The sequence below is a fragment of the Ammospiza nelsoni genome, chromosome 8, assembly GCF_027579445.1.
Source record: "Ammospiza nelsoni isolate bAmmNel1 chromosome 8, bAmmNel1.pri, whole genome shotgun sequence".
Lineage (NCBI taxonomy): Eukaryota > Metazoa > Chordata > Aves > Passeriformes > Passerellidae > Ammospiza > Ammospiza nelsoni.
The window spans coordinates 18,525,642-18,811,124 of NC_080640.1; the positions used below are offsets into that span (position 1 = coordinate 18,525,642).

Genomic DNA, 285,483 nt, shown 5'->3' on the forward strand with positions numbered 1-285,483 from the left:
TCCAGAGCACACTTGGTCACTTCCAGGCTGACAGGCTGACTTTGTGGAAAGACTCTTTTGTGCCTAAAGGTCTGCTTTCCCCTCTCCTCCATAACACAGTGTAGGCTGTATACAGGAGGTTGCTGCTCTGGAATCCCTCTAACCATGGAATGTATTTGGTCTAACTTTGCTTCCTGTATTTTCTAGATTGCCTTCTGAAACAAATGCCATTAACTGTACTTGATACCCAGTGGTAGACACTTGCTCTCCTGCATGCATACAAGGAGAGCAAATGCATACATGCAGGAGGATCAAATGTTTATTTTATTGTACAAGTGACTGCCTGCAATTCTGACTAGATTCACTGCTTTTATGATAGTGACTATTTTATCTTGGACTCTTTAAGACTGTTCTGCTGTGAATTTAAAGCATGTGCTCAGAGGACTTCTTTGAGATCAACTCCCACTTGCACTGCAGTCCCCATTCTGAGACATCTGCTTCAGTCCCTTGTTTCTCAAGTTGAATTTCCTTTATCAGGCACAGTAAATAGTACAGCTGAAACATCTATCACTAATGAGGGTAAAGCAGAAGGAAAGGTTGGAAGGGATAAAGGAGAAACATGATGTATTGATTTGCACCATAGGTGGGCCTGGCAATGATTCATGTTAAGTGGGGATTAAGCTGAGAGTAGCAGCTTGAAAAAGACTGTGGGGGCTATTTGCAAATGGGTGTCTGCAGTGAAAGCACTTGAACTTTTATTTATAGGCATTACATCTGCTACATATGCCTTGTATGTGATCTGGACTGCTTCTTTACTCCTTTCTTCTGTGCTTAGAAGGGCTTCAAAGATATGATGACGAAGAAAAAGATGGTAAATTCTTCAGTTTCTTTTCTGCATCTTTCTTCTTGGCCTTCACATTAATAACTTCCATTAACATTGCAGAGAGGGCTGTTCACAAGCTTAAGAGCCCTGAGGACTAAAAGCCCTTGGAGTAGGAAAAAAAAGCTCCTGCCTTAGTGTTTCTTAAACTTTCATGTGAAAGCTCAGCAGAGAAAAGCTCTTCATAGTGCAAGTTTCTATGATGTAGATCAGAACCTTTGTTCCCACCTAGTCTTTCTAAACTGGCAGACGGAGAGTGTTTGTGCCTTTCCTTGTATCTCTTCACATATTAAAATGAGGTCTAGGCACTTCACTTCTGGGAGGGCGTGGTCTGAGAGGTGATAATTTTGAACTGGGTTTTGGCTAGACGGTTTGGTTTTGGGTTGTGTTGGTTTTCTGGTGATTTGGGGGTTTTTTGTATGTTGCTTTTCAAGTTTGGTTTTTGGCTTTTTAGTCAAACTTGATAAACCACAGCTGCATATTTCTGGAAGGGCAGAGCTGAAGGCTCAGTATTACAGCACCCAGAAGCTCTGACAGGTTCCCATACCTGCTACATGCTTCTCAAAAGTCCTCATTTTAACTGGGCCTGAAACCGAACAGTGAGTCAGGGTAGGTCTTGCATATTTTAAAACCTAAATGGAAAGTAAAGTGGTTAATGAAATTAGCACCTGCTAATAGGATGAGCTTGTTTTCTCTAGCCTGTGATCATCCACGGGCCCGCTGCTTCTGGAGCTTGGCCTGGCCCGCCTCACGCTGAACTGGGAGCGCAGTGGAGCGCTGCCCTTCAGTGAAGGTGCCTCAGAGCAGTGCCTGGCCCTGCCAGGGGCAGTGTTCGTGTCCTGGCCGGGAGCAGCGGGGCGGCTGCCCGGGCTGGGAGTCGGCCCCGTCCCTGCCGCCCGGGGCCAGCGCTGCGCTCCGACACAGCGGCAATGGCTGGGAGCCGCTCGGCCGGAGCGCAAGGGCTCGCTGCTGCCGCTGCGGCTCGGCCCTGAGCCGAGGCCGCCGGAGACACCTTAGCCTTGACCTGCCCGGGCCGCGTCCCGGCGCCGCCGCACTCCGTGTCCCAGAGGGCAGCGCGGCCCCCGCCGCTATCACGTGTCCACCGGTAGCGCTGGGGGCGTTGCACAGACTCACGGAGCGGTTTGGGGCGGAAGGGACCTGAAGGCCCATCCCGTTCGCCCCGGCTCTGAGCAGGGACACCTCCCACCGGAGCGGGCTGCCCGAGCCCCCGTCCAGCCTGGCCTTTCACACTGCCGGCGATGGGGAAGCGGATCCGGGTCCTTCCCTGCGCACGCGCTGCCGCCCCGCGTCTTAACGACCACAACAAGCGGCCCGGCGGGCGCCCGCCCCTGAGGCGCCGCGAGCCCCGCCCCCTGCGGGCGCTGATTGGCCGAGGTTCGTGAGAGCGGCCGTCCCATTGGTCCGCGGGAGGAGCTGTCACAGGGCGGGGCGGCGCGGAGGCTGCCGGGCGGCTCCTCCCAGTCGTGCCCCCGGCGGCTCCGGCTGCGCTCCCGGACCGAGCGTCCCGCCGGGCCCGGCCGGCTCCGGCAGCTGCGGCGGGCGGGGCGGCGCGGGGGGAGAGGAACCGCGTCTCCCCCCGAGCGGGCCCGGCGGTGGCAGGTGAGGTGAGACCCACCTTCGCTCGGCGGGTTCCGGGCCCTCTGGAGCGCCGCCGCTGCGGGGACCCTGCGGCGGCAGCGGCGGGCAGGGGGCCGTGCTCGAAGCGCCCCGGGCCCGGCCCCACCGGCGGGGCGCGCGTCCCGGGAGGAAGCGGGGCCGGGGCAGCGGTGGCGGGGCCCGCGGCCAGCCCGGCGTGCGAGGCCGCCCCGAGGCGCGGCGGGGGCTCGGCAGCTGCTCGCCGTCCTTTGTTCGCCGGTGCTCCGCTCGGCTGCCGGGGCCCGGCCCTGCTCCGCTGCGGCGATGGACGCCGCTGGCCAACTGCCTTTCCTGAGGCCGGAGCAGTCCCTGTTCGTACGCCTTGCTGGAGTTCTACTCGAGCTCTGACACTGCGGAGGGCTCAGCTCTTATCAGGAGGCATTGGGCGTCTGGTTGTCACGTCGCTTGTGGAAACAAAAATAACAAAGGTAGTGGGTTGCGTCTGGAATGCTGACTGGAACTAGAGCCCTAAAACTACAATGTTGGTAATATAATTTGAGGTTATCTTGCCCTGCCTAGGTAATAACTCCATGTTTCTTAACGTCCATTTTAGACAAAGTGAATTTAAATTATCTTTAGCAGTTACGTTTAGATGTTGTCAGAACTATATTTGTTTGCTTTATAGGTGAAAAATCCTAAAGATGAACAGCAATGCACTACACGTGTCTTCAAAGCTGCCTTGGCTAGAAGTGGAATGTAGTTTCCTGACAGATCTTCTTACAAGGAAGTTGTAAATCCGTTCTAATGGCCAACAAGAAAGAGCCTCCTTTTTTTAATAAAGATAATATGGGACCATTTCACTACAAACTTCCTTTCTATGAAACTATGGAGCTCTTCATTGAAACGCTTACAGGAACCTGCTTTGAACTGCGAGTTTCCCCCTTTGAAACAGTTATTTCTGTGAAAGCTAAAATTCAAAGACTGGAAGGTACTATTCTCTCTTATTTCAGTGTAAACTTTATCACTTTAGAAAAAGTCCTGTTTTAAAAAGCATAATTGCTGAAATCAAACCAGAAAACTTAAATGTCATGTTTAGCAATATGTATGAAAACTAGGTGCTTAGGTTTAATTGAAGTTGAGTTGTTTTTCTGTTCTTTCTGTTTGCTATAAGTTCACGGCTTAGGCTTCACTGCAGTTGGTATGTATGCGGTGGGCTGGTTGGGGTTTTTTTTGTGTACAATTATTAAGGTAAATGGTAAAAAGTCTGTGGATTCTCTGACCCAGGTTGTTTGTTAACTAGGAAGGTTATGATTTGAGCCATGCAATATATGTATATTGTAACTGAGCATACTTTAGATTTGCTGCTCTGTTTGTTGCTGGTCAGGTTAGTCAGTTTATGGTTTTTTTATGATACTGCAGTCACAAGAGCAACTGCAGTGCAGGCAATTCCCAAAGGCAGCTTTAAGTTACTTATTTGAATTTTGTTTAGGTGAGTGATCTTTTGCTGGTAGACATCTGGCTGAGCAATGCTTTGTCTTAAAGTGATAAACTTGACACGTTTCGCAAAGTGAAAATCTCCTTTAAGTCATGAGGCCAGTCCTGATGCTTATGCAAGAAGAATAAGTGTAGGTTACCTCTCTTACCTCTTTTCCTCTATGGTGAGGATGACCTTGCATGAGAGAATGTGATTTGAAATATTTATGTGTTCATACTCTTAAGTGTTGCATCCTCTTATCTTCTTTTTCACTTTGGAAGGGTTAAAGAACTGTACAGCTGTAGAAGCTGAGAGTATCAGAGTTGCTAATTTTAAGAAAAGGGATCCTCTCCTTCCCTAGTCCAGCTGTGTGTGTTTTTCATCCTTCTGTCTGTGTGGAACCCATCCTCTGGGAGATGTAATATAATACTGTTGACTGGAATCTAAGATAACTCTCCTCCTCTTATGGAAATCTGCTCTGGTGGATGGAAAAAACCCCAGACAGCTGGCACAAGTGTTAAAACACACAAGCATTGCAACAACAGAGGAGACTGTTTACTGGTAGGATGCACTGTGCAGTGACTGGATCTTACATCTGTGGAGGTGCAGCAGTGCAGCTCTGGGGGTGGTCTTTTGTTTGCTGTGGACAAAGCTGTAATTAATCACAAGTCAGAGAATGTGTCAAGATGTTCCTGGAGGCTCGAGGTGAAACAAGAAAAGGAAAGGGGTTTTCCTGCCTGTAATTGAATAGAGGTGCAGGAGACATGGGCAGAACGCTGACTAGCAGTGAATTAATAGGTAGCATAGGCAGTAGAGAACAGAAGAAGGCAGGCTGTCTGGGCAGGATCAGTGGTGCTTTAAGAGATCACTGGGATATGTGAGGAAGAGAGATTTGAATTTCTTGCAGTCCAAAATGTGAGACTGTGATAGCCATATTCAGTTGTACCTACAGCTTACAAAAGTATCCTCATTTCTTAATAGAAGAACAGCTCAGTAATGAAGTTATAATCATGCTTATCTGGAATTTCGTTTGCATGTTGTAGTTCATAGGATGGTAAAGTAATTATGGCTTGACTGCCTGCTGTATAGAATTAAAAGTAAGTAAATTCCATTAAACATGGAAGATGTGTTCACTGGTGCTTATCGTTGAATTGTCAGCAGTCAGTTGAAATACTTTGATACTTCATAGTAGAGTTAAAATATTTTTAACTCTACTGATTAACGATTTGTGGAAGGCAGAATGAAAACAAATTGATCAGTTACATCTGGACAAAACAGATACACAAATGACAAATTAATTTTATGTTGCATTTGGGGTTGCTATTGCATGTAAAATAATAATTAACAATTTTTCAGTGACAAAGTTCCTATTATAGTGCACAAGTTCAAGCAGTAAATCACCCAGATGGAGCAAAAATTCAAAAGTAATTTTGTTGTCGTTTAGCATGGGAAGGAGAAAGCTTATATCTGTTCCTGTTTCTGCTGCTGGTTTTCACTTTTTATTATTGTATTGTCTCACCTTTCATGGGATGTGAATCTCTCATATTTAAGCTGCACTTCTGGTTGGAGAATGCCTTCTACAGTGCTGAAAGACTGCATGAGGTCCCTAGTTACGCATATTTTCTACATTTGGATGTTGGATATGATAGTATACAAGCTAGGGGAAAAAAAAGACATTTTGAAAAAATGAGCTGAAACCTGAAAGCTCCAAGAAAAAAAATCTTGAATTGTGTCAGAAGTTAACAAATTGTTGAAATATTACCAATGCCTCTAATTGTAAGAGGCTAATAATAAAATTAAAGCAAGACAAAATTATCTTTGCCAACAGCTAGAAAATCAGTAGATGTAGAGTGTCTTCACTGTAATAAAAAAAGCATAATATGGATGGCATGTTAGGAATTTTGTCTGCTTCAGATACTGTTTGTCATTCTTGATGCCTGCTAGTGATCTGATATGGAAAGGCTTTGTTTAGACAGCTGTACTAGACATTGGTACCTTACTAAGAAAGAGCTCCATGTTTTCAATGGTTTTAGTCAGTAAAGAATATACATAAAACTTAACGGGTTCTAACACATCTGAAATTTCAGTGCAAGTCTTCTACTCATAAATTGAAGTTCTAGCATATCTGATGTGTGTGATGTGTGATTATAGCATATCTGAGTGTTATTGCATATCAGATCCAGGTGTTTGTCCTCAGATATGTCCTGTGTGAAGTAAGCAGGAGATTTGTTATAGTGCTGGCTTTGGAGCCCGGGGTAAATCACTCCTAGTCTCAGATTCACTGACTGAGCCCTTTAAAAAGGTTCACCTGAGAAGAAATAGCTCCCCTTGTCTCTGCTGGTGGCATAAAAGCTGGAATACACTCCCAGTGCTGCTAGCAGTGCTACCTACTCCATCAGTTTTACTTGTTAATCAGTGTTGATGGACATGGAGAGGATGGTAGCTGACTTTCAAGGTGGCATGAAAGACTGAGCTTTAACATGGGTACTTCTTGAAAAAATCAGTGTTTCGTTGAAAGAGGAAGTAATGGGGCTTTTAAACTGAGTTCCCTTTGCTTTCTCCATTGCACAAGTCCTTGTGGCTGCTGGGCTGGGCAGAGTTTAGTATTCATTTGGAAACACGGTTATTACAGTGTTTTGTAGACAGAGCATTCAGGTGGCATATTTGTAGTCATGGTTAATTAATCTGTTAAAGAATCATAGATAATACCTGTAAGCATGTTTATTGGGAAAGATAGGATTGAGTCTCAAGGGAGGAGGTGGACTTTGGATTTGGTAATGGCAGTGGTGGTATTATTGTTATTAGCTTGCAGGAATTTTAATTCTTTGGTATGGAGTATTAAGGCATTCATTTATGTAGTTAGCTTTAAAATAAAAAACAACTTGATCATGGTTTGTTAGGTGAGTACTTGCAACTGAATTTTATGAATTTTATGGTCTATGTACATTGAAACATTGACCTTGTTAGATGAAAATTTAGATGGTCTCTTTTTCTTATATTATTGTAAAGGGGAAAAAGAGAACGAGCTTTCAGAGCACACCTTGATTTCAGTGTTCAGTAGGTGTTCCCTTGTGTTCAGCAGGGAATGATGAACAGATGCAGCAGTAATTTGGTTGTTTATGTGTGTACTCAGTTCATCGTGTCAGTTGTTATTTTTCTTTGGTCTTTTTGCTGTCATTATTTTGCTGCCTGTGTACAGCAGCTTCGCGTTAAAAAAAAGGAGCTAGAAGAATGTCAAGCAGACTTCATATGGATGTTGTAATTTCTTTCAATATTCTGTGAATTCAGAGTATGTCATAATGACATTTGTCACTGTTTGCATTAGAGAAAATAGCTGTGCTTCTGCCAGGACTGGAGTAAGTGGATTGCACAAGTGTCATGAATTTTTAACGGAACCAATCCTGCTTTTGTCTGTTTGTTACTTTTCCCCTACATCTTCTCTTTGCTTTATGATTTGCCTGTTTACTGTGCTGATAGAGAAGTTCATGAAGCATTTTTAAGCTTGTACCTTGTCTGAGCTGGGGAAACATTTCTGTGAGTGCAAGACTGCTCATAGCAAATGGCTGCCCAGAGCAGCACCTGGAAGCTGTAAAGTAAGGTCACCATTGTCAGGAAATTTTGTTGGCCTGAATTCAGTTACTGGTGATTTGCTGTCTTTAGTCTGTTCTTAGTCCCTTTGACAAAGAGTAGGTCAGACTGACTTTGTTTATGCTGCCATAGTTACTGTCATTCAAGTTAATGCTGGGGGATGTAACAATTAGGAAAATGGTCTTGCCACTATAAGTTGTGGGCTTTTGCACCTCTTACTAATGTAGCCAGTTTGTGGGGGAAATAAGACTGTCAGCCCAGCCTCTCTGTAAACAGAGGCTTCATCAATTTCAGCATTGAATGAAAGATAAGTGCAGTTTGAATTTTTACAGTGAAATATATGTGGCATTTTTAAACATAGGAACTTTATACCCACAGCATAAAATCAAGGGTTTTTTTCTGAAATCTACAGGGATTTTTTTTCCTGTGTCAGACTTGACAATATCAGTTTCTGTGGTGAACCTACTTAGAATGCTAAAAAGAAGAGTAAGGGAGGGAAGCTTAAGGCTGTATGTGATATGCTGATTCAGAGACAGGATAGGGTAGCTGCTTCTCTCCTCTCCTTCCCCTGTGTTAGTAGGTCACATTGTCAGTGCACCTGCAGCCATTTCAGTAGGTAGTCTGCAGACTCTTCTGTCTCCTGTAGCATCAGCTGGCCAGCTCATTTCCATTTGGGCATTGAGATGTAGCTTATTGCCATGCTTACCTCTCAGTATGATTTGGGGCAGGCCAGTGATACCATCATGTGCTGCTTAGGGAGAGGGTATAGTGGATGGGTATCTCACAGTTCTCATTATTGTTGGCAGTTGTACATGATGATCTCATGTGCAAATGCCTCCTCAAGAAATCTTACTATGATCCAGAAAAGGGTGATGAATATTTTGCTGCCTCTGAAGCTATAAAGCACATACTATTTCCTCAGTGTATAAATACAGAATTCTAAGAAAGCAATATAAAAGGGAATAAGTAATAAAGATGTGTCTGTTTCCAATTACAGCAGAGTATCCTCTTTTCATCTGTTCATTTCATCAAAAATACATTGTCATTGTTGAATGAGCAAAACCATGTTTCACTCCAGTACTGCCAGCTGCAAGCCAGCCTTTTTAACAAATGCTCTCTCAGTTTATCAGAGTAATTGGAAATTGCTCCTTGGAGACTGCTGAAACCATAACAAATGCAGACAGTAATCAGATTGTTTGTAATCAGAAGAGAGCAGAACAACACAAAAAACTTTAATGGAGACTCACTGGCTATTGCCAGCTTGTTCTTTTGCTTACACTGCTGACTTGAAACATAACCAATAACCAGCTACTAAATAGCCAGCAGTGTAGTAGCAATTATGTTTGTCTACTGTATGAGCATTCTCCTTACAAATGTTCTGTGGACTTCAGAGGGTATAAGATTCCTGTTAAATGCAGTCAGGGGGAGTAAAGTTGTCTTGGTTGGTCAGAACAGGGAAGATCTGGATATGAGCTGTGGTGAGAAGAGGAAATTGTCATCTTCTGTAAAGCCTAAAGAAAAACAATGACAGTTCCTCCAAAGTGCACTCCCCCTTCTGCACTGGGGTGTCTCCTACTTGTCTGTTAATTGTGCTTGGACTTTGATCCCCTCTTCTTCCTTGCCATTGATGGCTATTGGGAGCTTTGTGCCCTTCCTCTGCCTAGCAAGGGACTACTTTTCTGATCCCTGCCACAGCTTGCTGAGCATTCTCACAGGCCTTCAAAAGCTTAGATGTTTTTGGGAACTACCTGAAGGACTCTGATCTTTGTGTTCCCTTCCTGCCAGATGTATTTAGGGAAGTCTTACTGTGTAGCACTGCCACTTGCATTTCCTTTTAGTATCTGAACATGAAATGAATAAAAATATAGGATAGGATTATTTTAATGTAACCTTTAGGAAAATACATTTATAGATTTTGTTTCTTAGTATGAAAAATAGTGTTTAGGACTTCTTGAAAAAGTAGTTCTTGATCTTTATAGATATAGATTTTAATTAATATTTGTCATGAATATACAGTGACATCTTAATTACTTGGGTTTCACTAGACAAATTGAGCAACTTCCTTGTGATGCTGGATGCTGACTTTTTTTTGGTGGTCTGAGATGTCCCATCCTTTTGTAACTGTGTTCATTTTTATTCTATGCAAAATTTGGAACATGGATGTAAAAATGTGAAGACCTCAAGTTGTACCAGCTTTTGCTTATTATCTTTAATGTGTATTACATCTGTATCTAACTGAATTGACTATGCAGGCAAAAATTGTGTAGAATTTGAATTCTATTTGTATAGAACACAGATTTTTAATAAGAACAAATATTCAGTGTGCTTACTTTCTTTTAACAAAAATAGCCAGATCATCCCAGAATTTGAGTTGAAAGTGAGTATTACTGGATATTAGTAATAACATTCTGATGGCTTGAAAAAACACCCAGAACAAAACAAAAGTGTTTGTAAGATGAAGTTTAATTAACTGCTGTGGTACTAAACTGTACATGCCAACTTTGAGGTCCCAAACCAAGCAGGGATAAGAACAGATTTGCACTTCCTACCAGTGTAATAGAGCTGGCACCAGTCACCTTAATGTGATTATGTCTGTACTGTGAGTAATACAGAATACCAGTCTGTGATTAAATTATTCAGCAGTTTTGTAGGTAGAGTTTTATCCTGTTTTTTCCATCAGTAGACATAAAGTTCTGAAGTTCAGATAACAGGAAAAAACCTTCCTTATCTGATGACTGAAAAAAGCAGGTGTTCAGTAAGCCTGAAGCAGTTGAACACTTCTACACACTGTGCTAAGCCAAAAGGTTGAACTTTGTGTGTGAGCTAAAGCCTTCTGAAAATCTTCGGTTTTAATAACTGTATGGAGGTTGGATGTCATGGCTGAAGACTGCTCAAGTGCCTGTCCTTGTCCTGCTTCTTCTCTTCTTTCTCCTGTAATCCAGTTTCAATCAGCCCCACACTCTTCAAAACTCCACAGAAGTCTTCTTGCTAAGACTTAAGTCATTTGTTTCCTTTGTTTAGGTATTCCTGTCTCTCAGCAGCACTTAATTTGGAACAATATGGAACTAAAGGATGACTATTGTTTGGATGATTATAAGTAAGTATAGAAGAAAATTGTGTTTCTAATTAATGTTTCTAAATAATTGTTAGCATGAACAACAGCAAATGCTATAAAAATTTATTTGTTTTAATTTATAGCATTTCAGAAGGCTGCACTGTGAAGTTGGTTCTGGCTATGCGAGGTGGACCTGTTAACACCAGAAGAGGTAGGTGTTAAGGAAGTTAAAGATAGTGGTTTTCATGCAATGTGTCATAACTGTAAAGAGCTTAGGTAAGCATTCTCTTAGGTGAGCATTTTGGACAATGAGACTTCAGTTCCAGATCGAAAAATACTTAACAAAAATGGGGGGATTTATTTTGCCATCTTCTCTTAGAATATCAAGTTCACTTTGTTTACTCTTAAATTAAGTATATTTGTATGTACAAAATTGTCAAGTCATAAAATCAGTAATTCTTCACTTGAAGAAAAAATTATCCTGCAATGTCATTATACAAATATTTTTTAAAATATGGTCATAAGAATTAGGCTTTGCTACAGTCAGATGATAGACTTGGTTACGTGGGCCATCTGTATAGGAGTGAAAATGAAGAAATTCCCTTGATAATTTTCTTGGGAAAAATTAGGAAAAAACCCAGCCTATCATCTAGGTTGGGAATTCCTATTATAAACTGAGCTGAGCACTCAGAGGTGATGAAAAGAACAACAATAATACTTTGGGTTCATTTTGGTTTTTTAATGTCCTTAGTTCCTGTGAAAGATCCTATCAGGGAAATGGCTGAATACATGGATCCTGCTAGAGACAAGGTCTGGGAGAAAGGGCCGCCCAACAAACAAGTCACCTTCCTCGTGTATCGCGAAGGAGATCGCTTGAATTTCTTCCGTGTGGTTGACCGGGGCGATGGCACTTTAACACCACTGTCTGAATCTTTGAGGTAAAGTTCATTTTAATCTTTGTATTATTCTTCAAGAGTGGATTGCTGTGTAATTTTCAGCTGTATTTGTTGGTTTTATCAGAAGAGTATCTGGCATATTGAAAGGATTATTCCCTAAGGGCTATTAAATTGTTGTAACTGTCTGAGAGCACAGTAGTGCTTTGTGGTCAGTGGTTGTGCTGATGGTTCTCTTATCACTGTGTGCATTAATATAGTGAGATAAAACTTACTTCATACTTCAGGCAATTCTCAACATTCCAGCCCTTTCTGAAAAGGAACATGTTGCAGGAGAGTCAAATCAATATTTTATTAGATATTAAAAACTTCCATTAAGCACTTTCTCTAACATCTTAATGCATTTGTTTAGTTTTTTAAACATTTCCCCGTTCGCATAACAATTTTTTTTTCCTATGAGTGTGACTTGAGTAAATGATTAGTCAGGAAAATAGTATTTACCAATACAGCCAGATTTTGGATGTAATTAGGCCTCAGGTTAGCTACTGTTGAGGTGCCAAGCTTGTGTCAATTGCTGTCAGAATCCAGTGATCTTATCATCAGAAGGACATGTGTATCACTTTACCTACTACGTTATAATTGTAGTAGACAGCTGGGTAGTCTTTTTCCTAAAACTATCAAAATGGATACCTTTTAAAAATTATTGCATTCTATTTGTATACTGCAGCTTTTTGGGTAGGTACTTTTATCCACTCAAGAACTTAACATTTGTACAGCTGTGAGGAAAGGAGTCCCTTTTCTGGAAACTAGCTGTGTTTTCTGCAAGGCTAAGGCTCAAGCTTCTTTAAGTGACTATTCTTGTTTCTGTACGCAAAGGGAAAGCAAGAGCTTTGTGCTGGGATTTTATTTTTTGTGTTCAGAGTGATACTACTCTTAAAGATTTTTATAAGACATCTATACTTAAAAACTACCAATGGAAAAAAATACCAAAGCTGAATTCCCACATTCAGTCAAATACATTGGGTTTAAGAAATGAGCTGATTCTGGTCAAGTGAACCAGTTGGGTTGGAAGCCACCTGAGTTGAAAACATTCAGCTTGAGTTGTTTCTGTTTTTCTGTGCTTGCTATGGGAGTTCACTTATTAGCTTTTCTAGTAAGGCAGATAGTAATTTGGAGGGGAAGGAAATCCTAATTCTTGAGTTGGTTACCATGGCTGGGTGAGACTGTGGGAAATGGAAAAGTAGCAAAGGGAAGAGAGAATGGAAGCAAATCAGACCTTTTTGTTTGATCTTTATAGACTAAAGCTGTGGGTCACTCTGAATACTACTGAACACTGCTAGTTTTCCATGCTGACAGGTGTGTTCATATGTGTGGCTATATTGGTGACTAAGCATTTTGAAGCACGTGTTTATCATCCTTTCTCACATTGCTGATACCTGGAGCAGAATTCGACTGAAATTTAGAAATGAGAAGTTGGTTTTGGTCTTGGTTTTTACAGTTCTCCAGATAATTTTATTTTATCTGTGCTTGAGTTACTGGGTCAAACTTAACAAAAGTATAAATGCATACAGTGACCATTGTCACTGGGTTAGAAGCGCATTGAAGCATTGGTGGAGGACTGGTGCCAAAAGGGTTTCAGCAAGCTAATAATTTTTGACACATGCATTTTATTTTGTCACTCTTTTTTTTTTTTTTTTTGGTGTGTGTTTTTGGCCCCTGTTTGTCAGAAAGTGGAACAAAAAGATAACAATGATTTTTGCATTAAAAAAATCAAAACCCAACCAAACATGAGACATACTGCTTTGCTTTCTGTCCTTACCTAGCAGGAAGGGACGTTCAACCAATTATTTTGACTTGGTGGTGTAAACCTTTGTGAAAATAAAATTTTGAAATTACTTTTTAGTGTTGGGTTTTTACCAGGAGAAATATGTATATGTAATAGATATGCTAACTGTTCCTATTTAGAATTGCTCTGGTTTTGGTAAGAAATGTCTGGTCTATTTTGCTGATTCTTGGTTTGAATTTGCTGCTTTCTTGCTCTTCACACCATCTCCCAGTGTCTCACTGTTTCTCCATTCCAAAATGCCTTTGGAATTTTGTTACATTTTAGGAACTGGATTTGGAGAGTCAGTGCAAAAAATGCTGGCTTTAAAGCCAGCAGAATATTTCTAAGGATCAGGTAAGATGCCAGCTCTAATTAGTGATATTTTCTTTTTCCACATGACTTTTAGTTCTTCCTTGATCTCTTTTGGAGAGTAGAAACTTAAGCTAAATCTACTAAGACATATGTATGAATACAGGGGAATTAGGGGAATTGCCTGATTGTCATGATTTCTAGGTGCTGACAATGTAATGGAAGAACTATAACACTCTTTGAAATGTACTGCCTACAGTGTTGAAAACGCATCAGTTTGTACTGAATTGGACAGTCCTAATGGTTCTTTCATTTCACTGTCATATGTTGAATGTGTTACTGATCAATGCTTCGTTGCTTCATAGGAAAAACAATTAGAAACAATTAGATGCTGATTTTTTAACCTTGAGGTTTAGCATTCTGTTAGAATGCGGAATGGAAGAAGGAAATATCATGCTGTAAACTTCCCGTGATTACTGACTTAAAATATTTTGTCTTGGGACTAGCAATTCTAATCTATTTATTTTTTTTTTCCAAATGTGAGACTCTTTGGAATCTTTGGGAACCTAAACTGATCTTTTTTTTCTTTTTTTTTCTTTTTTTTTTTTTTTTATTTTGAAAAGGAGAAATAGAATATCACATCCACATGGGTGAGCCCTCCATTTCCATTTATGGTGAGAACACCCCTCAGGATGGATAGAAATTTGGACTTTTCCTTCCATGCCAGTGTCTGGTTAATTGGAAAACTGATCAGCTTGTTGTCTGAGTCACACACTTAACAGCTTTGGCCATATCTTCAGGAGACATTTGTGGAACTGGATATCCCCTCTGTGGGGAAAATATATAGTGAGTGTGAACCAACTGTATATGCTATAACAACTTCCCAGAAGCGTGGCTGTGTACAGATTTCAGCGACATGTCAGCGACTTTGCCCTAATAAGGGATGCTTATGTGGAGAAATGGATTTGAAATATCTTTGCATACAGTTTTACATAATGTTTTGTCAACAGATCAACTACGGATATGACTTCCTAGTTGTGAGAATACTCTACATTGAAAATGTAATTAAATTACTTCATTAGAGGGTGAATACAAACTTTCTTTTATTTTCAGCGGTGGTTCAGTTTATAATTTATATGCTGATGATGAAGATGAGACAGAGGCATCACCTTCTGGCCAACAGATTATTGAGAATTCAATTACTATGAACAAAATGAAACTGCTCAAGGCAAAGATGGAGAACATGAATCTGAGCAAAAAGGTGAAATTGTGATTTCAATTTTTCTGTCATAAAATGGAGTGGGCTTTCCTTGTGCTGCCTTTTCTAAAAACTAGACCAGATACTCTGCCATACTGAGAAGTCAAGTTATCATGGGTAGATGATTTCTCAGCTATTGTTTATGTAAATACTGTTGTGTAAACATTTTGCTGAGGGGCATTGGCATTCCTTGAACCTACCTGCCTTCATTCAAAGAATTGATTACTAGTCCTGAATTTATTTGCAAGGGTAGATTTTTTGGGTTGGGGTGGGTTTTGTGGGTTTTTTTCTTCCAATACTTTAAGTAGCATTGTTTTGCAGTACTGCTCTGGTAAAAGTCAATATTTCTCTTAAAATGAAATTTCATTAGATATACTCTAACTGAAAAGCCTATAAAGTGAAATATGGGAATGATATTATCTTGAAAATAAAACATTAAACTGGTGCTCACATGTGACTAGGTTACCTAGATGTGAAATGAAGAGATTATACTTCCTTACATTTTTTGTTCTGTTTGAGACCTGAAGCTCCTCTGGATAACTTTGATGGCTTTCTGGTTTCCTTTTTCTGTTTCTCTGATATATCACCTATTCAATGAAAATATTTCCTGATTATAATCTTTTATTTTATTACTCAGATGTTGGGGTGAAGTCTTGAATGGCTAGTAACATATGAGGGAGTAGAAAGAATGGCTTACAGTGTCTGAATTCCTCAGAATATATTTTCAGTCAGGTCTTTTCAGTGCAACTGGAATTCAAATACTAATTGTTGCTTTGTCTGTGATTTTTGATTTTGCTTGGGCTTTTTTTTTTAATAGCCTAAGAAAACTGTCAAGGTGAAGCCTCGGCCTCCCATGACTCCTCGACCATCGAGTGGCTCGGTGGCTGCTGCCCGTCACCGCTTCCTCAGAGTGCTGCCCCACATCGGACAGTCGTGCCTACCTCCTCCCGGGCATTTGCATCAGTCAGAGTCTCCCCAAAATGCACTTTCAGCACTGGCTACCTTGGCCACTGCTGGTAGAACAATGCCAGCCACTGCTAATCACTTCCTTAAGGAAGATGACACTTGGCAGAGCAGCTCTTGGTCTCAGCCAGTCAATAGCATCAGGTTACCACCGAAAATATCTCGTGTTGAACTAGAAAATGCAAAGCTACCTACAAATAGTATTCTGACTCCTGTTTCATCCCTCCCTGCAAATTCAGAAAAAGCACCTGAAAATCCAACCTCAGCGAGTGAGGAGGATGCTGTTTTGTTTCCAAACCTAACAAACGTGGAACTATATGGAAAAGAAGAACATCTACCTGAACCAGATGGTTATGCTTTTTTAACAGAAGGAAGTACTGCTGAACAGTGTAGTGAGATATATGACATAGGAAAGGTGAACCCAGAGCTTGAACTGCCTGATGGGGACAAAGATTCTAAGGTTGTAGAGCAGCATAGCAAACCTCTTGGCAAAGTGCTGAGCACTGCAGCAGTGGAGACTGGTCTTCTCAGTACTCGTGAATTAGGTCCTCAGAAGAATCTGCTGTTGTCTCCCCTGCGGTATTCAGCACAAGTGGCACATCACAGTGCCCTGAAGCCACAAGCGCAGCCCAGGTGCTTTGAGGCTGGTAACTTGAGATCTGCAGCCTCCCCAAATGTGCTTCGATCGTTGGAAGTACATAGTATAGCAGACTCCTCTTTTCCTAGGACCACTAGATTTTGTAGTGTGAAAGTAGAGTCACTTGGCAAAAGACCTGATGGAATTTCTAAAGCAGAGACTAGGGACATCACAGATGTGGCTAGCAAGGCACCCAAAGAACCTGCGAGTTCTGTAAGTAACTTAGGATTTCTGGCTTCGCTGGCCCGAAGCACAAACAGGGAAAGTTTACAGAGTTCCTGTGGGACCGACGGCTTTCGGACTTCTGGTATTGCACTACCTGCAAGCCTACAGCATTTTCAGGAAGAAAGCTTTAGGAAAACTGCTCCTCCAAATGAAGCTGCTGAATATATTCTAGTGAGTATGCACATGTCCAAAGAAATCAAAGTTTACCTGTTTTTTTGTGATACTGATGTTACAAAACTACTGTATGTGTGTTTGTGTCTTGTCAGGAGAGGCAGATGGATTGTAGGAGGTGTATTTAAATCTCTGAGTGTCCTAAACTGTTTTCTGAATGGCTTATGGTATCTAAACAGCCTGTTTGTCTAAACAGGTCCTAGAACTAATTTTTCATTAAGATTAAAGTGGTTATTCAGTTCACAACTGAAATTATGAGTTACTGTACTGATAGATTTATGAGTGTGTGTGTTAGAAGCATCATCTGGCTTCTGCTGCTCACTAATTGTCATTTATTCCAAAGTGTGCCCAGTGACTGGCACCATACGTGCCAAACTTCTGCTCTCTAATGTACTTTGTTGTTTCGGTGTATTTTGGAGTGTGGGGATGGTTATTAAATAGCCATTGATTGTAAGGCTTTATGTTACAGAGTTGTACCTATGTGTACAGAAGTTGTCTTGGACTCTATGTGGGCACATTGATAAAACACTGATATCAAATAAGCTGATAACAGACTACCTACTTTGCCATTTAATTTCCATGTCCTAGTAATTTCCTTGTGGACATTTTTTTTTTTTAGTCTGCGCATGGGCTTGGAATGAATGGAAATATGGCAGCTGTAGGGAAAAGAGTAGGTAAGTAACGTATAATAATTAAAAATGACTCTAATTTTTCCTGGTACATCACACACATAGAGGACAAAAATATTTTATCTTTGTAAGGCATTTGGGTTCTGGAGTCCTTGCTGTATTATGCTTCTATAGTTTGGTTAGTCTTTTAATATTTTAAGCACTTCTTAAACAAGCAGATGGGGTCCAGATCTTAGATGGACCATAACTACAATTCTTCCTTTTTAATACTTAGTGAATCCTGCACATCATAGATCTAAATGGGAGCTTCTGTGCTGAAGTTTCCAAATTATCAGTTCTCTGAATACTTCTGAGTCTGTTAAAATCAGAGCCAAATTTATCAGTAGCATTGTCTTTAGTACAAAAAAAGTGGGGAGGAAGCAATAAGGGCATGGATGCTGCAGAACACTGATACAGTGCAGAAATTTTACTGGTTTTTGTGCTTGTCATTCTTTCCACCCTAGCCTTGGTAACTGTGGAGTGCTTAATGCTTGACATCTACTGAAAAAGAATGTGTTATGCATAGATATTAACTGCTTGTGTGATTAATTCTACTGGGAGAAAAGGAATTGTCTAAATGCTTTAAAAGCTCTTAAGACAATGAGCTAAGAATTTTCAGCACATTTAATTTTTCTTCTATGTATCCTTGACTTGCAGTTAGCAATTTTTTTTTCTTTCTGTATGATCTTAGGAAGAGGTAGGCATGTATTGCACATCCAGGTGTAGAAAATGAGCTAGACAGTAGCTGTTCAAATAGCAGCTGCAACAGAAAAAATTATGTAATTGTAATGTTGGAGCAAAAGCTGCTAACAGAGTAGGTTGTGCTGTTGTTTCCCAGCTGTGGGTGCAGCTTGGACTTGGCAGTCAGTTAGTAAACAGGTCTGTCCTTTTGCTCCAGAGGTGCTACCCTGAGAGCCTTGTCTGCATATGGGGAAGCCTGCTAATACCTGAGTCACTTTGGATAGGACTGTGAAGAAGACACTCCTCTGGTCAATCTTGTGTTGAACAAAAGTGTATTTTCCAAAAGATGCCAGATATGAGTTAGTGTGGTCATATCATGCCGGCTCTTGAGAGAGATGTGGTAATGATCTGTTAGAACTGGCCAAAGAACAGATCACTTTTCACTGCAGTTGCTATAGGGATGTAAGTGTGAAGACAGGTGTATTGTTTTTCCTGTCCAAGTAGGTCCACAGGGCCAGCTGTCCTCAAGCTCTGTCTCTTTCAGAAACTGGGCTAGCCAATGCTTCTGAAATTGTGTGCTTTTAGATGAAGAAATTGTTAGCGTGGACAAATGTTGCCTGGAAATTTCAGTGCTAAATAGGAATGGGGTGGGAGTGGTTGGTAGTGATGGCTGTCATGTGTAGTGACTGCCTGGGGCTGCTATTGAGTGTAGTCTGCTGCATTTCAGCTAAGAAATGACTGTTGGGATTAAAGCTGTGCTGGACAAAAAATACTTGAGAATTCATGAGATAACTTTCTGGGAACATCTTGCCAATAGAGCAGTAGAAACACTGAAAGAATTTTTGAGAGGCTGCATCACTCACTTTACTGATCCAGATGTGGGAAATATGCTTAAGCAAGTTGTGGAGAATGAACTTAATTCCACAGAAAGAAGGGAGGAGAATAAGAAAGGAGAAGCCTTTTCTTTACATGATCTCCAGTTAATAAAACAACAGCCAAGAATTACATGGCAAAAAGTAAAGTAAATTTTTTAAGTGTAGAAATTTTACAAACATCTGCAAAGTGTCTAATGTAACCATATGGCTAAGTAGAGGCCTGTAGTCTAATACTATACTTTTCTTGCAATTATGGAGTACCGGCAAGATTTTTAAATGTTGCAGTACTTATTTGGCAAATTAGTATATTGAATATATTGTATGCTAGGTACTGGAGTGCCCCGTTGATTCTTTGTAAAGCCATTGTGCACAGTGCTTTCCCAGTGACACTCTGTTCATTTTACACCTGGGAAGACCATTAAAAGATGTGTTTCTTGATTTGTTCTGTAACTTCTTGCTTATGTGAACTTTTAATTCTTGTTCAGAATAACAGTTCTGCACATTGTGATGCCTCTTCCAGGGTTGGCTTGAAGTGTGTTTCCTGTTTTGGCTTTCAGGGTTTATTTTTCTCCTCTCCTTTTAGACTTTGGGTTTCCCACCTGAAGTATCCTAAGAAATGCAAAATAAATTTTCATTTCAAAAGATAACATTTAACTAGTTTGTGAATAAGTTAAAATGTCTTTGCTGTCTTTCTACTTCTGAAAGCAGGTGAAGCAACCCATCTTCCACCTGTGAATGGCTTAATTCAAGCAAAAAAGAAAATTTCAAAGCACTGCTTTCTTTGTGGCAAGAAAACTGGATTGGCAACCAGCTATGAGTGCAGGTAGGCTGAGTATATAACCAGCTGTTACTTAAAATTGATAGCTGAGTTAACCAAGAAGTTTTCTTTCCTGCATTGTATTCCTTAAGCATAGCAAATCAAAAAGCGACCTTCAAAAAAGTTGCAATTCTCAGTTCAGCAAAACTGCAGGAATTAGAAGTCAGGAATGTTGCCCCTCTTCTGCTCTTGAGGTGTATGTTCTTCCAGGAAGGTCAAGAAATAGAAGGTAATAGAATGGAAGATAGCAGGAAATTAATTAGATAACAAAAACAATGACACCTTTACTGGTTGGAGAAGAACTTGTTACAGATACACATTTGCAAAGTTTCTCATCAATAATGACACCTTTAACAACTTGAGGAAAAAGCAGGTTTGGTATAGTTTCTCAGAAATGCCCCTCTGATTTCTCCCTATTGCAGCACATCTTCACAGTTTGTGAATTTATACGAATTTGTATTCAACAAATTTTTGATGTGTGCTCTGCTTTTTGCAAGACTTCAGTTACCTTTGAGCATTTAGAGCATCTCAAGCACAGAACACCAGAATGCTGGTCCCCCAAATATTTACTTCTAGATGACACTGTGAGAACTGGTGCTTGGTTGTAGTCTTGGGAAACTATTAAAAAAAGAACAAAAAATCCCCAGACGAGGAAAACTAACCTCCAAACTGACAAAAAACAACAACAAAAACCACAGGGAAAAAAACAAATCTCTCTGTTAATCTTAGTTTTCAAAGTATTTTTTGCCCACAAGGTATTTTTTTCTTAGTACTCTTTCCTATGGGCTAGTCAGTGTTGGGAACTGCTGCCCTGTGTGGGCTGCATTTGGAGTTGATCTTGGTTCATGCCAACAACAGCAAAATGAAAAAGAACTTCTGCCACTGGGGAATCGTATAGAGAGTTTCAGGGTGAGGAATTGTCTCCTTACTGACTCTTCAATCTCTGATTTTGAAACAGTTTTGTACACTGCTCACTTTCCTGATGAGCAAATAGCTGCAACCTCTTCTAAAAGTAACTAAGCAGCTTGCTTAAGGTTAAAAATGAAGGGGGTAATGGCTCATCTCCAAGAATAGCATTTATTTTGGTTTCAAAAGGAGCAATCATAGAACCTTTTACTAGAAAGCAGGGTAAACCAAATAAAGAATACAGTCATATGAGAAAAGTTGTGACTATGGGATCAAGAACCAAAGGAAAGCAAATTTATTTCCAGGCACACAAAGCGTCAGGAACAGGCTTTTCTCCTGGTAAGACTCTTAGCTGGAGAACTGTCAAGTTTAAAGCAAAAATCCTGATCTTAACTCATCAGAATTGCAACTGATACTGGGTAGATGAACCCTATTAAAGTCCTCCAGGAAGTTATGTTCCCTGTAGTTTGTCTGATGCCTTAACAGCTGACTAAATCTGTATTTATTAATCTTAAACGGCTAATTTGAGTTTATGCCAGACAGAATTGAGCTGAAAACATCTGTTTTGATTGTCTGAGTGATGCAGCAGTTTTGAATTGAAATGCATTATATGGATTTCACCTGAGGGAATAACTGTCTGTGGTTTTGTCCTCTGAATTCTACCAAATAATATTGTGTGAGGTCCTTAAAAAAGAAAGAAAGTAAAACAAAGCTCATTATTCTTAAATTATAAGTGTATTTGACTCCTTACCAGCTGGTTCCTGGAGCACTGATCCTGCTTAGCTTCCCAGCTGAAGAGAATGTTGGGTCAAAACTAAAACATTGTGTGAAAAATGTCCTTCTGTGTACCCCACCAGTTAATGTTACCAGTCAAGGATGGTAACAATTCAGACAGCTCTGTCATCTAAGACATGATTAACCAAAATGGCTCCCAGCATGTCAGAGTATTAAAAGCTTCTAAAAGCTTGTAACTTGTGATATTCTTGATTCTTCAGATGTGGAAACAACTTCTGTGCAACACACCGCTATGCAGAGACTCACACTTGCACCTATGACTACAAGAGTGCAGGACGGAGGTATTTACAGGAGACCAACCCCATCATTAGTGCACCAAAGCTTCCCAAAATTTGACATGGTTGTGCTGCATGTGGCCGCTCTGCTGTTGAGGAATTGTACTGAATTGAGAGAAGCACTTGCTTAAACTGCATCATTTTGCCATGCTCCGTATTTAAAGATTTGCCAAGTAACAAAAGCACATGAGGATGCATTGAAGAATAATGTGAACACTACTGCAGTTAAAACTTTTCTTCTTGAGTGAATGAAAGGTTAAAAATTAGTTTCTGAAAACTTACACTATGATTTAACTGTTACTGCACGTGTTGTGTTTTATATTTGGAAAAGCTATTTCACTAGACAAGTCTTTAAAGATGCACTTTACTAACTTTACTGTATAACCAGAGTTGAGGGGGTGTTGTAATGAGGGTGTCACGTAATGTCTTCTGTACTCTTGTTTTTGTCCATTGTGTGGTATCTTCTAAGTTATTTCACTAGAAAGATCCTCCTCCCTCCCCTTTCTTCAAACAGCCTGTTTTGAGATTTTAAGGGGATAGTGTGTTCCACCCCTCTGTTTCATTCTGATTGATATTCGTACATTGTGTGTCCATTCTGAAAATTACATATCATCTTAATCACATTTTCTTAAAATAATGCTGTTTATATGACAAGTTTGTTTTTAAATAGAAGGTTCCCTGTTTGTTGCCATTAAATATAAGAAACAACTTATTTTAACTTTTTTTGTAATCCTAGATTTTTTTAAGACTTCACAACTTGCTTTGTTAAGATGTTGAATGCTGTTACTGGAAGAAATTCTAATAAATATTAAATTTTATTCTTGTTTATGCTGTCATAAATGGAAAAAATAACTTCCCTCTTACAGTGTGTTCCTAAATTAAAAGCTGGGTTCTGTTGGGAGGGTATATTTATTTTCTTTTTTAGTGTGACCAACACTGTGTGCTTTAAATAAACCTCCTGAAGTCTTACAGGTGTACCAGCAAAGACTAAAGGGATGCACAACAAAGGGCTTGTATTAACCTTTCTCCCCTCCAGCTGATAGAGTATACCAGCAGTTCAGTAAATGCATGAGACAGTTCTAGAGATTATGTAGCTTCTGCAGAAACTGCTTTTGGAGGAATATACCTACTGAAATACTTTCTTCTTTCATCCCCTTAATGCTTGTGAAATATTTTTATAAGCATAAGTTGCATTAAGTGTTCCAGTATAAAAATATTTATAAAAATCCTATGACAAACCACCAAAACAAAAGAAATACCCCCCATTTTATCTAGGTAGTCAAATGTCATTGTCCCTGTCTTGTCAAAGTCCTCAGCTACTTAGTTGGTATTAAAATGATCTGTGCTGCATTCCAGTCAAAGGGTAGCAGCTTTAGAAGAATGATAGTCAAAAGGTGGACAAAAAAAGAAGAAAGATGACCACTGAAAGAGGGAGAAGTAACTTGTAGAATCTGATCTTTGGAGGAAATCCATTTTGTGTAGCCCACTTCATACTTCTTAAACCTGAAGTTTTCAGAGTGATGAGCTTGGAAAAAAATGTTCACAATCATTCTTCTGGGTATTGATAAGATAAAAATATCATTCTGTGTTTGTGACTTCTGTGCTTGTTATAACTGGAGGAAGTTCCCCTGATAGCACCATCGTGTTGTTACTGAGCCATGCTGTGTACCATGAACTGCCTGCACTTTTTTCATCTCCAGCAAGGGACAGTGTTTGATGCCAAAAGAAGAGAATAAGGAACATGACAAATGCACAAGTGTTTTCACAACAATGACAGCAACATTCTCGAGACAGAGATATTGCACTTCTTGTAGGTACAGTATAGATTTGGTAAGAAGTGGAATTAAACTTTGGTCTGTGATCACTTAATCTGATTTTGCATAAGTATAATTGTCAGGAAATTGTTTTGCAGTATATTGGAATAGCCATACTCAAGTTTTAGTACAACTACACAACAAATGTGTGGTTGGAAGTCACATCTCAATTTTGACTCTCCTTTTCTGCACATGTGTAATGAAGTGCACATCAATGCTTTTTGAGAATATGCAATGCACTAATAGTCTAATTTCCCTGTGTATAGCTTCTCATCATTTTTATTATATCTCATTTTAATTATACTTAATACAAATACTTCTTGTTCAGAACTCTACTGGTTTTGTTCCCATGAAGTGTTACAGGCATTAATTTCCAACCAGTAGTACAGCCACAAGAGAACTTTAATTTGAAATTAACTGTTTCAGTCATTAATTCAGATTATTGGCTTTTGCCAAGTCCTGTGTTAGTTTCTGCTATGGATTAATTACTGTTTACTGTGTAAACTTACCTAAATGGTTTGGGGTTTGAGTATTGGTGTACCATGCTGCTGTGCATCTGCTGAACACAAATGTTTAGCTTTTCTGTGTTCATGTAATTAGATTATTGTATTATAAAGAGTTTACCTAGTGGAAGTTGAACAGTTACTTTGGTGTGTGCTCTTCTATACCTTTCTGCCAATTTTTTTTTGCTTGTTTCTTTTATGTGTGAGGCAAAACTAGGCTGGTCTCTTGTTGAATGCTCTCCAGGATTCTGGTGTCAAATTGATAGGCACCACAGAGGTGTCAGAAATTATTTTGGAAATAGTTCCTTTCTCTGGAATCTCTAGAAGCCCATGGTGATAAAAACCTGTCTGCTTACAATTTCTGTCTATTCACTTTGCAGTCCCCTGGGATGTAATTGCAGTGATGCCTTCTGCTCACAGTCTTCAGTTGTAGACAAGGCCAGAATTGTTAATTCATATTACAAAATTTTTTTTGCATACAATGAATTATGCACTTTGTTTCTTTTCAAGTCCTTCCAGCTTTCATAATGGGGCACCATCTTTTGGGTGTGAATTGTGGCTTTGGCATTGCTTCTGCCCATAAGGAGTTGCTTCCACCTGCAGCTTTTGTGTTGGGTCATGTTTTTCCAATCTTTATGTAAATCAGGTTCATCTTGAGATGCATTTGACAGTTTTTCTGGTATCTACATTAGCACTGAGCCGCAGCTGCTTACATGAGAACATTTATGGAGCTGAGAACCACATCTGGAAGAGAATCCACTCGTTCGTGCATAACTCCTCCTACACAGGGACGTTGAGGCAGATTTTGCTGGATTTCTCTTGCGTTCGTTTTGTGTGTGAAGCTGCAGAGAAGCAACACCAGAGGGCAGCAGAGGCATTTAAAAATGCCAAAAAGTTTTGGGTTTGTCCAATAACGAGAAATAAAGTGTGTTTAGTTGTTTATGACCCTTACTCAGCCCGCTCTGAATAGATCTGAGGAGGTCAGCAATAGCATACATTCCTTTTCCTAATTCCAAAGGTTTTTTTAAAAAATCTGAATGGAAGAGTACCTCAAAAACTTGTTTCTATGCTGGGTTTCATGCTGCAATTGATTAGGTAATGTTAATGTATTGAAGACTAGACAACCTTCCTCCCTTTCCACTCACCCTGCAAGAGTGGATTTCAGAGGTGTCTGTTAGCCAAGCCTGTTGGATGGTATGTTTAGCTAGGTTTACCAGATATGTCTGGTAAAAATACTGCATGTCCCTATAATTTCTTACTTTAAAAAGAGAAGTGTTGCTGTTTTTGTTCTTATGGGTTCAGAATGAGAATATCAAAGCATAAATTCAGTGGTGTGTGAGGAAGGTATGCCAGTAACTGCTCAAGTGACCACTCTTTACTGTCTTGCCTAGCCTTGCAATTCAAAAAGCTTTACAGTGGCAGAAATTTATTTCTAAACCACACTTTAAGGCTGTTTCAATCCTTTTTAATCCAATCTTCAGAAAGACTGATTACCATGTACCATATATATAGGAAGTACATATATATACCTCAATAAGAATTACATTCTAATCACATCTGGATGGTGAATTATTGCTGAAATTAGGTGTTCTGCCCAGTACCAGAAATTCAAAACAGTACCTAATCACAAAAATGGTATTATTTACATGCTATGTGATTAAGAGTGTTAATGAGCAGGAAATGAAAACACTGAAGTTTTCTAAAAGGAAAAATTGGGGGGTTCAAAATGCCCTCTCTTATTTCTCTCTTTGTGAGGAGTTTTTTTAGCAAATGCATATTATTTTTAAAAAGTGAATAATTTTTTATCTCTCCCTTCTATTCATAAACTTTATTTTGCTTGAATCTTGTACTTAAGTGCTGGAACCATTGCCCATAATGGGCCTTGTTTACTAAAAGCCTGCACTGGCTGATGCCAAGTTACAACACAGATATATAATGAAATACCTTTGGTTTTATATGTGGTCTTGAGACTGAGAGTTGAGTGACAGTTTCTTCTTAGCATCTCCTGTCTTGCCAGCAATCATAGATAGTTTGTTTTGGGGAGACATAGGACTCATCAAAATAGACTGGATTAGCCTGAGATCATCCAGCCCCCCATCTGTCTCTGGGAATAGGAGGTAACAGGCACTTCAGAAGGTGCAAAAATTCCCTAACCAAGTATTCAGGAACAGGACACTGGATCCTATGCTAATGACAAGTCTGAATAGTGAAGAACTTCCTATCTCAGTGTGATATTAATTTGGAGGTCCATAAAGATCTAAAACTATTTTTGAATCTTGATAGATTCATACTTTCACTTATTTATATAGGTGATGTGAAAGGAATTTTCTTTCACTGCAGTTTTGAATTTCCTATTGTTTTTAAATTGAAATTCATTTGGTCCAGTGTTATGAGAAAGAGAGAACGGTGACTCCTGAATATTCAGTATGTTCTGTCTTTGAATCACATCCCCTCTTACTCATCTTTTTTATGGTAGCAATTCACTGTCTTTACTATTTCAGAGTCTTAATTATGCTTGCTGTCCTCCAAATCTCCTCTAATTTTGCATTATACTTTGTCATCTACAGTTCTCTGGTTCCCATTTTCCTGTATTGTGTGTTCAGCTATAAGCTGCTCAAGGCACTGTTACAAAGGAAGCCTCTAAAATTGTGATTAAAACAATATCAGGTGAAATATGCCCAGGGTTCTTCCAAGGAGGTCCCATAGAAATGCTTAGGATTATTAATCTCCATCTAGTCTGGACAGGATGCAAACAGCATTTGTATGAGGAGGAGGGCAGCAAAGCACTGTGGGGGGAACATGTGGCTGAGTTCAGCACAAAAGCTGTGCTGCTGAGGGAGATGCTGTGTGGGGACTGTTAGACTGAACCACACTGCCTATTTTTATACCTGCACCACATCTGCATGTCGGTGGCATGCAATCTGTTAATTGCAGCAGGGAGAGCCAGAGCTGAGTATTGGCTGCTAAGAGGTATACTTGGAAAATGGCATTCCTCCTCTGCATATTTGGGATAAATGACTTTCTATACATTCCTTAATGGTCCGAGTAACAAATGTGAAAGTGAAGCAAACTGGCCAGATCCTTTTTCCAAATTCTTGTCAGTAGAGGAGAAAGCTTTGTTTTTTCTGTCTTTTTCAAAGCAGGGGAAGAACATGGTGAGCCCTAGACCAAGTTGCAGTACCACCTGACTTCTGGAGAAGCATGACTTGTCCCTGAACTTCACTTTTTTTCTAGTAAAGCATATCCAGTCTGGAATAAGCATTAAAATGACTGGGATACAAAGAAAGGGCCAATGTACCTTCTGCTCTTTTTTTATTTGGATACTAAATGACAATGACTTGCAGGGCTATAAGCTTGAATTGAGTGTGACACCTTAACATTATGAATTGGATTTCTCTCAAGCCAGTTCACCCATACCCAGATGACTAGTTTTACCTAGACAAATCACTTCAAAAGGTCAGTTTGTTGTTTTTGCCAGCTTTTAGTTTTGAGGCTCAGAAAGCTTCTACAGAGAACAGTGGTTTTGAGGCCTGGGTTAGGCTTTATTACTTTGAAAGCTTATCTGCTCTGAGACAGATTCAAAGCTGAATCCAGTCTTTTCAGCCTTCAAAGGCACCCTCACATGGCTGCTGAAGAGTTGCTGAAGTCTGCTGGGGTGTGTTGTCCTAGGCCTGTTTGTCACACCCCATGCCATTAAACCTGCTGTGTGTGGGGCTGGCTGCAGCCACTGTCTGCTGCACCCACCGTGCCCCTCTCAGCACTGCACTGGCAGAGAGCTGCAGTTTGCTCTGCAGGCAGGGATGCTCTTTTCTCCTGCTCTTTTCCATGTGAGACCTTAATGGCTCAGGCCACTCTGCCCCTGAGATGGGTTCCACATCATCATAGTGATTTTCAAAGGCCGGATTTTGGTAACATGTATTTGCTATAGTGCTGATTTATAGTACTGCATCTGAGGTTGAAGAAAGTTTAATAAATTTCAGGCACTTTGAAAAAGCATTTGTTAAGATGTCTCCAAAATCATCTTCTTGGTGCTCTGGCAACATTTTTGTTAAAGGTGATTTAACCTTAGAAATCTGGTGCTTTTCTGATAAAAGCTGATTCCTTAATCAGTCAGGAAGGATGTAAACTTTATTTTTATATCCTTTCATCTTTCTACTTGAATTCCCATCAGTTCTGTTCACCTTTCCTAATGACTCCACTTTTGCCTTCTCCTACCAGAATCTGTTTTATTCACCTAGCACAGGAAGGAATGAACCCTGGGCTCACCTTCAGTAAAACATAAGGTCATTGGAGAACTTTTGGAGAAATACCACTTTATTTTGGCCAGTAATGTGCATACAGGAGAGTAAACAGATGGGAGAACACACAGCTCAGGATATGCAGCTTGAAAGAACTAGAAAACTGAGCTGGCTTGGAGAAAAACTAGATCCAAAACACGGTGGAATTACAAAGTAATCCCTGAAATATTGTGGAGTTGCTATGGAGACATGCAGGTGCTCAGACCAACACTGTAGACTAAAAAGATCATTTATAATTATCTGGGAAAAATGAATTATGCTTTTCCACATAACTACTGTATGTATTGTAATAACTAAGGAGGAAAAAGGACACAGTTATATAACAGTTGTTACTATTCAGGGTTTCTGCCCCATACCCCTTTCCAGGTCTTTGTGCTAAAAGGAGCAAAAGTATTTCTAAAAAAACATAGACTTAGAACCATATGCTAGATCTGTGCTGCTTCTAGAGAGGATTGGAGTCTCCTGGGCATAGAGAAATTTTGCTTTGTCTTTTTAAATAAATTCAATATAATTGTGTTTATTGTTGATGCCAAGTAAGGCCACGTGTGCGCTCACAGACCAGATCTCATGTGCAGGGCATTGGGGCAGCTCTCTGTGCAGATCAATCAGTTCTTCAGCTAAGTGTGATGTGCATTGCTAGGCACATATTCTCAAACTATGTTTTTTCTGTAACTCTGAGCTAGAGCTATTCAATTAGCAAAATTGAACTGTTCCGTTCTGTTCCCGTAATTTTTTAAAGCCTTGTATCTTCTACTCAGGTTTCAAACAGCAACACTAGCTGGAAGAATTTAATATTTCCATTTGACTAATGGCCTTTAGCTTAAGCTTGCTCATTCTTTCCTATTTCTGAAATTAGCAGCAAGTTTGAGGGGGAGAACATTTGCAACAGCTTAGGTTTGTATTTTCTACTGAGGGCTGAGAGACATTCAGGATATTCCACAGTAGTGCTTGCCCTTCAGTATCGAGGCTTTAGTCTCAGTTCTGCAGTCCTGTATTCAGGAGGCTGCTGCTGAGACTTTAAGCCAAGAACAACAATGTGTTAAAATACTAGACAATAAAATACTTTCTGGGGAAACAGAGACCATGGAGTAAGAATTGCAAAACACAGGGAAAGCTTAGATCTGCAAAGTGGTTTACTGCAGATTCTTTCATTTCAGGCCTAATCCTTAGTTATTCTACTTTGCCTGGAAAAGCTCTGTTTTGTGCAACCATTTTTCTGTATAATATCTACTTCTATTCCAGTGGTGTCTACAGGCCCTTTTCCTAGCCTGGTACACAGCACTGAGTGTGAGCTATGCTGTTCCCAAAGTGGAATACATTCCTAAAATGTTTAAAAACCCAAACAAATCACACAACAAAATGGATTGAGAGCATGAAGGAAGGAAAAATCCTCCCTTAAGAAATCCCAGTGGCCTCAAGATAAGCCAGCAGTACTGGTTCTCTTTACAAACCTATGCTGCCTATCAAGAGGACAGTGGTTATCATCACATATGCATGTTTCCATACCCTATTTTATGAAGGGATACAATCTAAGTTGCTTGACTTCAATCTACATAGGACTAAACTGGAGTTCTGCACACTCTCCTCTTCCCAGAAGACATACTATACACGCTGGGTGGTGCTTCTCCCACCTTCACTACATGGGGGTGCTGGGTACCAACTCTGCAGTGTAATGAGAGTATTTCAGCCCAGCTTCTCGGTGCTCTGCAAACCTGATGTAACATTTCATTTTTTTGTAGGGAGTGATCTTTGCATGAAAAGGGGTTACCTTACTCATCTTTCGCTTTTTGCACTGTTCTCAGTGGGTACGTGTAATCTCCATGGAGCCCTGTAAATTATTGTGAAAAAGTGCAGATTCAGGAGATCAAAACTTCAACTTAGGTTTAGTGAATGAATTTTCATGTCAAGTCAGGAGGTTTCTTTGTTTTCTCTTTTATTCTTTGAATAATATCTGCTTTCTTGTCCGTGCTTCAGTGACAGAAACTGTTCAGTGAAGATGCCTACTTTCCTGGTTTTTTTCACTTATTCCCAAGTGGGATAGACATCATGTCTGAACACAGAAAACTCTCCCTTGACTTATTCTCATTCACTTTGCTTTTTCCTCCCGTAAATTTCCCCTCAGTATAGTTCACCTATTCCAGCATATCTCAGGAGATATCTTTGGGAAGAAGAGATTAAAGCACCCTGCTTGCATAACAAAAGTGTAAATGGCAAGAGAGTATGGCACCCAGACATGGGTATGGGGCAAACACGAAGCTTTTCGTTGACATATTTTTTTTGCTGATAAATCAGTAAGTGCTGGTGAGCCATGAATACAAAACACCTTACGACGATAGCTATTAGCCATCTTCAGGCTTTCAACATCCCTGCATTTTAAAAAGTTAAATGGCACCCTGTGAAGTTAAGATGCTTTATTCTATGTACTAAAGCGCGACCCGTTTTACCCTGAGCCCAGTGACAGCAGCATCCCCGCCTGCGGCTGCGGGAGGCAGGGCTGAGCCCGGGACAGCCGGACCGCACCCGTTCTGTGCCGATTGTCGCCTCCCGGTGCCCGCCGGTCCCGCCCCCGCCCGCCCGCCGCGCAGGTGCCCGGAGCGCGTTCCGGGGCAGCGGGGCCGCAGCGCCGCCAGCCCGAGCGCTCCGGGAGGCTCCAGCGGGCGGCGATCGGGGGCCGGGACAGCCGCGTCCCGCAGCGGAGCGACCGCCGCGCCTGCCCGCGCCGCTCCGGGCCATGGCGGCGGGGGCGGGCCGGGGCGGGGCGGCGCGCTGACAGGCAGCCCGGCCGGGGAGCCGCGGTAAACAGGAGCCGGGGAAGAGCTGGGGGAGAGCGGCCTCGCAGGAGCCTCCCGGCCCCGCGGCCCGCCGCCCCCTGGCCCCGGGCATGGGCAGCAGCAGCCGCCGCAGCCGGAGGAGGAGCCGCCGGCCCGGGCCCTGTGCGGGGCACCACCGAGGTAGGCTCGGCCGCCGCCCTGGCCGCGGGCAGCCGCCGCTTCCTCCGCGGGGGCCGAGCCGGGTCCGGCGCCCCTCCGGCGCCGCGAGGCCGGGTACCGAGGCCGGGTACCGGGGCCGGCCCGGGGCGGGCTGGTGCGGGGGCCGCCTGCCCGGGTCGCTGCCCCGCGGCCGCCGCTCGTCCCGGCCCCGCCGGCAGCCGCTCGCCCCGCAGGGTCCGGCAGGTGGGGCGGGCCCGGCCCGGCTCCCCGCGGGTCCGTGCGGCGGCCGGGACTGGGGGCACCGTGGGGCGGGCGCGCCGCGTTCAGGGCTGCTCCGCCGGCGGAGCTGGGGAAGCGGCACCTAATTCTCTGGTAAGAGGCTTTCCCACCTCCGCCGTCTTTGTCTGCACAGCTTCAGCTGCTGCTGCTGGCGCTGGGAGCATTAGTGTTGCTGCACTCGGGGAAACCGAGCGCGGATCAGCGGTGGGAACGGGACCGCGTTTGCTCCAGGTGTCCCGTTAGGAGGAGGACGCGAATTCGCGTTCCGTGAGCAGCGTGGAACAGAGATACAAACAGTGCACAAGGTGTGCTGGTAGCAACGCGTTCGTAAGGAATCGTGAAGTTTCACGGCAGACTAAGGAATGGTCAGAATTCCTTCATGCTTCTTGGAGCTAGTTGGCAGGCGGAGTAATGCTCGAGTTGTTCCAAACTGTAACACTTTAACTTCGCCTCCTTTTGGTACGCTGAAAGTGCAAGCAAAGCGAGAATTACAGTGTGCCAATGCCAAATCAGTTGGTCTCAAGCTGCAGTGCAGGAGGGCACGGCTCAGCTCTGCAGTGGGCAAAGGACTGGTCTATTTCCAGGCATCGCGAATCTGTGTAATAACCCAGCAGCATAAACATAGCAAGGACAATTTAGCTAGAGCTTGAGTGGAGGTGGAAAGAGATACTGGAAGGAAGATGGGGGTGGGAGAGAGCCGGTCTGACAGTAACGCTTCAGCTGAAGCAGCAGCAGTCTTTATGAATTTGTGCTTCTAAAATTGGTTTGGAGTAGTGTCAGATGAGGCTGAGATTGATCTAGCAATAGTCCTAGTCAAACATTTTCAGAGAAAAGTTTTCTTTGAAAAACACTTTATTTATTAGACCTAAGATATTTTGTTTGAAATCTGTCAACGTTGATCAATTTCTACTGATGCAGAGTTCTGCTAAGCCTGCCTGAGGACCAGGGTTCCTGGAAATATCAATGTTCCTGGCTCGAGGGTATGAATAATACCTGCTGGGGCTGTTTGCGGCTTCTCAGCTGTAGCCCAAACTGTTTGGTGCCAGATTCTCCTCAGAGCAACCTTGTAGCTGCTCAGAGAAAGTGAGACTTGATTCTGCTGCGGTTGCTGAAAATGGTAGAGCTGTGGAAGTCTGAACAACTGGCCTTTTGCTGGGAACTTGGTGTGACTTAGGTCTAATGCAAACTTAAGAAATTAACAATTCACTCAATATTTGTTGTTGGGTTTTCTGTTGTTCTTTTGATTATATTTTTTTTACTTGGATTTCAGCTAGTCCTAGCCAGAAGTTCTGCTTATAGAGATAAACTAGTTAAAAAGAAGTGATTTTCTGTTTTGGGGTGTCACATTGGAAGAAAAGCTGCGTGCTTTTCGTGCCTCAGTGTATGGATATGGGACTAGAATTGTTGGAGGTGTTCAGGTGAGGTCTAGTACTAGAAAATACACCTGTTCCCAGACTGCTTTTGTGCAGTCTTAGCTGTTCTGAGGATACATTAATTCAGCATGCTGGACGAACTTTCTGTATTTTCAGGATGAGTTTGTTTTAGTTTGATGTTTTGGGTTTTTTGTTTGTTTATTTTTGGGGGGTCTTTTTTGTTTGTTTAATTTAAACTTATTTTGGACAAGCAACTCTCACATGTTCAAGGGTGAAAGGCCTTCCCAGCTGCTGAGGCTGTCACAGGTACTATAGGCAATGTACCAAAGTGTCTGACAGACTCATTTCCTCACTGCTCTTCCAAACACTGACATCAGTGGGGAAGGCAGGGCACTGCAGGAATGTGACAACTTCCAGTAAAAATGCTGCTCAAGGAAGGAGTTGGAGGTGGTTGTTACAAGCCCTGAATTGATCCTGCTGCGTAAGAAAAAGCAGTTTCCTGCTATGGATCTTTTCTGCTGTGTACCTCAGTCAGCCCCAGTGGGCCTGCCTGATAGCTAGCTTCAGAAAGTGTGAATAATAGAATGTACGTGGCTGTCTGCCAGGAAAAAATGAAAACAGGAATGAGATATTTTCTTTTTTTTCCTAATTATTTTTGATTTTGTTTTGCTCTTGTTCTGCCTTTCCACCCTCCCCCCCCCAAAAAAATAAGGAACTCTTGATCCTGTAGAAGTGTTTAACTGGCATTCTTTAAGAGCCAGTAGATGGACCATAAAAAATTAACAGGCATTGAAAGGAGGAGCTTCAGGAACCCTGAACAACCTTGTGCTTGGACTGTGTCTGTGTGGGGCAGACAAATAGTGACTATGAAAGCTGTAGAAGGCTATAAGGAATAAAAACTTGAAATATGGGGAAAACTTCCCTTGCAGGGCATAAGGTATTAGAGGGGAAATCTTCCTGGGGGATGAGTTCTCCATTTCCTGCTCGTGCCAGCTCTTTCTGGGGAGCATCTAGTGCTGGCTGCTGCAGGAGCTGTGTGAGCCATGTAGATTGCACATCTCATTCACTGTATTAATTTCCATAGTGATACAGAGCTCATGCAGGGTTTGCTGGGACTTCTGTTTTGCTGACTTGTGGAATGACTGCAAAGATCTGGTGGCAGCTCGAAGTAGCACAGCAGAGCTGGCATTACACTTGCTGGGTGGGCTTTGTTCACTGTGAATTTTCACAGCTCCAGATTGTTGAAATGCTATTTGCTGAGATAGGGTCAGTTTTACTAGTTCTGCTTGGATTTTACTGAAAACTTCCCAAAAGAACTCTTAATTTCTAAACCAGATTATTTTTCACTATTTTCCACAATGTTTTTGTGGGATTTATCAAGGTATCCACATTCATGTGAAGCATTAAAAAAACCCAAATAATGGATTACATAGTGTTTGTTTATTGATTCTGGGGTAGGTAAATGGACAAGAGCTCTTGGAAGCCTGGTCTTTTTGCAATTAAAGCTATGCTTTAAGAGCTTTGTTACTCTTAAATGTAACTCATCGCCAGACAGCCAGACAGTTCACCAACAGCAAGAGCTCTCAACCATCAGCAGTTTCTAGTGCTTGCAATTTCTTTTCCCCAGGGACTGAGAAGGAAGGCTGGCCTTTATTATATGTTCTGCTGGTTATCCTGTTTGGGCTGATATAGATCAAAGGTGTTTGTCAATGACTATTAAACTTCTCTGTCTTTTGAAATGAGTGCCACTCTGGAGCTCAACATTTGGCACCTGCAGGCGAGGTGGGGGGCTTAGTAGCAAATTTTGAATTTGACCTGGCAGAATGTCGTGGTTGATTGGCCTCAACTGAAAACAGTGTTGGAAATTTTAGATAAAATACACATATATTACTTATGTGTAGTATGTATATATGTCATGGGTGGAAAATAGTGAAAGGTTCTAGAAAGTGTGGCTGAGATTTTCCATAGTTATATGAAATAAAGGCAGCAGATGAGCACTTTATCCATGGAGACTCATTTAAGGATCCCAGCTGTAAACCTTGCAAAATGCGTGGCCAAAATTCATATGGAATATAAATGTTGTATATTTTGGGGGTAGGTAAATCCTGTGTATCAGTTGGGAATGCCTTGATATCTGCCCTTCAAAGGGCATCGGGACAGAATTACATGTGACCAGTCCATTTTGCAGGTGAGGCTGCAGGTGAACAACAGCACCAGAGTTTCTCCTTGGGAAAACATGCATTGGACTTAAGAACATCCTTTAACAGGTCACTGCTGCCTCAGCTAAGACAGAGTTTGTCTCCCAGTTTGGGCTTCAGTAAGATCATGTGTTTATGGGCCATCCAGATAAGAGGTTCATTACAAGGAATGAAAATGTTGTCAGCTGTTCTTTCCTGAGCTGGTAGTTTGGCTTCTGTCAAACTCATCCTGTGTCCTTGACACAGGATGAGAAACTTCCTCCTTTGAATCAAAGGGTTAATTGGTTAATAGGGGAAGGTAAGGAAGCTAGAAGGTGACAAACCAAAAAAGGAAGAAAAAAAAGAATATGGTTCAAGTTTACTCATAAAGTTGCTCATTTTTTAAAAAGTGTACTAATCCTTTGTGCCTCTCTCTCTCTCAAATGTGCTTTATTTTCAAAAAGCTTTTTGGTTCCTCTTTAGTGTGTGTACTGGGCCTGCAAGGAAGAGTATCTGTAGGGAAAAAAACCCCAATGCTTCTGAATAAATAGCTAGGCTTCCCCTGGGTCTGATCTGTTGATTGTAATGACTAGAATAATTTGTCACTCGGACTTACTTACTGCTAATAACTCTGTGCCGTTGTGCAGCTTGAGAAAGGGAGTTGTGCCTCTGTTCTTGTTGCTAGACTTGAATTTGAAGTTCTGCTTTCTCATTTCACAAGAAATTCCATGGGCACACCACACCGATGTGTGAGGGTCCACACGTTGCCATGACTCCTAGGACTGAAACTAGAAACTGGCTTCTAGACATGGGATTTAGGTGCATTTTGCCTCTAGAGGACCATTTGAGTACCATTAATTGAAGGAAGCAACAAATTGACTCTGAACAACCTCCCCTATAAATACTGAGGAAGTTTTCAGTCAGATCTTCTACTGTAAGCAGTTCCTTTGGCAGTGGACCTGGCCTTTACTGTCCTTGGTGTCACAGGATTATTGGTGGGAACACCTCATCTCCAGATTACTGCAGGGTTTTCAAAAGGGATGTCTTTGGTTAATGTCACCCATAAAGGTCTCCTAAAGCATTTCTTTGTTGAAGAGACTCCTTCAGCACCAGTGGGAGCTGTAGGAAGACAAAGCCTTCTCTGCCTATTTATATTTGCTTTCCCTGTCACTGGCTCCTTGTCTCATCCAGGACAGAGGATTAATCTCTCTGATCCCTCTATTTCTAGTTGTAAAAGCACAGTGTCCTGTTGGGGGTGATTCACTACTATGCCAATCCTTGTTATAATCTCTTGTAACTACGAATGCATCAGTCAGAAGAGAAAGGCTAATGGAAAAATGTGGCATATTTCTGTTTATGTATTTTTTTCTATGTGCATATAAATATTTATGGGAAGATTCATGGATTAGAGAACAGGAAGTGATGCAATACAGGGCTCTGCCATGGTTTCATAACATGGGCCACATTATAGCAATAAATTCTTGCAAATGACTCTGTCTGACTGTAGTTTTGTCTCCTTGCATATTTTCCGTGCCCTCCTTCAGCAAGCCACTCTTAAGGGGCTTGCATTTTACAGCATGATGAACTCTGCTACAGTGGATAGAAAGTGAAAGTTGGCAGTGGCTTTTTGGTTCCTCATACACAGGCGTGGTGAAGTCTGGCATACCAGAGGAATGTGAAGAGCGTGAGGTAATAGTTTACCATAGGTGATGACAGAGAAGAAAACACTCATGGGAGCAGTCTGACTCTTTCTGAAGTTGACAGTAGGCTTCGATTTTTCATTCTCTTCTAGTAAATGACGCGAGTTCCCCTTGCAGTTCTGCATCCAAAATGTCCTTTTAGCTGTGATTATTGTTAGAGCTTTTAGAATAATCATCTTGAGCTTGCCTGCCAAGTCTGAGCTGTAAGTGCCAGGACTAGGGAGGACAGTTGTTGTCAGTGTTTTTTCTCAAGTGCAATCTGTGACCATCGATTTACAATGAAACTGCTTCTATAAAAGGTGTCTGTGTGTGTATGTATGTGCATGCATATAATCCACAAAAGCAGGTGGGCTGAAGATTTGCTGCTCTTTGACATTGCAAGTGATCTCTAGAGGAAAGGATTTTTTACACCAAGCATGATAAATGCATACTGAACTAAATGCTGTCTTGTTTCAATGAGAAGAAAAAAATCTGCTTAGCTTTAAAAAGAAGAGGAAGCTCCCTTGCAGCTAAAAAGGGTTTTTTTGTGAGAGACAGGAAATCTGAGTCTTTTTCCTGCTCCTGGCCTGTTTTTCCCGTTTCAGTTACTTCACCTATGCACACCTTAGTTTCCTGTAACTCAGCTGTCATCTATATCATGATATTTGTAAGGTTCTTGGATTTTTATTTAAATTTTTTAACCTGTTCTCTAAGGGGAAGTGGGTTTATGCAGTCACACTGCCAGTAACTTCTGAACCTGTTGGCTAAATGTCACATAATTACTGGAACTTTAGATGTGGCAGAAAGAATGGAATGTCAATTGCAATGTCACAGCTGAGAACTGCAGCCTCGCCCTGTGCTGAAGCCCATGGAGATGGCACTCTCTGAACATAAGCTCGGCCACATGGATGAGTGGCCCCTATGAAACCATGGGACACTAAATGCAGGATCTCAGACTGTGCTAATCCTTCTGCTGTGGAATGGCCTTCTTCCACTGCAAGGCCTTCTGAAAGCTTAGGAGAAATGCAAAGTATTGTTACCAAATTAGAGCTGCCGTGATGCATCAGGTTCTTCACAAAATTAATGTCTGAAAACTAAGGGGGTGGAGGGAGGAGAGATACCCTTGTAAAATTACATGATTCTTGTCAAGCTGGCTTGATCTTGGGAATTAGCAAAGAACAGTAGCAGGTTTGATTAAAATATGGAAGGGAGTTTTAACTTTGCTCTTGGCATAATGAAGCAGGAGCTAATAAAAACAAGATCAGATTTCAGCCTTTTAAACACATTTGTGTTCTTATGCAGTGTTTTCCTATTGAAGCCTTGAAATATCTTCTTTTTTGGGGGCATGAAAACTATATATTGCCTCTTAGCAGTTCCTTTTTGTGGGGCATGTATGTTGTTTCTGTGATTATTTTGACAGCAATCTTCATCTATTTTGCACCCTTTATCTTAGGGTCAGACCTGACAGGGGAGGAAACTCGTACTGAGACTGCTCAAGTTGAGTGTTTCTGATGTTGCAGAAGTTCTCACCAATCATTGCAAAATTGCACGGCTTGAAAGCTCTCTGTATTGTTCTGTGTGTGCTGCTGCATGCTTTGGCAGAGTATGAAAAGGAGTCCTGCTCTAGTACACCTGCAGAGCTCTGCAGTTCCTGAGACCTTTTAGAGATAAGTATCTTTTTCTGTGCTATCCTGGAAGTATAGGAAAACTGCCCTTGATGTTTTCCAGGGAAAGCATGGAGAACTTGCAACACTATTGTAATTTCCAAATGGCTAAAAGTTCAAAATTATTATTCTTTGACCTTTCCTAATCCATCTGATTACTTTCTTAAATGAAATGTGGGGCTTTGTCTCTAGTGAGGCAGTGTGCAAGTGATATATTAGATCTGCAGCTTCAAAGCAGCAGGAGATGGCCCTGCCAGAGCCTTGTGCCTGGTACTAAGCCTGCCTGAGTGCTCCTTGCATTTTACCCCTGCTCAGTAAGGCTGCATTTGAGATGCTGCTAGTGAGGTGTGGAAGCATCTCCTCTGTATATTTACATACCAAAGGCAGTAGGGTAAATCTGACATGTGCTTTCCAGTCTTTTGGTGGTGTTTTTCTTCCCAGGATCTCCCATGGTGAGTGTCTGGTGTTCTGGGGACCCCGAAGCACTTGTATCTGCCCCAGACCTAGGCTTTTATTTACTGGTGGTGTTGGTATCAGCTTCTCCAACCAGAGGGCAAGGATCCCAGCTCAGTTGCAGATGAACATGTGTGATTCAAGATACAATTTCTCACTCACTTTCCTTTGTTAGTGATACCCTGGCAAGCATGGCATCATGTGGTCCAGCAGCCTGAGAGCAAAGAATGAAGGATCAGTTCGTTACATAGAGAGGGAATTAGATACCTCATGCATTTTATTCTTGGCTGTGATCTTTCATTGTGTCTTGTTAGATATTTGTTATGATTGTTTGCTTTCTGTCCACTTGAGCTCTGCTTGTCAGCTTGGACACGTGTTCGGTCTGTCTCATCCATCTTTGCATACTGGGAAGTTTTTTAGTTGGCATGTTCTCACTATGCAGAACTCCAGGTGTTTTGCAGAGACTTGGTAGGGCTGTGATGCCCTGCAGGCATTGTGCTGCTTGGCTGTGTGTCAGCTGCCTTTTCAAGTCCTCATTAGCTGCTGCATTAAGGCTCTGTGCTCTGTAAGACCTGCCTGGGTTTGGCTTAGCCTGTCTTTGCTGTCTGTGCCTTGTGGGAGGAGGCTGCACGGATGGCTCTGCTTCAGGGTAGATGCTCTGCTCAAGGAAGGCATGTTTTCCAGTTGCATCCTGATGCTCTGGTGTTATCTCCCTTTCCACATGACACTACAAAGCATACACTTATCCCTTGTCACACAGTTCACGTTGCTGCTTCTATGAATGAGGGAAGAGAAACTCAGAGAGCTGATGATCCAACCTCTGAGTGATTGCTTTTGAGCTATATCCTTTGTGGCTCATGGGCAGATCTTTGTGGTTGATGTAATCTCACTAATGCATATGAGAGACATCTGAGCCAGGAATTGGGAATTTAATAAGATGATGAAACTGTTGGGTTTCAAGTCTGAAAGTAATTCTTGTCAGCAGGGAATGGGAGTGGAAAGCACCTTGCCTGTACGCAGTGCATCCCACCAAGGCCAGTGACATGGACACACTGCAGCACAGGCCTGCTTTTCTGAGGGGCTGTTTATTCCCTGTGTCCAGCGACCCCTCTGAGTCAAGGACAGTTGGCAAGTTTCTGAGCCAAGCCTTTCTTCTGCGGGCCTCTGTTTCTTCCTCTATTGTAACGTGCCAAAAAAGAAAAAAAATCACTAGCAGGCTAAGTCATGCTTTAACTTGGTGAGCAATAAAAACAGTGTGTTTCACTGTCTCTGGGCCTTCTACGACCCCTTCTCGAAAAGATGCCACTCCAGCATGACAGCTTGCAGAGGGATGGGTCACTCCAACTTGCAAATGCCTTCACCACTGGAGTGTGAAGAAGGCTCTGCCTTTCCAGATTTCATCTCCCCTAGCTGTTCTTTCTAGGCTTTGAGTGAGAAATTTGAAGATGTTAAGTACTTTCTTAGGTGTATGATAGCTGCTTCATCTTTGCTAGTAGATGATGGCTTTTGAAGAGATACTAAATATTGCATTGGAAATTCAAGTGTAAAATGTAGTCTTAGAAAAAGCAGTAACTAATTTGCAACTGAGCGCAGCTCCAGCTCAATCAGACAATTGCTAAAAATAATCTACCTTCTAATTCCACTGGTGATCTCTAATTAGAGAAGTCTTCTAATTCATAACCTGCATATACGACAAGATCAGAGACTGAAGTGGTTTTGCCAGTCTGGAAAGAATCAGTGTTTGGAGAAGTAATTCTAGAGGGAGACCAGCTGTTCTGACACTGATGGTAGCAACTTTGCTCTTCATTTTTTTCATTCTTTTCAGCTGAGGTATTTCACATCTCCTGAGATTGGGATCTGAGTACTTTTTAGCCACTTGTGGATTTCTTAAGTTGACTTCTGTTGTCTGTAATGAGGCAGTGAGAGATCAGCTGGCCTTGCTGAGATGTGAAACTTCTAACAACTGCAGCAAATGTAGGGGATGTGAGCTTGTACCAGATTATTTCTTTGTAAGATAATGGTAATGTTGCCAGATAATTCCATTCACTGAACAGCATGTGTCCCTGAAAAACAGGGAGTGAAACTTCCTCTGAGCTCAAGGCTTTGTGCCTCTTCCAGAGAGAGCACAGCCCGTGGGGAAGCGCCGTGCCAGGCGCAAGGTCACTTGTTCCCAGGCACAGTGCTGCTGCCTGTACAGCCCAGAGACTCAGGGGAATGACTGGGTCCTCTGAGAGGAAAGCAGCAGTGTTTTGGTCACTTCAGAAATAGCAGAAGACATCTTTAGTCTTTATATACCTTGTGAACATCTTGATGTGCTGTACAGCCCATGTGTGGGAGCCTGTGCTAAAGTTGGGACTATCTGGAATTGAACAAGCCAACTGTTTTAAGTGAGCAGAAAATCGAGGAGATTTTTGTCTTGACTTTGTAACTTCTGCTGCATTGGGAACGGGAGGTAGTTTTCTTTTTTTCAATTGAGAAAGAAAAAACAAACTTGCATTTGCCATTTAATATGATTAATAGAGAAATACTCAGTTATCTCTCCATTAACCTAACTCTATAGATGTTCAAATTATTTGTCTGTAGTTATTTTTCATCTGCTCTTTGGGAGAGCGAATGTCCCTGAATATTATTGTAATTGTAGCTACTTAGAGAAGGAAACCAGAAAGTCAGCAGGTATGGGTCCTGGAAAACATGGAGGAGATTAGGGTGGAGTTCTGTGGGTTTTCCTCTCTGCAGTGAAAGATGCTGTTGATGTGAAATTCAACAGGTTCGATGCTTGCCTTTTTCTCCAGCAGTAGATTTTCCATGAGGACTAATGATATTTTAGCTTGATAAATAAATAAATTTTTCCTTCTAGCTTTCAGTTTCAACAGATACCTGATCAAAACTACTGTTTCTTTCAGGTTTTATCTTCATGAGTGTTTCAGGTTTTACAGTAGTGCTCGTATGCACCAGAGTTGCACTGGCCTCGTTTAGCACATTTGACTCATCTCACCGGCTCCTGTTTAAACTAATTTAAAGCAAAGACCATGTGCTTGGGGAAAAGACAGAAAAGCCACTTCTAAATGTGATTGGGTTGAAGAATGTGACATGTCAGTTGGCATAAGTGATGTGGCCATGCTCCTGAATTTTATTTTCCTTTTTGGAGAACTTCATATAGCAGCTTCTTTTACTGCCTTGTAGATACGCAACAGCATCTCAGTATCCATTCCATTGTATTGCTCCAGTTACCACCATGTTCCTTCAAAACCACCTTTTGTCCCACAGAATTTTGCTGTCTGCTGGCTTGGGCCTCCCCTCTCCCTTACTAGACACTTGTAGATTGCTTTAAAACACATGCTAGAGTAAAAACTGGTAATCATTTAAGAGTAGGTCAGAAGGGCACTGCAAGTTAGCCTGTTCTCCAGCAGTAAGGAACAGACCTGTGCGGTTCTGAGTGTTTCTCATTAGTAAGCACCATTTTCTGTACCTGGGTACTTCACTCTGTTTCAGTGGCTTTCTGCAGTGTCTGTGTTTGGCTGGCAATGAGCAGCTAGTGGATGATAGCTGGACTTTGCTGTAATTCTGGCGGTAGAAAGCTGTGATGGGTTTGCTTTAGTAGGATTCTATAGAGGGCTTGCAAGTGCATAGGAATGGATTGGTGGAGTTTTTTGCTGTTTCTCTAAATTTCTCATAAAGTCTCTAAACTTCTAAATGCTTTTAGAAATGAAGGGACTGATACTGGGCGGGACAGAAAGGGTCAACACTTTATTGCTGAATTGAGAACAGGGACAACGGGTGAGGATGCAACTGCTGGACAGTGTTTCCTTGTCTGTGCAAGAAGGCAGTGATTTAAAGGAATCCACAGTCACGTATTCATCTCATGATTGCATCCAGCGGCTATTTTAGGTACAGTGGGGATGAATGGCTCTTTATAGACTGTGGTAAGAATGCCTTGTCTGTGGGTTTCAGTAATGCCAGTCCCTTCGGGTGGCACAGAGCGCTGTTGTGGGGGCAGGACGGCAGAAGCAGCGCACACGTGCCAGCGGGCTGGTGTGCAATAACACCCGCGCCAAGGGACGCGCTGCCAGCGCGTGTCCGTGTCGGCTCTGGCACGGCGAGCTGGGCTCTGACTGCTTGTCAGCCAGCTGGGAACAGTTGTCTGGCCTTTAAACTACACCAGGGACACTTAAAATATGATAGACACATGCAGACTTTTCAACCACCCAGCAAATCCCATGATAAGGTTGCAGCTGGAAGAGGCTGTCTTGTTCTGGCACTGGAAGGGATTTAGTTCAGTTCACAGACCTGGACTCTGTCTGTGGGCTTTATACAGCCTTACTTTTTAATGATAATGCTATGACACAGAGGTTCTTGAACTATAGGCATAGTTTTCATGTTGAAGTCTATGAGAAATACCGTGTTTGTCTGCCGAGCAACTTTCTCAAATCAAGATCTGGCAATTTTTGGTGGCAATGCAGGTGTGAAACTGAGAGACTGACTCAGATGTGATGGCTGTTATTGCTTGTCTTACTGTAGCGCTTCAGTCTGTGCTGTTGGTTATGCCAGGTGCTGTACATTGCCATGGTAAGGAACAATGCCACCCCACAAAAGCTATCTGTGTGGCTGGAACAGCCAGGAAATGGGAAGTGGAAGCACTGTTATCCTTCCATTGCACAGAAGTGGCTAAACCAAAGAACTTCAATGATTTGCCTTCTTGAACCACAGCCAGTGAGCACACCTCTGTGTCGGTGATGCTTGAAATAAAGATGGGCAGCATTGTCAGTGAGGTGTGCACTCTACTCCCCCAGCACGTTGTTCTGCCTGGAGGAAAGTTCTCATGCACGTCCCAGTGTTGGTCCTTCCCACATTGCCTTTTCACAGGGGATTCCTGGATGTAGCAGATGTACAGAGAAGGTATCAAAATGGAAAAAGATAGAAATATAAAGCCTTTAAGGAAACATACTATGCCTGAGTATATTCCTCAATAAAAGATTCTCACCAAAGTCTGTTATACTTTAATGACTCATGGTATTTCTCTGCATTTAACATGTATTTAGAATTTTTAAATCTGGGGGATTGCAAATGATTTCTGGTAGTGAGTTTGGCATCAGAAATCAGGGTACTTTAAAATGTGAGAATTTATGGTTGAAATTCAACTCATCTGTGATATGCAAGTTAGCAGAAGAATTAGGTATACAGGATTTTTGGTACATTGCTCTTTTTACTCTGCATTTGAACTTTTGCAGACTCTGGTTTTGGGCTCTACAGTTGCTTTGAGCAAGTCCTAAAGAATGTGAGTTCAGAGTTTAAGGCTTGTCAGAGTGATCCAGAAATCTAGATTTTGTTAATGCTTCCGCAGCAAAAACATGTTGCAACTTGAACCTATAAATAAAGAGTTACCTAACATTTAACTTGTAAATCATTCAAAAGAAATACATTCTTATGTGCATGGCTTTGGAAATTTCTTACTCACTCAAAGACAAAGAAGGAATGATTTCACATTTCTTCAAAACACAGAATCATATAATCAATAGTATATTCTTTTTACTCTGCCTTAAGATGAGTGTTTTGCCTGGTAGCAGTTAAACAAAAGTGAAGAATGTTGATTAGGTGCCTGTTGTTTGTAAATGGCTTTTACAACTGTTTGTCTCTGATGTAAAGAAAAATAAGTGATGTAGCACAGAATTTTCCTAAAAATACATTGTTGTTATCTCTGTACAATATAGAATGTGAGCAATGTCCTCACTGAACAATGGTTAGACTGTTCTGTTTCATCACTGTCTTGCATTGTAAATATTTATACTGGTTGAGAGACCCAGGCTTTTGTTGTCTTCAATGTAAGCGTATGCATTTTTTAAATAATCTTTAGTAATTTTGAAGATAAAAATACAGTGCAATTTTTCCTTGGATTTCAGAACTGATTTAGAGTTTTATGAGCACCAAAATGGTTATTATGAAGAATGGGAAAGGATCATAAATTATCTATAGGTGTTACATTGTATCATGTGGACTTGTGTACTAGACTAGAAATTTACCTGCAAGCAATTGATGCAAATTCCTCTCTCTGGTCTATATATGTATTAGTATGTCTCTTCTTCCATTGGATTATAATCTTCATTACATTTTCTTTTTAAAAATATCAATTGTCACATGGAGCGCTTTTTTCCCCATAGATTTGGAGTTGCTCTGGAGGTCTGGGGTGTTTCCTTGTGCCTGATATCACTTGCTGTCCTTCTGAGGCATGTCACAGTTTTGTGGGGTTTGGCATTTGCACATGGTAGGGATGAGGGGAGGGGTTCTGTATTCTGTGGCTGTACTGTGGACCCTTCTGTGCTGATTGCAGGATGAGCTGCAGTTGCAGTCAGCCAGCTGCAGCAGTCTTGGTGAACCAGTCCCAAAGCTGTGTTCACACTGGAATCCATGTAGGTTACTGCTGTGCATCACTTTTGGACATGTAGTGAAAAGGGAAAGACAGCTCTTCTCAGAAACTGTAGGAATGAGTATAATACTGTGGCATGTTCTTCTCTGACAATGAGCATTGTAACGAAGCAAGTCTTCATCCATATCTTCTGGAAAAATTTCAAGTTGTGTGATGAAGACATCCTAATTTTTGATCTGCAGGGTGGCTTCAGTGCCAAATTGGAGGGAAGAATGCCTCTTCTGGAGAGAGGCATTCATTTCCCAGGAAGCCAATCTCTACTCGTGCTGGGAGTTGATGGGATCATGGCTAAAAGTGATAAGGCAAGCCCTAAACAGGCTGTGGTGTCATGTCCTGCTTGCACAAAGCTGTAAGGACTCACAGTTTGCTGTGAGTGGGATTCATGTGCCAGACTTGCTCTGTTCAGAGGCAAGGTGTCTTTAATGTGAACGGGTGAGGAGAAATGGTGATTATTGAGGCAAGAGAGTGAATGGCACCCCCGTATGCAAATAGATTTGGGAATTCAATGGAGCAAGTAGAGGAATTTGCTGGCTGAGAAAACAGGAGTCCTGTCTATTGCTTCTCCCCGGCCTCCATCATTAGGACTTTCCAATGTAGAGAATCAAACTCTTGCTTTACTTCTTTTTCGTTTTGCTTGTTGTAGTTTGAGACTGTCCCGGGGATTGTTACTGATGTTATTATGATCTGTCTAATAAAAAATATACAAAGGGAGTTTCTTAATAATGTCTGTGAACCAGCAGACTGCTGATGCTAAAGAGGTTTTGCATCTGTAGCAGGAGCTTACTGCCCCAGGTGTGTGTGGAGCACCTGGTGCTTTGTTTTTTTCCACAGCACATCAGGATTGATTAGTGATGCTTCTGATGCAGGTAAATTGCTATTAGTAACAGGAGCAGACAAAAGTAATTTCTTTGTTTCTTAGGGGACTGTACTGACTGTACTATTGTGTTATTGTAACAGAGGGAAGTGACATTTGTTTTCTTGAATGCTAACCAAGCTGGTTCATAATTGCATTGATCAGCTGATTTAATTTGAAGGGAACAGTTTTTAAGGAACTTGTTTTTCAGGGTCCAGATGCTGCTCAGCTTCCATTGAAATCATGGGAAGGGGTTGCTAAGAGCTTTGGTACCATTATTCACTGTAGTTTAACTGCTTGCTTGTCTAGTTGTATTACTTTCATAAAAATAACTGTATTCTTATTTGGAGAGGACTTAGCCAGAGCTGGCAGATAGCTCTGTTTCTCTGTGGGTTATGTGTAGTGTACACCTGTATATTCCTGTATATTGAGAAACTTTCAAAGGGAAGATGGGGAACTTGCAGAAGAAACTCTTGTCCCCTTTTAAAGTCTTTCTTTTGATTTCAACTACTCAATAACATGATTTTAAAATATATTTGAACTTAATGAAGCTGATTAGCTGGGGGGCACTAGCTGGTGGAGGAAAGGAGGAACTGAGATAATAAAGGGAGAAGTTACAGCTAAGCTGGTAAACAGTGCAAGATGCATGGGCAGACTCAGAGCTGTAAATAGCAATAATCCAGAATTATATCTGCCTGGTCTGAATACAAGGACTCTTTTCAAGGTTAGTACAACATTAGAAGTGAAATGTGAAAGGTACTGCAGGAAAGGAAGTGTTAGTTCCTCTCCCTTAAGCTCTGTTGATTAGATTTGTTTGTCAAGTTAACAAGTGCATGTGAAGTGCATGAGGCTTGATAACATCTCTTAAATACTGCTGTTAACAAAGTACTGATTAAGCTACAGTAAACTAAACTGAAACGCAGATGCAGGATCCTCTTTTTGAAAATGCACATCTGTCATCTCTAGAAGAGCATTACGTAACATACATTAGTAGGGGAAGAGTCCGAACAAGCTCAAAATGAAATAAATCAAAGCTTCAAACTGGAGCCAACACAAGCTGATAGGATTGAAATATTTGCAAATGTGGAAAATGTAGTGTACAGAAAGTAGACATAAGCTATATCCATCTGAAATGTCAAAGTAGCTAGGAAAAGTTAAGATGCACACAGGAATATACTAAAATCATTGGATGAGGGCTTTTTTTATCTTCAGAGCAATGACAAAAACACAAAACCAAAGGAGGTTTTTTTAATGGAGCTCTGAGATTTCATATCAAGACCTCCAGCAGAAGAAGATTCCAAATCTGCATTAAAAGATTGTTTTAAATCTTATTATGAGCGAGTAAGCCAGCTGATGAAGATGTTACACCATCTAGCAGCAAATTTCCTCAGGGAGTTTCCATTCCTTCCTGGGTTGGTCAGGCTTTGTGCTGCTTAGAGGGGAAGTTTCAGAAGACCAGATTGCATGGCAGCGATCCACAGTCTCAGAGCAGAATTCTCAGCCTGCATCTGGAAGGTGCCCTGCAGTTTTACAGGCTGATTTATCCCATGGCAGGATTGTCGCAGCAGTGGATGGTACTTCAGTGTCTGTATTATGTGGACATCAGTGATCTGTTGCTTTATTTTTAACCTGTCCACCCTGCTACAGACTGTCAGAGCACTGACATAGGTGATGCTGCTCACAGCCACTGCTGTGGGCTAGGGCAGTTGAAGAAAAATTAAGAAACCTTGGGGCAGACCAGAACAACTCACAGGTGAAATTCTTTGCAATTGCCTTCTCTTAGTGACTATCATCTTCCCTTTGCCACAGGTTCCAGGGCATATCTTTCATGCATATAGAGACATATTATTTTAATCCAGAATACCTATTGTACTTTAAACAGGAAAGCAACTGACCTATGTGGCTGGTGTATTTTTCCCCTTTTGAGTAATACAAAGCATCTGTACACACTTACATGCATCCTTGGGATGCATTGCTTTTGGTAAGGCCTGTGTACATCTGCCGCCAGTGCCACTACAGCTCCAGAGCTTCTGTTGAAGTTGTCCAGCATACCCTGTGTAGCAGGGGAATACTTTCTGAAGTATAAATGACCTAAGAGAATCTGCTGTTCAGATAGCATGTTTATAGGTAGGTACCAAACCACAGAAAGGAAATTACATATTTGTGCTTATTTGCCCCTTTTCAGCTGTGAATCTTTGGCAAAGAGCAGTTTAGCCTTTATTTTGGAAGATGTAACGGGCAGAGGGCTGCAGTAGGGGGCGGGTGAGGAAGGACTTCCATCTACATTCTTCCAATGGCACTTGACACCCTAACAACCCAGCAAGATCATTTGGTTCATCTCACGTTCTTGCTGTCACTTGGGAAGCTGAGGTCTTGACAGGGTGGATGATTAAAGCAGGAATTCTAAGTGGTTTCCACCTACTTCTGTTATACTGAGCTTTCTTGTTGTAGTTGTCCCTTCCCATTGTTGAGAGATACATCTGGTGCAGATAGTTCAGATGCAGATTGAGCTCTGGGTGAGAGCCTGAGACAAGAGGCCATGAATTGCCAACCTCTTGGACATCAAAGGGCATGAAGATGAATAGTGCCAGTGAGGTGGGTGAATGGACACTGGGACACACAGCCAGAGCAGGGACTGAGGATGAAGAGTGAGATTTGTGTGCAGGTAGACTGTGAGGGGATAAAAGCCCATGGGATCCTTTGTTGGGGGTACTCCTTGGAGGCACCAGCTCAGGCTGCTGTGTTACTGCACTGTGAATAAATGGTTTTGTGGAACAAGACATCTGAGACACTGCCCTGGGAAACCTGGGTACAAACCAGTAAGCAAACATGGCCAGACTGTGTGAGTGGGGTGTGCAGGGAGTCAAGCAGGGGTCTCATGGGAGCCTCCTGCTTTGAAGGGCCTTCAGTCCCACCAGTGAAAGTCTCTGGTGTTGGGAGTGCAACTGCCAGAGTCACGTGAATGGTCAGACTGGAAGGTTTCCTTAACACCAAGTAGTTCCTGCTCATAACCCAGAACTATTTTTCTGCTTCTGTCAGATGGTCTGTTCAAGGGAATGCCCCAGCCACCAGGCCCAAGTCATGTGCATGCTTTTCCTTCCTTTTGTACTTCTCACCTACCTTGAGAGACTGTCCTGTGTTCTCTGAATCTGGCTGATTTTGCTGCAGCTTTGTGGTTCTAGCAACATAATGAGGATCTAGGTGGTGTGGTTCCAGGTGTCTGCAGGCATTTTTAGTTACTGTTTTGCCTATCCTGCAGAAAGCAAAGCTGGACTACCTGAGTGGGTGAAATCTTCGCTTCACTGAGCTGAGATCATCTGAGAGGTCTGCAGCCAGGATTTTGACCTCTTTTGTATTTTGAAATGGCATTTGTTTCTGAAGACTCTCTGCAATGGCAGTATGGCTGGAATCCATCTTTTAGGAGCCACTGTGGCTATAGATAAGAGCAACAACTGAGCTTCACACTGTCCTCTGTCTTGGCATTCCCATGTGCCCCAGCCAGCTTTGTAGGAAGTTACGAACCAAATAAAACACACACAGTGAAGGAGGAAGCTGAGCTCCTACCTGGCACCTCTGGGCAAGTCTACTCTGCTGTTGGATGGAGATGCTGTAGTAATGAGCAATTCTCGTTTTGTGTGAGTTATGGCCTAAACATCTAACTGGAATCCTGAACAAAAGGGATTATCTAGGGGCACTTCTTCCTTTTTGGCAGGCCCCCAGTTTGATGTGCTTCAAGTTTGGATCCTACTTTGCAGGTGCCCAACTCCTCACCTTTGAATCAGGTAGGAGGTGGAGTTAATTTAGCTGTGAGATATCCTGTGGAACTTGTCATAACTCGCTTTGTGTTGGCTTTGAGTGGCACTGCTTTTCTGGCATGCTTGTCTGTTTGTACTCGGTACTGCAGATGGTCTGTTCATTCACGTAACTTTATCCTTTAATTAGCCTTGTGGAGTTAAAGTGCTTTGGGTTGATACAGACAGAATTTGAGTTGTGTGCATTATTAGGGACCCAACAGATTGGGGATGCGACAGGGTGGCATCTGGGTTTAGTTTACAGCTTTCTCTAAGCCACCCTTGAACAAAGGCAGGCTTTATTAGAGCGTCTGCCAGGCTTCTTTACCAGAGGAGAGCTGTTTCACATCATCTTTGAATACACAGTTGGATTATATTCTGCTGTTTGAGCTCTTTCAAAGAATTCTAACACATGCTGTCCTTGAAATACCTGCAAAAAAACTGGTTTGACTTGTTTGCCATCATCAGAGAGGGTTAACTGTGTTTTCCAATAATTTTCAGTGTTCTCTTTATAGTCACAACTTGTCCTTGCCTGCAAGCCCAGAACCCTTTTCGAGGGAGACACAGAGCAGAACTGCTTCACTTTTGCTCCATTACATATTACCTGGCATATTTTCATTGAATCTTAATGTTCTCTGGGTTTCCTTTCTCTGTGTTTTCTTGGGAAAATACCTTCCCTTCCTGCCTTGTTTATTGTGGTTTGATAATCCCATCTCAGCCCATGTTTATATTCCCTCTGGCTTGGCTCTTTCAGAGGATGTAACTAAGCAGGTGTGGGGAGGATCTGAGGAGGTTCTGTGTTTCCTCTTTGTGCTGGGATTCAATAATGCTGGTAAATCTCATGTTTCCATTTGTCCTCCAGTACGGAAGTGTCCTTGTTGCCAGTTTACACACACTGATATATTTTACTTTTAAAGTAAGTGATGCCTGAAAGTTACGGAGGCGTTGCCTTTAAAGCTCTCATGCGTGCTTTATGGTGCTGTCTTGGCCTCTCTGGGAGTAGCACAAATCCTGCCCACGTGTCACTAAAGCTCTTGAACTTGGCTGAGCACTCGAACGGGCAAACAGCATCAAGCAGCAGATGGAGTGTGTGATTGGGATGCAGCAGGCCTTGCTTATATTTTTGGTTTTGTTCATCATTTTCTCTACAACCTTTGATAAGTCTTTCCCCCTCAGTGAAAAGAGGATAGTGAACTGTCATTCTCCATATAAAGTGCCTTGGAACTTTTTTTTTTCCCCCTATTGTTTAATCAAAACCAGTCAAAATAGTTGATCCTGTTTTCATTTTACACAACTGCAGTATTCCCATGGAGTCTAGTGGAAATAAGCCAAGCTTTTTAGGTTTTTGATTCCATGAAATATGCTGAATGGTCTGGTTCTATCTTCAAAACTTCCAATTAAATGTTAAATAAAAAATGTGTACAATATAAATTAAGGGTATGCACTAAGTGCTAAGATATACTATTTACAAATTATTAAACTACATAATACATAGGGCATTTATCTAGTCTCTGTTTTTTGCTTTTTCAGATTCAGAACTAGACAAACAAAAAGTTGTTATGTTATGGAAACAGAGGAACAGTGCATCATTCAGTTGCCCTGTTTAATATAGTCCCTGCTGTGTTAATTCCTTTCTAATCTGTTCTTTAAACACAATTGATTGTGTCTCATTTATTGCAAATTACATTCCAAATAAACATGCCATGATATTACATGTTTCAAAAAGCTTTTTATTTATTTTAACTTCACTAATCTAATAAAAAGTATGGTTAGTTATGCCTGCCTTTCAGATTAGCATTGCAAATTTTGGCTAATTTATGTCTATCACTATCTTTCCTATGTCTAATGCTTCCCTGTTACATTAGTAGAAGAAGGATAAAGTGTGTGTAGTCCTTCCAGTGAATTCACAATCCCTAGTGAGGAATTTTGATTATATTAATCTCTAATAGTCTTAGGAAAGGAACAGCTCATGTGATACATCTTTCAACTGGTACAGGTTTTTATGAATGACAAGAGCCAAATGCAGGCTATTGTCTGTTTTTAGCCAAAGCTGCAGCATTCAGGTGTTTTTAGGATGACTCCTGAGGCAATTCCATCCAGTGTGGGGGGTTGACAGTTTAGGAAACTTACCTGTATGAGCTTTGCTCCCTGCACCTCCAGGTAGCACACTCAGCTTGGAGAGCTGCTCTTCCTCCCTCTCCCTGTCCAAGCAAACTCAAGCATGATCCCTGCCCTCTAGCTCTGCCCTTAGAATGCTTTCAGAACTGGTTGAGAATTTATTTGTTCATTTTGCGTTAATTGTGCTCTGACCTGTCTAGTTAAAATTCCTTAAAATTTCTGCGTCTCTTCTCACCCAGCAAGGGCACCAGAATCCAGAGAAAAAAAGACATATGTCTTGGTCCAGTGGATGGCATAGCTTTGGTTTAGAGATTACTGCATTTCAAGCTACTTTAACATCATCTAATATTTTTATTTTTTAGTTGCAAGGCCTTACAATGGCACAGAATGAGCACTGCGTTCAAGCCTCCTTCCTGTAAATGATAGGACCAAACAAGGCGGTGTGATGAACATGCCACTGCATCAAATCTCTGTCATTCCAGCTCAGGATGTTACCTCTTCCAGAGTCTCCAGGAGCAAGACCAAAGAAAAAGAGGAACAGGTACTGTCAGATATGCTTGATTTTCACTGGAAATTATCTAAGTATAAAATGATAGGGGTTACCAAATCAGACCTGATTCTATTCCAATGCCCCAACTCCTTGCATTACTGCTGCTTTTAGTGAGGACAAACACTACCAAATTATCTTCTTATTTTTGTGTTTGTTATTTAAAAGCAGCTGTCTGCAAAATTCTAGAGATTGTTGTTGAGTAACTTCTGCAAAATGCAAGCTACAGCCATCTATTTTGCATAAGAATTCAAGGCAGATAGAGATTTGGATGATTGCTCTAATACCATTATTGTAGAAGCTGTTACAGGTGTATTTAAAGAAAAATTATATAGATATATGTAGCCATGCATCCTGGTTTTCTTAGCTCTTGGTACCATATAGTAGCTGTGCTGTATTTCAAAGTGACTAGAATATCACAAGGAGGGCTGTGTACACCATATGTATACACGCTGTACTGGTTTATGCAATTTCATTTGTATTCTTAATTTGGGAGTATGTGTGTGAGTGGAATCAATCTGAGGTCTTGCTGTGGTGCTAATGCAAAAATATCTGTAGTATCTACTGACTATAAATCCAGTAAAATCCATTCAATACAATACTTAACAGTTTGTAATAGCATGTGAAGAAGACTAGACTATGTCTAATCTTTGCATGTCAACCTTATTTATCTGGGCTGTGTCTCATGCAGCCCAAAAACCTTAATGTGCATTGTGCTTTAGTGTACACCGTACTGCATTGATCTTGTATTATCTGTCAGTTCCACAGAAACATCTCTGTGCTTTTGTAGCTTTAACATAGATTGACGTCAGGAGAACATTCACATCATGGTACAGCTACAGGGCTTGCTTTGTGGACTGCTCAGCAGTGGTTAACTCTGAGGAGACCTGGAGTGGTGCTGATTACAGATGGGGTGTAGCTTATCTATAAGGGACTAGAAAGGCATCATCATGTTACAGTAAGGGATTCACCAACACTAACTTTGTGTAGGGAAAAAGAGTAATTTCTGACACATTGTGATAATTTGCCCTGATGACCCATCTCACCTGATAGCTGTCTAGATTGCACCTATCAAAGTCACCAGGAGAAATAAACTGTCCTAGTATTGACTGTTTTGATTTTTTTTCCTTAGTAACATCTTAATGGATTCTAGCCCTTCAGATTCTTAAACCAGGTTCTTAATTAGTCTGGCACACTGCTACCTTTGGTTGCTAGAACTAGGCAAGAAGTTACTATCACAGAGAAGATGCTCTCAGTCCATAAAGCACCTTGTCTCAGGAGTCTGCTGGGATCTGTCACTTCCCACGTGTCACACAGAGTTACTGTCTGGGCAGCTCCCTGGGTAAGAGGGCTCTGCTGTTTCCTCCCTTTGGTGCTCTCCCATGTAGTAACTGTGGGTGCTGAGAGTAAAACAGCTCCTTTGTCAAATGCAGGGCAGTGCTGTGAATTTACTACTCTGCTTTGGGACAGTGGAGATTAGGAGGCAGATCAGAATAACTTGGGCCTCTAACCATGCAGTGGGCTCAAGTGAGAGTCTCAACTCTTCTTCTAAACATGTTTTTAGTTTCCAACACAGTGACTTCAGTGTTAACAAATATCCCTTGTGTTTCCTTCATGACAACTAGTTGAAATGTTGGTTATTGTTCCCCTTGCTGGGTTGCTGTTATATTTTTAAGCCTTGGCACATTAGAAGCAGAACAGAATACTTGTTTAAATATGTGCAGTGTTGAAGAGGAAGTGGGACCATGCAAGCAATAGATTAGACTAACTTGGAAACACTTTGTTTCCCAAGTCTTGTCCCTCCTGTCTTCATCAGCATATTCATTCATCTCCAGGTGTCCTGCATTCTGCCAGAACTACAGCTGGAACAGCTGGAGCTCTGGATGAGCTGTCAGCTCTACTGACACTGTGGGTGCTCCTGTGCCCATGAGCCTGGCTCTTATACTCCCTTCCTCACTCCTGCTTCTGGTGTTAACCTTTAATGCTGGATCTTACAATGAGCTGGAGGGCAATCAATTTGTTAATGTGCTGACTTTTACCAATCCAGTTAAACCTTCATATTGCATCAGTTAGGATGTTCAAGGTCAGAGTCCCTGTTAACTCCTGGATGCAGTCAAGACCCACTGGGCAAGTCTGAGTTCGCTCATATTTAAAGAATATAGTAAAGGGGAGATGGGATGCAAGAGAAAGAGAATTTCAAGATTATCCTTGCCATATTTTAAATCAGTTTTTTTTGTTTCAAAATACCTGTTTTCTGTTGAGATAGCAACTCCAAGATAAAGAGCAGCAATGCAGCTGAACATGATCCTGTATTGGGAAAATCTGCTGAGCAGTTGCAGATAGTTGTTGTGCCCTGGGTAGCATCTACTGTACAAGAGATTGATACTGGGTAAAACTGAGAAAGAAGGTGTTCCAGTACAAAGTCAGTGTAACTTCAGTACTTTAATATTTCAGTTGCATAAGTTCCCATTAGACAATACAGATCACAGTTATTTTCTTATGTTGTAGTGGGCCTAGACACAGTTCTTATGTCTGAAATGTTGCAGGTTTTTCTCAAAAACTATTGTATATTTTTGCACAGTTTGAGCCAAGTACTGTAATTTTCTTACCTTACCTTTATTATATAGTAAGAATAGTAAATTTCTTACTTTTTCTGTGCAGGAACAGTAAACTACTCAAACAAATGTGTACACTGTAGTCTTATGATATTTTGAGTTGTACAAAGCCACTTAACAGTCTGAACAAAATTGAACCACAGTCAAAACCAATAGTACTGTTTCACAGATAAATATGTGGGTTTGCTTTGTAGGACCAGGCTTCTCAGACCAAGTGCATTTCCAGGTGTGCGCTTTATAGATTGAGCAGATCTCCCCTGTTTATTAACAAGCTGTGGCTAAAGCCAAGGTAAATAAAGGTAGAGTGTCATCTAGCACGTGAAATTTTGTCTTGCTTTCATTTTTGCTATTTCAAACCAGACCTTTGGCTTGTTGGTACCTACATCCTGCATTGTAAGAAGTCCTTTGGAGGAAAGGCTCAAGAAGCACAACAGCAGAAAATGAAGGACGAAGGTGCCTAGAGGGAGAACTCCACCAGTCTCTGAAAAACCAGTGTCTTTCCTATTTCCCAGAACGTGCTCTATATTCTGCTATCTTTTGTAATTCTGGATGTGGTTAGTTATCCACATTTGTTGTAGAGCTGCACAGGAAGAATTCTCAATCTGAACAGTACAGATCTCACTACTTCTTCTCTTCTATGCTTCTGGTCAAGATGTAGCTCTTTTATTTCAGGTTAAGACTTGGTTTTATTCTAGCTTTTCTTGCTACGAGAGGAAATTTTCTGGACTACTGTTTTGTAACTAAATGAAGAACAGCAAGAAATCCTTACCACCTGTGTCATTACAGTGCAGTTTTCCATATTGAGTGATGTATAATACCTAGGCATGCTTAATGGCAGATTAAATTGTAGGCTCAATACCTGTGGAAGACTGTGGCAAAAATCTTATTGAATTCGAAGAAGTGTTACGGGGAAAGATTTTTGTCTACCCTTTCTGGTCTATGTCCTCAGTGTATGTATACATAAGAGCCCGATAGATTCAGGTTAATGTAATTTTAAACATTTAAAATAGTTGAAATCTGAAGTTAGCAGCAATATTTCATGAAACTTTTATCCATTTCCCCAGTAAAATAAGGAAGGTTGTAAAGGGATTATTACTCTTGCATTTAACTCAGATGAACTGATAGCTTTAAAGGCTATTAATAACCATCATTAGCTTCTTACTAACCCTTCACTAGGAATAGCTTCATGCTTACCTGATTTAAGGGAGAGTTGCTCTATTGTGTGTGAGAAGCCACAACCCCCTTCCCCTGTTTGGTGGGCAGTATGCTGGCAGCAGCGTTTCCTAGTGCATGCAAAAGCAAGCAGCCCTCAGGATTTCATGGGAAACGAGGAACGATGCTGGCATGTGATTGAGGTGGTGTTCTGCATTTGTTATATCATTGTCTTTTTGAGGGCTTTCTGCCTTCCTCACTGAAGCAGACTGATGTCTGCTACAAGTTGTTAGTGTTACTGCAGTGAGCGAAGCTCCCTCAGCAATAGCTTTTCACCACTCTTCTAAAAATGTGCACCAGCCATGGCCTCTGGTGCTGTGATCTCTGCAGATCTCATAAGCAGATCAGGGATGGGTGGGATCAGTGATGGAATGAGAGATCATGAGATGTTGATGCAAGTAATTTTTGGGCACAGTACTGTTCCTTCTCAATAACCTCAACCTGGGAATCAATGCTGAGCTGTCATCAAAGATCACACAGCATTTATCACAAATGCAGATCAATGTTCTAGTCAGATTTAAACTTGCTGATTCCATTTGATCAGCTGAAACTCCCTTCTGCTCACTTCTCTTGTTTTCTAAGTGCTATGCAGTAGTACTGGCTGCTACATGCTCAGTAGAGATGCTGTGATTGTCCCTGACATCTCCAGGTACTTCTCAAAGCTGTCATCTGGAAGATACTGAGTGCCTCATTTGTGTAGATGGAATTATGGTGAGAGAAGCACATTGTGATGCATCTTCATAAAGTTCTTCTGCCTTTGTAATGATCTGCATCCTGTAACAGGAAAGGCACTGTGGCCTATTGATTCAAATAACCCACGTCTTACTGTAAAAGCAGGACTTAGAGAAAAAAAGCAGTTGATGCATTTGCAAGAGTTTGTAGTCATAGATCAATATTCTCAAGGTAAAGGTGTGTGCTTTATGTTATTGAATCTAGAGTGACACTTTGAGATTTGTTTTTAAGGTACAGAAGCACCCTGACTTTCTCCATTCACTTTTTGGACTTTGAGCTGTGAATGTGGTCTCTGAGTGGCTGAATTTGGCCCAGATACTCATGTGTTGTAAGGCTCTGTGTGGGTGTGTTTGGTTTTGCTTGCCCATTAAACTAAATCATTCATTAAACAACCAGGCTCAAAATCCTATGTGAATATTACCCCTTTTATTTTTTGTACATTGACTTGTGTGTTTATGCATAGCTATGTCATATATTAACATGGGGCCCGGTATTTTTCCTTTCTGAAGTTTGCTTTGTATCAAAACTGGCTAACTATGGAAGGGTTTTTGTCTGAGTATTCTTTATCTTTCCTGTGAGAAGCAGAATGTACTTCTCCTGCTGTACTTCTTGTAGGCATAGGCTCAGAGTGGGTGGGAATTGTGAAGACCTTTCCTGACAATTCAAATCTTGGTTTTTACTTTGGGTGTTTATCAAAGGATCGTAAAGCATTTCTCAGAAGAAGTTACACTTTCCACTCTTCCTGCCTTTTGCCAGCTTAAGGGCTTTCTTCTACTGTCCCATGTGTTCCTGGCAAGAGCATGGCTTACTTTGCCTTTGGTACCTGGAAAACTGTCAAGAAGCACACACAGCGAAGCCAGGCCTGAATTAAGCCAGGTCTGTAATCTGGAATTTGTTTTTCTTTTACCACCTGCTAGATGGCATTGAGCAAATCCTTTGGGTTCTTGTGCTATCCTGACTCCCATCTGTGAAAGAGGGCTGGCACTGCTGACTAGCCTTGTACAGGACTCCAGGTGTATGGATAAAAGCTGAGGAGCTGGAAGCCTTTGTCACTAGGTCCTTTGAGATGTCTGCTTTGCCAGAGTCCAGATCTGCAGACGCTTGTGCTGATGGCCCGAAGCTCTGCTGCAGAACACACTGGGCATGGGGTATGTGGACAGCAGAGGGGTCTTCCTCCTGGTGGTGAGCATTGCTTGATCTCTGTTGTGGTGCATGTGCAAAATGTTGTGACTTTGCTGAATTTCTTCCGCTCTTATCGTGCTTGAGTGCAGGGTGAGAAGCTGGTCCTCCCTCTCAAGCCCTACTCTTGGAAGCTAACACATGCTGCTTCCCAGCAAACCCCAGTGAAAGGGGAAGAGAGGAGACAGGAAGAGGGAGGGATGGGATGGGATGGGAGGGAACTGCTCCTGCTTGAGTAGTCCTAACAAAAAGTCAGATCACGCTGTTTGATTCTGCATTGTGTTTGTTTTGGAGTGTGTACAGCATGTGTGTGTGAGGAAAGGAGCAGATGGCTGCTGAGCGGGGATGAATTACAAAAGGAAAAGTGTGGGAAGTGGTTTCTGAAAGGATTTTGAGGGAAAAAAGAAAACTTTCTTTTAAAAATTTAGTAAACATTATGAAAACTAACAGCAGTAGATACAGCAGCAGAGATTTAGGTAGTGATTCTTTAGAGAAGCAGCTTCGGCAGTTTCAGATTTTGCAGTTTGCTTATAGTCACTCATTTGTTTACAGTCTCTGTTTTGACTTTGCTTATTGCATGTGAACTCCTTACTTTGATGTCTTGAGACCAGAAACTTAGAGTTAATGATTATGATCTCTAGCAGTTGCATTAACCTGAATTTTAAACCACCTCTCCAACATTAACAAAATCTGTCTGGCTTTTATTAGCAGCTCTCTTAAGTAAGCTGAGAGTCATTCCTCAGAAAATATTGTATTCCAAAAGTGCTGATGCAGTTTAATTACATGATAGTCACGTATGCTTTGGTGGTGTTTTGCAGGTCTGTTAATGTTCCTGGTGTATGTTAATGTGCAACAGCTTTCCATAAAGAGAGCCCTGGATGTGAGCTCGTGACTTTGGAGTTTATATTTTTTTTCTTCCCTGGCAGAAGCATGCCTGTTTGTTTGCCTTCTAATGAGATGTGTCTGTCAGTCACGATCCCACAGTGATGTATATGTGCATATAAATACCTGCGTTGATGAAATCACCACAGCTCCACAAAGACATTAGTCAAGACTTGATTGTAGTGTGCAGTGATTTTCATCATCCATTGCCTATACTGTTTCTTTCAAGTTAGGCTCTCAGATTCCTGCAGACTGATTTTGAAAGTTTGCTGTTCATTAAATGTAATTTCTGTAAATGAGACACCCCAGAAGTACAGATGGTTTTCCCTCCCGTAGGATGTTTTGCCTCATGCATTGGTGCATAAGGAATGACTTCGTTGATTTGGTCTTTCAGACAGATGTTGCTTCTTTGCCTGGTAAAACAAAGTAGGTTGGGTTTGGAGTTGTTTTTTAGGGTGTTTTGTTTTGGGTTGTTTTGAAAGAAGAATGAAGACTAACAATTCTGGCAGGAGGGCATGACGTAGTACCCTTAATGTACTTAAAGCTCAGGGAGTTTTAAAATTGTCTAGTTTTAAGCTGCTGATTCCCCTCAAACCCTGCACCCCAGTAGTTTATAGTTAAAACTTCAGCAAAATTATATGTAGGCTTAGATTTGCACCTTGAACTTAGTTAATTCTACTTGGCCTTTATGCCACATATGAATAATTCTTGACAGGGCCAGGGGAAGTTGTTCTTCAGTGCTTTGCTGAAATCTCAGCTGTTAGGAGTACAACCTTCTGAGTCAAGAATCCTCACACCTAGAAACAAAATCCACCTTTGGGATTCATTCAGCTTTCTTGGTCCCAGAAGTGATGGTCTCTCATCTGCTACTAAACATATTTCTCTCTGGCAGAAGACATAGCTCCTGTTTTAGGAAATTTCTTATGGAGATTTTTGCATGGCAGCCACAAGTCAAAGCATACTTTTATTACTGAGCAAGCCCCTATGTGTATTCTGTGAGGTCGGTGGTTGAAATTCAGAATTTCATTTTTTAGGAGTCAAGAATTGAATTCCAAAAATGAAGGAGCAGAATTCACCTATTTGTCAAGGTTTAAGTTTATTTACAGCCCAGTCCTCTCTTCCTGTAAATAAGCACTACGTTGATGTTGATGAAAATGAGTACAAGTGGCCTGTTTATAATTTTTTTATTTGCTTGAATGTAGACCACATTTGATTCCTTGTGCATCTGGACTACAGGTGGCTGTTAGTGTCAGGAAGAGGGTTGTCCTTGAGTTTGCAGCATTTGACTTCACCCTGTGCTGAGTGAGCACTGCATGATTTCACTATGTTCTTAAAGGATGCAGCATTTCTGCTGTTCCTGGAGGCAGGAATCTGGGGCAGTGTCACCAACTGCTTTGCACACATGTTGAGCATCTGTCAGGGTAATTGGAAGTAGGTGTGTTTAGCACAAATATTCATATACTCAGATTCTATGGGTGTGGAAGCAATTTTTAGTGTATTTTTAAGATTAGAACCTTTTTAGTAATAAGTTTGCATCTTATGCTTAGGTTTTTCAGAAACCTGAAAGTAATGAAAGGGTGTGTACATCTAAATTTTTTGTGTAACCTACTGAGGTCTATATCAAAGCTGGATTTGGAGTCATGGATTTCCAATATTCACTCTCTAGTGTGTAGTTGTGTTCATTAGTTAAGTGTATTGTATGTAATATCTCATGTGATAATTATGGATTTGCATCAAATTCTTAAAAGAAGTATGAGATTATCCTTTTCCTAGAATTTAGAGAGAGGAGCCTAAAAAAGATGTTTTAAAAGTTTAAAAGAGTCTGATCTTGGTGTTTTTGAATATCACCTAATCAATTGACTTATTTTTCCTGTAAAGTGGTTAAGGAGCAGCCTTGTAACACATTGATAGCTTTTGCTGAATGGAAAATTGCAAAATCAGAACTGTTTTAGCCAGCTGTGACTAGATGCACAAACCCCATGTTGGTTGTAAAGTTTCTTCTGGCAATCATCTGCCTGCCTATTTCTAGGAATATTCCCAAGCAGTAGATGCAAGAGGAGATGGGTAATGTGTTGCTCAGGTTGAAACAGGGTATGTTTACCTTTTTTACCTCAGACAGTGGCTTGTGATACTTTCTTGCTTCAGTTTTAATAATAACAGTGAAAACTTTTGATTGATCCCAGAGAATACAAATGAGTTGTTTGGGCTTGGTTTCCCTCCAGTATTCTTAGGTAGGTTTATTGTTATTCACATGGCTGAAGCATGTTATTTGGGTAAAGATTGCAAGGCAGCCTTGTATGCAGTGAAGTGAAACATTTGCTAATTTTTGCATCTTAATTTCTCTGAGCTGGTTAACAACAGTTAAGTAACTTCCTTCTGCATGAAATACTGGAATGTAAGGTCCTCTTTGGCTGCCAGCAAGCTTCAGGTACTCCAGAGACATTGGAGTTACTCTGAAACATCCACAGGCAGATTTGTGGCAGTGACCCGTAAAGAGAGGAGTTTCTGTTTTCATGCTCCATGGCTGGGATATCTGGGAGAAGTGAAACACAGCTACTGCATACCTCTGAACTTTAAACCATAGCCATTTTAAGTTAAGGACTGAGAAGGAAAGCATTAGGAAAACATGAACTCCTAGCATTAGGAGTTCATGGGAACATTAGCAAATTAGGACCACTGGGTACTGCCAGTGCTGATTTGTGCTTAATCTAAGAGAAGGTATCTTCTCTCTTACAGCTGGGAATAGGACTGAGCTGGTTCTCTTCTGTGATTAATACAAAAAATTTGACTGTTTGTCTTGTAATTACTCCAAATCAGCAACACTGTATCACTATACAGTGTGAAGTTCATGCAGAAGGGGAACCGGCATGTTGGAGTACAGATTAAAGTTTTGAACAAAACATCTATTTTTGTATGTTTTTAATATGCAAATCAGAATATACACACCTGCATGTCTGTATATACATTCTCCCCTTGTACTTGGCACTGGTGGGGCCACACCCTGAGTGCTGTGTCCAGCTCTGGCCCCTCGGTTTGGGAAGGACGCTGAGATGCTGGAGCGCATCCAGAGGAGGGAACGAGGCTGGAGAGGGGCTGTGAACACAAACTCTGAGAGGAACCACTGAGGGACCTGGGGGTATTTAGCCTGGAGAAAAGGAGACTCAAAGGTGCCCTTATCAGCCTCTGCAACTACCTGAAAGGTGATTGTAATTAGGTGGGCTTGGTCTCTTCCTCCAGGCAGCAACTGACAGAACCAGAGGACACAGTCTCAAGCTGTGCCAAGGGAAATATAGGTTGGATATTAGGAAAAGGTTTTTTACAGAACAAATGATAAAGCACTGGAATGGTCTGCCCAGGGAGGTGATGGAGTCACCATCCCTGGATGTATTTAAGAAAAGACTGGATGTGGCATTCAGTGCCATGGTTTAGTTGAGCTGTTAGGGCATGGCTTGGACGCAATGATCTTGAAGGTCTCTTCCAACCTAGTGATTGTGTGATTCTGTGTCTGTGTTATAGATATATCTATATATAGATGTGTCATTTTTAGACACTGGTGATAAAGGGTTAGTTGTCCTAATTCCTAGCTAGAGTCGACATAGAAGTAGCACCTCCCACCCCCAAAACTGTTTCACTGAAAATGGCTTGTTTTATTTTAATGATTCCTTTGAACTTTGTAACACTGAAGGCTAGCAGGGTTAGCCACATTTGACTTGGAATTAAATGTGTTACGTTGCATGTAACTACCCCTGTACATTGAATCTGTAACTTATGGTATTTGGAAGTGGCACTTTAGCTTTCAGCCTTGATTTGAAGATGCAGGGTAAAGCTTCTTAGTTTATAGTCTGTTTCCATGCCAGCCACCATCACAGTGCACAGAAGTGCTTTGCCTGCTAGTTGCTAGCAACTCTTTCTTGAGTAATTGAAACAATCTCTTAAATTCTGCTTTTGGACCTGTGTGTTGAAAACAAGTGGGGTCATTCACTTTATCTAAAAACTTACAGATAAAATTCTGGAGTCTTACCCAATGCTGTTTCCTTCAGCATTGTAAATGGGGCAGGGGGAACGAGGGATGGAAAGGTATCCTCTTGGCGCCTCTCTTGTCCTGTTTGAAAGTAAACGTTGGGACCCTGGAAAAGCAAGTGTCTTAATTAGAAGGCATTCTGTGCTGCTCTTGCTGCTAGCATTTCAGTGGCTTTACAGTTTTTGTCCTCTCTCAGTTCTCCAATGCTACCTTGGCAGTTCAGAGGGAAAACTGAAAACTCTGCTTGCTCTAATGCAAGGGTGAATGGCATTGATCCTGTCCTCAAACCCCATTCAGGTTCTCACTTCCACTTGTCACTTCTCTATAGCTTTCTACAGCTAATCCTCTCCTGTACTTCTGCTTTGTAAGCTGAAACCCACATAATTTGCAATCGCAGCCTGTGTTACTTCTGTGAAAATAAAAGGCAGTTTTAGTACTGTGGGTTTTTTTCCCCAAATGAGTTTCATATGCTCTGTATCTGTGAAGTGTCTGTAAGCTTCATCAGCCTGTTAAGCCTTGTGTCACCTGTATATATAACTGGCAGAGCATTTCCTATGCTGTTTTTTTAAAATAATTTCCATATTATTATTGAAAATATTGACTGGTGCCTGGCTTAGTACCAATCTTGTGAAAACAGCAGAGATGTCTTAATTTGAGAAGGCCAACATCAAATCTGTTATCAGTCAGATCTTCACCAATGGAGCATGTTTTATATCAGTATCATTTGTTCCATTTTTAGATGGAAACATTTGAGAAGAGAAATAGAAGGAAACAGTCCTCTATATCAGACATAGTAAAGGTGGGAGTTCTACTGAGCAAAAACAGACCTTTAGAAAAATGTTAATAGGAGACAACAGACTGGCAAAAAAACCCCACCCAACAGATGGGGTGAGCCTGATTGCAAGAAGGCAGCTCTTCCTCCCAGTCACATCCTGACCATGGCTGCTGTAAGGGATATTTCTTCTGCAAGAGTTAGTGGGGAGAATTTCAAGAGTGGGTAATGTGCCCAGGTATGAGAGTTTCATTTACAGTGTTTGCTCTGTGTCTTTTGGAGCGTGAGTAACTAATGCCATTCTGAAAGATGCATTTTAATGGTTACTGGAATGAACTGACTGAAGTGTATAGGACCTTGCAGTTTCCATGGGAAGCTGGTTCTTTCCCATGAATTCAGGTGGGGAGGAAGAGAGACATCCTGGATGTCTGGGCTGTGTTGTCCACTCAGAGCTTCATTTCCAGCTGGATCATGTTCACACCAGACTGTTTAATCCTGGGGTTTTTCCCCTTATCATCTATAAACCTCTGCTTCTTCTTGAGTGTAGATGCAGCAAGGAGCACTGCTGCTGTTCCTAGATGGATGAGCATTTTGAACTGCCCCCAGTCCAGCCAGTCCCATGCTGAGCATGACTGGTGGCAGTGCTTATCTCCTGAAAGCATTCCCAGTTTCAGCCTCTGTCCAGCCCTGCTGCTCTGCTTCCAAAGTGCCAGGAATCCTCATGCTGCTCCCAGGAGTGATCAGAAATTTCTATTGATTGTGCTAAATCTCCAGATTCAAATATTTGCTTTCAAGAGTTCTGGTATCTAGGTTTAAATATTTTAGCAGCTTGGTTAGTTTCAGTCAGAAACACAAACCCACCTGTAAACATCTAGAAAATAAATAATAACTACTAGAGCCCAGCAATTCCTTAAAGGCCTCTGACCTCTCTCTACCTCTGGTGCTACAGCTGCTCATTTGAGGAACTACTTTAGAAGTCCCAGCCCGCAGCACCTCATCCAGTAAAACCCAGGTATCTTTCCTCTCACCCCTCTGAAATGCACTCTCATGGTCTGTCCTCTTCAAGAAGATGTTCCCTGTGGTCTCGCTGCTCACACATATCCCACCAGGAACTCGGTGGCAGGCTCAGGTGCTCCCTCTGTCCCAAGAATGATGGAGGGGTACCCCGCTGGAACACAAGAAGTACATTGTTAAAGTCCTTCTTTTAACACTGACTTCTCTCTGCCTACCTGTAGTAAACCTGAGGCACACCCAAGTCTCTGGATTGCAGAGGGAAGGCAGGCAGATGAGATCAACCCATATTTATAGCCTTTCTGGTTTTCAGTGGAGTCATTAGGACAGAAATAACTAAATCTGATGTTCTGGTTTATAATCAGAATTTTTGGGGGTTTAATGCAGAACCTTGAATCCCTTGGCCTGTTGTCTTCCTTCTGGTGAATTCTTCTTGCATATTTGGGTAGGTTTTGGCTGTTGTGATTTTTTTAATCTGATGAGTTGTTTCTTGGGGTGAGTTTTTTGGGGTGGTTTTTGGTTTTCTGTTGTTGTTTTTGGGGATTTTTTTGAGACACTTTTGAGGAAGCCCATACAGTTCCTCTTCATAGCAAAGTTCTGGTTTTCACTTTATTCTCCTAGATTTCTGAAATGTTCATGAAAGTGACTTAACTAGTTCCTGCCTGTGCAGTTTTTGTTGGGGAGAACTTGTGTGCAGTTCAGGTCTGAACTCAGTTCTACTTTATGAGGCCAAAAAGCAAAACAGAGTCAAAAATGTAGATGTGACGGGAAATAGAAGCCTTGCCAAGCCCCATATGCCCCTTACTTGCTTGGCCATTTCATTTCATGCTCAACCATCCAGTTTTTGATAGTCTGAATTGTTTTTTGTGGATTTGGGTTTTTGGTGGGTTTTGTTTTGTTTTTTTCTGTAGTCAGTCTTTTAACTCTTTTTTGAAAAATTCTTCAGATCCTACTGTTATAGCCCACTCTTGTTTTATAGTTACTTTATTAACACCCACAGTACTTGGGCAAGCAGCTCTTGATTGCTTTGCAGCATTGCGAATTGCCTGTTGCAGTATTTGAGTTAGACACAGGCATCAACAAAAGTCAGCTCCTTCCAACAGGTACTGCTGTCTTTCTGCCTTTTCCATAGAAGCGTGGGTTGGAAGAGTGGCTTATGTGGAATTTGTTAACACTTGTTACAGTTTGGAGACTGGTTCTAATTTAATTAAAAAGTGCTATAAAATCTTCACTACTTTTTTCTACTGTGAAATTCACATGCACAAGCACCTGCAGGATCAAAGTTCATTAGCTTGTTCAGAGTGTTCCTGATTGCTGGAACTCCCTTCAGCCTTGTTTGTTTGGAAGATGTCTGGTGTACCATTGGATCTGCACAGCCTGCATGTTTCACAAGCCAGAGAAGAGCAGAGCAGTGCTTGCACAAGCATGATTATGGGAATGCACAGGCAGGAAATACCTGCCTGGTATTTAACATCTCCTTAAGCTATCTTTTCCCATTACACTTTATGCCATTCAAGCTGGTTCTCCCTTCCCTCAACCCTCCTTTGAGCTTAGGCCTGGGAAACATCCATCAGCTGTTCCTGGGCAGTACCAACTGAGATGTCAGCAAACAAGGTGCTTGGACACACAGACACTCCAGAGAGATTAACAGGCTGAAAATGTGAGGTGAATTGCCCCTGGCTCGTGACTGTCCTGTGGCCAGGGAAGGGCCATAAGGGCTCATCCACTGAGAGTGCATCTGCTGCTTGAGGTGTGCTGCAGAGAACTGACCCGCTCGCTGCTCTTATTTTACTGATCAGGGATAACTAATCTCTTTGTACTGCAGGTTTTAATTCAGAATAGTTGGGGTTTTGTTCAGTCAGACATCAAAGAAGTTCTGATTGGCAGCTCAGAAATTTGTGTAAGGTCTGAAAGGAGGATTTATAGGAAATGAGCAGATGGTCTAGTAGAGAATTTCCCCAGGAGGCTGCAGTTATTTAAAAACGGGAGAAACTAAATAGACTGTACCAAATTTGACTGTAAAATTACCTGGCCAGCCAGTAGCTAAATACTTAACCAAAATTATTCAGCTTGGCCTCTAGCATAAGCATGTAATGAAGTGATATGTCTGTGAGTTTACTCTGCACACATTATTTCAAGTTTCACCTATTAAGTGCACATGAATGAAAGATAATTTTGCTAAGCACTGTTCTGTGGGGAGGCCTTTCCTGCATCTCTTCCTTTCACACTGGCAACATGATTATTCAGGCATGCAGGAGAATGCTACAAAACGTTGCTCATATTAAATGAAATATAAAGCTGTTCAGCTGAATGCCTTTAATTTTTAAACTGCTCTTTTTAGCTTCACAAACATAAGGCTTAACACATTGGTTAGATTGCAGTATTTTGAAAAAAAACCCAAGCAAGCAGTAGCTTGCTTTATTTCGGGATGCAAGACTCAAGAGTATGTTAACTCTAAGTAGTCAAATGTTGCACGTCCATTTAAAAAACCCATGAACTCAAGTCACTTCAGAGTTGTTTGTCACATGGCTTTAGACTTTCAGGATTCTTGTTTCCAATGTGTTTTTTTTTTTTTTCCAGAAGCTCTGATACCTAGAAACCGGAGGTTTTGTATGGGAATGGCTGTCTATAAATGGACAAGCAGTTTTTTAGTGCAAACCCCATGATGTCAAATGAATGGATGAATTCAAAAACTGTCTGAGCTCATTATTCTTTAAAAACTTAGGAAAACACTTTTTTTCTTTTTTTTTTTAGGTAAATCTCTGTGAAGCACCCTCTTTAGAAAGCAGATAGGCTTTAATTCTCTCATTACGTTTTCAGTTGAATATGCAGTGGAGAGAATAGTAATAAAATGTGTTTAATTACTGTCACACTCATCTGTTTATGTTCTGGTTTGCTTCTCCCAGAAACTTACACATAACACCTGGTGTCATGGGGGCAGTACCGTGGGCCACGTGCATACACAGCTCTGCTGAGAGTTCCCTGGTGTAACGCTGGTGCAGAACGTAATTACACCGTATTTCTCTTCCAGCTTGTTGTGTTTGCATAATTCTTTGTAATGGTAGTAATACACCTATTTAATTTAGAAACCAGCCTTCATAACCTTTCACCCAGCCTCCTGAAGTACAAAGAGGAAGAGGGTAGATATCCAAAGGGCTATGTGAAATTTTTAACTGAGCTTAGATAACATGCTTCCCTTTATAGAAGCCTTAGAAATGTGTATTTATGGCATCATTTTCCCCCTCCCCTCCAGCAAATCATGTCCATTAGCCTCAGAGTTAGTCTTTGAAAATAAAATTCTCTGAATTCAACACAATCTTCCAGATATGAAAGAAAACATCTGGGTAGTGAATCCACAGCAGCCCAAGTTCAGCTGAGGCAGAAGTTTGATTGCTAACAAGATGTAGCCCTTTTGGCTTCCTTTGCAGGGACAGAGGCTCTCTCCATAAAGTACTTCTGCATCTGTTGTGTGCAGCATGATTGCTTACCTGGTGTACAGGGCTGGATTTGTGCAGAGTCCCTGCTTTCTCACCGTAGGAAGCCCTGCTAATTCTCTGGAAGCTTCTTGGTTTCCACGTTTTAAAGCATAATGGAGGAGCCTGAAGGAAGACATTAAGGCCTCAGTTTTTAAATGTTAAGATACTTTGCCTCCTTGACGTTTGTTTATCTGTAGATATTGGTAAGTGAAGTGTCCCATAGCCTTTGTTATATCAGCCAAGAGCTGATAATGCTTATGTGGATATGATTTAGCATTGGAGTTTTTCCTTTTTAAAAGGAGTATTCTGTGTTACTGAGTGCACAGGATATGGGACCAGCTATGTTGGATGAGACAAAATGTCTGTATAGTTCAGGGTGTTGTCCTTGACCTTGAGTAAGAGGGAGAACATAAGAAATTAAGTATTTTTACAGTGATCTTTGCCACCAGATTTGTACCATGTAATTTTGTGGTAAAACTTCATTTTGAATGGGATGCAGTCCTCTGAAAACTTCAGTTTAAAAGTTAATAGGAGAAGAACTGATGAGGGTAAAAAGATGGAGTTGGTCTGTAAAAAAAAAAAAAAAAAGTGCAGTTGATGGAAAGGTAAATCCTCTTCTGTGCCTTGTGCTTGTGGTGTATCACATTCCTGAGATCACAGGGTATCACAGCAAAAGCACAACAATAAATGTAACTGTCTGGATAATGTCATCTAGAGAGACATAAATTTGATCAGTTTATGAGCTTTGGTCCATGCAGGAGGATCACCTTTAGCAGAGGTGAAAGAGGAGTCCTTCCAAAGTAACAAGCAGTCATAACTGAGCTTCAGATTACTCTAATATTTTGAATATCCCTTTCTGTTTCTAGTCTCTGTTATCTTCATCTTTTCTCTCTCATCTTTTGTGTGAATTGGAGGTAGAAAGCAGGAACTGGCTCTTTAGTTTTGATGTGACCTGAGACATGTGATTTCAGAGCTGTCTAGAGATTGAAGTTATGCCCAAACTGAAGAGCCATGGTTCGCAGTTTAGGAAGCTGCATGAACTCTCTCACTGTAAATCATAGAATCATTTAGGCTGGAAAAGATCTCAGTATCTTGTGTCTAGTGATTAAAACTTCCAAGTCTACCTCTAAAACACAGCCCTAAGCACTACATCTTTTAAATACCTCCAGGAATGGTGACTCAATCACTTCCCTGGGCAGCCTGTTCCAACAGTTAACAACCCTTTAGGTGAAGAAATTTTTCCAAATAGCCAACCTAAACCTCCTCTGGTGCAATTTGAGGCCATTTCCTCTGGTCCTCACTCTGGTTGCTTGGGAGACCGACAAGCCACGTTTCCTTTACAGGAAACTAATGGCTTTTGAGAGCCTTGTCAGTTGTGTTTGGACAGCAGTGTCACTCGGATTGCAGTGGGTAACTGATACAGGAATGCCAAATAACTTGATGTGTATCTAACAACGAAATTGAAACAAAATAATTCTGAGAAATAGACCTGAATCTACAAGTAACATTTGGCTATTGCAGTAACTGTGTTTGCAAATAAATTACCTGCAAATTACTCTTCTGTTTTTTCACTCTTTGGAATACCTGAAATTTATTTTTGTAGTTGGCTTGAAAAGTTTTACTGACACAGCAAAATTTTTTGCTTAAGAGAAATAAGCACGTGATCTTATCCCCCATATTAATCCACCCCCTAAGTTCTCCTGAACAATTTTTTTTTCTGTAAATAGGCAACTGAACTCGCCAGCTGCAGTAAGCATTTTTTCCACCTTCTTGTACAGTATTATTTTCTGGTCTGCCACATTCTTTTGCTGTTTTCAGTCTTCATCTTTACACAGCTTCTCTTGCATCACAATCCTAAAGAAAAACTAATTATTAAGCAACTGAATTTACAAGTGTTATGTTGTCCCAGAGACATGATTCTGTGCTTATCATGCCTTCTTTGACTTGTAGCCGTGTACACTTTTATTAAAGAAAAAAGAAAGTCACCAGCTCTATTTGACTAATGAGGAAGGAAAATGGATCTGGAAGGGTCATCGTCCTTGCTCTTTGGACATTTGGAGGATTGTTATGCTTCATAGCACAAAAATTGCTAAGGAGTGCTGTGGGGAATTGGGGAGAGGTGGACATCAGCTGCTGCAAGGAATGGAGCACGTACATAGGAGCTCTCATGCATTATTCATCACAAGCACTTTTCACTGTAATCAGCTGGAGGAAGTAGTTAGTCTAGTTTAAGCTACACTAGTATTTATATTTAGGCGACTTAAACAAGCCCAGGCAAGTACTGCACCAACTCTTTCTATTCATCTGCAGCCAAATGTAGGGCACACTGCAGCTCTGCTTAGACCCCTCTGTCTCTTTAGTCTGAAGAACAGGAGTCATGCAACCAGCAAAAGCTGCACTGAGGATACACACGTGCATTCATGCTGGAAAATGAAGCTTCAGGTAGGAGAATGCCTTGTCAGCAGAGGAATGCTGTTGAGCCCTGCAAGATAATTGTGTGTCAGGGCAGCCTCTGTCAAGGGAGGCTGCTGGAGAGGTTCCTCCGTAGAGTGCTGCCTGAATGGTCCTTTTTAGTGTCATACTTTGTTCAGTTCTAGTTATAAAGATGCATTATTTTCTTTAAACATGTTTCCTTCATTCACGCTGACATTCTTCTAAAGGTGCTGGGGTTTAAAAGTAGGGAGTCAGCTTGCTGGTTTTTGGAAATTTTTGAGTTGTTTTTCTTTAAGGTAGCTTTTTAATTTTATTGGTTATTTAGCACTTCAGTTTGGGGGAAAGGTAGCCTTAAGAAATTCTGTTAAAACACAGCTGGGTGTGATAAGCCTTCAGCTCCAATGTGTCTTTTCAGAGGGTCTGTGTTTGAATGGCTGCAATATCTGCTACTTTTAATTTGCTGAATAAAGATGCTTGTAAATAGGAGCTTCTGTTCTCAAAGCATATCTGCATTTTCTAATGTTACCAGTTGCTCTAAAAGAAATCCATAGTCTGTCTTTGCAAGCTTTGTATGTTTAAATTATTAAGGCTCTAGCCATACTGTTAATTCAGTTTTAGACAAAGAAGGCGATTTTGCAAAACCTTATGGAACAATAACAAAGGGTCTTTGTTCTGTGAGCACTGTTTGCTGTGTAATGTGTGGGTTTGTGCATGTATGTGAGAGGGAGGTACACAAACACATAATCTCATTTGGCAAGAATGTTCAAATGTTATGTCCTTTGTTTGTCTGAAGCGTGCATTTGTGTGTCTGTGTGTGTGTGTGTGCTGCCTCTGGCTGCGAGCTGCACTGCACAGGTTTGTGTCCTGCCTCTGGGGATCTGCTTGAACTTTGGGGAGATTGGCATTTATCCATCTATTTGTTTGTTTATTTATTTATTTTAGTGGGCTGATAAACTTGACAGTGCAAAGATCAAGAGTCAGTGCTAGACACCAGGACAAAATGGTGCTTTGGTGTGCAGATTAGTTGTTTTCTTTTCAAAATGATAGCTTGAAGTCCAGCCCAGGATTTAGTAAATAGGCATTGTTGGTGGAAGCAAAAATTGTCAGCTTTATGTGAAATCCTCCAGGAGATTAATGATCACATGTTTTTGGTGGAGCTGAAATGTATACTGCCTGCCAGTATGTTGTCTTCCAAGATGACTTGATCACCTAAATAAAATTTGCATGTACACAAGAATATGTTATTTAGTGACATTTCTTTTGTGCCTTTTAACAGTTGGGAGTTACAGGATTTTGTCCCACACATTATCAGTCTGTGGCTTTGGTAGGGGGACACATGTATGCTTTTGGTAGTCCTAAATAACTTGAAATGTTGACTCTAAAACTTTAAAAGCTTGTTTTGACTTTATGTGTGAAAGGACCTCAAATTTATATGCTGTGCATACACTGAGAATTGCTCTCCTACTTGAATTTTGCAAATGCTTCAATATTTGCCATAAGATAAAGAGCTGGCAGTCTAATATTCTCTTACAACTAAATGTATGACCTTTCAATGTGTAAGATCTTTGTTTCATAGAAGCTGGCTAGCAGAATTATTTATCTGATTTTTTTTGACTTAAAGGGTCTTGTGCATTCAGTTAATTGACTGAAGTCAGGGGAGATGTATTCACGATTATGTGACTTAAGGGTTTTTAAACAAAGTGTATTTTACTGTTCTGCAGCTCAGTTACACCTAGAGTCCAGAGTTATCTTATCTAGTCATCAGGGTATGGGGAAGGAAGAGTTATTTCTGCACTTGCTTGTTTAATGTGTTGATAATTTAAAATTAGCTTTTCTAAAAGTGTCTCCATGTTGTTCTTTTTCAACTATCCACATTCAAATTTCATCTGTACTCAGCCTCCACTCAACTGATTTTATTAACTCTTTTTTATAATCAAATACTATCTGATGCTATCACTGTAGCACAAAACTACAATTACAGCATGGTTTGCACAGGGAGGACTCAAACATGTTCACCCTGGCTTAAACCAGTTTGGGCCCAGGTGAAAGTGTCATATTTGCTGTATCATATGAAAGTGGTTGGGCTTATGCCCATGCTTCAGAAGTTCCTCAGAATCTTCAAGAAACTGAAGATGGACTGAGATGGGAGATCTGGATGAACTGTGATCATAAAATCTCAGTCTTGGAAAGAGAAGCTTTATTATGATTTTTACAATTTTTTAAAACTCAGCCATTGTTACAATGATGATAAAATTTCACGTGTCTGAGAATTGTTCTGGATTAAAATATCTTCCAAATTTGCCTAAGATATGCTCTATCAGCTAAGAGTGAGAAAAATATTTTGACTGAACAGAACACTTCAGGCATTACTTAGAGATACAGGAAGATGAGAGATTGTACTGAACATTTAAAAAAAAGGTAATAAATAAGGACAGAAAGGGCAAAAAAGGGCAGAAATCAAATTTTTTCTTATTTTTCTGTGTCACTGTGAAGAGCTGGAATCAAACCAGAAGAGGATACCCTCTGTTCAGGCTGTGGCAATCAGCAGGGCTGAGACTTATTTGATAAAACTCCTTACCAGTTTCATCTCCTATCTCAGTCTCTCTTTGTAATGGAATATAAAGGCTTCTAATGGAAAAATCAGAAATGCAATTAAAATATTCCCTATTTAACAGCAGCAAGAAATGTCACAAACTGAAATGAAGAGTATGCTTATGTTGGTCTTAAAGCAGCACATGGAAGAGGAGTTATTAGTTATGTGATATAAAGGCAGCATCATATTGTAATAGCATTTAAATAAATCCATCTGTGATGTCCTTGGGAAAAGTAGTAGAAAACAGGGAAGACTCCCTCTTTTGCCAGCAGCAGAGGATGACAGTGAGTGCCTTCCTCCCATGGGTGTGGCTGGGGGGAGAAACAGTGGTGAGGCTGCAGAAGGCAGGGTCCTCTACACCTCCTTGAGGATGGCAGCATGCCAGACTGGAGATCTCTGCCCCTGGGTCTGGTGGAGGAGGGCAAAGGGATGCCATCATCATCTCCTTGTGCTTCAGCCTCAACACTGTAATGGGTTTGGCCTCTTCATCATGGGCCTGTCTTGGCCACTGGTGACAAGGGAGGGTCAGTAAAAGGAGGGACAGAGACTTGTTCTTGTTTCCCCCCACCACAGCTCCCCAAGCTTCCACATCTCATTGTCCAAAAGGCACAGGATGCTCTGATACCTGAGCAGAAACAATTGAAATGCTGTTGCACGTTTCTTCCCTCCTGGGAATGACTGCAGAATGGGAAAAAATACCAGTGGGGATGTGAGCTGTGTAGGGTTTGGTGCAGACAGAGGGGGAGCAGGCAGCCATGTGCATGAATTGAGTGCAGCTTGAGTGAGTCAGGGCATGACTGCCAATACAGACAGGCCCAGTCTAAGAGCTGAATGAGCACATTAGTGCAGAGATGTGCCAAGCTGCAGCTGCTTCTCTCTGAGCAGGTCTTGGGTAAAGGGCTGAGTGACGTGCTGTCTTGGCACGGCTCAGGCTTGGTCCGGTTTATTTGTGCATTCATATTAAAGTAACAGCACGTGAACAGACTGGAAGTGAAGTAGCATTTTGTTGTCTTGTATATAATAAATGATAGTCATTACAGTTTTGCTTTGGACCTACCTGGTCATGTATTTGACCTTCAGCAGTGTTTAGAGAACAATCCTGAAGTGAGATGATTGCAGACACACACAACATCCAAGCTTAAAGTTAACAGAAAGGCATTTCAACACCATTTGTAAATGTTGGCCTGTTGATACTGATGACCTCAGACCTTGGACTGAGATATAAAATCGTGAATACGGATAGGCCAGTTAAATCTCTCCAAGTCAGACCACCTCTGCACTGGACTCTGCAGAGAGATTTAGCCACTGTGCCTTTCCTGTGCTCCCTGAGGAGTTTGTGTGAAGCTGGTGAAGGCTGGCAGCTTGAAAGCACTGAGAAAATGGAGGTCAGGAGGGAAGGAACAGCAACAATTGCAGTCTGGGATTAGGGGAATTTGGTTTTATTTTATCATTTTTATAGTGTCATCCTGGGATACTTTTGTCTGACTGTATCTCTGCACTATAGTTATTTGAGGCACTAGTGGCATTTCTTTTTTTCCTGTTCTCTTCCTATCATGTGTTGATGTTTTTCTGATTTGCTGATTTTTTACGAAGATCTAAATTCACTTTCTGGAGATAATAATCTCCTCTATGGGCGTAGAAGATAATGTATTCTTGACCCCTTCAGCACTAAATGCAAATCTCATGAATACTGGTTAATCCAGAGAACTGACTCAAAGACCCAAAGAGCCCCTTAGACTCATGATAACCAAAGTATGAAAGTTGTCAACAAAATTAAGACCATAGCTAGAATTGAGAACATAGGAACTGCTGTACCAGGTTGGACTAAAGCACCTTTTGGTGGTGTTCAACAGGAGGTGCTTAGGGAGTAGTGAAAAAGGAGGCATGTAATTATGTGATATGTCAAAAGTTGGCACACCATCCCCCATATAATAGTGCTTCCCACATGTATTGGAAGATGGTACAAATAGGTACAGCTTTTGTGATGAGTGGTTTGACTGAGAATTGTCTCTGTCATATGCAGCATGACCACAAATATTACAGCTACTCAGACATACCTTCTATATTTGTTAATAACATTTTGCATGCCACTTAATTCCTTCACTGTGAGTTATGTCAAAGGACTACGAAGGATTTTGGAAGCCCAGGAGTCCTGTCAGCTGCAGTAGCAATGAGCCAGCCTCAATGGGGAAACCCTGCCCTTGCATGATGGTCTTAGAAGAACATCTGGAGGAGGTCAAAAATGGGCAATTGTCAATAGACAGTTCAGTCGAACTTAAAAAGCAGAGCTAAACTTTGATAAGTTACTGTTGCATTGAGTTACTGAAAAAAACAAGACACACATTAAAGAAAAAAAAGAAGCTTTTTCTGTATGATCTTTAACATTCATAAATCTGTAAAGAACAGAGAGAATTTCAGATTATGCTGTTCTTCCCACCTCCTCTGCTTTTTGATGTCTTTTTGTGACTTGCTCTCCTTCCCTTTCATGTCTCTACTTGATGTGGTTTTGACATTGGGATTAATTTTTGTTAAATTTCACTTCATCTAGTTATGCTGCTTTCACTTACAGATTCTTTCCACTTGTTACTAAAGTCTCTCATTTCTTTCTTACGGTTGCATTTCCTAAAAATACTCTTGTAATGTGTCTTGGAATCCATGTTTCTTTGTTAGCAACATCCCTTTTCCATGCAGCTCTACAGGCGGGGGGAAGAGTGGCCTGAGAGCTGTTCCACAGAGAAGGATTGGGGTGCTGGGTGACAGCCAGATGAATATGAGCCAGCAGTGGCTCCAGATGGCCAAGGGGCCCATGGGCATCTTGACCAGTATCAAGAACAGTGGGGCCAGCAGGACCGGGAACAGTGATCATCCCCCTGTACTCGGCGCTGGTGAGGCCACACCTCAAGTGCTGCCTTCAGTTCTGGGTCTCTCACTCCAGAAAGGGCACTGAGGTGCTGGGGAAGGACAGCAAGGCTCATGAAAGTCTAGAAAACTTGTCTCACAGGAATGGGGGAGGCAGCTGGGTTTGTTTAGACTTGAGAAGAGGAGGCTCCAGGGGGACCCCATCACTCTGTACTGCTGCCTTAAGGGAGGGCACAGTGAAGTGGGGCCTGGTCTCTTCTGCTCTGCCTACAGCAGGGACAAGAGAAAATGGCCTAAAGATGAGATAGGAGATTCATGTGAGAAAAAATTTCCTCACTGTTAAGGTGGTCAGGCATTGGAATAGGTTGCCCAGGAATGTGGTGGAGTCACCACCCCAGAGGTGTTTAAGAGGCATCAGGATCTGGTATTGAGTGATGTGGTTTAGGGGTTACAGTGGTTGTGCTGGGTCAGTGGTTGGACTTGATGATTTTAAAGGTCTCTTCCAACCTTAATAATTCTTAGATTCTATGATCTGTCTGCTATACTTGAATGAAAGACAAAGTCACTGACTGGGACTGATTGAAAGTCACTTTCCTGGTGCTGCTTTATTATCTTAACTGCAAGGCTCACCCAGTAACTGGAAAATGCTGTTTATGTAACATAATGCTGCTGAATATATTTGCTTGGTGGCTGTTACAAAGTGTATGGGAACCTTCTGTGGCTTAAACAGAGGTAATCAAGAACAAGCTGTCAAACAATCAATGCTTCTGCCAGTTGTCTCAGAAAGTAAAGTTTAGAGGATCAGATTGGCTAAAGAAAAGTAGGTCTCTGGAGACCGATGTTTAAAGTTCTTTTGCTTCTCTCAGGAGCAAAACCTGTGAGCTTCTTGTCGTCTTTTACTGTCACTGAAGTGTTGCATTTTTCACAAGAGAGTTCCACAGTGGGTTTGAAGGTGGTAACAGTTCTCTCTGCCAGTATCACTTCAGACTCTATTAATTGGGTGCTGCTCTTCTTGAAATGAATTAAAATACTCTTGCCCTGAACTTTGTCTTCTGCTTGGCAGGAATTTTTCATTCAAGTGCTTTCTTTATGAGCCTAGCTGTGAGGAAATCTGAAGAGCTCAACTCAAGCCTTTCATCTTACAGCTGGACAAAGCATATCCACCAGTGCTGTTTCTTCCAAGTTCTCTTATTTTGATGTACTGCAGGCACCAGAAGGGTACTGTAATGTTGTTCAGAAGTGCTTAAAAACATAGTATGTACTCCAAAGACATTATTGCCTTGGAGAAGGTGAGGTTGTGTAGAAGAGCACTGCAAGGGGGTGATTTTTCCACTTCTTCAGTTTAGCAATTCAGCAGACTACTTAGATTATTTCCCCACCACACCCTTCCCCCTTGTCACGTCCATATTTTTTTTCTATTATGCCTTTTGGCAAAGGACACAATGTCTTCAGCCTGTTGACTGGGTGATAACATCAGACAGCCTTGCCTCTCTGAATGGCAGCCTCATTTGGTGGACAAAAAATACCTTGAATTTCAGTCCCAGTAAAGAAAAAAAAAAAAACAAAAAACCAAAAAAACAAAACAACCCTAAACCACCAAAACCGCACAAACCCAGAAAAGAAACCAAATCATCATCCTCACCCCTCCAGGGAAAAAAAAAAAACCACCAAAAAACCAAAAAACCCCCAACAAATAAAACATACTGTTAGTTCTTTTTGAGATGTAAGACAATCAAAATCTAAACAGTGGTACCAAAACAATGAGTATGTTAAAAGAAATAGTAATTTTGTGATCTCTGCATTGAGCATTCCCATGTGTCTGTCCTGTAAGTAACTGAAAGGAAAACAATGTAGATAAAGGTTTCTTGGTTTTTTTAATGTTACTCAAATTTTAAGTAATGCTTGAAATGTGTATTTTTTTAAGATTTGCTTCCTCTGCAGACTTTTTTTATCATGTATTCTGGTGTACTCAGCTTCTGTGGCAGGGGATTCATGCACTTGTTTTATAAATTTTAATCTAATTTCATAATTTTGAATCTTGAGTAATGGAGGGGGTTTTTTGTGTATAAGAGCTCATTGAAATTGAATTGTCATTGCTTAAAAGGTGGCAAGCAGTTTGGATTCTGGGTACTAGAATCAGTAATGGTTCAAGTGGCAATTTGGTGATGAACTGGCATGTTCCTAGACAGTCCTTGAACTAGGTCCTAGCAAAGACTGTGGAGATGCATTATTTTTTTTAATTGCTATTATTATTATTTTTTAAAAGGGAATCTGAAGCTCTTCAGTGGTACAGTTTGGCAGTTAAAAAGAGAGGTAGCAGGAGAGTGTTGGGAGAAAATATTCTTCCAGAGATTGGTTTCTGCACCTTCTGATGGGCAGCTGAGATGCTGCTAACATGGGTTTTTGTGTTTCTCTTGTCCGGGGATCTCTTTTTCCCTCTTTCTAATATAATGTCAGCTTAGCCTAGTGTAACAGGAAGCAGTCTCAAAACCAATGAATTTAAGCTCCCTTATGCTGACTTGGTTGGTTGTTCTCCATATTCAGGGCATTCTGTGGTTACCACACACTGTTACTTCTTTCTCTTGATATTAAGTTAATGGTTGGGCAGTTTTTACCATTGCATCTGGTTTCTGTTAACTACTAATTTTGTTGCTGTTACTCGTCTTCAGTTTCTCTCTTGCTGTCTAATGGAAAATTAGTGTTTTATGACTCGCTGGGGTACTTACTCTATCTCAATTGACAGTCAGTAGTTAATATATGAGGATGTTGAAATATAGCAACACTCTTCCCCAAGGAAGTATTTGTCTGTCTCAAAGGGGTCAGATTAGTTTGAAGAACCAGATGTAATACCTTAGGCTATTTGAAGCACCGGCTCTACTTTGAAATCCATGCTGGGCCATCTTGGTTAGACTAATAATCCCTTTGTTTTCTGTCTGCATTTTTCAGGAACTCTGCTTCTGATATTTTACTTCTTTAATACTTCCCTCTTCCATAGTTGTGGCCCTACATCCACCCTGGTCTTTTTGAGAATACTGACTGCATGTTGTTCTCCCTCAAAATATCCCTTGTTTCAAGTGAAATTAGTCTCCTGACTTCTGTTGGCTTCTCATTTCCCAGGTTACAATTAAGGGTCAGAATAGGAGTTGACATAGTGATCATCTGTGCTGCAGTCTGGTACAGTTATTACAGTTTGACAGAAGCTCTTAAATTAAGAACCAAGAGCTTAACTGCAGTCAGCATCCCTGAAATTGTGTGCAAAGCTTGGGAGCTGCTGCTAAGGGACAGTGGTTTATAACTGTCCCTGTTGTTTTTCATCAGCCTTAAAATAGTGAACTTTGGTGACAGGTTGTGACAATCCCTCATCATTGCCACATCAGCTTTTCAACTGAAAAGATTTTCACAATTGAAAGATATTTTCTACCTATTTTTCTTAGTGGCTGCAAGGGTAGGAGAGCTGTAAGCCCAAGATGTGCTTTGAAGGCTCATGATTCACTAAAATGCTTGTATTTAAATGGCAAACACACAGCAGACAGGCAAAAAAAAAAAATTATCTCTGTCCATAAAGCTTATTTTGGTTGGCAGATTTTCACTGGCTGTGCAAGGCAGGGAGTTTTGTGTTGGTATTTTGCACCATTGTTTTCATGACATACCTGTGGCATTTAAACAAATTACAGCCCTATCAAGGTCTTAATTAGGCATTGGGCATTTTCTCTTCTGCAAAAATGCTGTTTTAAATGTAAAGAAGAGTTGAAGAGTGGTCCAGGACCAAGCCGATTTCTCAGTAAGGTTGCCTTAGTCTACACAGTATGGTTTAAAAATAAAAGGATGCAAAATCCTCCTAATGAACTGTAGTGTTATGGATACTGAGAAATGTAGCTCGTTACAAGAAACCTTTCTTCTGCCTCCCTCAGCTGTACTGGAGCAAAGCCCTTTTAGTGGTAAGACTGAGACTGTCTCCTGGTTACCTGGCATAAAGTACTTAGCTGTCCTGTGTGGAGAGGAACAGGCTTAGGACAATGTACATGAAAATTCAAGAAAGGCAATCTTTTTAAATAACAAACAGAACAGAGGCCAAATTCATATTGAAAAATCAAGCTAGGTAAATGCAGTGATAATCTGGCCCAAATGCAGATTTTTGTCTTTTATTTCAGTCTTTTGATCAAGAAACTGTGTATCCTACGAAATTATAATAATATTATGGCAGATGACAGCTGGAAGAGACTTAGTGGTGGGAGCTGAGGTTCTTCTGTGTGAAAGGATTTCTGAGATACAGCAGGTGTAGGGTGGATGTTTTAACAGTCTCATTCTGCAGCCCATTTATCTCAGAGTCAAATAAAGTACAACAGGGACAAGAATATTCCTTGGGTGGGTACAGTTGGAAAGGAACTCTGCATTCTCCTTTGCTGTCTGGTAGTCTCTCCCCTAGCCTATGAAAAAGCTTCTGCATCAGGCTCTTCAGTCTAGTTTTTCATGATGCTTCAAACCATTAATGGTTTGTGCAAATTGTCTCTCATCAGAAGACCTACACATCTCATCTGAAATTCAGAAAAGAAATGTAAGAGACATCCTGTCTTTAGAAAAACAAAACAAAAACAAACAGTTAGGGGTGGAGGAGGATTATCTATTTTGGTTTTTTCTTCCTCAGTTGTATTGCTGATTTTATTGCTTATTATTTGCTCTGTCCTCCTTTCCCTTACTTGCTCTTCTGCTTTTTATCTAGAAGAGTTTTCACTTCTGCCATGCCATGCCATGTAGCAGCTGCTTTTGATTTGCAGAAGCACAAGTAGAAGCCTTCTCACATGTCTGACTCCAGGGAAGATGTTAACATGCTTTTCACTGAAAGGAAGACAAGAGTGAACACAGATATCTCTGAGATGAAAACAGAGCATCTGCAATAGCAAGAAGTGTGAATTTAACAAGAAGGAAGCATGAGCTCCTGATCAGCAGTGGGAAGAGAATCTGCTCATTGTAATGCAAGCATTTTTGCAAGTTGTCTTCTTCTTTACCATTTTTAGATGTGAACCACTTTTACCTGTCAGTACTTTTCGGAGGTGATCTCTGACTCTGTCCCCTTATTTTCAGCTGAGCTTTGGGAAGGTTTAGTGTCCAAGGCCATGAAGGTCTGACTACAGAAAGTGCACCTCCCAGTTCCTCAGCCATTCCTCAGTGGTTAGCCCAGCTTTTCTTCTTTGCTGTTGTCTGTGGTACAAATAAAATCAATTACCTTGTCATTGAAATTGAGGTGACACTTGAAGGATTTCTCTTTTGAGAGGGTTTCTTTGTCTTAGTTTATTGTAGCCCTTGATTTGACCCTGTCAGTGCAGATGCTTTCCATTAAATGAAAACAAAATGTAGTTTGTGCGGGTTTTTTGCTGTAATATATAAGTGTATATGTCTGTGTGTGCATTTTAATGCATTTGACATAAATATGCCTCACAGTCTTTCTACTCCATTGAAACCTCCCATTTTTACACCAATATCCTTTCCTCTTAGTGCCTTTTGTTGATTGCTGCAGTTATCTTTTCTTGTGTTGGGTTATAAGATTTCTGAATCAGTTCCAGCCTTTTGCCATGTGTTGTATTGCTGAGCAGTACACAGCCCTGCTCCTGATTTTTCTTCTTTCTTGAAAGTATCAATTGAATTTGGCACAGTATTCTGATTTTTAATTACATCCAGACAGAATGTTCCAGTCATTCTAGGCCCTCCAGTATTTGTCACTCTTGTATAGTGAGATTACCTCCATATCTTTCAGGGAATAAAACCACCTATCTGTAAGTATTTGTTAGAGGGGTATGTTGGACTGGAATCCAAATCTAATGCGTCACTTCCGAGGAGTGTTAGCTGGCAGAGAAATAAAATCCTTCTGGATTTAAAAATTATTGCAATCCTATTTTCTAAAGCTTACAGGAGTTCCCCTTTGCACCCAGGATTAGATTTTATGAAGATGACTATATTTCTATCCATTCTAAATTCTTCATTTGGAAGTCCTCCTCCTTTGTATAACATCCCAAATTCTGTTTCTTGCATTGAATTAAAAAATATTTCCAAGTTATTGTAGAGGTGGGGAAAGATACAGAGAAAGACAATATAGATAGCAGCACAAAGGAGAAAAGGGCAGGTTCATATGGGAAGAGCAGTATCTTGAGAAGAGTCAAGAGTGATAAAAGGCACAAGGAGACACAAAGTGCAGATGTGATGTGGGTTAAGATGGTGCTGGGGACAGTGGTGGTGGCTGAAGATGCACTTGATGTGGTCACTGGCTCACTGGCTGTTCTCCTCACTGTATCTGCTGCTGAAGGATACAAAGCAATGCTTACTTACAGGCAGTGTTTATGTGTGGGCTTTCCTGGTTTCACCCTGTCACTTTAGGAAGCAAAGTGTTTTTTAATCTCCATAAGCCTCTAGTCTTGCACCAAAACATGCCCCTCCTGCAATGTAATCCTCTTACTTCAGTTACACTGCTATGCTCCAGTTATGCCCATGTGCTTGGGACCACAGGCAGCAGGGTTTTTGAATGTGTCAAAGGTTGGAAAAACTTAAATATCCAAGCACCTAGAGGAAGCCTAACTTTCTTGGGCAAGCTTGTAGATTTATTATGCTGTGGGGCCTCACTTGCAAAAAAAAAAACCCAAAAAAAAGAAGAAACAACAACAAAAAAAGAGCAAACAAAACCAAAACTCCACCACAAAACAAACAGAAAACCATAAAACAAATTAGGCATCTTTGAACATATACCAGTTTGCATCACCCTCAGTTTCCTTGCTTCCATGTGCAGGGGAATGAGGACATTGTGGAGCACCTTCTGTATGCTTGTGGACCATATGCTTAGAGAACTAAAAGTCATTATACAGCCAAGAAAGTGCAGTGACAATTTGAGATGAAATTTACAAGTGGCGGGGACGAATAAAAAAGTTTCAGCGGTGAAATGAGATTGGTGGAATGCAATGCATCACTGATTTAGAGGAAGCAGTTACTAAGAAGCATTCAGTGTTTTGCCAGGTGGTGGGCTCTGGGAGGCAGCTCCTAAAGCAGATCCTGAACTCTGAGACTCCATGTGAAAATCAATGCCCTGACAAGATCCAGCTTGGAGATTTACATTCTGCAACCAAGCAGAATGGAGGGGAGAGCTCTTGCTCGTGTTCTCCTTGCTTTGGCATGGTTTCAGTGTACATGAAACTCATCCTGGGCAAGCCACACACGCTCTTCGGCCACGTGCCTGTAACAGGACACAGCTGCTGGCTGTGACACTGAGCAACACCGCATGCAGCAGTTGTACAAACAGGGGTGAATTTCACTCAGGGCAGCAGAACTTCCTTGTGCCTCAGGTTTCTCTTCTGCCAAGTGACTGCCACGTTTGCCTGCTTCAGGACACTGATATCAAACTCCAGGTGTGTGTTTTGAAAGAGGCTGTGAATTGCAAACGGGCCTCATCGTGTCTCTTTTACAGGTATCATCTTGTCCTGCTCTTGTCATGAGCTGCTGCCTAGTGCTGTTCAACACTGAACAACTGCAGTATTTCCTCTGGAGGGGGAATACTGTTTTGGAGGAAAGGTGATATATGAGAAATCACATGCACTGTGCACCAAAGTTTCAATCCTGTAGTACAGCTTGATTTTCAGGGATAATGTGGGTGTTATCCAAATACTTCAATGTACTAAGAGAGGCTCTTCCAGTTTTATGTCCTCTTTTTTATGTCATTCGTTCTGTCATTTTGGGTACTAGCAGCAGATGGTGTTAAGGAACCTTTCAAGAAAACTATCAGCTTTTCTGAGCATCTCTGTAGAAAATTGGCCACTCATTCCTTTGAATTCTAGCTTTTATTATTTACCTCTCTGTTTTGCTACTTTGTTCTTAGCTGCAGGATAAGACTAGCTATTTCACTACTTTGAGATTCTAAAGCTTGGAGTTTTAAGTGACTGGAAGAGGTTTGCCTCAGCAACTTTTCACTGGAGATGAGATGTTTTCTTCACTTGTACACATTAAACAAGGGAAGCCTACAGGGAGTATGTCCAAAGACTCACAGAATTTTTCTAGACCTGATACTTAAATACCTCTATCTCCCTGTTTGGAGGATTATTAAAACTTGAACTGTAAGGGTAATAGGAAACTGTCATAACTGCAGGGTGAACTGTTACCTTTTGATCAGTTGTAAATGCATTTTCCTTTGGGTTGATTCCCATTGTTCATGATGCTTGTTTTGTTGCAGGAATCCCTGCTCACCAGTCTCAGGTCTTGCCTGACCTAAAGAATCATTTAATCTCATCCATGAATTTCCTCCTAGATGCCTGTGAAAACAGGCATTCCTCAAAGCATAGCACATATGTGTAAGAAAAGATGAAAGGAAAACAAAGAGATAAAATGCAAAAGATGATAAATGTATCTAACCCTTAGCTTTTCCTTGCAAATTCAGATCAGTCTCACTCCTGTTTGGTAACTTTGTATTGAAGCACAAAACCTGGGAATTTTAAATATAGCGGATTGTGAATGTGGGCTACAATGTTCTGGTTTGAGTCCTTGTACATTTAAGTCTCTGTATTTCAGAGCCCAGTCCAGTTTTTCATGCGGGTTGCATCCTTATCCCATGGTACTGTCTGATCACTCTCACTGCCTGCACTTGCAGGATGCAGCTCAGCAGCATCTAATCCTTCCCCCTGCCTTTTCCCACTGTGCTTGTTGTGCCAAATCATCTGTTTTGTCTTTTAGAGAATGCTTTGCATATTTTTTTTCTTGCTGGCCGCCTTCTGAAGGGCCCCTTTAAAACTAAAATCTAAGAGAGATTTTTGTTCCATTTTGTAATGTCCAGATAAGCAATATTGTTTGCCTGGGATTTGGCTTTTAAGAAAAATGGATTTCCAAAGCAGTTGTTACTTTTCTTCCATCTCTAGGAAGATGCTTCAGCAGTCATTTCACACTGGAAGGATGGTACTTATGTTCAGGGATGATGGGTTTTTTTGTGTTTTTAAAACTAAGGGGAATCAGAAATAGGCTTTTTGGGGTGTGTGGACTGAGAAGTTTCAGTTCTGGATCAGAACTTTGTTTTAAAAGGATCAGTAAGCATGTGATTGGTGTGGTGTTCCAGGTATAAAAGCTTGCAAACTGAGGATCCTGCCCCCAAAGGGAATCTTCTCTGCTGGATTCTAGTACCAGTGGTGAAGCTCCTCTTTCATTGTTTCAACTTTTCACTTAATTAAGAGGTGTAAAGGCTAAGAGAAAACAGCCTCCCTTAAAGGTATGATTATATATGTTTGTAGCAAGTATACAAAAAGGCCTTTAATTGTTCATTGGTTCTTTGTGACGTTTTAAAAGTTAATTCAAAAAATTTAAAAAATGTGTTTTAATAATATGTATTGTTTTCTAAACCAGTTGCAGATTGCACAGATTGCTAGTGTGATTTCTACAGATAATGAATGTGTAGAGCAGTGAGCATAGAAAAGATGGAAACTGAGTTTTTAAAATCTAGGTTTGGTGGAGGTCAATTTAAAGTCAATTTGACAAAAGTCAAATTGTATAAGTTAATACAGTTTTCCTGATAACTTTGATGCAATTTCCTGTGACAAAAAAAGTCCTCAGTCAAAGCTTTAGATAAATAAAGATCAGGAGATTTAATGTGAGTATGAGGCTTAGTTATAACCTTTTCCTCTTGGGAAGTAAACTTTACAAAATGCTGCGTCAGTGCAGAAATGCAGCACTGTCCCCAGTAGGTCAGCCAGCACACTCCACAGCTGCAGTTCCTTTTCTGTTTCATAGGAATACATGAGTGAGACAGAGGAACCCAAAGAAGTGAATTGCTTAATACTGCTTGCATAATATCAGTACTTTTGAGCTGATGCATGTGTGTTTCCATAAAAAACTCCGAGACTGAGCAGGATTTCACTGGAACTGGAGCATGAGAGTTGCAGAAAGAGAATGAGTAAATGTCTTCAGTTAAGTGGAAAAGCTTCTGTTTCAATAGGCTAATGGCCCAGAGATTTTATTTTAGCAGGAAATGCAGGCGTTCCTGGGACTGTAGTGGTAAATTTAGTTCTTAGGCAGCTGCTGGCATTTGGCTCATTCAGACACACAGAAGCCTCAGCCCTTCTTATTAGACAGTGTGTGTGCCGAGTTCCCCAAATGGGTGAAGGGCAGTGCTCTCCTTCTCTTCAGCTCATAGGTTTTGTAAGTCTCCCATCCAGTTGCCTCAGACAGTCTTCTGCTGTTCTCTAGGTTTTTAGGTTTTGAGGCTGCCCACACGGAGCATCCCCTTTCCAGCTTCAGGCACCATACTCTGTATCCACACCACCTGCTCCAGAAAAATCTCTTTTTCTTTTCCTTTTACTGTATGCTGGCCTGCAGATTGATGGCCCTGCTGTGCTGGGTCATCCCTGTTTAATTTAGCCAACAGGGCTTCATTGGCTTCAGTGTTGCACAGTGTAAGCACTGCACATCTGTCCCTTCCTGCACACGGGTTCTTTAAGATGTGTTCCTGCTTCTCCCAGCTGATTGTGTAGTAAATGTAGATTTCCATGTGCAAAGGCAAACATGTTTTTCTAGCTGACTTTTAGTGCAATTTTTTTCATCTCTGTTTCTCATACCTTAAGGTAAATTAGTGTTTTTAAAACTACCTACTACCACTTGTAGCTATTGAAATACTTTTCTTCCGGTCAGCGTGTTGTAGTGACTCAGTCAGAGTCTTTGAGCCAGCAGTGCCCAGATGGCAGGAAGTACATTTAGAGTGTGTTAAATCCTGTGTGCTTTTGCAGCCTCTAGCACTGTGCAAATCACAGGGTTTCTTGGTCAGTGAGAAATGACCATCTCAAGTCACTGTTGTTCACACATGACTGTGAACAAGCAGAATGGCCCTGACAGACAGACGTGTAAAAGCAGGAGATATCATACCTTGGCTTCTTCAGCTCTGAATTTCTGCAGGAAGCCCTGAATTTCACAGTTGCAGAAGTGTTCTGCTGAGCCAGGCTGTGGAGGGTGTGGTTAACAGTGGCATAGGAGGCTGGGGTGCAGCCAGGTGTTTCAAAGCCCTGCCTTATCAGGTTCTTGCCGTGCACTGTACTGCAGGACTGCAGTGACTTTAAATGCTCGCAGCACCAAACAGTGCAGAACACCAGTGGGTGCCCATGAATGATGCCCCAGGTAGCCCACTATGGACTCACACTAGCATCAGGAGAGGCCTTGTGTGAGAACAACTGTGCTTTCTTGACAAAATTATATAAAATGCTCTTGGGTTACTGGGTAGGGTAGCCTGCTACATCTCAAGGGGCTTTTGCCATTTGTTTCTGGTATCAGGGTGTGACTTTTGGAGAAACAGAGAAGATAGATGGCTGTATATGTGCTTTCTCTAGTTTTGTAGGGGTTTTTCTAAGAGGAGAAGGGGAGTGGAACATTTTTAATTTAAAGAGCAGAAAAGTATGTAAATGTGGGCATTCACACATGCATGCATGTTCTTCAAATTTTTTATGGTATATAGTCAGTCAACATGTTTGGAATTTACTGGATAATTAGTCAGGAACTCTGAAGAGTCATTTAATAAAAATTTTTATTAGCTCATTTATGCTTTAAAAGATTCTCATTTTGCAGTTCAAATGCTCTGTCTTTTAAATAAAAAGTACATTTTCCCTTAGGTGTGAATAATTTTTTTTTCCCAGAGCAGTGTTTTCTTTAAGGATGGCTGAATATTTTGCTTTTCTAAGACCCTATTTGTAGTGAGTTGTCTGAACTTACAAACAAATGTTGCTAGAAATATAACATGAATAAAACTCTCTAGAACATCACAATTTAGAGTCTTACAAGAATCTCAGTGTAACCAGTGCTTGGCTCGGTGAGTTTAATGGCAAATGTAGGCCCTAGTTGATCATTTGCCTAAATTTTTGTGATTGTTCAGTGCTAAGTTTGAAATGCTTCAGGCAGAATATTTTGCTGACCGCACTAATAAAAATGCAAAGATAAAATTTCAGGAAAAAGCAAGCTGGTCTGTACTGATTAGGTATTGCTAAATGTGTATAATGTCTACAAGTGTTCTTTCAAGAGTTCTTTTGTCATGTCCTTTCAGCCATATCACGTTAAATGGTAACAAAAATACCCTGAGCACTTTCCCAGCATCATTTGGGAAGTGATCTCTCCAATTTCTCTAGGGAACATTGTTTGCCCTTATGATCCATGCAGTCAGAAATAGGTTAATAAGCAATCATGTTACATTAAGATGTAAAGGGAGGAAAAGAAGGTCAAATCTTTGAGCAATATAGAAACTACTTGAAGTATCAATATTTATTTGGGAAATAGACAGTTTTCTAGTGTTGTTCTGAATCTGATTTTAGATTGAGGAGGCCTTTGTTAGCTTGGCTAGGAGATTATTTCGCTGTTTTAGCAGTATACTGTGGTGGTATGAGTTGAAGATAAAAGCAGCTTTGTGGACCATGTTAGATGAGCAGAGGCAGTGATGTGAGGAGCAGGTGCCAAAACATGGCCTGACACCTGCAGGGCCCTGCAGACACGGGGAGCTCAAGGCCAGCTCTTCTCACAGGCTCTCCAGGATGCAGGCTTCCTCCTGCCCGCTGGCAGCTTGAGAAATTCCAAGTTACCAGTTGCCTGGAGGGTTTTTTAATCGGTGAATGTTTAAAATAGTCAATTGATTTGGCATATTGACATGTTTAGTGTACCATGAGAATTCCAGTGGTTGCATTAAATGCAATTACTTTGTAAAAGATAGACTGTTATTCCTCTTAATGTGTTTATAATTGCAGACTTCCTCAGCGCCTGTCTCTTTCTTTCTGCTGTTAAATACACAAAATTGTTTGAAATGGCATTTTTGCTGTAAGCTTAACGTGTACTGCTTCCATTATCAAGAAAGGTGTGTATTTTTGGATCACATCTTTTGTAGTTCATATAATTTGTTCCCTGAGGGAAGGATTCATTTTTTTGTGTTGCATCACATAAAGTCGTGCATCGATTTTAGGCAGGTTGTCTGGCAACAGCAGATAAGAACATCAGTAAAACATGTTGGGTGCCAAACTTTGTAGTCTACTTTCTTTGTTTGAAATTGGGCCCAGGGGACCTGCATGTAGAAAGTGTGCAAATTGATACATTTTTAGTGAAATGTACCAGACTGATGGTCTTGCACAGAAATAAAAATTTGTGATTCCAGGTAAGGCAGCCTTTGGTCATCAAGAGGAAAACACATATATCATCTTCTAGCTCAGACGGTTAAAGAAGGGAGATGGAAGTCAGGTGTCCATTTTGTACTAGCAGCTGGAGATGCAGGGTATCCATGATAGGAGGCACTTTGCAGAGTGTTTGCAAGTAAAGCAAAGCAATGAAAACCCCAGAAAAATGGTACGTTCAACAAAGCCATGGAGAAGAGGGCTTTTTGGAGAGAATGCTATTGTCACCTTATCCACCATCTGGCTGGAGGCAAGAAAGATTCCAGGCATTGTATCTCTCTCATAGTCCTAGGACCAAACTGGCAAAGCCAGGCACAGAACAGTACACAGCAAGTAGCCATATCTGTTCCATGTAGGGACCTGTGCCTGACGAGTCTGCACATCCATGGATGTTGTGAGAGCTGCTCCTCAGGCAGGGGGAGATGGAGTGCATGGTGCTTCTGGCCACACTAGGTGCAGACATGGGCAAGAGATTCCTGCTTAACTTCTGCACTCTGCTGTGTTTGCCTTGTTCTTTGAATTTCTTCTCAGTTCTATTTCTTGTTTGTGATCTGCTAGCCTCCTTGACCTGCGTCTCCAAACCCCCAGGGCCATGGCCGGTTTTTGAATTCCTCAGTTCCTTGAACTTTGCCACTGAAGCCATTTGGTCTGTTTGTTGTTTTCTGCTTTTGTTGGCCACTCTTTTCTGTTAGAGCCGTATGAGCTCATGGTTTTATTTCTGTGGCTGATGATTTCAGGCACAGCTGTAAGTTCAGTGCCTGGAATAAAGCTTGTTAATTCTCCTATGTTTTACTTTCAGGCTTATCTTTTGCCTTCAGGTTGTTTTTCTGCATTTGTCTCCCACTATGTGAAGTGGCTTAATATGAATATGAATAAACTAGTTAGAGATCTCTCTGAATTATCCACAGTGAACTTGCTATAGATTTTCCCTTATGATACATCTGAAATCTTACATTGGTTTTCTGCACTTAGCCAGGGATTGCTGGTTGCTATGAATCAAGTGGGATTATCCAGTAACAGAAGATACTGGACTAGATGCAAGGGGCATGATTTGGATTCCTATCTCAATATTGATTCTGTGTCTCCAGAAAAGCAAAAAAAAAATGGAAATAGGTGATGTGATTTCCATCACCCTTTTGCTTTCAAGTGTCAAGTAAACACTGCACAAGTATTTTAAGTTAATACTCCACAAGAGCAGAGATGCTAAGCATAGATGCCATGAATGTTTTTTGACCAGGCATTACTCTTGTATGGCATTACTCTTAATTTCATTTCTCTTCTAGCTATGTGCAAAAATCATTGATGAACCTTGATGATAGTTATTGCTCTTCCACAATGACATGGTAACTAGAAAGAAATAAAGGTCATAGTCAGATGATAAGATGCCATTTCTTACTTGAGTAATTATATGTCAAGTTCTGTCAGTGACAAGATGTAGTGCTGACAAAGCTTTTGTAACTTAACAATCCATTGGTTTTGACAGGTGAAGGAAATAATTGCCAACAAAAGTGTTCTCCCATTTCTTTCCTCTCATTCTATCTACTTCAGACAATTAAGTGCACTTGCCAATATTATCAGCAGCAATTTCCTATTCCCAGACTAAAAGCATATGCTCTTTTTAATATAAATTGTTCAGGTTGCAGAGCAAGATTTGCAGAGAAATTCTTGGAAGAAGTTGTCAGGAAATTTGACCCAGTCATGAAACCTGAAACAATACCTGGGTGTGTACAACTGCATGTTTGTAGAGCAGTGATGCATTCATGCTCTGGCTGTGGGACTCAATGGAAGAACAGAGTTTCACTTCTGATTTGCTGCTTTGCCCTGCATGGATCAGCTACTCAGTACTTCAGCACCTCACCATTCCAAGCAGTGCCATTCTGTGTTCCATTCTGTAATTCTCATCAGATCTAAAAATGAGAATTGCTGTATGAATCAGAGAAGTTTTTACTTATTTATTCTCTTCTGCAAAGTTTTTTATTAAGAAAAGCAACCATTTACCCAGAAGACTTTGTTAAAATTTACTGACATTAATTGTTGATAACAGTAAGTATTTTGCTAGATATCAATCTCATGCTTAATCTGTCATTGTAAAATGGAATTGTAATGCACAAAATAAAATTAAAATGCAGTTCAGAGTCCACGTAGAAAACCACAAGTTGTCAGTGCTCTAGCCAGTCTGACCTGGTTTGGTTTTCTGTCTCTTTTGGGGTGAAACATTAGTACTTGCCTTGTAGGGATGTCTCTCTCTGTGGCTTTGCAGTAACACAGTCCTCAAAAAAATGTCTCTGCTCTTTGTTACTGGGATTTTAGATGGAGAATGCCTATCTTCAGATGAAGCTCTTAACCCATGATATTGTGTAAGATAATGTAAAACAGAACTCGTATTGCAGAATGGGGAATACAGTGCCCTAACAGGTCACTGGTGTGTTAAAGAATGAAGACTTCAGGAAGCAAGGAATACCATCCTCTGGTGCCCTCTGTCCTCCTTTCCCAGATGGAAAGAGAATAAAAGTCATCTTGCTAACCCATTGGGATCTGGCTTGCAGTTTCTTCTGCAGGTCTATGAGCAGAGATAAAAGATGGGTTTAGCATTAATCATAGGACTGGATTTAGGTGTGTAGTCACAGTTGTAACCAGAAGATAGTTGCACAAGCTATGAATCTTCTTCCTCTCTTGTCTTCTATTTGCCTGCCTTAAGGACTAGAAAGCAGAGTGTTGGAAATACAAAACCAAATTATTTTACTGATATATTGTTAACCTTTCATCTGGCCAAGATACTTAAGTTTATTTCTTTCGGGTGCCCACTTGCTGATGCTGCAGTAAGTCTGCAGCTAAGTTTGGAGAAAGGTCAGTTTGATACAGTGGTGTTTGGAGTGGACAAGAGCAGCTGTGGCTGCTGTGGCTCTCATGGTAGGAACTGATGTGTTGGGGTTCACAGGAGTTCTGGGCTTGGCTGTGTGAGCTATGTAGCTGTTGTGCTTAGTGGAAAATGGATACAGTAGGGTAGGGAAGCAAGGTTAAAATAACTTGAAATGCTGAATATATGAAAGACTGAGGCAAAAGAAAGGACAGAAGGGAGTTATCATCTTCTAGATATCTGAACTGAAAAGGCCTTGAGAGATGGCCTCTTTGGAGAAGGCAAAGTTTAGAGCCCTGAAGAAAGGCAGATGTGAGCTGAAGCAGCTGGTGAAGGAAAAAGGCAGCTCTGTCACTCACAGTTGGGAGCAAATTCAAGGGGAAGGTAGAAAAAGAAAGGAAAGCTGGGAGGAGTATTCTGGTCATTGCAAGCAAGTGCATCCAGAAGACTGGGTAGCAATTTTTCTGGTTTTCAGTCATTTTTCTAGAGCCACACTAGCTGCTGGGGACCTCAGAGCAGCATCTGCTGGTGAATGGCTCAGGAGGAGTAACAAGCTTCACTTGTAATTTTTTCCTATCTGGGTGGAGTTTATTTGTTCGTTTTTTAAACACCTGCCAGGTGGTTCTAGTTGGGGAGGATGCCTTCAAAAGGCAGGATTCCCATTATTCCATACAGAAAAACTGAATTGCTAAAGGAGAGTGACACTTACTTTAACTGGTGATAATTGTAGGGTCCTTGCTTGCAGATGTTGCTTTTGTCTTCCTCTTTCATTCAAGTGCAAAGTACAATGCTTTTGCATGAGGGAAGGAGAGCTTATTTGGAGCTCTGATTACCAGCCAGAATGTCTTACTGTGCAGTGGGAACATACTAGAAATAGTCTGAAGATTTCTATTTGTTGAGAGTACCATGAGAGTTTAGCCTTGCCATTCCCATGTCTTTGTTAATTTGTGCATAATTCTATGAGATCCCAGGACTGATGTACTGGTGATGGATATAGAGTGAAAAGTGAGATTTGTTTGTTTGCCTTTTAAATAGATTTTATCTATTTGATGTTTCTTTTCCTCATTGATTGTGCCTGCTATTAAAATCTACTACTGTGAATCTCCTGTTGATGTTATGAATGTACCTGCATTGTATGGCTGAGAAACAGAGATGTTCAAAAGCACTTAGGTGCTTAGGAGTCCATTAGGAATATCACAGATTCCTAAATATATGTGTGCATGCATTCACATGTAGCCCTTATGGGAATACTTTTCAAGATTGTAATTTTGTTTTAAAATGGTCACTTTTTCAATAACAAAACCAATAGTTTGGAGTCATCTGCTGACTGAAACCTCTGATAGATATGTTTCCAACAGTAGATGAATAAAGATAATATGTGCAGCTGTCTCTTGGAGGCTCCTGGAATCTATCAGATAAAATCAGTTCTGGGAGCAGAGGCAGAGAGACAAGTTTCTGTGGCAGCAGCTAAAAGTCTGTTTACTCTGCATCATCTACTGTGTTGTGCAAATACAGGTCTTGTCTTCCAGCCTGTGATGCTTATTGAATTTCAGCACATCCTTTTCAGTGCAGGTGCCTGTGTAAATTCAGTCATGCTCCCTTGCAAGCATCTTCTTCAGCTAGACAGGAGTTTTGGTGGGGGGGAATTGAGTTAACATGAAGAAACCTCTGCTCTGTTTAATTTCGTCCTTGTCTTTGGCACCTTGGGCTGGATTTGAGACTGTCACCTGTCTTGCTTCAGGGAGACTTCTCACCCAAGGGTTTCACTCTCTGCTGTCATTTTCTCTTGTTGCATGTAGCCTTGCTCTGTTTGCTTCCCACACATCCCTAGAAGGCCAAGCACAGCCTGCTCCCCCCACACCTCACACAGGCAGTGGCAAGTCTTTGTGCTTGCCAACTGGTGTTGGTCTCTTTTCGTCATAGCTTGAGAACATGTTCCTGCCCCCTTTTTTCTTCCTCCTGTCTCCTGTAGTTTCAATGAATTGTTTTTTGCCCTGTTGCTATGGTTACAGTGCCTTTGATGAAATCAGCTAGGCTGTCCCTTATGATTGGAGCCAGTTCTTACCACACAGGTTCTGGCAGTAGTCCTGTTCAACATTAGTCTTTGCATAAGTATTATGTCCATATTTTTGAGGGTCTTTGTGTGTTTGTCTGTTTTAGATGAAGCAGGTCTTCATGATACTGAGAAGTATCCTTTCTAAAATTGATGGCATCTGAGAAAAGGCCTTTACAGTACCCTCAGAAAAAAGAAATAACTGTTTTAGTATTTGTCAGTTTGTACATGTGTTGCCTATGTGATATTCTGCAAGGTAATATCTTGTTAAACAGACAAAGCAATTCAGTGATTATTGTAAATCAGGCTGATGTCAATAGAAGCAATGTCCTTAAAAGCCCCCAGCTGTAAGACTGTCTCCATGGAATTTGATTTCTAATGCCAACTTTTAAGTATTCTCATAGCTGTGACTTGTTGCTGCAGTGATCCTGTTCTTGCTCTTTCAGAACGAGAAGGCTTTGGGGCATTCCGTGAGCCGCTCCAGTAACATCTCAAAGGTATGTTGCTTCATGTAACTCCGTTTTGATAAACTTGGGGATACTGGGATTTCTTTCATTTCGAAATTGGGTGATACATTTGATGATGTGACCAGTAGAAAATGTTTTTTATGCCTGTCATTGATAGTCACTCCTGAAACATTAGAACTCTGGTGTTTTGCAGACTCTCTTTACAGGTCAAACGAAATGGAAGCTACAGTCGGTTTTCTCTTTCACACTGTCAGCCTCCTTAGCTTGATAGGAGCAAGATAGATGACAGATGCCTGAGATCTTATCTTGGAGGGGAAAGTGGCTCCAAAAACATCACTCCAGTGTGTTGTTTTGTAAGATAAAGCTGTGTAAGATATGTATTGATGTGCATCCCCTAATATGTGTAGGATATGTGGTTAAATGTTATTCTGTTGTTACTTCAAGACCAAATTATTTTTAAGTGCCATGAGCTTATTATCAGGACATGACTATGTAAGTATTTTTAAATGTTTGATTTTACTGAGCCTGGTCATGTAAGGCAAGCAGGATGCTCCACCCCTTCTAGTCACTCTTCAGCATAGCCAGTGGGCGCATCCAAAGCATAACTGCTTTGTTGTGCCTTTAGGAAAAAGGTATCTTCTGTCCAAGATAATTATTGCAATACTTACTGTTCTTTCTGCATTGCACATAAGATTTTCTATTGGCTGTGTTGATTGAACAGTACTTTTTATGGGGTGTATAAGCTTCAACTCTTTGTTGCCACAGTTTTAAGTGGCTGCTTGTAGTTACTTTTAATGAAAGACTGAGTCATTACGGCTGCAACATAATAAGTATTGTGAGTACTTCTGGATCTAGGGAACTGTTCATGACTGTCGGCAGCAGAGGAGACAGTGTCTGCATATAATATTTGATTTATATGGGCACAGACAACTTTCACTTTGGAGCCAAAAGGGAGGGTTACTGGGTGTCCTAAACAGTGAGCAGGGCAACTTCATGGTGCACAAGGTGTTGACCAAGCTGTAGGTGTTGTTATCATGGATTGATAAGAGATAATTTTGCATTTGGCATCAGAAAATGTGCACTCATATAAGGGGTTTTGAAATAAAAACTGTGTGAGTATAATAGTCATGTAGATTTTTCTAAAAACGGACTATGCTTATGCCTTTTTACCCTGGTTCTTGTCTTCTTAGGGATCTTTAATTGGATTTTCAGGTTTTGTTCAGCAGAGATAGTAGTTTTGCCATTAAGTATCATTGTACTTTTCCCAGTGTCTCAAATCAGCACAAACCTTTTGGCAGCAGCACTTTGGTACCCAAATGAATCTGCACAGTTCATTCTTAATTCATCAAGAACTGGTGGTGTGGCAGTGCAGTGGGAAGGACCTTGCACTCTGGTAAAGCTCTCCCTGGCAGTGCTGGCAAGTGAGACATCAATATTTACATTCATCTTGCAGTGCTGAAACGTTCAACATGACTGCTGTGTGTTGCAAAAGCTAAAGTTCTCAAGGGGATCAAAAGTCAGTCTTGCCAGTTTAATGGAGGAGACTTTTTGGTTGCAAAATGAGCTTCCCAGAGGTGTTGATGTTCTTGCTGCTCTTGTGTCACCTCTGCCTGATCCATTCTGTGCACCTCTGGAGATAAGTTCAGGCAAGGGCAGAGGGTGAAAGCCCCATCAGTGAAGTCAGCCCCTGATTTGCCTGCCTGTCTGAATGCTGCCTTGTGCATCCAGGCAGTTCAGTGCTAAACTGCAGCAATTATTTTGTAGTTGACAGGTGTTTTGGCTGTTGCATGTAATTTCAAATGACAAATCATGAAACATTGCAGTAGTGGAATGCTGCATGAAAGCTTAAGTACATGAAAATTTTTTCTTTAATTGTGAGTTTGAATAGGAAAGGGCCCATTTTTTAAATTCAGAATACCATAGCAACTTGGCCAATAAGGCAGACTGGGTACACATTTTGAGTATGGAAATGCTTGGCTGCCTGTATAGCCCTTTCTGAAATCCACAGGATTTGTTGATCCGACACCATTTTAAGAGGAGCTTTTTAACCAAAATTGGATTAAATCAATTACATGCTGCATTTCCAGATGTGTTGAAGTGCGTGTGAGTGTGTACAGAAATAATGGTCATGCTTTCTGCATGACTGTTTCAGCCATTGTTTTTCCACCCAAATCTAGCTTACAGCACAGGAACATAGCAAATCTGCCACAGATTCTTGGCACTGGCACTTGAATCAAAGCCTTACTGGTGCTGATATGTCATTATGAACCCGCTGTGATTATTACTGTGTATCTTTCCACTGCTCTCAGTTGCACAGTGCAATTTGAGTGGAAAGGATTGAGTCAGAACTCAGCCTTCAGCCAAGAGAGGATGCTGTGTTACTTATTGTGACCAAGGAAAGCAATGCCCATGGGCTTAAAGTGATCAGGGAGGGAGGCAGACAGATGGTGCTACTGCAAATGTGATCAGCTGGTAGAGGTAGCAGGACCTCTCTGAATGTAGACCCCCAGTGTCAGGGCCAGGTGGAGCTGTCCCCTGGGAGAAAGGGGCAAAAAGGGCACTTCTCCAAGAGGCAGATGCTAAGAGAGGCAGAGGAGATGCTAGTACATGTGGCCAAGCCAAGAAAAAGCAATCATCTGAATACTTGACTGGGGATGGAGGCCAGAAAGAGCAGAAAAAGGAGCAGGGAATAAGATGTAGGAGGATCTTCATATGGTGTCATTAGGCTGTGTGCAGTATGTTGCACACTGGGGGATGTGGCATTCCTCCAGGCCCTTCTTTGCTTTTTTGGTATATATAGTTCAAACACTCCTTTTAAGTCTGCTACACACGAAACATTTAATTTTTTGAAATCTTTTATATTTGTTTTTAAAATGAAAAAAAAAAACATTGAAGGCAGATTTAATTGATTTAGTCATGACACTTGAACACAGCCCATTTTCCCCAACTTGCCCTGTTCAGACACATAAACAGCACTGATGCTGATTGAAACAACCCCAGTTGGCACAAGGGAATACAGCTCAGATCCACATCTCAGCTGTTTACCCTATGCCAGCATTTTTTCCAAGCAGCCACTGATTGCTGCAAAGTGCCTTCATCATTCAAGCCCCACAGAGAAATAATTAAGCTTTATAGAAGTTTCGTCCTCTAAATATAAAAGAAATTGACCCTAACACACAGCTAGTCACTGGGAGCAGCTAAAAGTGGGATTTTCACAGTAATGGTAATTCATGCCCTCAGTTCATAGATAAAGGAATTGTGCTTACAAGCAGATGAAATGAGGTCACTTACAAAGCTGGTCTCTAAATAGTTATTCTCAAATTAGTGGTATTGTTTACCTTTAAAGTATCTGATAAATCCTGAAACTGATGATGTGATGTCTGGAAATACCTTCAGGTCATCTGTGTGCTGTTCTTGTCATCTGATTGCTTTGGAAGGTTGATTCTAATGTAAAGGGGAAGCATTTTGTGGTCTTATTTTCACAGCCCTCCAAGGGACTATGAAACTTCCAAACTTTGAAAATGCTAATACTGGGAACACAGCAAAGGAATCAAAAGTGAACTCCTTAAAAAATGTAAATTCTTTGCCTTTTCTGAAGGCCTGTGTAGTTTTATCTTTTGAACAGAAGCATGCTGTAAAGTATTAGATTATTCTTAGGCTGAATAGCAGCCAGTGCAGACACAAAGTGGTAGCCTAAGCTTGCTATGAAATTTAAAATCCATTTAGGCTGTTCATCAGCTTGGAACAGATTGAGGAAAGCATATGAATACACACGTCCACTGTTGCCTGAAGCTTTAATGCATTCAGTGAGCATTTGTCTGTAGAAAGTAGTCCAGGTTTTTGAGTTGCAAAACTTAACTATCCTGCAGTCTGTCAGATGACCAAGGCTTACTGAAAAAACTGTTCCTCAGAGGTGTTCTGTTCAGGTACGTGAGCCTGGGGGTAGGGAAATACAAGTTTCCTAAAAAAACTCTTCTACTGAGTTACTGGGGAAGGAAGAGACATGAAAAAACCTATAGCATGAAGATTAAAGTATACTTTTTCCCCAGGTACAAGAGCAAGTAATCTCATGCTGGAGCACAGTGCAGTCATGTTTGTAAGGAATGTGAGAGTCTCCCTGTGCTGTGATAAATTCCCTCTCCTGGGGCTGGATTCTTACATATAGGTATGAGGGCACCCCATTCAGGAGGAACCTGCAGGGGTTTCCTTTCTTTTTTTTGTTCTCTCAGTCCAATGAAGGTATTTTGAGGAAGATTTTTAAAGACAAAAAGCCATAAGTAATTTTTTCTTCTCCCTGCAGAACCTGTGTAGTTGTTACTGGGTTTAGTCAACATTAATCCTGTGGTATAGGCAGGTTGTATAATTCTTGGGGAGACTTTGAAGGGATAGATAACCTCCTTTCTCTAGTATCTTTAGCTCTGGAATCTCTAGAGAAAAGGTCCTGACACAAACCTCCTTTAGATTTCTTTGGAAATAATAAGGGGAAGCTGACTTTAGCTTTGCTTCTCGTTGCTAGACATAGTTTTAATTATAGTCATATCCATTATATAAAGTATGGAAGAAAGTTCTTCCAGCAGCTGACTGCTGGTTCCTATCAAATTGTTGCCAAAATTGCATGGTGGAGTTGATCATCCTGAAATTTTCAGATGCCTCTTTCCCATATCTCCTCTGCAGTTTTTTAACCACTCTCCATTTTAATAATTTATCTTAACCCTCTCTAAAGACACTTGATTTTAATATGCACTGGAAGTCAATATGGCGTGAATCTGGTAGGGAGAACTTACTGGAGAAGATCAGAAGTTGCTGATGGTTGATCCTGCCATATTGGTACAAAAGCTTTCAAAACCAGCCTGTGTCAGCAGGGCTGTCTGCCCATGACATCCCCCAGTCTGTCCATGGTGGCCTGTTCTGCCTATCTCAGGTGTCAGCTTTGTCCACTTTGGTCTCCTTGCACTGCTGGAGGCCTCCTTTGGCATCTGCTCCACAGATGAGCTTCAGAGACTGTGGAACTGCTGTGCACTCTAGCAAGAGCCACACATGGAACACAGGACTTGCTGAAAGCACTCGAGAGCACATAAAATAAAGGCCAGCCCATAATCAAAATGCCAGTTGTGGAGTGTTTCGCTCCTTGCTCTATTGCTAAATTTGTATTTGCCTGAAGCTCCTTGTTCAGAAGTTCCTCCCAATAAAAGACTTAAAATTGAGCTTCTTTTCACTCTTTTTCTGCACAAAGAGAGTTGTGTTCTGTTATTAAATGTGCATAGTTCTTTGTATATTAGTTCTAGATCCTTAGCTGAAACCTCTAGTTGTTTTTGTAGCATGAGTAGTAGGGTCACAGTATTATTCCTAATCCTGTGGCACCTACAAAAGACAAAGTTTGTATGTGTGGGGGAAAGCCTTTGTTTGCTTGCTTTAGACTTCCAATCATTAAAAAATTCTACAGGAGTTGTTTCTAATTTTTTACTTTCAATGAATAATTGAATAACGTTTTTAGGATGTGACAGGCCCTGTTCTTTAAAATGAAATTTAATTGCTATTACTGAAGTGCAGCCTAGAGTGGGACAACAGCAACTATACCCAGAAGTGTCATCTCAGATAAGCAGGTTATCTTGAAATATACCCGAGCCATTGGCACGTTCACTATGGCTCACTTCAAAGATGCCTTTATTTTCTTAGGCAGGGTGGGGGTTTTGGGTTTTGGTGTGCAGCATGTAATCAAAAGTATGTAGTAAGAAAAGGCTGAGTTCTCTTACCAACAGATAACACTGTTCATGTGGAGGCAGAATGAGAACATCTATGTGTACATATGCATGGACACCTGCATATAAGCATATTAAAAAATGTATATGCTCCTGAGGGCAACCCTTCAGAGAACGGTAGGAATCCCAGGAATTGTTACCTTCAAAATTGCTGTGAGTGTTGGAGTGCCAGTTCAGAAGGCCGTGCTGTGACCTCAGTGAATTGCATTAGATAGGAATGTCAATATACACAATTAACTAACTATTGACCTTTAGTACTGAGCTATTTTAAGCAACCAGTCAGGCTGTACAGAGTAACTCACAAGCACATGGCTCCAAGGCTTGTCACTGGAGGTGGTGTTCCTCCATGCGAAGGGCATGACAGTCCACAGAGTTTCAGCAAGTGATTATGGGGTTAGAAGGGTCAAATTCAGGCTGTCAAGGTGTAGGCTACATGTCACATATCAACATGGCAGAAACCTTTGGTGAGAAGGAGTGCTCTAAAACCAACTGCTGCTATTGCCATTATAAATATCCAGTTTGGCCAAAGGTGCTGCTACCTGGGAGGCTGCAGCTGAGGCAGTAAGGGTGATGTGTACCAGAAGCTACAGAGTGGAGAAGGCTTTGACTGGTTATTTTCCCAGCCCCTTCAGAGCTGAGCTGTGTGTGGGAACAGCATCAGAGCTCCAAGATAGCTGGACCTGCCTGTTTCATTCACCCATCACCGCCTCTTCTTTGCCGGGTTCTGTCCCAAGGCTGCCTGTGTTTCTTCTTTTCTGTGGCATCTCTGCTGAGAGCTGCTGTGTCTGAGTCAGTAGAGCCAGGTGAGCTGGAAGGACTGGCCAGCAGCAGTGATGTGTAACCCTGCTTCTAGATGCAGCAGAACTTGGTACTTGGGCAGAAGCTTGCATTTTGCTGTGCTCTTGTCAGGGAGTTGTGCTTCCCTGTCAGAGACTCAGTCCTGTCACTGACTGGCGTTCCTAGGGAAGTGACTGGCATTAAAGCAGTGGTTTGTTTTACCTCACCTCACTATCCTACTCTGAGTTGCGGTGCAGCTGTGTGAAGTTTCATCAGCAAAAAGCATGGAATGAAAGGAGAACAGACTGGGTGACTGGAGGCTCATTGAACCATGGCTTTTGGTGGTAGCCACTGCTCGTTTGAACCAAGGGTAGGGCATAACTTCCTCCAGTGATTTGTTGTTCCTTTTTGTGGTGCCTATCCAAGTGTGTTAACTTCTGTTCATAGTTTGATTGCACTTTCATTAAGTATGAAAATAGAGAAAAATATCTTTTGTTCTGAAGCAGAAAAATGGGGGGAAAGGAAATGTGCCTCAGATACTGAGTTTCTGTAAGCCACTCTGAACAGTACTGTTATCTAGAAACAGAATACTAAGCTTGAAATGCAAATGAAATTTCATAATTTCTTTTTTGTCCCAGCCTTTTGATTTCCCAAGTGGCAAGACTTTTAACACTCTTGGAAGCAGACAATTGGATCAAGAAACCAGTAACATGGTTTTGGAAGGGAAATTTTGGATCATTGATTCTATTCATCTTCTATTAGACTGTCACATCATACATTCTGCTATCCTTTTTTAGAACAGTTCATTGCTAAACTGAAGCAGCTGAGAGATTGGATTCATTCTTCGCAGGTTACCTTCTGTGATTTGCTCCTAACATAAAACCTGACACAGATTTATTAATTGATCCATGACTTCACTTCCAACAATATATAGCTGTGTCTCCAGGGCAGAATGCAACGTGCTGTTTTACTGGTTTAATATTTTGTTTTTAGAAGATTGCTCAATACATCTTTTAAACTATTTCATTTTTTTAATTTTAATTATTTGCAGAGTGAAACAGTTTATCAGTAAATTAGTGTCAGATCTTTCATTAAATTGTCAGACTTTGAGTTAAAAAAAAGTTACTGCACAAGCCCTTATACAAGATAGAATATGAAGTCAGGTGTACCTGCTTTTAGGAGAGGTTAATCATCAAAGAGAGAACAAATTTCCAACAAGTACCTGAATTCACATCACTGCATGATCAGAATCCTTAGCATGTGCAAGTGGTGTAAAATGTAAAGAACTGTAGTTTCCCTGGATAAAGCCAGTAATTGATCTTGGTCTGTAATTTGTTTTGTCACAGTCATTACATAGCTCAGTTTGCTTTCTGGGCCAAGGTTATTCTGCTGGGTTTTATTCTATACATGTACCCAGCTTTGGGTAAGATGGCAGATAAGTTACAGTGTCTTACTAAGGGTTAAGAGGTGTGTGTCAGTCTTGGCTGTCTTGCTTTTGGTTCCTGCAGATCCTGCTGTAAGTGGATACCTGTTTTTTCAGTGTCTGTGCACCTGAGGTGTCCTAATGTGAGGGCAGACACATTGCTGTCTATAGTGCTGTTGACTAGAGAAACAAGACCTTAAAAGATGAGTTCTGTGACAAGGAAGGTGATTGTTTCATCTGTATTTATAAAGTAGCATGTGTATGTATCTTCTCTCTCAAAGAAATAGAGTATTGCATGTGACAAGGAACCTTGGTTTGGTATGACAGTATAAAAGCCTGTGACAGCCTTGTTTAAATATACAATAAGGGCTTTTAATAAATAAGTATAGAATTGACAAGTCCCAAGACAGATGCAGTGTGTGTTGCAGCATGATCAAAGCAGTGATAACTGCTGGTGTCTGAAGCTGAAGCACAGGGCTGGGCACAGCATGCTTCTGTGGTAGCACACCTTTTATCACCTGAGGCCTCCCTGGTCTGGCTGTCTGCAGCTGCCTGACCCAGGTCTCTGCTGGCAGTGCTGCTTTCTGTGCAGCCCAGTATGGAGATGACATTTCTGTTGTTCTGCTGACTGCATTGTTCTTTCCTGGGTTTCAGGCTTTGCTGTGCAGATAAAAAGAGCTGTAAAGCTTTGTTTGAATTTTGAAGTGCAAACAGTGTTTTGCAGCAGTGGGTGAGCAGTGCAGCCTGTCCAGCAGCTGTGGAACATGGGAGACCCAGGTTTAAAGATTCTGTGTAATGAGGTTATTAATGCAGGACTCCTCCCCACAGATATCTCCAGGAGGAGTTGAGAAGTTTGTCAAAGTGACGTGCAGGATACAGCAGTAGAAAAGGTCTTTAATAACCGCCAGAGGAGTGACAGCTGAGACAATGCTTAGCACACTGAGTTCAGATTTGTCTATTAAGTGTTAAATGTGCCAAGAGCTTCACTTTATGTTTTTGAGTTAGTTCAGCTAATTCTTAATTCTTCAGTTATTCTATTTCTCACTGTCTCTTGTTGCAACTTACAAATATGACTGCTTCCATACCTCCTGTCCAGTATGGATCTTCCAGGATGGAAGATCCTGTTCAAGTAAGAGCAGGACAAAAGGCCTCATAAAGTACACCAAATACTTCAGGGAATGGTGTGGGTTGGCAGATGGTGCTCATGTGCATATGCTAGTAAGGAATATAAGCCCTCAAGTTGTGTTTGAGTTACTGAGTTACTGCTGGTTCTGTTTTGTGAAGAAAACCCCAAGCCTCTAATCTCTTGCCATCATTGTTAGAGGAAGGATTAGCTATTACATGGCAGCTAAATTCCAGCTAGTTTATACACACACTTCCATCTAATTATTCTAATTACTGTAGCATTGCTCATTTCCTGAGCTATTGTTCTGTGCAATGTTTGACAGCTGGCAGGTTCCACTCCAGAGATATCTGCATTTGACCTTGGAGTAAAACATTTCTGTTCTAATCACTACTTCTCCAGGGATGGGACTCGGTGACCTTTCTCGCATTTAACAGTAAAGTCACTTTCTTACAACTAGCCCTTGAGTATCTGCTGTAGAGTGATATCTGACTCCATACGCTGTGTTTCACCCTGAAGGTAATTGCTCTGCATACTGACTTCTGACTTGAGGGTGTTTTTGTTTGTTTGTTTTAATTTCACTGCAGGCTGGAAGTCCAACCTCTGTCTCTGCCCCTCATAGCTTCTCTCGGACTTCTGTCACACCATCCACCCAGGACATCTGCAGGTAACGTGTGCCATTTGTGTGGCTGCAGGGAGGTTCAGACAAGGTTCAAATTAAGGAAAAACAAAACTGAAAAAGCATGTTTGTGGGGAAGTAAGCAATGTGGGATTCCCACTTGAAGCATCCCATTTGTTTGACTCGACTGCTGTCTAACACTGCTTTGTTAAATCCTACTGACTGTTTGGCCCTGCTATGTTCACCATTCACACACTAGCTGTAATTCTCATTTCTTCACTTTTAATTATACATGTTCTCCTTTTTAATTGCTTTTTTTTTGCTTTCTGTGCTTTTATTCCACTATTCTGCATGCAGTTCCAGTGCAGTGTTTTCTGAGTGTTGTCATCACAGTCCAGTGCAGTCTGCTGTTGTCTTGAAAAATCCGCACTGCCAGAGCCCTCTGACACAAGGGGTCACTGTGACAGTAATCTGTCAGGACGTGGTACATGCAGCAAAGAGAAACTCCCGTGGGCAGGATCGGGGCCAGGCACTCAGGTCTGCTAAGAATGTAAAGCCCACCCGCACCCTGAAATTCTCCAAGTCCCTCAATGACGTGGACCAGAAGGCGCAGAGCACCAGCGAGTGCTTTGATTATGTGGAGCGGACACGCTCAGAAGGCAAACTGACCCTGAACCAAGAGCAGTGTTTAAGGATTAACAAATTTCATCTTAAAGAGAGGAAACCGCTGAATCTCAGGCCTCTTTCCGTTAGCAATTCTAAGCACTCCTATATCCCTTCCCTTTCCAACTACTCAAGTGCATCGGGAGGAGCAGAGAACCACAGCGCTGTGCATATCCCCCTGCTGGAGGACAAGGTGGACCATGACTCCTCAAGGAGCAAAAAACTGTTGCGTTACCTTTTTTCCTTCTCCCACACCTCCAGCATCAGCAGCCTGCATAAATTTCATGAACTGGAGAGCTATTCCAGTCACTTCCAAGCTGACAAATCCTCCAGCATGCTGGTGGAAAGCACAGACTTCTGCTCTGATGATATGGGAGATGATGACGTCTTTGAGGACAGCACCTCAGTGAAACTCAAACCAAAAGAGCAGCGGGCACCGCTCTGTTCAGTTGAGAAGGACAGTGACCTTGACTGCCCTTCCCCTCTCTCAGAAAAGTTACCCCCTCTGTCCCCTGTGTCCACATCGGGGGATACCTGCAGGTTGGTTTACCAGAGAACCACCTACCTTTTTAACCCTCCCATGTGCAGTGGAGACTGTTCTGCTTTCCCCTGCTTTTGTGCTGTTTCTGTCTCTTCTTTTACCCTGTCACCTTGCTAATCCAGTATGTGTGATTTGAAGCATGCAGCCTTCTCTCTGCAGTCCTGCACCCCTCTGATGCACTTAACAAAGCTACTAAGCACAATAACATCCTTTGGAGTCAAATAAATTCTCCTAAAATTTATTTCAGGTTTGGGGTTCTGAGATATTTTATCAGTGCCCAAACTGGCAATACTATGAGAGACACAGCTACGCATCATAAAGGTCAAGCTGAACGTGTTTTAGCTTTTAATGAGCAATGTGTTGGCCTGACAGCACTGCTAGTTTGGTCAGAGGGGCGGAATCAGGAGGAAAACAGACTGCTTGAAAATTGCTTGTGACATCAGATCAATATAGCTTTAGATTTATTTTCCCCCTCAGTTTGTATCCCACCACACTTTTTTATTTGTTACAGGCTTCCTGGTTTTCTTGGTCAAAGGGTATCTGAGCGCTGGCTCTTAGTGATAGGCCTGTGTGATGTCCATAGAGTGAGATTCAAAAATTATGGGTGTCATTATTCCAGCTGCAGAGGATTAATCATGTGCACAGGTATCAGGAACAAGATCTGGACTGTCTTCATGGTGACTTGGCTGCTGGTCTGCCCTCTCCCACATCAAAATTGTGTTTGAGGAGCAAGAATCATCAAGTTCAGGAGCAAATGTCTAATCCCTCTACCTAGCATTTTATTATCCTAGTCTTTCTCCTCCCTAACAGCACTTCCTAAAGCTGCCTTTGTTATTACTTTCCAATATTATTTGATTTCCCCCCTCATTACCACCATATCTAGTTCTGTACTGGTTTACCATCAAGATGCTGTTGTAATCCACCCACGCCTTCATTTCCACTTGCCAGCCATCAGCAAGGTCCCAAGAGGCAAGATGCTACACATCAGTATGAGATTTCAGCAATAGACAGGGATGGCAGCAGGCCAGAATTTACTTCACATATGCTTAGTAACTTGTATTCATTCCCTGTGCTCCTCACCAAACCCCTTTCAATTCATGACCTCTGCCCCATGGTTAGAAGGACTTCACAATGCTTGATGCTACCCAGGGGTTGTGTATAAATTGAATCTGGAAATCAAATGTCAGCAGCTGGTAGTAACTCTTTATCAGATGTCTTTGCTGTTTGCACAGTTAGGCTGTGAGAAAAATAGGGAATTTTGCTGATGCTGATGCTTCCTTAGAAAGTCTTGCTAAATCAGATTTGGAGAAGCAAAGCCATTTAGAGTAAGTGTGTTTTGGGGTTCAGATTCAGTTCTGTAGTTTTGAATTGTGAATCTGTCTCTTAGGAATTTGCATTGGAATTAATCACTTGTGTAAAATCCAGGCTGTCTAAATTAGTTGTTCATGATCCTGGGGTGGACTGTTTCACCACTGGTATTGGAATTTTGTTTTATCTTCTATTTCAGACCATAGTACATGAGTAGCTGTACCTCTCTGTGCATATTTTTTCTTGGGAAGTGCTGTCTGATCTGTTTAAATGCTATTTGCAGTTAAGTGCTATTGGTCTGGGTGAAATGTTGTCATTTCTTGCTCTGTTTTTTCTTTCAGGTACTGCATTTCTGTCAGGCTCTACGTGTGTGCATCATCTGTGAGAAAGCAGCTGTTTAGTCATCTGTGTCTGTGCTTAATTATTTTGTGCCTGTGTATGTGCTTGTGCAGCAATTGAGTTGTTTAGTTTTAGCTCCTTTGTGGAACACATTCCTTTAATTTATGTCTCGGGATCCCCAGTGAACATCCATGTGTGATCACAGATATTACATGGCTCTTCCACATCCTTTCTGCTTCCTCTTCTCCTAATGAGCAGCTTTCCTTCTGATCCAGGATCTGTCACTGTGAAGGAGATGATGAGAGCCCTTTGATTACCCCCTGCCACTGTACGGGCAGTCTCCACTTTGTGCACCAGGCCTGCCTGCAGCAGTGGATCAAGAGCTCGGACACGCGGTGCTGTGAGCTGTGCAAGTATGAGTTCATCATGGAGACAAAGCTGAAGCCTTTGAGGAAGGTAGGCACAGCACCCACTTCCCCGAGAACATGCTTTATCCACTCTGGAACAGGCTGTGCCCACGAGCCTGCAGCACCCACCATGTCTTTGTGAATGGTTTTGTAAGTAAGTCTGGTCAGTTTTGTATAGGTACAAAAGGATTTGAATTAACACTCACCCTGGCAAATTCAACATCACAGGGATCCAGCTCTGATAACAGCTCTTACAGCCCAGCAGCTTTCTGTCTGTATATGTGTGTGTGTGTGTGTATATATATATATATATATATATATATATATATATATATATATATATATGCAACAATCTGATTTTTTTCTTTAGATTTTAGAGCACAAAATTCTACAGTCAGCAGGTTTTTTTTTTTAATGGAGCACTTTCTATTACTGTTAGCTGCTTTAGTTTGTGGCTCTAAGATCCACATGGCTTTTAAGTTCACTTCAAAAGATGAGGGTTTCACATTAAATTTACTTTCAATCACACTTCTTGGATGTAATTTAGTTAAAATGTAGCTTTCCTTTTCTTTTTAAAGGATCAAGCTTAGTGCGGATAATACATTGGCAGTAGAAGGTGATTCCCTGTTAGATGTGTTTTCATTTTTACCTTTTCTTAGGCTGTGAAGGACTAGAACCTGTATTTTTGTTTAATAGATAAGTATCTATTAAGCAAAATCTGGTGATTTAATGTATAGGTGCTTCTATCCTCAGTTTGTTCTCCCACATCCTCTGAGCTTCCAATGTCATTTGTCCTGACATCAGGATTTTGAGATGGAAGTCACTGATATTCTTAGCACAGACAAATCTTGCCATGTCTACCAAAGTGGAAGAGGTTAATAATGATAACCTCAGTCTGGAACTAGAATAAATGAGAAACATTAAATTCAGTTATGATGAGCCTAAATCATGTAGGGTGAGAAGTTTGGACTGCAGCTATCCAAAAACTATTATGAGAACTTGTCCAAATCCTAGAAGCGTCTTCTAACAGAAAATAGAGCAGATTTCAAACACTTCTTATTTTTTTAGAGACGTGTACTGTCTGCAAAGTGTAGAGCTTAGCATGTCCAGTGGATGGGATGTCCTTTGCTTATGACTGTGGTGGATCATTGCCTACTAAAAATGCGGATTTTGGCTTCGTAGCCCCTTGGCACAGAGTGTAGTTGTTTCTGAGCTGCAGAATTGGTCATCATAAGGTCTGTTGTCTGCACAGCCAATACCCTGCACAACCCAACCATAGGACAGGAAAGAAATTATTCCAGAGAATCCAAAGAAGAGTTGCTATAGTTGTCAGTTGACTGCTGGTTTTTTTCTGTGCTCCCTCTGCCTGAAGTGGGTGGTGAACATTTTCTGAATATTTGTGCCCTGTGGAAAAAAAAAGATGTTGTGCACCTTCAAAAATGAGTCACTCAACATCATTAGTTATATCTGAACAGGTCATCTGTGGGAAGCAGACAAGTTGCCAGAAGGCAGGAATAGAGCCATAAATAGAAGGATTTTGCCTCTCAAATACATATAGAGTCCTTTTAGGGGTTCAGCTGCAACAAAGAGATAAGATGCCTCTGTATCTTCAACTCAGCCCTTATGGTAGCCTTTCAGTCAGGAGAAAACAGCCTGGAACTGTAAGCATGATCAGGATGGAACAAATAATAGGGCTTCTCTTTGTCTATAGGGTAGGAATGGAATTAAACTTCCTTGGCATCTTAAGGTTGTATTGCAGCATTGGGCTGTTCAAACACTAAGTTACTAAGGGAAGACAGTGAGAACAAAATGTGTCATGGCTCAAATGAAGATGAGGGCAGACAAAAGAGAGATGCCTAATTTGAAAATTTCGATGAAAAAAAAAGACATTAAATTTTCCCCTGGGCTTTTTTTTTTTCTTGTTTGTTTTAACAACACTTGAAAAGTCCAGAACTGCTGACTATTTTAAGTGGGAACTGGCACATGCTGTGTCATCAGAATAATGCAGCGGGGACCTACAGATTTGAGTTTCCTCTCTGGGCTAGTGTGCAATTTGCAGAATATTTTCTGTTTTGCTTTGCAGTCATCTCTCTTGAAGCAGTGAGGTGGTGCAAGCTGGTTTTGAGATTGTGGAGCCAGCAGTTCACAGGAGGTATTGTCCAGCAGAGGAGCCCAAGCTGTGGAACAGAAAGGAGAACTGTAAATTAGTCAAAGCACAGGTCCTCCTAGCTCTGTAAAAGCATTTGCAAATAGATTTAACATGGTTGCTTTTTGGCAAAATAATTTGATTAATTTGTACTTCTATCAAAGGCAACACCTTTTTATAGAAGCAAAAGCAATTTTCTATTTAAAATACAACATGCAAAGGGAATGTTTTGTCCAATCTTTTTCTAAAATGACTGGAAAATATAGCTTTCTAGTACAACAACTCTAGCATGTAATTCCTGGAAGTACTCAATTATTTTGCCGTGATGAGGTTGGATGCCCACATAACTGGAAATGTGGCTTGGGCTGGACAGAGAGATGTGTCTATTGGCAGCACAGAGATGATCACAAAGTCTCTGTCTCATGTTTCAACCATTCTCATTTTTGTGGCAATGGAAGCAATAATTCAACATAATGGATGATTTCAATCATACCATTCAGTTCATCCTGACCCCCTTCCACATTATGCTTCCTTTTTGAAGTCCTCTTTTTCTACAAATTATTCTACAAGACATCAGATGCACCTTTTTATGCATGAGATGTTTATATGTCCCAGCATGTATTTTGTAAAAGTATGAGAAAAGCCTGTCATAACTCTCTTCTGAGCAGATATGCTGAGGGATGTGTGTCCCACATGCAAAAACTTTCATCATATACATAGGCAAAATTACAGAAAAGAAATTAAAACACAGCTTCTGGGTGTCCCAGGTATGTCTGGCATATTAGAAGCATCTATAATAATTGTCTGGTTTCCTTGTATCTTTCTGAAAGTACATTGGCCTGATTTTGTGGTTTTGTTTTGGGCTATATAAGCATTGTTGATAGATGCAGAACTCAGGATTTAATTTGCTGCATCCTCTCACTTAGAAAACCTCTCACTCCCATTCTGTATATTCTATGGGCATATGTATTGAGGTGCACTTGAAACACTGAAAATAAAGTGTGAGTGTCACTGCTATAAGTGGTGTTAAATACAAGTGAAGATTGAATGAAACCCCCAGAGGAGGAGGTGAGAACTGAACAGCCATGGGACTCTGAGAGCTCACCCTGAGGTGTCTTTACACACCCTGAATCCTGTGCCACTTCCATTGTTCTGTTGAATGCCTCCCTGAGCAAGGGTACCACTCCCACTGGAGATGCTCAGCTCAGCTGGGGGTACCCAGGAAGGAGCAGCGCTGCTCGGGGCCCTGTGTGGCTAAGCAGGGTGTGATGGCATTGTGCTGAGGCACAGGGTGGGAGCTGAGCACTGAGTCCCCTCTGGCACCAGGATGGCTCCTGTCACAGCAGGGTGAGCCCTCACACACGTGCTGTGACCAAAGCAATGATGCCATCTGACTTTCACAATCCCTGTTAGGAGGAAACTGGTCTCCTGCCTGGTTTTTGTTCTCATCAACGTTCTCTTTTCATACTCTCTAGTAACTACAATAAACTCCTAATCTCTTGCTCTGTTTCCTGGTTTCTTGCCAGTGGGAGAAGCTGCAGATGACAGCCAGCGAGAGGAGGAAGATCATGTGCTCTGTAACATTCCATATCATTGCCATCACCTGCGTTGTGTGGTCTCTCTATGTCCTGATAGACAGGACTGCTGAAGAGATTAAACAGGGACAAACTACCGGTATGTTACTTGCTTATCTTCCCACTTATTCTCTTGGAATAATTCTTTATCCTGATTGCAGAGAGGATGTGGAACTTAAGTGTTAAACTTAAACCAGTCAGCTTTACCCTGGTGTTGGTTTGGTTTAAAAGCAGAGTTCTAAAATTATTTAGCTAAATCAGTAAATTAACCAGTGAATTAATCCATGGGTACTTTTAAAATCTGTTTCAGGTCAATTTAGTTAGCAGTTGTGAAATGCATGGATATGAGAGCTAAGCCACTGTAGCCAGACACAAAGTAGCACTGCCTCAGCAAATTTAGGTCTAAATTTGCAGATAAGGATATAAGCATTTGTTTGCTGCTATGGCTACCTTTAAACTGGGCAAAACTGGAACAGTTTTAAAAAAGAGAAGAAGTAAGAGGAACCTAAATTCAAATCTTTGAGGTAAATCAACAGGGTTTTCTTTCTGCCCAGTCATCTGTGGGGTGGGTTAGTCATCAGCGAGAGCCATGTTAGGCTGGGAAAACTTTCATGAATGATTGCACTTGAAGCAGAAGAAATTCAAGTTGAGTATTAGGACTCCAATTTGCACAAATGAGATAAGATGCTTGCAATCTTATCAAGGGCTGCCACCCCAGTGCACAGGTACCTTAGAAGGTTTTCTTTAGTATGCCAGTACAGGTTTGTCTTCAGTCAGGAAACATGCCAAGCTGAAATGTGTTTACTCAGGTATGCTGGGCTGCAGATTTGCACCTGTCACAAAACTATTCCTCAGGCAGCTGAGCCTGAAGGTGGGGTAGAATGGATGGAAGCTGTTGGAAGGCAAGTGGTCCTTGCTTACAGAGCACTGCATGCCAACTAGACATGCAGGTGGAAATTGTTCTGCTGGGGATTGAACAGTGTCCTTTGGGGAGGTGGTTGAGCACTGATAAACCTGTAAATCCACAGAGTTGTTACAGTCTCTTCAAAGCAGAATCACTTGAAATTAAAAAGTTATCCTCTCATTTCTCATTTAAGCTATAGCTGCATTGTTCACGACTTCAGTCAGGAAGCTGCTTTCAGTGAAATCTCTTAGTTTCTGTTCCATCCAACCCCATTTCTTCCATGAGCAGTGAACATTCTTGGCCTTTCAAAAGTGTAAGGCTTCCATATGATAATGAAAAGGATATGTTTTCAAAGGTTATTTTTTCCTGTAAATATATTAGATGAACATAACTAGGAGGAATGTTGTGAATATTTGGTCCATATTATAGTGCTTTCTTTTCTCCTTTCATTTGGATTCTAAATCCAGGGAGTGCTGTAATGAGCTGAGGGGTGCAGGAAGTGTGTGTGGATATATATTCATGTCCACACAGGGGCAAGCATGTGCTGTCGCTGCCTACAGACAGCATGAGACAGCTCATCTTTGAATGAGAGGGTCAGATATGAATCACAAGTGAGATTTCATCAGTAATAGAGCTGCAATGCCCTTTGTATTTTGGGACTAAAATATTTTAATTCTTCCCTCACTGCCATGCCTTTCCAAAACCACACCAGCCCTGTATCTTGGTTAAGATTTTGAAGAGTTGGAAAGATATGATTTTATTCTCTGAAAAACCTGATAATGATTGATTCAGCATAGTTTCATATCCATCTTGTGATGGCACTTATTTTAAAGAGGCTGGATGAATACAGGAGCTATGTAAGAATATGTATTAAATGAATAGTTTTTAATTTAAAAGTGGTTGATAGAAATGTAACAAGATCCCCTGTCTAAATGTTCAAGTTAGACAAATTTGGGCAAAGTGATGGTGATAGTTTTTAAGGGCAGAGGGTAAGCTTGGAATGCTTCAGCATCTCCAGCACTTGCAGTTTGTATCAGAGATGCTCAAGTTCAGATACAAGTTACTGAGTGTGATGCAGATAAAATTTTCCTCGTCTGCATAACAAACATGTCAAGCTATATGGTAACAATAATTCCTTTATATCTCCATGTGCTGTGTGATCACAGAGTGGAACAGATTTGTTGTGTCACTGGGTTGAATCTCTGCTATGAAGAGGAAACCATGCCATAGAATCCCTTTCATAACTGGATCCAGTCTTTGTTTAAAAACAGGTGTAAAAGGACCTAAGTATATTAATGGTGGTTGCCTTGACTCTGTGATTGTACTGCATCAAGGCTCAAACACAGAAAATCACTTGTTTTGGTTTTTTCTCTGGTGGGGAAGAATGTGATACATGAAGCAGAAGTCTGTGTGTTTGACTTGAAGAAGAAAAAAAAAGCCAGACAGGAAAAATTGCAAAATAAGAATAGCTGGCATGACCCAAACTCTGTGACAGTTTCCTTACAGTACATTTTTGAAAGATCCAGTGTAGTCCAGCTTAAGAAAGTTTGGCTGTAGTAAATTAAGCTACTTACATAAAGTTTGGAAACCCAGCATGACCTCTATAAAAACACCCTCCTGGAGAGGTGATAGGATAATTTCCAGGACCTGCTGTTTGACTGGCAGTTTCTGAGATGAATTTAATTCTTCTTTTTATTTTTTTACTTCCAGGTATTCTAGAGTGGCCATTTTGGACTAAACTGGTAGTTGTGGCTATTGGTTTCACTGGAGGACTTCTGTTCATGTATGTACAATGCAAGGTGTACGTACAGCTGTGGAAGAGACTTAAAGCTTATAACCGAGTAATATATGTACAAAACTGTCCAGAAACTAGCAAAAAGAATATTTTTGAAAAACCTGCACTAATGGAGCCAAACTTTGAAAGTAAAGAAATGTTTGGAGTTCACCATTCAGACACAAACTCTTCACATTACACAGAGCCAGAAGACTGTGCTGCAGAAATCCTTCATGTCTGATTGCTAGCTGGAAGGGGTATTTCCATATGTCCTTGAAGATTTGAATATCATTGTTTACTGCAAACTGCTCTACCTTTTTAACATCAGCAAACAGCTGAGGGCTGGCGGATGAATTTTTTACATTTGTTTTTTTGTTGGAATTTTTAAAAATCCCTTAGGCATATCTGTCAACGTCATCATGGTTGCATACCTCTCAACATTTTGTGTCTCATACTGGCTGATCAAAGAGCCAGAGGATGAGGTATTCACAGGGTAGAATGAGCCTTGGGTTTGGTACCAAGGAAGCCGCTAGCGAGCTGTCACCAACTTCATGGAGTCTGTTACTTTAGAAGATGATTCTGAGGGGATTCTGGAGGATGTGTATTGTGGGGTTGGTTGGTTGGTCTGTTCTTTATGTGTGATGAAGGAGGTTGTCCCAGACAGTGAGAGAAATGAGAGGGAGTCTAATCTACCACTAACACTGCCACTAACATTGTGTCTCAAGCAGCAGGTGTAAAATTTTGCTTTACATATTGCGATGAGACTTACAAAGCATATAGCACTTTTAAAAATCTTTATTTTGTGATATGTATGTCAAATGAGAATGAAACTTGAAAGAATGTGTCATTTTTGAAACATTTCTTAATTCTTTACCCCATTTATTCTTCTGAAACATAAACCTCTTGCCTTATGAAAAAAAAAATTAAATTTCAGCCTGTGATTTCCCACACACGCCCACGTTATCTCACTAAACGTAACACTAAAAAATTCTGCCTATTTGGGATTACTCTGAGGAGCAATTTTCTTCAAAGGATATTGCACTTGTGACTTGTGTATGAGGAGTAGTGGATGTGTACAATGTTTGTTTTCAGTGGTTTCAGTGTTCTGTTTTGGGGATTGGTTTTGATTTTTTTTTTCCCCAACAGGTCAGACCATCAACATACCTGCTCATATATACCTGAAGTAGCTTTCATTCCAAACCATTGGCAAAGGGTTTGTTGCTATATTGATATTGATAAAAATGTGAACTGTTACAGAAAAAAGGAAACTTAATCAATACAGCTGAAACTGGTTTTCTTTCTTTAATGCTGTGTCATGTGTGAATTACCCAAGAATTTGATGTTGTCAGAGGAGATGCTGACATACAAGTCTAGGAAGTAAATATCACATTAAGTGGATAAATTTAGAAATACCTGCTTGATGTGATGCACTGTGTGGTCAGAGAATAGTATATATCTGTGCTTTTGCATTTGGGACTGGCTTTTTAATCAGTCAGCTTTCATGCAAAGAGAGGGACAGCTTTAAAATCTGTTTGCAAGGCTTTTAGTTGCCCAAAGCCTGGGGTGTCTGCAGTTGATTTGTTTGTCTAGTCTGTTTCACTGCACCACTGTCCAGCTTTAAGCCCTCATTTAACCAAAGTCTCAGTGTGACTAGAGCAGAAACAAAGCCCCATGAAAAGTCAGCACATGAGGCCTCTGCATTTGAAAGCTGACTTTCCCTACTTGAGCCCTGTCTACATCTCTGTCAAGTCAATGATGATAATATGGCTGGTTTTAGTAGGAGTTGCCTGGACTTCTCAGGTAAAAGTTTCTGTTTACTTGTTGAGATAGTGAACTAAATTCTTAGCTCTAGTTCAAGTTTCACTTAGTATTTTTTGAAGTACAACTTTGGGTACATTTTTTCATAGTAAAAGCAGCTGCTTTAAGACTTCTTAAAATATAACAGTAAGAGATCAGGGATTTTTTCCTTAAAATGTAGTATTAATTTATTTCTAAATCAATATTTTAATAGAAGGCAGAGAAGGGACTCTGGTAAGAGAACACTCATCCCAGTGGTTTCTAGAAGCTGTTAGAGGAAAAGCACATGTGCCTCTGTCACTTCATGCTTGAAGCTTACTGTCTGTGATCTCCATGAACAACATGGTACCTTGTTCTTGAGATGTGTTAAAACATCCAGACCTCTGGGCAGTCCTGGTAAAGCTGCACTGGCATGGATTTGTGTACTGTACTAGCTGTCAGGATGTCCCACGTTTAAGTGGTACAGGCAGACAAACCCTGCATACCCTGCTAGTATCAGGGCAGTCTTTGTGACCATACACATGCAGAGTTTGTTGCCTGTGCCTGCCATAATTCAAAGTGCAATTACTCAAGACCTTTCCTGAACTCTACTGTGGGTAATCCTCTTCTATTTTGAGAACCCAGATAATACACTGTCTCGTTTTGTTTTCTGTTCTGTTCTGTGAAAGATTCACTAGATAAACTCATGTGGGTTAAGTATCTGGTCTTGCACACCTTCATGATGTCCTTCAGAAATGCCCAGGTGCACAGGCCTGCCTGTCTGTGAGACGCTCACGTTACAGCTGCGAGAGGCACAGGCTCAGCTGCCGAGCGATGCTGTGCGTGTGCTCACCCTGTGTGCGGCCGGCGGAGAAAGGAAGATGGACAAGTCCTGGATGAAACCTGGCTGTTCCCAGCTCACCTGAGCAGCTCTGCTGTGAGCAGTATTCTGGCATGGCTGATACAATGAAGATGGACAAGTCCTGGATGAAACGTGGCTGTTCCCAGCTCACCTAAGCAGCTCTGGTGTGAGCAATGTTCTGACATGGCCGATTCAGCCCACCACAACTTGCTGGTTCTGCTTCAGCCACTGCTGTACATGAAATGTTTCTAGGTGAAACATTGCAAAATCTCATTAAGTGTTTTGGAAGCTGCATGTGGAGTGTGCCAGGTATTGTTCAGTGTATTCAGGGTACTGAAGGTTTTTGCTGTGCCCCTGAGTATCTCAACTTGTGAAGAAAAATCATCTCCAGCAAAATCACTTGGGGAAAAATACTTGTGAATGAAAATGTTTTAGCCAGTGTTGCTGCTAACAATTCCCTCTCCCAACAGATCTTTTTGGAATGAAAATTAAGACAAATTATTTAAACTCTTTATACGGCTTAGGAATGCTCATACCAGGAAAGACTGCAGAAGAGATCCATCTGTTGGGAGTTTCATTTATGCTGGTGACACTTCTCATGTTGATTCTTCCTTGGTGTTAATGTTGGGCTTCTGGAGATGCAGTTCTCTGCTTCTGCATGGTGCCATGAAATGTTTGAGAAGGCTGAATGGTGCTTTTTTCTTCTTTCTCCTCAAGAAAATGCTATTGACTTTTTTCAGCTTCCAGCTGTGAGGCACTGATGCCAGCTTAGGTGAGCTCTGCCCTTTGCATTCAGATGTCAGTAAGGGGAACAATCACCCCCTGTTAGATCAGGCTTTCCAGTACTTCCTTCTGGCAGCTTTTGAAATGACTGAAATAGAAGCCTGGTCCTTGTACCTTGGCCAAAGTTAGCTTGGGTTACTGTGAGACTTTCCTGAGACCAGAACTTAAGTAGGAGGGAGCAGAGGCTTAATGCCATGTACTATAGTCCCTTCCCTAGGTTGCCAGAGCCTGTGCTGATATGTTCAATGCCCCAGATAACTGACCCCATTCTATTGACAGCACTCCTGTCCAAAAAGACACCATCTGGGCCAAGGAAATTCCCCTGCTGTGTCACATTTGAATCTGCCAGGTCATGAGCTTGCATGATGTTAGAAATACAGGTGTGTGCTGCAGAAGGTTGATCCTGTGTAAGAGCTGATGAGATACTAAATTCCTGTGGATTCTCAGGACTTTTTTCAACTGTAAGCCTGTGTTTTGGGAGTGAGGGTGGTGTTTAAAATGTGCTCTGAAGAGATGGCCAGACCCTGGGACAGCTCCCTCTGGTTGAGTGTCACTGAGATTGGCTTTGCTTCAGCAAGGAGGCATTCAGTGAAGACTGAATGAGCCTGTGAAGGGTTAGAGAAGAGCTGGGCCTCTATGCTCTACCTGGGAGTTGCTGGCAAGCAGTCATAACTCTGTTCAAGCCAAGCCTCTGTACTGATAGAGCACGAGGCCCGCTTGGTGCTGTAAGGAGGGGGGCTGCTTGGCCTGCCACTCCATGGTGGGAAACCTTGGAAGTGATGCATGGATGTCACCGTGCACAGGAGCTGGTTGCTTCTGCCCTGTGTGTGGCAGAATGTGTATCTATTGCAAAGTAGGAACCAGGTCCACATTTCTCCTAAAGCTGATGTGTGTTAAGATACAGATTTCTGGTGTGGTCTGCTCTGGAGACTGGCCAGCAATGAAAGGGGGGAGGTCAGTGACTCTGGGTCGGGTCCCTCTCAGATATGGGTCAAAAAGGGTAAATACAAAAGCAAGGATATTGCTGGCTGGATTTCCTTAGTGTTGTATTAGATACACTAAGAAAATTTCTAAGTGGGACCTTTTATTTTGTGATTATTTTTTAGTTTTGAGATATTGCGGTGTCTGTAAATTCCAATGAAGTACTGAAAGCACTTGTCTTTGTATAGAAGATAACTGTTAAAAAAATTGCAGCTAATCTTGTATTTAGGTAAAACATTTGTAGATAGGTGATTGTATAATGTTGAAGAACTTTACACTGGCATGTGTTGTATAACGTTTATACAAGACACTTCATACTTCTGCAGAATTTTTAGTTATTAAATTTCTAGTAACTTAATGTATAGTTTTGTATCCTTTCATGTATGTTCATTTTCTCAGTATTACTACTTGCAGAATTATTTTTAGTTTCTTAAACTGTAATTGGTTATTTGTGTGTGATACACAGGGTTATTGACTGCAGCAATAAAGTGTTTCTATAAAAAAAAAGAAAAACCCAAACCCCTTATAGTATCCATTTTTTTTGAACAAGCATGGAGAGAAAAATTGAGTAAGATGATGTTCAAAACACAGAACTTGATGGCTCTTCAGTGTAGCAGACAAGTGCAGATTTGATGACAAAATGATCCCTAATGATAAAGGTATTGTAACCATTGGAATAATTGGGCAATTCCTTCGATGCAGGTGCTTTGACCTCAAGTACAGGAATCATGGGAAGAAGTTTCTGGCTTCTGCCATGGAGGTGGGGAGAGAAGATTTCCATGGGCCTTAAAATCTGACCTTCTGGAATCAACACTGCATGGGGCATCAAATGCTTCATATCTGAAGTCAGCATTTTTCACATGCAGCTATGTAGAGGTGCAGAGCAGAAGATGCTCATTGCTATGATTTTCCTCTAGGAAGAATATTAATTTTGTGCACAGAAGAGGAAATCTTTAGCGGTTTCACTAGAATACATTTCTAGCACCAGTAGGTCAAGGAGACAGCACGGCTGTGAGAGAGCTTGCTACAAAGGCATACACACCAAAGAGCAAAGACCTGGAACAGACACAAGGGGGCTCAAAGAAAAGCTTTTCATTTTCTTTTAGGTAAGGAAGGGAAGGAAATCTTAAATATGCAACCCTGAAGAGGTGTCTTCCATGCAAAAAAAAAGTCTCCGTCCTACATTCCCTTAGTAAAGAAAGTCTGGCTGTAGTAAATTAAGCTACTTACATAAAGTTTGGAAATCCAGCAAGACCTCTACACAAAAATACCCTCCTGGAGAGGTGGTAGAATAATTTCCAGGGCCTGCTGTTTGACTGGCAGTCTCTGAGATGAAAAGTTGATAAATGGTTTAAGGAACAGAGCCCACAAAGCCATCTGGCTGCCAGTTAAAAAGTGTTCCTTGTCTTGGGCTCAGGCATCTCAAGTTAATTATAAATTAACTTACTTCCTCTTGTAAACTGTATTTTCATCTGAAAGAGTGTTACTGTCACTGTGTGACGTGTGTCCATCTCTGAGGCACAGAACAGCATTGGCTCAGCAGCATATGGCACAGCTGGGAGGAACAGGAACAGGATTTTTAATCTGGTCCCCAGGAACTGGAGCTGGCTGGTGAGTAGTTACTGGCTGGCAGGACCAGCATGACTTTTTTCTTGGAGCAGGGCAGAAGGAGATATTTGGGAAGCAGAAGGGAAGGATTTTGCAAGGTGCATGAGTGCCCTGTGGCGGCTACAAAGGTGTCAGAAGATGCAAATCCAGCTGCCAGTTCTGAAAACCAAGTCCTCTCTCAAAAGCCTGGCTCGTGCCTGCACTGCAGCTCAGCCCCCTGCCCTGCTGCAGGACACCTCCTATCCCACTCCCCTGTGGACCAGTCTCCTGTCATCCACCCCCAAATTCCAGATTTCCCTATCCCTTATCCACCTCATGCTGTGTTTGTCCTTCTCCTTTCAGTCTATTGTGCAACCCAGATTTCCTTCCTCACTTGCCCCTGGGCCAGGCTGGCTGTGAGAATTGTGCTAGGATGTACCAAATTGCAGACAATGTGTGCTTGATAGGAATGACCACAGAAGTACCCAAAAGTGACACTGCAAATAAAAGTCTATGTCCCCTTGTGATCCCAGCGCTTCCTGTAAATCCTCTAGGCTCCAGTCTCTGATGTGTAGGATCTCTGACATTTTGGCATAGTATTGTGTACCACAATACACCAGAAGAGGATGATTTTTCACTGCCTTGGGATGGATGTATAACATAAAATCAGGCAAGAATATCTCGATATAGAACAAGAATGGAACAGAGGAAAATTCATCTTGGCTAGATGGAGAAAGGAGGCAGAGGAGGTTTTTTTTTAAAAAAAAAACAGAAATCAAAAGAGCTCTGGACAAAGGAAATATGAAGCAAATTCAGTGCATTGTACAGAGTAGAATAATTAGAAATGTAATATTGCTCAGGCAGGGTCGAGTGATGGCAAACTTGAGGAATACTCTTTAAAGTGCATTCTAGGAAATGGCAAGAATGTGTCAGAGGAACTGAGATCTGAAAATAGAGAGTAGACTTTGAGATTATTAGGGAGATAAATGAAGTTGTCTCAAAGGCTTTAACATCAGAGGAGAGTTTGAAATAACTGAATAAAACACCAGAAGGCTGTACAGAGCAGGGGGGTGGGGGGGAAGATCACCACTCAGGGTGTGCTCATTAAATCCTGAAGCTTCAAGGTATCAGGCTTGCAATTCCCAGCATTTTTAGACATTGCTGAAACAAACCTCCCAGTCAATTTTGCTGGCACTGCTGTGCTGGGTTGTTCTGATGCTGTCTCAAAGGCCACCTGCCAACAAGGCAGGCTTAGGAAAATGCAGCACTGTTAGAGCTGTGGGGTCTGGTGCTGGGACAGCAGGTTCCTTTGTCATGGGAAACAGTTATCCTTGTGGTTGGGAGAGGACAGGAGATGTCTTGGGCTGGTGACTTGATCCCAGCTGTGAGAGCACAGCTGTCTTGGATAGTGTGTCATAGATCATGTCTACTTTACTCCTGAGCATCCCAAAATAACTCACCAAGTACCATTCCTACAGATAAACCGAGGTCTCTCTAGAGCCTGGCTTGCCTCTTACTTTGCTCTCATGTTTACCTTCTTGCTTTGGAAGTGCTGTATTAAAAGAGAACTGATTCTAATAGTGGGATTGTCTAAACCAGTATTTCCTTATGCCAGCAAGTTGATGGTTTATTTTATCCCAAAACTGTTTTCAGGATTATGAATTATTAAATTCATGGTCGTATATAAGCAGTTGATGTACTCCAGAGAAATCAGATGTAAATTAATTCAAACCATTCCATTGAGCAGCATTCTTGCAGCCCTGCACCAAGTCAAGCTGTGGTGGAAGTCAGAGGTATTATTTCAGGGACTAATTTGAACTTGCCTGATGTTGCACAAGCCTCTATCAGGATTCTACCTTTGCTTCCTGGGCTTAGGAATTTTGCAGCAGTTTTCAGTCTCTCACTGATTTGCAGTTGTCACAAGTGTGCAGGCCAAACTGATGCCTAAAGAGCAGCCACTGATGCAGCTGTACTCCTTGTGTTTGCCTTGCCTGTGGCTTATCGTGTCCCTTGCCTTTGCTCTCCCCTCCTCTTTAGCACTGTTACCTGCACAGCCTCGAGCAGTGGTTTGGGGAGGGGAAGCCTGAAAGCACATGGCTTTCCCTCTGCCTCCCTCCTCTCCTTAAGTGCAGCTGCACAGCTACATCTGCAGAGGAAGGAGAGGATTTGCACATTGAGAGGAAGTGATGAGGTCAGGCAGATCCCATGGTCCTCAGGGTGAGGGAGGTGTCCTGACATCGTGTTAACTGGGATGAGGGATCCAAGGAACACCAGTCCATAAAGAGGGCAGGAGGTTCATGGGGATAGACAAACTGTCAGCCTCTTGCAACCTGGATGGTCCCTTGCAGAAAAGGTATAAGATACTGTATTAAGTGTTGATATAGCAGCCCTGCTGGGGTTTGTGAGAGAGTCAGCTGGTTCCAGAATTGCCACTGCCTGGATGGCAGAGCAAGGACACCGTGCTGAGCTTTGCAACTCTAGAGTTCCTTTTTGAGCACTGAGGTGGGACAGAGGCAGTTCCATGAACAAGGAGGGTTTTTCCTCCCCATTCTAGTGGAGTAATATGCAATTAGCATATTCCATATGTTCTCAGCTATTAAGCTTATGCCCCTTAGATTATCTATGTAGCTTGGGAATTTCTGTAGGCTCTGCTGCTCCTCTCTGTCATTTGTTAATTGCTGCATTGTATCATTCCTCCCTACTCCCAGTCCTTATTAACATATTTCAGGAGGGCCATCTGCCTATCCCAACTGCCTGTAACCTCAGGAGGGCTGTAAGATATGTGGCATCTTCCCAGAACAACCTTGTTTCTCACTGGCACTGCACGAAGGTAAAGAGGGACAGCAGCTGACTTCTGCTGTGAGTTTCCATGTAGTAAATCTGAGGGGTCTTTAGGCAAGGGGGAGCTGTGAGTAAGGAACAGCTGTCCTGCCCCACACTAACCCTCAGCCAGACCAGGAATAGCAGCTGCTCACATTTTAAGGGCCTGGTTTCCCAGGTGGTGCAGGGAACAATTCCTGCCTGCCCAGGGAAAGGGTTGAGAGGAGTAAGCCTGAGCTGGTGGTGACAGTACAGTGTGGGTCTCCTTATGTGTGAGGTAATGTACTCTCTGGATAAAATGGGTTTTGCGTATCCTGCATTTTGTCTGGCAGGATTTTGACAAAGTGTTTGTGATAATGCCAAAAGTAAAAATTATCAATTACCTTTTGAATGTGGACCTCATGCTAAAAGTGAGAAGTGCTAAAAGAACAGACTCAAAAAGAGACATAGCTGTGAAGAGGCTGGTAAGACACAGCAAATGCATTCCTACAACTTTGCTGTAAGGGCTGAGCTTATCTAGTGTTTTTTAATGAGTTTGTAAGAGGAGTTGTAACACTGTAGGAAGAGTCCCAGTCAATCTTTGTGAAGAAGAGCCTCAAACCATGTAAAAACAGAACTCATCACTCAGGAGAATGGAATTGTGCTAAAATGCTGCATCAGAGCTGAAATGCAAAGAAATGTGGAAACCCACTGATCAAGATTTGAACACCACTTTGTTCCATATTTGCAGTGAAAATGAAGGTGTCTAGAAAGAGCCTTGGGTTTGACAAATCTGTTTCTGAAGCACTTCATGTGTTAGAAGGGTTTCAGATATCTTTCAAAAAAGGCTGTGAACCTAAATTTAGAAACTTTAGGGCTAACAGTTCTTGTGCAAAAATGAAACGGAACTGTGAGCTCTTTGAAATCTTATTTGAAAGGAAGGGGAAAGCAAGGAAGATCCTACTGGGTTTATGGTGTGCTCCTGTGTGGTAACTTTGTCCATGGAAGTGATCAGAGTGCAGCAGCAAGGATCCCTTACTTAAATCTGAGAAGTCAGATCTCCGGGCTGGGATTCTGCAACTGCCTCAGGTGGCTCCTGCAACAGCTGCCCATTTTGCACTTGTGTTTGTTATTTAAATAGTGGCAGCAGACTAGAATTAATACTGAGTACTTTTGAATCTTTGCTATGTCTATATATAAAAGCATATCCTGAATGTGGGAGAGCCTTGCAATCTAAGTCACAATACAGAAAATGCTTGAGTTACTACTTGACCTGGAGAGACATAGGACACCCTCCCTGACTCTTCTAGGTGAGCAGAGCCCAGTATCTTCATGCCTCTGCAAAAGAAAGACAGGACCCTTTCAAGGGATCAGGCTGTCCCTGTTGTCCCCGTTGGTGTGTGACCACGACATGTGGTCAAGTACCTTAAAACACAGGACAGGCTACAGCCTATCTTGGGAAGCTGAAGCAGAGAATCCATAAGCTTATCTCACAGTGTGCTCAGCAGTCTGAGGGGCACAAGGCACTTTGCAATGGGACTTGCCAGAACAGAAACAGGCACAGCCAGCAGCAACTTCCAACTTTAGTTGGCTTTAACTGCTCACTTCCTCTGTATTTGAAGGTTGCTGCCTCACCTGCGGCCAGAGTGCCTCATTCTGAAAGTGCTACCAAAGTATGATTTGATTAGTTACCATCATACACTAATTAATCCAGCACAGAGCCTCAGCTCTAACTGTACCACAAGAAAAGCACTTCTGAGGTGGTTTTAATTTAGCTTGTTATGCATATCTATCACTAAAGATTCACAGAGCCAGAGAGCAGCTAGACCAAGTGCCTGACCACAAAGAAATGAGGAGCTGGGTTTGATCACAGAGCAATGATGAAAGGACACAGATGAGCAGAAGTGCAGCCCAGCCCCTCCCAGTATCATGCAGCTGCTGCTGCTGCAGCACAGAGGAAGATGATCAGTGAGCTAACAGGGTTGGCAGCATGTAGTGTTTGTTTGCTTGATGAAATACTCGAGAACAGTGTTAGTGGTCTTGGTGTCAAAGTGGCAAGTGTGCAGTGTCTCTGCTATGGCTTTATTTCTCTGGGTAAGTTGGAATCTGGAGGAAGCACAGACAGCTCTTCTGTTCATAATGTCAGCATCTTAATGGCAGCATGTGTACTCAGGGTGGGGAGTGTGAAATGGGATGTTTAGAGGGCTTTCTGCAAATGGGGAGCTGGTTATGCAGAGTTCTGATCTGCAGACATGCTGGCATTTGGTGTTACAGAAATACAAAGACAGCAGGGTGTTTCAAAAGCTCAGAGGAATCCAGGGAATAAGGCATGGGCACATACAGGGGTCTAGCCCTGAGGAAAGTGCGAGCTGTACACAGATTTGCACATTTGGTGAATAGAATGGGGGTGCAGTATGGTGTGAGTCACCATCCCTGGGAGTGTTCAAAAAAATGTGGTTATGGCACTTAAGAACATGGTTTAATGATGAATTTGAGTGGACTTGATGATCTTAAAGGTCTTTTCCAATCTTAACAATTCTTTGGTGCTATGATAGAGTGAGTAACTTTGGATGATGAAGAGAGTGGGATATTTGCAGTGTGTAGTGTGTTGTGTCAGTGTAGTGTGAGTGTAAGGAGCACACAGTAGAGTAGGTGTGCCTGCACACTGGGGTGGTTTGGAGGTGAGGTTACAGACTGCAGAGCAGTTCAAGATGAAATCCTGTAAATGGTGAGGCACACGGGGCTGTGCCAACGTCAGCTGTGCCTGGCAGGATCAGGAATACTGTGTGGAGCACTGTGCTACAGAGCCGAGAGCTTGGATGCTGTGTAGAGTTGTGAAACTGTGGAAGGTTATCAAGAGGAAAGCAGAGCGTGGAGGGCTCTGTAAATCGTGCTGCTGTGGAACTGCTGCCAGCGGGAGGGCAGGGGCACGGACTGAGGGCAGGGTGAGGGCAGGGCTGGAATTCCGGGTGAGGGGGTGCTGTGCCAGGACAGGGTGCGAGACAAGGATGGAATTCCGGGTGAGGAGGTGCTGTGCCAGGACGGGGCTGGAATTCCGGTGAGGGGGGACTGTGCCAGGGCAGGGTGAGGGACAAGGATGGAATTCCGGTGAGGGGGGACTGTGCCAGGGCAGGGTCGCGGCCGGAGGCGGCACAGGCGGGATGGGGTAGGTGTGCCGGGCCGGGCGGGCCGGGGAAGGGGCGGGCAGCGCCGAGCCGCCCCGTGCGGTGGCGGAGGAGGCGGCGGCGCTGGGCAGGGTCCGGGCGAAGGCAGCAGCGCAGCTCAGCAGCTCCGCTGGGGCCGAGCCGAGCCGCGGGCACCGGACCATGCCGTCCTACACCGTGACGGTGGCCACGGGCAGCCAGTGGTTCGCGGGCACCGACGACTACGTGTACCTGACCCTGCAGGGCACGGACGGCTGCAGCGAGAGGCACCTCCTGGACAAGCCCTTCTACAACGACTTCGAGCGCGGCGCGGTGAGTCCCGGGCGCTGAGGCACCGGCCCCGCCGAGCCCGCACGGGGCGGCAGCCCCGGCATCCCGGCCGAGCCCTGAGCAGCGCCCCGAGGGCTGGGCACGGCTGGGCTTTCTTTTAGCGCTCGTCTCCGTGTGCCGGTGCTCTGGAGCGGGACACCGAAGTGCCCGCTGCCCTCCCCGGCCGCCCGGCATCCGCATCCCTGCCTGCCCTAGGAGCCAGCCCTGGCTGCCTCCGTCAGACCTTGGGGAGGACGGAGCCCTTTGGTTCGGATTTATGATGGGCTTTCACATCTCCTCGCACTTTCTTTACAAATACAAAAAAAAAAATTAGTGTGTTTCTTGGTGATAGGTGATGTTTAGGGTCAGTATTTATTAATAGTCAGAGCATTGTTATCTCCAAAGAATTAAACAAAGAGGTAAGAGCATTTAGTGGAAAGTACAATGCCTGCCAAGAGAAACATGTAGGGCAGTGTCAAAGAAAGCTGGAGAACAGCATGAATGTGTGAGAATGAAGTTGTGGCTAGGCTATAAGCTGCACTCTTCTTTTTAGCTCAGATTTCTGCTGTTAGCTGTGCCCTGTCCTCTCTGTGGTCCTATCACCGTGTTTCAACTATCCAAATGTAATTGCTTATACTCAGAGCATTGGTTTTGAATGGCATTTATTTATTTGCTTGTTGTCCACTCTGGAAATAATAGACTTTTTTCCCGCCTTTTTCCAAAACGTGTATTTTACCTGGAAACAAAATTCACAGTTTCTAGAAGGTCTGATGAGATAGAAACAACTTTAAAAGTTTTAAAAAGATATTCAGAAGTTTGGAAGTTAGACCTCCCACCACATGTACAAGTGAGTCTTCAGTGTCATGGTGCTGCTTTGCCTTGAGGTGTGGTTTTCCATCCATGTGGCTTGCAGCCTGAATTAGGTCCATGGTCTCTTGTTGATGGTGTGTGTGGTTGTGGTCCCCCAAATATTTACCAGCCACTGTTACTGAAGTTAATTTTCTTTCATGATTAGACATTCATTAGCTTAGGACGTTGTTACCTGAATCTCCCCAGTGGACATCCAGTCATTGTTTCTCTTTATCTGCTGAATAGTCACATACTTTAGGCAAAACTGAACAACATTAGCAAGAGAGGTGGAAGGAGACCTCAGACTGTCCTGCAAACTCAAGGTTAGGGTGCTCTCCCAGGAGGGCTGAGCCCTGCCCAGCTCAGGAGATCACCACCAGGTTTTACTGACCAGGCTCTCACTCCTGGGCTGCAAAAGAGGGTTTCAGGTGGAGAGCCTGGCAGTACTCTGAGCATTCAGTTGGGCTGGATCCTGTCATGGGGAGGAAATGCCATGATGGAGCATTCAGTGTCTGCCCAGCAGCAATGGGGGAGCTGCTGTGGGACCAGATCCAGCAGGAGCAGAGATATATCCACTAGGTGATATGGTGGGTGAAATACTCGGTGATACAGAGGTGTGGGTGTTAGCAGCAGTCAGTTTTTCAGCATGTATTTATTGTGGACCATCAGAGTAGTCTGTGTTCTGTAAAGTGTCCGGCTCACTGGACACTTGCAGTACAATGTGCTGCGTTTTGGTTATGAGGATGTTTTCTTGGGGAATGCAGCATCTTTTTCCAGGTACCTGTTCAGGTTACATTGTGCCCAAAACACTGTGTCTTAATAGTATATTGTGCAAGGGAAAGAAGGAAAGAAAAGAAAAATACCAGTACAGAACCAGAAAACTAAAACTGAAGGCGGCCAGAAGACTTTGAGTTTGGTTGGTTTGCAAAATGTAGTAATTGTTTTCACAGTTCTGCCTTTAGTTTTTCTTTCAATACCATCTTTTTAAATTTTTTTTTCTGCAAAGCAATTAAATTGTTAATCCTTTTCTAAAACAAATAACAGTTTTTAGTGGATGAGCAGAATTTTGCAATATTATTTTGTAATTGTTGTCTACTTTCCAGGTTTGGGGTTATTTTCCCTAAATGTTGTGCCAGGCTCTGTAGTTCCATTCTCCTCATAATGTCTTAATTTGCATTATTGCAAATTGGGCATATTACTACATGTGATTAAAGAGGGCATGGGCCAGATCTGAGTAGGAGATTTGTATGGCAAATGTTGACTGAGGGAAAAATATGTGGAACACCCTGAAGGAATTTGCACAATGGCAGCTCAGTTGTAGTTTTTCGACTCAGTTCAAGCCCTGGACGCAGGCAGTGTTGAAAGTCATAGTTTCTTTTCTTTACATAGTGTCTTTTGAGTAAATTCCTCTGGTGCTGAGTGATTTCAAAGTCTATGGTATCCCTCAGTTCTCTCTTTCCTTCCCCTTTCATCTGCTTTTTTGCTTTTGTTGAAAGAAAAATACTAACATGTATTTCCAGAAAGGAAATGCAGCTCTTTGCACTTAGAGCTTTATGCGAATACAAAGAAGAGTTGTCTGTGCCATCCTTTTCCAATATAAGAATGGTCAGTAGGAATCTCTCCTCAAAAAGAGACTCAGGTTTTGCATGAGATTAAATTGCTTGAACAGCATGGTACAGGAATTTGGACAGTACAATAGTCTTATTACTTCTGTTATCTCACTCTGCCCTCAAACTGTATAAAAGCTCCTTGTGTCTCTGGTTTGCCATAGAGCCACCCTGGTGTTTATCAAGGGACCTCACACAACAAATGGCATAGAAACCTTCAGCAGCCAAGTGTCAGTTCTTACCTTGTACATTCTCTGTAACCTGACACACCTTTATCTATTAGCAAAATTGTCATCTGAGGTGAGCCCGTGGCAGTGCTGCCTTGGAGGGAGCAGAAGCTGTGTGAGGTACCAGGAGGGAGCCCTCCCTCTCAGAACTGCCATTAAAATTGGAAGTGTGAAGGTCATAAAAAGATTAAAACCTTCCAGGATCATTTAGGTTAATTTCATGTCCTTCTTGCATTACATCAACAGTAACTACTTTAGGGCTCTGGTAATATAGGCTTATAGGCTGTTTCTTTTAAAAATGAGTTTCTTTTAAAAGTTGGCTGTCAATGTGACATTTCTATCAACACCTTGGATCCGATTCATATTGCTCTTTAATTTAAATCTTATGTGTACATATCTCCGGGTGTGATATTGTACTTCAATTCCTTTGTACATCTGACCCTTACAAACATAAAATGTATAATTGTCCAAATTTTAGCTGTATAAACATAAAATGTACCATTGTCCTCATTTTAAAAAGGGAGAACTGAAGAAGATCAGGAAGCAAAAGGCAAAGTGGATTTTGGTGATCTGGTTACTGTCCTTAGTCTGAAGCACACATAACTAACACAAAAAGGTCTTTAAATTCCTAGTCCAATGTTCTAATCTCTTTAACATCTTTCCACTCGGACAGTTGCATGAGATGTGCCCTAGCAGTACCTCCTTCAGCTCTTGCTAGGAGAGCAGTGAATGGTTTCATTGGCCTGCATGTTTTTCTAAGACTTGCACACATTTCAAGGAGTAATACTCTTTTGAGGTTGCATCCAAAAATGTTTCTCCATTTCTGGAGTGTTTTGCATGTTATTGTTTGTTCTTTTTTTAAATCTTTCTGTTGCACTGAAGTCCAGTAATGGGACTTCCTTTTTTCACCCAGCAGAAGCTGGAAAGCTGTGTGAGGAAAGACTAGGTATGCCTGGGTAGGGCTGGGGTGCTTTCTGCATATGCAGTGCATCACTGGCTGTATTCTGCTCTGCAGGTGGACTCCTATGATGTGACTGTGGAAGAAGACCTTGGAGAAATTCAGCTGATAAAAATTGAGAAACGAAAATACTGGTACCAGGATGACTGGTACCTCAAGTACATCACTGTTAAAACGCCAGTGGGTGACTACCTGGAGTTCCCGTGTTACCGCTGGATTACAGATGAAAAGGAGGTTGTCCTTCGAGATGGAAGAGGTGAGAGCTATTAGAAACCAGATTTCCTGCAGAACACCTGGAATTTTTCCATCTCTCCTTCCCATTTCTCCACATACCTCCCAGTCTTCTCCCTTCGATGAGGACCCTCTGCCAGACCTCTGCTGCATCCTAGAGAGTGGCTTTCCCTCCTAGGAATGCTTTCTGAGCAGCCTGTTGGGCACTGGCAGTTGGGTTGGATGTTTTGGGAGGCACATACAAGAGTCCTAATGCTGGCTTGTTACACTGGTCTTGATTTTGAAGGTTGACCCTAATGCCACAATTTTTACTGCTCCACATCCCCATTGCTGGAAGCCCTTTTGATCTAATTAGAATTAGTGTTCCCTCTTTGTTTATTCTAAGCTCCTAAGTGGCCCATTATTAATTGCCGGTAAATTGTCTTGTTTTCATGAGAATGAAAGAAAACCCCAAAGCTGCTCAGCAGGTGCAAACTGAAACAGCAGCTTACTTTTCATTCATTCTCTTTGCATGCTGTCAAGTCCAGGACAAGGCAGGGTGATGGATTGGACTGCTCCAAGTAATGGTGACTAACTGAGAAAGGTGTTTTTAAGTGTCTCTGACACCTTCTTTCTGTGACCAGGGTTTGGGTAGACATTTGTCACTGATGTTTGCTTGTTCCTCTCTCTGGTACCTGGGGTAGGTTGGCTACTGTAGTGTTCTGCAGCATGAGTGCTTGAAAACAGCTGAAACAAGTGTGAGGTGGTAGGAAATAAATGTTTATATTCACCTTCCACTTTTGGCCACTTGTGGCTGGGGCATTTTGTGTTTGAAGTCTTTTGTCCTATAATGACAACTATGTGTCAGTTTATTTTTGGTGTTTCCATTTTTCATAATTTGCTTTATAACAACTGTACCACTTCCATGGAAGGCAGCTTTGTGTGGCTTTCAGAGTATGGTGAGGCAAAGGAGAAGAGCAAGTAAAACTTTCTTGGTAACTTGGACGCAACCACCTGGAAACCATTAGCCATGTACATTATCAGCTGTATTACCTCTGGTATTACCAGCCCCAACCCCAAGCAAGCTTTTGTCATGAAACTTCTACTGGTTTTATCTGCCTCCACATTTGTGTATGTAAAGTGAGTCTCGTACCTTGCCCTTTCTATGATCACTGAGGAAGTCTCTGTGTTATTTAATGTTATATTGAATTCATGGTCAAAACAGCAAAATGTCTGGAACGGAAGTGTCATTGTTTTTTCTTTCTGTTCTCATGACTGGAAGATGTGATTATTTCCCCAAGCTGGCTGGGGAGAGCATTGCTCAAGGGGAGAAGCTTGGAGATGTTTCCTGCACATGTCATTTAGCAGAGAAGATGATCTCAAGTAATGTTGTGGTTTCTCTTATTGATGGAAAGTCCCGTAGATACTGAACTGTAAAATTAGTTCCCAAGACTCTCTTCAGACCACTTAACACTAGATATGTACAGCAAATGTCTACATTAGAAAACCAAGGTTATGTACAGTTGAAACTGATATTCCTAGTTGGAGCTGATTTTCCCTTGGAAGCACCAAGCCAGGAGCTTGTCTTCTTCCACAGATTCTCTAAGGACCTGTGTGTCCACTCAAAAATACTGAATTGGATCATGTAAGCATTTCCCGCAGAAACTTTGTATAGGTATAGATCAGAATTTTGAATTTTGAAAACTTTGCTGTCCTTCTCAACACCTGGGCAGTGATAGGTAGAAGAGACTCATAACCCTGTCTCTTTTCCCTGTTAACAGCAAAGCTGCCCCGAGATGACAAGACTCAGATCCTCAAGCAGCACAGGCGCAAAGAGCTCGAATCCCGTCAGAAAATGTACCGGTGAGTTTGCCGCTGCTCCAGGGCCTGTCCTCCTCAGGGCAGTCTGGCACAGTATAGTCACATTACCACCTGCCTCTAATTACTCAGCTGCTGGATGAGAGAAAGCCTGAGTTACCATGTTGGCATATCTGGTTTTAACTCAGATGGAATCCATTGTACAGTGATGATCACCCTGATGCAAGTGGCATTATGGATACTGGTGCCTCAGATAAGCCAGTCTGTGAGACTGCCATGGGAATTCAGTGATACAGCCTCTGTGTGGGCCCTCTGGCACGCCGTTGTGCTTTCAAGGAAAATCTTCAGGGAAGATTTGAAGGCATATTTCATTTGTCTCTTACAAGCAGTACTACAGTTTTAGAACATGATCTGAACATGTCAGCTTTTCCTGGAGCGTTTTGGCTGCTGCACCAAGCTAGCTTGAGCTGTTTCCTGCACCAGGGTGCAGTGAAAACCTGGCCCTGTTTGAGTGAACTGGAATGTGCTAACAGAACACAGTTGTGATGTATAAAAATCTCACATATGTATATTATACCTCTATGTTTCACACATATATATATGTACATACATGTATGTATTTTACTTATATATCACATATATATTATGTGATATATCATATATATCACATATATATTATAGACATTTTTTCCTAGTCAGTGTCATGATAAGAAAATTCTGTCCTTTCTCAGAGGGTAACTCCAGAAGGCATAGACATTGCCTTTTGCTAGAGATGTGCTCTGTTAAAATAACAAAAGTTTCTTGCGCTTGTATCTCCTTATTGGGAGAGTAGGGGTCAGGGCAAAGGGTCTATTCAGAATTAATGGAGTGAGGCTTGGTGTGTGTGTTGTTTATTTCATTTGAACAAGAAAGGCTGTTCCCTACAAATTACAGGAAATAGAGCAGAGGAAAATATGGTACAAAAAGAGGTGTGCCACAAAATTTTATTTACATATGCAAGAAGGAAGGCAAAACCATTTGTAATTTCAGGGAAATAGCTACTAAAAATTCTGATGCATAGCTGATAATACACAATGCAGTCTGTGTGTGGCAGGCAGTTTGGAAATACCATTGAAACAGTATTCTTTACAATTCACTTTCTTTTGTTTTGAAATAAAAATGGGGCAAAGAATGTTTGCTATGGCCATTAGGAGGTTGAACAGTTAAATCAAGGCTCCTGGAGATGGCCTTTTGAAGGAATCTAAATACATGCCTGTGTAGTTTTATCTGCTGCATCTCAGTTCTCTAGAAGTGTAGTCCCAAGAATGAGCATGCATTGGGCAGCTGTGTCTTTGTCCCCTCCCCTCATAATACATTTGAAGTCAGTTTCAACCAAATGTGGCAAATGTGTCAAAATATCACAGATATTAAGTTACTTCAAGCTTTGTGAAGGTAGGCAGCCAAGTGTGTATGCCTTCCAGTCTGCTTCAGGATTCTGTGGGGTACTGGTAAGTGTTGATGTAGTGTAAATCACTTATTTTGGCCTGAGTCTGACACAAGATTCTTTTATAGCAGTGAGCCACCAAAACAGTGGAGGTCAGGACACAGCTCCCATGCTGATAAGATTTTATGGTTAGTCAAACCTCTCTTATTTTCTCAGCTGGAAGGAGTGGCATCCAGGCTTTCCCCTGAGCATCGATGCCCATTCTCACAGTGAACTGCCTCGTGACATCCAGTTTGACAACGAGAAGGGAATTGACTTCATTCTGAACTACACGAAAGCGTAAGTGTTTGTAAGTCTGCAGAATCTCTTTTGGGGCAGGGTAAGGATCTGACCATCTTTTAGGTTTCATTGAATCTCAGAATTGAATTTTTTTCTCCAAGTGCTGTATCAGCAGCCAAAGTATGAAAGTAGGAATTTAATGGATTTGTTATTTTATTTTTTATTTATCAATATTTATGTTTTTCACACTGACTGAGCCTCTGCATTCTTGTTAGCCATGGTTTTGACTGTAGGCAGATGGAGACACTGGTGAACACTGGTGGAAAGCATCAGCAGGACTGCAGGCATGTGAGACCTTGAGCTTCTCCCTCAGTTCTCAGCATTGCCCCTTGGAGATACCTTTCTCCTCTGACTGTTGGTGATAATTGAATCTTCTGGTGGCATACACAAAGAAGGTTGTTATTTATCAATGCACCCTTGACATCCTGCTGGAGAATATCTCTTCTGAGCAGCTCATCAGTTATCCACACCTGAGTGTAATCTGCTTGGGGCAGCCAAGTCACTGTCCACCCACTTGGACATATCATGTCATTGAGGAAAACATTGCCTGGGCACAGGATGAGCCTGGATAATCAATCCTGCAGAGCTCTGGAATAGCACAGTGTCAGAGAGGCAAATGGGACCTTCTGTGCTGTCTCAAGAGCCCAGGTCATACAACACTGTCTCAGATATCCCACCATACTATCAGGTGGTGGAATAGTCTGACATGGGACAAGATTCGTCCTTGCATGTCAGAGCATTCTGGGTATTTTATTTATTCATTTTTGCAGCTGAATTCCGCTGCCAGCACTGAGTCAAGTCAGCATGGTGTTAGCCAGTGCAAAGCAGCTGTTCCCCAGCTCAGATAGAAGATCTGAGTGATGCAGGAGCAGCAGCACCTGAATGCCAGAGATGAGAGGATTGCCACTAGGAGACATAAGCAGTTTGGAGGCTGCATTCCCCTTCCAGCAATCCCATCCTGCTAGGCTGTGGCACTTTATCAGAGGGCCTGAGCCACTGCCAAGTGAAACTTGGAAGTGACTCAACAGAGTGCAGGGACATCTATCTTTGTCATTGGCTGTAAGGGGCCCTCCCCATGAAATAGGAACCTGAAACTGTGTTGCTGACAGCCAGCCATTCTGGATAACTGGTATGACACAAAACAGATTTTCTAAGAAATGGCAATGCTTGTTGTCTGGCACATTTGGCTGAAAAATCTAGACCTATGTTTATGGTCAAGTGAGTTGTGAAAATCTTTGGAGAAGAGTTTGATGGGCCTTATCTAGCTCTCCTGATGTGCTTTGGGAGCTTGGAACAACTGTTTGCAGGAATGGGGTGGAGAAACATGGGGGAAGGCATGGGGCTTGACTTCAGTTTGGGTGCAGCAAGAAGGATGGCAGAGAGGTATGTCTGAAACCCAAAGGCAAAGTGTAGCAGTGGGCAAGGAGAACTTTTAAGGGAATATGTGAGAGCTGGGAGAGTTATATGAGACATAGGAAGATGTGGAAGAGGGGAGGGGAAAGCCCTTTTTCTAGGGACATGTAAAAATGAACTCGGAGGGAGATACGTTTCAGATATTCCTTATGCTGTTGCAAGATTGGATTTTTGGATGCTATTGGCAGTGGATAGCTCTGTAAGTTTAAAGGATTAATTGTGTGTAGGTGGAAATAATCCTGAAGGTGCCTGGTGCTGACGTGACCTACACTATCTAGCAAATGGAAGCTCTCAGCCTGGATTCTGTGCCAGAAATGCAGGCTTGTGTAGCTATTTTGGACCAGTGTTGCATTTGGGCAGATTAAGTTCTATAAGCAACTCTGACTTTTTTTTCCTTGCTCTGGTTTCTAGTATATGCCAGAGACTTCCAAGTACTCGATTTCTTGAGGAAAACATATTTTGTTTCCCGAGTCCTTTGGAAGTTTTTGTACAGTGATTCTGTGTCCCTGTTGGGTGTGAGAAGACCTCTGGAGACACCATCACCTGTTCTAGCCTAGACAGTTGTGTGACTTCCACTTCCAAACATGCCTCCAGGCACCTCTTACCCTTGACTGCCATCTGCAGCAGCAGAAGGAGCCCGTTCCACATGCACCCATCAGGGCTTAGTGCAGAAGCAGCTCCTTTGTTTTTCTGCACTGTGGTCATGCTGGTCTAGAGCCCTCCTTCCAGAAAGCCACTGGCTGTTTCTCCAGGCTTTTTTGTCCTCTCCAGCCAGTTCTGATCCAGTCTTTTCTATATGTTTGATGATTATAAATCCAGCCTCCTGGATTCTCCTCAAATTCTTTTTGGGAGGCTTTCATGCAGCACTGTGACTTTACTTTGTTGTCTGCCCTGCATATCTTCATGTGCTGTGTGTGCTTTTATTTGTGTGTTTGAACTGTTAGTGGGAAGTCAGCTTTCTTTTTCAAGTTCATTATTTGCTTTCTAGTCAAAGTAAATGATTTCCATCTAATAGCAGGAGTTTAGCATTTATGCAATAATTTAGGACTTGTCATTTCATATAAGGGGAACTTGCTTGGCTGTGCTGTGTTTGCTGAATTAGCAGATGAAGTCAGACATTTCTGGCTCCCAGCCCACTGTGTTCATGTGATGTGTGCAACTAAGAGCCTTGGTTTCTGGGGTTAGATGTGAGCATCAAGTTTATCCAGCAGCTCAAATAAATAGAAAGCTCTCAAAAACTCAGGCCTCACATTTTTGGGATCCAGACTGGCCTTTGTCAGGTAGATATTTACAGTACTGCTGGGTTTTTTAGGAATAGTGGCTGCCTGATCCTGGGTTATCTTCTGACTTTGTGCTCCTGTCTGAGTCTCTTTATGTCACCACACCACATTCTGAGTTGGTGTTGGTAGTGCCCTCAGCACTCTTAACTGATATTAACAATGTGTGAAGCACCAGTTTTTCTGACTCCAGTTTTATAGGTGCTAAAGCACTGCCAATGTAGGCTGCTGAGAACAATTCTAGAACAGAGTTCTGTACATGCAATAGCAGAAGTTGGGCTCTTGATGTGCCTTTCAGCCTTGTGTGTAAAGGTACAGCCTGCAATATTAATTCTCTAGGGTGGCTACTCCCACATTCCACTACTAAAGTTTATTGTGTTTAGATGTATAAAAACATTGAAAATAATAGGAATGGATATTGAGAAAGCTGGAGATTATTTTTTCCAGATATGTTTTGCTTTGGTTTATTTTAGGATGGAAAATCTTTATGTCAACCGTTTCATGCACATGTTCCAGTCTTCCTGGAGTGATTTTGCAGATTTTGAGAGGATTTTTGTCAGAATCAGCAACACAATCTCTGGTGAGTTTATCAGCGTTTGCTCGTGTTTGCGTCACAGAGTGACTAATTAGTTGTCTTGTTTGATCATCTGATTAGGATGGATGTGGCTGACCTGCTCTTCTGCTCCCCAGGAAATAAACTGTATTCTCTGAAGTTTTACTCTTCTTCAGGCTGCCTAGGGATGAATTCACTGAAATAAGAGCAATTGTGCTTTTCTTGGGTATAAACCCAAGCATACAAGGTGGCAGAAGTATTAAAAATTAATTATAGCAATTTGTTACATTTAATAAGGTTGCTTCCAAAAGTACTTTTAACACAAGAATTAGATATGATCTACAATTAGTTTCATTGATAATATTTCCATACTCATGAGGAAAGCTCCAAATCTGTGACATTTAAACATTAAGCATCAGTCTCAGTTATGTTAATACAAATCTCAGTTTGCTTTTTTGCAAGCCTTGGCAGGTGGTTCAAGGCATTTTTCAGTCATGCAGTTTCTGTCCAAGGTGCTGAGTAATTTTTTTCTTGATGTAGGCTTCAGATACAGCAGCAGATTCATTAGGCAGTTGATGGAGATAATGTAAATGTCATTTTATATAAACTTAACTTTTTTCTGTTTTATTAGAAAGCATTGTGGTTTTTAAGACTTTTTAAAAAGTATCACTGCATTCCCTTGGGGCCTATATTTTTAATATTTTTAGCCTTTTTAGAAAAATTAAATGCTTTCAGAAAAAGTACCACCTTGTTTAAAACTAGCCAGTAGTGGAAAACTTCTCTAGCTTCATTTTTCCCCTGAAGACACCAATGGGGTTTTTCATATTAACTGAAGTGACAACATGACATTACAAAACAGAACACTGCAACTATAGAAAATATCCAGTAGTACTACATATGTAATAATAAAGAGATGGAGTATCCAAAACTAGAATTTTATTGAGATGTTCATCTGGGTTTATATCAGCAATTGAAAAATAAATAGAGGGAAAACAAGTCAAACAAGCAAAACAACAAATGAGGAGTTTTACTGAGTCAGAGTCCAAACTCATCCCCAACTTTCCCTCACCCAGCTCTAGCCTAAAAGAACTGCTCCAGCCACTGCTGTTCTTTCCCTACACACTGATGTGCATTTCACTTCTCCTGCTTGTGCCACCTGTTTTTGAACTAATCCCTCTGTACTGCATGCCCTGTGAATCTGAAGAGGGGAATTTAAAAATTTCATGGAAGACCTGAGAAGGCAGTTTACAGATGAAGAGAGTATTTTTCATAAAAGTTAGATATTTTATTCCTTATTTCCTCTATACATGGATAAACAAATTATCATCAATTTAATTCTTCTCAGTGTGAGAAGCAAGAATTATATTTTCCATTTAACTTCAGTGATATTTCTTAAGTCTGTCATATTTTGAATCCTTTTCTTGCTGCTTTCTCTATTCAAAGTGTCAGTGCACTGTAACAAAAAGGTGAAGGGGAAAGGAGGAATCCTACAATGCAGTAGGTATTGATGCTGCACACACATTGATGCTGTAGGCTTGCTTTTCCTTTAGAATATGTGATGCAACACTGGAGGGAAGATTTTATGTTTGGCTACCAGTTCCTGAATGGATGCAATCCTGTGCTGATCCGGAGATGCACAGAGATACCCAAGAAGCTGCCTGTGACCATGGATATGGTAGAATGCAGTCTGGAGAGGAACCTGACCCTGGAGGAGGAAGTGAAGGTATGGCTCTGGGCCAGGCTGGGCTCCACCTGTTCCTTCTCACATCCTCTAATCTCCAGAATCTGTGCTTACTGCCTTCAGCCACATCTCCTTTCTTCAGGATGTGTGATAGGTCATGCAAAGATGCTTGTCTCTGCAGGCTGGCAGTGCTCCTGCTGGCTTTCCTCCTGCTGTCCTGCAGCTGCAGGCCATGCCTGTCTCCAGGCCAGTGGAAGAGCTGTAACCTGCAGATGAACACTCCTTTGTCACTGGTTTAGGTTAGGGATTGACTGAGTGCCTCCGAGGGGAAAGGTGCCTCTTCCTTTCTTGGCAGGGCCATTCCCACAAACATGCTGAAGAAGGGTTGACAAGGGTGGTGCCTTGCTTTTGTTTGTACAATTAACACAAGGCTCTCTTCAGCTGTCAGGGTGAAACTTGCTTGTGTGTCACTGCATGAGTACCAAATAGATGCTCTTTGCTGAAAGGCTCACTGCCAGACTCTGCAGACACCAGTCAGGTAGTTTGTGCAATGGTTCTTGCTGTCTCAATGGCATCATTCTTGAACTGCCATGAGCAAGGGCAGGCCAGGGGTAGCTTGTAACCACCAGGCTCATATCAGTCTCTGCCAAGGCTTCCCATTCCTTTGTTCCAAGCTGCTGCTTGCATATAATTAAAACACATAATGCTTCTCTTTTTCTTTTTCTTTTTCTTTTTTTTTTTTTTTTTTTTTTTTTTTCCCACAGCAAGGCAACATTTTCATTGTGGACTATGAGCTGCTTGATGGTGTGGATGCCAATAGAACAGACCCGTGCACGATACAGTACTTGGCTGCACCCATCTGTCTGCTGTATAAGAATCTGGAGAAAAAAATTGTACCTATTGCAATCCAGGTGGGCTTGCTGCCAGGGTCAGCTGTTTGTTGTCTCATTTTAAACATGAAGGACTTGGGGTTTCATGTTCTTTCTATATCTTTCAGCTTGGTCAAAAGCCTGGACCAGACAATCCCATCTTCCTTCCTTCAGATGCCACCTATGACTGGCTGCTAGCTAAAATTTGGGTCCGCTCGTCTGATTTCCACATCCACCAGACAGTGACCCACCTCTTACGGACACACTTGGTCTCAGAGGTGTTCAGCATAGCCATGTTCCGGCAGCTGCCTGCTGTGCATCCCCTCTTCAAGGTTAGTTCTGGCACAAAGGGAGGGTCTCTGGTGGGGTGGGGTTGTTATCACCTCAGTTGGAAAAACCAAAAGGAAGTTCTGGTGATCGTTCAGCTGAAATAGTTTGACTGGCTGCCCTGCAAGATAAGATGCAGCTAAACCACCAGGACTTCAACCTTTACATCTGGCTGCTGTTGAATTCAAATTGAGAATTTTCCTTCTCTCATTGTTTGCTTCATTTCCCAGCTCTTGGTGCCACATATGCGGTTCACAATAGCCATCAATACCAAAGCCCGAGAACAGCTTATCTGTGAATGTGGCCTTTTTGACAAGGTGGGTAGACTCCTTGTGAATCTTCATTGTTCATGTCAGCTCATCCTTATCCATGGTTCTTTGCTCTTCATGGTTCCATATGTACATATGTACATATCTTGTAATCATCACATATTGCTTTGTTCCCTGACCTTTCTATTAAAGGGCAAACGTAAGTAATGCCAGCTGAGGAACAGGCACACAGAGCTGATGCCTTGTGCTAAAGATGTTCTCTTTTACCTCTAAGTAGCCAAATCAGATGTGGCCAATGTCAGTCAGTATCTTGCCCAATGCTGATGTGCCTTTGGGTTATAATATAGGAGTGCATATAAATTCCTTCATATGTATCCACATAGTTAAGCCCCCAACTTCTTTTAAATATTCAGTTATTCACCTGTGAGCAAAGGGATTTGTAATTGCAAATGGAAATCTTCATCACAGAAGGACACGTAGGTAAGACAGATTTCTAAGACCACAAAGAGTGTGTTTGGATTGCAGACTGTCTTCTTGAGTTGCCATAAGCAGCAGACCTGCTAGGACTGAATTTCAGCTTCATCTGAGTCCGTGAAACGTAGATGTATGTCACACCTTTATCAGTGGTTTGGGTGAGGGCTGGCATGCATCCTCAATAAGTTCACAGGTGACACCAAGCTCCCTGGGAGAAATGGAATGCCACATCTAGGAACTGCATCAGCCTGGCACACAGCAGTCTCTGTGGCAACATGCTAGGAGCGTGCTATGAAGTTTGGGGAGGCTTCAGAAACCCTTTCAAAGAGGGAGCCTGTGTTTCTGTCCTCGTTGCACCACTGACACCAGGTCAAAAATAGCTTCCTTGCTTCAGAGTTTTTCATCCAAGCAGAAAAGAGGGGTTAAATCCAGACACCTTTCCTTGTTGTCTATACTCCCCTTTGCAACCCTTTAAACAGAAGTGTCATGAACATACCCCATGCATGTGGGATGAATGTGTGGGTAAGAGCTGCCAGCAAGGATCTGGAGTTCCAGAATTTGCTGGTTCCAATGCAGATGAACAACCAGCTAGAGGACAGTAAATGTAAGGTCACAACTACTGCAACACTATATCATATGCTAGAAAAGCAACTTTTGGGAACTCTTGCACAGTGATTATCTGAAGAGTTTTGCTGTGCTGTCTATTGTGGACATGCTGTGTTTTTCAAATGTAACATATACTGAAACCCTGGGCATTCCTCATTAGTCTTAACCCAGCAGGATTGATCTCCTGGCATTATTTCCAGTGTGACTAAGGGTAGCCTGCATCCCGGAGAACTTGCTCCTAAACTCCTCTGTAACAGCACTGGCAGTTCAACTTAAGTCCTCTTCTAACACACTCAGGGCTGCCTTCCTTCACACATGCACTGGTGCTGGAGCACAGGGCTGCAGGGAGTGCCATGGGGCTGCAGGGAGTGCCATGCCCTGATCTTGCTGTGTTTTGTTAGTGTATTCCACTATAAGCAGTACCCATGGTGCAGATGTGGATATTAACAGTGGTTCATGGGAGAGGTGTGAAATCCCTAAAGTCAAAATGCACAGTTCCAGTACACCTCTGCACTTTGGTACTTTGTGTGGAGATGTGGTTTTCTCCTTGAAAAACAGATTCACCAGCATTCTGTATCCCATCTCCTGCAGATTTGTAAAGCCAGTCTTGTCACAAAGGGAGCACAATCTCCTGCCGTTCCCATCTTGCTGTTTTTCCTTCAGGCAAATGCCACAGGTGGAGGAGGACATGTACAAATGGTGCAGAAAGCAATGAAGGATCTGACCTACAGTTCCCTCTGCTTCCCTGAGGAGATCAAAGCCAAAGGAATGGACAACAAAGAGGATATCCCCTACTACTTTTACCGGGATGATGGCATTAAGGTCTGGGAGGCTATAAAGAGGTAATAGAACATGGTTCTAGATATTGGCTAATACAGTCACAGAGACACAGACCTCATTTTTTTCCTCCTCACTTTGATCTTCATGGCACCTTGTAAACAATACCTGTGCTGGTTAGTCACATAGTGCCTTTTCCATCCAGTATATTTTATCTGAGGAAAAATATTTAGTCACACACACACTCTTGAAAGACTGGTAATTCCTGCTTTTTTCAGTGCTGTTTCCTTGCATTTTGTGTTTCAGAGGACCCTTTACAAATATGTACTCTTCTACAGAATTTCACAGAAATTTAGTAAGTCAGAATTTATCCTACAAAAGGAATTTAGTTATTCTTTTTTTAGCTATGCACAAGCCAAGAAAGGACCCAGTTCTCTGAGCCAGCCACATAAGCTCATCAAGATTCTTGTGGACGGAAAATATAAGCTTGGCTTCCATGATGGTTCTCTTTTGAAACTCTGTAAATTAGGTATAAACTGGTTGGAATAAAACCTTTCTTAAAATGCCTTAAAATTTCAAAGTCTGAGTTTAATTAGGAAGAGCAGCAATTTTGAATAAGGAGAGGTACTGCAAGGCTGCTCGACCACACAATCATGGCTCCTTTTCAGATCTGAAACACTGCCTTGCATGATTTATATGGATTTTATTCTGCAGTGGCATTTAATTTAACAAACAACATATTTTTGCATGGCATACATTGCTTACCAAATATGCAGCTGTTTCTGATCACATGACTTTTGAAAAGCATGATCATTAAAAATCAGATCTTTTGTGTACACAAAGTAGGAGTTTTATGTTGCAAGGATAATGTTGGAAGTTCTGGGGACATCTTTGCCTCCTGTGTTTTCTCTGTGTTTTTACAAGGGCTTATCTTGCAATATTTCCTGCAATTGTGAGTGCCCATTTGAGAGAAAAGGAAGTTGTTACTTTGCTGTGGTTGTTTTCTTCATGACGTCCTTTTTTTTCTTTTTTTTTTTTTTCTGTTCTCCTACTCTTTTCTGTGTTTTATTTGTGGATTGAGATATGCCTTTCAAATACCAGGTAATACTCAGTCAGCTCAATTCAGTTTGAGTGTTTGTGGGTGTTGACCTTGCTGGAGGGTGATGTTGGTGGCCTCGAGCTTGGCTGGGAGCTGTGAATCATTGGGTTTATACATGGAGTGGGCAGTGCCCTTCTGAGTGTGTGAGCTCCTGACCCATGAACCCATGGCCATGCAGTGTCTGCTCACCAGGAATCTCCTACACTCTGCAGGGCTATCAGTCTTCACTTTTCTGATGAAATAATTTCTATCCCCAGCATTACTTCCCGTGTTGTAGAAGGCCTAGGCCTAAGGAAGCTGATAAGGTTGTTCCCACAGAAACCATGAGTCTCACATAGCAAATTTGTTAAGTCCTCTAGTCCTCTTCCTGTTTCTGATCTAGCTGCAGATAGATACACCAACCCAAAGACATTTCAGCCCAAAAGGTCTCACCCACACTTCATATACTGACTTCTGTTTGTATGGAAGGGGGTCTGAAATACTGCCATTTTGTGAGAGGAGGATCCCCTTCCTGTATCACCTGGCACCAGTGCCAAATGCATGGAGAAAGAACTCATGGAGAACAGCTTTCTCTCTGCATGTTGCAAAGTTTTTGTTTCCTTTGCATTTCCTCTGGAAGCTAAAATTACTTAAACTTTTGGTGTTTATTCAGTTATTTGTCTGCCTCAAATGACAGCTCTTGATTGGCTGATAGGAACCACATTGACAGATTTGCAAAAGTCTCCAAATTGCAATAAATGTATAAAATGTATAAATTTCTATTTTATTAAGGGATAAATCTCTGTTGGGTAACAATTCTTCAGTCAGCTTATACAGTCAAGTGTTTCATCTTGTGGGTTGCTGTCAAAATATTTAGCAAGAGATTTAGCAGGGTACCTGCAGAGCTAACAGAACATCTCAGCACAGCTCCATTAACCAGTCATTCAGTCATGAACTGCAGTTCTTAAGGAAATCAGGATTTCCTGTTTTCACTACTTTCAAAACTACTTGTGTTAACTGAGTGCTTTAAGAGCCTGTCTTTGAGAGGTGAGCTAACCTGGGAAGTTTTCCTAGGAAGAGGCATCTTGAGAAGAGGAACTGAACAGGAAGGTGTCTGCTGTGAACAGTGGGCATAGGAAATAGCTCTAGACCTCTTCTTCCCAGGAAAAGTTTCCAGAGCCACTTAAGTATTTCACAACAAGGATATCCAATGGGAGGGGTCAGATATTGGCATTCAGGAGCAGCTTTGGAGTGTCCCACACACAGGGAATGGTACTGGTATCACAGTGTGGGAACCCCACTGCCCAGTGTGGGAGCCATGTGGATATGCAAGAGGGATTCTGCATGGAGTGAGGAAAAGATGTAGATATGATGACAGAGGCCTGTGCAGGAGCAAAGCCTCAAATAAGAGAATAAAGTGCACAGGATTTTTCAGGGGTTGCAGTGTGGTCCAGGATCTTGTTGTTGGGGAAAGAAGTGATGCTGCAGTCCTAAATGAATCTAAGTTGCCTCTGTTAATTGCCACTGCTTGTGGGAAGGAGATAGGAGGGTTTTGAGACCTTCTCTTGCCCTTTTCTGTTTAGCATCTGCAAGGTCAGAAGAACATCTTCTGGAATGGCAGACTTGCATTCTCCTTTCATTTTCTTTGTTTGTTCCTGTCCACAGTTTTGCAGAGGATGTAATTCACATCTACTATGAGAGCGACGAGGTGGTGTGTGAGGATGTGGAGCTGCAGGCCTTTGTCAAAGACATTTATGTCTATGGAATGAGGGGTGTGAAAGCCTCAGGTAAGGTGGGATGGCCCAGCTGGGTGTGCAGCTTGTGCAGTCCCTGCTGGCAGCAGTGCTGAGGGCAGAGCACAAGTCAGAGACCTGCTCTCTTCTTGGGCTGAAGGAGCTGGGTTTTGTTGTGAGACCCTGGCTCAGGCCAGTTCTCAGGAGACAGCTCCTTCCTTTGACACAGATTCTCATAGTGAGTTTGAGCAGCTTGTGTAATCTCTCTACACAGGGGACAGGGCCTTTGATTTTGTCTGCTCATGCTTTAGGCATTGGGGGCAGTGTCTGTGTGTGCCACAGCCACCAGGCAGACTGATGGACATCGAGGAGGAGCAGGGCCCCTTGAATCCTCTCCTCCAAACCTCACACCAAATAAGAACATGTAATAACCTCCCAGGGGTATATTGCTGCATTTCACATTTGCTCAGCATTGGTGTCATCATTGAACTATTCTACTCTCTTCAAGAACAGATACTCATAATTTCCATGAAATAGTTTCCTTTGCTCTGTCTCTTCTCACTGCCTCTCTTTTCTTGCAACCCATTACTTGGCCATGGGAGCTCTCATCGATAAGATGGCTCACTTTGCCTACCTGATTTAAATACTGTCCTGTTGTTCCCTAAACATGTTGCTTTTCTCTTCCACACACATTTTTTCCAAGCAGATTTTCAGGAATTTTTAGGGGTGGCTGGGGATTCTTCCTATTGTCCTGTCTGATTTAAATCTGTTAACACCTGTTGGCCAGTGACCTAGGGCAGATGGCTCTGGTGTTGCATGCACATTGGAGTGCCAGATGTCCAGGCAAAGGTGTGATGTTTCCAGTCATTATGTTCTGGTGGATAAAAGGCTTCTGGGTTCTGTCAGCCTGGACAGGCAAAGGTTAATTTTTGTTTGTCTATCTGTCTCTTAGCAAAAGCTTAGAAATGTTGTTCCTCCTGGTAAGGACGTCATGCTTGACCTAAGCATGAGAGAAGCATATGAGAGAAGTCCTGAGCTTCCAGGGCTCCAGCTGGGGTGGGATGCTACAAGCACCACTGGTGGGAGGACTGCCACTACAGATGGGAAACCAGGCTTGCAGCATCTCTTTCTGCGCTGCTGCTGCTCCAAGGGTTGTATCATAGAGAATGGAGATTTGGCAGGGTCTCTAAAGAATGGGAAGAGGCTAAATGAGGGAGACTGTGGCTCCTGTTTTTTCCCTGGGAGGGCAGCTGTGACTGGGAGAATGCCAAACTCCTTTAAAGATGAGCACAGTGTACTTGGAATAGCAGGACACAGGAGGGGATGGTGCATCCTCTCCTCTTTGGGCGCAGTGGCTGGCCAGAGCTACCCCTTCCCTCTTGCAGGCTGAGTTCTGCATTAGGTTGGTGGTGGAGATATGAAGTAGCTGGCACAGGCAGCCTGGGCAGGGGCAGCTTGCATACTGGGACCAGTGGTCACGTTGGGCTGGGACAGGGGTACAGCACAGGCCTGTGATTTAGTGAGGGCAGGACTGATACAGGGCTGGGGTTACTTCGCTTGCAAACTATTTCCCTAGCCCCTGACTATTCTGTTTTTTCTTTATATAACTCTGACTATTCTCCTTCAAAGACAGCTTAATGCAACTATTTCTGTTCCTCATTCTGTTTGTTTTTCAGAAGTTCTCATTTCCTCATTTCCCATTTCAGCAAATCAACTCTCCCTGCACTCTTTCTTCCAATTCACTTGATTGCTGAACCTCAGACCTTTATAAATACAAGCACATGGTCGCTCCCTCCTTGGCATGAACCTTCCCTGCTCACACTGCAGACTGAAGAAAAGTGGAGCACCTGAGGTCCCTGCCCTGGGGACTCTGGGAGTTCCTTGCTGCGGGGTAGGTAGGACAGGAACACTGGTTTTTAAAGGCATAATTACACTTTTTCTTTCCCTCATGGAACACCACCTACTTTGCAAACAGTGGTGATGCCTCAGAGGCCTGAATGAAGCAAGGCTGTTTTTACAGCTGCACAGCCAAGGCACAGAGAGGTGAGGAGCTCCTGTGGGACCACACAGCACCACCCACAGCCTGCCCTGCTCTGCAGACACTGCTGCAGGGCCCTCTGACCCGTGGGTTCTCATCACTGCTGGGTGGCAGGGTTACTTCATTGCTGGGTCAAGCTTTTCTTCTCCCTCATTTAGGGTTCCCTAAGATGATCAGGACACGAGAGACGCTGGCAGAATATCTCACAGTGATCATGTTCACTACATCGGCTCAACACGCAGCTGTGAATTTTGGTCAGGTAGGAACCTGTGGGAGCACTGTTCTTCTTCCTGGCCTGGGAGGTACATCTACCAGGGCAGGGTCTGAAAAGCATTTTTTAGTAGGTATACAGAATTTCATTGCTTTTTTTTCAAAATAACTGCAGAGCCATCTACAAATCCCTGTGAAGTCTGTGGAAACTGAAGTAATTTGGAAGCTGAGAAAGGCATTTCAAGTCCTACCAAAGATCAGATTAGGGGTTCTAACTCATATATTTTAGTTTTGTTGATTTTATTACAGGAATAATTTTTAAAGCATTTAAATGGCATTGCTGCTCATCTCTTGAGTTTACAAACCAAGTGGCAACTTTGGGCTTCCTCTATGATGTTTGATGTGTCACATACTGATAACCTGTGTTATCCCTGCCTGCCTTGACTGACATATATCTGCCCTGAATCTGTAGTAACCACCGCCTTTCAAATGCTGTTTCTTTTAACATCACAACATTTTGGAAAGCAGATTTAACAGCCAGAAGCAAATCACTTTGTCAGTCACAGAGCTTTTTCACTGAGTGGTGGCCAGTCACTGGAGCAGGCTCCCCAGGGAAGTGGTCGCAGTTCCAAGCCTGCCAGAGTTCAAGGAGCATTTGAACGATGCCCTTACTCTGATGGTTTAGTTGTAGGTAGTTCTGCAAGGATCAGGGAGCTGGACTAGATGATCCTTATAGGTCCCTTCTAACTTGAGATATTCTATGATTTTATGAGCTTTTTTTTTTTTTTTTGCGTGTTCTCACTTCAGGCATAGGTGATCTCGGAGATGATATCTCAGAGATAAGCAGAGAGACCATCTTTCTTATGGTGGTTATTCCCAAATACCCTACATCACTTTTTATGCTGACCCTCCTGTCCACCCCTGCAGCTCAGGAGCTCTGGAGAAGTCTGGAACCTGGTGTCCAATGAACTCACATTACTGCTGTGGCATGTCCATAATCAGGGACCTCTGCAACTGTTCCCTTCTAACTTATCTTTAGAACTGATTCAGACAACTCCCAGTGCCCCCCTCAGAAAATCCTGTCTGTTCAAGTACCACCAAGAAACCATCTCTTAATTTGGCTACAGAGGATATGCAGCCCATCAGTAAAAGCATCTTCAGGCATGGAAGGAAAAGGCAGAGAGGGCTGAGGGGAGGAGGAGGTGGCTGTGCACTTCCCCTCAGGCAGAGCAAGGGCAGAGTAGGTAATGAAAAAGTGCTTGGGATAGAAAGGGTTCTGGTAACTGCAGCATCTTAGATGGTGGCAAAACTCAGGGTCATATCTGAGCCAAAATGAGACAGCAGCATCTCACTGCACTGAACCAAGCCAGCAGTGACTATGTTCCCAGTCTGCTGCTCACCATGGCCATATCTGCGTGTCATAGTCCATATTTCTTGATGAACCAGCATGCTTTATCTCTGTTAGTATCTGAGCACATGGGCATTCGCTGTGGGCATGTTCTTGGAGGAAATTTAGCATAAAAGAGAAGCTAGAGTAAGGGTGATCGCCTGAGGTTATCAGAAGGGAACTTTGTTTAATAAAATATTTAAGGCCTTAGCCAGTCTGCTGAATTTGGGCTGTGAGGCACATGCCTGTGGTTAGCAGAATAAATTCTCCCATTTAGATTACCCAACTCTCTCTCTTGTGAGTTCCTGGGCAAAGCAGTAGGGACTTCCTTGTCACCTCCAGTCCCTCTATAGAACTTTTCTGTCATTAGTATTGTCTCTTTCTGAGGAGCTCCTATTACAGAAGCAAAGTCCCTGTTGGCAAACTCCTGCTTTTCTTTGGTGTGTTGCTAAGCACCGGCCCCTGCAGGTTCTCACTGTGCTCTCCTGCTCTCTGTGCAGTATGACTGGTGCTCGTGGATTCCCAATGCCCCACCGACAATGCGCTGCCCTCCCCCTACAGAAAAGGGCACCGTCACCATCGAGCAGATTGTGGAGAGTCTGCCAGACAGGGGACGTTCCTGTTGGCATCTTGGAGCTGTCTGGGCCTTGAGCCAATTCCAGGACAAAGAAGTAAGTCAACCCCCCTGCTCTAGGTGCTGGAGATGTGAAACCATGAGGGCGACGACGAGACTGCACAGACTCATGAGACTGTTCTGCTGCCCTGTGCTTGACTTGGCCATTTTCACCTTTCTGTGGAGATGTATCAGTGCTGTGGGTTTGCCTGAGTTCTGCCAGGTGCAAACCAGCCAGGTGCAAAACCAGGGAAAGAAGTTGTATTTTTACTCTGAGGCTGTCTCAGCTATAATCAAAGTTGTTAAGCTTGAGCATGGCATTGCTTAAGAAGGATGCTGGTGTGGGAGGCAGAGGGCTGCAGAGGCATAAGGCTGCAGTGCTGGGGAAGTAGGTACAGCAGTGCTGTGTCCCCCATGTCCTGTTCCTTTGGAAAATCTACTCCAGTGCCATGTGCACTACAGCTGTGGCTTGTGCCTGGCAGGTGAGGAAGGAAAACAAAACAAGCCTACAGAAGGCTTGGCAGGCATGTAAAGCCATGCATGGCTACAGGTCTGTAGCCATTTCCGTCATGTAAAATGAGGTTGTAGGTACCTGGTTGTTTCACACAAGGGCTCTGGAGAATGTGTTTTGAAATCCTTAAATAGAAGATGATGGACAGTGGGTACTTTAAATTCAGTTTCTCTGTAAGAACACAGTACTAGCAGAGAAGCTTGTACTATGGGAAATAGTTCCCAAAGTGCCCAAAGCAATGCCAGTGTGCATCTTGGCTGTGCACTTTTCAGAGCACCCTCAGAGTCCAAGCTGATTAAGCAGCTGTCGTATGAACTCTGAAGGACAGTTTGAAGTCAACAGAATCTTCCACTTTCACTGAATGAAGTAGTCATTTTCCTTTTCAGCCTCTGGCTGGGAATTCCCCTCTAATGCTATCCTTTTTTCTAGCAGCATAAATGTTTGGATGGCTATACAGAGATCTGGCTTAGGAGGCTCATTGGACTGACTACCGCCTGAATAAAAGTGCATGGTTTTCAGTGGATGAGATCTCTTCAGGCCAAGGAGTGCCATGTAGACACCTGAACCACACCACAGAATGATGCAGGGATGGAAAGAAGCAGCCAGCAGTAGAGGGAAGGTGTAGGCTAGTTTAAATATTGATAATACTATTTTAATAGAAGCATTTGTGAGGAGAGGCTCTGGGTGGTGTCCTGCCAAATGGCATAATACTGAAAACTAATTGCCTTTGCTTTCTCAAAGCCTGGTTTCTTGGTGTTTTTCAATCAGCTGTTTCTGGGCATGTACCCAGATGAACACTTCGTGGAGAAGCCAGTGAAAGAGGCTATGGCAAAATTCCGCAAGAATCTGGATGAGATTGTCAGCACCATCACCGAGCGCAACAAGAACAAGAAGCTCCCTTACTACTACCTCTCCCCAGATCGTATTCCCAACAGTGTTGCTGTCTGAGCACATAGCCAGGAGAGTTTGAAGGCCTGTAAAGCTAATGATGTTTTTCTGTTACATGCTTCTTCAATTAGCTTTTCAGAAATGGGTAAGAAACCCACCCTCTCCATCAGAACTTGCTTACGTCTGTTTGAACTTTCAAAATAAATTTGGTTATGACCAATCTTGTAAACAAAATCTAACTGACAACCCTCTAGGTCAGATTTGTTACAAATTTATTTTTCCAGGATTTTTAAACTAATCTTAGAATCAATAGACATGTTATCTTTCCCTCTCCTTGTCAAAACAATGTAATCACAGATTCCCTTATTCAGTGGAAATAGGATCATGAACAATAAGCAAGTAACATTTTAAAATCCTTCCTGTTTTTAATAGGTGACAGTGGTGACATAAAAAAATATAACATTTAAAGTTTATGTATTGTTTTGAATCTGATTAATGTGAAGTATTTTCACTACCATCATGAATATCCTAATCAGGATGAAAGTAGAAGCAGGAAATTTTTTGACATAGCTGATGGGGTTTTATTGCTTTCTTACCGAGTTCATGTGAGATGACATCTCAAAGGAGATGAAAATTTTGTACCATCCTAAACCTAAGTATTTTCTACATGAAACTAGGAGGGTTTGTTTTAGCCTCTGCCAGCAGAGTTTGATGTTATTCACATGTAGGGACAAATGTTCTACTTAAGGGAGTGCTGGCAAGTACAGACCTATGCTCAGTTTGTTTCATTGCTGAGGCTGTGGGGTTTGTGGACAGATTCTTCTGTTTTGTGGGGAATGAAGAGGCTACTTTGCATAATGGAAAAATTTGTGGAGAAGGCTCAACTGACAGCTTCTAAGAGGAATCTTAAGATTTGGCCAATTAAGCATAACTGGCATGTTCCATCTTAGTTATAAACCACTGAGTTTTGTCTGTTTTGTGTAGAGGTGTTTATGTTCGAACACTTGGGCTCTGGTAAAAGTTGAGAAAGCCACTGAAAAAAAAACAAAATTGTGGTTTGTGAAATTTAAGTTGTGGTTTTGCTGATTAGAATTTGGGGTTATTTTTCTGAGAATTTGTTCCTTGTACTTGATCTGCCAGCATGCAGTGTGTTTTCTCAATAGATAAGAAAGTTCCTTGTGCTAATTAAACAAAACTGAACATCCAACTTCTATTTCCTAATTCAGCATCTAATGCTATATGTCTCGAAAACCTTGTAGGAATAAACAGAATGTGCTGTGTAGAGAAATGAAGCTTATGTAATTGAGAAATTCAGTTATTTTTATGTAATTGAGAAATACAGTTATTTCTATCATTCATGTGTAATTTGGAAAATAGTACTACTAAAATATACACCCTTTCATATGAAACAGGTGTGAAAACTGATTTTAGACCCTTTACAGCAGACTGATTCCTGTTTTTTCCCCCTCAACCAAAGACTTCAAGAAAAATGTGGAAGGTAAAACCATTTTCTATTATTGAGTAGTACACTTATGATTTATGCATCACCTTCTCGCTGCAGCCCATGAGAATTGATGAGTGTAGAAGCAGAGTAAAGCATCAAGGAATAGGACCAAGGAATCAGAGACACCTTGTGAGCTCCCTGCCTCGAAAACAGAAAAGTGCAACTTAAATGCAACAAGCTGATGCAATATATCCAGCGTGCTAGCTCCAAATTTTGTGTTCTTACTAAGTACAGAGAATGTCCTCTGGCTTCAGCTTTCATTTGATAATGATTTGCATAGTCAAGTATTTTTTAGAAAACAAAATTTGGAAGGAGACTGGTGGATGTTCTCTCTCACTTGTGCACTCTGCTGTAGCCTGTGGACCTGGGACGCAAGTACAGTTGAGGGGAGGTTTGGGGAATTAAATGCACAGCTTTGAAAACTGGCATTAGCATCTGATTCAATGGCAGGAAAGGCTGTGGAAAGAGGTAAACAGTTTAAAACTATTACTGACACAGGAAAGAAGCAGATACCTGCAAATAGTAAAGTGCTTACTCTTCCAGGGGGCCTGGCTGTACATGTTGCTGTCCCACTCTCAGCTCCATTTTCAGCTTGTCTCCATCTCTCAGAAAGTCACCTTCCTGTGCACAGGCCATGGGTTCCTTCCCCACATCTTAGAGCTGTCTCCTAAAGTCATGGCACTAGGGTACAGCACCCACCTGCAGGTGCCCTCCTAGGTGGAAATGAAAGTATCAGCTCTGTCTGGAGTGTGTCAGACATTGGAGTTGGATGTGCCTGGCCCCAACTCTTCCAGGTTTGACAGTCAGTAGCTCGTGGCTTGGCAGGGTGGCTGCTGCTACTGCCAATCCAAGGGAATGTAGCCTGGCTCTTCAACTCAGTCCCTGTGCTGAAAATCAGCTGCAGTGATTCTCAACTGGCTGAAAGATTGAACTAGTACCAGGAAGTCCTGCCAGCATACCTGAATGTGCTTTCCTCTTTTTTCAGGGTGAATTTAACTCTATAAACTACTTTTTGTAGGATTGTCCCTTTCCCATCTCCCAGACAAACCTTGCAATAATGTGAATCTCACTGCCTCGAAAACAAAGCCCTCATATTTCTTAGTCATCTCATATGAAGTAAGCTACCCTTTTCCCATCAATCCCCATTTTACATGTGGGGAAAAGGAACAAGAGCAATTAAATTCAGTAGATCAGCTCTGATTTGAGGTTCTTCCTTTACAGAGAGACTGTGAGAAAGCTGTGTATCTGAAGCATGATAGTTTCATCCTTCTAGAGAGGGAACAACAAGTTCAGGCTTGGTTGCTCAGAATTATTTGCTCTGTTGTTGTGTGTTGAGCAGAACATAAAATAACTCCCCAGAGATGTATTTCTAACTAGCAAGCTTTAACCAGCAGCTGTCCTTTCCTGCTACAGTAATAGTGACATGGTATCCTGGAAGAAATCGCACACACTGAGATAGTATCAGCAGGGCATAGTTTGCTTTATTTATACTATAAAAAGGCATAAATATTGCACAATCTGATGTGGCTGGTACATTTAGAGGTTAACTGAGTCATGGGTTTTTATGGCCAGAAGATGGGGGTTTGATTGCTTAGACTGATCTCACCATAGCACAGGCATTTGGATTTCTCTGAAGCATTCCCCTTTCCAAATTTAATGCAGGAGTGCTTGATCTAGGAATCATCTGTGAACATGTCCACTCACCATGTACCAAAACATGGTTCACCCTGGTGCTTGAGACACTTGTCTCACTGGTGCATCCCTCATGCTGTGAAAGATAAATGCTGTGTTTCTAGTTCAGTGTGCATTCTAGCTTCACATCTTGCAACAGATGGCACGCTTCTTGCAGCAGCCTTGTGTGACTGCAAATCCTTCTCTGACCATGTTCCCTACTTCATGCTTCCCCTTTCTTTTGATAAACTGAATAATTTCCTGGGTCTTTTGCTGTAAGACTTACTTTAAACCTCTTATCTGTTACCACTGTGTGCACAGTGTGTGGGCAGATTACAATGATGATTAAATGGGTATTTCAGTCATTATTTCATAGGCTGCATTTCCTCATGCTTGCAGCTAGGTATCTGCAGTTTTTCTGTAGATTTTTGTCACAAACCACACAGCAAATTGTCTGTATTACTGAAGAAATTTCCTATTTTCACATTTGCAACCAGTGGACAATACCTTCAGGGAGTAAAAGAAATATTGAGTTGTTCAAATATTTCCATCTAAGAGTTGAGTGGGAACCTGGACTTCAGTAGATCCCTGTCGAACTTCAAATTCAGCATACTGTATATCCAGCAGCCTTTTAACTTTAGATTTGCAGTGTTTAAAGTCCAGTACTTGGTGATTAGGCTCAATCTCTAATTGCATAGCTGAGTTACTGTAGAATCACAGAGCAGTTTGAGTTGGAAGAGACCTTGAAGATCATCCAGTTCTAACCCCCTGCCATGGAGAGTTCTATCATCCAATGCTAGAAATATTTAACTTTTATTTAACTTAATCAGGGTTTGCTCTGATTTTAATTCAGGCTTTTGGCTACCTGCATAGAGCACAACACAGCAGAGGTATCTGGGGAGCCTGGCCAGCCCATTCTGTGGAGCTGTGCAAGATACAGCAGAGGAAAGTCTTGAACTCAGTGCAGTTACCACAGTCTGTGTCAGCAGTGGGAATTAAACTGGGAACATGCTTTAATACAGGACACTGGAGAACCATTTCTTTCCCAACTTGGTGCTTATTTGTAGAGCTCTTCCTCCACTGTCCAGTACCTTGTCTGAGCACCTCCCTCACATGCATGAAGTCACTAATGTCATGTGCAATCTAACAGCTGTCAACCTCCCTCTCCCCTTGCTGCCTTTTCAGGATCCCTTGAGGAGAAATCCCCATAGGCAAGGGGTGTGCTGGCCTTCCTGCAGACTTGGGAGCCTCTGAGCCCTTTTGTCTCTGTGGGAGTACAGCAGTGTAAGAGCCTCTGTCTCTGGGTGAGCTAAAGCACTGGATGGTTCTCATCTCATTTAAATGGCTGTAGATACTTTATATGCAATGTGCTTTGGTTACAGCCTGCTGCTCTCAGATGGATGTTTTGTTTCATTTCACCAATAAGTTGAGCCATACCATTTGTCTCGAAGATACTGCAGTCATGACAGCAAGGGGAGCTCTATTTCTGCCCTCAGACAGTGTCAAATAAAGACTCCAACCTTTATTTTCTTTCTGGTTCTAGGGTGAGATCTAGACAAGCTACAGGACATAATAAGCCAGTTCTCACTCATCTGTGATGAAAATATTATAGGGGTCATTGTCAAAGCTGGTTGGTAACTTTTCAGATCTGCCAACTTTATAAAAATCTTTTTTTGCATGGTCTTGAGATCAGTGATCTGTGGCACTGTTTGCTGCCACTCATATCTACTAATGGTTAGCAGCCATCAATAACCAGCATTAACCACTATCCTAATAATTGTAGGATAATCTGTCTGATGACATGTTTACTGACATGTTTACTGATAAGCAGACATGCATGGTGACAAAACCAGCCTGATATGCTGATGATCAGGTATCACAAAGTGTTTGGGTAAAGCTTTGAACAGTCTGGCTTTGTCTGGTGCTTGCCTGGTCACCGCTGAGCTTCAAATGGTAGAAGATCTGTGTTTGGTCAGGCCTGAAACAAGCAGATCTGGTTTGCCTGGCCCTGTGGAAACAACAGGTCAGAGGCAGACTCCCTACCCTGCTGTGTTTGTGGAAGTATCTAAGTGTTGCCTGATTTCCACTTGGCCACTGCATTTGACCCAACATAAACGTACTCATTAACAGGGCTTCATAATGGGCTGCATAAAATCAGATGCAATTTTGGCATGAAGAAAAATGGGGTTTTTACATTTTAACCTAAAAGCAATGGATTTACACCACTGGAATCCTACTTTAGCCTGGGTTGTATCAGTATATTCAAGCTGTTTCAGCAGCAGCATTTCACAGCAGGCTTTTCTTGTTTGGGGAATAGAAGGCCATCTGGAAGCCTTCTCCTTCCCAGGAGCTGTGCTACTGGAACATCATTTTTGTGGCATCATTATATCTCAAAGGCTAATGAGCGCTACATGATTTAAAAGTGGGGGTATTGGTACTTCTGTCTGGATAGATGGAAGTGAGTAGAAATAATCAATAAGCCTAGCCAAGATTTAGTTATGTTTCTTCTCCCTTTGTTTTACAGGGCCATCTTGACAGAAAAGATATTAATAGTTCTCTTAAATCATGCATGAGAAATGTTTCTGGAAAGAAAACTTTCTCAACAGTACTTGTGTCTCAAAAGGAAATCAACAGATGTAGTAAGGATGCAGGAGACTTTGCAAAATCCATTTATTGGAAGCAGAGGGTCTAAAGAGAGCAGGGACAGAGAAGATTTGAGATGCATTTGGGTGATCCAGAGAAAGGTCTGAGGCTTTGCTGAAGTAATGGATCACATTGAGATGTACGAATTGATCAAAGCAGCTAATGACAAAATACCTTTCCATAAAGTTTTTGGGAGTTATACAGGTGGAAATCTACAAAGTTTGGGAATAAGCTAGCAGCTCACCCACAGTTTGGATGAGTTGTGGATAAAGGTTCTTGGCTCAGTTTATGTAAAAAATCTCCCAGAACAGGTGTTACCAATCATGAAAGGGGAATCTGTGCTTCAGCATCTGACCCAGTGTGTGGAAAACTGTCCAAGGAAACCCAGTGGGACTGACCACATGTGATGGGTCAACACTAAGAATTCAAGACTTCATAAACACTGACATCTTGTGAAATCAATTCCTGAAATACCTCAGAAATTATGTGAATCATAGTATTATAGAATAGCCTGAGTTGTTAGGATCCCACAAGGCTCACTGAGTCCAAGTCCTGGCCCTGCATGGAACAGCCCTGTGAGTCACACCACATGCATGACAATATTATCCAGTTGCTTCTTGAATAATATATAAATACAATAATAATAAAAATATATGAAAACAAGAATGAAAGGCGTCACAAGCAGGTTGTTGTCTGAAGGCTTCAGCTGCTTTCAGAAACATGCAGTGCAACCTCACTGCATGGGCTGAACTTCCCTGTTCACATTTCCTTTACCTTTGGGACATACTGTGCTGGAAATGGGAGCACCACAGAGAGGAGGAAGGAGCTTGTTCTTTTGTGAGATATTGCTCTGAACAATTTACTGGGGAGACTTTTGCAAGAGCCATGTGTGACTTGGCACTGGTAGACAGTTAAATACACTTTATTTAAAAATCTGAAGACTGATAAAAAGCAATGAGGGATAAATTAGGAACAACCTTTTGGACACCTATGCCCATATGTCAGCATACAGCTTGTACATATATGAAGAGAGTGGTATGTTTGCCTGGCTGTTTCTTCAGGCAACTTCAAGAAAAGTGATACACACAACATACTGCCAGTGAAGCATGAAAGCTTCACTGTTGAGTGAGACAGTGCTTTGGTTTGGTTTCATATCACTTTATCTCTTTTAAATCTTCATCTGCTTTATCAATAGAATCACTTAAATGTTGCAGTCAAAATCATGTCAAGAACCATCAGCTAAAGAGAGAAAAATTCAGATAAGGAGGACTGGTGATTGATTTATCATTTTTGAACTCAGTCTGGCTGAATCTTGAAGGATTATGCTGGCAGTCTAACAGGCAAAAATTCATTGTTCTGTAGAGATGGTCGTGTCAAACTGCATTAGTTTATGGTTTTATCATTTATAAATGCACATTTTAACAGTTTAGAGGAGTCAGCAGAATAAGGAAAAATCCTTGAACAACTGGAAAAAATTTAGTGGGTGCAGTTATATATCTGCAGTTTTTCTGTGATACTTTATGGTTTTATTTGTTGCTTTTGGTCTTGTTTGATTTGCCAAAGTTTATCTGTCTCTAGGCTTTCTACGATAAGTGTTTTCACTATGAGTAAATTCACTGGGAAAAAAAGTGTATGTAAAACCAGGTTTCCTGTTAGTAATATGCATGGTACAAGTAATGAATGGTATTTTCACACCAAATCTTCTTAGACCAATAACATTTCAGAATATATTTTGGATGTGTTTTTGCTTTCCAAATCTTGGGCCACTTAAAGCTAGAAAATGTCACTTGTTTGTTCCTGATGCAAAGTTAAATCACCATACTGTTCTTTTACTCTTTTTACTCTTCAGTCATTCACATAGCTAATTCAATTCATAGAACCAGTAAATGCAACTTTTTTTCAATGCAAAGAGTGCAATTCTCCAGTTCTTCCTTTAAAGTTGCCTGGCTTTCACCAAGGGTTTTGAAGGAGAAGCTTGACTCTGTATTGCCCTAAAAGGTAAGATTCAAATTCTGCCCTTTTCTTCATAAATATGACAGCATCTTGCACTAACAGTGTTGATTTTCAGGCTCTGAAAATAACTCCTAACTGCTTGTGTGAGTTGGTGTCAACCAGATTGAGCCATATGACCAGGATGCCCTTCACAGACTGAGAACATGAGAACACACTGGCAGTAAAAGAAATCATGCACTGCTTCCCTGTGCCCCTGTGCTTTGAGGACAGCAGGAGGATCTGTGAGAGCTTTGCCAGCTCTCTGTGTCCCAGGCATGCAGTGCCTGTGGCCTGACCTCCCATGCATGGAGCACTGCCAGGGACAGCTGTGCATTCAGACCTGGAGGGGAGGTGACAGAGGGCAGATGTGATGCAGCTGTGGGAGAGTTTTGACTTCCAAGGGTCTGGATGTGAGCCAGTGAAGAAAACCAGAGAGAAATACCTGACACAAATATGATGTGAACCCTGATCCAAACTGCATGCCTTAATGCTGTGGGTTGTCACTGCTGTTCTGTTGCAGTCCTGGAACCCAGCTGGTTTCAGGTGGAAGGTAGTTTGGTTTGGTTTGGTTTGGTTTGGTTTGGTTTGGTTTGGTTTGGTTTGGTTTGGTTTGGTTTGGTTTGGTTTGGAAGCAGCTTTGTGACTGTGTTTAGCTGGTTTGCTGTGCTCTGGGAGGTCATTGGGAAGGCTGAGGAAAGGAAATTCTCTCTTCATAGCTAAATGATGAGATCAGAATTTTCTAGAGTGTTTTATGACAGATTTATGAAAGGAGAGTCACAGTGGCCATGACCTGTCAAATTCCAGGTGGGGGTCCTTGTGGAGGATGGGAAGGAGTGCTGGGATTCCTGGAGGGGTAGTCATGGGCCAGGCACATCCCTGGGGAAGCACCACAGGGTGTGGGGCAGCCAGAGACAGGTACCTGCGGTGTGACCCCTTCCATCTGGGGCAGGGCACCTGAAGCAAAGAGGGAAGGATGGTGAGGGGAGTCAGAGCACAAGCTTGGAGTGGGAATGGTCATGGCATAGGTGAGGATCACACAGGGAGGAGTTAGGACAAGGATCATGAGAGGTGAATGAAACTGAAGCGCTGCCCAAAGCTGAGCAGCAAGAGAAGCTGAAACACCAGCAGTGAAGCAGCCCTGCAGAGATGCAAAGGAGAGTTCTGGAGAACTGCTGGAGCCTCCAAGGGGCCCTGTGGGGTTGTGGGGACTGCCCTGGCTCTGGACTCTGAAGCAGTCAGATGTTCTTGTCACTGGTGCCCTCTGCTGCTGCTCGACTGCAGTAGTATTTGTTAGAAACATTTCTTATTCTTTGCCAACGCTGTTAATATTTACCACCTGGTAAGCAGAGTGCTCTGGCATCTCGCTGTAGGATTTCTAAGAGAGTATGTGTAAGCATGGAGATAGGATTTTACTCTTTGATAGAGTTTTACTTCTGGGAGCACTAAGGTCCCACTTCTTCACATCTCAGCAATTTGGGCAGCTGTCCCTAGTGATCCCTGCTGGTCTGCTTTCCTCTGGAATCAGCACTGAGCTCAGATTCAGATTTTCCAGGAGCTTATGTTTTCACCTGGGCATGTGTGACATTCCCCTGGTACAGTGATTTTTCTAGTTTTAATCACATAGTCATGGCTTTACATGACTGACTGCTATTGACTGTGTCCCTCACTCAGTGGTTATCAGTATAGAAACACTCAGTCATTTTGTGTAAACTCCATTCCCATGCCTTGGGTGGGTATAGCATTTTTTCTTGATGAATAGTCAACAGGTTCCATCATCTGAGATCATAAAACATGTTGATGACATTTGCTGAAGTTGTCCCAGCACTTCATCCAGCTGCAGCCACACAAAAGACTCTCTTCCTTTCTCAGCCACAGCAGAGACACCAGAGCAGCAGTTCCTGGAGCCAGGTGGTACAAGGAGAGCCCCGTGGTGGTAAAGGCAGTCCCACAGCAGCAATGTGGCCATGAGGTACCAGTGTGGGGCCCTTGGGGCTACCACAGCTCTGTGACTGCAGGAGAGCTCTCAGGCACATCATGTCACCAACCAGTCAGTCCCTCATCTCTGTCTCTACCTGCATCTCCAGAATTTTGCAAATGAAATCTGCCACTCTCTTTGTGCTTCTTTTGATAGCAACAAGTGCCTGAGCATTAGTGTGTGTGATGGCAGAAACAAGAGATTATAGAAAACATCAAGTTTAAATTTGCTCATTTTATAAAGTCTGTGTTTGTGCAGAAACCTTGCAAAAAGAATGGTCAGAGCAAAGCAGGGAGAGAAAGGTCAATCATCTTATCTCTGAAAGCAGGCATGGAAACCTCAGAAAAGGAATATTCATTGTCTAACTCCACAGCAGAATGATTTTGTACACAGTCTGTGAGACATTCAAAGTTCAGGACCTACTTCTAAGGCTTGACCTGATGATTTTCTGCCTAGGCAGGCCTTTGCCATCACATGATCTACCCCAGGTAGGTAGTTACACCCAGATCAAGTAAAAATAATAATCCATCCTTAATAGCTCTTTTCCAATGAGTCAATGTACCTTACACGAAAGGTGCAATGAAAAAGGTAAGGGAACACTGAAAGAGGTCATGGAATTTAATTTTCAGTGAAATCTAGTTACAAAGTCTGACGTTGGAACCTTAGGTAATGCCTGGATTAACTGAGTTCATTAAGAAACATTTAACCAATTTATTTGCCCTGATAAATCAAATATCTTTTGTGCCAAGTCCTTGTGAAACAGTAGATAAGCTGTGCAATGTTTGTTTTGCTTTTAGCAGCTGTGTCATCTGAGCTGTTGAATACTAAGAGAATGTTTTGTACAGTACCACATGTGGATCACTCTGCATCTTTTGCCATAGCCCTACTGGGATATTTACTTCAATTAATAATTTTATCTGAAAGTCACAGAGAAAGAAGGAAGATTTTTTTTTTCCTGACAATTTTTCATTGAAATATCATATATTTCACAGCTCTTAAGTGGGAAAATAAATCATAGTTAATGTGCTCCTTTTTCAATATTTCAAAAAAATGAAAAAAGACAGGGGGCATCTTTCATGTATATGAAAGAGCATGCATTAGTCATCACCATTTCCAGAGGAGGTGATATGTGTAGAAGAAGGCAGTGGTTGGGAGGGGGGAACAGCCACTTTCACACTTGAGGGAGACAGGGATGACACCTGAAGCAGGAGAGTTTTTACATGGGCCCTTTTTTGGGATCACTTCTTGGGGTTGTTGTGTTTCTTTCATTTCCTCTTTCATGTTCTCAAGCCACTCTGCTACCTCTGTGCATTTGTCTCTGGCAGGACTGAAAGACATGATGAAGGCATATATTTTATCACTTGGTGTCAGCATCAGTTACTGCTTTTTTTGTGTTTTAAATGCCTGATTTATCGTCTGTTTCCCTTATGACTGTAGTTATTTGATATCATGGAATGTTAACAAAGGTTTTGTTACTTGATTGATTACTGAATTCTTCTTGAATTTTAAATAATTTGGTGAGATTTTCTGTTACCATTTTTCTTTATGATATGCACAGTTTTCAGAGCATACAGACTACCAGCAAACTATGTGCTTGCCTGATTTTTTGTCATGATGATAAGTAATTTTCTAAAGTTGCATAATGTCTCTAGTTAAGGCCCTAGCTAGAGTTTGGGCAGCTCTGTGCTCAGACCTTGTTTGTGCTGCAGATTCCTGGCCAACCTTTGGAAAGGCATAGTGGGCACCGTGCCCTATGATGATTGTGTTACATCTGGGGACAGTGACAATGCTGCCCCTTTGCTTCAATGTCTCCCAGACCTTTTGCATGAGCTGCTGTACGCCACAGTGGTTCTGCAGCTGGTCAGCATGAGCTCAGCTGTTCATGCAGGTAGCTGAGAGCAGCACTCTCAGGAAATCTGCCAAGCTCAGACACCCTCTTTGAAACTGGCAGCCTTCACTTCTGTGCCTCTTTTTACCGCGTATAGCACCTGACTGACTTTTCCCATTTCCTGACTCTTTTTTTCCTGACTTGGGGAAGTGCCTGTTCTTTCTTTATGCTGATCACAGTCTGGAACTAAGAACCTTACTGAGAGATGATAGGGTATAGCAGCCACATAGAGACTTGCTGTTGGTGGAATCACAGTACAGGTCCAGTGGAAAGGCTGTTACGAGCTTCATTTCCTTGCACTTCTGATTACTGAAAAGCAGTTTGCCATGTATTGCAAAGGACTTCATTGCAATGAACTTCATTGACTCAATTGCAGTGAACTTCATTGACTCCATTGCAGTGAACTTCATTGACTCCATTGCAGTGAACTTCATTGACTTCATCCTTTTTCAACTGAGTTATGTTTTGGGTCTAGTGAGTTCATACATAAATATTTAACCAAATTTTTTTCTCTAGCTGGTCAAATGTAATTTCTGTGATCTGAAAACAAACTATGTGGTTTGTATCTTATCTGTAGTACAACGTGTAGCATCTTACAGATATGGGTGTTATAAATTGTTGAATACTGAAGATATCACTGAACCTTAATACTTGCTGACCATGGCAGATTCTTTGTCAAATTACTGCCAGAAATAAGGCAGAGGTAGATATTGGATTTTCTACATAGCACTAAGGAAAGTCCTGTCTGAAAACAGTAAAAGTTTAGTAGCTAAGATGTTGCTATTTGCAGCAGAACAGGCAAGATGATTTCCACAGACTACTCTGCCAGCTTGCCGTCCTGGTTTTGGATGGGTAGAGTTAATTTTCTCCATAGTATCTGGTATGGGGCCATGTTTTTGATTTGTGCTGGAAACAGTGTTAATAATTCAGGCATGATGTAGTGATTTTTCAGCAGTGCTTGCACAGCCTCAAGGTATTTTCTAATTTCTCCTACCACCCAGTCAGCAAAAACGTTGGGGTAGCACAAGAGGTTGTGAGGAGACACAGCTGGGACAGCTGATCCCAACTGTTCAAAGGGATATTTCATACATATGCAACATGCTCAATGCGTAAACTAGAGAGAAATAGGCTGGGGGCCACTGCCCAGCAGTGGCTGGGCATCAATTTGTTGGTAGTGAGCAATTGTTTTTAGTTTCCATTACTTGTCTTTCTTAAGTTTAATTTTCATAATTGTGTCTTCATTGTCATCATCATAATTATTTATTTCAATTATCAAAATGTTCTCAAGTCAACCCATGAGTTTTCTCACTTGTAGTGTTCCGGTTCTCTTCCCCTCTATCCTGCTGGAGAGAGAGAGTGATAAGAGTGGTAAGTGGCTCAGTTGTCAGCTGGGGTTAAGCCATCTCAATGGAAATGCTTAGTGAAATGTCACATTTTAATGTAAGGACATAGAAACCCAAGGATGGATGTGCTGGATCTTGACAATAGTCAAGGCAGCCCAGAATCCTGTCAAATTCCAACATTAACTTAAAAATTAATTCCCAAGGAACAGAATAAAACCAAACGTGGCTACCACAGAGGAATATTCTTTCAGACTGCTTCAGTCGCCAGTGATTCCTGAGCTATCAGTGGTATCTCTGTGTTTGAGCACTCTCAATGGATTTTTGCTCTCATGAATTGGCCTGGTTACTTTTTGGACACATACATCTTGAAAAATTGTGTTCCACAGCCCAAGGGCATAGTGTGTGAAAAGCCACCTCCTTTGGCCTATTTGAAAATACAGAAAGGAACAAATACCAAAAGTTGCTACATTTATGTAGCATGTGCCTGGATGCCATGAAATAGACACTAGCTAATAGTCTGTACCCAGCTTTCCACTGTGCAAACTCTAGGTTTCTCTCTAACAGGATGAGGGAGCAACCTGGAAAAACAAAATCGATAACATTTCCTGGTCAAGATAAAGAGAGTTAAACAGAGACAGAAAAAATAAACAAGTGATGCAAAGACTCACCCACCACCAAAAGGCTCATGATCACTCAGTCTCTGAACACTGGCTGCACTGGACAGGCAATTCCCCAGTTTTCATTGCTGAGTGTGATGTTAGACATGGGTTATCTCTTAGGGCAGTTTTGGTTGTTGTCCAAGCAGTGTCCACTCCCAATCCCTTGCTATCCCCCAGCCTGTTACTTGGGCTGGGGACAGAGGGAGCAACCAGGAGAGCCTCAGTGCAGTGCAAGCATTGTTCAGCAGCAGCTAAAGCACTACTGTGTCCTCTCCACGGTCACAAATCTGAACTGTGGCACCATGCTGGCTGCTGTGAGAGAGCCAGATCCAGTATGCCTGAGCAGGCTGGGAATACACCCGAAGGGGCTGTTCTGGGGAGAAAAAGGTGTCTGTTTTCTCACAGACCTAATCTGGAGGACAACAGAAGCTGATTAAGTGCAGGTCCCAGATGAAAGGCTACGTGTAAACACAGGATGGAGTCCTAGGAGCTGGCCCATGCATGCCACTAGGCAGGCCAGAAAAGCAGCAGCTTCCAGAAGGCATTCTAAGGAAGGCCTGGAATTTGAAACACTGGTTCATACAGCAGCATCCCACCCTGTCAATTTGAGCTCGAATTCACAGGTGGAGCCAGAGAATGGTGCCAATTTGTAACAAGACCAGAGGCCCCAGCATCTGCTTTCCTACCACACTGGGAAGAAAGCTTGGAAGAAAACAGAGTCTCTTAGGTGCTTCCTCTGAATGTGAACTATATGAGGATGGGTCTTTCAGACCCAGATGAACCCTTCATACTCAAATAGCCTTTCACACTCAAATAATCCCTGTCTTTCTGTCATCAGAGGTGACCCAAGACCTTTGGCAGTTAAATCTCTTCCCGGTTAAACTCATGGATCCCTCCAAGCAGCTCTGGCTTTATTCCCAACACCATTTTGAAACCCTTTGGGGATTATGTGAGTAATTAGATAAATAATAAAAAAGCCATGTCCGGATGTGGGATGATGCTGCAAGCAAAGCACTGCTTTTCCAGTGCATTAGGCTTCACAGCAGTTGTTCACTCTCAGGGCTGCCAATAGAGGAATGCAAGGCACTTTATCTACAAAAGCAAAGGAAAAGAAAAAGCAAACAACAGGAGTTTTTCCTTCATGACAATAAAACTGACTGTTTTCAGCAATATAATCACCCCTCCAAAGCCTAGAAGGTTCCTTTCAATTTCACTCATCTGCCCACTTCTGGTTTTAAATACCCTGGTGTGCAATATTCAAAGTAATGCCCATTGCACAAGATTTTGTAGAATTTGTTGCTGATAAAAAACCCCATTAAGACCAGGAGAAATGGTCAGAGAATTAGAATCATCTGCCTCAAAACAGATCCTTAGCAGACAGACGTGTAAATCTGTATGCCTCCAGAGCCTTCCTTTGTAGTGAGGAAAAACAAACTTCTTCAGTGACTGGCTCATTTCACGAAAACAAGCTCATAAGAAAAGTGAGATGTCCTATTCTCTGGAAGTATCAGTATTTCCCCACTAATAGGTGAGACTGTCAGCTCATTTGTACATCCACCTTTTTAATATCTAAATTTAAGCTGGATATGTTTCTTTCCTCACTATTGCAGAATCTGCTAGTACTCAGCTAACTGGGCTAAAGATAAAACCTACCCATCCTTAAGCCCCATTCTGACAACTCAGGAGAGAACAAAGTGTGGTGTTTACAGTATGTCTGGCCATTTTTGTGCACAGGAACACTCAAAAACTAATTGAACAAATGTGGACTCAAGTTCTAAGCCAACAAGTTCATGCAGGAAGACAAATTGTTTTCCTTTATATCAGGGAGACAAAGAAGAGATTAAGATACATATATATTCTTATGTATAGGATATGTATTTTTATGTATAGGATAAATAAGATTATATACATTTTAACGTATCCTTCCAGCATCACAGCATCTAAGGGGTCAGTATCATTTTGGCTACGTGTCAAATGATGGAATGGGGTGGGAAATGTCTTGGCAGGTGGAAGAACCTATTTCTCTGACCGAAATGGTCCCTGACATGGTTGTTTGGGTGAGATACCTCTAATCTGACATTAGTTGTCTGAAAATCTGGATGAGCTCCCTCCCTGGTGTGTAAAGAGAAACAGGCACTGCCAAGGAGACTGACACCAATTTAAGGCTCATCCATTGTCAGTTGGTGCTGTGCAGAGACCCAGGTGTCTGAAGCAAAGAGCAGGAGAGTGGTCAGAGTGTGACCAGAGCCTGTGGGGGGATAGGTGAGGGCTCTCCTGTGGGGCAAGTCCTACCCAGGGAGCATCCCCTGCCTGGGGTCTGGGGCTGTGGCACATAAAGCTTCTCAAAAACAGAGGGGAGGGTGTGAGGGGGAGGAGGGAGAATAAAAGAGAGACAGCTGTTTCAAACGGAACTGTTCAGAGAGATTTTGCTACAGAGAACTCATACGGAGCCTCGCTGAACTGCTAGAGATGGTGCTAATAATGTCAAGGTTGTGTGTTTGATCCCTGTAGGGGCCCTTCACTTCAGAGTTGGACTAGATGATCCTTGTTGGTCCCTTCCAACTCAGAATATTCTGTAAGTGTTCGACACACTTCATTTCTTTTGCCAGCATTTTCCACTGCATTGTCTTTGAACGCCAGCTTCATAGATCAGAGATAAACAGAGAAAACCAATCTTCCTCTGCAGATTCTCATTCAGGATTACTCCAAGAGTAATGTCATGCCTCTTTATTATTACACAGAGACTTCCTAAGGTAATGAAAGCTATGAAAGCTATTTCTTTTTTTTATTCCACTAATACTTCTATTTCCCTTCTTAAGCTACAGTTTTTACCATCTTCTGCTCTCTACACATTCTCATCCCTTGTTTACTTGTTTCCCTACCAGGGCTTTGCCAGGTCTTAATTACCATTGCTTTAGGACAATTACATAACTAACACAGTCAGCTTTAATAACATTCATTCTTATCATTAGCAGATTAATAAGTAAACTCATATCTCAACAGGAATGGTAAGGCACTATTGGCTAATTTCAACCACATGATTTGGTACCACAGCATATAAATAAGCATGGATTTACAGGTCCAGCACTGGGCTTTTCTGACACTTGACTTCCTCAGCCCACCATGGAGGCCCTGGGAGTGACCACTATTTTGTTGCTGGTTTGCATCTCGTGCCTTCTCTTTGCCACATGGAGAAGCAGATCTCAAAAAGGGAAGGAGCCTCCTGGTCCCACTGCATTCCCCATTGTTGGAAACCTGCTCCAGATAAACCCATGGAATTTGCCTAAAAGCTTGAAAGAGGTAAGGAACTGTCTTATTCTTTCCTATGTTTTCTTCATGGCATATAAAACAAAGTCCAATCCCACTGTTCTCAGCTAAATTCACAAGTTTAATTTGCATTGAGCAAATGTTAAACAGCAACAAAAGGTTTCCCAGATACACATGCTTATTAAGTCTATATATAATCACAGTAATCTATTGTATTTTTAAGCCTATATATTACAGCTGTGTATATATAAATATATATATATGTCTATATATTATAAGTCAGTCTATATATTGGCAATGACCATAGTGAAATGAGTTATGTGCTGACCTCACAATTTGTACCACAGTACTACAATTTGCAGTGGATTTGCAATCAAGGCATTGATGCTGTTGCAGTATGATCTTCCTGTGCTTAATTCCTCACCACGCTGGCAACACAGCCTGGCCATTTTTGGGGGGAGAGCCCTGCTCCATTTTGCTGCCTCTGCTCCCTAGCAGATATGTAGGATCTCCTGGGAGTGGAAGTAGCAAGTGCAAAAATTGAAGTAAAAATATTTGGAGGTGAATTGTGCTGTCTATTCCCTCCTTTGACTGGCAAAAATACCCCTTTGAGAGGCAGTTTCACTGTTTGTGGTCAAAAATCCTTCAGGCATTTGCTTCCATGTTGTTTATGTAACTGATTTTAGAGCTCATGTAAATTGCTATCCACTATGTCCTGCACAAAGGTATTCTAAAATGTTTTGCCAGCCCTGTGAAGGGCTATTTTCTTTTCTCAGATTTGGACTGGATACTTGCCATTTCCATTCATATTCCTTATTTCTTGTATGTTTCCCTCATCCCTCATCTGTAACTCATAATTGAAAGATCACTGCACTGTTGTTAATCAATGTCATGTCTCAACAGTGTTGGGACAATGACACATCACCTCTCAGACCTCTTTGCTACAAATGTCACAAGATTATCATTGGTGTTGTGATGTTGCTCTTTGTGCTCACCTTTCCTGCAGCTCAGTGAGAAGTATGGTCCTGTCTTCACGGTACATTTGGGCCCACAAAAGGTTGTGGTGCTGTATGGCTATGATGTGGTAAAAGAAGCCCTGGTTGATCAAGGAGATGACTTCAGTGGAAGAGGCTCTCTACCACTGATTAAAAAACTCTTCCAAGGCACAGGTATGTTCTTGGTAATGCCAGCATGCAAAACAGATGCTTTCAGAGCTTCAGAAAGAGCTCCACCACAGCTGAGAGGGCAGTGCAGCAGGGCATGTTAGATTTCATTTACTACTTTCTTGCAGACAAATCAGCAATTAAAGGCAAAAAACCCAGCTCATTACTTGAACTCTTGAGTAAACTGGTCCTCTGGAGAACTATTTAAAGTCCCAGGATGGCTTCACTGAGTGCCTTTTTATTTCCAGCATGCTCCAAGCTCTGGCTAAAATTTTGTACATTAAATATGCCTCTAAAGTCTTACATTGATTCTCTCATTTCTGAAAATATTCTGAAAATATTCTGAATATAGACACAACTAGGGAATCAGCAAAAGGAAAGTCCCCAGCATAACAAGATAAGATAATACAGGCTGACCCAGTAAGGGCCACAGTCCAGATCAGGTCATGAGATTATTCACCAGGTCAGTCCCTGGTATGACATTTCTAGCACATATTCCATGATGTTATATATACAGTGCAGTACCATTGGTATTGTCAATAATGATATGGTCTATTGCAGGTGCACAGCAGAACATTTGAGTGGTTATGTCAGTGCAAAGGCCTTGTGTCCAAGACCAATTCAGTGTTACTTCTTACTTACTTGGTAACATAGTTTTTCTTATCTTGGGTATAAAGTCAGTTTTATTCAAGGGCTGTGACAGATGGATCAAATTTGTCACCTTCAGAATTGCAGAGAAGTTATGGTTTGGGGCAGATAGCAATTGCAGTGTAACTCCACAGAGAGGTGTCTTTTCATGCTGAGTACTTACTGTGTTGCTCCCATTAAAGGGAAAAAAACCTGTTTCATCATGAAGGTCTGTTTTTCCTCCCTGTGTCAGGCATTGTGACCAGCAATGGGGAGACCTGGAAGCAGCTGAGACGATTTGCACTCACCACCCTGCGGGATTTTGGGATGGGGAAAAAGGGCATTGAGGAGCGAATCCAGGAGGAAGCTCATTTTCTGGTGGAGAGGCTCAAGAACACACATGGTATGATAAGGACTTTGTGCCTGTTGAGACACTGCATATCTGCAATTAGACAATAAGGGGTGTAGGGCTGCTTCACAAAATCTATGACCCAAGGAGTGGGTGTATGGCTGCTGTTTCTGCTCCCTGTTTCTGTAGGTAAAATTATCAGTTGGCAAAATTATCAGTCAAAGGTACTGTGACAGTAGGGAGGATAAAAGTAGGAGAGAGAGGCTTGGAAAGCACCTTTTAACCTATTGTGCTTGAGGAACAAGACAGGAAGGAGCAAAAGGAATGGCTTTGCCACAGAGCCAAGGCTCTGATGGAATTCGGCCATGGAGACAGTGCTGGATGCTGTCAGATAATCAAGTATGCTCTTCTTCACCCTGTCTCCTGCAACTCTGTGTAAACAGATCTTGAAGAAGTAGGTGACCAGAGAACTCATTTGCAGATATTTGGGGTTGGGTCCATCTGAACACAAGACAATAGATCCCAGTATTGATGGGGCTGTCCAATGGGAACAGGTATATAAGCTGCTTCTGAGGGCAGGGTATAAGGCTACCCACTTGCTTCCAATCTGTAAATGTGTTTTCTAGTACTATATAAGTCAGTGTTACTTCTAAATGTGTCCCCTGAGGGTGGCACAGTACCAGCCACCCTTTTCATTGCCAGCCCTCAATGTGTGCCTATTCTGCAAGGGGGAAAAGCAAATAGATCTAAAAGAATGATTAAGCATCACTGCTTTCTATGAGCCACTAGACAATTCAATCTGGCTTCTTAGATAAGCATTTGTTTCATAAAACAGAGAAAACACTCTCACCTCCATTGCTTTTATCTTTTGACTATCACAGTAGTACTATATTTCTTATGCCCTTATGCAAGCCTCTAACTCTGGCTCACCTTGTTGCATCATCTTTTACTGTGTATTAAAAGGTTTTATAAGCAAGATATATACAAGCAAAAAGCATAAATCCATTATTTATCCTTAATGCAATTAATAAATAGCTATAACTAGTGTCTTCTACATTCAGCATTAATATACTCACCACCTCTGAAATATCCACTGAGTCTTCAATGGCCATGGAGTCACCAGTCAAACAGAGAACTGGTGCTATTGCTCTGTGGAATAGTCTGCTACCAAGTTGACATTTTCTCACTCTGTGGTTTTCTTTCAGGATTTTATACCTTTTCATGTTATTGTTTCTCATCTCGAACCCTTGAGATGCACCCTATCACTGTCTGCAATTAGCTTTCCTTTCTTTCTTTGGTCTAATCTTGCTTTTTGCTTACACCATAATTCTCTGCACAGGAGTCATGCAGCTGTGCTATCAAAACTGGACTTTGATCACAGGCATTTGAATGCCAAGGGGAGGGTTATGTAACTGAGGTTACACTAATAGAGTTAATAAGGAGAGTGCAATAACCTAAAGAAATGGTTCAGGCAAAGTCTCCATGGTTTCATTGGGATTTTGTGGGAATGTTAGGCTGTTTCTAATAACCAGTCTGTAAGACAGACAGGTATGTGCTAGCTGAAGAGCAACAAAGGCACTCAGACCAGTGTTCTGCCGAGAACAAGACAGAAGAGATAAACCACCATAAGAGTGAAATTAGTTCACCTCAAGAATGAGTTGGTAGGCCCTTCACTGTCCTTTCAAAGGAGTGCAAAATTCTGGATCTCCAGAGAATGTGAAACTACTTTGTAGGGTCAGAGGAGGGATTGATCCATGAAATACTGAAAACAAGATACCTTTTTTTGATGGCTGTTGCAGAGAAACCTCTGAACCCCAGTGGTTTCCTAATCCACGCTGTTTCCAACATCATCTGCTCCATCATCTTTGGGGATCGGTTTGACTATGAGGACAAGAGTTTTCTAAGTTTAATTGATTGGATAGAGGAAAACAACAAGCTCCAAACCGCTATACAAGCACAGGTGTGTCTGGTTTTATTTAATCTATTTGTTAGTTATTATAATATTCAAATCCCTGAATGTAGTCAAACCATAAAGTAAATGGCCATAAAATCCTGAGTAAGAAAGACCTACTGTTCCAAAACAGTTTAACTGCCCCATTTTCATAGTTACAATCAGGGGAACATTTTAGTTTATTCACATTAATCAGAATGTGCTTTTTCATCCCTTTATTTTTACAGCTATATAATTTTTTCCCAACTGTCATGGATTATCTACCTGGACCTCATCAACGACTGATAAAAAATTTTGAAAAAGTTGATAAATTTACAACAGATATCGTAATGGAACACCAGAAAACCCTGGATCCCACTTGTCCTCGAGATTTTATTGATGCTTTTCTTAATAAAATGGAACAGGTACTGTAAGAGTAGAGATGTATTAGATTACATGGAAATCACTACTTGAATCAGATCTTTTCTTTTTACTTGTGATGGGACACTGGGTTTTTGCAAATACAGAGAGAAACTTGCTCTTCATGACACATTGACTTCCTTTTATCCTCTCCATTTTTTTATCAAGGATTTTAAAACACAAAATTAACAGCGTGAGCCAAAGTGATGAAAGCTGAAGATCAATCTGGTTAATATAATTCAATGCTCCTTCCATATCATAATATTATTTAGTAAACCAGTATAAATGCTGGTGTTCTGGAGAGTAAGCGTATTTTTTAAAGAACACTAGATGTTCTTTCTAAAGATAAACCTACATTATGGGTACAGAATTTTTCTTTTTAAGCATACTTCTTGGGTTTGTCATTCAAAACCTTCTGCCAAATCTTCCTGCAGGAGAAAGGGAATGCTGACTCAAAATTCACCATTGAGACCTTGAGCAGAACCACACTCGACTTGTTCCTTGCAGGAACAGGGACCACAAGCATCACACTGAGATTTGCAATTCTGATTCTTCATAAATACCCAGAAATAGTAGGTAATGGAAATAAATAGTTTAAAAATTTTTAATAGGTTGTGGGATCAGTTTGGACAATTCCTGTCACTACCACACGTGGCAATACTCCCCTTGACTAAGGAAGTATGTTTTAGCAGTGTGGAGATGTGTGTAAGTCTTAGTTGTCTTCACAAGAAGCAGATGTTAGTACTGAGTATAATCGTATATTCCTGGCATGCTAAAAGCATATTTTGTTGTATATAAGGAGAGGTTCAGGCAAACAGATGGGGGATTTGTTCATTCAACATTTACTTATTTCTCAACAGAGAAAATGCAAAAGGAGATTGATTCCGTGATTGGCCGAGAGCGAAGCCCTCGCATGTCAGATCGGAGCCAGATGCCCTTTACAGATGCTGTGATCCACGAAATCCAGAGATACATTGACTTCCTTCCTATTAATGTCCCACATGCTGTAATCAGAGACACCAAGTTCAGAGACTATTTTATCCCCAAGGTCTGTTACACTGTATCTGAGAAAGGTCATAATCTCTTGAAAACAACAATTGAGTTTTGTTCTTTGTATTTATTTTCAAAAGCATTGAAATGTGATACTCAATTTAATTTTTTTTTTGGTAAGGGGATTCTGGAAGTTGCTGAGTCCAAGCCCTTGTATTAGAAAAAAATAAGAAAATACTTTTGCATCCTCTGTATGAAGAGGGAGATATTTCTGGGGGGTTTTTTCACATCACTGTAAGCTGTAATTTATTTGGACACAATATTAAATACTCTAAACAGACTCTTTATGAAAATTCCCTAAAAAACATCTTTGCCATACCAATGGCATATATTTTTGTGCATTAAATGTTCATTTAAAAGTGGTTAAACTTTGACTACCCTTTTGTTTAGCTCTGGGAACTTCTTAGGGCCTCCTTGCTTTAACATATCTCCATTGTACCTTTTGTTTTTGTTAATTCAGGACACTCTGATATTCCCTATGTTGAGTTCTGTCCTACATGATAGCAAGGAATTTCCAAATCCAGAAAAATTTGACCCAGGACATTTCTTGAATGCAAATGGTACCTTTAAAAAGAGTGACTACTTCATGCCATTTTCTACAGGTAAGACCTCTTGCTATTTCAGATCCCAGACCATCCTGTCCTGAAATCTCTCTGAAGATTTCATGGCTCCATCACCATTATCTGTACAACAATGTCAGCTGACATCTGCTAGAGTCACTTCTGGGAAGCTCTAACCCCTGTACTACAGTTCCAGCTGACTTCCTTTTTTAGCAAACACAAGAACTCCTCCAATGCCTTCTACAAGATGTTTAAGATGTGGGACTCAACCACACAACTTGTCTCTCAAACCATCAAACAGCAGCAGCACTTGAACAACCAAAGCCTTCAAACTGCCTTCACTCACTGAGCACTCTTGTTGGTCTGGACCTTTAGTTCCTAGTTTCATTCATGCTTCCCCAAAATACTGCAGTGCTGCCTGTGCAGTCTGAGATGTCTCAGTTTTCATGGAACTGTGGCTAAAATCAGTTATCAGCAAAATACGCCACTGTGACCTCTTTCTTTTTTTGGTTTTTTTTTTTGATTGTAGGAAAACGCATCTGTGCAGGAGAAGGTCTGGCCCGGATGGAGATATTCATATTTTTAACATCTGTCCTGCAGAACTTCACTTTGAAGCCTGTTGTGGATCACAAAGACATTGACATCACCCCAGTAGTCACCAGTATGGCAAACATGCCCCATGACTATGAGGTCTCTTTCGTTCCACGTTAGCCAAGTGAGGAGTTTCCAGCTCCCAAACTCAGGAGTGCTCTGGCTGAATGACAGTCATTCCCCAGTCTGTTGAGAATGAAACACTCAGACCATTTATGGAGAGAAGAGTGCTTAGAAAAGAAAATTGTATGGTGCATTTATAATCACCACAGCCAGCTCTTAACAGAGTAGGCAATCACACAGGGAAGGACACACTACCCTGTGCAAAATTACAGATTCTCCTCTGCATCTACCTCACCCAGCTGTGGTTGCTGTCTGGCTCCTCACATGCCAGGCTGCCTGCACGAGTTCCCTGAGAGCCCTGCTGCTGCTGCCCCTACCACCTGACAGGTTCCACCAGGAATAGATGCTTGTACTCCAGGGTTTTTACAAACTCTGTTTGAAGTACCTCTGTCTGTACTTTCAGTTTCTTTGTAATCTATTTGTAAAGACAAACATAAGGATATTTTGTGGTAAATAATATAGACTTCTTTCCCAAAAACTTACTGTCTACTGTAGTGGGGATAGAGCTTGTCAATGACTGGGCAGATGGGTTATCCTCTGTGATTACAATGAGGGTTTGTGAAATTACAATTTATACTGCAAAATAAAGAAGTAGTATACTGAATTGTTGTTTTTCTGATATTCCAGAACATCTTTCAGTGAAAAACCAGTGTCCACAAAGCTTATGCTCCAAAATCTCTTTCAAGTCCTGTACATATTTGACTGCTTCATTTCACTCATATGAAATGTACTGTGGCTTGAAGAATGAGCTGGTTAATGATCTATAAACATCCATTCCCAATTTGGAATAAAGCTGCACTGACCCTATGGGACCCATCAGAACCCCAACTGTGGTTACAGAGCTGTTCATTGGGGAGAAAAGGACAAATTAAATCATACCAGGATCCCCCCAGTACCTTTTCCTAGATGAATGCCAGCTTGCATCTTCCCAATATTTTATGAAGTACATAAAGATCACTACAGCAATGTTACAATAAGGAAAAAAAAATAATTAATAGAGTTTATATGACTTGCTAAGCATATATGCACAGATCAATGGCTGGCATTTCCTGCCTTGATCACATTCCCATCAATGTATAGTGATTACAGTGAAGAGAGAGAGCTCAATCTATATAATGTGGGAAAAGACAGAACTGTAAAATTACCACAATGCCATTAACTGTTTATGTGAAACAGACAGAACTTGCTTCCTTTCAAAGATTAATAAGCTAGATATACTATGCATTACTAGCATGATATTACAAAGACAAAAAGCCACAAATTCCACAGAATCACAGAAATAAATTCCCTCACCAGATAAAAAGAAGAAAGCACTGTACTTCCTCTTTAGCTGTGCCATGACAAAAATAGCCAAAGCAAATGAGGGAACAGCTTACTTATTCCAGTTATCTTTCTTCATGCTGAGAAGTCAAGGAGGCAGACAATGCAGATCAGCAAAACAGATTTAGTGCCTGGAGACTCCACCATGGTATGAAGTGGGCTTTGGGATTAGAGGGCTAAAGCCATGTGCCCTGATTCTGAACACTGTGGATATCTCCACAAAGCACTGCTCTGAAACTTGAATGACTTCAGCATAACCTGTTAGAGCAGCTGGGCAGAACTGTCTTCAGATGCTGGAAAAAAAAATCTCTGGAACTGAACTCTTCTGCTTCTTCTAAAAGAGCTGTTATTTGCTAGGCTGATTTTCATTCCCTGGTTTGCAGTTGCAGTCCAAGCCATCAAGAACTGCTTCAGCTCCAAAGTGGTTTGCAGACCATTTTGATGACTCACTTTGCCCCTGGACTCTCATCCATCGGCCCTCCCTTTTCTGTTTTCCTCCTGTTCCTCCTTTTAAGAACCCACTATTTTCTTACTCTATTTTCCACCAGAAAATGCTGCAAAGAACTCTGAGATTTATCTCCTCTGGAATTTCTCAGGGATTCTTCAGTAGCTGAGCAGTAACCAAGCTATGGCTTTGCTTTTAGACTGACTATACATTTCCCCAGTACAATGCTGTTCACACACACCTGTGTCTCTTCCATGGTGCTACTCTCCAAGGACCTGCCACCCTTGACATGATGTGGATTCTACCAGTGGATTCTACCAGAGGTCCCTCAGGCAGGGAGGGTAACAGTTACTCAGAGACACAACTGGGAACATAGCTGTCAGCTCTTAGCCTAACTAGGATGCCACTCTCACAGTCTTCCAGCCAGCCAGGAAGTCCATCTCTAAAATTTCCTCTCAAAAAGAAAGTCTATTGTGGGACAAGCCCTTCTCTCATTTTTGCTTTCTGGAGGTGGAATACTCAAAGAGTTTGTGAAGGAACTATTTCTTACCTTTCTTACCTGAAAACATTGAGCACTTGGTGACAGTGTATGGCTAGAAGGATTTCCATCTTCAGAGCCCCTGGAAGTTTTCATCCTTGTAGTTTTAAAATGGCACTGTATTTTGTACACACAGAAAAGCAACTTTTTCAAGAGGAACAGCCCATGGTCCATCCTGTGCCTTTCCTGTGGGATCTGTGGTTTTCCCTGCTGGAATGGTGCCTCCCTGTGTTCCCCTGCAGTCCTGCCAGGTAACACCATGAGCACAGAAATGCTATTTCTATATCAAACCCAGGATTTTCAAAGTGATGGTGAAGGCACTCAAAAGTCATCTGCTTCACTCTTCAAAAACAGCACTAGGGAAAAGTGTCCATCCTGACTAAACAATGGCTGTACACAGCCTGACAGCATGATGATCTTTATCACACTAGCACCTGACTTGTAAACACTCTTAAGTTTGAACCACTTCCTTCTTACATACAGCACTTGCACTGTCTTCAACTACAACTCACTCAAAAGCCAGCCTGAATTACTTAAGGTCAGCAGGTACAAAAAAAATATCCTTGGAGTAGGACAAATAACTGTTCAGTACAAAGGACTCTGCCAAATCAGCAATTTGGAACGTTGTTAACCTAGTAGAGAAGTAGATTTTTGTGGTAGGCATGCCACTTCAAAAACTACTAGGATCAAAATTCACTGGTGAAGTAGAGAAAGGGTCTGCTAAGTCAACTGAGCATGTAATAAAAGTAATATGTCTTGAAACTTCACCAGAGGTCCAGACAGTCAAAGAATATAATGGCAGGAATACTTGATGCGGACGTTTAAAACATGTTCTCTTCTATCATCCCTAGTAGCTTGAAGGAGTTTGTCTTTATTAACAGACCCCTTTAAAAAATAAAAAAAAAACAGCTTGTGTAATCTTTCCAACAGAAATTGAGATTCCAGAGAAATATATACAGCAAGTTTATTGTAAATTTGTCTCTCTGTTTCAAACAGATAAAAGGGGACACCAAAATGAAGTGTTTTCAATACCCCACCCATTAAGTCCAAAGTTCCAGGTATCTTCCCAACACAGAACCCAATTAAGGAAAAATTGAAGTTTAGGTCCAGCTGCTACTAAGGGAAAATGTCTTTACAGATTATGGAAGACTTTCCCTAGACCAAGTATTTCATGTGGAGAACAGGACTAACACACATATAGCCAATACTGACATGAGTTAAAGACAGGCTTCTACTTTTCACTGCAGAACTGAGGCAACAGTACCCCTTGAGAAGAGGAAAATATTATTCAGCCTTAAGCCTGAACACAGCCTACCAATAGCTGGAAAAAGTCCCAGTCTCCAAGTCAGTTGTAAACCAAATCCTTGTCAATATACAGAATTTGCTGCTGTGCAAAATCAGAGATCAGTCGGATTCACTGCCCAACTCCAGCTTACAGACTATGGTAATTTCATCGTTTCTCCAGTTTTTTGTACTTGGCTTCTGCAGAAGGAAAAATAGTACTTTAGTACTTGGTAGGTAAAAGCTTTGCAACCTGTAAGCTAATTTACTGTATCATTCAGGATCCTTTTTTCCTAATGCATTTAGGCAGATAAAATTGTACAATAATTTTTTTAAGAACCCAGTGCTTAAGTCAGACAATAATATTAATTTAAGCCAAGAGGGCTTGGGTTGCTGGTGGAACATTATGAACCCCTTAATTTGCAAGATTAAACATCAGACTTTAAATTATAAGTCAGTGCCTACCATAAAGAAAAACCAAGCCTCACTAATAAGCAGTAGTTTAACAACACCTGTACTAGTCCACCGTAACATAACACATGACATTAATCTTTTCCCAATGCTTATCACTTCATAGACAATGTTTGTGCTCAAAAGCAGCACAGGCAACTCTGCACTTCAGATTTGTTAAACAAAAGAGTTTACTTTCTTTCATTCTTTTTAAATCCTCTTCCAAGGCACTATGCTTCTAGGTCTTAACAGTGGAGGATGATAGTTACCAAGTTTTTTGGAATATGCATCCAGTTTATAAGCTGCCTGCTCCAGAGCTGCAACCTGTTCCTCAATTAGGTCTATCTGTTCCAGATATGGCTGAAGATCAGCATCTTAAAAAAGCATGAAAATTTTATCTGTCAGTTCTCAGTAATACACTTCCAAGAAACAGTTCACACTTGAAACACAAGAATTTCTTATTACATTCTTCAGATAGGACACTTCAAAAGGTGCCCTCTCCCAGCCCAAAATTAAGTGGTGACTCTGACAGCCATGTTCCAGGATAATATTAAATGTTTAAGTGTACTGTCTAGTCTCTAACACAAGTAACAAGAGAACATGAATTAAAAGAAATGTTATGCCTATCAGATCCAGAGTCTGGGGTAAACCAGGACATAAACTAGATGTATTTTCTCTTACAGTAGTCTACAGAGTCTAAAGCTGTTAAGAAATATACAAGACTGGCATTGCATAGCAGCACATCTATATCAGTGAGTTTTATTTCCTTCAACACTAATGGAGTGTGAACCTTCTGACTCTAAGATGTTTTATTTCCCATTCTGACTCTAAGATGTTTTATTTCCCAAACAAGTGTGCCATTTATGACACCCCTACCTTATTTAGTGTACTTACATTTTTGGTTTAAATCCTTCAGATTTCTACTGATGTTTATAGCAATATCTTTCATTTCTAAGTACTTCAAGCTAGTCAGCTTATTCATGTTTTCCAAGAGTTTGTAGTCTTCACTGGTGGCTTAAAAAAAAATATAAAGTATATTTTAATTAAAGGTGATGTGGTTTGAATTGTGTGCAGACTCTTCAAGAGGACAAGAGATTTCAATCCAACAGCCAAATAAAGCACAACAGTTTAGATGGCAATACAGGTTATTAGTATACACTCTACAAAAAGATGACATTTTGTGAATTCCAAAAATCAACTGCACTGATGAATTTACTTTTAAATTTTTTTGAAAAAAATTTACTAAGTCCTCATATTTCTATCCTTAACTCTGTCAGTTTGACACTTAAGTTTACAAAACTGATAGCACAAAGCCAGACTAGTAATTTGTACCATATATTCTTCCACTCTGCAAATCAGGAGTGCTTTCAAAATTAGAGCCTAGGACATGCATTAACTTGGTGAACAGTTTACTTTGCTCCAGTTAATTTTGCACAGCAGTTTATTCTAAAGCATAAATGTTGGAAAACATATATGATCCTTGCTCTCAAGAAAAAAATTACTCCACTCTCTGTAGTGCCTCCCTCCTACTCTGTTTTAACCTAGATGCTTTTGTTAGATTGACTTTCCATGTACAAACTTCTTTGAGATGAAAAAGAAATATTTTTAAGGGGCTGATATCACACTAAATTGTTCTGAAAAATATTTGTAATATTCTGGGACTTCATTAAATTATTATAACCAATCTCAGTGTTCTCAGCAGCCTAGCAATGTGCCAAATTTGGACTGCCAGTCTTACCAGACGCAATCTAAATAGTTACAGTTTAGACAAGCTATCCAAGAGATTTCTTTCAAACAAAGTGGAAAAAAAAGAACTTGCAGGTCAGTATTGCAGTGCCTTACCTGTCAGTTCACCTGTCAGGTAAGTGGCCATTTTGCTGAACATGTCTTTGCAGAGTTCATTGATATCTGCTTCTGCTGGCTCCTTAGCTTCCTCTGCAGTTTCAATAGCAGGATCCTCTACTCAGGGAAAGACATTACAGGGTTAAGACAAACTATAGCAAGTCCGGAAGCACAAGAGAAGGATTACATGGTTCCATTTCCCCCCCCCCCCCTTAAGCTGCCCACAGCTGCTTTCCATGTAAATTGCCTTCTTTACACGTTACACTGTTAAGGAGTAACAAACCACGGCAGATTCTTCGAAGTAGCACCATCATTATTTCCAAATAATACTTTAGGGAGCATTCAAGAGAGAGGCACCCAGTCTGACAGCACTGACAAGCATTAGTCCCCCTCGTGCCTAGATAGCAAAGCAGTTTGGGCAGAACTTCTGAGTGGCTGAGTGCACGGCGCTGCTGTTTATTTCTAGTCACCGACTCGGAAAAGAAGCACCGCTGCCCCAATCCGCTTCATATGGGCTACAACAGATCCCCACCTGCGGAAAGCGGCAACCGCCGCTTTCTTCTCAAACCCGTTTCTGCCACAATCTGCCCTTGTTCGGCCCCTTCCCGGAGCAGCCCGGCACCTCTCCCCCAGCCCGGCAGGCCGCTCCTTCCCCCGTCGGCAGCGTTTGCCGGCTCGCACACGAAGGCTGCCCGAGGCCCGCGGCTCCCTCCGACCGAAGCGGTGGCAGGGCCAGGACTCGGCCGGTCCCCGGGGCAGCAGCGGCAGGAGGCGTATGGCCCGGCCCGGCCCGGCCGGCACACGCCAGGCCGCGGGCTCGCCAGGAGCTCCTGCCCGCGCCGCGCCCTCCCCGGGCCGGGCCCAACCCCGCACCGCGACCCCGGCCCCCGTCCTGCACCCCGGCCCCGGTCCCTTACGCTTGGCAGGCTGTGCGCCGGCCTCGGGCGGCCCCTCCGCCGCGGCCGCCATGGGCACACAGCCGCTCTCACGGCCGGAGCCGCCTCCTCCGAGCCGCGCCAGGTCCGGGCCCGCCCCGCGCCCGGCGCAAGGAGGAGCGCCCGGAGCCCCCGCCCCTGAGGGGCGGCCACAGCAGGTGTGCGAGGGGCCGGCACTGCGGGGACGGCTGCAGGAAAGAGACGAATGCCGAGGTGTAAAAGGTGTACGAGGTTACTTTGCTCCAGGCGTTACAGGCAGTGAAGCCGAACCGAGAGCGCCTGGTCTGTGCTCGATGCGCTGCGCTGTCAGTGCGCTCATTTCCCCCTTCCCACCGCAACCGGAGCGTCACTGCAGGAGCACTGGCAGGACTCTCCCACCGTAGCCCGGTCCAGGGGCTGCGGCCAGCCCGACCCTCACAGGCAAACTCTCCAGTCCTGTGTTTGAGGATGTTTTCCTTTGGCTAAGCTGATCCACTTACATCTGCAGGTCTTCATGCGATTTAAAAGCATCTCTTCTGCTGCTGCTGAGGTGGCCAGGAGCCAAGTATCTGCACGATAGCCAATACTTGGCGATACTGTGGGGACTGTGGTACACGTTGCTGTAGTTGCCACAGCCGTAGCTACATAGGTGTTCTCCAGTCCATAGTGTAAGTAGCACTATATACAGATAGTGCAGCTAAGAACTGAGTCTGTTGTTAAAAACTTCTGCCAGTAGTAAGTATACAAATTTTTATTTAGAAAGTAATAAAGAAAAAGGGCATTCCCTCTCATCCTTTAAGTAGTAAATATACTTCTTGCTGTTTATGGGGGCGAGGGGAGATTTTTTGGTTTTTCTTTTCCCGCAGTACAACAGTACATATTTCTCTTCTTAGGTGAGATGTCTAACACCACTGCTATTTAGTTTTTAATTAAGCTAAAGTTGTTTCTGGAAGTAGCTTCCACTGAGAAGCTACTACAAGTACAACTGTTTTTTTTCTGGTAATGAGTGCTTGGTCTCTACTGACTTCAAACTCAAATGCATCTCCAACACATTGTGAATGGTCTGTCTCTCCTCAGATGTGACAAGCACTAACAAGGGACAACATATCATTGTACAAATGCCACCATCACCTTCCACCTTTTGTGATGGAGAAGCTCACATGTCCAATGGAATATTTTGTGTATAAGCTGGCCACATAATAATAATGGTTTACAATATAAAGTTTGATATGTACCTAAGGAATTATGAGAATTGTATTTTCTTAGGAAAAATCACTTACGCAATGTACATTAATGCATTTCTTCTTAAAACCCACAGTCCTGTGGAGATCATGGTCCAGAAACAGGGGAATAGGCCTCCCATCTGAAGTCCAGTAAAGTCAGCTGAAACATTTTGGCAATCTCCAGTAGGCCCTAACAAGCTTTGCAGTTTTAACACCTGAGAAGCTGCAGGGCAAGGCAACACAGGAGTCTATGTGAACTTCCTCATGAACCGGAGTTTTGCATAGGCAATGATAAGGAAGATGACAGTCATGCAGAAGAGAGCCACTATGTTTTCCCACATTGCCCAGCTGGTAGGGGCAATTCCCTGGCTGCACAGGTATGCTTCACCAGAACACCTGCAGAAAAGCACGGGGCAGAAGTTCACATTACTATGTTGCACACATCTTCAGGTAATTATTATTGTTTCCACCCCCAACTCTGCAAAACAGGTGATGGAAATAGACAATCCATCACCAAATAAAACTCAAGGGACAAATCTAGATCTCTAGCTCTCATAATTTTCCAGTAGCAACCTAATTGTTCTTTATAGATAACTGGCAATTTATGAGGAAACCTCAGAACCATCTTAAACCATGGTAAGTACAGAAGAATTAGCTTCCCCTCAAAATCACTGGAAGTCCAAAAGCCATGGAAACAGTACTCCAGCACTGCTCCTTGCAAAATATTCAGCTTGCCATTTTTCTAGTACGAATCACGAAATAGCTGCACTGCTACAGCTTAAGATATCAATAGCCAAGAGCATTTCAAATGGGGCAAAATGAAGCACTGTGAGAGAGATACCTTTGCTCTGGATCTGCAGGGAGGTTAATATTTAAAAGTTCTGTGGGAGAGGCATGTTTCTGATCACAGGTCTACTGCTTTCCAGCAACTCTCTAGCTGTCCACACACTGCCATTTCCATTGTTAAGTGATTCTGGATTTGTTTAGGAAAACTGATCAATCAGGGCTAGGTTATCAAATACAAAACTTAATTTAGCTAATCTGCCTATTTTTACAAGTAAAGTTTCATCCCTACTTCGCTCTTGGGTAATTGTGGAGTTTTACTGTATAATCCTAAAATACATTACTTTGGGACATGTTGTTGAGACTGGCTTGTAAGTTGTTATTCCGAAAATAGTATAAAAATTTGACACAGTCAGACTTCCCTTCAAGTAATCACTATTCAGGCCCAGAACCATCATGAGTTACTTACATTTCTTCTGTAATATTGGGGGGACAACTGCCTGTGTATCCCACTGACACTGTAGTATTTGGATTCTTCTCACCACAGAAGTAGAGATCTCTGTACTCATTTACCTGAAGGGCCTAGGGAAAGAGGAAGACACAAGATTTTTGCATAGTTCATGGTTTGGGCTGTTAAAACTGAAACACTTCAGTTTTAATAATAATAATCTTCTAATAATCAAAGGAACTTGATTATTAGAATACACATACCACCATTCTTGGAATCATATGTTCACGTTCCTTTTTATTTTCAAGCTCTTAGACACTGCTTTTCTTAGCAACTGCTCCAAGTTCTACATGCAGGGTGGTTCAGTGTCCCAGGCCTTGGCTTCAAAGTTACTCAGCCACGGGTTTCTGTCTTGCCAGCTACAAGTTTCTGTTCATCCACACTCACCTGGGTCAATCTACTGATCCAGAAAATCATGTAGCTGCATGCAGATACTCCAGCATCACCACACTGAAGGCATGGCAAAGTCAGCCAAAGCAAGAGGTGAAAGGTTCCTCAGCACTGGCATTCTGCACTCACTGCTATCTCAGAGGACTCTTCTACATTGAGTAGCACTGATAAACCATCTCAGTGATACCCAAGTAATGAGGTCTCACACATCTCCCACCCTGCACCAGCTCCAGCATTCATTTCAGTCATTGTTACCTGAAGTAAGACATTATTCCTTCCAAAGAGGCTTGGCAAGGATGCAAACAAGGAGATGGAAACAACTCCACCTGTGACCTGCTCTATTTTCTGTGTTTCAAGCAGCTGCACCCTTAGATTTCTGGTACCCCAGCTCCTAACTATTCAGAAAAGTCAAATTTAATTTCAGAGGAAGCCACTCTGAAGACTGAGACACTTGTGCACTATCGTAAATCCCCTTAACCAGTTGGAAAGTCATTGGCCCCAGCTGGCCACCCATACAGTAGTGTCTGGAGAGGCTGGACAATATTTGATTTTATTCTAAACCACAGGGATCAACTACTCAGGCTAGGAATTAGTGCCTGACTGGACAGCTTGCTCTGCAGCTGTCCAAGCTGCATTAATTCTGTAGCACAAAATGTTTGTTCAAACTTTATACTCAAAAGCTTTCAAGGAAGCAGCAGTGTGGCTACATTACTCAAAGGAGACCAATGCTACTTTCTACTCACAGTGAGGCCATATCGGGGGATGCTGAAGTACTTGAGCCAGTTCAGCCAGCCCATTACTGAAGGGAGGTTCACTAAGAGGCCAGAAAAGATCTGAAATAAAACACAGGAGATTGATGAGTCACAAACTGTTTATTACAAATAATACCATTTCTGCACAGATGCTGCAGCTCCCAGCAGAGGTTCACTGGGATTGATGGACCTGCTACTGCTGTCATCCCTGCACCCACAGACATGAGTTGGAGCCTGGCAGCACTCCCATGCCACTGGCCCGACAGCACACCCGAGTACTCCAGCTGAACTGCTTGCAAAGAGGTCAGAAAGGTTTTCTACACCCACATGTGAGCTAAGAAGCATGATCACAACTTCTTACCCAGGAGGACTATCCTATGGTAGAGCTAGGCAGAAGGTAAAGAAGAGAGGAGAAATAAGAAAGAGATGAGAGACTGGAGAGATGAGAAAGTGGAGAATCAAAAAGGAGAAAAACGGGGAGCCTTATGAGCTGTTATTATTTCAGTCTTACATCTTTTATCCTCTGTCCTACATCTTTTATCCATGCTTTCTCTCATCTGGAAAAATATTTGCTTTTACTTCTTATCACAAGTGGTCTTCATAGGTAAACACAATACTTCAGCCTCTGCTTCATCACAAGTGATCGTGTGCTTACCCCACTGACTTTCAGGACATGCATGTGTCACTCCTTATACACTGTGACCTAACTCAATGTACACCTTCCCCTTCACTACACATGCACACTTCTCATCCACAGTGAGCAGTTAAAGCAGTGCACTTGTCTTATTGCAAAAGCAGCTTAAATTGCAAATCAAAGATTAAGGGAGGTACCGTGGCTCAGAGTATGTACACAGACAGTGACCAGGAATCATCTAACAAGAAATATGTAACTTGGTAGGTTTCACAGTCAAGACGTTTCATCATCAACATCACCTTTTTAAAAAAGAACTCACAGCTCTCATCTCCAAGTGGTCAAAATTTCTTTCTCTCTCTCTTGTTCTCTTCCTTAAAAAAATCCTTAGGGAAGAGTATTGAAGTAATTTCTTGACCCAAGGTAATATTGAATTACAAAACAAGAGAGGGTTTGTGACTTTTGTACCACTTGGGCAGCAAAAAATAATGAAAAATCAACTGATCTAAAGTTTATTTCAAGGCTTTTTCCATATAAATTATCTAGTTGATCAGTTAGATTTCTAATACTGGAAATGCAAGATTTTTTAAAATCAATCTTTGTAAGGACAATTTAATTTTAAAAAAAGTAACACGTGTTTGGGGCACACTGTTGGAAAGCTCTGGTGGCATCACAGCTACTGAATTGCACCCAACCCTTAGACTACAAGCTGGCAGAAGTATATCTTTGACTACCACAGTGACAATAAAATCACAAGCATGGAGCTGACATGCCATTGGATTATGGATATTTTAGCCTGCCTAGGATAAGCTCAACTCAGTCCTCTTAGCTGGTCTCACCTCTTCCCTCCCCTCCACGAAAGGAGCACACACCCCCTAGTATACTTACAAGCATCAGGACAAAACAAATGGTTATGAGCAGATTAGCCACAGCCACCACATCCATCCCAGCACTGATAGCCAGGGACATGGCTGTGGCAGTGTAGGACACCAGTATCAGGGTCAGCATGAAGAAGAAGAACCGCCCTGCAACAGCTTGGTATCCTGTCAAAAAGCAGAAAGGTGAGAGTCCAGTAAACAACCACATGAATTTCAGAGTGGTACCCTTGGATTCCTATACAAGACAGGCAAATCAGGAAGAAAGACCAAGTGTGGAGTTGGCAGGAACTTTGCATGCTTCAGAGGCCCAAAGAGCATTACCAAAAGATGTTGTCAGGAAGGTCCCTGTGTTAGATTGCTGGTGTCTCTGCCCCTGCCCCAGAGTCCTCCAAAGTTATGATGCCAAGCACTTAAATCAGTTGAAAGTTCAAGCAGCAGTATGTTATAGATACAGGAATCTGGCTAAGTCAGAAATGTGTTGGAAGACAACAGGTTCAATGAAAGCATCAATTCTTTACCAATCATCCAGTAACTGATGCATGAGAATATGATGGCTGGAGTAGTTCTCATGGGCAGCAGATCTCCTATCATCAAGGCCAGGAAGTAGGCAGACACACGGTAATATCCACTGGTGTACTGATGGCTGCGAGGACAGGAAGGATGGGAGTTGTACAGGTTTAGAGGTTCTCTAGGAAGCAGGCTCAGAGTGTGTGTTTGATTTATCCTGATTTTTTTCTGCTTTTTCGACCACTGACTCCTCTCTATGCAAATTGCTTATATTCTCTGTGCTATCACTGACACTCTATGAAGCAAGGGCTGATCTGTCTCTCAGACAGTCAAACAGCACACCAAGGAACGTGAATGAAACACTGTGTGACTGCTAAGTAAAATATCATAAAAAAACTCCTAAGACTCTTTTCAAAGGAAAAGATCCTTAATACAAGAGCACAGAGAAGCATTAGACTTCTATAAACTGGAGGAACACTTCATCCACTGCTAACTCATACAGCTGCTTCCAGGGAAGAAGGAATGATACCCAACAATGGGAAAACACCTTTGGGACACCAACTCACCTCCAGGACAGAGCATTATGATTGTTTTGTTGCTTAATGGAGCTCATGAAAAGATGCTTTAACAGGTGATGTGCCTAAATCCCCATTGACACAGCTGGTAAACTGCACTGGCAAGCATGGCAGACTAGCAATAAATGGCAGTGTGGGGGAATTTCACTCCTGAGCAGCTGTTAGGGACAATATCAAGCTGCTCTGAGCAGCCTGTGGGTGGACATGGACATTCCAGGCATAAATCTCCCGTTTCTGTTTTACTGCATAGTATCTGTCTGTTGCTCTTCTATTGCATGAGCTGGAAGCACCTCCAAACTACACTTTCAATATATATGTATACATACATGTGTGTATACTGTAGGTATACATACCTACCTGTGCATTTACATATGTATACACACATACAAAAACATATACAAATATATATAAATAACTATAAAGATATTATGCATAAATAATATTGTAAGTAAATAACTGTATTTCATTATATATTAATTACTTTTAACAACAATGTAATAATCAAGCACATCCCTCTAAACACAGATGTGCTTGATTATTAATGATCTCTTGTAAGCCAGACAGTGGCCTCCTTTATCTGAGCATCCATTGCAAAGTTCCTGGAGAAACTCTCCCTTCATTTTTGCACAGTCTTGCCACTTTAGGACCATTGCAAGACTGTGCGTCAGCCCCTGTGAGAAAGGGGGCAGGAAGGATTCACAGTCTGCAGGATTCACACGCAGACCTCAAAACCAGCTGTTACCAAAAGTGGGTAGGAAAAACAGTAAGCTGTCACACAGGAAGCAAGAAAAAGCATTTCCTCCTTCCCCCAGCTCTTACATTTCAGCTCCCTGCTCTACAGACTCACTTAGCATTACTATTACAATCTGATGTTGCAAGGGAGCAACCAAGTCTTTGGTGGTAATAATTTTGTTCAGTGTGTAAGATACTGCCCCATCTCATTCCAGGGTATGAGACAGTCCAAGTGCCTTACTACTTACACAAATAGTTTCTTGTCTCTGATGAATAGCTCAATTGCAGAGACACTGGAAAAACACTGGTTTGTAGTGACAAAAAACAAGGATCCAACCCTAGAAGGCAAAACAGAACAGTGGAAAAGTGAGGGAACAACCAGATCAAACAGTGGCAGCCTCAGACACCATTCCATAGAGTCAGTGCTTTTCTCTGTCCACAGAATGGAGATATTTAATCGCTACTGTAAAATCTTAACTGTATCCTTATCTTCCCTTTTACATCCCCTTTGTACTTATGTGCAAGCCTGACAGAACTGTGGCCCCTTTAGGACCCCTGGCAATTCCATGCTGCAGTGCACTGAGACTTGTGAACCCAACCCTCCTTTGTATTTCAAGAGGATTCCAAGGCCTTCCTTCCCTGTGCCTCAAACCTGTTTGCTACAGATAGAAAAATGAGCAAAGCTTTTTCATCTTACCGATTCTGAATGCCGCTTCGGTCCAGTTTTACACCAAAAAAGATAGCACCCACAACCAAGGCTAGAATTACAGTCACTGCAATCTGGAAGTGGAAAGAAGAAAGGTAAAATGAAATCCTTCAGATAAGTAAAAAATCAGGAACTAACATTATTAAGTCATATGTAGGGCTTAAGATTCACACCTGCCTAAAGCCTTGCTGTTGTGAGGCAATGTATACCTGTGACACACCCAATTAAAATTCTTATGACAGTTTTTCAGATTTTATCCTTTTCACTTTTCTACTTCATTCTTTGGCTAGGAGAGTTTAGTAGAAACATGCTTATAGAGTAACCAAGTTTAAGTTTTAAAGTGAGGTATAAAATTAGTATCACCCTAGAAGATCCCTATGTGATTCAGAGAATGAAGCACCTTCCCCCCCCACCCCAATCTTCAGTGCAGTATTCTTATGCTAAACTAAATTGGAGATTTTTTCCAAAGGCCACAAAGGTAGCTGAGCATCTCACTCTATTAACATGGCAGTGGCACAGGACTTTTCTGTTTCCCTAACTGCCTTTGAAAACATATTCTGCCCTACACACTACAGATTACGAGACTGAGAGCAGCAAGAGTTTGAGACTTTTAGCAATTGTTACCTACTTGTGCAATGGAGGCCTGTGGGTTCCTGATGAGATTTTTCAGGGAGCGCTTGGACACCCAGTAGAGCTGAGTGAAGAATCCATTTGCATAGGTGATCTCATGCTCCTGCTTGGTTGGTCGCTGCTTGCTTCCCCGTCCAAGCTCCACTTTCCCCAGTGCTTCCTTTGTGCTCTGATACAGGCTCGAGCTGAGATACTTCTGGTGCAGCACGTCTACCACACTGCTATCCACGTTGTCTTCTGTCACTCCATTTTCACTGCTCACTTCTGAGTGAGAAAAAGAAGACATGGCTTGTGATTCCCTATGAACCTGACCTTCAGATATGGCCCATCAATAAGCTCAGCAATTCTGGAGGCTGAAGAAAAAGGCAGAAATGCCCAGAGAATTTGAGTTGTTCAGGCCTTAGGCCTGAGTTTAGGAGGCTAGCTTGAGTGAGAGGTTTGTCCTACATTTTTAACTGAATCTAGCTAATCTGCCCATTCTTACTGGCACAAAATGGTCATATTCTTGTAACATGGCACCAGAAGACTTTTGTTTCATTGAATTTGGAAAAAATCAATGTTTGCTCTGATTCACATCACTTCAGTGGTGTGAACTGTTGTGTAACTGCTTTACAAGATCTGTTCCCTTATAGTCCTTCAGTTAACGATGTGCAACATGATCCCCAACAAGTATTTCCAAACATTTCACTCATTATACTGGTAGAGAATTTCTTCCCTAAAAGTTCCAATCTCTTTCACTCTCCTGTAAATCCAACACTCCTTAGCCATCTACCTAGTCTTCTCTGCAGCAGCCTCTTATGTGACTGAAAGCTTGTCAGCTGCCTCTTGAGACTAGGCAGTTTTAGTTTTTCCAGTCTTTCCCTCACAGGCTTTTTTAAAATTTGGTATTTGTCATTGCTCTCCTATACTATTGAAGTGAAAAAAATCCATTTAAGAAGTTTTCTGATCTCTTTAAAGAATCCAAAACAAAGTATATCTGTTAGTAGGAACAATGAAAAGATAAAGAAATGCCCTTAGACTCAAGGAAACCCAGAGAATAAAAACTTGCCATCACGACATACAATTTCCCTTCTACACTAGCCAGCAGTGAATTTCTCCTTTGCAATTTACCTTTTCCTGTGTCCACAGGTCCATGATCATCCTTGCTGGCTGCCACAGCAGTTGAATCACCATTTATGACATCAAGGAAGAAGTCAGCTGGATTATTGAAGGGTTCACATTGATATCCTTTAAAAAAAACCAGAACAAACCAAAACCACACATGCAACGTGTTTGCATTGCACAGGGCACACCTCAGAAGGTCAGGTCTAATACTATATCACTTTTCTATAACCCTGTTACCAGAAAGCTTCACTGCTTTTCATAAGTGTAACTTTAAAGCAGTAGACGGAAGACAGGATTTAGGAGATGGTGAATCCAGGGTATCTAAAAAGCTTCTAAGCTGCTTATTCACTGATTTCAGGTGAGGAGGAATCTCTAACTTGCTTCTACCACAACTCAGTATGGACAACTCTTGTCTCCTTGCCATTGCTGTTCAACCACATTCCACTCTGAAAGACACACAGGTCCTCAGCAGAGGTTCCTGGATGTCTGCTCTACAGCCTTAGACATTTCCTCCAGATGCTCAACTCTTGTTGGTGGTTCCCTGGTCACAAGGATGAGGAAGGGCTGTCCAAGAGCAGCTTCTTACAATACAGTTCTAAGTATGGGACACGGAAGAAATTAAAAACAAACAAACCCAAAGACACTTTTACATCTTCCCTGAGAGAAAGGAAGTGGGCTACAAGGAGGAGGAGTAGAAGTACTGACATTGGTTAAAGCCCCCCCATTAAAGCCAGGGAAAGCTTACAATCTAATGAGTCCATGGTTGCATCTAAAGATTGGAAGTCTACTCTACATTCTCTGTTCATTACAGTCAGACACCCTCACTCTGCTTACTTGAACAGAGGGCAGCCACTCAGCAGTGCAACTATTAACCCATCTTAAGACACGCCCAAATTCTGTCCTCTTAGTTGCCCACCTGCATTCAGTCTAGAGCATATTTTTGGATCAATCTGTACACATTGCTGCTAATCTGCAGGCTGTGGTTCAAAAACCACTGGATCTGCCACCGAGGCCTGGTACAACTACAAGCATTATCTAGTGATTCTTGGTTTTTGTCCTCATGCAAGGCAAAACAAAGGCAAGAGAGAGCCATGGTCTCTTGTCTGAAAATTTTTAGGTTTCTCATTGTGTCTTTTTCCTGTTCTAACATAACACTGCTTAGACTGTCTGTGTACAGTTTCTAACATCCCAGTGATAGAAAAGCATGGGCCTATTATCCCATGCTAGGGCAAGAATCTACACACAGATTTAACTCATGAGCCAGCTGCTTTTGCTCTTGGCATGGAAGACTTACCAATAGAACTGAAGTAGTCCAGGGCATTTTTCGCAGGACCGTGGTACAGCACCTTTCCTGAAGCCAGTAATGTCAGACTGTCAAACAGCTTGAATATGGAGTAGCGGGGCTGATGGATGGAAAATATGATGGTTCTCCCTCTTCTTGAGAGCCTGACATAGAAACAAAACATCTCTTAAGTACACCACACTTTGAGTTTCAGGAAGGCAAACCCCAAGTATCAAAATCCAAGACAAATACTTGGCAACTTCTCAGGGCTCTGACCCAGAAAAACCTTCCCTCCCTTCTCTGTCACGGTATCAGATGCTGTCTGCAAGACAGCACCCATCATTACAGGAGACCATCACTGCAGCCCAGGTAGCCAAAGTATGATGTTGTCTGTAGCTAGCAAAGCTTGAGGCCACAGCTGTGTATAAACCCTCCTTATGTGTTTTTTATACCAGATGTCCACCTAACTGCAACAGTCCTACTGTGCTCAATGGCAATACCAGGTGGTACTTATCAGGCTGTGGAAGTCTGGCCAGATGACATTTCTCTTAGCTCTTCTGCTGAAGATTTACTCTAAAGAAAATTCAAACCAAGTTTTCCTTGAAATTTGTCAGATGCTCTTTCAAGTGCTTTAGCACTGATGCCCAACAAGGACCCTTGATGATCAAAGACCTATATCCACAAACCCCAGACCAAAGCAATGCCCACAAGCAAAATCAGACAACTTGCCACAAAGTCGGGAGCAGGATTAGAAAGCCATTCTCATTAAATGACCCTCTTTCATCCTCCTTGCATGTAACTTTATTCTAATTGTCAGAAGACACCTCATCTCCAAAACACAGAACACTTAGGGTAAATTTGCAGGTGAAGTTTTATCTGAGTTCAAGACTGTTGTTGGGTAATAGACTCAGATGGAAGGCCAAGAAATTATGATTACAAGGTTTGACCTCCCAGTCCACTCTTTGTTGTGGCAAAGGGAAGCTGTCCAAGCTACATCTGCTTTTTGGGCTCCAATCCAATGCATGCTGTGGAAAGATTCCCATAAGCTTAAAAAGGCTTTGGAAGAGACCCAAACAAATAATTTACCACTACTTCTGAATACATTTGTCTAGTTTTTATGTTTTTGTTTTTTAAAGGAGGCCTAGAACTACTCAGTCATAAGAACATTCCTTTTTTTACTAATGATTTGACAACCAAATTGCAACACACTGAAGCACTGACTCTTACTTCTTCAGAAGGATGAGGACTGCATTGGCTGTGCTGGCATCAAGGCCAGTTGTTGGTTCATCCAGAAAAAGGACTGGTGGCTCTGTGATGAGCTCCATCCCAATGTTGGTTCTCTTCCGTTCCCCTCCAGACACTCCCCGGATCAATTCAGTTCCGACCTGCATGCAGAAGAAATCAGATATTTGCAACAAGACCCAGTCAGTACATGCTCTGGACTTGTGGGCTTTCCACATCCAGCAGCCATTTTCACTCTCAGTCCCTTTAATGAACTCTAGGACCAACAGCAGGTGAGTTTGACCCAGTGTGAGGGACTGTGTAGCAGTATGCTAAGCCTGATTTTCAGAGGTACCAGGTGCCTTATGACTTCAGGGAACAAGGATGACACTGACAAGAGACAGAGTGGGGCCACAGCATTCAGAGGAGGGCATTGGTGTGTGGGGATGCCTTTTTTTGGTAGCTTGCCTGTTAATACAAGCTCTACACAGAACTTTTCCATCGAAGACCAGTTTTTCATCCCTCAGAGCTTTCAGAAATGAGAAAACAATTTTCTTGTCTTGTTCCACAAAGCCAGGAAGTGACTGAACAACTTTCCAAGATGCAATGACTAAGCGACTCTTTCCCTTCTGAATTTATACAACACTCTGGACATGGTCCAAAATCTTCCCCTTTTAGTAGCAAATACAAATATCTCTCTCCAAGCTCCCTCCTGAGCTGGAGACTGATTTCTTGCATGCAATATGGTTTAGTCAGGTTCCTGTTTGGCTTTCTGTAACTGCACTACACACACCATACTGCCCAGAGACAAGTAGTTCAATTTCCAGAGGTAGTAGGATTTCTGAGAAAGGTATTCTTGCTGCTCACCTTAGCATCAGCCACTTTGCTTAATCCCAGCTCACTGATTATCTGGGTGACTCGCTCTTCCTTCTCTTTAATGCTGATGGAGCTGGGGAGTCGCAGTGCAGCAGAGAATTGCAGGTTCTCCCTCACCGTCATCGTGCCCATAACAACATCATCCTGAAAGTACAAATGGACAGTTGGAAAGACTCCTCAGCTGCTGAGTGGGCACAGGAGTCCCTTAGCAGCAGTTACTGCATAAGTTGCTCGCGTACCACAGTGGAACCCAGACTGAAGGACAACTCCTTCAAATTTTACATGACATGAAATTCAAAGTCGTTCAGTAGCAGTCAAAGGGAGACTGTAGCTCTGCAGGCTCCACAGCTTAAACCCAGCACCCCCTCAGCCTCCTTTCAGGCTGAGAAGTTCAAGTGCAGACAGTGCTGCTGTGTACTGCATGTGCATTTTTCTTACTAGCCAAAGTGAGGCAGAGCAGGTAGTGATTTTGTAGAGTGAAACCTCTGTCAGTCCAGTTGGAGCCCAAGGACACTGCTAGCGCTCAGTGTTCAAGGTAGAGACGCTCAGGGAACCACCCTGGTCAGCTCTGTTTCCAGGTACAAGCCATACCTCGTTGTGGTCCAGAGCACCTGCTGAGTTCAGCTGCCAACAAGGAGCTTTCCCCAGCTCCTCACTGGCAGCAGTTTCTCAGAGAAGAAATTGCACCAAGACACTCCTGCCATGTGTCAGCTATGTACAACTCTTGGACCTAAACCTTTCTTCTAAGGGCTACAAAAGCTTTAACAGCCACATGCACTTTAAGGGAGAATCAAATCTATCCAGCTGACAGACATGGGCATCCTACAGCAACCTGCAACAACCATGAGCCAAATAAGAGATTTGTTATCAGGTCCATTCAGAGCTCCATGCATCTCCATCACCCCCACTTTGGTATTTGCACCAATTCTGTATCCTGCAATATGATGAGAAAAGGGCTGCAACACTGGGTATCTGCTAAGAAAGATGCCTTTTACATCAGCCATCTTTGGAAGACATTCCCTAAGCTCCAGGGCAGCAGATTCTTGCCTGCTTTGGGACTCTGCCCACATCAGATGTAGTGCATCACTAGCACACATGATATACCAGTCAACCATGTTTGGCACTGGAGTTAACAGAGGAAGACAAGAATGTGCTGCTTTGCTGCCAAAGATGGTTTAGGCATTTCAAACCTCCCTTCCCACAACCCCTCAGTCTCTGACCCCAGCCTCCCATTCTCCACTCTCAGATCCACCAATAGAACTGCTGAGTCACTACACTGGAAACTGAACTGTGAATTTAAGCTTAATACCAAACATAACCAACAGTGGCATGACACCTTCACTCTCAGCATGAATGGAGAGACCACCAGCAGTTTTATAGGGATAACATATGACTTAGCATGCCTATATGATTCTCTGCATAAAAATTATCCTATAATTATGTATTTAGGACTTAAATGTTGTTCATAGTTTTTGGCCCGTCTTCACTGATCCAGGGAGTGCTGCATGGGGTAGGAAGGGGGAGAGACCATTTAACATTTGACCAAGTTGCTTATCATTTTAAAGTTATGTTTGGTTGCTCTGGACATTTGAGAGACAAAGGTCTCAAACTGGCACCACTTGTGAGAAATTTACAGGTTTTTCACCAGCCACTGAGGATTTGGGGATCTCTGACCTGCAGGATCAAGATTTAGCACCAGTCGCATCCCATGGATCCTGCAGAGCCCCCCGGCTGGCAGCTTTCAGCTGCCTGTGTCACATCTGCCTGCAGTCAAAACCCTGGATGGTTTCCAGATTTGGCTTCTCATACGACTGCCAAGAATCCCCTTCTCCCCAAGCTCCCCAGGGCTTTGAGGGTCTATTATTGGTCCAGGCCTCCACCCACTTCCGTAGATTCAGCTGGCTTTTCCTGTCTCCGAGTGGAATGGACCTCTGTCACAGCCAGCTAGAATCAGAGGAAGAACAGCAGGGATCTATTTATTTCCTAGAATTATTGTCTGATAGTTTGAAGCTACTTCTGCCAGCTAGAACGGCTTCTGAGTTTAACAACAAGAGATTTTGGGTGTCATGTTTTTTTTCTCCTTTTTTTAAAAATCTTTGCTAGCACTTCAGGGCCGAGGCCAAAGGCCAAGTCACAGTAGCCCAGCAATTTGGGCATCCATGTGGCTAGGGGAAAGACACACCTCTGTTCTTGACTAGGCTGGAGTAAGAGTTTGATCTTATTGTCTTCCATATCCCAGATTAAAACTAAAAACTGTAACAGCTGAGTTATCAAATTAGGCTCTGTAGGGATCACTGAAAATTACCTAAACTAGTTGTTGATGCTTCCTCATCTTATGTGGTCTTCCATCCCAAGATCTCCCAGGCCCCCAGGAAGGCAGTTACTCACCTGCACAACATATCCTGAGATGCACTTGAAATTTGGAGGTTGTGGGATGCCATCTATAAGCACTTCTCCAGACAGACCTGCTGGGTCCTTTCTGGCAGCCAGCACATCTAGGAGACTTCAGACAAACACCAGGCATTAGGTTTTGCAATAACTGCTGCTTTTACCCTTGACTGGTTAAGTACCACCAGCCAGGACTGAGTTACAGCCTGCTCACAGTGTGCTGCAAACCAGAGGGCACAGGAAGGGGCTTCCCCTACTCTGCATGCTTTAGCTCTTTGTACACAAAGTCTGGTGTCCATCCAGGATTTTCCAGCACACGGTGTGCCACAGCAGTATGGCAGTGTACAGACGCTCACAATTCACAACAGTCAACCTCCTACAGACATAAACTTGGTCTGTGTATTTACAGATAACCTCAAATGCACAGAGACAAAAGCACCCTGCTGAGTCGCTGCAGGCTGCTCTCCAGCCAGGGGAGCACTGAACTAACTCCTCTTATCTCAAGGAAATTAATCCATATGGGTGTAAAGACAGAGTTAAGATTAGTTCTAGAAAGTAATTTTTTTAACGTATCACTGGATTCTCCTTACTGCCAGTGCAGAGGCCAGCCTGTCTGCCTGATAAGCAAACTGCCCTGATGAAGTGCTGCTCCTGAAAGCATCCTGATTAACCAGCAGTCTCCTTAGAAAAGAAGATCAATGGTCACCACAAAGACAGGCCTTTGTGAACCCTGGCCATATTTCCAAGTGTCTGACACTCTTAAAGTCAGAGAGTGACAAAAGAGCTCTGTTACCACAGGAGAGAAAACAGCATTAGCACTGGATGGAAACAATCTACATGGCATTTCTCTGTGCCTTCATCCAAACAACTCAAGAATGTGTGCACCCCCACCAGCAGGCCACAGCCAAGCTGAGGTAAGGATCCAGAGCATCCCACAGACTGCATTACACCATACTACTGTCAGTTGTCACAGAAGGGTCTGGCCTAGCAGCTTCAAGGAAATCTTGCTGCAGAGAGTTCAGAGGGGGTGACATCTTCCACGCCCCAGGGGAGCTTGTGCCCCATCCCCACAGTCGGACAGAGCCTACATCTGAGCTCCAAACACCCCAGCTCCCCTTAACTCGGGCCACCACCCAAGATGACTGCAGTAATATGGAGCACCAACTGGAGCAGATGAAGCATGTGACACAGTCATGGTGCAAGAACTTCAGCAAGGCTGACAGAGGGGCAGGAGGTCAAGCTGCATCACCAGATCTCTCAAAGGCATGCAAAGGTCTAAGCGTGCAGACACCTCACATCTCCCCTAACCCTCAGAATCCCAAAAATACTTTGAACAGCAGACTATCTATTTAAAGGAGCAGAAGGTACTCACGAAGATTTCCCACTCCCTGTTGGCCCCAGGATAGCATTCAAGCCTGGTTTCATAATGCCACTGGAAGAAGGAAAGAGTTGTTAACAAATCAGGACATTTACAAGGACCACACATATGCAGATTTTAGTAGATGTGAGATGTGAACAAAATGCTATTGAAAGAAAAACCTCAGAGATTAAAAACTTCTTAAATCTGAAATCGATAAGCATTCTTCCTTTCTGTCCCAGACTGCCAGTCAGAACAGAATGAGAACTGGACATAAAAAGCAATCTACATAAGACAAAAATTGTCTTCCCTGCTCAGCAGGGTCTTGAAAAGAAGCAACAACTGCTCTCTGTTGCTCATTTCCTCTGACTGCACCTTGAACCATAGTTAACAGAACCCTCAGATCTTCTGGCAGAAGAGCTCACACAATTTTGGTCCTAATTTGCTCAGATCAATAACTGAAACTGTTTCAGCTATATCCCAGCTATTTTGCCTAAAAGCAAATCAAAGTGCTTACAAGAACTGCTGACTGGCAGGAGGGCAGTCATTTCTGTACCAGCACAGCTGGATCTGGAAGGTGACACGAGGTCACTGGTTCACAGCAGCAGATTAATTCCTACCCTCCTACCCATTTAAGCAAACACTTACTTAACATTGTGAAGGATCTTCTTTTCCACGATTTTCCGTTTACAAAGGAATCCACTGGACTGCTTAACCGAGTACTGGATGTTATGGAAACTCACGACGGAGCCACGAGGAGATCGGAGGGACTCTTGTGTTGGAACAGAACGTTGGAAATTGCCCACTCCTTCCTCTTCTCCAACAGAAACAACGCTGTGATCGAACCTCGCGTCCGACATCATGCTCTTGTTACACAGTCCAAGCTCCACTGCACGGAGGTCACTGCTGTTTTGAGCAGTTCCCATCTGCTGAGGCAAAGAACACGTAAACATGCAGGGAAGAAGATATGTGAACAAAGATTTCTCCAGAAAGTGCCTTGGAAGAGCAAGTTCATGACACCACAGCAATTGGTACACATGCCAAGTTTCCAAAAGGATGGGCATCCGCACCGGAAGACATCCAGTAGTCAGTCCCCAAAGGCACAGAAACCTACAGATTTAGAACTAACCTATAAGGACAAGAAGTCTGTTCTTGAAGTAAATAATGCTTGCTCAAAGGGCATCTAATGAGGCAAAACCAAGCCTACCTATGACGGTCACCATCTTTGGCAACACAGTCAGTATTACTAAAGGAAGCTGTGACCACTTGTAGAGACTCAAGCTCACCTTCTTCAGTCATAACATGCTTACCCCTCCACCCCACAACACAGATAGCAGAGAAAGCCTATTAATGAATCCATACAAAGAACCAAAGCAACAAAAATGTTTGTGTTTACAAAAATGAAGGCCAGTCACATGCATCTTGTTTGCTGCACAAGTCTGTTTCAGGGATATCAATGTGATTAAAATAACAATTACACATGCTAAAAATTACTGTGATGCTGCAGAAAGCCAAGGTGCTCATCAGGTTAAAAGAGCAAGGAGAAAGACCTGCCCACAAACACACCCGCTGCTAGTTCCTCGAATTTTGTGTGAAGGTAGAAGTATCCCACAAACCACCCCTTTCCCACCATCTGCATTTCTTTCCTCACAGGACTGAGAGGGTGATAACTAGTAAAACGACCACTACAGCAGTAGTAGATTTCTCAGGGATAGAGAGATGGCCACCCTAGGAAACTAGAGCCACAAAAGCCAGGTTTAAAGAAATGGAAATTGTCCTTTCCTCTCTACCTCTTCCTATCTCTGAAAGCTCAACAAGTTGCATAAATTTTCTCCTGTATAAGTAAAATAAAAATCAGGGGCAAAGGAAGGGTTGTTTAGTTTGAACCTATACTGAACTCTAAGGCTAGTCACTCCTGGGAAAGAGCACAGGATATGCTGGTTACATCAGCAAGAGATGGCTTATACACTTGAAAGGTTGCACAACAAATGATGAGAAAAAAAAAAACCAATAGGATGATAGTGACACTAGGGACAAAGACCTTATTAGACTTTCGAACATTTTTCTTGTATCTGTCCTGGCTAGGTTCTGCGGTTTAGTTCACCGTACACCCTTTTATGCAGGGTTCTGTAAAGCTACCCGATTAGCACTGGAAGCACGGAGGGCACGAGGACGAGAAAAGCCTAGCAGAGGCTACAGGTAGGCTCGGGCTGCAGCAGCACCTCACGGCAGCGCCCGCCCTTGTCTCCCACCCACGTCCCGCGGGCCGGTTTCGCCACTAAACCGGAGCCCGGACCCGATCCGGCCGGCTGCGCTCCGCTCTCCTCCCGCAGCCCGCGCCCGCCCGCAGCGTAGCTCCAGCCCCGGCCCCGGCCCCCCCAAGAGCGCGGCTCGGCCGCCCCCGCCCCGGCCCGGCCCGCGCCGTTACCTCGCGGCTGCCGAGGAGCTCGGAGTGGCGGCGGCTCTGCCTTGGCGGCGTTTTATAAGCGGGTCCGAGCGGCGGGTTACATAAAGCGGCGGCGGGGAGTGCCGACCGTGGCACGCAAGCCCCGCCGGTCGCGGGCGAAGGCGGCGGTGATGGAGCCCCGCTCCGCGGGCGGCGCGACCCCCGGGGCGGTGCCGGCGCCGCGCGGGGCCGAGCCCGGCTGCGTGAGGGCCGCGCTGTGGGAGCGCTGCCCTCGCCGGCAGCGCTGGGCCCGGGGCGGCGGCACGGAGCAGCCCCCGTGAGCCGGGATGCCGCGGGCTGCCGGCGCCGTCAGCCCGCCTTCCCGGGGCGGAGAGAGCAGCGGGAAAAGCCGCGATGTTCGCCCCTGGGAACCCCCGAGCGGGCGGTGGACACGAGGAGCCCCGTGAAATGCACGCGGCCCCTGCGCACCCCGGCACGAGAGGGACAGACCGGGAGCGGAGGCAGCGGCCGCTCTCCCTCCTGCCCTCCCGCCTCCTGGAAAGGTCATCACCCCCGGGGCATGGGGCCAGCCCAGCCGGGTCAGCCGGGGCCATTGGCCGCCCTAGCAGCCCTCCCCAGGGTGACACTCCCACTCGGACACTGCCGTGGCAAGGTGCGCCTTGGTGGGCCCGGAGAGCGTCAGGACAGCCTGACAACCCGTTGTCCCGTTGTCCATCAGGTTGCCTCTCCGTGCTGCCATGTGTTCCCAGCTAGGGGAACGTGTGAAATCGGGAATACCGGATTTCCTTCAGTTTGTGGTCAAGTCTTCTTGTCTTCCCATTCTCAAGCACTATTGTCTTTACAAATAAGCTCTGTCTCCCCAGGTTCCTTGATATTGTGAATGCAGGAAAGCCCAATTTTATGGTTTACAAATACAATTTATGGCAAAGCTGTCGAGTCATATTGCCTCCAGTTTGATTGCCTTCTGCAGCTCTGTACAGCATTGCTTTTTTTCCTAACTACACTTTTTGCTAGATCAATTTAAGGCTCAGCTAGGGTAAAACAGACCTCTGTCTATCCAATCTACAATAATAATGGAAACTCCAAAGGCTCACCTCTCCATTTTCCTCACCATACCTCCTAGGGTATGGTGATAAACTCAGTGCCATTGATGCATTAGGCAGAAAACACCCACATCCTATGAAGCTGCATTGCTCTGCAGGGCTGACAGAAGTCAGCAAGTGGGTTTATGGGGGTATTGAAATAGCCCTAGAGATCTCTCAGAAGAGCAGGTTTTGCCTTAGGCTTGATGAATGCTATCTTTAGTCACTCTATGGGTCTTGAGTGGACTTGAGTTCATGTTTCCAATATGATTTAACTTCCCTTTTTGGGGAAAATCTGCCTACATTGAAGACTTTTGCCCTAGTGTTTCACCAAACATGCACATCTCTGTCTCCAAAAATATTTCAATCCCAAATACTCACTACCCCTCAACAAGCTGCGGAGGCAATCTTCTCTTGTCACGTGCCTGGAGCAGTGAGGCAAACAGAGCCTGTGTGCTTTGGAACAAAGGTGAGTATTTTCTGAGTCATGAACTTGCTGCTCCACATAGTGCCTGCACAGTGGTGCAGGAGAACAGCTCACTCGAGGAGCACAATTAAAAACTTCAGGTTATTTTTGACACCTTCAGTTGCACATCTGCTCCTCAGACAAAGGTGGTAGGTGCCTTCATGCTGGTCATTTTGGGAAATAATACTGCTCCTCCCGCACTTCATGGAATGGAAAATCCACTTCTCTGTCCCCTGTGCCTAAACTCATCCCAATGACAAAGAAATAAGCAGAGACCCCAGATATTCGGAGGAACTAAATCTTGCTGGAGGCTCTGGCTTTTCTCAAGGAGAGCCTATTTCATCTCCCACCCCAATTAGGAATATTTTCCAACTGTACCATGTTACTGGTCCAGTCAATCTAACTCATAGTGTTGCTGAGGGAGGTATCTGCCAGTACAGGGATAGAAAACAGTGGCCAGGGCTGTAGTTATTGAAGACAAATACTCACAACAAGCCTGATGACCGCATAATGTTACTGTGCTTTTCTCTTGCTCGCCACTCTGCAGGCTGGTAGGTATGCCAGCAAAGCTTTGTGCTCCTCATCCACTGAGAGGGGCATTTGCCCTGTAAACTGTCAGGCTTTATGCAGATTAAAGGATGTGGTCTTCACAGAAAGACACCAAAAGCATAAGCCCAGTGTAAAGCCCTAGAAAGCACCAAGCCACCAAGCTCCAATGCCCTGGTGCATCTACTGAGTGACATTAAACAAATAATGCTGCAGCCTTTGAACTGACATGTTGTTATAGCAAGGAAAGAACAGCCTGGGTCATGTTTCAGATCTCCTGCAGGTTTTAGCACAGGTTTGAGATCTTTGCTTTTTGTCCTGAACTCCTGCTGCCTTGAGCCTCTGATTTGGCTGCCACTACAGGGTTGCAGAGCAGGAGGGACCATGATATCATCCTGGGCATGAAGGATGCATCCTGGCATTTCTGATCTAGCAGAAAGTGAGGCTTTGAGGAGTCCTGCTGCTTCTCCACTGCTTTCTTTAGCATGCTGCTGTCATTGACCTGAGGATCCTGGGTATTTTTTAATCCTACCTAATGCTGAATTTCATAAAGCTCATAGAATATTTCAGGGACTTGAACCAGCAAGAGAGTGTATAAGGAATATGTCCAGGAGGAGATGTATGAAGATTAGTATTATTGCCTTCTCTAATGAGTGAATCAAGAAGCAGATCCCAATGCTCACTGTATAAAAGCAGCTCTGAGGTCAATGCAGAAGATAGCAATATTAGACATGGTGCTTCAGTGATACTTTCTGGGCTCTTCTTTTCCAGAAGCTCCAGTAAACCACTCCAAAAGACACACCCTGTACAGATGTGTACACATGTACTGAATCTGATGCATCTACAAATTTAGCACTCTAGGCACAAAAAAACTCATTATGCTTTCTTCCACCCTGTTGCTCATCATGTCAAAGCTAGTTCTGACTAGTCTCCGTTACTTGGTTAAAGTGTTGCTTGCCTTGGGGAAGTTGACTTCTGCAAGACTTGCAAGATTATGTAGAAGTCTGACTCTGTCAAGTTTTGTTAATCATTTACTTCATTATCTGAATTCATAGTAGCACTAAATCCTTAATTGGTTAAAGATAAGGAAGGGTTCAAGCAAATCTAAGAGTAAAGGAAATCAGTATTTAACTAATGACACTACACTGAGATATCATGGGCTTCATTCTGACAGAAATAATGAGTAATTAAAATATAGGACCAACACAGTTAAGTATTATCTGGTGAAGCAAGTAATCAGCCAAGGACGTCATAGATAAAGCACCTAGTACATCTAAACCAGTATGACAGTTCTTCAGGGGTAAAAAAGATGACATCATAAATATGCTGAGATTTTTATAGCTCCTACTGCTGCTGTTAGTAATGTATTCAGGAGCCTGCTAAGGAGAAAGAAAGCTCCCATGTCCTCTCAAGCCAAGCAGGTCTGGGAGAGACACCAGCTCTGACTGCCCCTATAGTGTTCTCAAGCCTTTAGGACAGGGCCTAGGACTTCAGACCAAGAAGTGCACCAAGCACAGAGGCCATAACACACAATCCCCAGTACAATTTTCTCCCACACTCAACCCAAGCTCCTGTGCAGGACTCCTTCAAGTACAATTTGTCTTGCTATTTGTGAGTCAGGAATGGGCACTCCATCCTTCTGCTTCCCTTTTGAGGGCCTCAGTGCCTGCAGGAGGCTAACAGGATTAAAGTGTGTTTTATCTGTCCCAACTCAGCTCTGCAGAGGTCAGTTCTCTTGCTAGACATGAATGTTGACATACACATTGTTACGTAGGCAATTCACCTCCTTCCTCAGGAGCAAAGTCCAGGCTGCCCTATGAGACATTCCTAAAAACTGTTTAACTTTTACCCACTCCCAAGGCCTGGGCTGCTGCCATTAGGATTTGTTGTGGCAGCCCTGAACACATTCAGACATTTTTTTTGCAGTAGGTGCTGTACACCCAGAGTTGCAGAGTATTCTTCCCCCAAGGGACTGTACACAATTGTAGGAGTGTGAGATATCCTTATAGCAAACAGCTTGCATTCTGGAGATAAAAAATAGCTCTGTCTTATCCATGACTTGTCCCTTCTTTTGTGCCTTCCTAGAGGCTCACTAGTGCTCTGTGACCTTGACAGAGAACTACTGTGCCATGACACAAGGTAGAGCATCACAGTAGGTGAAAGAAAAAGTGTAAAGGCTCAGAAATCTCAGTTGTCCCCTACTCTGATGCAGATTGCAGGAAAATCACATTTGTAAACAAGTAAACTGAGGAAGAAAAACAGGGAATCACCAGGTAGCAAGTGTTATCAAAGATAAACCAAACCAGAAAGCCAGACTAAATGTTTGGATTTTTGTCTTGAAGATGAAGGCAGTAACAAAGAGGAGAACAAAGAGAAGGAAGCACTTGGTTGCACAACTCACCCAGTAATGCTACAGGAAAAAGCAGAACACTCCTAGGCTACTTATGCCAGAGTTCTTTGTACTCACCTTCCATCTGGCCTCTCTGGTTATGTTCCACTATGTTCCAACTCGTCTCTATATTTGGCTTTTTCAGTAAAGCCACTGCCTGGAGTCTGTCTTGGCCAGGGCAGCTCAGGTTTTCTGACTGTGTTGCTCTGCTCCTCTCCAGACTAAATTTTTCTATCCTACGTTGGAAATGGCTGTGTAAGTGGAGATGACAAGTGCACTCAAAAGGGGCAGGGGGAGCCCCGGGTCACCCAGGAGCCACTGAAGGCTGGTGAGGTGTCCTAGGCCTGGAGGTAGTTCTCATTAATCAGGAGAGGCAGGGCGGGTAGAGACACAACAGAAATGCCAAGGTAGGTGTGAATGGAGAGTAAATGGGAGCCTGGGTGTAGAACACCAGGAGTGGCAAGTGTTGATGACATTGAGCTTAGCTTCTCACCAGGACAGCAGCACATGTAGGAGTAGCTCCTCCAGGCACTCAGAGTGGGAGACAAGGGGCAATGAGTAAATCTTAATGATTCACAGAAGAGGGACAGGGTGAGAAATTGATCACTGTCATCTCCTAAAGCATGTGAAAAGACACATTCATAAACAACCCTTGGTCACCAGGCTAAGGATGGAGGAGACACAACAGGTCTCTAGCTGATGTTCCTTGTTCTATGTCATGACAAGGACCCTGACCCCAGCCCCTGGACATAGGTCCTCGTGTCCAAATGCTGAACAGTTCCTTTGAGCACATCTCTCCTTCCTCATGAGTATTTGGTAAGAGAACAGAAGCAAGTACAATCTGTTCTGTTTTACAATAAGGTCATCCTATTCTCTTCATGATAAAGAATGCCTGTTGGTGGCATGGCCTCTCCTGGGCCTGAACAGAATAAAATTCTTTGAAGCAGAAGAGGCAGTATTCCTGAAAGGATTCAGAAAGCCTACCATCTCTTGTTGCTGTAACACTTCTCAACTGTGTAAGAAACTGAGAAGAAGCTCTGTCCTTTTTGTCTGCTCCAGAAGTCTTTGTATGTGCTTTCAAAGCCCGCTCTATTACTGAACTCCAAACATGTCTGAACAACCTGGTTAGTTTGCAACATTCTAGCAATAGGTCTGCAGGTGTGTGCACAGATACGGAGTTTTTCTCTCTGAGCTTGCCCTTTACTATTATTTCTGATGCTTTTTGCAGAAGAAGACCCCACAGGGACTCACAGCCAATGAAAATGATCACTTGGGATAGCTTCCCAGTCCCTTCTCAGGCAGCACAAGCAAAGCCAGCTTCAAGCTCCCGCTTTGCATCTTGCTCTGAGTGGCTGTTTCTTAGGCTGCTGTGCCTTCTGGCACCTAGAAGTGAGTGTACCATCAGAGTAACGATTGGTATCTTCTGGGGACACAGTGGCCAGGAAGCAGCAGCATCCAGAGCAGTTTGGGACATCCTGTGCTCTAGAGCCCTGTTACTGCCATGCACACAGGCTCTCTTGGTAACTTGCTATAGCACGCCTCAGCAAAGCTGGCTGATTCAGGCTGGAGACCAGGCTGAACAGCCTCTGTTTTGTCAACTGAACTTTTGCACTCCTCCTTCAGCACTCTTCAGCCAGGGCTTTATCTCACCACACCCCGTGGGGCTGGCACCCTTCTGTAATCTGCCTGAGTGCCTGGCACGTGTATAGCATGGCTGGCTGGCAATGAGCTGCGCCTGGCATTTGCCACCTCTAAAAAAGGGCCATGAGCAGGGCCAGAGGTGCTGAACTGTGCCATGCCTCTCCAAAACCCAGCACATTCACGTTATCACATCCCTTAACCTCTGAGCCCAGAGATGGGGACCTGGCACTCACTGAAGTTCCTGCTACTTTTACTGCTCTCCATTCCCAGGCTTCTTGCTTTCATGTTTGGAGACCTGGAATTAGGGTTTGTGTGACCAGTAAAAGGATGGCACATCATCTGGGCTCGTAATTTGCTAGATCGTCAGGTACTGACTACTCCCCTCCCTTTTTCATTATTGCTCATAAACTCTGAATACTGATAGTTGTTCCCCAATGTTGTTCTTTTCTTCATAGGACTCCTAGGGTGTGTCTGTAAAGCACACAGGGTAAGGGCAGCCTCCAGCTAACAACCTTCGGTGCTAAAGACCAGTGAGCAGCAACTTCAGGCTAATAATAGCACTCACTAAGAGCTTTTCACAAGACTGAAAAAAATTAGCAAAACCTGTACAAATCCTTTTTACAGGTTGTAGGGAGAATTATAACCTGCCTGAGATAGATAAAGCTTGCCACAAGTCCTGAAGTGTGAGGGTCTAGTATCGTAAATTACCTGTTGGAATCCATGGACTCTGCTTCTGTCTTTTCTCTCTCACCACGAACGGAATGTTTCTGTATCTCAGTTTCTTTCAGTAAAACAAACGACAGATTTGTTTCTGTGCATTGAAAATGGAAGAGAAGAGACTGTAGGTGCAAAGGGTTGTGAGTAGTGCTGGCTGACATCTACTGGTAAAACGAACCAGGCTGATAAGCTTGGCTGTATTTGTAGGAGGTCGGGGGATTTCTTTTGTGTTCCTTTTAAACATGAAAAGTTAGGCTTGCTCATTGTTAGGACTATTGGCATCATGTTCTTGGGGAGACGCAACCAGGAGCTTCCCGTGCTCATCGCCACGGCTGGTTGGGGCTGCTTTTTGCCAATGCTTGAGCCTCCTCTTGGACATCACTGCCATGCCCTTCCCTGCACACATCCATGAATCTCTCTCTGCCTCACTTGTGCTTTGAAATCATGGCTCGGACACGCTTTCCTTCCCCCTTGGCTCTGGATCAGGAGCACACACACCTGCCAGAGTGGGCCTCAGACTACATCCACAGCAAGTCCCAACACAAATAACAGTTATAACTGCTGAATCTCATCAAAGGACTTTATGCTTCTCCAAACCTCTTCCCCAAGATTTTAACCACTTCAAGGCACAGCTGGCACAGTGCAGTTTGGAAAGCTATGCTCTACAGATTGAACCAAAACACAATCACACACCTTTTTTTTTTGAGGAACAAATACTTTACTTTACCCATCAGACATGTATCATCTAAGTAATATCAGCTCCTGATGGGAGGCCTGACAACACGTATTTGAAAAGAAAAGCTGTATGAACTTACCATTTGGTGTATTGATGTTATTTTTCAACCAGCATGAAAACACAATTGACAGTTGCACAAAGAACAGTCAGTGGCATAAAAATGTACAAGAAATGTACAAGATTAATGCAGGCACACGCCAGTAACAGAAGTTGTTTTACACTGAGAAGCACTAGCACGACTAAAATCACACCACAGGGGGAAGTGGTCTTTCTGCCAGGAAGGGGGAAAAGAGCTGACCTGGGAGACCACTATAGCCTGCAGTTGTTGTCTGATCACAGCCAGAGCAGATTTAGGGCTCCTCAGCCTGGCAGGCTGACTGCTGCCCCCCAAGTCCAAGGGAGAGGAAGCTGCCAGGCTGTCCTTGCCAGAGAGAAGGGGAGAGCTCTGGCAAACCGGGCTAGAGTCTCCTGCCTTTACCAGAGACAGGCAGAGTGAGAGGCAGACATCTCTCACAGCTGCAGTGGCCTGTGGAGACTCCCATGTCCTTCCTTTGCAGGGGAAAATTGGCTTCCCAAATTTCAGGCATGAACAAACACTGCATGTGAACATTACCATTTTGCTCCTGCTGCTGCCCTAAAGAAAAGACTCAGTGCTTGGGAGCTGGTTGTCTGATGCTCTTGGTCACTGTCCCATGGATCTGAGTTCAGCTGTCACACCTCTGCACTTCACCTGCCTTCCCTGATAGTTATGGGAGTCCCTTGCAGAAAGGAGCAGGGGGTGAAGGTTATCTTGGTGTCTAGTGACAGGCAGGGCTCTTACCCTGTGCTCCTGTGGCTGTAGCACCCCTGCCTCAGTGGGATGTTATCTGTGGGGCTGGTCTTGGGGTTTGGCTTAGAAGGGGAACAGAAAGAAACACTGGGCAATGCAGAAAGGGAGGTTCTGAGTCACCTTCTCTGTTGAACAGAGCAGCTAAACAACACTCTCTCTTGTGAGAAATCTGAGGCTTTGTAAAGCCAAGCTTTACAGATCGTAAGTTTTACTTTCATTTTCTTGGCAGAACCTGATTTCAGGATCCTGTTACCCTCACAGTAGTTATTTCTGGGTTAAGAAGCTCAGCCTCAGCCAGCAACATATCTTACACTGGCTACTAGCACAGGTTCAGCCACCTGAAGCAGACAACTGCTGCTTGGATCTCTCCCAAAGTGCCAGACTTAATTCCTAAAAGATCAGCATCCCAAGCATTTGATATCTGTGCAGTAATACAGACTCAGAATTTCATCCAGTAATTTGAGTCCATGGAAAAGGCAGACACTTTCAGAGACCTCAAAAGAGCAGCCATTTTTTTCTTGCTTTGCAATTATGCCTTGGTATACTTGTAGTCTACTCTGGAGTCAGGATCTAAAACAAGGTCTTACAAATTAATTTATAAGAATCTTCCTCTGTGCCTTTCAAATCTCAGAAGACCTGATGAATTGACTGCAAAGGGCTGTGTGCACTATTTGAGCCCATTATAGAGCACATAATTCCTCTGTTCAATCACAGTTTAGCATATGAATTTTCTGTTTAATTAAAATTTGGAGGGGGAAAAAAGCCTATTTTAGGAAGTACTCCTGACAGGCTGTTTTCTTCTGAACAAGATAATAGCTTCAATGCAGAGAGGAGGAGGACGTAAGCAACACCATTGTTCTGTTTTCAGCCAGAAAAGCTAAAGGTAAGACATTTTGCTCAATTCTGAATTCAGTGGAACTGGGAATGAAGAAACATGGCAATATCTCACAGTCTTGTTCCCAACAGCAGGACCAGCTGATGATGGGAAGTGAATCATGAGACCCTGCAGTTCCTGCCTCCCCAGCTCCTGTTTGAAATCTAAGCTCCCTGTGGGCTGGGCAACAAGCTCCTTCTCACAGCTCCTGCCAGGCCCTTGGAGTTGATTGACAGTCTGCTTCAATTTACCAAGACTATCTTGTGGTTGTGGCAGCCCTGAAACCTGGGCCATCTGAGGACAGGGCTCATCCTGAGACCCTTCAGACACTGCCAGAGGCTTTCTCCAGAATGCAGTGAACATCCATCTTAAAAAAGGTGGCAATACAAGATGCCCCTGCACAAGGTCCCAGCTAAACCTGTCACTGCACAGAGCACTAAACAGTGTAGCACTAATGAGAACTCTTAGCAGTGGTCTGGTACAGCTCACATTTCTATTGGCTTTAAGCCTATGGACCCTATTTGAGGTTAACTGTGCCAGAATATCAGTCATAAAGGTATTTGAAATATATTTACAATGGCCCTGTAATAGCAGCAATAGCCTGCACCAATTACAAGGAAAAAGAGAAGCCTCAGCAAACAGAAAAATGCTTGGAAAAAAAGTATTTTGCATGTGGTAAAAAAACTGACACTCATTTTCACAATATTTTCAATGCTAATGGTGTCAGCACTCATAACTGCAAATTTGTTTCCTTCACAAAAACAAGAAGCATCAAACTTCATAAATGGGCTGCTAGTTTGCAAGGTGCAATTTAAGGAGTGTGAAAATAAATGACATATTTCTTAGTGTCAACAGCTATGTTAGAAATCATATAACTAGAAGTTTGTTCCCTAACACTCAGACCTAGGACTCCACCAACTGCTTCTCATTTTAGAATATTTCAGACCTTCTCCCAGTTACACTGGTGTCAACTCTTATTGTATCTTATTGTTATCCAGTTAAGCACCAGTAACCTCTTTCCTCAACACCTGAGCCTAAGGTACAGAGAGGGTTACCAAGGTAATCTGGAAACAAACTACAACGGAACAAAACTGGCTGTAACCAGGTAGAAAGAACCACATTTCTTCTTCCCATTTCACTCTGGTGACTACATTCTGCTTTCTTTACATGACAGCCATATCTGTCTCCTGCAGACCAGCGTGTTTTGGGAACAAGCTGCAATATGCTTATCTGGACACAAACGGTCAGAATTCTGGGCTCCCTACTTTTTGGGGAAGGCTAGACAGACAATGTTGTGCCAGCCTGTTCAGAGGCAGAAACCTAATACATCACCTAGTGCCAAATTTCACCTCTTCCTGACATATGGGTACAGGGGAGAAGATGAAGGGGGACAGAAGTTCTAGCTCTGTGATGTCATACATCATTACACTGGAGAATAGCATCCCTGATTTTTCACATTAAGAATTCCTGGCAACAGTGGTGTCTGTGTCCAGCTCTCTGGATTATCCTAATAGTGGGGGAACAACTGACAGTGACTTGGTACCATGGCAGCCAGACTGGGAGCACTGGGCTGTTGAGCACTGCTATAACTGGCTAGAAGTTCTTCTAGACTGGCTAGAAGTTCTTGGGCACCTGAGACCCCAGTACACTTGACTTGGGCAAGATGTGATAGACCCCATTCTGGGAAGAGCTGCCACTCATGTTGTTTCTCTGTATGTGTTCCATCCCCCAACTTTCTCCTTCTTTTCCCAGCTGGTCTAGGCTCTGCGGGTGCAGCTCTTCCTGACTGGCTTCTTCCTCCTGTGAACAAGAAGAAAGTGTGACCTGCAATGTCAGCAAGCTACCAAGAAGTCTAGCAACACTGTAGGAGAGAGGCAAGGTGTGCAGGATACTAAAATATCTTCCCACATTCTCTCAGAAATTAGAACAAGCCTGCCTATTAAAGATCCAATACACTGAGGAATGCACATTCAAGCTTTAGACAAACAAGGAGAGATTCATCCCTTTTCATCCTTTATGAGCACCTTCACAGAAATGCTGTGGCACAGCAAATCTGCAAACAAACACACATAAGATTTTGGGCATGTTCAAAGGAGTAGGACCTCCCAAAACACTCTTTCAGATGCAAAGGGATAGCAAGACTACTCTGCAAAAGGGAGACTTCTTTCTGACTCTGCTAGGTCACTTTGTGCTGTTTGGCTATTCTCATTGTTGAAGCCACAAAACCATGGAGTAGTGACATGGCTCCCACATGCCTTGCTGCCTTTGACTTTAAAGCTGAAGATCCAAAATACACTGGTTGAATCAATATGGGCACTCTTTGGCAAAAGTCACAGTGTTATGCTATAAGCACACAGTTGGCCAATCTTCCACCACACATGTGATGAATGATCCACGGGCAAGATGTTAAGATCACAGTCCACAACAGCCATGAGCTGCTCTTGCTGGAAAGGACAGTTTGATCATTTTAATGCCTGAAGATGAGCAGCTAGAAAGCAACTGACAACAGGCAAATTTTACCCACTCCCATAGAGTTGAGGCTGGCCTCAAAGGAGCCAGAAGATGTGTTTAAAGGTATTAGGGTTAATCGTGGGGACATGAAAACAAGAGGCTTTATGTCATTTTGCTTAAACAGAAAAGGATTGATCATACACCCTGCCCAAGCCTTTTTATCTGAAGTCAATGAAGATTGGAAAAGCAAAGATGATACCAGGCCTTTTCTCCCAGCAGAGCTAGTCACCTGATCTGAAGCTGGTTCAAATGCATGGTGGAGGGCTACCAACCTTGCTAACATCACCCAGTGGTTTGCCCAACAGATCCTTCTTCTTCATCTCTTTTCTTTCTGGCACATCAAGCTTGTTCACCACTGCATCAATCTTGTAGCCAATGCTGTTTATGGAGTGTTCCAGCTGCAGCACACGGTGCAGGAGGCTGAGGGAGACATGGAGAGCATTTGTAAGCTTTTTCCTGTGATGAGTCAAGGGATTTGTTGCAGACATCTCCCAGAGACCTCAAATAGAAGTGAATGCTCCCAGATCACTGATTATGTCACCTACTGCTACACTGTGTTTTCATCTGTAATCAGTGGTTCTCTTTAGGATGGATCTAGACACAGCATAATTCCATTATTAAATATTGCACCTGCCTCTCCTTTGATATGGCCCTATGTGGTTTGCTCAGTGTTTCTCAGTAGCAGAATCAAGATATACTGATTCACTCTGCTGTGTTTATCCTGTGCTCCTCCTATGGAGAAAATAGCCAAGTGTTATTCTTGGAACTGAAGGATAAAGGCCAACTAGGCTATAAATCAAGGATATTTATTGCTACAGGACCTTCTGTAAAGGTACCAGCTTTCCCTCACCCAGTTATTTGGGCCACCTTCTGACCTGAAACATGCCAGCATATTGCCTGTGGCTAGATGACAGCTGAAGAGGTTAATCAAGAGGCAGAAAACAAAATTCCTTAATTGAGTCTTTTACAGGAAGAAGTAAACTACATTACTAGAACAGTCCCAGCTATCTCCTGACCTGCTTATTTACACAGGTGCAAGATAAAAGGGACAAGATCTTACTGAAGCTGCTCAGCATCACTGTAAAGAGTTACATCAGGGAAGGAAGCAGCAGGAAATTGGACCCCTCATTTGCTGGGTGTTTAAACTACTGACAGCACAAACATACACTTGGAACTCTTCTTTGGAGACCCAGGTGGCCTTATTGCTGTGGTTATTCCTTGCTTCCATGTAGGTCAGATTCTCATCCAGGTTGTTGTCAGCGTAGGATTTCCCCAAATTTTCAATCTCTGTGTTCAGAGCAACCTGGAAAACAAAGAAACTCCTGCAAATATGGATACTAATTCTGTGGCTGGCTTTACTGTCAATGACACATGAGCTTCACAGGCAAAATACACTCAGCTGCATGCAGGTGGAGTTGGAACTATATTTTAGTTGCCTGCTTAGTTCATACCATAAACCCAAAGATTCCTGAGGCCACTTTGCAGTGATGTCTGCCAAACAGAATTTTTTTTTTCCTTGCCCATTTTTTTTACCCTTTTTGCCTCTAGGTCATGCTTCATCTGCTGTTGCTCCTCTTCATCAAGGATGCGGTTGCCATCTTTGTCAAATCTGGAGAAAGCTGCTGTGATCTCATGGTCTGCATGGCCCAGTCTGCAAAAGAATAGAAAGAGAAAGCTCAAAGCATAGAATTATACGGTTAAGCTGTAACAGAGTGGGAATTTTGAAATAAGTGTATTGTTTCCTCCTGCCACTGATAAACCTAAACATCCCAAATGGGCAAGAGATAGTTATACAAACCTATTTAGAACAGGAAATTAAATATTTGAGGAAAGATAATTTTTTTTATTCTTAAATTGCCCAGATCTGAGCTAATCGCTCTTCTTGTCTTGAAAAGCAGAAAATTTAAATTACCTGTATTACTAAGAGAAAGGACTAAGTGGACATCCCTCAAACTGACTCACTTACTGCTTCAAGCTGTTCTTGAAGTCTTCAAAGTCCAGTTGTGTTGTTCCATTCTGCAGGGCTTTCTGCACCTCAGAAATCTGCTCTTTCTTCAGCTTCAGCCTCGTGAGTGTCCGGTTGTAGCTCTGTGACCAAAGCCACAGACACAGAATCATGCACACAAAACAGTGAAAAGTAGAGCAGAGTGGGCAGTGTGATAGAGGTGAGCATATGCTAAGTAATAGCAGGAGTTTTCAAGCTCTCCACAAGCAAAAAATAAAGCACTGCAGTATAAACCTCATCTCCAAACTAGAATCACACCTTCAGAGTGATACTAACACGCTAACCCTCTGCTTTTCTCACCCCAGTTCTTCCTTTATCTGATTTCCCAACACATCAGCTGTTTAAGATTACTATCTCAATTACTATTCCTTGTAGAATATTGATCTCACAGCAGAATTGTGACCTTCCAGGAACTTTTCTGGAATTTGTCCATGGGAAAGACAGATTTAACCTGCTAGAATTGTGCCACTGTAACAGGCTCAACTTAGCACAACAGGACTTGCCATTTTTTCAATCAAAGTACATTTTATGAAGGACTGAAAGAGCTTTGTCTAGAGACCATACTGGGAAGAAAAGTCTCTCAGAAACACTACATAAAGTAACAGGATTAACCCAATACCTGCATTCTCATCTTCCCATTGCCAAAGGTCTGGGAGCTTGATTTATCCCAGAAAGGAATTGTGACTTGCGCACACAAAGAAGGGGGATCTGGATTGGCAGCCACTGTTTCTCTCTAGTAAATTCCAGTTAGGTCAGGGACTTCCAAAAATGCTTCATGATTTAGCTAGAAAGTAGCACAGCTTTCACTATTCATCACCTGCTTCAAGATGTCAGAGAGCTGCAGCTCATCCTTCTGGCTCGAAAGCTCCTCCTTGACTTCTGAGTAGGTGTCATTGATGATGGCCAGGAACATGTTCTAGGAAAAGGGGAAGCAGTGAGATGAATATGCATGAGACATCCTGCCTGCTCCATCAGCTGAAACAGCAAGAAACAGACACAGATGCGCAAGACTTAGTTAAACAAGGAGTTGTTTCCCTATGGGATATCTCTTGGGCAAATTAAAGAGGGTCAAGAAAAGGCCTACTTCAGCCACACCATGTTTTCTAAAGTTTTTGCAGTTAAAGCAGTGGCTGAAAGTACATTTATTCCCGCCTCAAATACTACCTTTGGTAGTTTCTCTTGCAAAATCTTAGGTTACATATGGACTCCTGACACTGAGTGTGTAACCTGGTTATTATGAACATTCCTCTGCATCCATTGCCTAGGAAGCCAGTCAGTTTCAGTTTTCACCTTAAGAGATGTTGGCCCTTAATCACCCTAAATAAGCAAATCCCCACTTGTAGTAACACACTCTTTACCTACTGTAGTCTATTTGCACTGCAAAGCTATTGTAACTGAAACTTCTTTTCTAAGCATTTTCACCTAACCCAGGGATTGTCAGGAGGGGTCTCTCAAACACTGCTTTCAATACAGGGACAAGGAGGACTTTGTTGCTTACCAGAAGCACAAAGAAAACAAAGAACACATAGGTGACAAAGTAAAGAGGCCCAAGCACCCTGTTGGCATTGTCAATGGAATTGTAGTCAAAATCACCAAGAATGATCCGAAACTGGGTGAAACTGGGGGAAAGAAAGAGCACAGGGTGACACAAAGGCACACACAAACAGTCCTGAGGTGAACCTGAACCTCCCTGCAGCCCAGATGGGCACAGGCAAAAACCAGAGCAGGGTCTAAGTCACTCCAGAGTGGCAAGTTAAATGCATCCATAGTATTTCAGGAGTGAAGCAAGCTGATCTGGTTAGAGCAAGAGGAAAATAAAACATGGTTTCCACACAAATTCAGGCTGTCCAAAGTGTGTTTTGGTGTAAATAGGAGTCAAAAGCAAAACAATCTGAATTTTCCCTGATTAAAGGCATTTGACTCAATGAAGCCATCTCTTGCAAGAAAGTTTGTGAGACTCTGGAGGGACGTTAGAACTGGATAGTGCTCTTCAACTTTTGTAGTTCATAGCCCCTATAATGATGGGTGTTTAAGTGTATTGATCCCAAGCTTCCTTATCTCTGTTTTCTCTTGTAGACCCTTCAAAGGCAGGACTTGGATGCCCAGAGGTCTGTGGGACACAAGCTGAAAACCATTGCTGTAGCAGATACCTCCATTAACATCACACATTACTTGAGCAGGCCCATGAACTGCAGGATTGTCTGAGAGGGGATTTTAACTCACTTCCCCAACACTCCTTTCCTTCCACATGTGCTCATGCACCCACCTCCATCTCAGATATATTGATCAGTATCTGTGGGATTTCTATGGAAATAGATGTCCTTACCAATATCCACCATATCTCTTGTCCTTACTGATAAACACCAGACAAACAGAAATCTGCCTGTAGCCCTCAGTTTTCTTATTGTATTCTTTCGTCCATGAAGATGTCAGTCACAACCAGAAGGCTGTGAGCAACTTATTAACTATTGTGGCTTTATTACAATGAGATACAACAGGTGTCTGATTGTCATTGAGATTTGCAACTGGGGGGAAGAGTGGAAAGCAGCTAAAATTATTTTGATAAAATTATGGAAACACAGTACTAGCTTACACACTTACATGCATTTAACAAAGGTACTGAAGTTTTCCACTTGTGTCCCAAAAAGAAGGTAACCCAGCTGGGCGTAGGCAAAGAAGACAATGAAGAACATGATGGCAAAGCCCAGGATGTCCTTGGCACAACGTGCCAGTGTGGAGGAGAGCTGGGTCATTGTTTTGTTAAAGCTAATGTACTTGAATATCTGCAGGATGGAAGAATGGGGACAAAGTTAGGCCAAACCACCAGCTAGGTCAGTCCCTCTCACGCATGCACGTGCTTACTAAGACAAGAGGTTCACTACAGGACCAAAGTACTGAAGAGAAAGGTGGCTAGGGAATGGTGGCTTAGTCTTCAGGACATTTATCCCAGGTGTGCCACCATCCTTATCTGGGTTCATAAACATACGACTTTGTTCGCTTTGTCAAAGGAAAATATAAACAGGGACTGCTGGAAAAACAAATCTCTTAAGGCTGATGAGGAGCCCCTTGGTGGCTTTCTGCCACACCAAGATGCTTTAGTTGAAATGCAAAGTCCATGTCAACAGATGAGTCATTTCCAGCTCTTGAATGATCATAATGGAAAAAAATATGATTTGCAGATTATCCTCAAGAATACCAAAATAGTATAGGATGGACAAAGTTACATGGTACTCAGCATTTTCTAAAACCACTTTTACACCGCAGTGTCTGAGCTCATATCCCTGAGGGTTACTTCTGAATAACTGACCTCAGAATGAAGGGTGAAAAGTTGCCCAGATTAACTGCAAAACAGACCATATGACTTCAAGGAAAATTCTCTGTTCTATAACTGTTCTATAGCTGTTACACTCATTTACTCAGAGGGATGGAAGAGACAACCCTCAAGCTATCCAGAAAGAGAGGCCTGACTGGAGACCTGGCACCTCCCAGATCCCTTACAGTACCTTGATCCAGGCAAAAAATAAGTTGACTGCATTCATATTGTTGTACTGGGTCTGCCAGAACGCCAGGAATTCAAAGTCTGCGTAGGTGTTGGGGTGCTCCAGCAGCTCTCCCAGCAGCCTGTTCACCTCTGTGGTGCGAAAGATGTGAAACCCAATGGCAACAATGGAGAGCTGCAAAGAGGAAGAGGAGTAGTCTGCAGTAATCGCTGTTTCTGTGCTTTCCATGGAAATTAAATGTCACAGAACTCATTGCAATCCCACTTCAGAGCTGCAGTCTAGTGGTGGGCTATGAAAATATGATGTGCTGAATGATACCCTGACTTCAGTCTCTTGGGCATCTGTAAGAATTTTCTCCTAGCAGTTCTTCCAGACAGAAGAGCATGTGTTCATTTTAGTATTAGAGCAAAATGTGCAAGTTCTTGTCTTATCTAGACTAATTTCCACTTTCCTTCATTTATTTGCCTCTTACACACCCCTGCCATTCCTCCCCCAAAAAGTGAGCAAGGATCCTCACCAGAATGACAACCACATCCAGAATGTTCCAGATGCTGGTGAAGTACTTAAACTTGTGGATACGGAGCTCCAAAGCCTCTTCCACCACGTAGTAGAAGATGAAGACACAGAATACAATTTCACAGGCAACAATGAAGAAGTCCCATGTGCTGACATATCGTATAAGCTTCACTGTCCGGATTTGCCAGGAGGGAATGGCACCACCAGTGGCTGGAAACTCAACCACTAACCTTGAAGGGGACAAGGAAACAATTTCAAACTAGGGGATGGAAGCTCAGAGATAATTTTGAGAGGCATCCAATTGAGCATGAACTATCCACCAGACCATGAGTGAAAGCATTGTGTATGTGTTTGTGCAGCCATGTCTCTGCTGCTTCACTGCCTGTGATAGGAAAGGGTAAAAGGTGACAAGAAGTGTGACTGGTTATTTCAGGAAGACCAAGACTTCTCACTAAACCATGCAAATTCTACTGACATCACTCAGTAGTAGTAGAGGGGTGGTCACTACCCCACTGGTGGACCATAATAAAATATTTGTATTTTGAGAAATAAATTGAGGCACTGAGGAAGATGCAAGAGGCTGAAGAATTTTCATCTGGACTCAGCTTACCTCAGAACACAGAACAGATTGATATTTGCATTATACACAGAGAAATCAATAAAGACAACTCGTGTTCCCCGATCCAGCCACAGTTTCTCCTTCAAGACCTGCAGGGCTTCAGCACTCTCTTCTCTGGTCATCTTGAGGTCTATGTAGTATCCTCCCCCACTGTAACTGGTTAGTCTTCCCCAGTGAGATGAACCACCCAGCTCCTCCTCAGAATGGTACCTCCACCTGCAACAGACAAGGCACAAAGAAAGGCTTCACCTGCCCAGGCTTGAATATGGCCTTGTGCCCTGGAAAAAATATATCTTCAAGGGGCAGAGCAGTTTTCAATTGAAGCAATTGAAGAATTGGCATTTAATTCCTACTCCTGATCTCACCCTACATAATACTGGTAACCATTATGGTTAGTTTTCTGGTTTAGTGCTTCCCAGCAGTGACACAACATGATTTGCAATACTATGGAGGGAAAATGCTGAGGTTTGTTGGCTATATCAGTCTTGTTTTCATGGAGGTTATTCTCAGCATCTACTCTCTTACCTTCTACCACATCCTACACCGCCATCTGCTTAGAATGCTCTTGTACTCATATTTCCTAATGAATAATAGTTTCTCATTCATGGATCAAGATTCACACAGAGAGAAGTGAGCAGAGATATTAAACTGCAGTTACCTCACATTATTATAGAGAAACAGGTTGTCAAGATGAAAGAATTGCACTCCCTTTTCTCTGGCTCCTGAAATCCCAGAGGAAAGCAAATGGTAACTTGCCAGCTAAATGTCAGCTTGCCATTTAATGGATCTGGTCCCAGAGGTCTTCATTTATTCTCACTCTCTTAAAAATAGGCAACAATTTCTTCCTATATTCCCACTGTATTTTTTAATGGCTTTCCCAACATGGAAACTCATTCTATTGTACTTCCCCCAAAAAGACACTTGACATTATTGATAGACAAAAAGGAATTTCTGCCTCTGACTGCAAGGGCAATTCCAGCCTTATGTGAGAAACTCACCCCTGGCATCCTGCAGCTCAGCAGCTCTTATTTGAACGAGAAGAGACTCGTTTGGATTAGATGTACTTACGCCGTTCCATTGATGAGCCCAAAGGAGAGCCTTTCCTCCTTGTCTTCAGAGTATACATCATAGCAGCCAGAGATTTCCTCCTTGAAGTCATCGTGGACCACACAGGAGTTGTTCTTCACCTTCAGCTGCCTCATGCGTGGGACACCCAGCAGCAGGTTTTCGTAATAGATGTATGACTGCGTGCTGTGCGCCGCCAGGGACTCGTTGTTGTACCACTTGGTCCAGTATAGGTTGTCCAGCAGGGGCCCTTGTGCATACTGCAAAGGAGGCAGAGGAGAACAACTCCTTTGTAGCTCACACATTCTCTTAGTCTGGGATTGAGGTAGTGAGACCTGACCCACCCCTCTCTGGTCCCCAAGATGAAGAGTAGCCAAAGTTTGTGTTGCATGTACGTTAACGAGAGGAAAGACCAGGGCTGGTGGTAGAGGAGGGATGCTGGGCAGCAGGGTCATCATTGGTTTCTCACAGCCCTGTAATGTGTCTGTGGCACCTTCTGTGCCTAATGAAGAGACAAAAGCCCTACAAGTCTCATTGTCTCTTCTACTTCAGTCAGCACAAGTCTCAAGGAACTGCCTTGGCGCAAGTTGCGAATGATGAAAAGTGCATGTGCCAGTGTCCTGGAAACAGTGGTGGTGAAACAATAGGGCCATTGTTGGCTGGAGTGTTTTAATGTGACAGAAAAAGGCAACTCTAATTGACAAATAACTTCTGGCTGTCAGAGATAAGTGGTTGCAATACCTCAATGGCCTTCACTGAGGCTCTTGTTATTCTTTCATCCATTCTTTCACAGAAATATGTTAGAACCCAGATGTTTGTCCCCTTCATTCTCTTTGATAAAAGTCACTGCAAATTTTAATCCAGCTTCTTCCTAAAGAATCTATAGATTAGACAAGCCCAGGCATGAATTACAGGCAGGTTAATTTTGATGTTCTCAAAATATCATGAAAATGGACATGGCCTATTACTAAGACACCAGCTAGAAGACATTGTACTCTAGGATTCAAGTCCACTTGTGTCACAAGGAAATCTGAAGTAAATCCCTTGGCTTCTCTAGGCCAGTACTTCCTATCTGTGCAATATCACCAAAATTATTTTTTTTTAATATCCTGCCTGTTTTACTGAGAAATGGACTCTTCTGGGCACACACAAATCTTAGCCTAGCCAGTATTCTGGACTCAGTGCTCAGGGATACACTATACTTGAAATCAGTTAATATTTTGAATGCAAATGTTATTGTGACTATTGCTAGTAGCTGGCAAAAGCTTGTGGCAGCAAAACGTCTGCTGAAATCACTAGATAGTACTTCAGAGGGAACTGAATATCCCAGTCCAGCTGAGTTTCAGGGTTCCCATGGCAGGCCAGATTGGTACTCACCACCCAGAAGTCAGCCATGCTGCTGATGGACTGGAAGGAGACACGGCCATCTGTAGAGGTCTGCAGGAAGAGCTCAGACATCACTTTGGTGTAGTAATAGGCATTGGAACTTGTCATTCCATATGTCACTAAGAGAACAAGAGGAGGGTCCTTTCTTATACCTGAATACTGGCATCTGATATTTATTTATATATTCACTTTCTGTGTACCTTATATTTTCACAGGTACAAGACACAGGAGAATAAATTTTAGGGTTTTCTGCTTTCTTAGAGATTTACAAACTTATCTGCTCTATGTTGCAGAGTTTAAATTGTCAGACTGACCAAATGTAAGAGTTAAGTTGTAAGAGAAGACCATTGGAGGATACAACTGAACATTCTGGATAACAGTTTTTGTTCCCAGACAGAATTTCTGAAGGAAATTTTATTTTTCAGAACAAAGTCCATGACCTATATTTTGAATTTCTGATGTGAAGTCATGAGGGCACAAAGACCACCTTATTTTCCCAAGTGAAAAGCTCCAGGTAAGTTTTCATCTACCAAGAAACCCCAAGAGGAGCAGGCTCTAACTTCCACAAACATGTTGTTTCAACTCTCCAGTGCTCCTTCCTTCAGGAAAACATCCATCATGGTGATCACTAAGAACATGTCCTACTCTTGAAAGGACACCAGGAGAATAAAGCACCTGACATTCAAGACACAAGCCCCCACACCTCCTGGATGAGTCAGTGTGTGACAACACGTACATCTGTGTGCGACAACGCGTACGTCCGTGTGCGTGTCTTGGTTCTTTAGGAAGAGCGACTGAAGCACTGTCTCCCTGACACAGCATGATAGTAACTTAGGGTGGTATTGTCTGTCCATCTCTCCTGCTGTTGGGTCCATGAAATATAACCCTCCTCACTGTCCCATGCCACAGGTGCTCACTGGTGATAAGGAATGAACCTTAGCAGAACCAAACAGCCATTGTCCTACTGGCACAAAGTCCATATTAGCATTGCCATTCACTACAGGGACACATTACACTCACTCAATAACAACAGGGTGAGCTGTCATCTGCTTTATCGCCTCAGCCACCCATCCAGTCTCAGAGGGGAAAATCTCTCTGAATTGTCTTTGCTACCAGCAAGTTTCTAGAGCTACTCTCTGGGGGTTGAGCATTTGCTGAGAAACTGAGAAAAGACCTTGGGCAGATTCTCCTAGGACTGTGGAGTCAGTGGCTAGAACTGATTATGCCAATCAGAAAGTACTGCTTAAGTCTAACTAGCATCAGTTAGCACTGGTCACTAATTTTACTTCTCTGTGCAGCATCAATTCTTTAAGGTAATGACAACTTCTTGCTGCTGTGAACACCCATACAATAAATGTAACATTTACAGCAGAGCAAGGAAGACTAGTAATAAAATCTCACATTATTCCCCTCATGCTGCACACAGAAATGGTGCCTATGAGATATGACAGCTACTTACAGAGACAGATGTCCACCAAGAACATAACATAGACCAGCAGTTCTCGCAGGGTGGTCTTCACATACAGCTCCCTATTTTCAGCTGTGTTCTCAGTCAGTGTAGTGCCCCACAGACCTGTTGGGTATAAAGAAGGAACTGTAGAATTTTTCATGGCCATTCTCAACGGCCATGTGAGGAGCTGTAATCCTGTTCCAAAAAAGCACTGTTGGGAGTTGAAGTTTAGTGGCTTTTTGAGGCCAAGTCACTTTTCATTTCAAAATCTGACTAAAAACATTTGCTAAATACCCCTAAGAAGAACCATTCCAGCATGCATAAAAGATTTTTAGCTAACCAAGACTGAAATATACTGGATTTTTATTTTGCTAAATCACTATTTCGTTTTATGTTTCTTCTGTTTTCAGTTCATTATAGCCTGATCTTTTCCTGACTGTGTTTCAGCTTACTCTTTGCAGAAGTTCAGTCTTTGTCACAAATGCTCTTGAAACCATAATATTTCATCTCAGTCACCCATGTGCCAACAGCTGACTTTCTGAGAGGTCTTTCATTCCAGAACTGCATCTGGTGTTAGCTTTACAACTATTACTCCTTTTATTGTATACTGAACCATTAGGGTCCAAATATTTGTCTCTTGCTTACCTAAAAACCCTTGCAGTTTTCTTATTGGTCATAAAACTCAATCAAATAACACAACTCAGTATTTTCAGCACAACATTTAGAGCCAAATTATCTTCAGGACATCTAACAATGGAGCTTAGCTGAATCCAATACACTAATTGCACCAGCTAAAGATCCTATTTCTTCACACAACTCATTAAATGTCACCAGGGTCATCAATAAGAGAGAAATGCTTCCTTTAAAAGAAGCCTTGATATTTTGTGTTTGATGAACCACCTAATACCATTAGTGTATTTGTTTGTTCTTTTTGTAATGGCTTTCTGTTGTGATTTCTGGAATGCTCCTGAAGTTGAAAGGCATAAGAACTTTCAATTGAAAGCCTGGTGATGAAAGCCTTGTCAATAATTGCCATGGTCTTGCTGCTTTCTGCAGCTCCTAGAGAGCTCAGCCCTGATTCCTATCCCCAGTGGGATGAAACAACCTTCTTCCTGCAAACCAGGATCAAAGCTGATCAAAGGCCCTACACTTGAAGTCATCTCCGGCAGATACAAACTTCTTTTTTGTCTGGAGTAAGCAAAAGTGTTCTAGTGGTCTGTGTGCATTTATCCTGTCATTTTGATAGCTCTTTGGCATCTCAAGAGATTAGACAGTTTTCTGCACCATTAACTACCATAGTGACCATAGTGATGTTGCAGCATCTGCCATCACATCTGCGCAGGCAAACCAGGAGCCTGTTCTGGACAATCCAGACCAGCAAGAGAAATGACAGCCTGGAGATGATCTGGACTAACTCCTGAGGAGAAGAAAGTATCATATGATCTACAGGAATCTTCACAATGGACAAAAATCACTTTTAAATTACTACCTTCATCCTTAGATATGACTACACCACAATCTTTTAACAGGTTTGTTTGGGGTTTTTTTCCATAAGCAGGAAACCCCTACTATCCATATGTTTGGAGCAAATGCACAGGCTTTCTTTACTTTTAGAACAGTAGTGCACTCAGGAACACCCAAATTCAAGGAGACTCTAATATCCTTGAGAACTTGGTTCAGACTCTTGCCCAAAATGATACCTGGAGGACCATGAGGCTGCTCCAGTCCTTCCAGATTGCGTTAGTTGTAATACTGTATCAGCTGAGGTTTATTTTCAGCTATGTCTTTAGGAAACATGCCAGGGAGATCTATCACCTCATACATGAAGCATGTCCCCATCTGTGTCTCCTTTGGCACCACCTACCCCCTTGGGGATGCAGCTATTTTGGACATGACATTTGGAGTAGAAGGACTCAAGGCTAGAAGGTATCCAGTCTTCCTTATGGCACCTTGAATGACCACCCAGAACCCATGTGGCTGAGCAAAGAAAAAATAACAGAACCTAGAAAACAGGCTATGAATGCAATCCTTTTATGTCTCACCTTCCTGATAGTTAACAAGTAACTGATAAGAATTACTGGCAACACCTACATTATCACCAGACTTGTGACCCAGGTGAGTGACTAGCTCACGGTCTCAGGTACAGCTGGAGATCCTCTTCCAAAGGCAGCGGGAAGCTGGGTACTCCTCATCAACCACCATACACCCATACCCAGCCAAGTCTGCCCATGTGCAGGCCATGGACCAGCAGAGGTGGCAGGAGGCAGGCAGGAACCAGGACACAGAGCTGCTTGCACACTGCTTAGAGAGGAACAGTCCTGAGCACTGGCACCAGGTGCAGCAGCTACTCGCTACTAATCCAGCACAGTAACTGATGAGGACAAGAAAAAAGATTAATAATCCAACTATTGCCTCTAGCTATGGACATGTAATCCCAGGAAATGGTTTTTAAGCAAAAAACCCAACCTCTTAAACTCTCATTGTTTAACTAACTTATATGTACTACTTCTATTTTCCATGTGAGACACCAAGGTGATTAAATGGAAAGGGAAAAGCCAGCAATGGAGAGGCAATGAAAAATGATGAGCACCTAGTAAAGATGCAAAGGAAGGAAGCAAATCCTTCAAGGAAAAAGTCCCCACTTCTGTGAGGCTCAGAGAGACCTTTGGTCTGTCTGCACTGGCCTTTGGATTCCCAGCTTTGGTATTTCCTTCAACCCTATTTACCACCCTTAGTGTCAGGACACGCTGCTGCAACAGTCAGAAGAAGAAAATGATGTGGTATCTTGACAGTTACCATCATTTGCATGCTCCAAATTCAACTCTGGCAGCTCACAAATGGAAATTTGATGTTAAAGTATGGATATGGTTTTCCATTTTAAGTCTCAAACAATGCCTAGAAGAAAGCATTTCAGAATAAACCAGGTAAATGATACACTGCCTAAGAGTAATCTGTAATTAGCTACCAAACCCACCCAACACTCTTCCTTGGCCAGGAGAAATCTCTAAAGCCTCTGCTCTGAATTCCATGTGAGATAGTAGTGTTAGACTGTAATGGCAATGGCAAAAGCATTGATCACAGAGGGGCTGTGCAATTCAGGACCAAACTGTACTGTTATTCACCCACTCATACTGTTAGAGGGTATGGCTCTGAGAGGGGTTCTTACCTTCCAAGTGAGGAAAAAAAAAAAAAAGACACGTTGGCAAGAAATTTTTTTCTTTGCTTTATCTTTCCTGTTTTTAAAATATTGTGATCTTATGCCTTCTATAAGAAACTGTTCAAATAATGCCCTTACCCAGGACTGTATTCTGACAGGAGACTTATCTTGCCCCCAGGGTTTTGTTTGCCTCTGAATAAGCCTACATAATATTTTATTCCCCTTTGTCTTTTAAACTGGAAACAGCACCTCTTTCAGCTATCTTCAAGCAAAACATTATTTGACACATTGCTCTAATCCCCTACATTTCAGTCCTGACAGTGCTAGATTTTCTCTGGTAGATAGGGCTATAAGTTCTTATGCTACTGTAGCACAGGGGCCAATACCATTCTATCTAGAAAATGCACACAAAGACAGAATAGTCTCACCACCACAGTGATGGCTTCTGGGGATTCAGACCACCTAAGACCTGCCAACAGATTCACTGCATGACCTTGAGCATGAGACCCACTAAGTCTTATGGTAAAGGTAACAGGACAGACCATGAAGCTACAGCAAGGCACACAGAACAAGGATACTCCTTTCAGGTCAGCCAAAGATGATCTCTGGAGTAATGCTACTGCATGTTGAACAGGTCCCTGGGCTTCACAGACACTATGAGGTTTTTGCCATCTGCATCCCTTCTCTTCCTCCCCTCACCATTGCTCTGAGGGCTAATAAGTCCCTTCTAATGAGATAGAGATTTACCTCGGATGCCTCGGAAGATGTAGAAGCAGCACTTGAGGAAAGGACTTGTCCTCCCATTCACAGCTTTGCTCTGTTCTTCCTGGTAGGGCAGCGCATCCCCAACCTCTTCAAAATTCTCGTAGGGACTCTCCAGGACAGGTTTGGGGTTGTAGATGGTTTGAATTTTCAAGGAGGTAGAGGGAGAGCCATTGTAAACAGGATTGTCCCAAGCTTTCTTCCCCACTGTCTCCAGTTCATGCACCTCTGATACTTTAAAGTGGCTCTCAGCTCTGTTCTTTAGGTGAGACATATTCATGACTACTCACTGCCAGCAGAAGTACTTTTTAGCTGGAATTGTGACGATTGCCTGCCCAGACTGGAATTAAAAGTTAGCAGAGAGATAATCAGTGCCAAACAGCTTGTCTGCCTCAGCAGCCAGGAGAGGGCACACCAGCAGCTCCCCACAGACAGTAAGCATCCTCTCTTTCTTTTATATCAGCTCAGCTGGTGACACCGACCAGAGGGGTGGCACTGCCCCTTGTTAGGAACCACCGTCAGCCCTATTATCCCAGTCGCCCTGGGAACACCGGCAGGTCCAGGAGTCCTTCCCTGCTTCACAGCGGCAATGACAGAGGCAGATGCCGCCGTGAGAAGAGGAGGCAGCGGGGAGCGAGGAGCGCTCCGGGTCAGTTCGGGGCACCCGTGAGACCGGGGCCGCTCCGCTCGGGGCGGCGGGACCCGCGCCTGCAGCCAAGGGACAAAGAGCAGAAACTCCCCGAGCGGCAGCGCCCAGGCGGGCAGGCGGCACAGCATCCTCTTCCTTGCGGATTGCAAAATCAGGGCTGAAACGCGGGAGTAGCTGGAGTGGTCGTTTTGGAAACCAGGGGCTGGAATCTCCTGCTTTCGCGGTATTTCCACAAGCTCGGTAGTCCCTGCCAGCCCTGAGGCAAGCCTGATTAAAAAAAAAAAAAAAAAAGCACCATTACCACCAAAAAACCCACAAAAACAAAAGAAAACAAATTGAAAAACCCCAAACAAACAAACAAAAAACCCAAAGAAAGAAAAAAAACCCAAGCAAAACCCCAAACAAACAATGCCTCCCAAAACAAACAAAAAAAAAACCCCAAACCAAAACCAAACCCTAACAAACCAAAACCCCATCAAGATAAAAAACAGGCAAAACTGGCAATAAGAGTGGCAGGGACTTGCCTGCACCCACCTTTGCCACTGGCCACCAGCGAGTAGTCATCCCAGGCACCACAGGTCCTGCAGGTCTGTGACTGTACCCCGAGGGGTCCCAGAGCTCAACCCCAGGACACCACACTTGTCTTGGTGATGAGACTATAAAAGAACACGTAGCCTGAGCCTGGTCCTTCCTCACGTCTGAATATATAATTCAGAAGAGGTGCCTCTCCATGGGTACTGAGGGTTGCTATTTTTCTGGCATTACCCAAGAAAGCAACAAGACTCTCACACCTGTAGGCCCAGATGAGGATGTTTTCTCTGGACTCTGATGTTGCCAAGCCAGCTAGGAAATGCAGAGATGTCCCCTAGATGTGACCTAAGATTGTGGCACTAAGCAGCTGCTTGAACAACAGTGAAACAAGACCTAACTTGCCACAGGGCACTAAGAGGGCACCCTTAGTGGCTGGAAAGGCACTGGAGGTCTGGGTTGGATCCTTTGACTGAATTTGGTATTATTGGGCCTGTTGTGTTTTATTACTCCCTTGCCAGATGAAGGCAGTGGCATGGGAAGCATTTGCAGAGCTCCCAGGCAGCAGCAATGCAAGGAGTGAGGCCTCAGTGAGAGGCCACCTGCCAGAGCCAGCCATCCCTCCTGGGACCACACAGCAGACACCCCTGCCCATGCACAAGTGGCATGACTTACATGTGGAGTGCTGCTTTGGGGGAATGTGGGGGCTTTTCACAGAGCAGCTCTTGCACAGCACATCCCACCCCATCCTTCAGGAGCCAGGTACAGGGCAGATCTGCCTTCTCAGAGACTAGGGCACAGAGCAGGTGGTGAAAGGGGTGACGTTGTCCTGTATTGAAAGACCAAGTCACCCACCTAGCCCAGAAGACAGGTCATGTCTGTGTCACCTGATTTTGAAGAGCCTAACACAAGGCAGAACCAAGAGCACTCTATAATTAAGGAAACACATGCAATGCTTTACAGGCAGCATGAGGTGACTCAGTTTATGTGGGTCTAAAACACTCCTTTTCAGCCAGTAAACTTGAATGATAGGAGATGTGTCAGCTGGAAGAGAATATGATCCAGACTTTAGGACCTCATAGACCACTCTGCTGTGCCCTCTGTGGTGTTTGATGTAAGCCCATGTGGAGCAGCAGTATTTCCTGGCTAAGGAACAGTGTAGGTCTGGTAGCATCTGTGAGGACTTACATCTCTTTTCCTTACAGTGCTTTGGACCTCATTTGCCAAACTTTCATTCTTGTGAAAACCAGCCAACAGAATTTCTCTTCTCCATTCTTCTTTTTCCCTCCTTTGTTGAAATCCATTTTTCAGCAGGCCTAGAGGAAACCTTTCAGAGATACCCAGGGAAGACTTTTTCTGAAACTAGAAACCACTATCACTACAGGATGCAGCATGTTAGAATAAGTGCCACAGCCACTGAAGTTTTTCTGTCAGTGTGCCAAGCACACAGACCTTTAAACAATATCTCACACTTAATTCCTTTGTTTAAAGAGAAGAGAGCACCAAAGAGTTCATATATTCCCCCCTCAAAAAGCACTCTCAAACACTGAATTAGAACTACAAAGTGTTTAGATGACAGGGTTAGAAAAAAGTCCTATCAGTTAATAAGAGCAGTCACTTGTTGGGACTGAAGGCAAATCTGCTCACCAGGCCCAAGAGGTCAGGCTGTCCAGGAGCTCACCAGCCTCTGCTCAAGTGGCCCTGCCTGGTGGGAACGTTTTCATCAGCTAGAGATGATGCTGGGACACCAGTTACAGACCAACTTTCTGTGCTGAATAGAGCTGGTAGAGGACCAGGACAGAAGCATCCAGCTCTAAAACAGAATCAGTTTTGGCACACATTTTGAACAATATTTTTAATTTCTTCCAGGAGCTTAATCATCATCATTGAGGTTTAAAGATTTACAGATGCCTTGAGAAATCTTGTATACAAGTTTAGCAGTACAAAGTTTTCTATAGTCACTCTTCACTGCAACTAAAACAAACAAAGAAAGAGACACAACCATGCATAAACAATTCTATATCCAAGTTCCTGTTTTCTTACTTAGGGTGCTATGTTAATTCTCTTGGCAATAATCCATTTTCAGCAGGTTCTCATCAACACAAGCATTTGGTTCCCACTTACAGGCAACATAAACAGAGCTAGAGACAGTTGTTATCTCTATGGATTGCATCAGGAATAGGGAAAGGGAAAGTGGTGGTGACAGCACTAATCAGAAATAAAAAGCCAGACTTCCAAGCACAGTACCTTGGTGTTGAGTAAACTGTTTATGAGACATTTTGAAAAATTTCCCAGCACAGTGTAATAATGTTCAGGTGTTTTCATTATTTTTCATTTAAATGAAGTCTTCTCTGTCGATCTCTTTTTCTGCATCAAACAGGTGGATTTTATCTACATTTTAATAATACTTTTCTTATTCTAGTTATGTCCAGAGGCTAGAGAGACCATCTCACGAGACACTTGTTGAGGAACCAGCACAAAAGGTGCTTTCTGCAGACCAAGATATAAGAACTGTTTCAGTAAGCAGCCCTACACATCTCCAATCTGTCAAGATAAATCTGCCTGAGGAGGAGAAGGTGAAGAGAGAGCAAAGGACATTTTAGCTCAGGACAGGTTGAAATTGATCTATAAAAACTTGTTACCATGATGTACAACTTTGCAGTAAGTTTTCATAAACATCTGTACAAAGACATATTTACTAACACATAATTCCTAACACATTGGAGAGCTCTTTTACATTCATGTACCCGTGCAGTGGCCTTCAGTGGGGACTTCACTGGCTGGCTGCAAATTCACAGGGACTGTGCATGTGCAACTCCACCTGAGCAGAAAGAAGCAGGTATAGGATGAAGTTATCAGGTCCTTTACAAGATACTATTGATTTTTCCTCTTTTTAGAACACAGAACTAAATTTTCTTGATCTCTAAATACAATTTTGATTACAAAGAACATTTCCTGTCACTCTGCAGGGTGTTGTTTTCTTGAGACTTCACTGCGATCCGTGCAGCTGTGCAGGGCCATGTGTGGGCATGTTACCCCACACACGTGCAGCAGACACGCTCTGTGCTCCCAGGAACTGTCTGGGCCAACTGGCACTGCTGGGAGAAAGTCTGTGCTTGACACACCGTGGGCAGTGATGAACGCCCAGCTGAGCACCACGCCTCACAAACAGAAGTGCCTCAGGAGGACCAGCTTCAAAACAAGAGGTATTTCCTCCTGTGCAATGAAACCCGCTCTGGGGTGGCAACCAACCCACAGTTTACGCCCAGAGGTGACCCACACTTGCCACAAGTCAGGAAACTTCCATCAAGGGGCTCAAAGAGTCACTTCTCATAAGCTGGGCTGCTGTCAGTAGCAGGGTGTCTGGATACAGGCTGCTCCTGTTACCCAGATTTATCACAGCCAGCAAGAAGAGGGACACAGACAGTCTGTGTGCATGGCATATCTCAAGCAAACACCTGCCACTGTCCCTGCAAAGACAAAGCAGGACTCAGACCAAAGATATCTCTCCCAATCCAGCTATCTGCCAGATGCAAGAGTCTCTGTATAACATCCCTGAGAACACAGCAGGCTGTAAGCTCGTGTTGAGTAAGTGCAATGAGAAGAAGGAATGCTGATTCCTGAATGTTTGGTTTTTGGAGAATGCTGCATTAATACATGTTGCATTAACACATCGGGGAAAAAAATAGCAGGATGCATCAGGTATGAGAGATGAGATTGTCGTTGCCATCAGCTTTATTAACAGAAGCAAGTGTGATGGAGAATGACAGTACTACATCCAGCTTTCTGATGGAATAGCTTAATTCATATAATGGGAGACTAGTAAAAAGGTCTCTGTGGAATTGTTTCCGTCCTCCAGAATTTGCATACTTGCTGGTGTTTCCACTTTTAGATGCACCAGCACTATTCAAAGCATTTAATCTCTGAAGCGTAGGTAATGCCTGTGGTTTTTTTCAGTTCATTCACAGTAAATCTTGCACTGAAATATTGTTTGGTTTCATTAGCTATTATTTATACTTCAGTGCTTTTCATCTACTCCTCAGTTGCATGCTTATGAGTTCAGTAAAGCACTTAAAACTCACTATTGTGACCACCGGGGTTTGCTGGACAGTGCTTAGCACACGGCTACAAACTGGCACAGGGCTGCCCTGCTTGAAACAGTGATGCTGCAAGCGAGCTTATCTTTTCTGCCTTTTTGGAGGAATCCCACGAGGATAGTGCTCAAGTCTCTCAGCGATGGCAGTCCAGCCCACCTCAGACAGGTCTCAGCTGGGGTGAAATTCCTCAGCTGAGCGCGGCGGGATGCTCCGAGGATGCCCGCGCACCGTTCCGCTCCTGCCGCCGCCGCCCCGCGGGAGCGCCCGGACCGGGCCGGGCCGGGCCCCGCTCGCTCCGCCCGGCCCGGCCGCCAGGTGGCGGCAGCGCTCCGCGGGCCCAGCGCCCCGCGGCCCTCACGGCCCGGCTGCCCTCAGCGCCCCGCGGCCCCTCGAGTGTCCGCGGTGTTCGCTCTCCAGGGCCCGGTGCCCGCTGCCCAGGCCCGAGCGTTCAGTACCTTCCCGCACGCACCGACCCCGCTGCCCTGGTGCCACAGCTCCCCCGGGGCAGGCAGCGCAGCGCAGCCCCGGGACGCGCCCGCCTTGTGCGGCATTGCCCCCTCCTCAGGCGGCTTTCTGCCTGGAACTGCATTCCCCAGCAGTCACAAGCGCTCGAAATGGCAGTCCCACCAGCACTCACCTGCCATACCACACTGGGCTTGTCCTTTACCAAACTCAGTCAATTACTGCCTGTCACCCCGCTTAACAAGGACAACACGGGCAGAGCCAGCACAGTCTCAACAAGACCCGGCCTGTCCTCACCAGGACAAAGCAGCAGCAATATCCTACAGCCAGGAGCAAGGCAGCCAGGTTTCTTTAATGCTCAGCAGAGCACTCAATATCAACCAATCCCACCTGAGGAACAGTGCAGGTGTTTGTGATGAAGGGAGTGCAATTTATTCCACCTGGGAAACTTCCTCTAGCTGATTACTGATCTGTGTATGCACAAATCAGTACAAATCATGCACAGATCATGCACAAGCTACAGCACGAGTGGCAGACACATGCTATGGAGGATATACCACAGCCATCTGCTGAAAGCTGCCAGGCTTTTTGCAGTTTAATCATTGCACATTGACTTTAGGAATACTTCCACCTCTCAGGGCCTCTGGCAGAGGCAGGCAATGCCAATATCCCATGTGGAATAATTTAGGAAAAGTCCAAAGGGTGGGGCTGGGGGTATAAAACTGGATTAGCAGTTCAAACGTAAATCCTCAGCACTGGTTAACTGTCATGTAACTCACTCCTGGACGGGAAACTCACCCTGCCTGTTCCTGTCATGCCTGGAGCAAACTTTAGCAATAAAAGATACTGCAATCGGGGTCATCCAGGGAAAAACATCAGGCATTTCTGATACCTGCTGCAGCAGTATCCTGCTCCCCCTCCTCTAGCAGCTGTCAAGTGTCAGCAGTTGACATTTTGATGGTTTTTTTCCCATAGTCTATGGCTAAGGCTCACATTAACACATGCTGAAAAGGAGATACCCTGTTCCCAGGGGTGAAAGAAATGTTTGTGATACATCCAGCAGCACCAGAAGGAGGGCAGGGTCCCTGCATCTGAAGGCCTGGCACCTCCTGAGATGCAGCTGTGAGCCCCAGGGAGGAAATGCAAAAGAAGGAATCCTGAAATCTTTGGAAACCAAGACAGGAATCCTCTGGACACTAAAGAGCTACTCTAGCTTTACCTCAGCACATCCTGAGCTCACTCCACTGTTCTTCTGGGGAAAGGTGCTGGCCAAGTCCTGGCTAGAGACCAGAGAAGCAGATTCTTCAGGAGCTGCAAATGATTCTCTGGTTTTCTGTAACCAAATCATTATTTAGATGAAAATCATTTGTCTGCAATGCAGTTATATCCATTCAACTTGCACAGTCCCATGCTGCTCAGTACGTATTTTTCTTTCCTTATTCCTCATCATGTAATTCCAAATAATACATGAAGTTTATATTTTATAGGTAAAAAGACAAGATGGGAAAGGCTTAGGTGGCCATTTGAACACCAAGAGTCTGTCATCAGTTTTGGGATTAGGTGCTGCATGTGATTGATATCCAGGGATGAGCCCATCACCCGATTAAGCTAGTTTTTAAAGGATATACTTGAGTAATTGAGAAAGAGGAGGTGAAGAAGGAGTTGGGGCCAAACCAGTCTCTGGCAACATTGTGTGTTTGCACACCAGTTAGCTCCTGTCTGTGTTCCAGTGCTTTCCAGACTCATTCTATCTCAGCATTCAGGATCCCAGTTAGCATTCATGCTAGCAAAGCATTCAGGCAGCAAAGGATTCTGTCTGGATTCTCCTCTGTAATATTTTTACTTTTCAGGGAGGCTCTTCAAGTCTTAGAGTTGCTAATCTTTACATGCAAATCCTTTTTCAGAGTTGTTATTCCCAAGGCACACCACCGAGTCAGCAGGCTTTAAAAAGCAAACTGGCACAGTGGACAAACAAAGAAATCCCTCAGGCCTTGGGTGTCCCCAGTGCCAAGCAGAACCAGACAGTCACTCCCTGTGTCTGTAGTATGCCCCTATTTGTACACCTACAGTTGGCCCTGCTTGTGGTGTAGCATTGTGAGCACACACTCCACTGCTGTCCACAGACTCTTATCTGCAGAGCTGCTGTCTCACCAAGTTACCTTCCCAGTGCAGGCTGGGATAGTTGACTCTCCACCTCAAACCAGAGCTTTGTACTTGTCTAGTGAATTGCATCCTATCATTTCGTTCAGTCCATGTATCCCATTTGCCAAGATCTTATTGGAAATCTAAGCAGGGTGACCTCCAACATATTTTCTACTCTTCTTAGTCCAGGACAGCCTACAGGAGGAAGAAGTTTGATCTGCCTTTTTTCATGTGTATCAGCAGGGAAATTCAAAGTACCTATGGATCCCAGAGTTGTTCCAGCAACCCTCAGACTGAAAGTGGGGGCTCTTAGCCCAGTTTCCCAAAACCTCCACAACCATCTTCATCTAGGTAAAATTAGGAGGATAAAACAGTGGTGATAATGTCATGTAACTCTACACCAAAAGCCATAAAATTCTCCTACTTCACCCTTACCTTGCTTTCTTTTCCCAAAGAATCAGGAATAAAATCAATTATCAATTAGAGAAAGTTGAAGTAATTTTCAATACTGGTTGCTCTTGAAGTTTATATCTGAATCCTCTGCAAACATGATCCATTCGAACACAGCTCGGACAAAGGAAAACACACACCTTCCAAAACACACCAAATGCTTGCTGTGTGAATGTGTGAATGTGTGTGGTGATCAATCATTTGCTCACCTCTCCAGTGCCATGAGGACCTGACTTTGTAAGAAGCCTTTGTAGACTGACATTTTGGGTGAGGCTGCTGCATTAGTACTGTCACAAGATTTTAGAGACAAATGAGGATGCTTTACAAAGGTAGTAGAAGTAGCTAAGAGCAGATTGTCATCTGCTCAGGCTGCAGGGTCCCCTCAGTGTTACCTGCTCAGGATTTCTTTTACACTTGCAACAGAACTTTCTCTCTATTAACACTCCAGACACAAACACCAGGTTAATATGGGACACTTTTACCCACCAAAACTAACATTAACCCAGAAGTCTGCAGCTCTTTACTTTAAGTGAGGAGGTAGACATGGAAAGGCAAGAGTATTTTCAGCTCCACTTTTTAGAGGAGACAGGGTAGACAAGTTCTTTAAAGACCTGAAAAAGCAGCAAAACCAGGCAGGCAACTAAGGGAGCAAGCAAGGAAATCTGAAAATGTTCCTGGCCAGAAACCTAACAGCTTGTAGGACCTTTTGCTGGGCAGAAACGTAACAGCTTGTAGGATGTTTCTCCTTAAGGACTCAAAATGTCCTTTACTGGGCCAGCCATGCACACTGCTGCAGCCTATGCACCATGGTGGGGAGGCACTCTGCTCAGAGGGAAATCCTGAAGGATTCTCAGTTGCAAATGGATGTAGACAAAGACAGGAGCACCATCCCCGTAGGCAAAAAAAAAAAAAAAAATCCCAAAACCAATAAAATGCTGCTGACAATGTGTAGGTCTTCACTGGGAAAAGCAGAGAGCGAAAAGGGGAAAAGCAATGCTGGCTTCTGGAGGAGTGCAAAGCTCTCTGCTCTAGTGCTGGTGTCCAAGAAAAAACAAAACATTCACTTTAAAAGCAACTGAGGTATGGATGTAGACAAAGTTGGAAGCAGCAGACAGGGAGAGGCACACACCCCATCTTTGAGGTTTTCATCTGTGTGCCATTGATAAGCCTAGAGTAGGGAGCATTGGGTTGAGTGTCCAGCAAGTTTCTCCTTTGTTCTTCCTGCTTCTTATCCCAGCAGCATGTGTGCATTCTCAGAGCAACCCCACTCCCTGCTTGGGTATGCCTGCTTCCTTTAACAGGAGTCTGTCAGAAACCTCTCCAGGATAAAAATGAATATCTGAGATTCAGCCAGCAAGTATGTAAGGGAGATGCCTCCCAGATCTTTAGACCCCAGGCTATTTTTCACTTTGGTAAACTATTTTTGTTCTCCTAAATTTTGGGACAGCCATCAAAAGGTCAGGCTGCCGTTGCAGCAAGGAGACAAGGTAGATGGCAATGATGCAGAGCACGCACACAAACAGGATAAACAGCGGCATGGGACACTGTGCTCTGCCCAAGAGGCAGCTGCAAACTGACCTTGGATGCGCCCTCGCCATTGCCGGTGCTGCAATTCCCCCCTGTGCTGGCTATGTGGCAATGTGTCCCCAGGGCTCACGCTCACAGCCACGCAGCATCACCGCTCTCCCCACGCGGCTGGGGAGCCGCCCGCAGACGCAAGCGGGTGTCGCGGACGTGTGAGGCGCATCTGAGCCGGGCTGACAGCGCGGAGCACGGGACACTGCGGCACTGCCCCCGCCACCTCAGCCGGGCCAGATCTGCCACCAGGAGGTGGCATTCCTGCAGATCCCCGCTCGGCACTCCCACGGTGCTGGCAGCAGGGGATGGGGTTCCGAGGAGGACGGTGCCAGCCTGAAGAGAGGGGCAGGAGATGTAGGTTGCAGATGGGCAGAAGAAGGCACGGAAGGCCTGGGGGAGGAGACAGGCCGGCCGAGATGAGCCGAGCACGCTGCCCCCCGGGGAAGGGAGGCTGCAGCAGTGCAGAGGTGCCGCTGCCCGGCGAGCGCAGGGCGGGGATGGGCGCTCGGCATGCGGCTCCTTGGCACCTGGCCTGCCATATCTGATGTGGGTAGAAGGACACCAGAGAGCACCAGTGCTGAAGAGAGGGTGGCAACACAAAGACCGCTGTGTTCCTCTGGTCCCCATCCCCTTCTCCCCCTCCTCTCCCAATTTATTTACCCGAGTTCAAAAGACAGCCTCACAGTCCCGAGGGGCTGGCTGAAGTGGCCAAGGGGTGGGCTGTGAGGTCATCTTCAATGAGGGCAAAAATCCAGTATCAACAATGCTGCCCATTGTATGGCCCTGTTTAGACAATACCGGCTGGGTTCTTGCTGCTGGCAGCCCGAGGACTGGGAGCAAAGCCTGTTTGGGGTAACAGGAGGGGAGGAGGGTGGGCAGGGTGTGTGGCATCGAGTTAGACTGCAAGGGATGGAGCAAAGTGCAGAGATAAGCACCCTATCCCAGTCATCAGCAGTTATCAGCCTAATTCTTGATGTTGATAAGATTATCTTGACAGCTTATTCTCTCATCAATGACAGGGAATTTAGCCATCCTGGCCATAGCCTGAAGCCATGGCCATCACCCCAGTTACATTTGCATTCCCTTCTAACCTTGGCAATGAGACAGGACTGATTTCAGCTACTTTATTGACTCCCTTTAACCCCACGTTTCCCACTCAGCATCAGCAGGGTGGCCAGGTAAGCATCAACTTCTTCTTCCAGCCCTTGCCTTTCCAAAGGCAGCTGGGGGTTTGGCCATTGATACTCTTCTGGGTGCTCCCACCTGAGGAGCCAGATAACCCATACTGAGCTTAGCCATGCTTGAAGAGTGAGGATGGAGCAGGGGATCTTCAGGAATTTGTGGAAATTTATAGAGCAATAGTTGATGTTTTAAGATGTGTGTATAGTGGGGAGAACATGATAGAAAGCAAGCAAGTGACCAGGATGCTGCCAGTTCTTGTAAACATGAACAGCACTTTTGGTAAATGCCATGATACCAGGCTCCTCAAGTCACTGTGTCTGGAGCCAGGTGACTAAACAATTCCTAGCTTTCCATTTCAACTATGAAAGCCATTTGCTACCTCTCCTGGACAAGGAAGAGTGTGTGAAAATATAACAAAGAATCATCACCTTCCAAAAGAAAGCATGGGGAGAAAACAACATCAAACAAGGGTGGTGATCCCATGAGCTGGCATCTGATCCCTGGCACCTGAACTCCTGAAACACACAAACCCCAAAGACCTGCAGCTGCCATCATCCTTCAAGCAGGCATTAACTCTGAACTCTTGTAGACTGAGCCAGGTCCTGTCCCAACTCATTCTGAAGCCATGGTCCCCTACCCTATTTCTCTGCAACACATAACTGTGCCCAAAAGCCAGTTTGCCAAAACCAGAGGCACCATTAACCTAAGAGACTGCTGGCAGCAGTGGGGAATGATGGCAGTGTTCATCTGATCTGCAGAGTGGGCTCAACACCTTTGAAGAGCAGATTCTTTATGAGGGTAAGGAGGAGAGAAAGCATTGGTGAAAGGATGGAAAGCCACCCCAGCAGTGCCCTTTGAATGAAGCACCCACAGCACCCACACCTACAGCATGATTCTCCTATCTCCAGAAAAAGCTCTAAAGCTGGAATTGCTTCATGCTTCTTCAGAAAATCAATTTTTGCAAGCCTTTATTTTTGGCATAGGGTTCATTTCTTTCCCCAGTTTTCAGCTTCTTCCCTCATTACTTGAGTCCTCTCTTCTTGTTTCAACTTCCAGCTGTGAAATGGAAGACAAAGTGGGAGACAGGGAATGTTGTTAAAGAAGATAAATAAGCAACATTGAACAAACCTTGCAAAGCCCTTGCAGCAAGCATTTTTGAGTACATGGCTTTTTCAACAGTTTTGGGGGGGTAACTGAGGAGATCCAATAAAATTTCCAAGATGTCAACACCAGATGAAATAGATGAAATCCCCTTGCAAAACTTACTGCTAAATGGAAAAGCTTTTTTTTATTATTTATTTTTTTAAAGGGGAGACTAGGAAGGAATATGTCATGGTAAAAGAACCTTAGCTTAGTTTTGAAGTTTTTATCTGCATTCTGGCACTGTGGTACTAAAACCAGGGTGGTTAGTGCATCCCAGGACTGGAATGTGACAGTTCTTTCTCTTAAAGTGTCTGCTCACTGATACTGTCTTGTGGTAAACCTCACTGCTGGTTTGTGCCTCGTTGTCCCCAGTGTTGATGAAAAGATGTGAGACCCTCTGACAAAAAGAATTCTGCAAGAATTTTTCACTAGTGTGAAAGCTGAGCACCAGTGCTTCAGCTGAGTCCTGAATCTATGGGGAGGTCTCAGGAAGGTGGAAAGAGCCTTGCATTAGACCATGTATTTCTAAAGAAATCCGGGGCTGAAGTTCATGGCCTGTGCTGCCCATGACACAGCTCTGCTCGTTGCTGCCATGCACCATGGCCCTGGCATTGCATCAGCTCTTTTATGAAAGACTGTGACCCTGGGCAGCAGTCACCAGATACAGAAAAATTGAATCAGTTTCCTGAGGACGACGGCTGAAGCCAAATCTTCGTGAAGCAGTTTGGTGTATACCACGAGCAATGTAATTCTGCTGAAGGCTCAGCTGGGAAGTTCTCCCTGGAACGAGGGAAAAACATGTCTGGAGAGATACAAACTAGAGTGGAAAACCCTGATTTAAGCTGTATTGCTGTGTTTATATAAACATGTCTGTTTTCCCACCTGGGCTGCCCAGTGATCCCCTTTTGTCTCAAGCCTTGAGCAGCAGCGCTGGGGCTCAGATGGGCAGGGCTGGGTGGTGGGGCCGGGGGTGTGCACGGTGCAGGCCACTGGCATGGCCAGCAGCTCTCCCCAGGAGGGAGCCTGGCTGGCACAGCATGGCCAAGCCTCTAGCCCACATAGGGCCAAAATGCTTTTCAACAGCAAGGCCAGATCTGCAGCAGTCCAAGCACTGGAATAGCAAACCACACTGCAGACTCTCCACTTCCTCACCAAGGTGTCAATGCCTGAACCTCGTGGCCACATTCAGGAGCATGAACATGTTGCAAAGGTGATGAAAATGGCAGCTGGAGAAGTTGGCCAAGCTGTGCAGGGCATTTCTCAGGACTGTCCTTGGCACAGAACACTTGAAACCTGCCAGGTGAGCACAGCCTCAATGATGGTAAAGATCCATCTTTCCCTCTATGCAAAAAAAAAAAAATAAAATTGTGATGGCCACCCCCCAAGCTAACTGAGCAGGGGAATATGCAGAAAACTTATTCATGTTGTGAGGGAGCAGCCAAATGTGTTCTCAATTTTAGAGGGTAAAAGTCTAGCTGCCATGTATAATGCCTCATAGTTGTACTCCATGTCTGAGGAAAGAAACCTGTGGAAAAGGAAAGGGCTCTGGTGGGTCTGAGTATCTGCAAAACTGCAAACCTTGAATTCCCCAAACCCTCACTGTCACCCATCAGTAGCAATTCCAGGTCTGTCCCTGGTTCATGACATTGAGATTATTTTCCCCATGTGTTATGAACTGGAGAGTACCTTTTTAAAATCATCAAGTACTAACTTATTTTTTTTAAATTTATTTATTTTCTTGTTTTCTTTTGGAAATAGCAGGAGTCAGGTTTCCTTGGGGTAGTTTTTAGCTCAGTTTGTAGTTCTTTCAGCACTCACATAGAAAATAGGTAGAATCTTTAATTCAAACATAATTTCTCCTCAGTGTTGTTAACCAAACATTTAATGGAGAGTCTTAAAAGAGACGGTTGAAAGTCTCTCCCTGACTCATGTCTGCTTTCACCATCCAGGAACATCTTCTGATTTGGGCTCTCAGTTTAGATATTGTGTCTCAAAAGGTAGGCATGACTCAAGATCCTAATATCAAGTTTAAACACATACTCCTCACACACCTCTTTGTCCATGATCATGTAATGAAAAAGCAGGGACATATTTTCACCTTTGCTGGACACCTCTGTATCTGGAGAACAAATGGGCTACTGTTATTTTTCATTGTCACTTTTCCCTTCCAGTGATTACAATGCAACTCACTTTTGACAGCTGCCACTGAATAAGTCTTGATATGACTGAGCAGGATCAGCCCAGGGATGGACTCTGCAAGATCTTGGTTGTCTATCTGCACCTCGTGTGGTCAGCTCCATCACTGCAGGAGAGCTCCAGATGGGATATATGTCAGAGGATATGGGCGCACTTTTGGCTTTTCACGTCCCTGCTCCACTCCCAAAATGACTCGTGTCAGCAGGGGACAGAAACTGAACGCGGGACACACTATTGAGTAGGGGAAGGAGCTACACGAGGTCCTGGCCAGGGTGATGGCTGTAGGGTACCCTAAGCCTTGGTGCTAAATCACTGAGGTGTCTGGCACGGTGACCACACGGTGGAGTTCGGAGAGCTGCCTCCAGCTCTGCCACCGAAAGGGTTTGATTTGTAAGAGCCCTGGTTTTCACTTTTAATAGTGAAGGTCTCTGTGGGATAGAGTTTGAATTTCGGATAGATCTTGGGTTTTGGATAAAGGCTGGATATTGCTGGCACTACTGGCTAGCAGAAAGGTTGTTAAGGAAAACAGCTGATGGCAAACTGAGCTACTACTTTTTCCTTCCATCCTCTGCTGAAGGCACTGTTTTCTGGGGACAACAGACAGGATTCTTTTAAAAATGTTACAGCCAACAGTTTCCAAACTATTTGCGCATATCGTGATGGACATCTACACAGACATACATGCTTATCGGGACGTACGTTGTAGGCTGCTTTTCGCTGCAGGAATGTGTGATTTCCATACGCGCACACACGTGCAGATTGCGCCCCAGACAGATCCCCAGTACAGAGCAAATGTTTCATGCTGAACCCCCTTATTCCCCCGCCGCAACCCACATCCACCTGGGGAAGGGGAACGGGGCTCCCGGCATCCCTCACCCCTCGGGAGCCCCTTATTCCATGAGGGGCGGCCCTCGCGGCGGCGGAAGGAGCTCTCGGGGCACCGCAGCAGCCCCGGCGGGCGCGGAGCGGGGCGCGGGACCGGGCGCGGAGCAGGGCGCGCAGCGGGGCGCGCAGGGTGCGCGCCGCGGGGAGCGAACAGCAGATTGCGGGCAGCCAATGGCGACGGCAAGCCGAGGTGGCACCAAATTTCCCGCAACCAATCAGCTCGCAAGGGGGAGGGAGGGGAGAAAAAAAAAAGGAAGGGAAAAAAAAAAAAAAGAAGCAGCCAGGCATCATGAGAGAGGCTGGCCCTCGTCATCCTCCTCTTCCTCAGCATCCTTCCTCCCTCCCGCCCCCCTGCCCGCTCCGCCCCGCCTCTCCCCCCGGCTACGTCGAGAGCCGGGCCCCCGCCGCGATTCGCCGCCCTCCGCGCTGACCCCGCGCATCCCAGCCGCGGGCAGGGGGTCACCGGGAGGCCGGGGCGCGCAGAGTCCAGCCCCGCCAGCAGCCGAGCAAGCAGCCCCCCTTAAATAGCTCCGCACCCGCCTCCGCCAGCCGCAGAGCTCGCCGAGCGAGGAGCCGACCGGAGCCAGCCTCTCGCCAGCGCCGGGGAGCTGCGCGCCCGCGTACCGCGCCGAGGAGCACAGACAGGCCGCCCCATGCCTGCGCACTTGCTGCAAGAGGAGGTGAGCGGGGCCCCGGGGTGCGGGTGCTTTGTCTTCCCCTCGCCCCTTGTTCCTTCATCTCCGCGGCTCCGACAGCGCTGCTGCGCTGCTGCTGTGCTGGGGAGGAAGGTGTGGGCATCCACGCGTGTCTGTGCGTGCACACACACACGTATTCACACGTGCGTGCCCGGTCCTCTCCGCACCGCTTCGCAGCCGGGGAGGCGAAGGGGCTCAGTGGGAACTTAAAACATCGCCCAAGCCTGGTGGGGAGCCCGCGGATGAAGCGGAGACATCCGCCTTTGAGGTGATCTTCCTGGATCCTGTGCCCTCAGGTAGACTGAGCATAAAATACAGGGTTATTTTGAAAACACCCATCGAAACATCCTGGGTGCTTGAGTAGCATGAAGACTATTCACGAAGATGTTTTGTGCCAAGAAGTCATAAATTTTTTTATAATACTCAGACTGGGATTTAAAAAAAAAATTCTTAATTAATTTGATTTGTGATAAGAAAGAGGTTTTACTCGCAGTGTTTTAAAACCAAATACTGCAGCAGGAAGCGTCTCTAGGACAGACGCAAGGTGAAAGCCGGCTGCCCAGATGAAATGAATGACTGTGACTGCATTGCTTGAGCCAAGCAAGCATACAATAGGGAGACTGCCCATTTTTGGCATAAGAAGGTCTGAATAATAACCTGACACCAGTAAGACATGTGGAGCTGTTGGATTTTTAAAGATTTTCATTTTTATTTTTGACCCTTACGGCCGCCACCCTTTGCCCAAGGGGAGGAGGCAGGCGCTTGATTCTGGTGTTTGTGCTCCCACCTTCTCATCCTTCCCCCCTCTGCCAATGCCTAGAAGTGGATGTAAATCATACCCCTGCTCTTTTCCTGTCAGCAGCACCCAGGGTCTCCCTTGGTGCTTTTGTGCAGGTGCCATGACCTTCCAGGCTTGCTGTGATGTAAAGAACTTTACTTTTCCCCCCTCCCAAAATGGATGTCGAAGGCAGTGTGTTCAAACCATGTTTCATGGTTTTGGCATGTATTTTGGGTCATATCCTGGAAGCTGGAAAGAATCCTGTCCCTGGGTCACGCTGGGTATATTCAAATATGCCGGACCCGAGATTCAGTGCCCTGGGGCTCATACACCGTGCCCGCTGCAGGAGCCTTTGAGCTGCAGCTGGTTGTATAAGCTGGCTGGGTGCCAGGATCACCTATGGCATGTTCAGTGCTGGGGAGGTGGGAGTGTAGATGGGGAAACACATCTGTTCTGCAGATGAGAGCTGCAAAGCCATTCGGAAATGAGGGAAAGCTAATGAAAATTATTTAGCTGGCCTCCTCCCTCTCTCAGCCCTAAACTCCAGATCAATCTCCATCCCATTTTCCTCGGTAGGAGCCACTATGGTCATAAGGGGACAAAAATCCTCTTTCTTTCCTCGTTTCCCCCGTTTCTGCCTCTCTCCCTCCCTCATCCCCCCATGCTCCTCCCACCAAGTTTGTAACTGTGGAGCTGTTTCACAGCTGCTTTATAGCCCTTTTGTTCAAGGTTAGTTTACATGTGAGAATTGACCAGCCTGATTATATCAGTGTAATTCCAGCAGCATAGGTATGCTGGTAAAATTCCTCATGTGGCTACAACTCCAGAAGAGATTTTTTTTTCCTCTCTGCTGTTTTCTTTGCGCTTTCCCTCCTCCTCCTCTGCCCCTGTGTAACTTTGACAGTGACATAAGCTATCATGGAGGAGAAAAATGCAACTCCAACCCCACATTCTTACTCTGGAAGCAGCATGTCCATATGGGGTGTGTTACCTGTCTAATTATACCACCAATCACTGCTGGGAATTTTTCCTGCATAGACAAGTCTTGGGTCTTTTTGGTAGATTGTCTTGCAGCCAAGAAAGAAAATTGTACCTTTCTGCCAAAATGCTAGATGAGAATATCTAACACTTGGGAACAGGCAGGACTTCTCCTTGCCTAATCTTTGGATTAGAAGCCATTTCTCATGATTCTTTTGGTGTGGGGATTACCTCTAAATTCTCTAGCAGATGAGAGTATCCTACCCTTAAAACGTTAACTAGGAAAGCAGGCAGGGATAGCCAGGATGCAGAAGAGCCAGTCCCAAGCTCAGCAGCTTGCCTGTGTGCAGTGAAGGCAGCAGGATACTTTGTGTCCAGTTTTTTTTTCCTTTCAAACCTTTGATTCCCTGAGGAAAAACTGAAAGCGCTCCTCTGTAGAGATCATTTTACTTCCCAAATGTGGGGAATCTGTCAGCCTTGCCAGCTCCTCCCCATCGGAAGGTATGTCTGTAACCCTCCAGTTTCAACCCTTGGGAAAGGGAGGAGTTGGGGTGGCCACGTCAGCTGCCTGGCCTGATTTTAATGCCTCCCTCAGGAAACTAGGCCATGGCAGGATGGTGGTCTTTTATGAATCCTGAACACCTGAGTGGGAATCTGCTGCTAATTCAGCAGAGATTTCTATAGGGAAAGGAGCTTTCCCAGCTTGACCATGCTCCGTCCTGCAGTCCCAGCCCTCCTGTTCCTGCTGGCTGACCTGTAGTGCCCCTTCACCCATGGAGGCAGCAGTCTGGGTGGCAGAGGGATGTGTCCCAAGGGGCAGGGGATGGGGTGATGTGTGTGGGACACACCCTTGCATCCCACGTGCTTGGCACCCCCGGGTGGGGCCACGTTGAGCACTTGGGGCTGACAAAAGGCTTCGAGTACCAGCAGGCACAGTACCAGCAAGCACGGGCTGTCTGGATGGAGATGGAAATCGGTGATTCAGGGTTCACTGACCTGTCTCATTAGGGTCAATCCTGCCTGCTCCTTTTGTCATGCATGCCTGATGGGGCAGGCTGTCACTCAGCCAGGGCAAACAAGCATGTTCTGAGGGAATGTTGTGTCACAGTTACAGAAGGGAGCCAGGAGCCAAGCTGAGCCAACTTTGCTGCTTAAAACTTCCTCTCTACATGCTGGTGGCCATAGATCAGAGGATTGTATTCCCTTGCCTCAGTTTGCCTGTGGGTGGGAAATGAGAGAGGGATAAGAGTCTTAGCAGCAGGCACAGGATAAGTAGCTGCAGTTCTAACTAGAAGTACCTCACCTGACTGCTTCTGTCCACTGATCTTCAAGCATGTTGGTCTTGCCACATCCCATCTTGGAAGGTGAGGCGGGCAAGATAAGGAGGCAGAGAAATCCCCCTATGGATCTTCCTGATGTTCCCCTGTGATCCCAGGTGGGGTGACAAATAAGTAGGATTTCAGGAGCAGCCCATTGATTTATTATAAAACTGTGTTTGAGACCATATTTCTCTTCCACCTCTTTATTCATTCATAAGATTTCCTTTTTGTTGTCCATTTATGCACAAGCCCAGACCCACCTAAAACCATCCACTAATCAAACTGAATGTAAATAAAAATCCTTGCAGTCTGCAAATGATCTCACCAAAGGCACTGGTGGAAAAGAGACTGGCTTTCGAGTATTTTTTTTACTTTTGGCACCCTACCTACCATTCACCTCCTCTTCAGAAAGAGCAGGTCCCCATCCTCTCAGGCCATGACTCCATGTGGCCAGAGCAGGATCTTTGTGCCAAGGGCTCAGCTGAAAGAATGGAGCCTTCCAGGGAAACTACAGGCTGTGAATCTTTACACTGCCTGCCTAGATGCATGTGTTTCTATTTCTTGAATTGATAACCACCAACTTCTTATTTTGTTTTCCCTTCTTTCCTTTCTTGAAAATATCCACTGCTACCTCTTCAAGGAGTTCTCCTCCACCTCCAGCACCACTGGTGGTGGCACAGTCACCTCCCGGGTGACCAGTAATGGAAACGCCGTCACGGAGAAGGACTTACTCAACCATGAGGACTTGGCAGCAGACCGGGGCATGGTAGATGATATCTTTGATGAGACCTACCGGGAGAAAGAGGGCCCCAAGCCCCCGCTGCGATACGTCTGGAGGAACATCATCCTCATGAGCCTGCTGCACCTCGGGGCCCTGTTCGCCTTGACGCTGATACCCTCTGCAAAGATCCAGACACTGGCGTGGGGTAAGCACATTCCTCTGTCTGTTTCTGGGCAGCTGCAACCCCCCAGTCTGTTGGGTGGGGTTTTTTTCCCTCCAGGCCCATAGACTTGGGGATGAGAGAGAAAGAAGCAGGGGGCTTCTAGAAGCAGCTCTTCAGCCAGATTTGTAGCAAGCTGTGGAAGGACTTGCTAGTGTCTCTTGTAAGGTCACACATGAGAGGGAAAGATTTGGCAGGGATTTGGCTTGTCTGCTCAAAGAACAAACTTGATTCACAGATGTTAGGACTGGAAATATCCTGAATGTGTAGCTGCTATTGGCGTGAAGAACAAAACCTGTTTGATAGAGTACTGTGACAGTGCCAGAAAGTTAGGAAGAAAGATGCTAGCAAGATCACCTGAACGGGTTTTTGGGGAGGCAAGGTACAGAGCACTACTTGCTGCCCTGACACGAAAACCATTCCTGTCCTTACCAGGGAAGTGTAAATCCCACAGAGCCTCAATGTGTGTATGAGGGAAAAGAGACAAAATACAGTTGTGCTGAAGATAAAAGTCAAGAATTAAGTCTGAAGCTCAGGTCTTTTATCATTCTTAAAAAAGCACAGATTAGCCACTGTCATCCTGGAACTAAGCCTGATGACTTTCAGAAAATAAATAAGCATCTCTCCAGGCAGCAAATTCCAGTGGAAAGCACAACCCAGCAGAAGGTAGCTAGGGAAAGCTCTGCTTTCTCAGGGATCTTGTCCTGGGTAGGAACCAAACTTCTCCTCTGACTGCTTGAAAGACAGCTGGGCCCAGGGCCCACTCTGCAGGAGAGCTTCGCTTTCCATGAGCCTTTGTGTGGACCCCTGGAGGAGTCCAGAAGCCAAATGGCTCCCAGTAGGGAGGTCGAGAGATTGCATCCAGCCCCTGCCTCCCTGTGAAACAGAACATCCTGAAACAAAAAGCAACAGTCTAGATTGAGGTCTGCTGGGGTGGCTTTTGGGTTCAGTAGTGCTCCCGCTTCCTGGTCAGGCTGGCTATGGAAGGGCCCTGGGGCGATCCACCTGGTCTGTCACCCTCTCAAAGTCTGTCTTCCTGATGCTGTGTGCAACAAGTGTCACAGCTGAACGGGGAAGGAGATGGCTTCCTGGATGGTCAGGCTGATTCTTCCTCTTATCCTTATCAGCCTCTCACAGGCAGGGGTCTGCCTCCTCACTGGAGGCAACAGCCAGGGCCTGGCTACAGCATCTGCAAAAGCAGAGGCCTTGATGTGTTCCCTTGTGCAGTCATGGCCTTTCAGGGGGATGTTGTGAAAGAAGAGTTTGCTGGGCCTTTCCCTTGTGAAAACCTGACAGGCTGTACTTTCCCCTGGCCTGTCAGAGCTGGGCAGAACATGCAGCCTCAGCATGATGTTGGAGGAGCATTTCAGGGCTCTTGGTCCTGTTCTGTGTGTCCCATCCCTGGGCTGGAGGCTAAGCAAAGAACTGCTGGCTTCTCCCACTCACTGAGGTGACAGCCTGGGTCCTCCAACTCCAGTCAGATAACCTCAGGATGCTGGGGCAAGGAGAAGGAAAAAAAGTGAGTTGAATTTACTGCCTTCATTTCAAGCTGCTGATATGCTCCATGATTTCCAAATCCATCCAACCCTTATCCCTTGAGTGCCCTTGGGATATGTACGAGGGCTTGAGCATCTTTATCCGGAAAGTTAATGCTGTTTTGCATTCTGCTAAACCCCACCCTACTCCAAAATGGTCTCTGAGGCAGTGTCTTTGCAACTGTGCACCTCTTTAGGATGTCTGTATGGCATCTCATGGCACTTCCCAGGAATCTGCTTTGCTTTTTATCTGATGTCAATCTTTCCTGCTCTCCTCACTCAGTCAATTCTGATGGGAAGTGCCAGTTGCTCTCCTGCCACTATGAGGCACTGCAAGATTCCATGGTGGATTCTGGAGTGACATGTTCTGGGAGTGGGAGAAGGACATGGTGTTTGGGGGAACTGCACTGTTCTGGACTGGCTGAAGATCTATCTGGCCTTACCAAAGTTGGAGTAGCTTCACCAAGCTCCCTGTCCTGCACTCCTGTTCCAGGAAAGTACCACTGTTTGTGGCACCTTACAGCCAAATCAGAGTTCCCTTATAGTCCATTGTCCTCCAGCACTAACTGGAACGGGAATACTCTGATCCTCCACATGTCTACCTTCTCAGCACAAGGCTTCTTGCTCCTTGCATTGCCCTTTTCTCAGCTCATACCTTTATTTGGCATATACAAGGCATCTGTGGCTGTCATGTCATGTCAGTGACTTGGTGTTTTTTCCCATCACCCTCTGGTAGCAAGGAGAGGACTATAGTTCCCATGGATACACAAGGATAGTGCAGCAGTGACTTGGGTTGCTCGTGGCAGTACACCATGGGCTCATGGCAGGCCGGCTCTAGCAATGGTAGTTCTGGAGCTGCTGGAGTTTTTGCTTGTTTCTTTGTTTGTTTTTCAGATAATTTCTTCCTTAGATTGTTTACATATAATATAAAATTAGCATGGTCTCGGGTGTTCTCTGTTGTGTTGCAACAGGCAGCTGTGGGGCCTGGTGGCTCATCTACCTTCTGTAATTTATCCATTGCTTATACCTACTTCATCCAGGCCACCATCTCCTTGATGTTCCTGTTCCTTTGAAACCAGTTATGTTGGTGACTGTCCTCTTTTGTTTTTGTTTCTCTGTGTGCTGATTCCTCTTTGTCTCTCAAGCTCCCCAGCCCTGCCTTCATCATTGTTTGCTGTTCTGCGTTGCTGTGTGCATTGTCTCCCCTGATCTCTTTCTGGTACAGAGCCTCCCAGAATGAGCTCGGGTTGTTGATCAGGTGAGAGCTCACCATCACAAGAGCTCTCCGAGCCTGTCCAGCACTGGCTTTCTAGTCAGGTCCCCTTTTATTTATTGTCTTTTCCACTGCACTTCTCAAAGTCTTGCTTAGTCTTTTCAAGGATCATGGGCACATTTTATGTCATTTGCTAAATGGCACAGAGACTGCGTCTTAAAGGGCAGAATGCAAAGGTGATGGGCAGTTTCTTCTCCAATTGCTCATATCCTCGCTGGAAACATGATTTGTGGGTAGTCTTTTTAGCCCTTGGATGCAGCAGTATTTGTAATTGTCAGTAATTGTCCTAGCTCCTGTTGGCCTGGACGCAGTGTCTGTAAACAAGAATGGTTCCTCTCGACATGGTGCTCTGTCAACACCTCAGATCCCTGCAGTGCCAGAGGCTCTAGGAGCATGGGTTGATACCATATTTTGTTGTTGCTGTATTATCTTTGGACCAAGGTGAACCTTGCTGGGTAATTTAGGCAACTGACAGTCAGAAAATCTCAGCCAATACTACCCCCAGAGATATGACCAGCAAAGTGTTTACAGTGTTTTTTTACTTTCCCATCAAGACTATAGCTGGCAACACCTTACCACTTAGTGCTCCCTCCAGGCTAAAGTAGCAGGTGGTGTGCTTCTCTGAGTGTGGCAGGGAAGTTAGGTTTCAGTGACAGCAGATCCTATTGCTCCTCCTAAACACTCTTCCCTTTGTGCAGCCTGTAAATTTCATTGCCCCTGGTATCTTTCTCCTGAGAGTAGCAGGACTCACCCGGCTAACAGAGACTGGGCAGCAAGGAGGGAACAGTCGTGCACAGAGCAAGAGCCCAAGGACACATGCTGCATCAGGAGCACCTCTTTACATGTAAACATCCTTGGTGTTCACTGCAGGTGGCAATGCTTTCAGCACATTCCTGGTTTCTCATCATAGCTTGGGTCTGAATCTGAGCCCTAAAGAGGTAAAGCTTAATGAATCATAGCTATGACTGAATGCAGAATGTTTTCTGTTTAATTTTTGGAGCATTGAGTGCTTATTACTGTCAGTGGTCATAATTCTTTGTATTCCAGTTGAATGGGTCACTGGGAATATCACCTGTGAGTTGCCAGTATTTTGAATCTCGTGTAGTTCAAAGCACTGGATGGAAAATTACTTTGAATCCTCAGCTGATGGAGTCCCTAAGTCCTTCAGTTTGGGGCAGCATCACAGGGCAGGTGTGAAAATCTGTGCTACTTTATTTCACCTTCTCTACTCTCTTTCCAATTAAATTCTTAGTGGATGATCTTGGAGGAGTTTTTCTTCTTCCCTGTGAGATGCTGATTCCCTGACTATGCAATGATTGATCATCACTGTATCTGTTTGTGGGGGCGAACTCTCTGAATCATAAAGGTACTGGATTCTTCTGTATTCCACAAGGATTTCAGTCATTGTGCATGTCCTGTCACTGTCACATAAACTCTTAGATATGGCTGATGGATCTCCAGGTAGGGTCTGGCTTTCTGTGGGGCTGGTGCCATCAATGCATAGACTGAGAATCACTTGCTTTGCCACAGAAAGTGTCTGCCCCTTAGATAAACTACAGCTTCTGTACAGGGGCATGAGGCCAGGCAGCACAGGATTATAATTAGAGAGTTATGGCCATTGTAGTGACCTGGGATGCACGTCCAAGAGAAGTCAGCATGAGCTGCTGAGGTTCACAGGCTTTGGATAGAGGCTGAGTCTGTTCTATGCCGGGGCACCCAAAAGCAGTGGGTGCTTTTCCAATTTTTTTACAAAAGCTTCCAGGACAGGACACCCAAAAGCAGATACTGGGTTGTCTGGGTTTGGTGTCCCCATCACATCTCTTTTGTGATTCCCTGTGCTTGTTGATAATGTCATTGTTGCTGGTGTCATCTTTTCCCAAGAGGGGTATCCACAGGCAAATTCTGAGAATTGTCTGTGTAATTGTCTGCATTTGACAGCTTTGTGAGCTTTGTTCAGCTCTGTTGTGTCTTGGAAAGGCTGGATCCTGCTGTATTTGCATGCTTGGCTCTTCTGAAAGACTGCCAAGGTGCTGGGAGACACAAGGCAGAGTTGTGCTGGTCCAAGGCTTGTGCTGCACTCAGCAGCAGGCAGGGAACCAAGGGAGAAGATGAAGATGGGGAATCACAGTCAGATCAGCAGACAGGGAAGGTCACTCTTGTGCAGTGGGATGGAAGTGAGAAGAGTTCATGCAAGTTTAAGGGGCCAGAAGACATCCAAGACAGGCTTTTAGTGGATAAGTGATTACGCTGGGAATGTAGAACAACAAAAAGGAGGTGACAGAAGGAAGATGAAGCAGGAGATGAGCAGAAATAAAGCCTGTATTATTTTGAATTAAAGAATCGGGCCATGCCTGGCAGAGGTCTCAGATTTCTGATTCCAGACAAGTTTCTATCAGAGTATCTGGTTTTCTGGATTCAAGACAAACTTGATTAGAGCCATTTGGCTGGACTGAACGGCTGAATGTCAAGCATACTACCAGCAATTCCTATCCATGCACTTATGTGAAGGAATAAGGAACTCTTTTCATGATTGATACAATTGGCTGAAATATGCAAATTTATACCAGAAAAAGTTTGCCCTGGGGGACTGGTAAGAAGGCACTGCTTCCCCCAGAGGACTAGAGGTGGATCAGTTGACCTGTTCACAGATGTGCACCCTTCCCTCTTTGTGTCTGAGCTTGCAGAGCAAACCAGCTGTTGAATGCTCTTTCTACCAAACTTCCTGACTCTTCCTTCTAGAGGAAGAGTTAATTTGCAGAACCAATTTTCTTCTTACCCTACTTTCCTAGTGTAATGCTGCTATGAAACTCTTGGGATCTTTTCTCCATTTCTGTTTTAGGATCAGGTGCTGGAGCTGAGGTTAATTTCCAGAATTCCCAGGAGGGCAAACAGGCACACAGACCAGGGCAAATATGAACTCATGATGTATTGGGAGAGGGATGTGGTTTGTTACTAGATGCCAGAGGGGCAAGGAATTCCTTTTGCCCTGTGTGAAGAGGGAACACACGAAGCAGCCTCAAAGCTCAACAGGGCACAGCAACATCTGCCTCTGCCATGGGCACAACTTGCAATGAATCATTAGCCTTGGGGTTTCCTTCTGTGAAAGGTGCAGGACTTGAGCAGAGGGAGGGATCAAAAAGACCCTAGGAACAGTAGCCTCTGGGCAGCTTTTAAACCAGTGCTAGAGCTGAAGGTGAAACCCAGACTTCAGTGGGAGGATATGTTAGATATTTTTTTTGCCAGCTTCTGCTGAGAAAGGGAGCAGAAGAAAAGCCTAACCCTGGGCTTGAGTTGTCCCACTCAAGAATGCTAAGATTATCTACCATCTCAGGGTGGAAATAATGCAAAAGAGATTTATTGGGGTTTGGTGAGATGGGAAAGCAAGAGCCTGGAGTATTTGGGGTGGAAGAAAAGGGAGAAACTGTTCCCTGATGGACTGCAGTGCTTTTACCACAGTGCTTTATGAAAGCAGCCAGTTTATACAATTTTGACTACTCTGCACTATGACAGATGGCACTATGCTGAAGAACCAGCCCTTGTGAGTCTTCTAAGGGGGAGCCTCCTTCCTTGTTAGAGATGAAGAGCTGAATTGCTTTGTCCACATTGCCTAGGAGGCCAGTGGTAGCTTGGTCAATCTCACATGGAGTTTTATTGCCCCAATCTGCTCTCCATGGATTCCTCTCTTGCTTATACAGATTTGGGGAAAGGTCCACCTTTGTGTTGCCTGCCTGAAGCTTTGCTCCAACTGCTCAAACACCTTCTTTTCCTTTGTAGCTCTTCTGTGTTTCGTGGTGAGTGCTCTGGGGATCACAGCTGGATCTCACCGCCTCTGGAGTCATCGCTCCTACAAAGCCACGCTGCCCCTGCGCATCTTCCTGACTATTGCCAACTCCATGGCCTTCCAGGTAAGCATTTCCTCAGTGTCCCACTGCTCCTCAGAAGGAAGTGCTCCCATGAATCCCTGTCCCAGATAGGGGACAATCTGATGAAGAGGCTCCTCTATTCTATCTACTACCTGTTGTTAGGAAGAAGACAGCCCTTTCCATCTAACACTGCAATGCTGGAGTCTGTCTCGTTGTCTTTACCTTGTCCCATCAGAGGCTGACTCTGAGACAAACCCAGTGTTGAGAGGACAACAGGCCAAAGTCAGGGGTAGGAAATCTCTGAAGCAGGAATGTACCTTTCTCTTGAGGTGTGGTCTCCCTGTGCTTGCACCAGGTCCCATGACAGAGGTGTGGAAGTGTTAAGTGTTTTCCTGGTGTTGCCTCACTCTCTTTTTGCTGTGTGGCTGATAAAGGAGAAGATATCTGCTAAGCCAAGGATTGTAGAATTCTACAGGATGTAGAATTTGCTACTTCATAAAGACCAAGAACTTGTTGAGATTTAGGGGATGTTTCTCTCATTCAGAAGAGTGATATTTAGGACTAATCATGTTACAAATCACTCCACTGGCTTCCAGAGAGTTGTCCCAGGTCAGTGATATTTTAAGGAGAGAAGGGTTGGGCCCATTCAGTGGCACAAGTGACTGCAGGCACTGTTAAGCACCTTGGGAGATTGCTTCACCTCCCAAAGAGCTCTTAACTCAGGATATTGCCTAACTACTGTGAGAGTACTTCACAGTCCCCAAAACAAACAAAACTGCAAATCTGTAGAAGTCAGAGTGAAAACCCAGATTGGCATGGCACAGAAAAATAAATCCTCTCAGGCTTGCTGCTGAAAGTCAGCTCTAACAACACTCCATCCTCCAACTGTACTGAAAGGTTGCTTGTCTGTGGGAAGGACTCAGAAAGGTGTCAGAATGCAGCACTTTCTGCTATAAAAAGTTGAACACAAAAGTATCAGTGCTGTGCTCTTAAGTAATTCTCCAGAGGATATGATTTTTTAAAATGTAATCAAAACAGAGTAAAGTTTTTAAAGCTTTGAAAAACTTTCTAAAACATCAATGAATTTCTTCTTCTCTGATAGTACCAAACAGCTGTCTTTGATGAGGAAGGGGAGGGACCAAGCTGCTGATTCCAGCCAGTGGTCCAGCACTCAGCAAGGCAGCGGGATGGGTTGCTGTGTATTAGCTAGTCCTGTACAAAGACCATCTTTCACAGGGTTATAGGGCAGAGGGGGAAAGAATTTGCTGAGCTATTGCTGTAGGGGATAGGAATAGACAAAGATGAGAGACAGAGAGATATTTCCGCTTCAATAGGAACTAATCCAAAGTTTTAGTGAAAATTCGATACTATTCCCCATGGATTTTTTTAGTAGTTACTTTCAGTGAGATCAGGAGAAGATTTATGTTGAATTTCTCTCATTCCTATTAGTGGCAGCAGAGGAGATCAGGAACTTTTAAGATCATGGAAGTTTATGGACTGTCTTATCTTAGGTCCTCCAGAAAACACCTGTTGGCTGCTCAGAGACCTGTGACTTGTAATTTCAGAGACTTTATGAATTCTGCATCTAATTGGCTTTTTCACCTGCAAGACCTGTCAGCTGCAGCACAACAGGTCTCATGGTTATAGCCTGTAGCTGGGATATGCCAGGGAAGAAAACATTCTCCTTGGCCTTGCTTGCTCTTCTCAGAAAGTCATGATTTTCAGTCAGCATTACAGTTAGAGGTGGGCCCAAAATAAGAGCTGTAGAAAAGTTAATGAGCTAAAGTTTGGGTCAAGATACAGATTGTTCAGGTTTGAGACTCCTGATTTTGTTTGTAGACAGGATGATGGGGTAGATGAAGTCATACCATGATCCAGCTGTGTTACATGGTCTCTTTCCAAATTTGTGCCTCCTGCCTCCAGCAAGACAGGGAAAACCTTCCAATATGTGCAAGCCCAAGTTGTCTGTCAACTTTCAGACTGGGCTTTCTCATGTTACATGGTGCTGTGTAGGGTCTGGGATGTGAAAGAGACTTTGGGTCACAGGTGGAACTTTTCCAGCATAGGTACTGGTTGAGTTTCTCTGCTTACTTAGATAGGGAAGGCAGCTGGGCCACCCTCTTCTGGGGGAATACTGAGTGACCAGGCTCTGGCCATGATCAGCAAGGGCTGCTGATACTTGGAGATATTTGGCTGGAAGGAAGGCGGCAGTTCCCACTATTAGGAAACAAGCAAGACTTTAACCCTGTTCCATGTCTATCATTGCCTTCTTGAATGGCCTGCAGGTAAATAATCTTATCTCAGGTAAAGGAGGAGTGGTTACAATACCTGAAAAGGACTTGAGGAGTTGAGTCTCTGTTACAGGCTCCCTGTGTGTACAAGTCCATTAGTCTTTCGAGGCAAGAAATAGGGATGGTTATGCCATTTCCTTATCTTCAAAGTGTTTTCAGGAAAAGTCCTGGGTATGCAGGTGATTAAGGAGCCTCTTGTGTAATACAGGTAATAGAGCCATGGTTAGATCTCTATTTCATGTTTTCTAGGATGGTGTAATACATGGCTTTAAGCTCATTGAAATCTTGATACAAAAAATGATCACGGGCTTATGAAAATCTATTCTTAAAACTAGCCAAAGCAATCATTTCATAATACAAATGATAAAAGCGTTTACATTTTCCAAACGGTATTGATTTTGCTGCTTAAATTGAACAGTAATGGGGTTGAAGAGAGGTATTTTTGAGAAATGTCATTGAAAGGGTGTGTTTGTGCTCCTTCTAAAAAGGGACCTTAATTTTAAGACTGTTTGATTTCTAATGGGAAAAAAAAAAAAGTTGAAAAAAGCCTTGCCCCCCCCGAAGTTAAACATCTGATTAGGCAATCCCAGGACAAGCAAGGCAGGGTGACCTACGGGAAATGTCAGGTAGAGGGAAGGGGCAGGTCAGCCTCGCCTGGCACTGTGCAGGGATGGGGATGGGGACAGGGATGGGGATGGGACAGGAGCCGAGCATAGGAGAGGAGGCACCAGCCAGCCAATGAGAGTGGCTGCTGCAGGGGTGGGGCACAGGCTGACCAATCAGAGCCTGCAGCACCATGGGTGTGGTGCAAACCCCCCCCCCCCCCAGCCCAGAGTTGGCCAATCAAAGAGCAGCAGCAATGAGGCACCACTTCCCAAAAAACTGGAGAGGTGCAGCCAAAACTCAACCTCTGTTTTAAAGGTCAGAAACCCCAAACCCTACTGAGACATAATGCCACTGATACAAGTTCAGGTCAACAGGATTTACGTATTTAAGCATTTTGGGCCACTTTGTAATTCAGAGGGAACATCTCCATGCCTGACCCTAAGTTTTCACTCCTGCTGACTTGCAGAATGACATCTACGAGTGGGTCCGGGACCACCGTGTCCATCACAAGTTCTCTGAAACAGACGCAGACCCACACAACGCCATGCGCGGCTTCTTCTTCTCCCACATTGGCTGGCTGCTTGTGCGCAAGCACCCCGATGTCATTGAGAAGGGACAGAAGCTGGACCTCAGTGACATCAAGGCTGACAAAGTGGTGATGTTCCAGCGCAGGTGAGTAGTGGGGTCAGCCTTAGTGGGGAGCCATGGGGAATGGGGCAGGGACAAATGGGCTGGGAACTCAAATGGCTTTGATGGAATGTGAGAGAATTGAGGGCATCATGTGAGAAATGTGACTCTTCAGCATGCCCAAGGCTTTGCTGTGAGATGAGCTGTGAGAAATGAGCTGTTCCTCTCCTATGAGAAATGTTTAGAATCCAGTGCTACCTCTAGCCCTCCCACGCCCTTCTCTTGCCTGCCTACCCTGCAGCATCTTGCCAGCAGCAGGCTGAGATTCCCACCACAAAGCCACTCCACACCTGCTCACCCCACAGCCCAGCTGCTGCTTTGGCTGGCCCAGAGCCCACACACAGGTGCCTCTGAGACATCCTTGGAGATTGTACACCTTCCAGGCCATGTGTGTGCCCCTCTTCCCTCAGTCTTTTGGAAACAGTATGGTGAAAGAAGGGTTGAAAATGGAGATGTGAGAGGTGCAGCAACTGGGAAGAACAGTCTGCATTCCCTGGTGCCTCTTGGGTAGGGTATCTCTCACCCATCTGGAGCTATACTAGGATGCAGAGAAGGTGAGCCTATCACAAAGGCTGCAGGGATGTGGGACTTAACCCAAATAGTAACCAGCCTAAGTCAGGAAGTTCCTAGTACAGTCCCAGACTGACTTTTCTTGTGGGTCATCAGAGCGGTTCACCTTCCTCTATTCCCAATCCTCTAGTGTGAGAGAGCCCACATGCTCATCTGTGCCACTTGCTTGCACTTGTTGATGGGGTGTATTTGTAGGCAGAGCCAAGTCTGCAAGGAGGAGCTGCAGCACTGGGCCAAAGCCAGAGAAAGGACCATGTGTGGGACTCTGAAAGCACGGGGTTGCCTTTATGGGGACCAATACAGCTGAGAAGCAAATGACAGATGAAGCCAAAAGCAGCAGCTTTTCTGGGTGTCTGAATGTCTGGACTCTCACTCACCCCCGTGGTGATGGGAGCATTGCTTTGTGCAGATGTGAGAAGAGCAGGATTTAGTCTGAGTCTCTTGCCTGATGATAGGACTTGGGAATCTCCAGGCATGGCTTCTGCACATCCAGAGCAAAAGATACAGGGCTCAGGAGTGAGGCATTTCTGCACTTATTTTCCCTGTATAGCTGAGCATGCATCCTTCAAATGGAGGACTGAATCAGTCCTTCCTGTCCTGCCTCTGCCACTGAACCCCTTCGTCCTGGTCCCTTCCTTTCCAGATACTACAAGCCTTCAGTGGTGTTGCTGTGCTTCACACTGCCATCTGTAGTGCCCTGGTACTTCTGGGATGAGTCCATCATCATCAGCTTCTTCATTCCAGCCATCCTGCGCTACACCGTAGGGCTCAATTGCACTTGGCTAGTGAACAGTGCTGCTCACATGTTTGGCAACCGGCCGTATGACCAGAACATCAACCCGCGGGAGAACCCCTTGGTCAGCCTGGGGGCCATAGGTATGTCCAACATCTGTGTCTTTGCTGCAGGGGGACTGTAGAACAGGGACTGCCTCTTGGGGCTGCAATTGCTTCTAGGAATTTCTATCAGTCCAGGTGTCCCTATTTCCCCTGCACCATTCGGCCTTTGCATCTGAGGATGTTTCCTGTGCTAGCCAGTGAGTACATAAGGGCAGTGGGGTTATCAGCTCCCATCAGACTCTTTCCAGGCTGGAAAGGACTCTGCCACACTTAGCACCTTCTTATCTCAATGGCAATATTTTATTTACCCTGTTCAGAGGTCTCTGCCACGTTCACTAGACTAAAAAACGTGTGCTGCCGTCACTGCGTATCTCTCTGAGATTTGTCAACTTGAAAACCAGCAGATTCACATTTTGACATGTTCTCTGGACAGCTGGTGATTTTGGGGGTACTTGAGGATAAGACAAGATAGATGCTTTCATATTTTTTACTGAAATTTTGGAGATCTAGTTAAGTACATTCCAGGATCAGCATATGCTCTTATTGGTTTTCCCTAAATCCTCATCTGTTTTGCACCACTGTATCTCAGTGGGGCTCCACTGATTTCCACCACCAAAGGATCTGCTTGTGGAATTTTAGTAGAGAGGGATTTGAACTGCTGAGATTCAGGGGTAGGAGCAGGAGTCAAGGCAGTGTCTTTGAAGGGGTGAGCACTGAAGCCAGTGTTGACAGTGTCCAGACCAGATAGTGGCTGACTGGTGTAGATTGCTTAGTAGAAGTGTCTGTTTAGAGTCTGCTTTTTTCCTCATCTGGAAATGTCCTTTGGATTTGACATGAGGATTGCCAGTGTTGTGAGAGTATTCATTAGCCTGGTTTGTTGGGGGCTTGCTGCTGGTCTAGCTGGTAGCTGAATTAATACTGGAAGATTTCTTGTGATGAGAGGGGAAAAACTATTAGGAATCCTCTGGTTTTTTGGTGCCGCTGGGGAACCAGGGCCTTTCACTGTTCCCTGCCATATGCTTACTTTCCTCTAAAGCCAAGAGGAACCAAAACTCCTCTGGGATTGTCATTGTCTCAGCCCTGGCATGCTGGGTGATGCCCAAATGAGATGGGGTAGATTGCAGAAGGGTGAAACTGGGCTGAGAGGAGAGAGGAACCTGGACTCAATCCAGAGCCCGTTACAAGAATATGGTGCTTTGGGTAAGATAAAGGGTCTGTCACCTAGAGCTCTGCAACATCCTCTCCCTGGTCGTGTTTTTCAGGAGAAGGCTTCCACAACTACCACCACACCTTCCCCTATGACTACTCCACCAGTGAGTTTGGCTGGCGCTTCAACTTAACCACAGCCTTCATTGACCTCATGTGCCTCCTGGGGCTGGCCAGCGATCGCAAGAAGGTTTCCAAGGAGGTCATCCTGGCTCGGAAATTGCGGACTGGAGATGGAAGTCACAAGAGTGGCTGAGCTCCCGCTCCCTTTCACACACACATCCACACCTCTCCTTCCTCCTTTTTTCTCCCTTCCCACCCCCTCCAAACACGCTGGACAAAAGTTTAATGTTCTGTTAACTAACTACTGAATAATGCTACCAGTTTGCTTAAAATAATGATAATGAGTTTTAACACCCCCCTCCCACGCTGCATTTTGCAGGATGTATTTAAGACCTAGGACTCTGCCCTTATAACACAAGGCCACCCTTTCCCTCCTCTCCTTTCCCTTTCTGTTTTCCTCTCCAGTCTCTCTAACCTGTCTCCTGCTTTACATTTTCCCAGTCTATACCTGGAAGAAAAGCTGGTAGGAAGTGGCCTGGGGAGGCCCATTGCAGTCAGCTATGTACTATTTAGCTAAGGGAAGCCTGAACCAGCCGGATGAAGAGTTGAGCCAAAGTCAGTGACCCTCTCTGCACTACCTTCCCCCCAAAGTTTCTGCCACTGTCCCTTCTCTTTTCTCAAGGGCTGCTGACAGACATGACAGGGCTCAACTGCTCTTCCTGGGAAAAGCAGACCCATCCCTTGCTCTTGTCATCAGAAAGAAGAGTTGTTTCTTTCCAAGATGTCTCTTGGAAAGTGTTCTCCACTGCTCCTTACCACCTAGCCACTCTGGCTGGGGAGAGAAGAGTGCCCAGACTCTTTCACATCCCCACCACTGGCCGGGGGATGCTGTAACAGCAGTGAGCACTGGAGAGGGAGTGCTGGTGGCCTTAATTTGCACTCCCTCCCTGCACTGCCCTCTGTGCCACGAGGGACTGAAGGCAGAGCATGACTCTGAGCTCCACAGCTGTTTTGGAGAGTCACAGTGAGGAGGAGGACAGATGGAAGGGTGTGCCATTGGCTGCCAAGGGGAGGACCAGCCCATAGTGAGTTTTGTTCACCACTGAGATTTTTGCTGGCAAATGGGACTTTGTCTAAATGGAGAGGAGGAGAAGGATGTAAAACCAAAGCTCCACCTCTGAGCTAAGCTGCTTTATGTGCTGGAAAAACGGGGTCCCTTCTGGGTAGCAGGCAGATCCACATCTTTGCTGAGCACAGAGACAGGACAAGGGAGCACCTGCAGGTGTAGGAAGGAGTGAAAGTGTCTGCAGGACCAGGTATTTTCATTCTTAGGGGCTCCACTCAACAAGTGCCTGAGAAACATCAATGTGGGGCCGGGTGGCACAGGGTGCTCAAGGAAGTTGAGGCCTCTAGGTGAGAAACTGCCACCAGTGTGAGCTACCTCTGTGCTTTCTTGCCCAAGGTGTGCTGTGTTGGTTTGCCATTCCCTGCTGCCCAGAGGGAGTGGGAAGGAGCTCCTTGTTAGTCCCTTAGCTTGCCTCCCAGCCCCCTCGGCGAGCCATCTCGCCACCGCGCTCTTTGCCAGTGAGACAGGCAGCGAGGGCGGCTGAGCCTGCAGAAAGGGCAGTTACATCACCGAGCGATGTGGGCATGCAGCTGGAGGGCGCTGGGGAAAAAGTCCATGTGGGTGTTGTTTCCTGCAAGTTACAGAGACCAGCTTGAGTTCAGGCAGTTGGTTACACTCTGGATGTTATGGCATCACGCCTCTCACTGAGCTGAACATGCTTTTTCCCCCTTAATTCTCCTAGTTATTATTAATTTTTATTACTATTATTGTTATTAGTTGTAGCAATGGTACTGTTTTTGTTGCTTCAATGCATCAATCGGAGCTGGAGGAAAGCACAAGAGGTAGCTGGAACAAAGTGACATTGGAGTGGGGTTTGCAGCATCTCCCTTATTCAGGCAGGCCAGGGAAGGCAGAGACAGTGCAGATGCCAATTTCCTCACCTCAGCTCTGCCACGTCGCAGCCAGGGAAGCTTCACGGGAGCGAGTGTCTGCAGCTTTGCTTTTTCTCCTGCTGCAGTGAAACTCACCAGGAGCCAGGATAGCTCTGTGATGTTCTCCTTAACAAGAACAAGCTTGTTACTCAGAAAATGAGCCTGTCTCCTCACCTTCCCCTCCCTGCCACCATCATGACCTTGTTTATGCTCAGCAATGGGACCCTTTGAGTTTTTGAGCCATTAGGAGTGATGTGGTCTCCAGCCAAGAGGAACAAGGACAAATGGAGAAGAGAGTCCTTCAGCTCCTGGTTTCAGGAGACAGTGTCCTTACTGCTCTGATGCTGTTGACTGCCTGGGTGCTGGCTGGAGCAAAGGGTGTTGTGGCTAGAGCTGTATCCTACCATTTGAAAAAAACCAAAAAGCCCTCCAAAAAAAGAGAAACACTGTTAGCTCTGTAATTGTGGGCTGACTTTGCTCTAGTGTAAACCCCTCTGAACTCATGGAAGTCCCCAGAGGATGAATTTGCTCCAGCCAGTAATTTGAAAGGGGAGGAGGGGAGAGGGGAGAATGATTTCCTTGCTCCTGGTGCCCTAAAGGTGTAGTGTGACATACTCTACAGTAGAGATGCGTGCTGTGAAATGCAGCAGTATTTCACATCCTCTCAGCAGAGAAGCAGGGCTTGACATCAAGGGTTCCTTTCAAATTTCAAGTGCTGATTCAGGTCCAGAATCTGGAATGAGAGTGGAAGTTGAGGAGCAGTAACCAAACAGTCCTGGTGTTTGTCCAGTCACTTTAAAGGTAGATTGGCAAATATCTCTGGGTGCCTTAAATTTTTCTTTAATATACATAGAAGTATTGACAGCTATTTGCCGTTTTGGTTTTTTTTTTTCTGAGTTATGAACATTCAAGGGGTTTCTTAATTATTTAATTGCCTACATTGAACTGTGGGTGCAGGTGATTTTGAATGTATTTGAGTTAGAATTTTTGTTAGATTGAGAAACAGATACAACACTTTAAGTAGAACTTTGTTTGAGATATATATATATATATATATATACCTATAAATATATATATATTTTTGGTGGCATGTTTGTGTCCTGGACGCATCGTCTGTATGTTTAGCTTAAATGAGTCTGTGAAAGGTGGAAGCAGAAAAAGCAGCAGTGGGACCTCATGGCTAAAGCAGCTGGGACCCGCTCCCAGCTTACCAACTTGCTCACTGTGTGATTTGGGACGAAGTCACTTAAAAACACTCTGTGCCTCAGTTTCCCTATCTGTAACGGGGTGTTACACCCTGCCTCCCAGAGGTGTGGGTGAGGCTCGCTGCCGACCAGCCGAGCACAGGAAGGAACAGTACAAACCACACACCGCTGCTGGCAGAAGCATGGACTGGTTTGTTTTCCAAAACTATTCCCAGCCCTGCTGGTATTGTGAAGAGCAGAAGTCTAAGTGTTGAGTGTTCAGGGAAGGATTGGAAAGTTGAATCTGCACATTGTCTAAGCTCTGTCACTGTTGAAATGTGAGTAGGATACGATTTTTCACAGCTTAGGGATTTCTGCATAGTAGTATCTCTGTTTTGTGTATGGGAAAAAAAAACCTTTTTGAAATAATTTCTACTAATATGGAAACAGACATCTGGTTGTGCTGATCTGAAATTTTATTTGTTCATAATAAAAATGATAAATGTTACTTTAAAACTTGTTTGACTGATGACATGGTGGGCAGGGCTTGGTAAAGCACGAGATACTCTATCAGGACCGGAATGCTGTGCCTTATTGCTTCCAAACCCTTCTCTCTTCCAGGAGAACCAGGGGAAAAACGCCTCTGGCTCTTTAAGCATCATGAATGAGTGGATTATAATGGCTTTCATACTCCAGCGCAGGCCAGGCAGGCACACCCCGCCGAGGCCGCCCCTGTGCCTGGGGTTACTGCAGGTTAATTCCAGCCGGGGCCCCTTGCCAGGGCCCTGTGGCTGGCGGATACACATGCGGCACAACACGTAATACCGGCAGCCGCCCGTCGGGCGGGTTCATCAGCCTCAGCAGGGGAATTTTCCTCATGCAGCAGTGGGTGTCCCTGCTTATCCCCACCCCTGCTGCAGCTGGAGGGAAGTGAAAGGAAAAGGGGGAAATCCCCCGACCAAGTAGTACTTTATTGACAGTAGCTTCCCTGCACCCCCACCCAAACGCGTTTTGATCACAGTGGTAAGGCCATCTCTGTGTGGCACCAGCTTGCTCCGTGCACAGGCAGGCAGAGGGGATGGCCTTGTTTGTGGCATCTTTGCCACCTGCAGTACACTGGGACCCCTGGTCCAGCCCATGTTTGCTGGCACCGCCAGACCCGTGCAGCTGGGCATGCTGAATCCCTGGGAAAAACAGGCCCATGCTTTGGTTTCCAGCTGCAGCTACTGCTGCTGCAAAGCCCTTTGGTGGGAAGGCCAGAGCCAGCACTGCAAACTGGACTGGGGGGCGAAAAGGGAATTACTCAAGACAGAAGATTGAGGCTCTTCCAGCAGCTGTGTTCTTCCACATGGAGGTACGTGACCAGCCCAACCAATTCGACACATGGCTGCTTTGAGCTATAGAAAAAAAGCAAAGCAAATGCTCCTGCTCATCAGCTGGTCACAGCACCATGGCCCTGCAAGTGACAGAGAGGTGCTTCTTCTGGTAATCTGGTGCACTTTTGATCCCAGCTGTGACAGCACAGCCCCTCCTAAACCAAGTGAAACAGAGAAGGCAAGTCTTCAAAACTCCTGATTATTCAGCCAAGCCTAAAAATAAAGTTAATGATCCCTCTGTCTGGATTTCATGAGTGCAACTCCAATCGCAACCTCTCCCTCTTCGTTAAAGACTGTTATTAAATCCCCTGCCCAAAATATGTTTTCCTACAGTATCAAGCCCTTCAGCAGTGCCAGCTCAGCATTTTAGGTCATTGCCTAGAAGTACTTCACGCATGATCATTCCTGGTTTCCTGCACATTTGGGTTGTAATCTGCACATTTGGGTTGCAATTCCAGTGCACCCCAACTTTGCTCCTCTGAAAATCTCCCACCCACCAGAGGAGAGGGAAAGGAAGAGTTAATGTACAAGCCAGCTCTGCTGAGTAGGAGAGAGCAGGCAAACAAGTGCCTGCTTGTTCAGACCCAAGGGAGGGGAGAGCAGGGAGGCCTGCAGGCTGTCAGGGGAGAGTTTGCTGCATCTTTTTGGTCTGAACACACCATGCTGAAGATGCCAACGTGATCCTTAGGAGAAAACAGATTCCAGCTGCAATCCACTCACTCCCCAGGGGTGGGATGCAGTGAACACAGCTGTGGGGAACCCAGTGTGTCCAGCCCAGGGCCCTGGGAGCAGGACCAGGGAGGGTGCCCAAGGGAGGCAGCAATGCCCCCAGGAGCAGGACTGGGTACCAGCTCTGCTCCGAGCCATGCGCTCCAACCACAGCGAGAAAGCACCAGCTGCGGCCGACCCTCCATGCAGGCCCCACAAGCCCGTGGGGACTTTCGGAAAGAGGGAACAAAGTCCCAGGAGAGCGCGTGGAGGAGATGGCACCACAGCAGCCGTGCAGAGCAGAGGGATGGATGGAGCGGCATGTGCTCAAGGGCCAATTGCCCCAGCGCAGCCCCTGAGGGAGCTCCTGTCCCGGGGGGCCGCGGCAGCGCTGAGGGGGCGGCGCAGGCCCCGGCGCAGGCAGGCGCCCTCGTAGGCGGGGAGGCCGGGCACAGCCCGGGCCAGCTGACGGTGCAGGGCCGGGATCGGGGGGAACACCCGCAGTGGGCTGGGCTTCCCCGGGGTTACTGCCGGTCAGCGGGGCCCGGAGCCGCGTGTGTGCAACAGCCCACGGCGCCTGACCGCGCCGGGCCAATCCCGCCCCGCCGCCCGGCCCGGCCCCGCTGCCGCCCTGCCCCGTTCCCAGCTCCCAGCTCCCAGCCCCGCCCCTGACCCTCGTCGGACTTTCTCAAAAAAAGCGCCAGATGCTGGAGTCGTGGGAAATGCGAGCACTTCAAGTCGTGTTTAAAAATGAGCTCTGGGTTTAGCTTTAAAAAGACAGTAGAAAAAATCCGGGAGGCAAATCATTGTAATTCAGTATGCGTGTGGACGCATGTAGTCACACTCAAATACGGACCTATATGTACATATACATAAATAACACAAAAGTATCACTCATAAAGCAGAACACTTAGATTTGGAAGAGAGGCTTAAAAGTACGATTTTCATGCATATAAACGTTAACTGTGTTATAATCTGGTAGTTTTGTAACTGTATTTTGAAAGTTAGCATTACATGAAAACAAGCAAATCCTCTCTCACTTTCATTCATTAATTCTTAACTAAAGAAAAAAACCCTTGTAAAATTGTGTCTTGCATTTCTTTTTAGACTGCATGGAAAGATACAACACTTTGCAGAACAAATAGTATTTCATAAGAGAGAACACAGTGACGACAGCTCTTACATGCCACTTTGGCTTTGTAACAAACACAGCTGTTTGTTTTACTTTTTTTTTTCAGTTATCCTAAAATAGCTTTTTACAAAACTCTGGTCTTTATCACTTAAACAGAAAAAAATGCTTATCCCTTTTGAAAATAGCTATGACCTTCAGGCACCTTATATGCTAAGTGAAGTTATCATTTTGACAAAATCTTCCTAATTACGTGATCCTTACGTGTTCCTTCATCTACAGAGAGGTCTAACGTTCTGTCACATTTACAAAGTTATATAAAATTAAAAATTTCTAAGCTAATAACATAATTCTGGTAACCCCTTTCATGTGACTTTTAATGTTCAGAAACAGGAAGAGACTTACACAATCATAATATTTCTCTTCTTCCTTGTCTTTTTGAGTTGCCTAATTACATACTGGTGATTCAAATATCACACATTTTACTCCGTATTATCAGCTAAAATAGATTTGGCCTGATCCTGAATCCCAAAGAAATGATGCTTGGATATGTTGTTCTTGGGTGGTCACTGGTAAGTGCATCATTACAAAACAAAGATAATTATTTTAAAAGCCTTGAATGACTACAACTGTGACTGAGGTGAAGATGTTTTTTCACCTCAAGCAGGTGCAGAACATCAGGCTGCTCTTCACTCACCTGTCCACTATCCCCCTTCAGCCAAAAGTCTTTCAAGATGACTCAGAGATCATGTGTCTCTTTTCACAGGGCAAAGATGGTGGGGACAGGTTTCAATTAACTTCAGCAATTTTAAACATGTGTGAAATCCACTTTGGGTAAATAAGCATCCTCTAGTCAGAGGAGACACGGAGGTGGTGCTCACAGTGACTCACAGCAGCAATCTGAGACACCTGTTTTAGAAAAGGGTGAATCATCTGCTGGTGGTGCATCTGTAATTTCTATATATGGATACCTGGATTAGTTTTTGGATGCCTGTCTTTTAGATCATGAGTTTGGTGCAATGAGTTCCACACCTGGATATTAATGAGGGGAGCCCTCAACTCTAAGCATGGGCTCTGAGTGCTCAGAGTGAGAAATGTCATCTGAGGCATCTTGGTGGCTTTGGCCTATGACTAAGCTTCCTTGTTTGTAGCTAAGCAGTTTTAAAATGCCCGAAGAATTACTGGAAATTTGAAATGCACTTGACATATAAGTATAATTTGGTTTTTTTCCTACTGGTGGTGATTAACTTCTGGAAATTGTTTCCAATTTCCAGAGCATCAACAGCTTCCCAATGCTTTAGGGAGACTCACAGCAAACAAGGTCCATAACCAGATGGTAAAAGCAAAGATGTGTCCTCTGACACACACAAAAGGTTCATGGGCACAGGTCTGAGTGGAGCAGACATGGAACAGCCTCACACAGCTTGCAGGCTCTCCTAAACAGCCTCTCTGGCTGCCACTGATGGAAAATGTGACATGTCGGGCATGTACAGTGGGGATCAGGAATAGTTGGCAGTAGTTACCCTGCTCTAAATTCTGCTTTCATGACAGCTCCTGTTACAGCATGGGGACACAGAGGGCTGGAATCACTGTGGATCCCAGGATCCCACCCAGCTTTGGAGGCAGCACTCCCATTCCTCTATGTCATTCCTTCCAGATCTTTTGGGTCTCTTCCCAGGCTTTGTTTGAGCACTCCAAGCCTCTAAGGAGGCCAGCCATCAAATTATCAAGATGTTTGATGGCACATAATAAATACTGCATCTTTGGGAAAGAGGCTCATAACTGAGTTTGCCACTCCTGACTAACAAAGCCATCTCAGACTCATAAATGAATATGTCCTTCAGACTAATGGCCACGTAACATACTGGAATTGATGCTGAGGAAGATTCTGCAGACATGAGAATTTTCAGGAAAGACATCTCTAGAATTGCAAGTAACAATGCAGTAGCTTTGTTTTAATATTTGTGTGGTATTTATTTTCTGCATTTATGAGATTTTTCTTTGTCTCTAGTCTCTCCAATGCCAGTTAAGCTGAGTCATATGCTGGTAGAGCATTAGAGGTTATAATAGAGAAGCATCAAAAAGGGAAATTTTTGTTTCACAACTAGCTTTAATTTGGATTCAGGAAGGTGAAAAAATGAAGGAAAAATTTACAAAATCTTTTTGGATTTATCTGAAAATAGACAAAAAGCTCTCAGCTGTGTTGATTGCTCATGAGGCAGTTTCAGCCTTAAGTGTTTGCCTTCCTTTGTCTTTGATTTGACTCTGTCCGTTCCATGTAATAGCAAACTGAAAATATTGAAACCAGGAAATTTCAAAATGCCCAGAACATCTTTTTTTTTCCTTCTGGTTTCAAACAGTGTTTCAACTATGATGACCACATTTTCTGCAGCCAGGTGGCTCCCTCAGTGGAATTTATCCAGTCAGAAGGATGATGCAGTTTTATATGGGCTGGGCCAGCCTGTAGTCTGAATCACTACTAGTGAATTTATTTGGTTCCCACTCTACTGTTGACTTCCTAGGTAATGATGTGCAGGTTTCTTAATCCTCCGGGAACCGGGAAAATTCTGCTTTCCTCCTTCCCAGGTTTTCTGCTGTCCTCTGTGGACAAAAGTCTCCATGTTCCACATCCAGAACAGGGAAGCCAGAGCATGGTGAGGGTTGTTTTAGGACAAAGAGCTGTCATAGAAATCTTTCATCTTACCTGCTTTACTCAGAGTTCAGCCATTCCTGTTTCTCCAAAGTTCACAAGGCAGGTCCTCAGGCCATCCCTCAGTCTTTGAGGAAAACCAGAGCACAGTATCCCATCCTTTGCTACTACAAGAAACCCTTGCCATAACAAAACTCCTGTGCAATGAAAGACACTGAAACAGTGAAGCTGTTTATCCCAGGAGTTGCATGTAGAGTTTTTTTTTTTCTCAAGAGACTCAAATTAGTTCCAATTGCACATTTAAATACATAATGCTTTTGAATGATTTGATGGATTGAGGCACAGCTCTCCTAGCTTGTTCTATACCCTCATCCTTATCTGGATGCCTTGAGCTAACAGAACAGCACAGACTGATAATAAATGCTTCTGCCATGCACATTTGATTTCTTATCAACATTTTTAGCTCCTTCTTCTATCTGAGCAGGTACAGGACATAATGCAAGGATCACTAATTGCCTGACATCTTTGTCAGTAACCTCTTAGCTGAGTTTTCCTTCCCTGGTGAGTTACTTTCATTGAGCTGCAGTATGGGCTGTGCTGTGATAGATTTCTGTTTGGCTGGAGAAACGCTTCTGCATCTCCTGCCCAGTGCTGCTCTGCCACACAGCAGTAGAGCCACTAAGCTGGGGCACAGGAAAGCTCTAAGCTCAGTCTCTTTGCCCTTTAGTTGCACCCTCAAGATACACCTCCTTCCCACGTGGCCAGCACATACAGACATTTCCAACCCAAATGTTTGCCTGGGCACAGTGTATGGTATCAGTGCCAATGGCCTCCGGCCTCTTCTGGTGCCCAAGAGATAAGGGCAGAGAGCTTTCCTGGCCTCATGACAACAGCTCTAGCACAAGGCTGGTACCACACACATCCTTATAAATGTGCTTGCTGTTCACTATCAGTGTTCAAATGCATAAGACTGCTCCAGGCATATAAAATAGCATATAAAATAGTAAATATTTATAAAATCAGTCTGCGATCAGGTATTGCATCTTTAACACAAACCCCTTCAGAGGACATTAGCTTATTAAATGCACTCAGTTCCATTCTGTGAGGAGACTACTGCAGAGAAAGAACTGTTTCCTGGTCATGAGGAGGCCACTGTGCAGCAGTAAAAGAAAACAGTGCTCACTTAGAAAGTGAGTTAGCTTAAAGATAATTACCCTCATCCTCAGTGTAAAGTATGAGACACTGTAGACAAGCTGGCATAGATAAGGCACCTCCCAGTAAAAGCTCAGATTTATAACGACTGAAAAAGCCTCCTTTCTGGTGTACTTGCAAATAGCTTTTACATGGCTTAGAGGACAGGGTTAGGCAGCCCTTCCTGTTGGGGGAGATAGGGACACTGATACAAAAGTGTTCTTACTGCAAGATAGCGATTACAAGAGTACCATTGCAGAGAAACCAGCAGCAGAGGCTGAGAAATAACCTGCTGCCATAGAACTGTTTGACTGAACCAGCAGGGAAAAGTGGGTGGGAGCTAATTCCAGTTAAGGGCATGACTGGTAACAAATGCTTCAGTTACCATGGCTGGCAGGGTGTCTATGCCACCCTGTGGCAGGGTGTCTATGACAGTGACAAATAAATAAAGAAGCGGAGGCACTTGGCACTGCAAACCCCCAGTGAAGTCAATGCAGAGCATGGTCTGTCAAGAAGGGCTGTTCTGATTTCCCAAATGACAGCTCTGTAGTAAGCTTTCAGCCTTGTGAAACAACCTGTAGCACTTCACTTAGCACTTAAATCCACAGCTAGTGACTCTGCTTCACTGACATGTCAATATGGCCTTTTCACACTTTCCTGCTGGTTTATACTTTTTATCATATGACACACAAGCTACCCCATGTTTTAAATTTATAGTTGTGTGTGGGACTTCTGAATGTTGTTGCAAACTGACAGCAAATGCTAGCGAGGGAAAGACATAGGATGTATGGTAACCTGCAGACCTGCCAACTTCACCCCCCCCATCACAAGGAATAGCTACACAGTCAGCTGTCACACACAGCAGCACAACCCTCTCGGTTTTCTTCACTGGGCTATGTGGTGAATGAATTTACTAGCTCAGAATGTTTCTCCATTTTGGTTCCTCCTAAAAAGCCCACTTCTCCCGTTTCCCTGGTTACAGTAGTCAGATTCCCCCATGCATTCTGGCTGCCCTGCTGCTGGCTGTGATGTGGATCAGAGCATCAGGCTGCTGATAGATCAGAGGCACTGGGTCTGCTGCAGCTGCACTGAAAGCCAGCCCTCCAAGTAAGACAGGGAACAAGATCTGAGGGATCCTGCAGTAGGGAAGGGCCCATGTAATTGTGATCAAGAACCCTCAAACTTCATTATCTCAGTGCTCCTTTAACCCAACCCTTATTCCCATCCACTTTGGCTTTTCATGGCCAGAGCCTCTTCAGAGGGCCAGACTCCATGGATGTGAAAAGGGAAGGCTGGATTTAGGAAGAATGTCAGAGCACTTACCCTTTTCCTTCACTGTGGGCACCCAAGATGGTAATACTCCTTTCTCCAGGCTAGCTGGCCATCTTTCAACATGCAGGCCGGCCATCTCTAAACCATCTACAGCTCAGAATTCTTTGGAGATGCTTGCTGTGCAGCCAGGAATAGGGGTTTTTTCTTTCAGCAGCAGAAGATCAAGACTCATCTGGGCAAGACCACAGAAAGCCAACCAGGAGCACTAGCAAAAGCACCAGTGTGTGCCAGTGCTGCTCAAAAAGGAGCCAGACTGAGACCTGCTAAAGGAGCAGACTGTCTCATTAACCACACATATAGGAAAGCCCCAAGCAAACCTATTCATGAGTAACCAGCACTGCATGCCATATGGCTGGGATCCACAGAGCTCTCTCCTGGTTTGAAAGCTTGGGCCATCCTGCTCTGGTAAGTTCCCATGCGGGGCAGAGATGTAAATTGGTATCTACTGGGTGCTATGCAATTACACTGCTCCTCCCTAACCCTTCTAGGGTCTGCAGGGAGCTCTGTTCTTCACCATGCTGGTCATTACAACTCAGCTGTCAGAAGAGGTCATTGCTCCATGGATGAGAGAGCTGGAACACCAGGGGAACCCCAACCAGCCTGCAAAACACGAAGAGGAGCTGTGGCAGAGAGTCTTTCTATGTGTCACATACAGGCTCTTAAACCAGTTGGAGCAGGTAAATGTCAACTCCATCCATGGGAAGATGACAGCATCAGTGTGCTCAAGTACTGGTATCCATCCAGCTTATTCTAAATGAATTTGAGCCCACCTTAGGCCACAGTATCACATACTCTGCAGAGGACATACATGTTCCACCACCACCCCAGTTAAATGCAATCTCCTGGTATCATAGAAGCCCCATTTGTACAAGTTTGTGTGCTTCTATAGATTCAAGTGGAGAAATAGTCACCAGGAAATATTACAGGACAAAGTCAAGACAGATAAATGCTAAAAGATATTATGTGAAAGTTTCCTAGGTGCTGATAAGCTTCAGAGATAACTAATTCTCATGCAAGAAATTATAAACTTAGACCACCAGTGTTTAATGCTCTGCAAGGCCGCCAGCACACATTAGAACCTGCAACAGGTTGTATAACTTGGATCACACCCAGGAGGGCAGCAGCTGGTCTACACAGGTTAAGAATACAGAGTTATGTATGCAGGTGGTGAAACGAAGTGCCCTCTGAAGGAATTTCTAAAGACCTGCCCAGAATGCAGTGGTGAGCCAGGATGACCTTCTGCTTCCAAGCATTCACATTGGGATTGGCCTTCTGATGGCTGCTCCCACTAACAAGTGAACATGAATGAGTGATGTGTTGTGTGAATAGCTATCTGCTTCACTAATAACACCTTGATTCTATTTACAGCAGCTGATGAATAAAAGATATTTTAAGAAATAGCAGTTGTAATCTGAGTTTTCCCCCAAGAGTATTCCATATAAAAGAAAATAGGACCTTATACTACCTGTTTGGGAAAAACATGTTAAAGGGAGTGTGGCAAGCATAACTCTTCATGGTGGCACCTGCAGATCCAGCTAGGACAGATAGTGCTAGCACAGGACAGCTTCTGTGACAAAACAAACCATGTGGAAAGCCCAGTGAAACACATGCTACTCTTTGCCAGAGAGAATTGGTGGCTGTGGGGAATATGTTCCTCCCCCAGAAATATACTATAGGAAATTCAGTCAAATTCAGCCCTGTGGAGGGTCTTGACAGGAACCACATGCATGTCTGTAAGGGCAAAATCTCTTCAAAAGGAGAAGGTCCCACGTAAGAGTCAGCTAAGCGCTTTCTGCTCCACCACCCACAAGTTGTCTTCCCTTCACGCTTCAATGCATGGCTGGGGACCATGAACTGGCAGACCCAACTCTGCCACTTTGTCACTCTGCAAACATGGGCATTGCTCGAGTCTGCTGTTTTACTAAAGTATCTCCACATGCCTTGTGGCTTCCACAGATGTCCAGAGAATCTGTGCAAACTCATCACTTCTAAAGCAGAAAAGTAACAAGTGTTGGAAGTCACACTGCTGTAAATAAATGAGGACCCCTGACAATTTATCTTAATAACCCTCCCTTTTAATCTGCCTCCAGGTAATCTGCATTCCCATCTCTCCAGGGCTCTGAAGTTTGTACCTCCAATTAAGCAACAGTCAGATTTTTCCATCTATAAAAAGAATGTGAGGTTGTTTGGCTACCTGTTGCACCAAAACTAGCTTTATTGTGTCAGACCAAAGGTATCCTTTGACTAACCACAGCCAGCAGCAGATGCTTTGAAGATGCTATAGAAGAACAGCCAGATTATATCTGGACCTCTATTTTTAATAACTACCAATAACCTCACCTTCTGTGAAGCACTCCTTCCATGTAGGTACTGAAAGGTTTGAGCAGATCACACAATCTTGCAGCTCCTCTCCAGAGAAAGTTTATAACCCAAGTGGCAAAATCCCCATCAACAAATACAGGCACAGCTTCCTTGCAAGAGGCAGCCCAGAGCATTCATGGCAAAGCTGAGAATCAAATGCAGTCTCTTGCCACTAGGTTATATTTTCAAAACTATCTGTCCAAAACATGACAAGAGTGATTAAACTAAAGAAACAAAAGCTTTGACAGATGAAATCTCCTTTCAGATTTTCTGGGGCTGTTTCAGCCTGATCGCTGAAATCCCTCTTGCACACCTGACCTTCAAGCATGCAGGAGCACAGTGCTAGCTCATGCCCAGCCATTGAAGCAAAACTTCCTGCTTGATGAGTTTATTGCCTCCAGTAACTCCTTCAGTACCAGCACACTGATATCAGCAACATTATGATTTATTAAGACATGCAACAGATTTTTCCAGTGTTTTCCCTCCCCCACCATTGTCCTCACTGATGAGGTTCTGGCTTTGGGAGCTTTCTGGGTGCTGGCAGCTGGAGCTGGCAAGCTGTGGTCAGCAAACATTTGCAATCAGCAGCTGACTTCCCACTGTCACCTGCCTGCATGGGCTGATAATGAAATGTTTGCTCTTGTGCCCAGTACCTCATTTTGAGGGCAAAAGAAGGCCCTCCAGGCTGTGGGACCTCCTGAGCCTACACATTGCCTACAGCTGTTGGATTTGTTTAGTGCTCAAGTGAAAGAAGCCAAATAGTGTGTGATCGAAGAACAGGGAAAATGAGCTGGCTCAGCTATGCTTTAATGATATTAGTAATGAATTTTTATTCACTCAATGTTCTCAATTCTTGCTTTCCTTTTTCCTCTAATCTCTTTTGTCTGTGTGAAATGGGTGATATCAGTCCTGCTGAGACAGTCCTGAAAACTTTGCTTAGCTTTGTTACTTCCGCTTCTGCCTCAGACTTTAAGGAAAGCCTTTGGGGTGTAAGCACCTGTAGAGCTACAGGAACTAATTTCTAATCCTCTCTACCAGTGCCAAAACATTGTCAAATCCCCACTCTTCTAGCAGAAGCCTCCCAGCTTCAGAATGCAACATGCCTTCACCTCTGCCCGTGCACCAGCAAGTATGGCAGCTGATGGCATGGCTCCAGTGCCCTCTAAAGCTTCCCCACTGCTGCTGCCAGCAACCTAAACAGAAGTCACCTCTTGTGGCATTTAGAAAGCCTTAGGGAATCAAGTGAGAGTTCTCCAAGGCTATATTGCCAGAAATGCCAGAGGGGAGCCAGCAAGAACACTAAGATTAAATCCTGTCACTTTAGAACATAAATTAATTATAGAGCAAGGGAATCTGTATGAGGTAATTTATACACCTACTCAAGTTAAACCCCAGTTACATCAATTCCTTCCCCTCAGAGAAGTGTCTCTGGTCTGGCTCTGTATGCAACAAGGTGAGCATATCAGCTTCTCCATCAATAGGGCAGAAATTTCCCACTCCCCTTTACCCCTGTAAAAGTCTAATAAGAATTTTTAAAATGTGATTTTTTTTTCCTCCCTGATGCATAAACCACGAACTGAATCTTGTTCCCACTCTGCCACTGATCAGCTGAGCAACCTCTTCCATACCTTCCTGTTCCTTCTTCACAAGAAGTACTAATTCCACTGCACCTAGCACTATGCAACAAACGCCTGCTGCAGCCTGTGATCCTGCTGCAACCATTAAAGCTATATATATAACTGGACCTATCCTATATGGCCAGAGGCTTGGCAGAGCAGTTGGGTTTGAACCATCCACAGCCTATTTGATTCTGCAATCTTGATTAAGATCTTTTTTTGCAAATGAAGAAAAAATCAATTGTGGGCCCAAAAACCTTTAAAATTTTCACATCAGTAAGTAATAAAAAGATTTGCAAACTGTTTATTTGCCAAGGGATGAAAGAGCAGGGGTATAGCTACTGGTAGCCTTCCAGTTTAATACCTGCTTTTCAGATATCAGAGATATCTGTTCAGATCTAGTAGGGGTCCCAGTGGACACTGTTTGAAAATCAAACTCTCATTTTCCCTCAGAGCAGTTCCTGTCAAGCCCTGCAGGGACATGGTCACACTAACACAAGTGCCAGATTTTCTGTTTGGCAACAAGCAGCAGGGAGTTGCAATTTTTGGCTGAGCACAGCAACTGGAGAACAGTGACCCTCAGATAAGAGTGGTGCCAGGCAAATGGCTGTTTGATGCAGTCCCACACTCTCTGACATGTGAGGAACAAGGGGTTACTTCAGTGGAATGTCCTGACCAGGCACTGCCAGCACGCCAACCTTCACTCAGGATGACATTACCCAGCCAAGACAGCAGGTCAGTGACAGACCTCACCCAAGGATGGCCTCAGTCTCCAGACCTCTGATGGCACTTCCTGGAGCTCTGCCCCTCCACCCCAGTATCTGTCATCAGCTGAGAAATACTCCTGGCTTGCCCAAAGAGATCCCACAGCAGACCTGCTCTGGCATAGGGAAGAGCCTACCAACGAACTATTAAGACGTTCAGAGACCTAAAAGCCATAGCTTTCCTGTGCCCCTGGAAGAGGGCACAAAGGCACTTAAAATAGCAGGTCTCTACTCATCCAAGTATGCTTCCCTCCCTGAGAGCAGACCATGCATTGCTTTGCTCCCCTTCCCCTCCACAGTACCAGTTAGAATAAGTAGTATTCAAATTCATCTGTTTCCCCTTTTCTCTAGCAGCTGCTTTAACCTTAACCAATGGCCTAAACCACAGAGTTTCTGAGGCCTAATCTCCAAACTTGCATTACAGTTTTGCTGCAACCCACCCTTTCCCTAGCACATATCCTCAATACCCTACATGCCCACATCCCCCAGTCTTCCAGAAGTTCTACCCCCATAGTCCCCTTTTATAGGAAAGTCCAACTGCTCAGCTGCCCTCTCTTCCCTAGAAATCCTCCCACCTGAAAGGAGGGATAGGGCATAACTGAAGTTCAGTGGGAGTCAGTCTACTTTTTTTCAGCAGAGTAGTTTCCAGCTTGTGCTACTTTCAGTACAAACTCTAAAATGCACAGGCTAAGCCCCTAACTAGGCCCGAAAGAAATTCATTAACATATTTGACTGACCATAAGAGAATGATCCACCATCTTAGCCTTGCATAAAGGACACCCAGCCAAAGGCTTTTATATACAGGTGATTTTGGAAATCCTACCAAAGACAGTGTGAAGCAGAGTTTTCAGAGGGGAGGGATTCTATTTTTCAGAAACCAGAGATTTTTATGACTTTTCTGTTGTTGTTGTTGTTTTTGATTTTGGTTTTTGTGGTTTTTTTTCTTTTTTTTTAAGATGTTTTCTGAGTTTTGCCCTTGGAAACTTGGTAGTAATTGCTAGTTCCTCAGAAATTCTGGCTTTTGTTCTGTCAAGATAGCCCAGCAAAGTGGGAGGAAAACCAGCTCCAAATTAGCATTTAGCTGATGCTACAAACATATTTGGGGCCACCTTCTCCCTGTTATTATAGGGCTTAGCACATTTTGAATGTGTGTGCTTTGACACGCCTCAGATGAAGCCCCAGCTGTGTCTGCTGGTGGTCCAAGCCAGAAGAGTCACTCAGCTTTCAATGAGAGGTATCATATCTAGGGCACACTGGGGTAAGGTCACAAGAGGACAGGGCACTGGACACTCTTCCCATCTGTTGTAACATTGAGGGAAGAAATCTCAGAGGACTGAATGATTTTTTGGAGGTCCTACAACCTCCCTTGAGGCACACAAGGTACTTGCTCCTTTGGTGTTTGGGAAGATGGTGGACATGACAGGATGCTGCTGAATTCTCCTCTACTTCATCATTACTGCAGTTGTTTTGGGAGAGAAGGGGAAAGAGACCCCTTGTTTAGTGGAAATGCTGATAGAGTCCTGATATCCAGATGCTTCCTCTGAGAGAAGAACCTGTTACTGGGGTCAGCTTAGCAAGCAAAATGCCATTTGATTTCTGGCAGTAGGGCCAGAAATGACTGCAAACTGCTTTGCCTTTGGCCAGACATTTGAGAGATTGCCACATTATTTATCTAATAACGGAGTGAAGAAATCTGAACTGGATAAAAATAGCAAGGCTTGGATTAGAAAGTGGCTGGCTAATGAGGAACAGAGGTTCACTGTTGCTTTGGTATGCCTACTGTTGCCAGGAGGATCCTGCACAGTGTGGATATGTGTCTATTGAGCTGGGATGGAGGGGACATATAAGGCACCAAGCTGCCTAAGAAAGCACTACCAGGTCTATTGAGTGACTGACTGATTAAGAGAGGTAGTAGTACACCAATGAAAAAACTCTCTGGTAGAGGCTGCACACGGACCTGCTTCTTGCAGCGCAGCAAAGCTGGAAGACATGCTCTTGGAGGTGAGGTACACTGGGGGTCTGCTCTTGTGCCACACAAGATGGGAAGTTCACTCTCTTAATGACGGTGAAACACTATTAATGGTTCTTACACTACTTACGCTCAAAATCTCTCCATTAAAATGTCCTTTGTGAGATTTTTTTAGTCAAAAGGGAGTTTTCCTTAAGAACTGATGCTTCCTATCTCCTGTGGTATTTCTAGCCTGGACTTTAAAATGGAAAAGGGACTGGAGGACTGGAGGGTCCAGTCTCCTCAAAGCTGCGTTTTTGCCCCTCCTCAGATGGGTAGAGTGTTCCCTTGTAAGGGAGGAACCAGTTCCTTCTCTGGTGCCAGTGTAGTACGCAGCTCTCTAAGGAGCTGCTCCCTGCAGAGCCACAATTGCTACAAAATTGCCCTTTGGGATCCAAGACTTGGAGTCAATTTCTTTTCCCTACTCAATAGAAAGCGTCTAGCAGGCAATGGAAATGGCACATACACTGTGTCAGAGGTGCAGGGCTGCCTCTTGGAGGGCACCCACCTCCACTCCGTCTGCAGAAGTTACATCTTCAGTCATTTCAAAGACATTAAATGGCTTTACATACACAGTTTCCTCTGTCACTTCTTATCATGTGTCTGATCTGGAGTCAGTATGGCCAAAGGATTGTTCAGATAAATTGTTTCAAATATAGACTTGGATGCTTTTATTAAGATAATGAGTGAAGGCTGCCATCAAGATCAAGGTCTCCGTTGTTCTGGGTGCTGTACAGTATCAGTACTACATTCTGTATTTCCACACTACGAGACACGCACTGTCTCCAAAAGCTTAGAGTCTAAACAGACATTTGAATGGGGAGAGAGATTGAGGCATGTGAAAGAGGAATAATTTATCCATGATCAAAGGCTGAGCTGGAAGTAGGAGAGCCTGTGTCCTGGGTGGGATCTGTTATCTCCTCTTAGCATAACCAACTACTGACACCATCTGTAAATACTCATAATAAGAACATCCCGGGAACAAGACACATGTAATTTCTTCGGACACTCTGTTCTTCCTCTGGTTACAATCAATGGGCAGGTAAGGGCTGTTGCAGCTACATGCAAGGCTTGGGATGCAGCAAAAACAGGCAGATCGTGGTTGTAAGAATGACTCCTGCCGTATGCAATCATCTTTCAGCACACCCAGGGTGCCAATAAAAAAATCCTTTCACAGAGCGCAGTGTGCATTATTAGCCGGAGTAAGAGCTGAGGCAGCATCGCCACCCTGGAGTCGGACAGGGAACTGCAGGCGCAATGTGTCTGCCCTACAGATTCCCCTTCGGTCACCCAGATGGCACGAAGTCTGAATTATGTTGCCATATTTCTCTAAACTGAGGAGAGGAATGGTTGGTCGCCAAACAGGTACTGCAATCTGACAAGACAGAGTCTGGGAGTTAGCTAGTCTTTCACAGTGGCAATGGGTAAGGATAAAGCTACAAAAAGTATATTATTCCAAAAAATACCACCCTGTGATGGATAAATATGAACATTTGTATAAAGAAACTATATAAATAGTGTCTTCTAATGTGGTGGTTGGGGTTTTTTGCTGCCTTTTCTCATGGCTTTGTCCTCCACAAAGTAGGGCTGATTCCTACTTTGTATATGTTAATGTGAAACCAGTGCAAGCTCTGATGTTGATTTTCATTCTGACACCAGATACAGGTCCCCATATAAATGCCAGTGTTTGGGAAAAGCTGATTTTATTCAGGATCTTCTTGTACTCCTGAGGCAATGCCATCCCAGTGTACTGGGGTCTCAGCTCACAGCAACCTCTGGCCAGAAGCCAGGATGTTCTTGCATCTTCTGCTCATTCTGAGCAGCAATTTGTTGTATAGGCACCCTCAGCTCCCTCTTCTCACTATTAACAGGCTATATCCTGGTTTGTTTTCAGCTCAGATGTACCATATGAGACATCATTGGGCTGCCTGAGTCTGGGCAAGTCATTATCTATGTCATGCCTCAGTTACCAGCCTCTAGTCAACAGCTGACACTTCATAAGTATACTGAGAGGTTTCAGTAGCCCATGTCCTGGGATGCTGCAGTGATGGAGATGAGATAAGAATGACTTGGTAAAAGATTTATACAAAGTAGGCTTGACTGCTGTCAGTTGTGACAAATGAACATAACAAGCCAAAAGTTTGTCACCAAGTATTGACTCCCCTCAGCAGCACCTGACAGCACAGAGCTCTCTTTCCTACTTGTGATTCAAGCACTCAAAAAATGTTTATTATTTCTAGCCACAATTCTCTTTCCCTCATTCTCTGCATCTGCAGTTTTTAGGACTCGGGGAAAATCTTGATTAGGACACAGACCATCTCTTAACTTACAACTGAAATATCTGGTTCATTTTAGATGGAAAAAGAAACATCTCCTTCAGAGAGTGTTGTGCTTCAATAAAGCACCTCTTTGTGGTGGCCCACATCAGTGGTGAAACCTTGTCCAGGCTGGCAGCATGAAAGCCAAGGGGCATGTTCCAAACAGGCAAACAAGTGTTGGTTTTTTGTTTATGCCTCTTTCTTGGGACACTTATAAAAGGGCTCAGGGCTGTCCAACAACAGTCTGTCTGTAACATTTTTCCAACAACCATCATTAAAAGTGCTTAGTGTTTAGGATTGTGACAGAAAGCCTGATAGTGGCTCTGTCAGCAATGACATTTGCAAAGGATTGGTGATAGATTTTGTGGTGCCAGTTTATCCTGACCATCTTGGAGCTGTTTCTTCATCTTGGCTGCCTGACTCAGCCTCCAAGCTCATCATCATCATCATCATCATCATCACCATTTATTGGGACTGGCTGACTATTCTGACAAAAGAAATAGTCCTAGTCAATGCAGATGACACTGGGGAATGCTGGAGCTGGAGCCAGATCCTGCACCCTGGGTTTTATGGGGAAATGATTCAGCTTTCCTTACAGCTTGCTGGGAGCCACCGCACCCCATGGGCTGATCTGATGCTCACCACTAAAATGCAGCCACTCCCAACGTGAGGAGTAGCAACAAGTATTACACGCAAGGTCAAGAGGAGTCCTTGGCCAAGGACAGAGCAAAAAGGATCCAGTATTTTAATGTACAAACACCGAACGTGTGAGATCTCTCAGGCAAATAGCCTGGACCCACACTCAGCAAGTTTGGCTCAACACAGAGGCCCTATATGCCTGCTCAGTGTCACTACCCCCATAATCTGGCAAGCCTTTTGACATTAGGTGTTCATTGGAAAGTCCGATTGCCTGGAGCCCAGCTTGCCTTTTTTACGAGAGAACAGCATGTTCCCAGCTCTGCCATTTCCAGAGGAAACAAGCCCCAAGAGTACATTAAAGACTTGGACACAAATAGCTTGCACTGTGTATTATTTTCAAGCTGGTCTCATGATTTTACACGTCTGACTCATTCCGGATAAATGCAGAAGGTTAGTCATGATAGCTGTAGACAAAGAGGAAGGACCTCACTGGACTTACCCCAGTGCAGTTTCCATTGCTGTTGTAGGGCAAAGAGCTGAGCCAGATTTGGTGGTCCCTGATCCTGGGTTTGTCCCAGGACCTGTTAAGGGGCACATCAGTGAGAAAGTGTGGACACATATCTGTGCATACTGCTGACAGCCTTACAGCCACCTTCCTGCTGAGAGTTGGGAAGCATCTGCTCATCCCTGAGCTAAGGCCAGATGTTGGTAGGGGACTCATTGGCCACCACAGTGGCTGGCTGTGGGAGGTGTGCTGCAGCACACAGGTGGCAGCTGCACTGTGGCACTGCTGTCACCTCCAGCTGTGGGCACAGCCACCAGCAGCTCCACACCACTGCCGTGACACAACCAGTCTGACTCATCTTTGGACTTTACCTACTCTGAGGCCTCAAGATACTTGGTCTGAGAAACAGGAAGGAGAAAAGGAGAATTTTTATGCTTGGATCTTGTGCACAGCCTGTTGTCTGTGCTGGATATGGCCATGTCTAGAAGAGCAGCATTTCCCTGCACCCCTGCAATCCAGGGATTCTCTTCCACAGGAGTGCTGAGCCGCAGCCCAGCTGCAGGCCAGGCTGGGAGCACCATCTGCTGGCTTTGACACAGCAGGCTGGCTTGTCAGAGGGACAAATTACAGGGTAACCCAGAGCTGCACAGTCATTAGACTGCACAGCAAATCAGAGATGAAAAAATCACAGGGCTGGACAAATTCCTCAGCTAAAGCTCTTCCTGTCAGCCTCACAAAAGGGGCTCCAAACCAGTCGGTCTTTCTGCACTAGAGCCAAACAAACTGATTTGGGTGAAGGAGATCCACTTGTAAGCTAGCTGGAGTTATTTAGGGCTCTTGCAGAGCTTGCAAAGAGTTTCAGCTAAAGAAGTTTGAAGCATGTCACTGAGCAGTCTTTTAAATTCTTCATTCTTACAGTTCAAAATGTAGTTTTGTTTACAAGTATTCGCAATAATAATAATACTGAAGGGGGCATTGAGAGCCTGAAAAGGAAAGAAAATGTATGTCTCCAGTGCAACAGTGGGTCTGTTTAAGCAGCTCCCAAGTAGATTTTTCTTGGGTTCCTCAGGTCAAGTCACTTCCTCTGATGTCTGATGGATGTGTCCCATCCCCACAGTTCACTGCAGTGGACAAGGATCCACCGAGCTGTCCTTGCATGAACCTTACAGAGAACCTACAAATGTGAGGACCCTCCCAGCACTGGTAAAGCACAAGCAGACCTCACAGGAGGCTGCTCTGCATGCGTCACCCTTGCACAGAACAGCGTGGGGGAACAGTGCTAGGTTACAAAATCAACCTTACAGCAAAGAGGTGGCACCACTGTTGGCATCTGCTGGTGTGTCAATACTGTCTTTAATGGCACAGTCTCAGACTGGTACAGATAAACACAAAAATAAACAAAGAGGCTTCTGGGCACACCAGCACCTTTCTTGCCTTTTCAGAGCCAAAATGCTAAAAATTCCATGTTTATTCCCATTGCATGCTAGTTGATCTCATGAAAGCATTTCCCCAGCCTTTATTTGGCTTTGTTTCTAGAGCCATTTGACTGAAGAAGCAGAATAGCACAGGGCATGTCCAGTACAGGACTGTGAGCAGCACATACTCCTTCTTGGGGTGCTGGTGGATGTTTTGACAGACTTTAGGCACTATTAAAGATGCATTTAGTCGGTCCAAAAAGCAAAGCTATGGTCAAAACAATTGAAATTCACTTAATGCATTGGAAGCTGGACCTTCCTGAGACTATTTCAGCCCTTCCAGGTTTGAGTTCTGTATGTTGCCTACATAAGATTAATTTCCTTTTATTTTGATCTCATACCTTTTATATATCTTTTAACAGAAGAAATGTCAAATTCTTTCTTGACCTTTTTAATGCCCATTTTGTTTTAACAAATCTATTCTTTGGACACTTTGCATTGACACCAATAAACTTTTGAGATATCTGTGAGCCAGACTTGGAATTATTACCCCCACTTCTTAACCTCTTTTTTTAAATCCATCTGTTGCATTGGTACTGGGGTGGAAGGAAGCAGGAGTGTTAAAGGCCTTATTTTTCACTTTTTCTCTGACTTTTGTGATAACTTGTACAAGTTATTTTAGGATAGTTAAGATTTTCTCTGTCCTCTGGAAATTAAACTTCGAAATATTATATTCAAATTTGGCGGGTTTTTTGTTTTGTTTTGGGGTGGTTTGTTTGGTTTTTTTCTTTTTAATAAACTGGAAGTAATTACTGCAGATGGTGCCAGGTTCTCTATCTGCTGCTCTCCTCAAGCCCTGCCTGCCATTCTGGGAAATGAACAAATAGTCAAACACACATCACAGTACTCAGTGCAAAGGTCAGAAGAGATCTGTATTGGCCAGTGGGTCAAGTGGGGTGAGGTACCTGTTCTGGCCACAAAATGTTTTTTACTTCTCTCTGCATCCATTTAGTAAATGTACAGAGCTTTTGTCAGTAACAATAACAAAACTTGAGGAACATAATAAACAATTTTGCATCTCAATTCTTTATATGGTGCTTCTTTTTAACAGCTTTTGAGAATTGTAATGAAATACTTTGAAATATGTTTGGGACAGTTTTGTTTCAGACTTTGCCTCCAGCTTCTTTGGTTTGAAAAACAGGCTTGTTTCCAGGAAAGTTAGTATTGCATTTAATTGGAATTAGATGTTGGCAAAGGAGGCTGATGTTTCCAAAGCTGCTGGTGCTTCTGTGAGCTTGGAGAACAGCCTGGGTGCCTCTTGCAACAGTTAATAAAAACAATTAATTGCATCTGTTTATTTTAGATCCACCTACTATTATTTTTTTTCCTACTTTTTGTAATCTTCTTACTTAATTTGTCATGGAGCAACAAATACAGCTCACCCCAGAGAACCCAATGGTGTCATTCCTTTTCAATTGGTCAAGAAATGTCTGAAGTGTTGCATGATTTCAAAATGCTGTTGCTGCCAGACCTGAGAAATGTGAAAACTCCAGCTCAAGAATCCTGAGACAGTTGGAGACTTACAAGACACAACTAAAAATTCTTCCCCTTTCTACCATCAGAAATAGATGCCAAATGCAGGATGGTGGCATCTCCTGCATCTCAGCAGTGCTGTCCCAGTGGGACTGAGCCCCTTGGCAGACCCTCAGCTCCCCTGAGGCGGCAGCAGCCTCTGCAGCTGCTCTCTACACTGAGTCCAGTTCAGCCTGGGAGGGGGAGCAGAGCCACCTCCACTACTTGAATTACACCACCAAAACCATTAAACTGTGCTAAACACTGCAGCATTGAAATTTTGTTTCAATATAATTAATAATTAAAAACAGTATTCTTAAAAAAATTATTTTAAGAATAAATAAAGGGCTTGTTTCCCTCACCTTTCAGTTTTTGGTGTTTTATCTTCTACAAGATAAATTCTCAAGCTTTTTTTCACCATACTTAACATCTTAGTTTTTCAAATGCTTGGGGCTCCAGGACCTGGGGCTTTAATGAGTGCAAATACCATCAGTCTTGCTGTAATAGAACACAGCTGGGGGCACAACTGGCCCTGGGATAAATTGCTGCCACTGCATCTTCTTCTCCTCTAGGTGCCCAGAAACTGCCCAGCCACCCTTGGGGTGAGGGAGTGCCCTGGCTGAACAGGCAGGGCTCTGGGCAAAGGTAGTGTTTTGGCAGCAGTGTCCTATGTGCTGTGCCTGGCCAGGGCTCCCTCACTTGAGCACAGCTGGGCTCAGTGTGAGACAGCCAAAATCCATCAGAGAGCAAATCTCTGCTGAGCAGCTTTCCTTTCCTGAGACTCTGGAACCCAGGAGGGACTTTGGTTCACCTGAGGTGTCCCCAAGCAAAGCTCAACTGGCTGCCAGCCCTGCCTGATGGCTCGGCCAGAGGACCTCAGTCCTCTTCAAATCCTGCCTGGGTCCAGCACTTCTGCTTGCTAGCTGTGCCCTGGATGAAATGAGTTTGACTGGCCTCAGCCCATGTTTTGGCTGATCATGTCTGCAGCACAAAATTCAACTGCATAGTGCGGAGAAGCTCTTCCTATGGCTTTGGGACATGGGATCCAACTGGTCCAATGTTGATTTAGGGCCAGTCAGGGTGTCTGTGGTGGGTGCTGTGACAGTAACCGGGATGTCCCATGTGGCCAGATGCCACCGACTGGATGCACTTCTAAGTAGCTCCAACAGCTGTTGGCCTGGGAT

The 285,483-nt window shown here is 43.4% G+C and overlaps 8 protein-coding genes across 10 annotated transcripts; 5 read left to right on the forward strand and 3 right to left on the reverse strand.

The window, feature by feature from the left end:
• The first annotated feature begins 2,746 nt into the window (after window positions 1–2,746).
• Window positions 2,747–22,669, forward strand: ZFAND4 (zinc finger AN1-type containing 4). Its single transcript, XM_059477655.1, has 11 exons — window positions 2,747–2,943; window positions 3,141–3,443; window positions 10,539–10,614; window positions 10,716–10,783; window positions 11,324–11,510; window positions 14,223–14,249; window positions 14,677–14,860; window positions 15,675–16,853; window positions 17,473–17,527; window positions 19,786–19,900; window positions 21,796–22,669. The coding sequence occupies exons 2-11, from the start codon at window positions 3,260–3,262 to the stop codon at window positions 21,929–21,931; spliced, it is 2,211 nt and encodes a 736-aa protein (XP_059333638.1). The 5' UTR covers window positions 2,747–2,943; window positions 3,141–3,259; the 3' UTR covers window positions 21,932–22,669.
• An 8,559-nt stretch (window positions 22,670–31,228) lies between these two features.
• MARCHF8 (membrane associated ring-CH-type finger 8) lies at window positions 31,229–119,358 on the forward strand. 2 transcript variants are annotated; one of them, XM_059477332.1, is made up of 8 exons: window positions 31,229–31,436; window positions 52,586–52,764; window positions 95,060–95,110; window positions 104,750–104,829; window positions 105,139–105,984; window positions 107,908–108,088; window positions 111,712–111,859; window positions 114,374–119,358. In XM_059477332.1, the coding sequence occupies exons 2-8, from the start codon at window positions 52,669–52,671 to the stop codon at window positions 114,676–114,678; spliced, it is 1,707 nt and encodes a 568-aa protein (XP_059333315.1). In that variant the 5' UTR covers window positions 31,229–31,436; window positions 52,586–52,668; the 3' UTR covers window positions 114,679–119,358. The 2 variants fall into 2 exon arrangements, with proteins under 2 accessions (XP_059333315.1, XP_059333316.1); XM_059477333.1 differs by lacking the exon at window positions 105,139–105,984.
• Window positions 119,359–126,492: 7,134 nt separating this feature from the next.
• ALOX5 (arachidonate 5-lipoxygenase) lies at window positions 126,493–152,040 on the forward strand. The gene is made up of 14 exons (XM_059476794.1): window positions 126,493–126,701; window positions 130,397–130,595; window positions 132,331–132,412; window positions 134,007–134,129; window positions 137,293–137,399; window positions 138,923–139,095; window positions 139,818–139,964; window positions 140,051–140,254; window positions 140,480–140,566; window positions 142,262–142,440; window positions 145,119–145,240; window positions 147,383–147,483; window positions 149,322–149,492; window positions 150,714–152,040. The coding sequence occupies exons 1-14, from the start codon at window positions 126,552–126,554 to the stop codon at window positions 150,891–150,893; spliced, it is 2,025 nt and encodes a 674-aa protein (XP_059332777.1). The 5' UTR covers window positions 126,493–126,551; the 3' UTR covers window positions 150,894–152,040.
• Window positions 152,041–167,593: 15,553 nt separating this feature from the next.
• LOC132076209 (cytochrome P450 2H1-like) lies at window positions 167,594–175,192 on the forward strand. Its single transcript, XM_059477164.1, has 9 exons — window positions 167,594–167,808; window positions 168,782–168,944; window positions 169,819–169,968; window positions 171,714–171,874; window positions 172,093–172,269; window positions 172,699–172,840; window positions 173,125–173,312; window positions 173,775–173,916; window positions 174,404–175,192. Exons 1-9 carry the CDS (start codon window positions 167,632–167,634, stop codon window positions 174,583–174,585), a joined length of 1,482 nt encoding a protein of 493 aa, XP_059333147.1. The 5' UTR covers window positions 167,594–167,631; the 3' UTR covers window positions 174,586–175,192.
• Window positions 175,193–177,841: 2,649 nt separating this feature from the next.
• Window positions 177,842–181,513, reverse strand: BLOC1S2 (biogenesis of lysosomal organelles complex 1 subunit 2). Its single transcript, XM_059476936.1, has 5 exons — window positions 181,382–181,513; window positions 180,465–180,581; window positions 179,517–179,636; window positions 178,892–178,996; window positions 177,842–178,373 (listed from the first exon to the last, which is right to left on the reverse strand). Exons 1-5 carry the CDS (start codon window positions 181,431–181,433, stop codon window positions 178,342–178,344), a joined length of 426 nt encoding a protein of 141 aa, XP_059332919.1. The 5' UTR covers window positions 181,434–181,513; the 3' UTR covers window positions 177,842–178,341.
• Window positions 181,514–182,102: 589 nt separating this feature from the next.
• On the reverse strand, window positions 182,103–200,663 carry LOC132076412 (broad substrate specificity ATP-binding cassette transporter ABCG2-like). 2 transcript variants are annotated; one of them, XM_059477477.1, is made up of 16 exons: window positions 200,350–200,663; window positions 198,570–198,847; window positions 197,937–197,996; window positions 196,565–196,679; window positions 194,168–194,320; window positions 193,307–193,464; window positions 192,092–192,243; window positions 190,804–190,920; window positions 189,692–189,957; window positions 189,055–189,137; window positions 188,606–188,695; window positions 187,062–187,186; window positions 186,554–186,708; window positions 185,026–185,115; window positions 183,854–183,966; window positions 182,103–182,997 (listed from the first exon to the last, which is right to left on the reverse strand). In XM_059477477.1, the coding sequence occupies exons 2-16, from the start codon at window positions 198,845–198,847 to the stop codon at window positions 182,850–182,852; spliced, it is 2,103 nt and encodes a 700-aa protein (XP_059333460.1). In that variant the 5' UTR covers window positions 200,350–200,663; the 3' UTR covers window positions 182,103–182,849. The 2 variants fall into 2 exon arrangements, with proteins under 2 accessions (XP_059333460.1, XP_059333461.1); XM_059477478.1 differs by having other exon boundaries at window positions 198,570–198,850.
• A 10,559-nt stretch (window positions 200,664–211,222) lies between these two features.
• PKD2L1 (polycystin 2 like 1, transient receptor potential cation channel) lies at window positions 211,223–226,859 on the reverse strand. Its single transcript, XM_059477240.1, has 15 exons — window positions 226,565–226,859; window positions 222,670–222,783; window positions 221,202–221,329; window positions 219,828–220,084; window positions 218,751–218,975; window positions 218,142–218,370; window positions 217,628–217,798; window positions 216,726–216,907; window positions 215,623–215,743; window positions 214,942–215,040; window positions 214,086–214,207; window positions 213,653–213,770; window positions 213,286–213,422; window positions 212,392–212,539; window positions 211,223–211,408 (listed from the first exon to the last, which is right to left on the reverse strand). The coding sequence occupies exons 1-15, from the start codon at window positions 226,857–226,859 to the stop codon at window positions 211,223–211,225; spliced, it is 2,532 nt and encodes an 843-aa protein (XP_059333223.1).
• Window positions 226,860–242,202: 15,343 nt separating this feature from the next.
• Window positions 242,203–263,231, forward strand: SCD (stearoyl-CoA desaturase). The gene is made up of 6 exons (XM_059476568.1): window positions 242,203–242,571; window positions 246,302–246,587; window positions 253,185–253,315; window positions 256,637–256,842; window positions 258,071–258,303; window positions 259,527–263,231. Exons 1-6 carry the CDS (start codon window positions 242,545–242,547, stop codon window positions 259,724–259,726), a joined length of 1,083 nt encoding a protein of 360 aa, XP_059332551.1. The 5' UTR covers window positions 242,203–242,544; the 3' UTR covers window positions 259,727–263,231.
• Window positions 263,232–285,483: the final 22,252 nt, after the last annotated feature.

Excerpts from the sequence above, each read along its gene's own strand:
- ZFAND4 (XM_059477655.1), top strand. The coding sequence starts at position 3,260 with ATGGCCAACAAGAAAGAGCCTCCTTTTTTTAATAAAGATAATATGGGA. Across the intron at positions 11,511-14,222 it reads CCACTGTCTGAATCTTTGAG|GAGAAATAGAATATCACATC; the intron begins GTAAAGTTCATT and ends TATTTTGAAAAG. Across the intron at positions 14,861-15,674 it reads ACATGAATCTGAGCAAAAAG|CCTAAGAAAACTGTCAAGGT; the intron begins GTGAAATTGTGA and ends TTTTTTTAATAG.
- MARCHF8 (XM_059477332.1), top strand. The coding sequence starts at position 52,669 with ATGAACATGCCACTGCATCAAATCTCTGTCATTCCAGCTCAGGATGTT. Across the intron at positions 52,765-95,059 it reads CCAAAGAAAAAGAGGAACAG|AACGAGAAGGCTTTGGGGCA; the intron begins GTACTGTCAGAT and ends TTGCTCTTTCAG. Across the intron at positions 95,111-104,749 it reads GCTCCAGTAACATCTCAAAG|GCTGGAAGTCCAACCTCTGT; the intron begins GTATGTTGCTTC and ends ATTTCACTGCAG.
- ALOX5 (XM_059476794.1), top strand. The coding sequence starts at position 126,552 with ATGCCGTCCTACACCGTGACGGTGGCCACGGGCAGCCAGTGGTTCGCG. Across the intron at positions 139,096-139,817 it reads CCCTGGAGGAGGAAGTGAAG|CAAGGCAACATTTTCATTGT; the intron begins GTATGGCTCTGG and ends TTTTTCCCACAG. Across the intron at positions 140,255-140,479 it reads CTGTGCATCCCCTCTTCAAG|CTCTTGGTGCCACATATGCG; the intron begins GTTAGTTCTGGC and ends TTCATTTCCCAG.
- LOC132076209 (XM_059477164.1), top strand. The coding sequence starts at position 167,632 with ATGGAGGCCCTGGGAGTGACCACTATTTTGTTGCTGGTTTGCATCTCG. Across the intron at positions 167,809-168,781 it reads TGCCTAAAAGCTTGAAAGAG|CTCAGTGAGAAGTATGGTCC; the intron begins GTAAGGAACTGT and ends CCTTTCCTGCAG. Across the intron at positions 172,841-173,124 it reads TAAATACCCAGAAATAGTAG|AGAAAATGCAAAAGGAGATT; the intron begins GTAATGGAAATA and ends ATTTCTCAACAG.
- BLOC1S2 (XM_059476936.1), bottom strand. The coding sequence starts at position 181,433 with ATGGCGGCCGCGGCGGAGGGGCCGCCCGAGGCCGGCGCACAGCCTGCC. Across the intron at positions 179,637-180,464 it reads CCTGACAGGTGAACTGACAG|CCACCAGTGAAGACTACAAA; the intron begins GTAAGGCACTGC and ends TTTTTTTTTAAG. Across the intron at positions 178,997-179,516 it reads GAAGGATTTAAACCAAAAAT|ATGCTGATCTTCAGCCATAT; the intron begins GTAAGTACACTA and ends TGCTTTTTTAAG.
- LOC132076412 (XM_059477477.1), bottom strand. The coding sequence starts at position 198,847 with ATGGGAACTGCTCAAAACAGCAGTGACCTCCGTGCAGTGGAGCTTGGA. Across the intron at positions 192,244-193,306 it reads GTCCTCATCCTTCTGAAGAA|GCTCTCAAGAAGAGGGAGAA; the intron begins GTAAGAGTCAGT and ends TTTCTATGTCAG. Across the intron at positions 188,696-189,054 it reads CGAAGCGGCATTCAGAATCG|GGTTGGATCCTTGTTTTTTG; the intron begins GTAAGATGAAAA and ends TTTGCCTTCTAG.
- PKD2L1 (XM_059477240.1), bottom strand. The coding sequence starts at position 226,859 with ATGAATATGTCTCACCTAAAGAACAGAGCTGAGAGCCACTTTAAAGTA. Across the intron at positions 218,371-218,750 it reads AATCTGTTCTGTGTTCTGAG|GTTAGTGGTTGAGTTTCCAG; the intron begins GTAAGCTGAGTC and ends GTCCCCTTCAAG. Across the intron at positions 214,208-214,941 it reads TCTCTGACATCTTGAAGCAG|AGCTACAACCGGACACTCAC; the intron begins GTGATGAATAGT and ends CTTTGGTCACAG.
- SCD (XM_059476568.1), top strand. The coding sequence starts at position 242,545 with ATGCCTGCGCACTTGCTGCAAGAGGAG. Across the intron at positions 242,572-246,301 it reads CGCACTTGCTGCAAGAGGAG|GAGTTCTCCTCCACCTCCAG; the intron begins GTGAGCGGGGCC and ends TACCTCTTCAAG. Across the intron at positions 258,304-259,526 it reads GGTCAGCCTGGGGGCCATAG|GAGAAGGCTTCCACAACTAC; the intron begins GTATGTCCAACA and ends CGTGTTTTTCAG.